General features: G+C 35.4%; 1 protein-coding gene and 1 long non-coding RNA gene across 3 annotated transcripts; one reads left to right on the forward strand and one right to left on the reverse strand.

The window, feature by feature from the left end:
- Nucleotides 1-99,338: 99,338 nt before the first annotated feature.
- On the reverse strand, nt 99,339-117,190 carry LOC126817140 (uncharacterized). Its single transcript, XM_050543949.2, has 2 exons — nt 117,046-117,190; nt 99,339-112,564 (listed from the first exon to the last, which is right to left on the reverse strand). The coding sequence occupies exon 2, from the start codon at nt 112,357-112,359 to the stop codon at nt 108,661-108,663; it is 3,699 nt and encodes a 1,232-aa protein (XP_050399906.1). The 5' UTR covers nt 112,360-112,564; nt 117,046-117,190; the 3' UTR covers nt 99,339-108,660.
- LOC126817170 (uncharacterized) lies at nt 117,073-228,118 on the forward strand. 2 transcript variants are annotated; one of them, XR_007678824.2, is made up of 3 exons: nt 117,073-117,205; nt 202,881-203,009; nt 227,669-228,118. It is a non-coding gene; the product is annotated as an uncharacterized LOC126817170 (long non-coding RNA). The 2 variants fall into 2 exon arrangements; XR_007678823.2 differs by having other exon boundaries at nt 202,881-202,997.
- The last annotated feature ends 60,240 nt before the right edge of the window (nt 228,119-288,358 follow it).

Consider the following 288,358-nt stretch of genomic DNA (forward strand, 5'->3'; position numbering starts at 1 on the left):
TGTGAAATATTCAAATACCAAACATTCGACCATGATCCAGGCTATCCTGAAATGTAATAATTTCGGTAATAGGAGACACATTCTCTAAGTCACGACCAATTGTGTATGTTTTCAAGCGCATTAATGTTGATTTTTCACTATTTTTCATTTTCAATTCAAAATGGCGTCCATCAGTTGACCTAAATCAAACTTCTACTGCCTACATTTTATGGGCTTTCCTTCAAGGATTTGGAAAATATAATCCTCTTGTCTGTAAGTAAAATATCAAAAAAGCCTTAGCGATATTTCATATTTCAAGATGGTGGCACTTCCGGTTTGGGCTACAAACTCTATTTTTTGTGTACGAATCAGTAGTGTCGTAACTAGTAAAGAATTACAATTTCAAGGCAATCGGACCTATATTTTGTCGATTTTTTTAAAACTTTGATCCTTAATTGCATCAAGGGGAATTAATACAGAAAATTTCTAATGACATTTTTCAAGTTGTATCGGTAAGATCTACTTACCTACTGAATTTCATGAAAATCGTGCAACTATTAAAGAAGTTGTCAAGTTGATTTTAACTTCCGGTTCGAACTCACAGCGAGGAATTTTTGAAATTCGAAAATCCGAAATAGCAGGTTTGAAGTAAATGATTCAAGGTACTCAAGGAATTTTTTTTTTAGTAAAATAGGTCAAAAAGTCACAAAGTTACAGCAATGTAGGTCACCCATTCTTGGGGGTAAGGTGAAAGTTTTAGAAAGATCCCACGGTTAGATTCTGAGATATAAGATTTGCAGGAAAAACACAAAAAAAAAAAAAAATAATAATAATAACTAGATCTGCATAGCAGATATGAAAGCTTTCATATTAACTGCAAAGGGGTTTATTAGAATCTATTGAAACAATAAGTATAAATGTCATCAGGTATCTGAAAAATTACATTTACCTTATGAACAAAATGGGAAAAATACAAAACAAAAATTGTCGACTTGTGGCTACCATCCAAGGCATATTTAGAAAACCGTATATTATATACAGAGTACGCAGGACAGGAATTAGTTGTGCTTCAATGTAAACCGGCCCGTTTCTTGCCTTTAGTTTTAGAGTTAGGTGTGATTTTCAAAGGATTCAATCGGAAATCGCTGAAAATCAATTGGCTTCTTACCTTAAACACTGTATAAATTTAAAGTCAATCGGATATTGAATTTAGCCTCTAGAGCGTCCACAAGATTTTTTAAAGTGATCAAGGGCAATAACTCTGACGGTAATTATCGGAAATGGCAGTAAATATCAGATATCGCTGAAAATCAATACTGTAGGCATCTTCGTGTCATGACCTTAAACACTGCGCATAAATTTAAAGTCAATCGGATATTAACTTTGGCCTCTAGAGCGTCCACAAGATATTTTGAAGTGATCAGGGGCCACATCTCTGGCAGTAAATATCAGATATCGCTGAAAATCAATCGCCTACTTCGTCTCATGACCTTAACCACTGTGTATAAATTTAAAGTCAATCGGACATTAACTTTGGCCTCTAGAGCGTGCACAAGATTTTTTTTTAAGTGATGAAGGGCCATAACTCTGACAGTAATTATCGGAAATCGCTGAAAATCAATTGGCTTCTTCATCTCATGACCTTAAACACTGTGTATAAATTTAAAGTCAATCGGATATTGAATTTAACCTCTAGAGCGTGCACAAGATTTTTTGAAGTGGTCAAGGACCATAATTCTGACAGTAATTATCGGAAATCTCTGAAAATCAACAGGTTTCTTCGTCTCATGACCTTAAACACTGTGTATAAATTTAAAGTAATCGGATATTAACTTTAGCCGTCCGGACGGCGGCGACGACAATATACGACCACATTTCAATGTGGGCGTATAAAAATTAACCGATGGCATATAATATTTAATGTATGATAAAGTCAAAATAGTCGATTTCGGTTTTTGGTGTTGCGCTCATTTTTAAAAAAATGTCTTTTACGGATAATGTGTATAGTACTAATAGCAATCACATACGGAAGAGGCGATAAGATCCCTTTGCTTCTGGAATTTCAAAATTAATTAAAACCAAATTTAAATTTCGAAAATCGGTTGTTTATTTTTTGCTGAAACTCCTTTTTTTAATCTGATCAAAATGGGAGTAAGTCACAGAGTCGTAATGGGCGTATTGTGTCCAAATTTCATGGTTTTGGGACAATCGGTGCCGGTGTCGTGGCGAAATTCCACTTTTTTCGCCCTTACAGAAGCCGGAAATGGCGGAAAAAAACGAACGGCAGGAACCGTGTCAAGAACAAACGACCTGAACGAATGCAGGTATCGCCTTGAAGTTTTCAGTGCACCTAGGTACCAACGTGAAAAGTTCCTCGCCGGAATTTGGTAGTCAACGTACCTTTGGTTCCAGCGTGGCGCATGCGCGAAGTAAAAAGAAATTACGGTCGATTTTGGGATTTTGGGTATATTTCGGAGTGGTTTGGTAGATGACGGTGGATCAGGGACTCCGATTGATCTAACATGGCGATCATAACACAACATGATAATCACTTTGAAGTATGAGTAAATTTTCGCGACCGGGTTGATTTGCTCTACCCAGGCAACGTTCTTGTGCTCCGATTGCCTTCAAATTTGCACAGAATGTACCTTGGGATTTTAGCTATCACATATTAAAAATAGAAGAGTGTTGGATTCCGAGAACGTTCAAAATAAATTCAAAACCCACCCCCAACAATCAAAGGTTTTTTGCTTAAAAAATTGCCGTATTTTATCGAATTTTTATTGTTCTTGATATCTGAGGATTTTCTCAATTTAATATGTGATAAATATCATCGCGGCACAGTCAACCGCTAGAAATTCCAGAGATTTGGACCACCGGAAGGATGCCTCAGCAGTCAAAAAAGGTCAAAATAGGCGATTTCGGTTTCTAGTGTCGATACATCGTTACGGTCATTTTAAAAAATTGTCTTTTAAGGATAATGTGTATAGTACCAATACCTATCACATAAGGAAGAGGCGATAAAATCTCTTTGCATTTGCAATTTCAAAATTAATTAAAACCAATATTAAATTCCGAAAATCGTTTTTTTGCTAAAACTCTTTTTTTTTTTAATCGGATCAAAATGAGAGTAAGGCACGGAGTCCGGGGTGGTAATGGGCGTATTCTTTCCAAATTTCATGGTTTTCGGACAAACGGCGCCGGTGTCGTGGCAAAATTCCTCTTTTTTCGCCCTTATTGAAGCCGTAAATCGCGGAAAAAACCGAACGGCAGGTACCATGTGAAGAACAAACGACCTGAACGAATGCAGGTATCGCCTTGAATTTTTCAGGGCACCTAGGTACAAACGTGAAAAGTTCCTCGCCGGAATTTGGTAGTCATGGTACCTTTGGTTCCAGCGCGGCGCATGCGCGAAGTCAAAAGAAATTATGGTCGATTTTGGGATTTTGGGTATATTTCGGAGTGGTTTGGTAAGTGACGGTGTATCTAAGATGGCGGTCATAACACAATATTATAATAACTTTAAAGAATGAACAAATTTCCGCGACCGGGTTGATTTGCTCTGCCCAGGCAACGTTCCTGTGATCCGATTGCCTTCAAATTTGCACAGAATGTACCTTGGGATTCTAGCTATCACATATTAAAAATAGAAGAGTGTGGGATTCCGAGAACGTTCAAAATAAATTCAAAACCCACCCCCAACCATCAAAGTTTTTTTGTTTAAAAAATTGCCGTATTTTATCGAATTTTTATTGTTCTTGATATCTGAACATTTTCTCATTTTAATATGTGATACGTATCATCGAGGCGCAGTCAACCGCTAGAAATTCCAGAGATTTGGACCACCGGAAGGATGCCTCAGCAGTCAAAAAAGGTCAAAATAGGCGATTTCGGTTTCTAGTGTCGATACATAGTTATGGTCATTTGAAAAAATTGTCTTTTAAGGATAATGTGTATAGTACCAATACCTATCACATACGGAAGAGGCGATAAAATCTCTTTGCATTTGCAATTTCAAAATTAACTAGAATTGCGCGCAATGCTGAAGGCTTTCACGGTCGCAAAGGCGTCACACGATCGCCAGATATATGACAAAAGACTATCCCCACAACTCCCCCCCCCCCAAAAAAAAAAAACCCACACTCTAGCATAACTCAGATATTGACCCCTAAACATGCTCCAACTCGTAAAAATACGCTGTTTTCAATACAAGGGTTTCACACAATACACTACCCAGTAGAATCTCGATTGAGCAAGTTTGAAAGAAATCATTGGCGGCTTTTCCGAGAAAAGTAATTATATAACTGTTAAATTAAACAACGGATAACTCCTACCTCTTAAAATGATTTATATAATTAGTAAATAATTATTATTATCTAATGATTGTTGTTTTGTGACATATATAGTGTAACCAATATATACACTGTACTTTTATAATCAATATGATACTGTGCATTAGTCGTGTTTCTGTTCTTATGAATTTAATTTCTTCATGCAAAATTTGTAAATCGCCAGTAGGAATAAATGTCTCTTATATAGATACATTATGCTGGCTGGAAATTACACGGTAGGCTAGCCTTGGGGACTGTTTGTAAATCACCATTTGGAATAAATGTTTCTTATATAGATTCATTATGCTGGCTGGAATTTGCCCAGTAGGCTAGTCTTTGGGACTGAGCTGTATCATACGGTCTGTCATTGAGTCATTTGACGGGGTTTCGATTCCCCGGTTTTACGTGACAAGGAGTAGGATCGCCTGTCCAACCTCGTGGTTTTTCTCAGGGTCCTCCGGTTTCCTCCCACTGCTAATGACCCCTAACCGCAAGCGAATTATTGAAATAAAAAATAATGAACCGTATGTTAGTCCCAAAATGACCTCTAAACATGCTGGTACAGCGGCGCTAGTCTTCTTTTATATAGAATTCCAACCGCCAAGGGATCTTTTACGGTCACACCAATTGTGTACACGGGACTTCGGAATCGCATTCATATCAGCTACTCAAACATGTAACTGGTTCAAAAATTGATTGAATATTCAATGAAATATCGCCAATTTTCTGGTTTCGTGCACGTTAAAGATTTGACGTCACTAATACAGTTTTAATATTAATTATAGATACTACTGCAACCGTTTAACAAATTGGATTTTCTTATAAACAGCGCGAGCCGTCGATTTCTATCCAGATGATTACCGGTATAAAATAATTTTGACCAAGAAGCAACAATATTAATTCAAAGACTAATTATTACACACAGCTATCAACTATTTCTGTTACAGGGTCACTATACCCATATTTTGGATAGAAGAAAACACTCATAGTTGAAATAATTTTAGTTCAAATATCATCACTGATAAAAGCACTCTTGAATTGGCTCTATACGTTGACAAAACGTACAGATTGTATCCCCTCTTATGTTTCGCTTAACAATGAAAGGTGCCGTGTTCAATGTTCGATCCCTTTGTTCTGCTACTCCTGAAATTTGGAACTGTTGTACAATGGTTTTATATATAACACTACTGATAGGCCTCTCTGTAGAAGAAGTTCCAAAAAAATATTATGTTGACTTTTCGAGAAATAGACCTCTAAAAATACTCCAAATCGTAAAAATTCGACGTTTTCGATTTTCGATCTCATTTTTCGGCTAACCCTGACATTTCAAAAAATGATACAGTGGTTTCACAAAACAGAGTACCCATTTATCTCTCGATTGAGAAAGTTTTAAAAAAATCGTTGGGGGCGTTTCCTAGAAACACGCGTCTAAAATTGCTCGAAATCGCAAAATACCTTACTTTTCAAGGTCATATAACTTTTTTAGTTTTTGATAGAAACTTGTCGCTGAAGTACCATCTGATAGACAATTCAATTGGCTATTAAACGATATAAAACTTTAACTAAACGACAAGAACACTGTTGATACATCGCATTTTCCGCACAGACACCCATTTTTCACAATTTTGTCAAAGTTTGGATACCTTTCTTGACTACTTCCGGTGATTAGGGGATTTTCATTTACAGTTCATGGACTGGTCTGGTCCTTCGACTTCATATTCCTGAAGTTTCAGAAAAATCGTTGTAGCCGTTTTAAAAAAATAAGAACTCTACGATTTGACCAAAATGCGAAAAAAAGTGAAAAATCAAAGTCAATATTTCAGAAAAAAAACTTATATTGTTGGAATTGGAGTGATGTCAGCTATCTGAAAATATAACTAAAATTTAAAAATTCCCAAAAATAAAAAAATTAGAAAATTTTGAAAATTTTCCATTTTTCACCAAAAAAATTAGAGCGACAAAGTTTCTAATTTCCACAGTTTTGAACTGCTATCTGCTCAGAAATGTCTCCAGCTATCCAAAAATGTAAATATCTGAAGAATCCATTGAGAATTAAGAGAATAATGGCCGATTTTCAATTTTCGTGCACGTTAAAGATTTGACGCATTTCCGCTATTCGCACAAATTTCGAAATAGCTTTAAGCAGTAGCTGCACACCACTTTTCCGGCAGAAAATCAAATTATATACTTATATACTATTCAAAAAAAGTAGGGGATATTTGATTTTTAAGTGTTATTAAAGTCACCTAATGAAACTGACGAAGAAACAAATGACAAAATGAAACTAGATCTGCTAAGCAGATATTAAAGCTTTCATATTCACAGTCACTGTCACATGTCATAGAAATAATATGAACAGAAAAAAAAAATCATTATAATGAGTAAAAATTTGGTGAAGTTAATTCGATTTTTCACTGGTAAATAATTAAATAGACAAGTGGCATAACTTGACCCGCATCCCATCAGCTATCCTGAAAAATGCTGGAAAAATTAAACAAGTAAATTGTGTTTAGTACTGGGTTAATTAAGACAGGCATATGCCTTCGCTATACAGGATGACATGAGGGAAATTTAGCTTGGGAGGTGTAGGCCTGCAGCCAAAATTTCTAGCTAGCTTAGAAACACAACTCCGCTACACGGTCTTCCATAAAAGAAAAACTATACATTTTTGGAAAGCTTATGATGCCAGGAAGACAAAATCTGGGAGTTCCAAGCAAAATGTTTGCAATTTATTGATTTAGGGCCAGATGAAATTCGTCAAAATTGTCAAATAAATGCTATTTGTGTATTAACAATTCTGAAGTTGACATAAAATTAAATAGTTGGTAAAACACCTCATGCCTTCATCCTTGGCAATGAACAGTTTATTGGACAGATTTTGATGTAAATAAAAATGCTCAAAACACAAATGTCATGGGTGAATAAAGAATTGTGGAAATCCATTAACGGTAAAAAAGAATTATCTCCCTTTCTGTCAAATGCCTGTAATTGATAGACTATCAGGTCTTGTATGAATCATAAGACCAGGTGTGGGCAAACAAGCCCAATAATTATTTTGTTTGTTGGATCTCAAGGGCCTGTTAGGGTTGGTTGTTGGATGTTTGCTCAGAAATTATCGCTTGTATGGAACATGCTAGAGTCGATTTGTAGCATATTCTAGCCAGGGGATATGTTTGACAGTAGTTGAGTGATATGCTTTTGAAATAATGGAGATCAGTAGCACTTTATAAGCATTGAACCACATGATTTTTTTCCACTAAGATAAACATTCTAAACCCACATACATGTTCCCTTTCAATTAGCCACTACAGTATTTTTACAACTGTACATGTAGCTGTGAACTACTATTTCGGATATGATTAATGGTCAAATTACAAACATACATGTAGATATAAGTTAAAAAAAATAATTGTGTATCTGGGCTGGAATGAAGGGAAAGGTTAGAAAACAGGATGAACAGTTGTGAAATTATTTATTAAAGTGAAACAATCATTGAAAATCAAAATTAAACAGTTACTCTGCACATCAAATGTCATCAAAGTTAATCTTCATTATCATCATCACTGTCACTAAATGTATTAACATCAAATTCGGTCTCTTTAACAGTTTTTTTTTCATTTTCACATTGACTACACATGCACAGGTCTGTACAAGAAAGGGGGTTGTGATGGCCTAGAGTGCCGCGCTTCGACCTCTAGCTGGTCGGTCACCTCTGGCTTGTGGCTGTGGCTTTGATCCCAGGTGTGAGCGTATGTGGCATGGAGATAGAGGCGTCTTCTCAACCTCGTGGGTTTCCTCCGGGCACTCCGGTTTCCTCTCACTGCTAAAGACCCATACGCGCAAGCGAATTATTGAAAAAAAAATTGAAACCGTATGTTAGTCCCAAAATGACCTAGTTTGTGTTGAGTGGACGTTAAACCCCATTTCTCTCTCTCTCTCTCTGTACAAGACAACTTTGCTGGCCATTTATGATTCTTTCTCTTATGACATCTTCACAGAATATATTGTATGTGGTTTAATATTCGACGGAGGGCTAGTCATCTTTGCTGAAAAATATAAATAAACATATACATGTACACAATTAAAACAAAATTCTGGAGCTTGGTTTACTCTCATTAATTTCGTACAACAGAGGAAAAAGACACTTACACAGGGGTTAACATCTTATTTTCATGCAGAAACCAGCTAATGAAGACAGGAAGGCATTAGCAGTACAAGGAGAGATAGAGAGGAGAATTGCGGTTTAACGTCCACTGGACAAAAACATAGTAATTTCAGGACTCACCCATGGTTCAGTTTTATTTGAATAATACCAGTGGCAAGAAGGCGGAGAATACAAATAAAAAAAACATCACAAATATTTACCTTTCTGATAACTGTCTAAGAAATTCAGTACATGTATATTGCCTATAACATTTTTGGTGATATCTGACCTCAATGGCCACACAATCTTGCCCTCTGAGATGCCTTAAAATATTGATTGCTCGATACTTTTGAAAAAAATATGAAAGTGCGATTAATTAATGTGTCATCTTTTACTTTGGGGTTTTGGCGGGAGACATCAGCCATACTGTTTGCTTGTTTAATATCCCCTATACAATATACGCTCGACCTCATTACCCGAACTGGGGTAGAAAAGTGGGATCTTTGACAATGAGGCAATGAACTTGTACATTCTTTTGCAGCTGCACAAGAGGGAACATCAACGCCGGATTAACCATGGTGGTGGGGAGGGGGGCTGATACCGACCGTGAAGCCCCGCAAGGGGGTCGGGTCAGGGGGTTCTCCCGCTAAGAAATTTTAATTCGAGGCCGAAAACGTGATTTCATGGCATTTCAGGCACTTGTGTCGGAGCCATTTAGAAATACCTCCCCCAGAAAAATAAAATTCTGCCACAAAATTAGCCACAATCCATGCGGGTGCTGTGAAATTTCTAGAGGAGGGAGCTGGAACCCATGAGCCCGTTAAATTCGCCACTGTAAATGAGCAGAGCTACATCAAACCTAATTTTGAGTCCCTCAGTGATAAATAACTTGATTCAAAATCGTATTATAGCCCCAACGACGATTTGATGAATGGAGACCGTAACGTTACGACAAAGTCTAACACTGTAAGTACCAAATAGTCATACGAGATATGTGCATCTCATCAAATTCAGCTTATACCATACCCACAATAATGTTACGGAGTCAGTGAGTTCAAGTTAGACAATACGCTGACCTTCCACTGACCATGCTTATAATATAAAATCTGTCAATGACAGCTGATTCATTGTTTAGTTTTTTATATGATATATTTAATATCAATAATATATGTATATGCATGCTTTATTTTACTTTACACGACCTCTAAAAATGCCCCAAATCGTAAAAATACGACTTTTTGGATTTCGATCTCCTTTTTTCGGCTACCCCGGACATTTTCAAAAAATGATACAATGATTTCACACAACAGGCCAGCTATTAGCCTCTCGATTGACAAGAGTTTCATCGCCCTCCATTCATTATAACCAATGTCATCGTGCCCTAAAGAATCAACAAATCAGCTTGCTTATCTCTGCTTACCCTAGGCAAAAAATGCTCATCTTTGAACTCAATCATGCCATTGACCTAGTGAACGCCTACACCAAGTTTGAACATTCTAGCTTAATTAGAAGGAGAGTTCTTGTGTTCCAAAGTCCCGGCCCTTCAAATTGCTTCTATTTTTCATTTTCAATTCAAAATGGTGACCATCACGTGACCGAAATCAAAATTCTGATCCGATAGATTTTTAGGCATTCCTTCCAGGATTCCGAAAATATGACGCCCGAGTCTGTAAGTAAAATAGCAAAAAAGCCTTTTTGATTTTTCACGTTTAAAGATGGTGGCACTTCCGGTTCGATCGACAAACTCCATATTTTGTGTACGAATCAGTAATTACTTGTCTAGTATCGAATTTTTTTTTAGGTCATTCTGACCTATATTTCGACGATTTTTTTGAAAACTTTGATCCTTAATTTCACCAAGGGGAGATAATTTAGAAAATTTCCAAGGACATCATTGAAGTCGCATTGGCAAGATCTACTAACATTCTAAATTTCACGAAAATCGCACAACTATTAAAGAAGTTGTCAAATTGGTAATAACTTCCGGTTCGAAATGACAGCGACGAATTTTCGAAATGCCAAAATCTGAAATTGCAGATTTGAAGTAAATGTTTCAAGATACTCAAAGAAAAAAGAATTAGTAAAATAGGTCAAATAGTCACAAAGTTACAGCATTGTAGGTCAAATGCATTCCTTCGTAAAATTCGGTGATTTCGGATTCGTAAAACGTTTTGAAAATATATTTAATCAACAGCCACCACCCATTTTTGGGGGATAGGTAAAAGTTTCAGAACGATCCTATGGTTAGATTCTGAGAAATCCGATTTGTGGACAAAACACAAAAAAAAATAGATCTGCAAAGCAGATATCAAAGCTTTCATATAAACTTCAAAAGGGGTTATTAGAATCTATGAATCAACAACCACTCTGACGGAAGATATTCTCTGGGCTAAAAAATCTTTTTTTTTCTCAGCTACGAGAGATACGTAGAATTAAACCGGCCCAGAGCCGACCGTGTTGATACGAAGCCGCTTATTTGACATTGACACATAACTGAAGGTGAATAGGCCTACCCGTCCAGTTAATACAATGGGCAATCTCACATCGGTCCACTAAAGAGAGGCACATGCTAGTCGCCCCCTACTTCCCCAAGACATTTAGTCCAAACCTTGACTCTCATACATATAAACCATTTGGTACTACATGTACATGTATTTCGTACTTATATCATATTAAACCCCTCGGCCGCCATGTTGAATCACACAGTATTTAACGTTCTATATCCTAACATCTTTATGAAATCAACGACAAATCTAAACTTGGGCACTCCAACCATTTTTATTTTTACATCATTCAGTTTTTTTTAAAACAGTAATTCTATCACAAATTATAGTGAAGACTGGACCACTAAACTAGTTACCCATCAGTTTTTCTTTGTGTTAATGCGTTCTACATTTTCAAAGCAATGATTCTTATAATGTGCGAGCCGCCATGACACCGGCGGATATTATAACTTCGATAGGCGAGAAACTTCAGGTAGCAGTTGGGTTTCATCAAATCATATAATTATGCGGTACGGCTTCACCTTTATTTCAATGGGAATTGGTTTATTATATGTGCAGTGCAGTTTTAGGTCAGTTTATGTGTAAATTAAGGGAGCTATACATAGGCCAGTAACCCTTTTGTAGTCATTTGACTAAAAAAAACTTGCGGAAAGGAACTCCGTAGGACAAGCCACTACTGTGGCAGGAGTAAGGCGGAAGACATCAGTAGTGGAACCATTTCTAAGTTAATCCCGAAGTGCGTTGCTATTGTAAGAATATATAAAATCGGGTTTCCGATCCGCTTTTTTTTTGCTGTAGTTTGAGTAATGAGTTAGAGCGTATATTTTGTAGTCAAAAAATCATTGCAAATAGAAGACCTCATCCCCACCACCACCAACCTGTAATACACTAGCTAGCTTGTGTATTTCCATATTCCATTTCCGAGAGATAGATAGAGAACACGCGAAATATAAAGTGATTTTTCTTACAATCAGGGACCATAATTCATGAAGTTACGATTCGATATGCGCAAATATCGAAAGGAACCATATCTTTGGGTTATAAACATGCATGTCAAGTTTCATCAAAATCTTTCACTGTGAAAAACCGGGGCTAAGTCATCTGAAATCAAACAAATTTTACAATGTAGGTAGTGAAAACAAAATGTTATGTTAAGCGTTGTTCGAGGGTGGGGTGGGTGCATAAAATTCCAAATGCAAAGGGTTATTTTTCGTGCACGCCAATATGCACACAGGATTTCGATTTTTCGTCCTACCTAAAAAACTGCACGCAAAGTTAGTTGTCGGGCCTTCGGTCAAGAACCACAGACAAAGGGAGAGAACGGGGACCTCTGTTTTGCATACAATCCAAGCGACTAGGCACTAATCCTTGTACCATGGACGAGGGGACGGGCGTTTTTCGTCCCATCGAAACGACTAGACACAGATCCTTGCTAGGCCTTCCATACTTCACCACTGCCAACGGGGAACCACTTTGACCTCGGGTTTTCGTACCATCCAAACGACTAGACACTAATCCTTGCAAGGCCTTCCGTTCTGCAGCAAATGAGCCACGCTGGCCTCGTTTTGTCGTAACATACAAACGACTAGACAATGTTTCATAATTTAGTCATGTTCGCGTGGGTGGGTTGGCAGCAGAATTGATATGTACATGATAGTGACACGAGGAGGGGGGGGGGGAGCGGGGTGTACACAAATCACACAAATCAGAGCTTTGTAATACACGCATATACTTGATATACTAAATACACAAATGGCTGAATTTCGAGACATTTCTGGCACTCTTTTATCACATAATGAATAATGAGAACACTGCATTAATTTCTATATATCAATAAGATATGCCTCAGACCCATTGTTTATTTTTAAATTTGAATTAGACTCGTAACAAAATATATTTTCTGGCAACAAATAGCATATAAATAAAACTAGATTTACTTTCTGATTATTTTTTTTAAATGAAATCATTCCAGGGCTTTTATTGACATTTCAGAAAATGTAGAGTTGGTCCCATGCACTTGAGGCCAAGGTCCTTGAAGTTGTACAGCTGCACCCGGTGACCGATATTTATTTAACGGGGAATAAGTGATAATTCATATTATAACAGTAAATAATTAAAATATCCCATAGGGATTATAATAATATGTATATCATGTAGGTGTGCATGTAGGTTAAAATTGTGACCTCTGTAAATAGGCTCGTTCCTTGCATTTAGTTTTAGAGTTAGGAGTGCTAAAATTGAGAGAGCGAAATGGGGTTGATCGACCACTCGACACAAACTAGGTCATTTCGGGACTAACGTATGGTTCAATTTTATTTCAATAATTCGCTTGCGCGTAGGGGTCTAGCAGTGGGGGGAAACCGGGTGATCCTGAAAAAATACCCAGGTTGGACGGGCGACCTACTCCTTGTCACGTACGGAAAGATACCCCAGCAGTCAAAATAGGTCAAAATAGGCGATTTCGGTTTCTAGTGTCGATGCATCGTTACGGTCAGTTTAAAAAATTGTCTTTTAAGGATAATGTGTATAGTACCAATACCTATCACATACGGAAGAGGCGATAAAATCTCTTTGCATTTCCAATTTCAAAATTAATTAAAACCAATATTAAATTCCGAAAATCGTTTTTTTGCTAAAACTCTTTTCTTTTTAATGTGATCAAAATGGGGGTAAAGCACAGAGTCAGGGGTGGTAATGGGCGTATTGTGTCCTAATTTCATGGTTTTCGGACAATCGGTGCCGGTGTCACGGCGAAATTCCACTTTTTTCCCCTCATGGAAGCCGTAAATTGACGCAAGGAGTAGGGTCGCCTGTCCAACCTTGTGGGTTTTCTCCGGGTCCTCCGGTTTCCTCCCACTGCTAAAGACCCCTACGCGCAAGCGAATTATTGAAATAAAATTAAACCATATGTTGGTCCCGAAATGACCTAGTTTGTGTCGAGTGGACGTTAAACCCCATTTCTCTCTCTCTCCGTAAATTGACTTGAGGCCAGTGTCCTTTAAGTTGTACAGCGGCACCAGGTGACCGATATTTATTTAACGGGGAATAAGTGATAATTCATATTATAGCAGTAAATAATTAAAATATTTCATAGTGATTATAATAATATATCATGTCTGGGTATTACAGGGTTAAAACCAATATTAAATTCCGAAAATCGTTTTTTTGCTAAAACTCTTTTTTTTTAATGGGATCAACATGGGGGTAAAGCACAGAGTCCGGGGTGGTAATGGGCGTATTGTGTCCAAATTTCATGGTTTTCGGACAATCGGTGCCGGTGTCACGGCGAAATTCCACTTTTTTCCCCTCATGGAAGCCGTAAATTGACTTAGAAAAAAAAAACGACGAAAGGCAGGTGACAAGAACAAACGACTTGAACGAATGCAGGTATCACCTTGAAATTTTCAGGGTGCCTAGGTACCAACGTGAAAAGTTGCTCGCCGGAATTTAGTACTCATGGTACCGTTGGTTCCTGTGTAGCGCATGCGCGAAATCAAAACCAGCTAAACTCGAAAAAACATCAAAGGAGAAATTCGAATTTTTGAAATATTCAAATACCAAACATTCGACCTTAGCTAGTACAGAAAAAAAATTTCAAGGCAATCTGACCTATATTTCGTCGATTTTTTTGAAAACTTTGATCCTTAATTTCACCAAGGGGAGATAATTTAGAAAATTTCCAAGGACATCATTGAAGTCGCATTGGCAAGATCTACTAACATTCTAAATTTCACAAAAATCGCACAACTATTAAAGAAGTTGTCAAATTGGTAATAACTTCCGGTTCGAAATGACAGCGACGAATTTTCGAAATGCCAAAATCCGAAATTGCAGATTTGAAGTAAATGTTTCAAGATACTCAAAGAAAAAAGAATTAGTAAAATAGGTCAAATAGTCACAGAGTTACAGCATTGTAGGTCAAATGCATTCCTTCGTAAAATTCGGTGATTTCGGATTCGTAAAACGTTTTGAAAATATATTTAATCAACAGCCACCACCCATTTTTGGGGGGATAGGTAAAAGTTTCAGAACGATCCTATGGTTAGATTCTGAGAAATCCGATTTGTGGACAAAACACAAAAAAAAAATAACAATAATAATCTTAACAGAAACAATAAGCTTTCATATGTAATATGAAAGCTTAATAATAATACCTAGTAAAAACAATAGTCTTTCACCGAAGGTGAAAGCCTAACTAGATCTGCATAGCAGATATCAAAGCTTTCATATAAACTTCAAAAGGGGTTATTAGAATCTATGAATCAACAACCACTCTGACGGAAGATATTCTCTGGGCTAAAAAATCTTTTTTCTCTCAGCTACGAGAGATACGTAGAATTAAACCGGCCCAGAGCCGACCGTGTTGATACGAAGCCGCTTATTTGACATTGACACATAACTGAAGGTGAATAGGCCTACCCGTCCAGTTAATACAATGGGCAATCTCACATCGGTCCACTAAAGAGAGGCACATGCTAGTCGCCCCCTACTTCCCCAAGACATTTAGTCCAAACCTTGACTCTCATACATATAAACCATTTGGTACTACATGTACATGTATTTCGTACTTATATCATATTAAACCCCTCGGCCGCCATGTTGAATCACACAGTATTTAACGTTCTATATCCTAACATCTTTATGAAATCAACGACAAATCTAAACTTGGGCACTCCAACCATTTTTATTTTTACATCATTCAGTTTTTTTTAAAACAGTAATTCTATCACAAATTATAGTGAAGACTGGACCACTAAACTAGTTACCCATCAGTTTTTCTTTGTGTTAATGCGTTCTACATTTTCAAAGCAATGATTCTTATAATGTGCGAGCCGCCATGACACCGGCGGATATTATAACTTCGATAGGCGAGAAACTTCAGGTAGCAGTTGGGTTTCATCAAATCATATAATTATGCGGTACGGCTTCACCTTTATTTCAATGGGAATTGGTTTATTATATGTGCAGTGCAGTTTTAGGTCATTTTATGTGTAAATTAAGGGAGCTATACATAGGCCAGTAACCTTTTTGTAGTCATTTGACTAAAAAAAACTTGCGGAAAGGAACTCCGTAGGACAAGCCACTACTGTGGCAGGAGTAAGGCGGAAGACATCAGTAGTGGAACCATTTCTAAGTTAATCCCGAAGTGCGTTGCTATTGTAAGAATATATAAAATCGGGTTTCCGATCCGCTTTTTTTTTGCTGTAGTTTGAGTAATGAGTTAGAGCGTATATTTTGTAGTCAAAAAATCATTGCAAATAGAAGACCTCATCCCCACCACCACCAACCTGTAATACACTAGCTAGCTTGTGTATTTCCATATTCCATTTCCGAGAGATAGATAGAGAACACGCGAAATATAAAGTGATTTTTCTTACAATCAGGGACCATAATTCATGAAGTTACGATTCGATATGCGCAAATATCGAAAGGAACCATATCTTTGGGTTATAAACATGCATGTCAAGTTTCATCAAAATCTTTCACTGTGAAAAACCGGGGCTAAGTCATCTGAAATCAAACAAATTTTACAATGTAGGTAGTGAAAACAAAATGTTATGTTAAGCGTTGTTCGAGGGTGGGGTGGGTGCATAAAATTCCAAATGCAAAGGGCTATTTTTCGTGCACGCCAATATGCACACAGGATTTCGATTTTTCGTCCTACCTAAAAAACTGCACGCAAAGTTAGTTGTCGGGCCTTCGGTCAAGAACCACAGACAAAGGGAGAGAACGGGGACCTCTGTTTTGCATACCATCCAAGCGACTAGGCACTAATCCTTGTACCATGGCCGAGGGGACGGGCGTTTTTCGTCCCATCGAAACGACTAGACACAGATCCTTGCTAGGCCTTCCATACTTCACCACTGCCAACGGGGAACCACTTTGACCTCGGGTTTTCGTACCATCCAAACGACTAGACACTAATCCTTGCAAGGCCTTCCGTTCTGCAGCAAATGAGCCACGCTGGCCTCGTTTTGTCGTAACATACAAACGACTAGACAATGTTTCATAATTTAGTCATGTTCGCGTGGGTGGGTTGGCAGCAGAATTGATATGTACATGATAGTGACACGAGGAGGGGGGGGGGGGGAGCGGGGTGTACACAAATCACACAAATCAGAGCTTTGTAATACACGCATATACTTGATATACTAAATACACAAATGGCTGAATTTCGAGACATTTCTGGCACTCTTTTATCACATAATGAGAACACTGCATTAATTTCTATATATCAATAAAATATGCCTCAGACCCATTGTTTATTTTTAAATTTGAATTAGACTCGTAACAAAATATATTTTCTGGCAACAAATAGCATATAAATAAAACTAGATTTACTTTCTGATTATTTTTTTTAAATGAAATCATTCCAGGGCTTTTATTGACATTTCAGAAAATGTAGAGTTGGTCCCATGCACTTGAGGCCAAGGTCCTTGAAGTTGTACAGCTGCACCCGGTGACCGATATTTATTTAACGGGGAATAAGTGATAATTCATATTATAACAGTAAATAATTAAAATATCCCATAGGGATTATAATAATATGTATATCATGTAGGTGTGCATGTAGGTTAAAATTGTGACCTCTGTAAATAGGCCCGTTCCTTGCATTTAGTTTTAGAGTTAGGAGTGCTAAAATTGAGAGAGCGAAATGGGGTTGATCGACCACTCGACACAAACTAGGTCATTTCGGGACTAACGTATGGTTCAATTTTATTTCAATAATTCGCTTGCGCGTAGGGGTCTAGCAGTGGGGGGAAACCGGGTGATCCTGAAAAAATACACAGGTTGGACGGGCGACCTACTCCTTGTCACGTACGGAAAGATACCCCAGCAGTCAAAATAGGTCAAAATAGGCGATTTCGGTTTCTAGTGTCGATGCATCGTTACGGTCAGTTTAAAAAATTGTCTTTTAAGGATAATGTGTATAGTACCAATACCTATCACATACGGAAGAGGCGATAAAATCTCTTTGCATTTCCAATTTCAAAATTAATTAAAACCAATATTAAATTCCGAAAATCGTTTTTTTGCTAAAACTCTTTTCTTTTTAATGTGATCAAAATGGGGGTAAAGCACAGAGTCAGGGGTGGTAATGGGCGTATTGTGTCCTAATTTCATGGTTTTCGGACAATCGGTGCCGGTGTCACGGCGAAATTCCACTTTTTTCCCCTCATGGAAGCCGTAAATTGACGCAAGGAGTAGGGTCGCCTGTCCAACCTTGTGGGTTTTCTCCGGGTCCTCCGGTTTCCTCCCACTGCTAAAGACCCCTACGCGCAAGCGAATTATTGAAATAAAATTAAACCATATGTTGGTCCCGAAATGACCTAGTTTGTGTCGAGTGGACGTTAAACCCCATTTCTCACTCTCTCTCTCTCTCCGTAAATTGACTTGAGGCCAGTGTCCTTTAAGTTGTACAGCGGCACCAGGTGACCGATATTTATTTAACGGGGAATAAGTGATAATTCATATTATAGCAGTAAATAATTAAAATATTTCATAGGGATTATAATAATATATCATGTCTGGGTATTACAGGGTTAAAACCAATATTAAATTCCGAAAATCGTTTTTTGCTAAAACTCTTTTTTTTTAATGGGATCAAAATGGGGGTAAAGCACAGAGTCCGGGGTGGTAATGGGCGTATTGTGTCCAAATTTCATGGTTTTCGGACAATCGGTGCCGGTGTCACGGCGAAATTCCACTTTTTTCCCCTCATGGAAGCCGTAAATTGACTTAGAAAAAAAACCGACGAAAGGCAGGTGACAAGAACAAACGACTTGAACGAATGCAGGTATCACCTTGAAATTTTCAGGGTGCCTAGGTACCAACGTGAAAAGTTGCTCGCCGGAATTTAGTACTCATGGTACCGTTGGTTCCTGTGTAGCGCATGCGCGAAATCAAAACCAGCTAAACTCGAAAACAACCTTGTCGGCACGGAAAACATCAAAGGAGAAATTCGAATTTTTGAAATATTTAAATACCAAACATTCGACCATGATCCAGGCTATCCTCAAATGTATTAATTTCGGTAATAGGAGACAGATTCTCTAAGCCACGACCAATTGTGTATGTTTTCAAGCCCATAAATGTGGATTTTTCACTAATTTTCATTTTCATTTCAAAATGGCGTCCATCAGTTGACCTAAATCAAAATTCTAAACCGATAGATTTTTAGGCTTTCCTTCAAGCATTCAGAAAATGTAACTCTTATGTCTTTAAGTAAAATATTGCAAAAGCCGTATGGACTATTCACATTTTGAGATGGTGGCACTTCCGGTTTGCTCGACAAACTCCATATTTTGTGTACTCATCAGTACTGTCTTAGCTAGTACAGAAAAAAAATTTCAAGGCAATCTGACCTATATTTCGTCGATTTTTTTGAAAACTTTGATCCTTAATTTCACCAAGGGGAGATAATTTAGAAAATTTCCAAGGACATCATTGAAGTCGCATTGGCAAGATCTACTAACATTCTAAATTTCACGAAAATCGCACAACTATTAAAGAAGTTGTCAAATTGGTAATAACTTCCGGTTCGAAATGACAGCGACGAATTTTCGAAATGCCAAAATCCGAAATTGCAGATTTGAAGTAAATGTTTCAAGATACTCAAAGAAAAAAGAATTAGTAAAATAGGTCAAAAAGTCACAGAGTTACAGCATTGTAGGTCAAATGCATTCCTTCGTAAAATTCGGTGATTTCGGATTCGTAAAACGTTTTGAAAATATATTTAATCAACAGCCACCACCCATTTTTGGGGGGATAGGTAAAAGTTTCAGAACGATCCTATGGTTAGATTCTGAGAAATCCGATTTGTGGACAAAACACACAAAAAAAATAACAATAACTAGATCTGCATAGCAGATATCAAAGCTTTCATATAAACTTCAAAAGGGGTTATTAGAATCTATGAATCATCAACCACTCTGACGGATGTAGAAAGGAATATATTGTTACTAAATCTGTTGTACTGTTTCTTGTTATGGTAAAGAAAACATGAATACAACTATGAGATTTGTATAGAATTGGCATTAATCAATATATTTATTGTTTAATACTACATGTATATTATAGATACAAAGTGAATTAAATGAACCCAATTACATGTACTTTATATAAGCAATGTTTTTTTATTCATCGTTACTTTGAAATCACATTATTTTCATTGATGATAAAAAGGTTGTATTTGTACCGAATCCAAAAAGTATGTTGTATGACATTGCATTATCTGTACCAATTATTTATTTGCAAACCAATATACAATGTTTATTTCTACTCCAATATATTTGTTTCAACCCATGATAGTTTATTCACTCTTCTCACTTAAATACAAGAATAACACACGATTAAATTACTGAAACAAGTAATGCTGGTAGATTATAATTTGATATTGTATACCATTTACTCTCTGTTAGATAAGGCGACGTGGTAATCTGTTAGATAAACATACATGGAAGTATATGTTAGATAACTACAATTTATGATATATTTTAAACCAAGGAAGTGGCCTTTCTAAAAATAAAAAAAAATAAAGGAAAATATATTTCATACAATTGTTATACTGTTACTGTTATCGTGAAGAAACATGATTGTTTATTTAATGTTGTTTATGACAAACATGTAATCATGTACATTTTTTAAATAAGAACAATTATGCTACATGTATGAATAACTCTCAAAAATTATGTTTTCATCAATCCAAGTATTTTTTTATTTGTATTACTTGATTTATACTGAATAAAGATTACACAAACATACAAAATGGTGTTGGCTGTGTGACTGAATTCCTCGTTGAGAAGTGGTATCGGGTGTCCCATAGAGAAGAAGCAAACCATCCTTGTGATACACTTGTGAACATTTTAAAAGACCCATTTCGCTATGTTCCAGAAAAATCCCCATTATAGCTAGTGCATTACATGGTTGTTGTTGGGGGAAAGGTGGGTCTTTTCTATTGGCAATGATTTACTTTTTATAGGCCCACATTGAAATGTGGTCGTATATTGTCGTCGCCCCCCTTTTGCTGTTAATATCCGATTGACTTTAAATTTATACGCAGTGTTTAAGGTCATAAGACGAAGAAGCCTTTGATTTGCTCTGCCCAGGCAACGTTCCTGTGCTCCGATTGCCTTCAAATATGCACAGAATGTACCTTGGGATTCTAGCTATCACATATTAAAAATAGAAGAGTGTTGGATTCCGAGAACGTTCAAAATAAATTCAAAACCCGCCCCCAACAATCAAAGGTTTTTTGCTTAAAAAATTGCCGTATTTTATCGAATTTTTATTGTTCTTGATATCTGAGGATTTTCTCAATTTAGTATGTGATAAATATCATCGCGGCGCAGCCAACCGCTAGAAATTCCAGAGATTTGGACCACCGGAATGATGCCTCAGCAGTCAAAAAAGGTCAAAATAGGCGATTTCGGTTTCTAGTGTCGATACATCGTTACGGTCATTTTAAAAAATTGTCTTTTGAGGATAATGTGTATAGTACCAGTACCTATCACATACGGAAGAGGCGATAAAATCTCTTTGCATTTGCAATTTCAAAATTAATTAAAACCAATATTAAATTCCGAAAATCGTTTTTTTGCTAAAACTTTTTTTTTTTTAATCGGATCAAAATGGGAGTAAGGCACAGAGTCCGGGGTGGTAATGGGCGTATTGTGTCCAAATTTCATGGTTTTCGGACAATCGGTGCCGGTGTCACGGCGAAATTCCACTTTTTTCCCCTCATGGAAGCCGTAAATTGACTTGAAGCCAGGGTCCTTGAAGTTGTACAGCTGCACCCGGTGACCGATATTTATTTAACGGGGAATAAGTGATAATTCATATTATAGCAGTAAATAATTAAAATATTTCATAGGGATTATAATAATATCTATATCTTGTCTGGGTACAGGGTTAAAACCAATATTAAATTCCGAAAATCGTTTTTTTGCTAAAACTCTTTTTTTTTAATGGGATCAAAATGGGGGTAAGGCACAGAGTCCGGGGTGGTAATGGGCGTATTGTGTCCAAATTTCATGGTTTTCGGACAATCGGTGCCGGTGTCACGGCGAAATTCCACTTTTTTCCCCTCATGGAAGCCGTAAATTGACTTGAAGCCAGGGTCCTTGAAGTTGTACAGCTGCACCCGGTGACCGATATTTATTTAACGGGGAATAAGTGATAATTAAGCTTTCATATTACATATGAAAGCTTATTGTTTCTGTTAAGATTATTATTGTTATTTTTTTTTTGTGTTTTGTCCACAAATCGGATTTCTCAGAATCTAACCATAGGATCGTTCTGAAACTTTTACCTATCCCCCCAAAAATGGGTGGTGGCTGTTGATTAAATATATTTTCAAAACGTTTTACGAATCCGAAATCACCGAATTTTACGAAGGAATGCATTTGACCTACAATGCTGTAACTTTGTGACTATTTGACCTATTTTACTAATTCTTTTTTCTTTGAGTATCTTGAAACATTTACTTCAAATCTGCAATTTCGGATTTTGGCATTTCGAAAATTCGTCGCTGTCATTTCGAACCGGAAGTTATTACCAATTTGACAACTTCTTTAATAGTTGTGCGATTTTCGTGAAATTTAGAATGTTAGTAGATCTTGCCAATGCGACTTCAATGATGTCCTTGGAAATTTTCTAAATTATCTCCCCTTGGTGAAATTAAGGATCAAAGTTTTCAAAAAAATCGTCGAAATATAGGTCAGAATGACCTAAAAAAAAAAATTCGATACTAGACAAGTAATTACTGATTCGTACACAAAATATGGAGTTTGTCGATCGAACCGGAAGTGCCACCATCTTTAAACGTGAAAAATCAAAAAGGCTTTTTTGCTATTTTACTTACAGACTCGGGCGTCATATTTTCGGAATCCTGGAAGGAATGCCTAAAAATCTATCGGATCAGAATTTTGATTTCGGTCACGTGATGGTCACCATTTTGAATTGAAAATGAAAAATAGAAGCAATTTGAAGGGCCGGGACTTTGGAACACAAGAACTCTCCTTCTAATTAAGCTAGAATGTTCAAACTTGGTGTAGGCGTTCACTAGGTCAATGTCATGATTGAGTTCAAAGTTGAGCATTTTTTGCCTAGGGTAAGCAGAGATAAGCAAGCTGATTTGTTGATTCTTTAGGGCACGATGACATTGGTTATAATGAATGGAGGGCGATGAAACTCTTGTCAATCGAGAGGCTAATAGCTGGCCTGTTGTGTGAAATCATTGTATCATTTTTTGAAAATGTCCGGGGTAGCCGAAAAAAGGAGATCGAAATCCAAAAAGTCGTATTTTTACGATTTGGGGCATTTTTAGAGGTCGTGTAAAGTAAAATAAAGCATGCATATACATATATTATTGATATTAAATATATCATATAAAAAACTAAACAATGAATCAGCTGTCATTGACAGATTTTATATTATAAGCATGGTCAGTGGAAGGTCAGCGTATTGTCTAACTTGAACTCACTGACTCCGTAACATTATTGTGGGTATGGTATAAGCTGAATTTGATGAGATGCACATATCTCGTATGACTATTTGGTACTTACAGTGTTAGACTTTGTCGTAACGTTACGGTCTCCATTCATCAAATCGTCGTTGGGGCTATAATACGATTTTGAATCAAGTTATTTATCACTGAGGGACTCAAAATTAGGTTTGATGTAGCTCTGCTCATTTACAGTGGCGAATTTAACGGGCTCATGGGTTCCAGCTCCCTCCTCTAGAAATTTCACAGCACCCGCATGGATTGTGGCTAATTTTGTGGCAGAATTTTATTTTTCTGGGGGAGGTATTTCTAAATGGCTCCGACACAAGTGCCTGAAATGCCATGAAATCACGTTTTCGGCCTCGAATTAAAATTTCTTAGCGGGAGAACCCCCTGACCCGACCCCCTTGCGGGGCTTCACGGTCGGTATCAGCCCCCCTCCCCACCACCATGGTTAATCCGGCGTTGATGTTCCCTCTTGTGCAGCTGCAAAAGAATGTACAAGTTCATTGCCTCATTGTCAAAGATCCCACTTTTCTACCCCAGTTCGGGTAATGAGGTCGAGCGTATATTGTATAGGGGATATTAAACAAGCAAACAGTATGGCTGATGTCTCCCGCCAAAACCCCAAAGTAAAAGATGACACATTAATTAATCGCACTTTCATATTTTTTTCAAAAGTATCGAGCAATCAAACTATACTGTAAATTTCATCACTCTCTGTCAGATAGAAATCAAGGTTATCTTGTCCCAAAGCATCGACCAATGAAATTGCCAAGCTGTAGCTCAAAATGTTCAGTCAAGACCTGATGAACATCTACACCAAGTTTAAACATTCTAGCTCAATTAAAAGCTGGGTTGTTATGTTCCAGTACTTCATTATAACCAAAGTTATCATACCCCAAAGCATCAACCAATTCAAAGTCCCGGCCAATCAAGTTGCTTTGCTTATCCTGACTAAGAGAATGCTCATTGTCGAACTTGGTCAAGGTAATATGGTCAAGGTACTAATGTAATGAAACTATACACAACGTTTCATCAAATTGCTTATCTCTGCTTACCCATTTTAATAGTCCCCTGCCAATCGAAAAGCCCCCCGACCCACCCACTCCACTCCCGTGTAATACATTAGGTTATAATTGTGTTACAAACGTATCACAAGGAGCATTTGAATATTCTCTCTGAGGCATCTGATACCACTTGTCATTGAGGTGTTCACACAGCCAACTCATTTTTGTTTGTTTGTGTTATCTTTATTCAGTATAAATCAACTAATACAAATGAAAAAAAGTACTTGGTTTAATGAGATTATCTTTTGAGAGTTGGTCATACAGGTATCACTAATCATAATTGCTCTTAACTTCAAATATATACACGATTATGTGTATTCTAAATATCAAATAAAACAATGATGATTTCTTTACAATAGCAGTACAACAAATTTATTCGCAATATTTTCCTTTGATCAGTTGATCAAAAACCTGATTATATTTACAATATATTCTAGGTCTTTGCTCTTTATTCCATTGGTTCAAAATATGATAAAAGAGGCTTATCAAAAAGTTTATATCATGTAGTCTTATATAACAAATAGAACAATGACATACAAGATGTTTCAAATCATAATCTATTTGCATTATTTATTTCAATAATTTGACCTGTGATATTCATGTATAAAGCAAAATAGTAAACATTGAATTTCATTCACTTTTATGTATAATATAGTATTAAACCGGTTAATTATTGTATACAACATTTATTTAATTTCATAGCAACATTTTATACTATTGTATTCATTGTAGTTTTTTGTCATTATTAGCCCAGTCCGTGCATAGCATTATGATGTGAAATCCCATTTCATTTCAATTATAATAGTCTTCATCTAGAAACAATATTACTATTTATATTGGTATGTTACTACCAAGATATAACAATAAAATTAGCAAAAGTATGTATAAATTAATAAAGTTCTCTTTAGTATCTTTCATGAATAGTCAATTGTTCAATACCATTATTTCTCTTCACCTCATGCAAATAAATTGAAATGGGATTTAATGTTCAACTGTTTTACTTCACAACTTACATAAATCATTTGGTGATAAAGAAACATACATTTCTAGTATTTTTTTTAACATAGTGTACTATACTATGCATCATTATATAGAAGACATATGAATGAATAAACAAAAATATGGCAAAATGAACAACATGAGAATGATTGTAGAAGTATAAGAACAAAGCAATTGTTTAATATTAAAAATATTTGATTTTCTTCTATTTTAAAGTTACATCCTTTACATTTGTATTTATACATTGTATGCAAAACATAATTAGAGAGAAATGGGTTTAACGTCCACTCAACACAAACAAGGTCATTTCGGGACTAACATATGGTTTAATAGTTCACAGCTACATGTACAGTTGTAAAAATACTGTAGTGGCTAATTGAAAGGGAACATGTATGTGGGTTTAGAATGTTTATCTTAGTGGAAAAAAATCATGTGGTTCAATGCTTATAAAGTGCTACTGATCTCCATTATTTCAAAAGCATATCACTCAACTACTGTCAAACATATCCCCTGGCTAGAATATGCTACAAATCGACTCTAGCATGTTCCATACAAGCGATAATTTCTGAGCAAACATCCAACAACCAACCCTAACAGGCCCTTGAGATCCAACAAACAAAATAATTATTGGGCTTGTTTGCCCACACCTGGTCTTATGATTCATACAAGACCTGATAGTCTATCAATTACAGGCATTTGACAGAAAGGGAGATAATTCTTTTTTACCGTTAATGGATTTCCACAATTCTTTATTCACCCATGACATTTGTGTTTTGAGCATTTTTATTTACATCAAAATCTGTCCAATAAACTGTTCATTGCCAAGGATGAAGGCATGAGGTGTTTTACCAACTATTTAATTTTATGTCAACTTCAGAATTGTTAGTACACAAATAGCATTTATTTGACAATTTTGACGAATTTCATCTGGCCCTAAATCAATAAATTGCAAACATTTTGCTTGGAACTCCCAGATTTTGTCTTCCTGGCATCATAAGCTTTCCAAAAATGTATAGTTTTTCTTTTATGGAAGACCGTGTAGCGGAGTTGTGTTTCTAAGCTAGCTAGAAATTTTGGCTGCAGGCCTACACCTCCCAAGCTAAATTTCCCTCATGTCATCCTGTATAGCAAAGGCATATGCCTGTCTTAATTAACCCAGTACTAAACACAATTTACTTGTTTAATTTTTCCAGCATTTTTCAGGATAGCTGATGGGATGCGGGTCAAGTTATGCCACTTGTCTATTTAATTATTTACCAGTGAAAAATCGAATTAACTTCACCAAATTTTTACTCATTATAATGATTTTTTTTTTTCTGTTCATATTATTTCTATGACATGTGACAGTGACTGTGAATATGAAAGCTTTAATATCTGCTTAGCAGATCTAGTTCATATTATAGCAGTAAATAATTAAAATATTTCATAGGGATTATAATAATATCTATATCTTGTCTGGGTACAGGGTTAAAACCAATATTAAATTCCGAAAATCGTTTTTTTGCTAAAACTCTTTTTTTTTAATGGGATCAAAATGGGGGTAAGGCACAGAGTCCGGGGTGGTAATGGGCGTACTGTGTCCAAATTTCATGGTTTTCGGACAATCGGTGCCGGTGTCACGGCGAAATTCCACTTTTTTCCCCTCATGGAAGCCGTAAATTGACTTGGAAAAAAAACGACGAAAGGCAGGTGACAAGAACAAACGACTTGAACTCGAAAACAACCTTGTCGGCACGGAAAACATCAAAGGAGAAATTCGAATAAAAAATGATACAATGATTTCACACAACAGGCCAGCTATTAGCCTCTCGATTGACAAGAGTTTCATCGCCCTCCATTCATTATAACCAATGTCATCGTGCCCTAAAGAATCAACAAATCAGCTTGCTTATCTCTGCTTACCCTAGGCAAAAAATGCTCATCTTTGAACTCAATCATGACATCGACCTAGTGAACGCCTACACCAAGTTTGAACATTCTAGCTTAATTAGAAGGAGAGTTCTTGTGTTCCAAAGTCCCGGCCCTTCAAATTGCTTCTATTTTTCATTTTCAATTCAAAATGGTGACCATCACGTGACCGAAATCAAAATTCTGATCGATAGATTTTTAGGCATTCCTTCCAGGATTCCGAAAATATGACGCCCGAGTCTGTAAGTAAAATAGCAAAAAAGCCTTTTTGATTTTTCACGTTTAAAGATGGTGGCACTTCCGGTTCGATCGACAAACTCCATATTTTGTGTACGAATCAGTAATTACTTGTCTAGTATCGAATTTTTTTTTAGGTCATTCTGACCTATATTTCGACGATTTTTTTGAAAACTTTGATCCTTAATTTCACCAAGGGGAGATAATTTAGAAAATTTCCAAGGACATCATTGAAGTCGCATTGGCAAGATCTACTAACATTCTAAATTTCACGAAAATCGCACAACTATTAAAGAAGTTGTCAAATTGGTAATAACTTCCGGTTCGAAATGACAGCGACGAATTTTCGAAATGCCAACCGAAATTGCAGATTTGAAGTAAATGTTTCAAGATACTCAAAGAAAAAAGAATTAGTAAAATAGGTCAAATAGTCACAAAGTTACAGCATTGTAGGGTCAAATGCATTCCTTCGTAAAATTCGGTGATTTCGGATTCGTAAAAACGTTTTGAAAATATATTTAATCAACAGCCACCACCCATTTTTGGGGGGATAGGTAAAAGTTTCAGAACGATCCTATGGTTAGATTCTGAGAAATCCGATTTGTGGACAAAACACACAAAAAAAATAACAATAACTAGATCTGCATAGCAGATATCAAAGCTTTCATATAAACTCAAAAGGGGTTATTAGAATCTATGAATCAACAACCACTCTGACGGAAGATATTCTCTGGGCTAAAAAATCTTTTTTCTCTCAGCTACGAGAGATACGTAGAATTAAACCGGCCCAGAGCCGACCGTGTTGATACGAAGCCGCTTATTGACATTGACACATAACTGAAGGTGAATAGGCCTACCCGTCCAGTTAATACAATGGGCAATCTCACATCGGTCCACTAAAGAGAGGCAACATAGCTAGTCGCCCCCTACTTCCCCAAGACATTTAGTCCAAAACCTTGACTCTCATACATATAAACCATTTGGTACTACATGTACATGTATTTCGTACTTATATCATATTAAACCCCTCGGCCGCCATGTTGAATCACACAGTATTTAACGTTCTATATCCTAACATCTTTATGAAATCAACGACAAATCTAAACTTGGGCACTCCAACCATTTTTATTTTTACATCATTCAGTTTTTTTTAAATAAGTAATTCTATCACAAATTATAGTGAAGACTGGACCACTAAACTAGTTACCCATCAGTTTTTCTTTGTGTTAATGCGTTCTACATTTTCAAAGCAATGATTCTTATAATGTGCGAGCCGCCATGACACCGGCGGATATTATAACTTCGATAGGCGAGAAACTTCAGGTAGCAGTTGGGTTTCATCAAATCATATAATTATGCGGTACGGCTTCACCTTTATTTCAATGGGAATTGGTTTATTATATGTGCAGTGCAGTTTTAGGTCAGTTTATGTGTAAATTAAGGGAGCTATACATAGGCCAGTAACCTTTTTGTAGTCATTTGACTAAAAAAAACTTGCGGAAAGGAACTCCGTAGGACAAGCCACTACTGTGGCAGGAGTAAGTCGGAAGACATCAGTAGTGGAACCATTTCTAAGTTAATCCCGAAGTGCGTTGCTATTGTAAGAATATATAAAATCGGGTTTCCGTTCCGCTTTTTTTTTGCTGTAGTTTGAGTAATGAGTTAGAACGTATATTTTGTAGTCAAAAAATCATTGCAAATAGAAGACCTCATCCCCACCACCAACAACCTGTAATACACTAGCTAGCTTGTGTATTTCCATATTCCATTTCCGAGAGATAGATAGAGAACACGCGAAATATAAAGTGATTTTTCTTACAATCAGGGACCATAATTCATGAAGTTACGATTCGATATGCGCAAATATCGAAAGGAACCATATCTTTGGGTTATAAACATGCATGTCAAGTTTCATCAAAATCTTTCACTGTGAAAAACCGGGGCTAAGTCATCTGAAATCAAACAAATTTTACAATGTAGGTAGTGAAAACAAAATGTTATGTTAAGCGTTGTTCGAGGGTGGGGTGGGTGCATAAAATTCCAAATGCAAAGGGTTATTTTTCGTGCACGCCAATATGCACACAGGATTTCGATTTTTCGTCCTACCTAAAAAACTGCACGCAAAGTTAGTTGTCGGGCCTTCGGTCAAGAACCACAGACAAAGGGAGAGAACGGGGACCTCTGTTTTGCATACAATCCAAGCGACTAGGCACTAATCCTTGTACCATGGACGAGGGGACGGGCGTTTTTCGTCCCATCGAAACGACTAGACACAGATCCTTGCTAGGCCTTCCATACTTCACCACTGCCAACGGGGAACCACTTTGACCTCGGGTTTTCGTACCATCCAAACGACTAGACACTAATCCTTGCAAGGCCTTCCGTTCTGCAGCAAATGAGCCACGCTGGCCTCGTTTTGTCGTAACATACAAACGACTAGACAATGTTTCATAAATTAGTCATGTTCGCGTGGGTGGGTTGGCAGCAGAATTGATATGTACATGATAGTGACACGAGGAGGGGGGGGGGGAGCTGGGTGTACACAAATCACACAAATCAGAGCTTTGTAATACACGCATATACTTGATATACTAAATACACAAATGGCTGAATTTCGAGACATTTCTGGCACTCTTTTATCACATAATGAGAACACTGCATTAATTTCTATATATCAATAAAATATGCCTCAGACCCATTGTTTATTTTTAAATTTGAATTAGACTCGTAACAAAATATATTTTCTGGCAACAAATAGCATATAAATAAAACTAGATTTACTTTCTGATTATTTTTTTTAAATGAAATCATTCCAGGGCTTTTATTGACATTTCAGAAAATGTAGAGTTGGTCCCATGCACTTGAGGCCCAAGGTCCTTGAAGTTGTACAGCTGCACCCGGTGACCGATATTTATTTAACGGGGAATAAGTGATAATTCATATTATAACAGTAAATAATTAAAATATCCCATAGGGATTATAATAATATGTATATCATGTAGGTGTGCATGTAGGTTAAAATTGTGACCTCTGTAAATAGGCCCGTTCCTTGCATTTAGTTTTAGAGTTAGGAGTGCTAAAATTGAGAGAGCGAAATGGGGTTGATCGACCACTCGACACAAACTAGGTCATTTCGGGACTAACGTATGGTTCAATTTTATTTCAATAATTCGCTTGCGCGTAGGGGTCTAGCAGTGGGGGGAAACCGGGTGATCCTGAAAAAATACACAGGTTGGACGGGCGACCTACTCCTTGTCACGTACGGAAAGATACCCCAGCAGTCAAAATAGGTCAAAATAGGCGATTTCGGTTTCTAGTGTCGATGCATCGTTACGGTCAGTTTAAAAAATTGTCTTTTAAGGATAATGTGTATAGTACCAATACCTATCACATACGGAAGAGGCGATAAAATCTCTTTGCATTTCCAATTTCAAAATTAATTAAAACCAATATTAAATTCCGAAAATCGTTTTTTTGCTAAAACTCTTTTCTTTTTAATGTGATCAAAATGGGGGTAAAGCACAGAGTCAGGGGTGGTAATGGGCGTATTGTGTCCTAATTTCATGGTTTTCGGACAATCGGTGCCGGTGTCACGGCGAAATTCCACTTTTTTCCCCTCATGGAAGCCGTAAATTGACGCAAGGAGTAGGGTCGCCTGTCCAATCTTGTGGGTTTTCTCCGGGTCCTCCGGTTTCCTCCCACTGCTAAAGACCCCTACGCGCAAGCGAATTATTGAAATAAAATTAAACCATATGTTGGTCCCGAAATGACCTAGTTTGTGTCGAGTGGACGTTAAACCCCATTTCTCTCTCTCTCTCTCCGTAAATTGACTTGAGGCCAGTGTCCTTTAAGTTGTACAGCGGCACCAGGTGACCGATATTTATTTAACGGGGAATAAGTGATAATTCATATTATAGCAGTAAATAATTAAAATATTTCATAGGGATTATAATAATATATCATGTCTGGGTATTACAGGGTTAAAACCAATATTAAATTCCGAAAATCGTTTTTTGCTAAAACTCTTTTTTTTTAATGGGATCAAAATGGGGGTAAAGCACAGAGTCCGGGGTGGTAATGGGCGTATTGTGTCCAAATTTCATGGTTTTCGGACAATCGGTGCCGGTGTCACGGCGAAATTCCACTTTTTTCCCCTCATGGAAGCCGTAAATTGACTTAGAAAAAAAACCGACGAAAGGCAGGTGACAAGAACAAACGACTTGAACGAATGCAGGTATCACCTTGAAATTTTCAGGGTGCCTAGGTACCAACGTGAAAAGTTGCTCGCCGGAATTTAGTACTCATGGTACCGTTGGTTCCTGTGTAGCGCATGCGCGAAATCAAAACCAGCTAAACTCGAAAACAACCTTGTCGGCACGGAAAACATCAAAGGAGAAATTCGAATTTTTGAAATATTTAAATACCAAACATTCGACCATGATCCAGGCTATCCTCAAATGTATTAATTTCGGTAATAGGAGACAGATTCTCTAAGCCACGACCAATTGTGTATGTTTTCAAGCCCATAAATGTGGATTTTTCACTAATTTTCATTTTCATTTCAAAATGGCGTCCATCAGTTGACCTAAATCAAAATTCTAAACCGATAGATTTTTAGGCTTTCCTTCAAGCATTCAGAAAATGTAACTCTTATGTCTTTAAGTAAAATATTGCAAAAGCCGTATGGACTATTCACATTTTGAGATGGTGGCACTTCCGGTTTGCTCGACAAACTCCATATTTTGTGTACTCATCAGTACTGTCTTAGCTAGTACAGAAAAAAAATTTCAAGGCAATCTGACCTATATTTCGTCGATTTTTTTGAAAACTTTGATCCTTAATTTCACCAAGGGGAGATAATTTAGAAAATTTCCAAGGACATCATTGAAGTCGCATTGGCAAGATCTACTAACATTCTAAATTTCACGAAAATCGCACAACTATTAAAGAAGTTGTCAAATTGGTAATAACTTCCGGTTCGAAATGACAGCGACGAATTTTCGAAATGCCAAAATCCGAAATTGCAGATTTGAAGTAAATGTTTCAAGATACTCAAAGAAAAAAGAATTAGTAAAATAGGTCAAAAAGTCACAGAGTTACAGCATTGTAGGTCAAATGCATTCCTTCGTAAAATTCGGTGATTTCGGATTCGTAAAACGTTTTGAAAATATATTTAATCAACAGCCACCACCCATTTTTGGGGGGATAGGTAAAAGTTTCAGAACGATCCTATGGTTAGATTCTGAGAAATCCGATTTGTGGACAAAACACACAAAAAAAATAACAATAACTAGATCTGCATAGCAGATATCAAAGCTTTCATATAAACTTCAAAAGGGGTTATTAGAATCTATGAATCATCAACCACTCTGACGGATGTAGAAAGGAATATATTGTTACTAAATCTGTTGTACTGTTTCTTGTTATGGTAAAGAAAACATGAATACAACTATGAGATTTGTATAGAATTGGCATTAATCAATATATTTATTGTTTAATACTACATGTATATTATAGATACAAAGTGAATTAAATGAACCCAATTACATGTACTTTATATAAGCAATGTTTTTTTATTCATCGTTACTTTGAAATCACATTATTTTCATTGATGATAAAAAGGTTGTATTTGTACCGAATCCAAAAAGTATGTTGTATGACATTGCATTATCTGTACCAATTATTTATTTGCAAACCAATATACAATGTTTATTTCTACTCCAATATATTTGTTTCAACCCATGATAGTTTATTCACTCTTCTCACTTAAATACAAGAATAACACACGATTAAATTACTGAAACAAGTAATGCTGGTAGATTATAATTTGATATTGTATACCATTTACTCTCTGTTAGATAAGGCGACGTGGTAATCTGTTAGATAAACATACATGGAAGTATATGTTAGATAACTACAATTTATGATATATTTTAAACCAAGGAAGTGGCCTTTCTAAAAATAAAAAAAAATAAAGGAAAATATATTTCATACAATTGTTATACTGTTACTGTTATCGTGAAGAAACATGATTGTTTATTTAATGTTGTTTATGACAAACATGTAATCATGTACATTTTTTAAATAAGAACAATTATGCTACATGTATGAATAACTCTCAAAAATTATGTTTTCATCAATCCAAGTATTTTTTTATTTGTATTACTTGATTTATACTGAATAAAGATTACACAAACATACAAAATGGTGTTGGCTGTGTGACTGAATTCCTCGTTGAGAAGTGGTATCGGGTGTCCCATAGAGAAGAAGCAAACCATCCTTGTGATACACTTGTGAACATTTTAAAAGACCCATTTCGCTATGTTCCAGAAAAATCCCCATTATAGCTAGTGCATTACATGGTTGTTGTTGGGGGAAAGGTGGGTCTTTTCTATTGGCAATGATTTACTTTTTATAGGCCCACATTGAAATGTGGTCGTATATTGTCGTCGCCCCCCTTTTGCTGTTAATATCCGATTGACTTTAAATTTATACGCAGTGTTTAAGGTCATAAGACGAAGAAGCCTTTGATTTGCTCTGCCCAGGCAACGTTCCTGTGCTCCGATTGCCTTCAAATATGCACAGAATGTACCTTGGGATTCTAGCTATCACATATTAAAAATAGAAGAGTGTTGGATTCCGAGAACGTTCAAAATAAATTCAAAACCCGCCCCCAACAATCAAAGGTTTTTTGCTTAAAAAATTGCCGTATTTTATCGAATTTTTATTGTTCTTGATATCTGAGGATTTTCTCAATTTAGTATGTGATAAATATCATCGCGGCGCAGCCAACCGCTAGAAATTCCAGAGATTTGGACCACCGGAATGATGCCTCAGCAGTCAAAAAAGGTCAAAATAGGCGATTTCGGTTTCTAGTGTCGATACATCGTTACGGTCATTTTAAAAAATTGTCTTTTGAGGATAATGTGTATAGTACCAGTACCTATCACATACGGAAGAGGCGATAAAATCTCTTTGCATTTGCAATTTCAAAATTAATTAAAACCAATATTAAATTCCGAAAATCGTTTTTTTGCTAAAACTTTTTTTTTTTTAATCGGATCAAAATGGGAGTAAGGCACAGAGTCCGGGGTGGTAATGGGCGTATTGTGTCCAAATTTCATGGTTTTCGGACAATCGGTGCCGGTGTCACGGCGAAATTCCACTTTTTTCCCCTCATGGAAGCCGTAAATTGACTTGAAGCCAGGGTCCTTGAAGTTGTACAGCTGCACCCGGTGACCGATATTTATTTAACGGGGAATAAGTGATAATTCATATTATAGCAGTAAATAATTAAAATATTTCATAGGGATTATAATAATATCTATATCTTGTCTGGGTACAGGGTTAAAACCAATATTAAATTCCGAAAATCGTTTTTTTGCTAAAACTCTTTTTTTTTAATGGGATCAAAATGGGGGTAAGGCACAGAGTCCGGGGTGGTAATGGGCGTATTGTGTCCAAATTTCATGGTTTTCGGACAATCGGTGCCGGTGTCACGGCGAAATTCCACTTTTTTCCCCTCATGGAAGCCGTAAATTGACTTGAAGCCAGGGTCCTTGAAGTTGTACAGCTGCACCCGGTGACCGATATTTATTTAACGGGGAATAAGTGATAATTAAGCTTTCATATTACATATGAAAGCTTATTGTTTCTGTTAAGATTATTATTGTTATTTTTTTTTTGTGTTTTGTCCACAAATCGGATTTCTCAGAATCTAACCATAGGATCGTTCTGAAACTTTTACCTATCCCCCCAAAAATGGGTGGTGGCTGTTGATTAAATATATTTTCAAAACGTTTTACGAATCCGAAATCACCGAATTTTACGAAGGAATGCATTTGACCTACAATGCTGTAACTTTGTGACTATTTGACCTATTTTACTAATTCTTTTTTCTTTGAGTATCTTGAAACATTTACTTCAAATCTGCAATTTCGGATTTTGGCATTTCGAAAATTCGTCGCTGTCATTTCGAACCGGAAGTTATTACCAATTTGACAACTTCTTTAATAGTTGTGCGATTTTCGTGAAATTTAGAATGTTAGTAGATCTTGCCAATGCGACTTCAATGATGTCCTTGGAAATTTTCTAAATTATCTCCCCTTGGTGAAATTAAGGATCAAAGTTTTCAAAAAAATCGTCGAAATATAGGTCAGAATGACCTAAAAAAAAAAATTCGATACTAGACAAGTAATTACTGATTCGTACACAAAATATGGAGTTTGTCGATCGAACCGGAAGTGCCACCATCTTTAAACGTGAAAAATCAAAAAGGCTTTTTTGCTATTTTACTTACAGACTCGGGCGTCATATTTTCGGAATCCTGGAAGGAATGCCTAAAAATCTATCGGATCAGAATTTTGATTTCGGTCACGTGATGGTCACCATTTTGAATTGAAAATGAAAAATAGAAGCAATTTGAAGGGCCGGGACTTTGGAACACAAGAACTCTCCTTCTAATTAAGCTAGAATGTTCAAACTTGGTGTAGGCGTTCACTAGGTCAATGTCATGATTGAGTTCAAAGTTGAGCATTTTTTGCCTAGGGTAAGCAGAGATAAGCAAGCTGATTTGTTGATTCTTTAGGGCACGATGACATTGGTTATAATGAATGGAGGGCGATGAAACTCTTGTCAATCGAGAGGCTAATAGCTGGCCTGTTGTGTGAAATCATTGTATCATTTTTTGAAAATGTCCGGGGTAGCCGAAAAAAGGAGATCGAAATCCAAAAAGTCGTATTTTTACGATTTGGGGCATTTTTAGAGGTCGTGTAAAGTAAAATAAAGCATGCATATACATATATTATTGATATTAAATATATCATATAAAAAACTAAACAATGAATCAGCTGTCATTGACAGATTTTATATTATAAGCATGGTCAGTGGAAGGTCAGCGTATTGTCTAACTTGAACTCACTGACTCCGTAACATTATTGTGGGTATGGTATAAGCTGAATTTGATGAGATGCACATATCTCGTATGACTATTTGGTACTTACAGTGTTAGACTTTGTCGTAACGTTACGGTCTCCATTCATCAAATCGTCGTTGGGGCTATAATACGATTTTGAATCAAGTTATTTATCACTGAGGGACTCAAAATTAGGTTTGATGTAGCTCTGCTCATTTACAGTGGCGAATTTAACGGGCTCATGGGTTCCAGCTCCCTCCTCTAGAAATTTCACAGCACCCGCATGGATTGTGGCTAATTTTGTGGCAGAATTTTATTTTTCTGGGGGAGGTATTTCTAAATGGCTCCGACACAAGTGCCTGAAATGCCATGAAATCACGTTTTCGGCCTCGAATTAAAATTTCTTAGCGGGAGAACCCCCTGACCCGACCCCCTTGCGGGGCTTCACGGTCGGTATCAGCCCCCCTCCCCACCACCATGGTTAATCCGGCGTTGATGTTCCCTCTTGTGCAGCTGCAAAAGAATGTACAAGTTCATTGCCTCATTGTCAAAGATCCCACTTTTCTACCCCAGTTCGGGTAATGAGGTCGAGCGTATATTGTATAGGGGATATTAAACAAGCAAACAGTATGGCTGATGTCTCCCGCCAAAACCCCAAAGTAAAAGATGACACATTAATTAATCGCACTTTCATATTTTTTTCAAAAGTATCGAGCAATCAAACTATACTGTAAATTTCATCACTCTCTGTCAGATAGAAATCAAGGTTATCTTGTCCCAAAGCATCGACCAATGAAATTGCCAAGCTGTAGCTCAAAATGTTCAGTCAAGACCTGATGAACATCTACACCAAGTTTAAACATTCTAGCTCAATTAAAAGCTGGGTTGTTATGTTCCAGTACTTCATTATAACCAAAGTTATCATACCCCAAAGCATCAACCAATTCAAAGTCCCGGCCAATCAAGTTGCTTTGCTTATCCTGACTAAGAGAATGCTCATTGTCGAACTTGGTCAAGGTAATATGGTCAAGGTACTAATGTAATGAAACTATACACAACGTTTCATCAAATTGCTTATCTCTGCTTACCCATTTTAATAGTCCCCTGCCAATCGAAAAGCCCCCCGACCCACCCACTCCACTCCCGTGTAATACATTAGGTTATAATTGTGTTACAAACGTATCACAAGGAGCATTTGAATATTCTCTCTGAGGCATCTGATACCACTTGTCATTGAGGTGTTCACACAGCCAACTCATTTTTGTTTGTTTGTGTTATCTTTATTCAGTATAAATCAACTAATACAAATGAAAAAAAGTACTTGGTTTAATGAGATTATCTTTTGAGAGTTGGTCATACAGGTATCACTAATCATAATTGCTCTTAACTTCAAATATATACACGATTATGTGTATTCTAAATATCAAATAAAACAATGATGATTTCTTTACAATAGCAGTACAACAAATTTATTCGCAATATTTTCCTTTGATCAGTTGATCAAAAACCTGATTATATTTACAATATATTCTAGGTCTTTGCTCTTTATTCCATTGGTTCAAAATATGATAAAAGAGGCTTATCAAAAAGTTTATATCATGTAGTCTTATATAACAAATAGAACAATGACATACAAGATGTTTCAAATCATAATCTATTTGCATTATTTATTTCAATAATTTGACCTGTGATATTCATGTATAAAGCAAAATAGTAAACATTGAATTTCATTCACTTTTATGTATAATATAGTATTAAACCGGTTAATTATTGTATACAACATTTATTTAATTTCATAGCAACATTTTATACTATTGTATTCATTGTAGTTTTTTGTCATTATTAGCCCAGTCCGTGCATAGCATTATGATGTGAAATCCCATTTCATTTCAATTATAATAGTCTTCATCTAGAAACAATATTACTATTTATATTGGTATGTTACTACCAAGATATAACAATAAAATTAGCAAAAGTATGTATAAATTAATAAAGTTCTCTTTAGTATCTTTCATGAATAGTCAATTGTTCAATACCATTATTTCTCTTCACCTCATGCAAATAAATTGAAATGGGATTTAATGTTCAACTGTTTTACTTCACAACTTACATAAATCATTTGGTGATAAAGAAACATACATTTCTAGTATTTTTTTTAACATAGTGTACTATACTATGCATCATTATATAGAAGACATATGAATGAATAAACAAAAATATGGCAAAATGAACAACATGAGAATGATTGTAGAAGTATAAGAACAAAGCAATTGTTTAATATTAAAAATATTTGATTTTCTTCTATTTTAAAGTTACATCCTTTACATTTGTATTTATACATTGTATGCAAAACATAATTAGAGAGAAATGGGTTTAACGTCCACTCAACACAAACAAGGTCATTTCGGGACTAACATATGGTTTAATAGTTCACAGCTACATGTACAGTTGTAAAAATACTGTAGTGGCTAATTGAAAGGGAACATGTATGTGGGTTTAGAATGTTTATCTTAGTGGAAAAAAATCATGTGGTTCAATGCTTATAAAGTGCTACTGATCTCCATTATTTCAAAAGCATATCACTCAACTACTGTCAAACATATCCCCTGGCTAGAATATGCTACAAATCGACTCTAGCATGTTCCATACAAGCGATAATTTCTGAGCAAACATCCAACAACCAACCCTAACAGGCCCTTGAGATCCAACAAACAAAATAATTATTGGGCTTGTTTGCCCACACCTGGTCTTATGATTCATACAAGACCTGATAGTCTATCAATTACAGGCATTTGACAGAAAGGGAGATAATTCTTTTTTACCGTTAATGGATTTCCACAATTCTTTATTCACCCATGACATTTGTGTTTTGAGCATTTTTATTTACATCAAAATCTGTCCAATAAACTGTTCATTGCCAAGGATGAAGGCATGAGGTGTTTTACCAACTATTTAATTTTATGTCAACTTCAGAATTGTTAGTACACAAATAGCATTTATTTGACAATTTTGACGAATTTCATCTGGCCCTAAATCAATAAATTGCAAACATTTTGCTTGGAACTCCCAGATTTTGTCTTCCTGGCATCATAAGCTTTCCAAAAATGTATAGTTTTTCTTTTATGGAAGACCGTGTAGCGGAGTTGTGTTTCTAAGCTAGCTAGAAATTTTGGCTGCAGGCCTACACCTCCCAAGCTAAATTTCCCTCATGTCATCCTGTATAGCAAAGGCATATGCCTGTCTTAATTAACCCAGTACTAAACACAATTTACTTGTTTAATTTTTCCAGCATTTTTCAGGATAGCTGATGGGATGCGGGTCAAGTTATGCCACTTGTCTATTTAATTATTTACCAGTGAAAAATCGAATTAACTTCACCAAATTTTTACTCATTATAATGATTTTTTTTTTTCTGTTCATATTATTTCTATGACATGTGACAGTGACTGTGAATATGAAAGCTTTAATATCTGCTTAGCAGATCTAGTTCATATTATAGCAGTAAATAATTAAAATATTTCATAGGGATTATAATAATATCTATATCTTGTCTGGGTACAGGGTTAAAACCAATATTAAATTCCGAAAATCGTTTTTTTGCTAAAACTCTTTTTTTTTAATGGGATCAAAATGGGGGTAAGGCACAGAGTCCGGGGTGGTAATGGGCGTACTGTGTCCAAATTTCATGGTTTTCGGACAATCGGTGCCGGTGTCACGGCGAAATTCCACTTTTTTCCCCTCATGGAAGCCGTAAATTGACTTGGAAAAAAAACGACGAAAGGCAGGTGACAAGAACAAACGACTTGAACTCGAAAACAACCTTGTCGGCACGGAAAACATCAAAGGAGAAATTCGAATAAAAAATGATACAATGATTTCACACAACAGGCCAGCTATTAGCCTCTCGATTGACAAGAGTTTCATCGCCCTCCATTCATTATAACCAATGTCATCGTGCCCTAAAGAATCAACAAATCAGCTTGCTTATCTCTGCTTACCCTAGGCAAAAAATGCTCATCTTTGAACTCAATCATGACATCGACCTAGTGAACGCCTACACCAAGTTTGAACATTCTAGCTTAATTAGAAGGAGAGTTCTTGTGTTCCAAAGTCCCGGCCCTTCAAATTGCTTCTATTTTTCATTTTCAATTCAAAATGGTGACCATCACGTGACCGAAATCAAAATTCTGATCGATAGATTTTTAGGCATTCCTTCCAGGATTCCGAAAATATGACGCCCGAGTCTGTAAGTAAAATAGCAAAAAAGCCTTTTTGATTTTTCACGTTTAAAGATGGTGGCACTTCCGGTTCGATCGACAAACTCCATATTTTGTGTACGAATCAGTAATTACTTGTCTAGTATCGAATTTTTTTTTAGGTCATTCTGACCTATATTTCGACGATTTTTTTGAAAACTTTGATCCTTAATTTCACCAAGGGGAGATAATTTAGAAAATTTCCAAGGACATCATTGAAGTCGCATTGGCAAGATCTACTAACATTCTAAATTTCACGAAAATCGCACAACTATTAAAGAAGTTGTCAAATTGGTAATAACTTCCGGTTCGAAATGACAGCGACGAATTTTCGAAATGCCAAAATCCGAAATTGCAGATTTGAAGTAAATGTTTCAAGATACTCAAAGAAAAAAGAATTAGTAAAATAGGTCAAATAGTCGCAAAGTTACAGCATTGTAGGTCAAATGCATTCCTTCGTAAAATTCGGTGATTTCGGATTCGTAAAACGTTTTGAAAATATATTTAATCAACAGCCACCACCCATTTTTGGGGGGATAGGTAAAAGTTTCAGAACGATCCTATGGTTAGATTCTGAGAAATCCGATTTGTGGACAAAACACACAAAAAAAATAACAATAACTAGATCTGCATAGCAGATATCAAAGCTTTCATATAAACTTCAAAAGGGGTTATTAGAATCTATGAATCAACAACCACTCTGACGGAAGATATTCTCTGGGCTAAAAAATCTTTTTTCTCTCAGCTACGAGAGATACGTAGAATTAAACCGGCCCAGAGCCGACCGTGTTGATACGAAGCCGCTTATTTGACATTGACACATAACTGAAGGTGAATAGGCCTACCCGTCCAGTTAATACAATGGGCAATCTCACATCGGTCCACTAAAGAGAGGCACATGCTAGTCGCCCCCTACTTCCCCAAGACATTTAGTCCAAACCTTGACTCTCATACATATAAACCATTTGGTACTACATGTACATGTATTTCGTACTTATATCATATTAAACCCCTCGGCCGCCATGTTGAATCACACAGTATTTAACGTTCTATATCCTAACATCTTTATGAAATCAACGACAAATCTAAACTTGGGCACTCCAACCATTTTTATTTTTACATCATTCAGTTTTTTTTAAATAAGTAATTCTATCACAAATTATAGTGAAGACTGGACCACTAAACTAGTTACCCATCAGTTTTTCTTTGTGTTAATGCGTTCTACATTTTCAAAGCAATGATTCTTATAATGTGCGAGCCGCCATGACACCGGCGGATATTATAACTTCGATAGGCGAGAAACTTCAGGTAGCAGTTGGGTTTCATCAAATCATATAATTATGCGGTACGGCTTCACCTTTATTTCAATGGGAATTGGTTTATTATATGTGCAGTGCAGTTTTAGGTCAGTTTATGTGTAAATTAAGGGAGCTATACATAGGCCAGTAACCTTTTTGTAGTCATTTGACTAAAAAAAACTTGCGGAAAGGAACTCCGTAGGACAAGCCACTACTGTGGCAGGAGTAAGTCGGAAGACATCAGTAGTGGAACCATTTCTAAGTTAATCCCGAAGTGCGTTGCTATTGTAAGAATATATAAAATCGGGTTTCCGTTCCGCTTTTTTTTTGCTGTAGTTTGAGTAATGAGTTAGAACGTATATTTTGTAGTCAAAAAATCATTGCAAATAGAAGACCTCATCCCCACCACCAACAACCTGTAATACACTAGCTAGCTTGTGTATTTCCATATTCCATTTCCGAGAGATAGATAGAGAACACGCGAAATATAAAGTGATTTTTCTTACAATCAGGGACCATAATTCATGAAGTTACGATTCGATATGCGCAAATATCGAAAGGAACCATATCTTTGGGTTATAAACATGCATGTCAAGTTTCATCAAAATCTTTCACTGTGAAAAACCGGGGCTAAGTCATCTGAAATCAAACAAATTTTACAATGTAGGTAGTGAAAACAAAATGTTATGTTAAGCGTTGTTCGAGGGTGGGGTGGGTGCATAAAATTCCAAATGCAAAGGGTTATTTTTCGTGCACGCCAATATGCACACAGGATTTCGATTTTTCGTCCTACCTAAAAAACTGCACGCAAAGTTAGTTGTCGGGCCTTCGGTCAAGAACCACAGACAAAGGGAGAGAACGGGGACCTCTGTTTTGCATACAATCCAAGCGACTAGGCACTAATCCTTGTACCATGGACGAGGGGACGGGCGTTTTTCGTCCCATCGAAACGACTAGACACAGATCCTTGCTAGGCCTTCCATACTTCACCACTGCCAACGGGGAACCACTTTGACCTCGGGTTTTCGTACCATCCAAACGACTAGACACTAATCCTTGCAAGGCCTTCCGTTCTGCAGCAAATGAGCCACGCTGGCCTCGTTTTGTCGTAACATACAAACGACTAGACAATGTTTCATAAATTAGTCATGTTCGCGTGGGTGGGTTGGCAGCAGAATTGATATGTACATGATAGTGACACGAGGAGGGGGGGGGGGAGCTGGGTGTACACAAATCACACAAATCAGAGCTTTGTAATACACGCATATACTTGATATACTAAATACACAAATGGCTGAATTTCGAGACATTTCTGGCACTCTTTTATCACATAATGAGAACACTGCATTAATTTCTATATATCAATAAAATATGCCTCAGACCCATTGTTTATTTTTAAATTTGAATTAGACTCGTAACAAAATATATTTTCTGGCAACAAATAGCATATAAATAAAACTAGATTTACTTTCTGATTATTTTTTTTAAATGAAATCATTCCAGGGCTTTTATTGACATTTCAGAAAATGTAGAGTTGGTCCCATGCACTTGAGGCCCAAGGTCCTTGAAGTTGTACAGCTGCACCCGGTGACCGATATTTATTTAACGGGGAATAAGTGATAATTCATATTATAACAGTAAATAATTAAAATATCCCATAGGGATTATAATAATATGTATATCATGTAGGTGTGCATGTAGGTTAAAATTGTGACCTCTGTAAATAGGCCCGTTCCTTGCATTTAGTTTTAGAGTTAGGAGTGCTAAAATTGAGAGAGCGAAATGGGGTTGATCGACCACTCGACACAAACTAGGTCATTTCGGGACTAACGTATGGTTCAATTTTATTTCAATAATTCGCTTGCGCGTAGGGGTCTAGCAGTGGGGGGAAACCGGGTGATCCTGAAAAAATACACAGGTTGGACGGGCGACCTACTCCTTGTCACGTACGGAAAGATACCCCAGCAGTCAAAATAGGTCAAAATAGGCGATTTCGGTTTCTAGTGTCGATGCATCGTTACGGTCAGTTTAAAAAATTGTCTTTTAAGGATAATGTGTATAGTACCAATACCTATCACATACGGAAGAGGCGATAAAATCTCTTTGCATTTCCAATTTCAAAATTAATTAAAACCAATATTAAATTCCGAAAATCGTTTTTTTGCTAAAACTCTTTTCTTTTTAATGTGATCAAAATGGGGGTAAAGCACAGAGTCAGGGGTGGTAATGGGCGTATTGTGTCCTAATTTCATGGTTTTCGGACAATCGGTGCCGGTGTCACGGCGAAATTCCACTTTTTTCCCCTCATGGAAGCCGTAAATTGACGCAAGGAGTAGGGTCGCCTGTCCAACCTTGTGGGTTTTCTCCGGGTCCTCCGGTTTCCTCCCACTGCTAAAGACCCCTACGCGCAAGCGAATTATTGAAATAAAATTAAACCATATGTTGGTCCCGAAATGACCTAGTTTGTGTCGAGTGGACGTTAAACCCCATTTCTCTCTCTCTCTCTCCGTAAATTGACTTGAGGCCAGTGTCCTTTAAGTTGTACAGCGGCACCAGGTGACCGATATTTATTTAACGGGGAATAAGTGATAATTCATATTATAGCAGTAAATAATTAAAATATTTCATAGGGATTATAATAATATATCATGTCTGGGTATTACAGGGTTAAAACCAATATTAAATTCCGAAAATCGTTTTTTTGCTAAAACTCTTTTTTTTTTAATGGGATCAAAATGGGGGTAAAGCACAGAGTCCGGGGTGGTAATGGGCGTATTGTGTCCAAATTTCATGGTTTTCGGACAATCGGTGCCGGTGTCACGGCGAAATTCCACTTTTTTCCCCTCATGGAAGCCGTAAATTGACTTAGAAAAAAAAAACGACGAAAGGCAGGTGACAAGAACAAACGACTTGAACGAATGCAGGTATCACCTTGAAATTTCCAGGGTGCCTAGGTACCAACGTGAAAAGTTGCTCGCCGGAATTTAGTACTCATGGTACCGTTGGTTCATGTGTAGCGCATGCGCGAAATCAAAACCAGCTAAACTCGAAAACAACCTTGTCGGCACGGAAAACATCAAAGGAGAAATTCGAATTTTTGAAATATTCAAATACCAAACATTCGACCATGATCCAGGCTATCCTCAAATGTATTAATTTCGGTAATAGGAGACAGATTCTCTAAGCCACGACCAATTGTGTATGTTTTCAAGCCCATAAATGTGGATTTTTCACTAATTTTCATTTTCATTTCAAAATGGCGTCCATCAGTTGACCTAAATCAAAATTCTAAACCGATAGATTTTTAGGCTTTCCTTCAAGCATTCAGAAAATGTAACTCTTATGTCTTTAAGTAAAATATTGCAAAAGCCGTATGGACTTTTCACATTTTGAGATGGTGGCACTTCCGGTTTGCTCGACAAACTCCATATTTTGTGTACTCATCAGTACTGTCTTAGCTAGTACAGAAAAAAAATTTCAAGGCAATCTGACCTATATTTCGTCGATTTTTTTGAAAACTTTGATCCTTAATTTCACCAAGGGGAGATAATTTAGAAAATTTCCAAGGACATCATTGAAGTCGCATTGGCAAGATCTACTAACATTCTAAATTTCACGAAAATCGCACAACTATTAAAGAAGTTGTCAAATTGGTAATAACTTCCGGTTCGAAATGACAGCGACGAATTTTCGAAATGCCAAAATCCGAAATTGCAGATTTGAAGTAAATGTTTCAAGATACTCAAAGAAAAAAGAATTAGTAAAATAGGTCAAATAGTCACAGAGTTACAGCATTGTAGGTCAAATGCATTCCTTCGTAAAATTCGGTGATTTCGGATTCGTAAAACGTTTTGAAAATATATTTAATCAACAGCCACCACCCATTTTTGGGGGGATAGGTAAAAGTTTCAGAACGATCCTATGGTTAGATTCTGAGAAATCCGATTTGTGGACAAAACACAAAAAAAAAATAACAATAATAATCTTAACAGAAACAATAAGCTTTCATATGTAATATGAAAGCTTAATAATCTTAACAGAAACAATAAGCTTTCATATGTAATATGAAAGCTTAATAATCTTAACAGAAACAATAAGCTTTCATATGTAATATGAAAGCTTAATAATAATCTTAACAGAACAGTAAGCTTTCATATGTAATATGAAAGCTTAATAATATTAATCTTAGTAATAACAATAGTCTTTCACCGAAGGTGAAAGCCTAATAATAATATTAATCTTAGTAATAACAATAGTCTTTCACCGAAGGTGAAAGCCTAACTAGACTTGCTTGCAAGACTGAAGGCTTTCACCGTGCCAAGGCGTCACACGATCGCCAGATGCATGACAAAAGACTTTCCTCACCACTCCCCACACCCCACCCCCCAAAAAAAACAACCCAATACACTAACATAACTCAGATATTGACACGTTCTTTGTATTCGCATTGCGATAGAGAAGGTAATTGAAAAATAGAGTTGAACAATTCACATCATGATAATCCTAGATCGGTAGAATCGAACAGACGCCGCCAATCCAAATATGTAAGCGAAAACTCAAAATTCCAAGAAATAACAATTTAGTAAATTTTCAAATTTTGAAGAAAAAATGAGAACGACATGGTATTTCAATTCGGCCGTTATCGCATCCGCAATATCCCAAGCTGTACAAAAATATAACTTTTTCGATAATCGGTTGGGAATTCACATAAATAGGGCCGGTTTTCAATTTTCGTGCACGTTAAAGATTTAGACAACTTATGGTCTGTCAACAACTTTCGCAATAGTTATAAGTATTAATTGTTAAAAACAAGGGGCGACTTTCTTATAAATAGCTGCAGGAGGGAGCTTTATTTTAAATGGTATAAAGAGATGACGTCATGTACACAAAAAAACTGGGATATTAATTTCAGGAGCAACTGTTTTTTACTGATATGAAATATTTTCACTCTAGAAGCACCAGTGCCAGATATTGGTTAACAGTAGAACACCCTTAGTTCAAATATTGCCACTTAGAAAAATAGCTCTCCATATTATACGTATGCAGAACGTTCCGATTATGACCCTATCAGACTTTTGTCGATATACAGTGCCATTTGTTTGGCCACTCTTGATACTTTTGACCGTTGTACGGTGGTTTCATACCGGGGGGGGGGGAGGGGTAACACGCGCGCGCGCTGTATCATAAAGTCTGCCATTGAGTCGACTGGCGTGGTTTCGAATCCCCGGTTGTACGTGACAAGGAGTAGGGTCGCCTGTCCAACCTCGTGGGTTTTCTCCGGGTCCTCCGGTTTCCTCCCACCAACAAAGACCCCTACGCGCGAGGGAATTATTGAAATAAAATTAAACCATATGTTAGTCCCGAAATGACCTAGTTTATGTCAAGTGGACGTTAAACCCCATTTCTCTCTCTCTCTCTCATACCTTTCTAACCAGGGTGGGGGGTTGGATGGCTGAGTGGTTAGCGTGAGCGCGTTGTATCATAAAGTCTGTCATTGAGTCGACTGGCGTGGTTTCGAATCCCCGGTTGTACGTGACAAGGAGTAGGGTCGCCTGTCCAACCTCGTGGGTTTTTCTCCGGGTCCTCCGGTTTCCTCCCACTGCTAAAGACCCCTACGCGGAAGCGAATTATAGAAATAAAATTAAACCATATGTTAGTCCCGAAATGACCTAGTTTGTGTCGACTGGTCGTTAAACCCCATTTCTCTCTATCTCTCTCTCTCTCTCTCTCTCTAACCAGGGTAATTATATAATTGTTAAATTAAACAATGGATAACTCCTACCTCTTAAATGATTTATATAATTAGTAAATAATTATTATTATCTAATGATTGTTGTTTTGTGACATATATAGTATAACCAATATATACATTATACTTTTATAATCAATATGATATTGTGCATTAGTCGTGTTTATGTTGTTATGATTTGAATTTCTTCATGCAATATTTGTAAATCGCCAGTAGGAATAAATGTCTCTTATATAGATACGTTATGCTGGCTGGAAATGGCACGGTAGGCTATACCCTTTGGGACTGCGCTGTATCATACGGTCTGTCATTGAGTCAACTGGCTGGGTTTCGATTCCCCAGTTGAACGTGACAAGGAGTATTTCGCCTGTCTAAACTCGTGTGTTTTCTCCGGGTCTTCCGGTTTCCTCCAACTGCTAAAGACCCCTACGCGCAAGCTAATTGTTGAAATAAAAAAAAAATAAAGCATATGTTAGTCCCGAAATGATCTCTAAACATGCTCGTACAGCGGCGCTAGTCTTCTTTTATATAGAATTCCAACCGCCAAGGGATCTTTTACGGTCACATTAGTGTGTACACGGGACTTCGGAATCGCGTTCATGTCAGCTACTCAAATATGTAACTGGTTCAAAAATTGAATGAATATTCAATGAAATATCGCCAATATGCATGACAAAAGACTATCCCCACCTCTCACCCCCTAAGCAAACACACACTCCCCCACCCCCAAATAAAAACACACATTTGCATAACTCAGATATTGACATGTTCTTTGCATGCGCATTACGTTAGAAGGGAATCGAAAAATAAAGTTGATCTACGCGAAATGGAAAAAGAACAGTTTTGCGAAATGGACGAAAAGCAATGTCGCAATAGATATCAAAGTAAAATGAAATGGGGTTTAACGACATTCTGCTCGGAATGGACCATGAGGAATGTTTCGAACGTACAGCGGCGCTAGCCTACTCTTATATACAATACCAACTGCCAAGGGAACTTTTTTGCGAGACTTCGGAATCGCGTTCATGTCAGCTATTGAAATATGTAACTGGTTCAAAAATTAAATATCGCCAATTTTCTGCTTTCGTGCACGTTAAAGATTTGACGTCATGTAAAAGTTTACTATTAATTACAGACAGAGTCCAGGATCAAACAACTGAAGCAGTCAAGAGCCAAGATGTTCGCGACTACTTTGTTTTTTTTTATATTTACTGATACTATCATATTTCATTATTTGTTAACGTAGGACATTTACATTTATATATACTATTCAAAAAAAGTAGGGGATATTTGATTTTGGGGGCATAATACTAAAATATGCAAATGACTACGAAAAAAGTCACTATAGAACCTAACAGAAGAAACATTTCCAGTTACATGTGACGCCCAAACGCACCAATAGCTACCGTATGGAATCCAGGTGATGCTTGGGATCATCATGGGGGTCCAACCCAAGATTTGCACGACTCTGACTTTGAATGTTACAGTCATTGTGGCATTGAATTCCAGGGTGGAAACATCAGTTTAATTGTATTAGTGACCAGAAAACAAATTTTGATATGCGTCGGCTTACCCAAAATGAAAGGTTACGTGTCCTTGGCATGCTACAGATCGGCACAACACAGGCGGTTGTGGCGCGGACGATGAATGTTTCTCAGTCTGTCATAAGCAGGCTATGGTCCAGATACCGTGATACACAATCTGTACAGGACAGACCACGCTCAGGTCGACCAAGGGCGACAACTCAAGCCCAGGATCGATTTATCCGTACCTTGGCCTTGAGAAATCGTGTCATCACAGCAAATCAGATCAGCGCTCGTCTTCAAACAGACACTGGTGTGAGAGTGAGTGGCCAGACGATTCGGAATCGACTGCATAGGGGTCACCTTCGCGCCCGACGTCCTCGCGTGATCCCTTGTTTGAGAGATCATCACATTCAGGCAAGACGTCGTTGGTGTAGGGATCGTCAACACTGGGATAATCGACGCTGGAGCAATGTGATGTTTTCAGATGAGTCAAGGTTCACTGTTGATTTTTTGGACAGACGTAGGAGGGTGTGGCGTCGTCGAAACGAGCGCTTCCAAGACGTTAACGTCATCAGACATGATCGATTTGGGGGTGGTTCCGTTATGGTGTGGGGAGGCATCACTGTTGCTGGAAGAACGGCTTTACATGTTGTTGCAGGGCGTGTTACAGGCCAGTACTACCGGGACAACATCTTGGCAGTCCAAGTTGTGCCGTTCGCACGACGTCATGGCCGCCGTTTCATCTTCCAGGATGACAACGCAAGATGTCACAGGGCCAGGATCGTTACAGGTTACCTCCAACAACAGAACATCACCACATTACCTTGGCCAGCACTGAGTCCCGACCTCTCCCCCATCGAGCATGTCTGGGACATGCTTGGACAGAGGTTACGTCAACGTCAACAACGTCCTGCCAATGTCCAAGAACTTGCTGCTGCGTTGCAACAGGAATGGGACAATCTGGACCAAAATGACCTTAGACGTCTCATTAGGAGTATGCCACGTCGGATCAATGCTTGTTTGGCGAACAGAGGAGGATTTACCCGTTACTGACTTGGTTGTGATGCTGTGGTAACTTTGCTGTTTGACCCCGGGTATCATTTTACCCTTATAATGGTCAGTCTGTGCCTTACTTAGTCTAACGATCATTTGGAATAAATCGATGAATGTGAACTTCATTTCATTTTGTCATTTGTTTCTTCGTCAGTTTCATTAGGTGACTTTAATAACACTTAAAAATCAAATATCCCCTACTTTTTTTGAATAGTATATATATATTAGAAATATAGGTAAAATACGTAAATGTGTAACTGTAGAGGCCACTAAGTCACTTGTTAATTCTCTGGTCACTTTTCGATTAGATAACTTTAATTCACTTTTAGTTGGTTTACCTTTAACGCTTATAGATAAATTACAAAAAGTACAGAATACTGCGGCTAGACTTGTTACTTTAACTAAGAAATGTGACCACATAACTCCTGTTTTATATAATTTACACTGGTTACCTGTTAAATATCGAATTGATTTTAAGATTTTATTACTTACTTTTAAATGTTTAAATAATTTAGCTCCTGTTTACCTCTCAGATCTTTTAGAACTTTATACACCTGGCCGAACATTACGTACATCAGATAAACTACTTTTAAAGCCCAAAACTGTTCAACTAGTCTCCTACGGTCAGCACTCTTTTAGTTATCAAGCACCTGTTTTATGGAATAATCTACCATTTAGTTTAAGATGTTGTACATCTCTGTATTCTTTTAAAAAACAACTTAAAACACATTTATTTAATCAGGCTTTTAACTGACTCTGTATACAATCGTTAAAATGCCCATAATCTTGTTGTTTATGTGTGATTTACATTGTCACTTTGTAAAGTGCCTCTGAACATGTTATATGAAAGGGTGCACTATAAATATGCTGTAATAATAATAATCATAATAATAATAAGATCCCTTTGCATTTGGAATTTCAAAATTAATTAAAACCAAATTTAAATTCCGAAAATCGGTTGTTTATTTTTTGCTGAAACTCCTTTTTTTAATCTGATCAAAATGGGAGTAAGTCACAGAGTGTTAATGGGCGTATTGTGTCCAAATTTCATAGTTTTGGGACAATCGGTGCCGGTGTCGTGGCGAAATTCCACTTTTTTCGCCCTTACAGAAGCCGTAAATGGCGAAAAAAAACGAACGGCAGGAACCGTGTCAAGAACAAACGACCTGAACGAATGCAGGTATCGCCTTGAAGTTTTCAGTGCACCTAGGTACCAACGTGAAAAGTTCCTCGCCGGAATTTGGTAGTCAACGTACCTTTGGTTCCAGTGTGGCGCATGCGCGAAGTAAAAAGAAATTACGGTCGATTTTTGGATTTTGGGTATATTTCGGAGTGGTTTGGTAGGTGACGGTGGATCAGGGACTCGGATTGATCTAACATGGCGATCATAACACAATATGATAATCACTTTGAAGAATGAGCAAATTTTCGCGACCGGGTTGATTTGCTCTGCCCAGGCAACGTTCCTGTGCTCTGATTGCCTTCAAATTTGCACAGAATGTACCTTGGGATTCTAGCTATCACATATTAAAAATAGAAGAGTGTTGGATTCCGAGAACGTTCAAAATAAATTCAAAACCCACCCCAACCGATCAAAGTTTTTTTGCTTAAAAAATTGCCGTATTTTATCGAATTTTTATTGTTCTTGATATCTGAGCATTTTCTCCTTTTAATATGTGATAAATATCATCGCGGCGCAGCCAACCGCTAGAAATTCCAGAGATTTGGACCACCGGAAGGATGCCTCGACAGTCAAAAAAGGTCAAAATAGGCGATTTCGGTTTCTAGTGTCGATACATCGTTGCGGACATTTTAAAAAATTGTCTTTTAAGGATAATGTGTAAAGTACTAATACTTATCACATACGGGAGAGGCGATAAAATCTCTTTGCATTTGCAATTTCAAAATTAATTAAAACCAATATTAAACTCTTTTTTTTAATGGGATCAAAATGGAAGTAAAGCACAGAATCCGGGGTGGTAATGGGCGTATTGTGTCCAAATTTCATGGTTTTCGGACAATCGGTGCCGATGTCACGGCGAAATTCCTCTTTTTTCCCCTCATGGAAGCCGTAAATTGACTAGAGGCCAGGGCCCTTCAAGTTGTACAGCTGCACCCGGAGACCGATGTTTATTTAACGGGGAATAAGTGATAATTCATATTATAGCAGTAAATAATTAAAATATTTCATAGGGATTATAATAATATGTATATCATGTCTGGGTATTATATGGTTAAAACCAATATTAAATTCCGAAAATCGTTTTTTTGCTAAAACTCTTTTTTTTGTAATGGTATCAAAATGGGGGTAAAGCGCAGAATCCGGGGTGGTAATGGGCGTATTGTGTCCAAATTTCATGGTTTTCGGAGAATCGGTGCCGGTGTCACGGCGAAATTCCACTTTTTTCTCCTCATGGAAGCCGTAAACGACGAAAGGCAGGTGACAAGAACAAACGACTTGAACGAATGCAGGTATCACCTTGAAATTTTCAGGGTACCTAGGTACCAACGTGAAAAGTTGCTCGCCGGAATTTAGTTTTCATGGTACCGTTGGTTCCTGTGTAGCGCATGCGCGAATTCAAAACCAGATAAACTCGAAAACAACCTTGTCGGCACGGAAAACATCAAAGGAGAAATTTGAATTTTAGAAATATTCAAAAACCAAACATTCGACCATGATCCAGGCTATCCTGAAATGTAATAATTTCGGTAATAGGAGACACATTCTCTAAGTCACGACCAATTGTGTATGTTTTCAAGCCCATTAATGTGGATTTTTCACTATTTTTCATTTTCAATTCAAAATGGCGTCCATCAGTTGACCTAAATCAAAATTCTACTGCCTACATTGTATGGGCTTTCCTTCAAGGATTTAGAAAATATAATCCCCTTGTCTGTAAGTAAAATATCAAAAAAGCCTTAGCAATATTTCACATTTCAAGATGGTGGCACTTCCGGTTTGGGCTACAAACTCCATTTTTTGTGTACGAATCAGTAGTGTCGTAACTAGTAGAGAAATACAATTTCAAGGCAATCGGACTTATATTTCTTCGATTTATTTTAAAACTTTGATCCTTAATTTCATCAAGGGGAGATAATATAGAAAATTTCTAATGCCATTTTTGAAATTGTATCGGAAAGATCTACTTACATACTGAATGTCATGAAAATCGTGCAACTATTAAAGAAGTTGTCAATTTGATTTTAACTTCCGGTTCGAAATCACAGCGACGAATTTTTGAAATTCGAAAATCCGAAATTGCAGATTTTTAGTAAAATAGGTCAAAAAGTCACAAAGGTACAGCAATGTAGGTCAAATGCATTCGTTCGTAAAATTCGGTGATTTCGGATGTGTAAAACGTTTTGAAAACATGCCTATTCCAAAGCCACCACCCATTCTTGGGGGGGGGGGGGGTAGGTCAAAGTTTCAGAAAGATCCCACGGTTAGATTCTGAGATATAAGATTTGCAGGAAAAACACACAAAAAAAAAATAAATAAATAATAATAATAATAATAACTAGATCTGCATAGCAGATATGAAAGCTTTCATATTAACTGCAAAGGGGGTTATTAGAATCTATTGAAACAATAAGTATAAATGTCATCAGGTATCTGAAAAATTACATTTACCTTATGAACAAAATGGGAAAAATACAAAACAAAAATTGTCAACTTGTGGCTACCATCCAAGGCATATTTAGAAAACCTTATATTATATACAGAGTACGCAGGACAGGAATTAGTTGTGCTTCAATGTAAACCGGCCCGTTTCTTGCCTTTAGTTTTAGAGTTAGGTGTGATTTTCAAAGGATTCAATCGGAAATCGCTGAAAATCAATTGGCTTCTTCATCTCATGACCTTAAACACTGTGTATAAATTTAAAGTCAATCGGATATTGAATTTAACCTCTAGAGCATGCACAAGATTTTTTGAAGTGGTCAAGGGCCATAATTCTGACAATAATTATCGGAAATCGCTGAAAATCAATAGGCTTCTTCGTCTCATGACCTTAAACACTGTGTATAAATTTAAAGAAATCGGATATTAACTTTAGCCGTCCGGACGGCGGCGACGACAATATACGACCACATTTCAATGTGGGCGTATAAAAATTAACAGATGGCATATAATATTTAATGTATGATAAAGTCAAAATAGTCGATTTCGGTTTTTGGTGTTGCGCTCATTTTAAAAAAAATGTCTTTTACGGATAATGTGTATAGTACTAATAGCAATCACATACGGAAGAGGCGATAAGATCCCTTTGCATTTGGAATTTCAAAATTAATTAAAACCAAATTTAAATTCCGAAAATCGGTTGTTTATTTTTTGTTGAAACTCCTTTTTTTAATCTGATCAAAATGGGAGTAAGTCACAGAGTGGTAATGGGCGTATTGTGTCCAAATTTTATGGTTTTGGGACAATCGGTGCCGGTGTCGTGGCGAAATTCCACTTTTTTCGCCCTTACAGAAGCCGTAAATGGCGGAAAAAAACGAACGGCAGGAACCGTGTCAAGAACAAACGACCTGAACGAATGCAGGTATCGCCTTGAAGTTTTCAGTGCACCTAGGTACCAACGTGAAAAGTTCCTCGCCGGAATTGGGTAGTCATGGTACCTTTGGTTCCAGCGCGGCGCATGCGCAAAGTGAAAAGAAATTATGGTCGATTTTGGGATTTTGGGTATATTTCGGAGTGGTTTGGTAAGTGACGGTGTATCTAAGATGGCGGTCATAACACAATATTATAATAACTTTAAAGAATGAACAAATTTCCGCGACCGGGTTGATTTGCTCTGCCCAGGCAACGTTCCTGTGATCCGATTGCCTTCAAATTTGCACAGAATGTACCTTGGGATTCTAGCTATCACATATTAAAAATAGAAGAGTGCGAGATTCCGAGAACGTTCAAAATAAATTCAAAACCCACCCCCAACCATAAAATTTTTTTTGCTTAAAAAATTGCCGTATTTTATCGAATTTTTATTGTTCTTGATATCTGAACATTTTCTCATTTTAATATGTGATAAGTATCATCGAGGCGCAGCCAACCGCTAGAAATTCCAGAGATTTGGACCACCGGAAGGATGCCTCAGCAGTCAAAAAAGGTCAAAATAGGCGATTTCGGTTTCTAGTGTCGATACATAGTTACGGTCATTTTAAAAAAATGTCTTTTAAGGATAATGTGTATAGTACCAATACCTATCACATACGGAAGAGGCGATAAAATCTTTTTGCATTTGCAATTTCAAAATTAATTAAAACCAATATTAAATTCCGAAAATCGTTTTTTGCTAAAACTCTTTTTTTTTTTAATCGGATCAAAATGGGAGTAAGGCACAGAGTCCGGGGTTGTAATGGGCGTATTGTGTCCAAATTTCATGGTTTTCGGACAATCGGTGCCGGTGTCACGGCGAAATTCTTCTTTTGTTCCCCCTCATAGAAGCCGTAAATTGACTTGAGGCCAGGGTCCTTGAAGTTGTACAGCTGCACCCGGAGACCGATGTTTATTTAACGGGGAATAAGTGATAATTCATATTATAGCAGTAAATAATTAAAATATTTCATAGGGATTATAATAATATGTATATCATGTCTGGGTATTATAGGGTTAAAACCAATATTAAATTCCGAAAATCGTTTTTTTGCTAAAACTCTTTTTTTTAAATGGGAACAAAATGGGGTTAAAGCACAGAGTCCGGGGTGGTAATTATGACTGGCGGATGCGGTCACAATGGGCCATTTATATGACTTACTAATTCCATTTATAAAGCTTTATAATTAATTACTTACTTAGGCACGTGTTGGTGACTGAATTGAATATTATTTTCATAGTTTGATAAATAATCATGAAACTACGTAATTATTTATCAAGTCTTATAAATGCATTTATATAACTTAGAAAATAATCGGCAATCTCCGCACTCCTTCGTTGAGTCGGCCAATTGGCCAATTTCTTGTAAGACTTCCTCTAACGTCATTCGGTTAGCCATTTTGACGTAAATTCGTATAATAATATCCGTTTTTGATTGCAATTTGTAGTTTTGTTTTTATTTTGATCGCTTAGCTATAAATAGCGAAAATGTAAACAGGAAGTAGGAGAAGATAACTGTGTTTTTTTATAATTTTCGGACTTGGAGCATTAGGCGAAAAAATGAAGGTTTCGTATGAGAGGGTGTACAACGTGCCGTGCGGCACGCGTGGGCCACGAGGGAAGTTTTCTGAACGTGCGGCACGCGTGGGCCCAAGCCCTTGAAGACAACATACCCTCATCCTGACCATGGTCATCTTCTGCAGGAAGATTAGTGCGTCCGAATTCCATTAAAGGAAAAAATGTACGAATAAAATGATGTAGGCCCTATGACACCGACGCACACAACTCGAAAACCGCGGACAGGAGTGGGAGGGGCTTGCCATTCAGTAAGACGACCTGTGATTGGCTGGCCGAAGCATCCTCGGGAATTTCCGGGCAGATGTACGAACTTTCCCGAATATTTAGTTCGTTAGATAATTCATTTATAAGACTTAGAAAATAGATTTATATAGCTACCATATTATTTACAAGACTTTATAAATCATTTATCAAGCTATGAAAATAATATTCAATTCAGTCACACGCTTCGAGGGGTTTCAGCGTTCGCACGTGCCTAAGTAAGTAATTAATTATAAAGCTTTATAAATGGAATTAGTAAGTCATATAAATGGAATTAGTAAGTCATATAAATGGAATTAGTAAGTCATATAAATGGTCCATTGTGACCACATCCGCCCGTCATAGGTAATGGGCGTATTGTGTCCAAATTTCATGGTTTTCGGAGAATCGGTGCCGGTGTCACGGCGAAATTCCACTTTTTTCTCCTCATGGAAGCCGTAATTTGACTTAGAAAATAAAACGACGAAAGGCAGGTGACAAGAACAAACGACTTGAACGAATGCAGGTATCACCTTGAAATTTTCAGGGTACCTAGGTACCAACGTGAAAAGTTGCTCGCCGGAATTTAGTACTCATGGTACCGTTGGTTCCTTGTAGCGCATGCGAGAAATCAAAACCAGCTAAACTCGAAAACAACCTTGTCGGCACGGAAAACATCAAAGGAGAAATTCGAATTTTTGAAATATTCAAATACCAAACACTCGACCGTGATCCAGGCTATCCTGAAATGTAATAATTTCGGTAATAAGAGACACATTCTTTAAGTCACGACCAATTGTGTATGTTTTCAAGCCCATTAATGTGGATTTTTCACTATTTTTCATTTTCAATTCAAAATGGCGTCCATCAGTTGACCTAAATCAAAATTCTACTGCATATATTTTATGGGCTTTCCTTCAAGGATTTGGAAAATATAATCCCCTTGTCTGTAAGTAAAATATCAAAAAAGCCTTAGCGATATTTCACATTTCAAGATGGTGGCACTTCCGGTTTGGGCTACAAACTCCATTTTTTGTGTACGAATCAGTAGTGTCGTAACTAGTAAAGAAATACAATTTCAAGGCGATCGGACTTATATTTCGTTGATTTTTTTTAAAAATTTGATCCTTAATTTCATCAATGGGAGATAATACAGAAAATTTTTAATGACATTTTTCAAGTTGTATCGGTAAGATCTACTTATATACTGAATTTCATGAAAATCGTGCAACTATTAAAGAAGTTGTCAAGTTGATTTTAACTTCCGGTTCGAAATCACAGCGACGAATTTTTGAAATTCGAAAATCCGAAATAGCAGATTTGAAGTAAATGATTCAAGGTAGTCAAAGAATTCTTTTTTAGTAAAATAGGTCAAAAAGTCACAAAGTTACAGCAATGTAGGTCAAATGCATTCGTTCGTAAAATTCGGTGATTTCGGATGTGTAAAACGTTTTGAAAACATACCTATTCCAAAGCCACCACCCATTCTTGGGGGGGTAGGTAAAAGTTTCAGAAAGATCCCACGGTTAGATTCTGAGATATAAGATTTGCAGGAAAAACACACACAAAAAAAAAAAATAATAATAATAATAACTAGACCTGCAAGCAGCACTGAACCGGCTTTCAGAAATCAGACAGGAAGTGTGTCATACAATAGCCCATTCATCGAGCTACTAAACGATACTTTAGGTGTTTTAATCCGGTCACACCCGACCGTGAAATCACGATTTTTGCAAGAGCACCGATTTTAACTGGTTTTATTTAATATCAAATATATTTATATGACTATGGTTTCACCGGTGCCACGTTACCCTAAACATATGTCACTTCCGGTACCAATGAAACCATTAAACAGGTTTCCACATAAGCATTGCACACATCAAATAAAATGGACGCCGAATCAACCAAATCCAGCAATATCAATTCATTTTATACATTTGTTACAAGCATTGCACACATCAAATAAAATGGACGCCGAATCAACCAAATCCATCAATATCAATTCATTTTATACATTTGTTACATGTAAGTGTACAGTATTTCCGGTGATAATGAAAATGTCCAATTAGTTTTATGAAATCAGAAATGGCATAAGGCATCACATGGTGAAAATTTTATGTAAATCGAATAATAATTGCCACTTTTATAGACCAAAAACCTTGAAAAGTGACTTGTATAAAACCGTCTATTTCTCTGCAACCGTACAAGTTAGAAACCATTTTCTGGTATCTGTATGATTGTATGGATTTAATCTATTTGTTGATTGGAATCAAATATCATAATTTTAAAAACATTACAAATTAGACTCATTTGAATAAAATATCTGTTTTGAAGGCTAAAAATACAGTTTTTGCCAAAATGACGTTACTTCCGGTGATAATGAAAATCTTGTATGACATTGTAAATGGCGTTAGGTATCACACAAGGAAAATTTTATGAAAATCGAATAATAATTGACACTTTTATGGACCAAAAACCTTGAAAAGTGACCTGTTGAAAATCGCCTATTTCTCCGCAACTGAACAAGTTAGAAACAATTTTGTGAAATCTATATGACCTTATGGATTATATTAATATGTGAATGTAAACAAAAAATTAAAATTATTAATACATATTAAATAATTCTTGTTTGAAAAAAATATTGATTTTAAAAGTTAAAAATGCACTTTTTGACAAAATGTCGTCAATGCCGGTGTCAATTTTAAATTGTAATCAATTTGATACGACGCATACTTGCTTTTTGAATCAAATGGTGTCACTTTTGTGATAATCAAATAATAATTGACTATTTTACAGGCAAAATAACGAAAACAGTGACTTATGCAAAATTGCCCATTTCTAGGTAACTGCTTATATTACAAACTAATTTTAACATCCATTTTCTTCGTATAGATTATAGCTACAAGTTTATAAAAGTTACGTAGAAATATCTGAAAATCTGAAAAGCCTGAATGGGTTGTAAATAGGTCAATTTTACACCTTTTTTCACCTCTTAATCGAATTTGCTCGAAAATGAAATCGAAATTAAAAAAACTGTTCCCAACATTTTGTGCGCCTTTAAAGGGCACACTCTTTTAGTTATATCAGTTTTTTAAAAAAAATAATATTTGCTTTCGAAAAATGGTACCTAACTGTCAAAATTGTAGTTTTTGGTAAAATTAAGCCACTTCTGGTGCGGACAGATAACTCTATTGGTAACAAAAAAAATGACAATTGAGACAATGGAGTATGTGAACTTTGTTTTATACAAATAGAGCAATAAATAATTAATCTAGGACTGAAAAACTGAATTAGCCAATGGCGGCCAAGGAAAATTACTGAGACAAAAAAAATCACATTTTTGCCCAAGTCAGATAACTCGTTAATTTTGTGTAAAACACGACTAAAAAATATTCATTAATAAAAAAGTTTTTTGTAAAAATTTAAATTTTCAAAATTCGAACGACAAAAGCCATAGATGAATGTTCGAAATTGAAAAATGTGAGATAGCCATTGTCTCGGAAAAGATTCAGGGTTTCCAAAAATGAGAATTGTTTTAAAGTAGGTAAAGAATTTGCGAAACCACGGCCGATTTTTGATTTATTGCTACCGTTCAAAATTCGGCCACTTCCGGTCTGCGCAGAAGTTTCAAAAGTACTTTATCGAGTAACCACCACATGGTTTCCCGAGAGAAAATTGAACCCTAGATCGATATCTGTTTTCGATCATGGAGAAATAGGCTTCCGCGGTAAATAATAATAATAATAATAATAATAAGTCTGAAAGCCTAATAATAATTTTAGTAATCTCAATAGGCTTTCAGACGAAAGTCTGAAAGCCTAACTAGACCTGCAAGCAGCACTGAACCGGCTTTCAGGAATCAGACAGGAGGTGTGTCATACAATAGCCCATTCATCGAGCTACCAAACGATACTTTAGGTGTTTTGATCCGGTCACACCCGGCGGTGAAATCACGACTTTTGGAAGAGCACCTATTTTTACTGGGTTTTTTTTAATATCGAATATTTTTTCGACTACTTCCGGTTTACGGATCATTGTCGGGATAGATTTAACACGTTGTATGGGAACTTAACTTCCTGTACTAGAAGTTTCAGAAAGATCCATTGGACAGTTTTTAAAAGAAATGAAAATCAGAAGATATTTAACGATATTTAGCAAATAGAGCTGCTGTGCAGTAATGACGGGTTTCACCGGTGCCACGTAACCCTCAACATATGTCACTTCCGGTATGTAACATAATACATAAACTCATTTTATTAGAAATATACTTTAATGCTGGATAACATATTTACAGGTACAGATAATGCTGGATAACATATTTACAGGTACATATGGTGAAATCAATCTGGCTCTTGTCCCTAGGTCTGCGAAGACCTTATTTCCGGGGTCCAAGGGCAGACCCCTTGCCTCATGGTCTGAGGGCAAGTTCTCTACGTCTCTCTCTGCCCTCGTCTTCTCTTGTTTTCCAAACTAGGCTTATTTATATCGGCTATGGTATGCCATAGTTAATACCATTAGTAATCAGAACAATGAGACTTAATTATTAAGATTCACACATCCTATCTCTAGACAATATGTGTTAATGCTTGTTACCTAAATCTTATATCATAATATACTTGTCGGCTAAACATTGTTTGAACAACCCATCACATCTTACATAATACTATGTCATCAATCCCCACACATACAAATTAAATCTAACATGTACATGTACAACAAATAGTGCAAGTGCTTACATTGAATATGTAAAATAAACCATTATCAAAATACCCAACAGTATTTTGTAACAGGTACCAATAAAACCATTAAACAGGTTTCCACATAAGCATTGCACTCATCATATAAAATGGACGCCGAATCAACCAAATCCAGCAATATCAATTAATTTTATACATTTGTTACATGTAAGTGTACAGTGCTTCCGGTGATAATGAAAATGTTCAATTAGTTTTATGAAATCAGAAATGGCATAAGGCATCACATGGTGAAAATTTTATGTAAATCGTATAATAATTGCCACTTTTATAGACCAAAAACCTTCAAAAGTGACTTGTAGAAAACCGTCTATTTCTCTGCAACCGTACAAGTTAGAAACCATTTTCTGGTATCTGTATGATCGTATGATTTTAAAAACATTACAAATCAGACTCATTTGAATAAAATATCTGTTTTGAAGGCTAAAAATACAGTTTTTGCCAAAATGACGTTACTTCCGACGAAAGTCTGAAAGCCTAACTAGACCTGCAAGCAGCACTGAACCGGCTTTCAGGAATCAGACAGGAAGTGTGTCATACAATAGCCTATTTATCGAGCTACCAAACGATACTTTAGATGTTTTGATCCGGTCACACCCGACGGTGAAATCCTGATTGTTCCGAGAGCATCGGTTTTTTTATTGTCTTTTTTTTTATATCGAATATTTTTTTTGACTACTTCCTGTTTACGGATCATTATCGGGATAGATTTAACAAGTGGTTTGGGAACTTAACTTCCTGTACCAGAAGTTTCAGGAAGATCCATTGGACAGTTTTACCTCCCTTATACCACTAGAAGCAGATTTACAGATATAACGATTTTTCGACTTTTTTAATATATTGTGGCCCTTTTGGACCATTTATACTATATTGAGGCTTTTAAATTTGGATTCACACCATAAACCACCGTTAGTTAGGACTCTAAGTAACAGACGTTTAAGAAAGGAAATAAGAGAAGTTTCCGAAATAAAAGTGTCTGAATAGGCTCAAAAAAAGAAAATAATAGACTTTCAGCGTTCCATTATATATTGTCTAACTCGCGAATTTTTACCATTTAGATGTCATAAGATCTTCCATTGTTCGAACTATCCAATGACACTTTAGTTGTTTTGATTCGGTGGAAATTGGCTTAGTAATCACTTTTTTCGCAAGATGGCCATTTTTTTTACTTTTTACGGTTTTTTTTCTCAAAATATCAGAAATTTTTTCGACTACTTCCGGTTTTCGGATCATTGTCGGGATAGCTTTAACAAGTTGTGTGGTTACCTTACCTTCTGTACAAGAAGTTTCAGAATAATCCATTGAGCTGTTTTCCAAAGAAAGAAAATTAGAAGATCATTTTCAGTAATTTAAGGATTTTTCAACTTTTTTTCAAGATTGAGGTTGTTTTTGGACAACTTATGTTATTTCAATGCTTTTATTTTTGGACTCACGCCATAGTCCACCGATAGGACTCTGAGTAAAAAAAGTTTAAGAAAAAACTTAGTTTTCATTTTCGAGAAAATGGCGTCTCAATATGCTCCAAAACGGAAAATACTAGATTTTCAGCGTACCATAATTTATTTTCTAGCCATCTAAATCGTATCATTCAGATGTCATATGATAGTCCATTAATGGGGCTATCCAGCGACACTTTAGTTCTTTTGGTCCGCTAAGATCTGGTGGAGAAATCAAGTTTTTCACACGAGCGCTAATTTTTTTTAACATTTTTCTTCATTTTTTGAATACGTCCGGTATGGAGATTATTGTCGGGATAGTTTTAATAACCAGTTTGGGCAATTAGATAGCCACAGGGCTCTGTAATGATATATTACATTATCTGATCAGATAAAATGGCCCTGAGAAATCCTCTTCTCAAAAGTGTAAAAAATTCAAAAATGTCAAAATGTCGAAAATAAAATTTCAATAACTCAATACATATTATACATCGTTAGAATCGTAATTAGGTCAGCTATCTGAATGTGTAACCTTTTCGTAAAAATCTGATTAAATAATAAAATAATATAGCATTTTCCAAAATTTTACGATTTTTTGACTTTTTTTTATTTTCAGTCCCTTTTTTTTATCCTATTCCAGACATTTCAAAGACTTATTGGATGTTTTCATGCACAAGACTACCGAAAGGACCCTCGATAGAGAAAGTTTAAGTTTTTGATATAAAGGCGTCCAAAAGCGCTCCAAATCAGAAAATACTTGATTTTCAGCTTGTCATATTTTGCTGCTTGGTCATAGTATCCGTATAAATTGGGCATCATTCGACAGTCCATTCCTCAGGCCACTCAACGAAAGCTTAATTCGTTTAATCCATTGATACTGAACGGAGAAATCGAGTTTTTCCCCAAAACACCCATTTTTTGCTTTTTTTTTCGAAATATCTATCATTATTTCGACTACTTCCGGTTTCCGGATCGTTTTTGAAATTGCTTTATGCAGCGGTGTGACTATATAGCTTTATGTTCCAGGACTTCCAGAACTATCGATTTATCCTTTCCAAAAAATATAAGGGTTGGGAAATGGAAGAAAATTCGAAAAAAATCGAAAAATAAAGGGCAATAACTCGGAATGAATCTTATGATTCTGGAATCGGATGGTCTTCAGGTATCAAAAAATGTAGGTCAAATTTGACAATTTTGAAAAATGACAAAAATTGTCTCGTAAACAACGTATTTTCAAAATTCGAAGGACAAAAGCCATAGATGAATTTTCGAAATTGAAAAATGTGAGATAGCCATTATCTCGGAAAAGATCTGAGGTTTCAAAAATGTCATTTGTTTGAAAATAGGTAAAGAATTGACGAAACCACGGTCGATTTTCAACCATTCCGGAAAAAAATACAAAATTCGGTTACTTCCGGTATGCGCAGAAGTTTCAAAATTGCTTTATCAAGTAGCCACCACATGTTTTCCCAATAGAAAATTTAGTTCCAGATCGATATCTGTTTTCGATCATGGAGAAATAGGTTCCCGCGGAAAAAAATAATAATAACTAGACCTGCAAGCAGCACTGAACCGGCTTTCAGGAATCAGACAGGAAGTGTGTCATACATTAGCCCATTAATTGAGCTACCAAACGATACTTTAGTTGTTTTGATTCAGTGACACCCGGCTGAGAAATCGCGATTTTTGCAAAATAAAAGGTGAAACAAATTGAAATTGTACCCAAATACCGCATAGAATGGAAAAACGACTTTGGTTGATGCAGTATGAAATGCACAGCGTATACTTTTTTTGGGACATGAGTATATATTGAGGCTAGACCACCCTAGGACTCCAAGTAACAGAAGTTTATGAAATGAATTAAGAGTAGTTTGCGAAATAAAAGCGTCTGAATAGGCTCCAAAAAGGAAAATACAAGATTTTCAGCGTCCCATAATGTATTGCCTAACCAGGAAATTTTTACCATTTAGATGTCATAAAATCATCCATTGATCAGGATATACAATGATACTTTAGTTGTTTTGATTCGGTGAAATCTGGCATAGTAATCACTTTTTCACAAGATCACCACTTCTTTTACTTTTTACGTTTTTTTTTCAAAAATATCGGATATTTTTTCGACTACTTCCGGTTTTTGGATCATTGTCGAGATAGTTTTAACAATTTGTTTAGATACTTAACTTTCTGTCACAGAAGTGTCAGAAACATCTATTCGGTAGTTTTTTGTAAAAAAGATAAATAAAAGAACATTTTAAATAATTTAACGATTTTTCAACTTTTTTCAAAGATTGAGGCCATTTTTGGACCCCTTATATTATTTCAAACCTTTTCCTTTTGGATTCACGGAAGCAGCACTGAACCGGCTTTCAGGAATCAGGATAGACTTAACAAGTGCTATGGGAATTTAACTTCCTGTACCAGAAGTTTCAGAAAGATCCATTGGACAGTTTAACCTCCCTTATACCATTAGAAGCAGATTTACAGATATCACGATTTTTCGACTTTTTTCAAAGATTGTGGCCCTTTTGGACCTTTTATACTATATTGAGGCTTTTAAATTTGGATTCACACCATAGACCACCGTTAGGACTCTAATTAACAGAAGTTTTAGAAAGGAAATAAGAGATGTTTTCGAAATAAAAGCGTCTGAATAGGCTCAAAAAAGGGAAATAATAGATTTTCAGCGTTCCATTATATATTGCCCAACCCGCGAATTTTTACCATTTAGATGTCTCAAGACCGTCCATTGTTCGAACTATCCAATGACACTTTAGTTGATTTGATTCGATGAAATCTTACGTAGTAATCACTTTTTTCGTAACATCACCATTTTTTTTACTTTTTATGATTTTTTTCTCAAAATATCGGATATTTTTTCGACTACTTCCCTTTTTTGGATCATTGTCGGGATAGTTTTAACAAGTTTTTGGGTTACCTAACCTTCTGTACAAGAAGTTTCAGAAAAATCCATTCAGCTGTTTTCCAAACAAAGAAAAATAGAAGAGCATTTTCAGTAATTTAAGGATTTTTCCACTTTTTTCCAAGATTGAGGCTCTTTTTCGACCACTTATATTATTTCAATGCTTTTATTTTTGACTAACGCTATAGTCCACTCTGAGTAAAAAAAAGTTTTAGAAAAAACGTAGTTTTCTTTTTCGAGAAAATGGCGTCTCAAAATGCTCCAAAACGGAAAATACTAGATTTTCGGCGTACCATAATTTATTTTCTAGCCATCTAAATCGTATCATTCAGATGTCATATGATAGTCCATTAATGGGGCTATCCAGTTCTTTTGGTCCGCTAAGATCTGATGGAGAAATCAAGTTTTTCGCAAGAGCGCTAATTTTTTTTTAACCTTTTTCTTCATTTTTTGAATACGTCCAGTATGGAGATTATTGTCGGGATAGTTTTAATAACCAATTTGGACAATTAGATAGCCACGGGGCTCTGTAATGATATATTACATTATCTGATCAGATAAAATGGCCCTGAGAAATCCTATGTTCAAAAGTGCCAAAAATTCAAAAATGTCAAAATATCGAAAATTAAATTTCAATAACTCAATACATATTATACATCGTTAGAATCGTAATTCGGTCAGCTATCCGAATCTGTAATCTTTTTCTAAAAATTTGTTTAAATAATAAAGTAATAGAGCATTTTGCAAAATTTCACGATTTTTCGACTTTTTTCAATTTTCAGTCCCTTTTTTATCGTATTCCAGACATTTTAAAGTCTTATTGGATGGCATAATTCACAAGACTATCGAATGGACTCTCGATAGAGAAAGTTAAAAATAAAGTTGCGGTTAAGATTTCGAGATACAGGCGTCCAAAAACGCTCAAAATCAGAAAATACTTGATTTTCTGCTTGTCATATTTTGCTGCTTGGTAACAGTATCCGTATAAATTGGGCATCATTCGACAGTCCATTCCTCGGGCCACTCAACGAAAGTTTAATTCGTTTAATCCATTGATACTGGACGGAGAAATCAAGTTTTTCCCCAAAACACCAATTTTTGGCATTTTTTTCGAAATACCTATCATTATTTCGACTACTTACGGTTTCCGGATCGTTTTTGAAATTGCTTTATGCAGCGGTCCAGGACTTTCAGAACTATCGATTTATCCTTTCCCAAAAATATAAGGGTTGGGAAATGGGCAGAAAATTCGAAAAAAATCGAAAAATAAAGGGCGATAACTCGGAATGAAACTTATATTTCTTGTATCGGATGGTCTTCAGGTATCCAAAAATGTAGGTCAAATTTGAAAATTTTGAAAAATAACAAAAATTGTGTTTTAAACAAAATTTTTCATTTTTCGAACGCTAGAAGTCAGCAACGAAGTTTCGAAATTTCAAAATTTTCAACTGCTATCGTCCGAGAAAAGACTCAGGGTTTCTGAAAATGTCATTTGTATGAAAATAGGTACAGAATTGACGAATCTACGGCCGTTTTTTAATTTTTATGCACCGCACGAAATTCGGCCACTTCCGGTCTGCGCAGAAGTTTCAATATTGTTTTAAGGAGTAGCCACTACATGGTTTCTGAATAGAAAATTTGGTTCCAGATCAATATCTGTTTCCGATCATGGAGAAATAGGCTGCAGCGGAAAAAAATAATAATAACTAGACCTGCAAGCAGCACTGAACCGGCTTTCAGGAATCAGACAGAAAGTGTGTCATACAATAGCCCATTCATCGAGCTACCGAACGATACTTTTGATCCGGTCACACCCGACGGTGAAATCACGATTTTTGCAAGAGCACCGATTTTTACTGGGGTTTTTTACTTTTTTTTTAATATCGAATATTTTTATGATTACGGTTTCACCGGTGCCACGTTACCCTAAACATATGTCACTTCCGGTACCAATGAAACCATTAAACAGGTTTCCACACAAGCATTGCACACATCAAATAAAATGGACGCCGAATCAACCAAATCCAGCAATATCAATTCATTTTATACATTTGTTACATGTAAGTGTACAGTACTTTCGGTGATAATGAAAATGTTCAATTAGTTTTATGAAATCAGAAATGGCATAAGGCATCACATGGTGAAAATTTTTATGTAAATCGAATAATAATTGCCACTTTTATGGACCAAAAACCTTGAAAAGTGACTTGTAGAAAACCGTCTATTTCTCTGCAACCGTACAATTTAGAAATCATTTTCTGGTATCTGTATGATCGTATGGGTTCAATCTATTTGTTGATTGGAATCAAATATCATAATTTTAAAAACATTACAAATCAGACTCATTTGAATAAAATATCTGTTTTGAAGGCTAAAAATATGTGAATATAAACCAAAAGTTAAAATTATTAATACATATTAAATAATTTTTGGTTGAAAAAAATATTGATTTTAAAAGTTAAAAATGCATTTTTTGACAAAATGGCGTCACTTCCGGTGTCAATTTTAAATTGTAATCAATTTGATACGACGCATACTTGCTTTTTGAATCAAATGGTGTCATTTTTGTGAAAATCTAATAATAATTGACTATTTTACAGGCAAAATAACGAAAACAGTGACTTATGCAAAATTGCCCATTTCTAGGTAACTGCTTATATTACAAACTAATTTTAACATACATTTTCTTCGTATGGTTTATAGCTACAAGTTTATAAAAGTTACGTAGAAATATTTTAAAATCTGAAAAGCCTGAATGGGTTGTAAATAGGTCAATTTTACACCTTTTTTCACCTCTTAATCGAATTTGCTCGAAAATGAAATCGAAATTTAAAAAATCGATCCCAACATTTTGTGCGTCTTTAAAGGGCACACTCTTTTAGTTATATCATTTTTTTAAAAAAATAATATTTGCTTTCGAAAAATGGTACCTAACTGTCAAAATTGTAGTTTTTGGTAAAAAATAAACCACTTCCGGTGCCGACAGATATCTCTATCGGTAACAAAAAAATGACAATTGAGACAACGGAGTATATGAACTTTGTTTTATACAAATCGAGCAATAAATAATTAATCTAGGACTGAAAAACTGAATTAGCCAATGGCGGCCAAGGAAAATTACTGAGACAAAAAAATATCACATTTTTGCCCAAGTCAGATGACTCGTTAATTTTGTGTAAAACACGACTAAAAAATATTCAAAAATAAAAAAAAAATTTGCAAAAATTTGAATTTTCAAATTTCGAACGACAAAAGCCATAGATGAATGTTCGAAATTAAAAAAATGTGAGATAGCCATTGTCTCGGAAAAGATTCAGGCTTTCCAAAAATGTGAATTGTTTTAAAATAGGTAAAGAATAGGCGAAACCACGGCCGATTTAGCCAAAGTCAACTAAGAGGTGCCCCCCTTCCCACAATAAATCCCATAATTCTTGCATTGATATAAACAAACGTGAATCGTGACGACGAATTAGGATTAATTTAAAAAGCATAGATATGGCCCATGAAGAGAGAACTTTTACAAAAAAAATTGAGTGTTAGATATTGAACTGGTATGCAATCAAATGGATTTTTTGAAATGACATTCTTAAATTAATTTCGTGGGTGTAAACATCTGGTTTTAAGAGGAGTTACCTCCCTTGGATAATGTAAAAGACCGGATTATCTAGTGGGAGAAAACCCATGCGTAACTGGGAGTTTGGTTATTAATGTGGTTGATTATCCAGTCTCTTTAGCCAAAGTCAACTAAGAGTTGCGCCCCTTCCCACAATAAATCCCATAATTCTTGCAAAGATATGAACAAACATGAATCGTGAAGACGAATTAGGATTAATTTTAAAAGCATAGATATGGCCCATGAAGAGAGAACTTTTACAAAAAAAATTGAGTGTTAGATATTGAACTGGCATGCAATCAAATGGATTTTTTGAAATGACATTCTTAAATTAATTTCGTGGGCGTAAACATCTGGTTTTAAGAGGAGTTACCTCCCTTGGATAATGTAAAAGACCGGATTATCTAGCCAATTTTTCTCAAATATTGACAACGGATCCAGACTAATATTCGTAGAATATTTTTCTGGCTGATAGAGACTAATAATTAGTAGCCGGATTCCACCGTGCTTGGAGAAAGTTACCTCCCTAATACCCTTATAGTACAGATACAAATATAACGATTTTTCGACTTTTTTTTCAAAGATTGGGGCCCTTTTTGGAACATTTATACTATACTGATGTCCAAAAGAAAGTATACACACTAAAAATATGTCTAAGTTTTGTTTAGATTAAAAACAATTGATAAAACATTACTGAGCTTGTCTCTTGCATCCAAACTCAAAATATCTAAGCAACAAAAGGTGAAACAAATTGAAATTGTACCCAAATACCGCATAGAATGGAAAAACGACGTTGGTTGATGCAGTATGAAATGCACAGCGTATACTTTTTTTGGACATGAGTATATATTAAGGCTAGACCACCCTAGGACTCCAAGTAACAAAAGTTTATGAAATGAATTAAGAGTAGTTTGCGAAATAAAAGCGTCTGAATAGGCTCCAAAAAGGAAAATACAAGATTTTCAGCGTCCCATAAATGTATTGCCTAACCAGCAATTTTTTACCATTTAGATGTCATAAATCGTCCATTGATCAGGATATACAATGATACTTTAGTTGTTTTGATTCGGTGAAATCTGGCATAGTAATCACTTTTTCACAAGATCACCACTTACGATTTTTCAACTTTTTTCAAAGATTGGGGCCATTTTTGGACCCCTTATATTATTTCAAACCTTTTCCTTTTCGATTCACGCCACAGACTACCGATAGGACTCTGTGTTAAAAAGGTTTCAGAAAAATCGGAGTTGTCGTTTTCGAGAAAAAGACGTCTAAAAAGGCTCCAAAAACGGAAAATACTAGATTTTCGGCGTACCACAATTTATTATTTTCTAACCATCGAAATCGTACCATTGAGATGCCTTATAATAGTCCATTAATGGGGTTATCCAAAGACACTTTACTTCTTTTGGTCCGGTAATATCTGACCGAGAAATCCAGCTTTTCGCAAGAGCGGCAATTTTTTATCCTTTTTTCCTTCATTTTTTGAATACTTCCGGTATGGAGATTATTGTCTTAACCTTTTTTTTTTCATTTTTTGAATACTTCCGGTATGGAGATTATTGTCGGAATAGTTTTAATAACCAGTTTGGGCAATTAAATAGCGGCAGGGCTCTGTAATGATATATTACATTATCTGATCAGATAAAATGACCCTGAGAAATCCTATGTTCAAAGCTGCCAAAAATGTCAAAATATCGAAAATTAAATTTCAATAACTCAATACATATTATACATCGTTAGAATCGTAATTAGGTCAGCTATCCGAATCTGTAATCTTTTTGTAAAAAATTGTTTAAATAATAAAGTAATAGAGCATTTTGCAAAATTTCACGATTTTTCGACTTTTTTCGATTTTCAGTCCCTTTTTTATCGTATTCCAGACATTTCAAAGTCTTATTGGATGGCATATTTCACAAGACTATCGAATGAACTCTCGATAGAGAAAGTTAAAAAAAAAAGTTGCGGTTAAGATTTCGAGATACAGGCGTCCAAAAACGCCCCAAATCAGAAAATACTTGATTTTCAGCTTGTCATATTTTGCTGCTTGGTCATAGTATTCGTATAAATTGAGCATCATACGACAGTCCATTCCTCGGGCCACTCAACGAAAGCTTAATTCGTTTAATCCATTAATACCCAAAACACCCATTTTTTGCGTTTTTTTCGAAATATCTATCATTATTTCGACTACTTCCGGTTTACGGATCGTTGTTGAAATTGCTTTATGCAGCGGTCTGACTATATAGCTTTATGTTCCAGGACATTCAGAACTATCGATTTATTCTTTCCCAAAAATATATGGGTTGGGCAGTGGGCAGAAAATTGGAAAAAAATCGAAAAGTAAAGGGCAGCACTGAACCGGCTTTCAGGAATCAGACAGGAAATGTGTCATACAATAGCCCATTTATCTAGCTACCAAACAATACTTTAGATGTTTTGATCCGGTCACATCGGACGATTAAAACCCGATTGTTGCAAGAGCACCGATATTTTTACTGTCTTTTTTTTAAATTATCGAATATTTTTTTACTAATTCCTGTTTACGGATCATTATCGGGATAGATTTAATAAGTGGTATGGGAACTTAACTTCTTGTAGCAGAAGTTTCAGAAAGATCCATTGGACAGTTTTACCTCCCTTATACCATTAGAAGCAGATTTACAGATATAACGATTTTTCGACTTTTTTCAAAGATTGTGGCCCTTTTGGACCATTTATACTATATTGAGTCTTTTAAATTTGGATTCACACCCTAGACCACCGTTAGGACTCTAAGTAACATAAGTTAAAGAAAGGAAATAAGAGAAGTTTTCGAAATAAAAGCGTCTGAATAGGCTCAGGTAACAGAAGTCTAAGAAAGGAAAAAGAGAAGTTTTCGGGATGAAAGCATCTGAATAGCCCCCAAAAATGAAAATACTAGATTTTCAGCGTCCCATTATATATTGCCTAACCAGCGAAATTATACCATTTAGATGTCATACGATCGTCCATTGTTCGGGCTATCCAATGACGCTTTAGTTATTTCGAAATCTTACGTAGTAATCACTTTTTTCGCAAGATCACCATTTTTTTACTTTTTATGGTTTTTTTCTCAAAATATCGGATATTTGTTCGACTACTTCCGTTTTTTGGATCATTGTCGGGATAATTTTAACAAGTTGTTTGGTTACCTAACCTTCTGTACAAGAAGTTTCAGAAAAATCCATTCAGCTGTTTTCCATAGAAAAAAAAAATAGAAGAGCATTTTCAGTAATTTAAGGATTTTTCAACTTTTTTCCAAGATTGATGTTCTTTTTGGACCACTTATATTATTTCAATGTTTTTATTCTTGGACTCACGCCATAGTCCACCGATAGGACTCTGAGTAAAAAAAGTTTAAGAAAAATCGTAGATTTCGTTTTCGAGAAAATGGCGTCTTAAAATGCTCCAAAACGGAAAATACTAGATTTTCGGCGTACCATAATTTATTTTCTAGCCATCTAAATCGTATCCTTTTAGATGTCCTATTATAGTCCATTAATGGGGCTATCCAGCGATACTTTAGTTCTTTTGGTCCGCTAACATCTGATGGAGAAATCAAGATTTTCGCAAGAGTGCTATTTTTTTAAACCTTTTTTCTTCATTTTTTGAATACGTCCGGTATGGAAATTGTTGTCGGGATAGTTTTAATAACCGGATTGGCTTATCAAATAGCCACAGGGCTCTGTAATGATATATTACATTATCTGATCAGATAAAATGGCCCTGAGAAATCCTATGTTCAAAAGAGCCAAAAATTCAAAAATGCCAATATATCGAAAATTAAATTTAAATATTTCAATACATATTATACATCGTTAGAATCGTAATTAGGTCAGCTATCTGAATGTGTAACTTTTTTGTAAAAATTCGTTTAAATAATAAAGTAATAGAGCATTTTCCAAAATTTCACGATTTTTCAACTTTTTTCGATTTTCAGTACGTTATTTCACCTATTCCAGACATTTCAATGTCTTATTGGATGGATTCATGTACAAGACTACCGGAGGGACTCTCGATAGGAAAAGTTTAAGAAAAATCCTTTCAGCAGTTTTCGAGATACAAGCGTCCAAAAACGCTCCAAATCAGAAAATACTTGATTTTCAGCAAGTCATATTTTGATGCTTGGTGATACTATTTGTATAAATTGGGCATCATACGACAGTCCATTCCTCGGGCCACTCAACGAAATTCTTATTCGTTTAATCCATTGATACTGGACGGAGAAATCGAGTTTTTCCCCAAAACACACATTTTTTGCGTTTTTTCGGAATATCTATCATTATTTCAACTACTTCCGGTTTCCTGGTCGTTGTTGAAATTGCTTTATGCAGCGGTCTGACTATATAGCTTTATGTTCCAGGACTTTCAGAACTATCGATTTATCCTTTCCGAAAATTCGAAAAAAATCGAAAAATAAAGGGCGATTACTAGGAATGAAACTTATATTTCTGGAATCGGATGGTCTTCAGGTATCCCAAAATGTAGGTCAAATTTGAAAATTTTGAAAAATAACAAAAATTGTCTCGTAAACAACGTATTTTCAAAATTCGAAGGACAAAAGCCATAGATGAATGTTCGAAATTGAAAAATGTGAGATCGACATTATCTCGGAAAAGATTCGGGGTTTCCGAAAATGTCATTTGTTTGAAAATGGTTTCCCAATAGAAAATTTGGTTCCAGATCGATATCTGTTTTCGATCATGGAGAAATAGGCTCCCGCGGAAAAAAAAAAATAATTAGACCTGCAAGCAGCACTGAACCGGCTTTCAGGAATCAGACAGGAAGTGTCTCATACAATAGCCCATTTATCGAGCTACCAAACGATACTTTAGATGTTTTGATCAGGTCACACCCGACGGCGAAATCCCGATTGTTCCAAGAGCACCGATTTTTTTACTGTCTTTTTTTTTTAAATATCGAATATTTTTTTGACTACTTCCTGTTTACGGATCATTATCGGGATAGATTTAACAAGTGGTATGGGAACTTAACTTCCTGTACCAGAAGTTTCAGAAAGATCCATTGGACAGTTTTACCTCCCTTATACCACTAGAAGCAGATTTACAGATATAACGATTTTTCGACTTTTTTCAAAGATTGTGGCCCTTTTGGACCATTTATACTATATTGGGGCTTTTAAATTTGGATTCACACCCCAGATCAGAGTTAGGACTCTAAGTAACAGAAGTTTAAGAAAGGAAATAAGAGTAATTTTCGAGATAAAAGCGTATGAATATGCTCCAAAGAGGAAAATACTAGATTTTCAGCATCTCATAATATATTACCTAACCAGCGATTTTTTACCATTGAGATGTCATAAGATCGTCCATTGTTCGAACTATCCAATGACACTCTAGTTGTTTTGATTCGGTGGAATCTGGTGTAGTAATCACTTTTTTAGCAAGATCGCCATTTTTTACTTTTTAAGGATTTTTTTCTTCAAAATATCGGATATTTTTTCGACTACTTCCGGTTTTTGGATCATTTCCGGGATAGTTTTAACATGTTGTTTGGTTACCTTACCTTCTGTACAAGAAGTTTCAGAATAATTCATTGAGCTGTTTTCCAAAAAAAGAAAATTAGAAGATCATTTTCAGTAATGTAAGGATTTTTCAACTTTTTTCCAAGATTGAGGCTCTTTTTGGACAACTTATGTTATTTCAATGCTTTTATTTTTGGACTCACGCCATAGTCCACCCATAGGACTCTGAGTAAAAAAAAGTTTAAGAAAAAACGTAGTTGTTGTGTTTGAGAAAAAGGCCTCTCAAAATGCTCCAAAACGGAAAATACTAGATTTTCGGCGTAACACAATTTATTTTCTAGCCATCTAAATCGTATCATTCAGATGTCATATGATAGTCCATTAATGGGGCTATCCAGCGACATTTTAGCTCTTTTGGTCCGCTAACATCTGCTGGAGAAATCAAGTTTTTCGCACGAGCGTTAATTTATTTTAACCTTTTTCTTCATTTTTTGAATACGTCCGGTATGGAGATTATTGTCTGGATAGTTTTAATAACCAATTTGGGCAATTAGATAGCCACAGGGCTCTGTAATGATATATTACATTATCTGATCAGATAAAATGACCCTGAGAAATCATGTGTTCAAAAGTCCCAAAAATTCAAAAATGTCAAAATATCGAAATTTCAATTTCAATAACTCAATACATATTATACATCGTTAGAATTGTAATTAGGTCAGCTATCTGAATGTGTAACCTTTTCGTAAAAATCTGATTAAATAATAAAATAATATAGCATTTTCCAAAATTTCACGATTTTTCTACTTTTTTCGATTTTTATCCTATTCCAGACATTTCAAAGACTTATTGGATGTTTTCATGCACAAGACTACCGAAAGGACTCTCGATACAGAAAGTTAAAAAAAAATTGTAGGTTAAGTTTTTGAGATAAAGGCGTCCAAAAACGCTCAAAATCAGAAAATACTTGATTTTCAGCTTGTCATATTTTGCTGCTTGGTCATAGTATCCGTATAAATTGGGCATCATTCGACAGTCCATTCCTCGGGCCACTCAACGAAAGCTTAATTCGTTTAATCCATTGATACTGGACGGAGAAATCGAGTTTTTCAACAAAACAACCATTTTTTGCTTTTTTTTCGAAATATCTATCATTATTTCGAAAAAATTCGAAAAATAAAGGGCGATTACTAGGAATGAAACTTATATTTCTGGAATCGGATGGTCTTCAGGTATCCCAAAATGTAGGTCAAATTTGAAAATTTTGAAAAATAACAAAAATTGTCTCGTAAACAACGTATTTTCAAAATTCTAAGGACAAAAGCCAAAGATGAATGTTCGAAATTGAAAAATGTGAGATAGCCATTATCTCGGAAAAGATTCGGGGTTTCCGAAAATGTCATTTGTTTGAAAATGGTTTCCCAATAGAAAATTTGGTTCCAGATCGATATCTGTTTTCGATCATGGAGAAATAGGCTCCCGCGGAATAAAAATAATAATAATTAGACCTGCAAGCAGCACGGAACCGGCTTTCAGGAATCAGACAGGAAGTGTGTCATACAATAGCCCATTTATCGAGCTACCAAACGATACTTTAGATGTTTTGATCCGGTCACACACGACGGCAAAATCCCGATTGTTCCAAGAGCACCGATTTTTTTACTGTCTTTTTTTTTAAATATCGTATATTTATTGACTACTTCCTGTTTACGGATCATTATCGGAATAGATTTAACAAGTGGTATGGGAACTTAATTTGCTGTACCAGAAGTTTCAGAAAGATCCATTGGACACTTTTACCTCCCTTATACCATTAGAAGCAGATTTACAGATATAACGATTTTTCGACTTCTTTTCAAAGATTGTGGCCCTTTTGGACCGTTTATACTATATTGAGGCTTTTAAATTTGGATTCACACCATAGACCACCGTTAGGACTCTAAGTAACAGAAGTTTAAGAAAGGAAATAAGAGAAGTTTTCGAATAAAAGCGTCTGAATAGGCTCCAAAAAGGAAAATAATAGATTTTCAGCGTTCCATTATATATTGCCTAACCCGCGAATTTATATCTCATAAGATTGTCCATTGTTCGAACTATCCAATGACACTTTAGTTGTTTTGATTTGGTGAAATCTGGCGTATTAACCACTTTTTTCGCAAGATCTCCATTTTTTTTAATTTTTACGGGGTTTTTTTCTCAAAATATCCGAAATTTTTTCGACTACTTCCGTTTTTTGGATCATTGTCGGGATAGCTTTAACAAGTTGTTTGGTTACCTTACCTTCTGTACAAGAAGTTTCAGAATAATCCATTCAGCTGTTTTCCAAAGAAAGAAAATTAGAAAATCATTTTCAGTAATCTAAGGATTTTTCAACTTTTTTCCAAGATTGAGGCTCTTCTTGGACAACTTATGTTATTTCAATGCTTTTATTGTTGGATTCACGCCATAGCCCACCCATAGGAATCTGCGTTAAAAAAGTTTCAGAAATATCGGAGTTGTCGTATTCGAGAAAAAGACGTCTAAAAAGGCTCCAAAAACGGAAAATACTAGATTTTCGGCGTACCACAATTTATTTTCTAACCATCGAAATCGTACAATTGAGATGCCATATAATAGTCCATTAATGGGGCTATCTAACGATACTTTACTTCTTTTGTTCCGGTAATATCTGACCGAGAAATCCAGCTTTTCGCAAGAGCGACAATTTTTTAACCTTTTTTTTTCATTTTTTGAATACTTCCAGTATGGAGATTATTGTCGGAATAGTTTTAATAACCAGTTCGGGCAATTAAATAGCGGCGGGGCTCTGTAATGATATATTACATTATCTGATCAGATAAAATGACCCTGAGAAATCCTATGTTCAAAGGTGCCAAAAATGCCAAAATGTCAAAATATCGAAAATTAAATTTCAATAACTCAATACATATTATACATCGTTAGAATCCTAATTAGATCAGCTATCCGAATCTGTAATCTTTTTGTAAAAATTTGTTTAAATAATAAAGTAATAGAGCATTTTGCAAAATTACACGATTTTTCGACTTTTTTCGATTTTCAGTCCCTTTTTTATCGTATTTCAGACATTTCAAAGTCTTATTGGATGGCATAATTCACAAGACTATAGAATGGACTCTCGATAGAGAAAGTTAAAAAAAAAGTTGCAGTTAAGATTTCGAGATACAGGCGTCCAAATACGCCCCAAATCAGAAAATACTTGATTTTCAGCTTGTCATATTTTGGTGCTTGGTCATAGTATCCGTATAAATTGGGCATCATTCGACAGTCCATTCCTCGGGCCACCGAACGAAAGCTTAATTCGTTTAATCCATTGATATTGGGCGGAGAAATCGAGTTTTTCCTCCAAACACCCATTTTTGCGTTTTTTTCGAAATATCTTTCATTATTTCGACTACTTCCGGTTTCCGGATCGTTGTTGAAATTGCTCTATGCAGCGGTCTGACTATATAGTTTTATGTTCCAGGACTTTCAGAAATATCGATTTATCCTTTCCAAAAAATATAAGGGTTGGGAAATGGGCAGAAAATTCGAAAAAAATCGAAAAATAAAGGGCGACAACTCGAAATGAAACTTATATTTCTGGAATTCGATTGTCTTCAGGTATCCAAAAATGTAGGTCAAATTTGAAAATTTTGAAAAATAACAAAAATTGTCTCGTAAACAACGTTTTTTTCAAAATTCGAACGAAAAAAGCCACAGTTGAATGTTCGAAATTGAAAAATGTGAGATAGCCATTATCTCGGAAAACATTCGGGGTTTCGGAAAATGTCATTTGTTTGAAAATAGGTAAAGAATTGACGAAACCACGGCCGATTTTCAATTCCGGAAAAAAGTACAAAATTCGGTTACTTCCGGTATGCGCAGAAGTTTCGAAATTGTTTTATCAAGTAGCCACCACATGGTTTCCCAATAGAAAATTTGGTTCCAGATCGATATCTGTTTTCGATCATGGAGAAATAGGCTCCCGCGAAAAAAATAAATAAATAACTAGACCTGCAAGCAGCACTGAACCGGCTTTCAGGAATCGGACAGAAAGTGTGTCATACAATAGCCCATTCATCGAGCTACCTAACGATACTTTAGGTGTTTTGATCCGGTCACACCCGACGGTGAAATCACGATTTTTGCAAGAGCACCGATTTTTACTGGTTTTTTTACTTTTTTTTTAATATCGAATATTTTTATGATTACGGTTTCACCGGTGCCACGTTACCCTAAACATATGTCACTTCCGGTACCAATGAAACCATTAAACAGGTTTCCACACAAGCATTGCACACATCAAATAAAATGGACGCCGAATCAACCAAATCCAGCAATATCAATTCATTTTATACATTTGTTACATGTAAGTGTACAGTACTTTCGGTGATAATGAAAATGTTCAATTAGTTTTATGAAATCAGAAATGGCATAAGGCATCACATGGTGAAAATTTTTATGTAAATCGAATAATAATTGCCACTTTTATGGACCAAAAACCTTGAAAAGTGACTTGTAGAAAACCGTCTATTTCTCTGCAACCGTACAATTTAGAAATCATTTTCTGGTATCTGTATGATCGTATGGGTTCAATCTATTTGTTGATTGGAATCAAATATCATAATTTTAAAAACATTACAAATCAGACTCATTTGAATAAAATATCTGTTTTGAAGGCTAAAAATACAGTTTTTGCCGAAATGACGTTACTTCCGGCGATAATGAAAATCTTAAATTACTTGTATGAAATTGTAAATGGCATTAGGTATCACACAGTGAAAATTTTATGAAAATCGAATAATATTGATACTTTTATGGACCAAAAACCTTGAAAAGTGACCTGTTGAAAATCGCCTATTTCTCCGCAACTGAACAAGTTAGAAACAATTTTGTGAAATCTATATGACCTTATGAATTTCATTAATATGTGAATATAAAACAAAAGTTAAAATTATTAATACATATTAAATAATTTTTGGTTGAAAAAAATATTGATTTTAAAAGTTAAAAATGCATTTTTTGACAAAATGGCGTCACTTCCGGTGTCAATTTTAAATTGTAATCAATTTGATACGACGCATACTTGCTTTTTGAATCAAATGGTGTCATTTTTGTGAAAATCTAATAATTAAATTGACTATTTTACAGGCAAAATAACGAAAACAGTGACTTATGCAAAATTGCCCATTTCTAGGTAACTGCTTATATTACAAACTAATTTTAACATACATTTTCTTCGTATGGTTTATAGCTACAAGTTTATAAAAGTTACGTAGAAATATTTTAAAATCTGAAAAGCCTGAATGGGTTGTAAATAGGTCAATTTTACACCTTTTTTCACCTCTTAATCGAATTTGCTCGAAAATGAAATCGAAATTAAAAAAATCGATCCCAACATTTTGTGCGTCTTTAAAGGGCACACTCTTTTAGTTATATCATTTTTTTTAAAAAATAATATTTGCTTTCGAAAAATGGTACCTAACTGTCAAAATTGTAGTTTTTGGTAAAAAATAAACCACTTCCGGTGCCGACAGATATCTCTGTCGGTAACAAAAAAATGACAATTGAGACAACGGAGTATATGAACTTTGTTTTATACAAATCGAGCAATAAATAATTAATCTAGGACTGAAAAACTGAATTAGCCAATGGCGGCCAAGGAAAATTACTGAGACAAAAAAATATCACATTTTTGCCCAAGTCAGATGACTCGTTAATTTTGTGTAAAACACGACTAAAAAATATTCATAAATAAAAAACTTTTTTGTAAAAATTTAAATTTTCAAATTTCGAACGACAAAAGCCATAGATGAATGTTCGAAATTAAAAAATGTGAGATAGCCATTGTCTCGAAAAAGATTCAGGGTTTTTTTTTTCTCAAAATATCCGAAATTTTTTCGACTACTTCCGTTTTATGGATCATTGTCGGGATAGCTTTAACAAGTTGTTTGGTTACCTTACCTTCTGTACAAGAAGTTTCAGAATAATTCATTCAGCTGTTTTCCAAAGAAAGAAAATTAGAAGATCATTTTCAGTAATGTAAGGATTTTTCAACTTTTTTCCAAGATTAAGGCTCTTTTTGGACAACTTATGTTATTTCAATGCTTTTATTGTTGGACTCACGCCATAGCCCACCCATAGGATTCTGCGTTAAAAAAGTTTCAGAAAAATCGGAGTTGTCGTTTTCGAGAAAAAGACGTCTAAAAAGGCTCCAAAAACGGAAAATACTAGATTTTCGGCGTACCACAATTTATTTTCTAACCATCGAAATCGTACCATTGAGATGCCATATAATAGTCCATTAATGGGGCTATCCAAAGACACTTTACTTCTTTTGATCCGGTAATGTCTCACCGAGAAATCCAGCTTTTCGCAAGAGCGACAATTTTTTAACCTTTTTTTTCATTTTTTGAATACTTCCGGTATGGAGATTATTGTCGGAATAGTTTTAATAACCAGTTTGGGCAATTAAATAGCGGCAGAGCTCTGTAATGATATATTACATTATCTGCCAAAAATTCAAAAATGTCAAAATCTCGAAAATTAAATTTCAATAACTCAATATATATTATACATTGTTAGAATTGTAATTAGGTCAGCTATCTGAATGTGTAACTTTTTTGTAAAAATGTGTTAAAAAATATAGTAATAGAGCATTTTCCAAAATTTCACGATTTTTTAACTTTTTTCGATTTTCAGTGCATTATTTTACCTATTCCAGACATTTCAATGTCTTATTGGATGGATTCATGCACAAGCCTACCGGAGGGACTATCGATAGGGAAAGTTTGAGAAAATTCCTTGGAGCAGTTTTCGAGATACAGGCGTCCAAAAACGCCCCAAATCAGGAAATACTTGATTTTCAGCATGCCATATTTTGCTGCCTGTTTATAGTACCCGTATAAATCGGACATCATACGACAGTCCATTCCCCGGGTCACTCATCGATACCTTAATTTGTTATATCCGTTGATATCGGACGGAGAAATCGCGTTTTTCTGAAAAGCACTCATTTTTTACGTTTTTTCAAAATTCCCGATATTATTTCGACTACTTCCGGTTTACAGATCGTTGTTGAAATTACTTTACAAAACAGAATGACCATATAACTTTATGTTTCGGTACTTTCAGAAACATCAATTAATCCTTTCAAAAAAATATAAGAGTTGGGGAATGGGCCCAAAATTCGAAAAATAAAAGGCGATAACTCGGAATGAAACTTATATTTCTGGAATTGGATGGTTTTCAGGTATCCAAAAATGTAGGTGAAATTTGAAAATTTTGAAAAATAACAAAAACGCTCCAAATCAGAAAATACTTGATTTTCAGCATGTCATATTTTGCTGCCTGTTCATAGTATCCGTATAAATCGGGCATCATACGACAGTCCATTTCCCGAGCCACTCGTCGATACCTTAATTTGTTATATCCGTTGATATAATGTTTTTTCAATTTTCGAACGACAGAAGTCCAGGACGAATTTTCGAAATTGAAAAATGTGAGATAGCCATTGTCTCGGAAAAGAATCAGTGTTAATATCTGAACATGTCATTTGTTTGAAAATAGGTAAAGAATTGACGAAACCACGGCCAATTTTCAATATCGCGAAAAAGTACAAAGTTCGGCCACTTCTGGTATGCGCAGAAGTTTCAAAATTGTATTAAGGAGTAGCCATCACCTGGTTTCCCAATAGAATACTTGGTTCCAGATCGATATCTGTTTTCGGTCATGGAGAATTAGGCTCCCGGGATAAATAATAATAATAATAATAATTTTAGTAAAAACAACAGTCTTTCAGACAAAGTCTGAAAGCCTAATAATAATAATTTTAGTAAAAACAATAGTCTTTTAGACAAAGTTTGAAAGCCTAATAATAATTTTAGTAAAAACAATAGTCTTTCAGACGAAAGTCTGAAAGCCTAATAAATAATAATAATTTTAGTAATCACAATAGGCTTTCAGACAAAAGTCTGAAAGCCTAATAATTTTAGTAAAAACAAGAGTCTTTCAGACAAAAGTCTAAAAGCCTAATAATAATAATAATAATTTTAGTAAAAACAATAGTCTTTCAGACAAAGTCTGAAAGCCTAATAATACTAGATTTTCGGCTTACCATAATTTATTTCCTAAACATCGAAATCATGTCATTTAGATGTCACATGATAGTCCATTCATGGGGCTATCCAACGACACTTTAGTTGTTTTGGTCCGCTAATATCTGACGGAGAAATCAGGTTTTGCACTAGAGCATCAACTTTTTTACCCTTTTTTCATTTTTTTTTACTACTTCCTGTATATGAATTATTGTCGGAATAGTTATAACAACCACAACCAGTGTGGGCAGTTGAATGGTAGCAGGGTTTTATAATGATATACTACATTATTTGATCAGATGAAATCACCCTGAGAAATCCTATGTTCAAAAGTGCCATAAATGCAAAAATATCAAATTATCGAAAATTACATTTCAATAACTGTATACATATTATACATTATTAGAATCGTCATTAGATCAGCTATCTTGATATATAAACCTTTTTTTTTGGAAATCTGTAAAAATAAAACTAATGATAGAACATTTTCCAAAATTTAACGTATAAAACATTAAAAGATTACACTGCACATGGCTGATTTAAATACAACACGTTTTTAGGAACAATAATAAAACGATATAGAAAGCATTAGCTAAACTCTTATAACCAATCGTCGGACCAAGCCAAATTTATTATCGGTATATGAAATAACTCTATTTAGCGTCTGCTGAAGTGATATCGCAGACATTCTTGACCCTACAATGGTCCACCCCTTTCTCGGACTATATCTACTTCTGTATCCAATCTTTTCTCAACCTTTATCTAATACCAAACCCATGTCCACCTATAGTCAAACGATGGCCGCTATAATAGGTTATTATCCGTTACCAAATTCACCCCTATCCCAAGCGCTGTCGATAGCCAAACCAATCCAGCATTCCCATTTTATGGGTGGTTGATTAGTTGGTTGATTGTTATATTGAGGTCGTTCATTGAGTTAGGCTTGTAACCCGCGCTTGTACGTGACAACGGGTGGGGTCGCCTGTCCAAACCTGTGGGTTTCTATGGTTTTCCCCCAATGCTAAAGACGCATGCAATAAAGTGTACCACATCTCGGTCAGAAACAAATTAGTTTGTGTTGAATGAACAAATTCCATTCGTCTGTCTCTTACACCATTTTATATCAGAACCCATCCTTGCTCTCGCCTCTTTGTATAATTTAAGTCTAGCCTAGCTTACTCTGCCTCGAATCCATTTTATCGCCAAAATTCACCCCATGTTATTTCAAAACTCCCCTTCATCCCTACTTTAGCCAAATTCCCTTCCCATCTCTTGATCCTTTCTTTAGCTAGACTTACGAAATGAAATGGGGTTTACCGTCCTACTGTTCTTCTCCTATACTGGGCTAATGAAGACGGACATACGCCATACAGTGTGCTATGAGGGAAACTTTGCCCGGGCAGCGGCACTATCGCCTACTCTTATATCAAATTCCAACTGCCAGGGGATCTTTTACGTGCATTCCAATATATACACGGGACCTCGCTAGACTTACCCAGTGACGTGTTTCGAGTCAAGTCAGGTTGGTGGAAGAAACTTGCTTCATTTGACATATGAATCATGCTAAACTATGCGCATTTTAAACCGGCGATTTTAAACTGGTTTAAAAATTAGCGTCTGAAGGGGGTACTAGTTTGACCCTATCTCCCGTTATTCTTTGCGACTAAACGTCAAAATCTATTTTTAGCTTCTAGAGAAAGTCATTCTTCTGCAACTCGCCTACTTTTTATAACCTATTTATAACATAATATTATTAATATAGTGAGAGATAATTTCAATCAATAATACTTTACACATTAGATGGGATTTTACGTTATTTCATATATAAGATTAGATTTGTATTTTTATATAACTTATCTCTATTACAATATCTGTCATGGTATAAAAATAGAAATGGTGGAAACGTTGGAATATGTATGTTATCTACACATAGGTGAAATCAAGTGGGGGTTAACTTCGGAAAAGAAAATCGCGGATCGCTGAAAATCCATAGGACTCGTCCTCACACCCTAAACTGTAGCCTCTATAGCGACCACAAGGTTTTCGGGAAAGGCGATGTAACTCTCTAACGTACGCTGAATGTGACAGGCTTCGCCCTCTCATGTTAAAAACTGTAGCCTCTATAGCGTTCATAAGCATGTGACAACATTATACACCTATGCGTACAGTGAAATGTGGGGGTATGAAAATGGGGTTTTGTTTCATTACCATTCCTATCTGTTTGCTTCTTATTGTTATAACGTGACAACTTAGGTATGCATGCCTTTTTGTTTATTGGCTCATTAGAGAAACTATATATAAATATATCATTATGCATGTGTGTAATGTTTCCTGGTTTACTAATTAAAATACTTTATTTATTTCATAGGTTCTCTCAAGATCTTTCTTTTAAAAATCTATCAAAAGAAATACAATGCAGACATCCATGAACCTGTATTATTCTCCGAATCCATTTCTTGGATGTTTTAAATTTATACAGATAAAATCTGTTTTCTTCAATTTTAAGTTTATTTTTATTTTTGTACCACGCTTCAATTATTATGATTAAAGTTTTCCATTGATTTAGAATATTATCAAATTTTTAGTTCCATATGAATTAGTAAATCTAAAATAGAAATCCACTTTTCCTACAAGATAATTACGCTCGGTTATTTAATCGTAGACTATGTAGCGAGGACATTGATTTTTGCCCATGAATTAAATAAAGTATTTCCCCCATTTATATAATTTAACGATTTTCTTTTTGATACATAACCGAAATTTGTCATAGAACCTATATTTTTTCTTTAACAACGTAAAAATTAAATTAGACTTTATTTAATGCGTCATTTTAAATTGATAAACTCCAATTTTATCTGGATCCAGTGTGTATGTCTTGTGATTAAAAATTCAACAGAGTTTAAAGTACTGTACACAATGTTATTTATCGACACCTAACATGCATATTTATCAATATTTTACACCGCGTGGCGTATACATCCAACAAAATCCACAATTGAAAACGTAAAAAATGACCATATGGGCAATTTTGATTATATTATTTCAAGTATCGAAAGGACCAATGGATTTATAATGAAGAACAAGAGACGGACAATTATTTTGTGTGTAATATCGACCAATTCGCACCTGTCGAAAAGGTCATGTATTGAAAAAATCGATGATTTTAAAATCAGAATAGGTGGTCAACATACAAGCCACAGCTACGAGTCTTTTCAACTCATCTTTGTCTTGTATATTAATCAATAGTGGAGTGTTTATGTCGATCTCGCTATTTCAAATGAATTACTACAATTGGCTTTGATTTGAATGCCTCAGTCCAATGATCGCCAGTGTTTGTTCAAATTCCAAACATGAACAACTGTTTATAGGGGTTACCTTTATGTCAAGGATTTTCATAAATGTTTGTCCATATCGAAAATTCACTCCTACTACACACAAAGAGCGGTGTTAGGAATTTTTCAATCCATTGATTCTGACCAATGGAGCGATCGATTTCATTTTCAATGTAAGCGGTTTAACTTTTAATAGGTTCGTTCCACACGCGGCGTAACCGTAATAAATAATAATGTAAATGTAGCATTTACATTTCTTTGAAACTAGATTTTTTACTTTAGTAAAATTCAAAGCGCCATTTTTGTTTGATTGTTGGCTAGTGGCCAGCGAGATGTATGGACAGGTCAGTATGATCGATAAAGGGCTATTTTCACAAGCCCAGTTTCAACCTTTCAATTATCCTTCAAATTACATTTCTATTTTATTACACATAACACGCTACGTTGTGTTGTTACTATGGAAACGGTGCTTATGAACTTTAATGCTTGTGAGTCACCAATATATCGACAGGACCGGACAGACAAAACTGAAATGAAATTTAACTTTGAACGCCATCTTGTAAATTTTATCAATCGCTTTCAATAAAATTGGTTGATTATTTTTTCTATATGATAAAAGAGTATGATTATAATGCCAACCTGTTTTGTCTGATATTATAACACCAATCAAATCAATTCTTACTAAAAACACATTAAACATATCTTCAAATTAGATTCTTTACATGATATGATAATGATAAAAAAAAATTTCTTTTATGGCTCTTTGACCATTAAATAACGCGCCGTACATGAAGCCATTATAAAAAAGAATTAATCTAGTTCATATGTTTAATAATAATAATACCATCAGTAATATTCTTTTGCCATATGAAAAATGACCAGTGTCTATTTCAGTATTTTTCAGTCTTTATTAGTAAATGAGAAGAAAATATCGATTATCACATATTTCAATTTAGTCGAGTTGAGACAAGATTATGCGGAGTCCCATTCTAAATACAATTGCCGTCATGCAGACTAGAGACAATTAACATTTCACACATTGACCAAACTCTATATATACATGATATAAAACCTAGAGATTGTTATATAGCCTCAATTCCACAATCTCTTTAATATAACAAATAGTAAGTTCATTTTGTTATTGGAATTTAACATTATTATTATGCTTATTATTTATTCATGTATTTATTGAAAGTCTCTAATCGTTCCATGACACAGTGGTCAGAATAACACTAGCCACGTCGACGCCATATTCTGGTCCTGGGATTCTGGAGTTGATACGCAATACCGACTCTCATCTGTGAACAGAACAGTTCTCCATTGCCTGTGTCGCCAGTTCTGGTGTTGTTGGGCAAACTGTAGACGTTCACGTCGATGGCGAGGATCGGTCCACGGTGAGATCTACAGCAATGGATGTTCTCTCTGGTGAGACGTCGGCGCACTGTATCGGTACTGATGGGTCTTCCGTGTGTCTGACGTGCTGTATCAGATGCCTGTGTGAAGAGATTCTGCACGTGTTGTCTACCAGTTCGGGGGCGATCATTTGTGGTGTTGGTAGCCCGAAAGCGTTGCTAAAGCCTGTAGATGGTCCGAACATTGACCTGGAAGTGATTGGCAACGGTTTAGGCAGTGTGGCCAGCGTCGAGTCTTCCAAGCGCCTGGTTCCTCTGAGCTGCCTGAGTCGTGGCATGCTGCTGAAGTTGTAGTGTGAATGATTCAACCAGGTATGGGGGTGCATTTTATAGGGCTGGTCCCGGTGAACAGCACGTGCAGCATAAGGTACATGAAAATCATGGAAAACACATTACCATCTCAGAAGTCAGGTTGCGTTTTTGAGAACATTTCCTGGGTTCAATTCTGTGTTTGAGAAGGAGCCTTATTGCTCAGGTAAAGTTGGAGATGTGGTCACAAATAAACAATAAAAACATTTGGCAAGTTTTATGCAATGCGTCTATTCAGATTAACATACCAACCTGACGTTTCTTTTGCCGCTTAGTATATATTGTTTACTTTACCTTCAACCCGCCTGCTAAATTTACCGTGGTAAAGAAAAGAAAAACAAAGAATGAGATTTCAACCTGGTATATACGAAATGCTACCCATTAATTCTTCCATTAATACACCGACTAATAAACTAATACTGAATGCATGTACATGCAATTGATGGAGAAATACAGACGGTTATGACATACTGTAAACATGTTTAGCTATGTAAAAGATTTCTCATAGGCCTTCAGAATGAGAAGCTGTATTTAGTGACGTCCTTCAAGAATACTTATCTACCATTCGGGGAGAACGACTTTTATTCAAATTCTGTTTAAATGCAGTTTTAAAAATGAAAATCGGGATTTTGTAGACGTACTACCCACACTGTTTATAGGAAATTTCCATGCATACATCACAAGTTTGCCATTGAAACAAACGTTGTGAAAGTTCTTCATGGGCTCTCTATTTTGTGTGCAGTCAGAAAATGTAAAAAAAAGTCTGATACATATTATCAGTGGCCTAGCTGGAGCTGACGGAAAAGTTCTAAGTCTGAAAAATAAAGATCAGTTGGGTTGGAACAAACTTTTGCCACCAACAAGTACAATCATTGAATGAATCATAGACAATTAATAGTCCTATTGTACGAGGGCTGACGGAAAAGTTCTAAGTCTGAAAAATAAAGATCAGTTGGGTTGGAAAAAACTTTTGTCACCAACAAGTACAATCATTTAATGAATCATAGACTTAAGAACTGCAAATATATTATTATTATTATTGTCTTCGTACCAGACCATCTTGTGAACCTATCCATTGAAATCACCAGAAATGGACAAAACTGGCTATAGGGCAATCGTCAAGTACCCGCAACTGAAAGAACGAACCCCAACACAGCTATATGCCGACATGGTCTCCACTTTAGGAGATGATGCACCTCCCTTTTCCATAGTAAAGAAGTGGGCTGCGGAATTTACCCTAACCCTAACCCTTGACAATGACCCGCGTCCTGGAAGCCGTCAACAGGGGCTATACTATATACCGGAAAACACCGGAAAACTACCGGAAAACACCATGTTATACTGAATACCGGAAACACCGGAAAAACACTAAATACCGGAAAACACACTAAATACCGGAAACCACCCTAAATAGGTAACCCGGAGAAGGGGTATACTATAAACCGGAAACTAACCCTAACCCTAACCCTAACCCAGGCACACAGAGGACCAGGTTCCCGGTTAGCTATTTAGGGTGCTAGTCTCCGGGTTACCTATTTAGGGTATTGTCCGGTATTTAGTGTGTTTTCCGGTATTTAGTGTTTTTTCCGGTGTTTTCCGGTATTCAGTATAAAATGGTGTTTTCCGGTAGTTTTCCGGTGTTTTCCGGTTGTTTTCCTGTGTTTCCGGTGTTTTCCGGTATATAGTATTGCCGGTCAACAGCAACCATTCAAGAAAACATTACCCAGGTGCATGACATGGTGATGGCTGATCCGACGATTGACCACTCCACACATTGCCAATGTTGTAGGCATTTCTCATGACAGGGTTGAGCACATTATCGCCAACGAGTTAGGAATGACAAAAGTTTCTGCAAGAAGGGTGCCAAAGCTCTTGACTGCGGATCAGAAACGTGTCAGATTCCTGGCGTCACGTGACAATCTGCGCCGTTTTGAAGCAGATCTGATAATGTTTTGGCCAGATTTGTAACCATTGATGAAACATGTTTCGAAAAATGAAAAAGGAACTAGCCGGTCGTCATATTCCTAGTAATGGTGGCGTCATGTCAGCTGTGAATGACTTTTTTTTAGGGTGGTCGAAGAAAATATCTTCCTGGCCGGCATCCAGGCCTTGCAATTTCGTTGGCAAAAGTGTGCACACATCTAAGAGGACAATGTAGAAAAATAAATGGAAACCATCGACGTTGTACAGATCTTTTATAGCCAGACTTAGAACTTTCCCAGAGGCGGATTCAATGGGGGGCGCGAGGGGTGCCCCCCCCCCCTAATTTTCGACAGTGCCCTTTTTTACTGCTGAAAGTGCCTTTTCTCAGACTCAAATATGTCCGTTCCCAACCCGTTGTAGGGATCCCAAATGACTCAAACCATCGACTCAAACACACCAGTCTGGGAAATAGCTCTTGGAATGGCTACAGATGCAAGGAAATGACGGATAATTTTCTTGGGGACCCCCCCCCCCCATCCCACAGCGGCGTGCCCCGTCTCCGCGGTCAATGCCTTCATTTTGCCGCCCCCCCCCCTCCTTTTCAAAATTCCTAGATCCGCCCCTGTTTCCAGTCAGTCCTCGTTTTAAGAGATCGCCTGTGTCTGCTGACTTGATACTATCATCTTTCGCAATTCCTAGATTATTAATAACACAATTGGTACAGGATCAACTGCACTTTCTATCTGATATAAAAGTATCTGTATTTCAACAGGAAAAGCAGTGCACTGGGGCCACTACTTACACAACCACCCACAGGAATAAAGATAGGTTGCCAGGCAACGAAACATACGCCCACAGCAGCTAAGTCGCCCGGGCAGTCAATAAGGGTTGTCGCATATTTATTTCTTTTGTCAGTAATTTACAACACATGAATATCTGATTACGAGTAGTAACCCCTTAAAGATACATTAGTCAAAAGTTTAATAAAGAATTCGTCATTCTTGCTATTTAAAATTAAAAAATAAATGACAAAAAAAAAGAGAAAATATTGAAAATTTCATTCAAATTACTTTATTCTGAGCCAAGTTATCACTGTTTGTAGTTTTGACAAGATGTGTGCATAGTGCTAACTAGGGCACTGGTATATCCGAGACTTGGCCTGGCTTTCCCATTTTTAAATTTTTAAATGGCGAACCTTTCTAATCCTGTAGTTACAATCTCGAGTATTCGATGCCATCGAGAGTTGATTATGGTCTTGTTTTGTTAATAAATGTCTAATTAATAGTTTATATAAGATTTAAGGCCTAAAGAAAGACCTGTAATAGGAAGATTTAGCTCTTGAATAATGTATGTTTAAGTAATTATCAGAAATCATTAGAATTTCTTTCAATTGTTTGTCTCACGACCTTAAACAATTAATATTAATTTTAGCCTCTAGTGTGCACACAAGATTTTTCAAAGTGATATAGGGCCATAGCTCTGGCAGTAATTATCGGAAATTGTTGAAATTAAATAGGATTCTTCGTCTCACGACCTTAAACACTGTGTATAAATTTAAAGTCAATCGGATATTAACTTCGCCACCAGAGCGTCCACAAGATTTTTCAAAGTGCCCACGGGCCATAACTCTGGCAGTAATTAATGGAAATCGTTGAAAATCAGAAGACTTCTTTGTCTCATGACATTAAACACCGTGTATAGATTTAAAGTCAATCAAATATTAACATTAGCGTCGAGAGCGTCCACAAGATATTTCAAAGTGATCAAGGGTCTTAAATCTGGCAGTAATTATTGGAAATCGTTGAAAATCAATAGGCTTCTTTGTCTCATGACCTTAACACTGTATATAATTTTAAAGTCAATCGAATATTAACTTTAGTTATACGACCACATTTCAATGTGGGTGTAAAAAATGAAAATGGCCATTTATTGTATTGGAACTTCCACTAAAATCAGTGTTAATCTACAGATTAACATGGGGCCCGTATGATCGTGTGCCCCATGGCCTCTGTCCAGTGTGTTCATGCGTTCAGATGGTCCTGGTACAAGTACACCAGATTGACCAGCGGTTATAACAACTTCTGCTGGGGCAATTTACAAGTCGCTATGTTTTTTGTGAATGTATGAAAATATCGATATGTCAGTCTGCCCACAGAGAATGTTGCCTGGTGCATAATGTTCTTCTCTAACATATATTTAATAAATTTCATGGATTGAAACCGTGATGTGATGATAGGTATAAAGATATGGCAAAGCCCAAATGAAAATGACAAATAATAATCTGTACATCTAACATGGTATACATGACACATCCATAAATTATGCGATGTATAATCAATCTATTTCTGAGGTTTTCTTTGCTCATTTCAACCACCCTCATTTACTTGCATCTTATCTCTAAATATACCTCATTTACAAAGAAATACGTTTGGTTTTTTTAAATATTGTTATATAAAATTAGAGGTAACCCAAATAACACTAAATATGGGTAATTCACAGTGATAAAACCGTTTGGTTTTTGTTTGTTTAAAAGAAAAATTTAAAAAAAAAATCAACAAAAAAAGAAAGAAAAAACTCGATATCATGGAAGGGTACTATGGGATATTGTTTTCTTTAGAATTTGTATCAAAAGCTTAAAAGACCAGATAACCAAGCGGGAATATCTATTGAAAAAAGTCTTTTTATTAGATATACACGCTCGAGTTGGCTTTAAAGCTGTTGTTTTGAAATATCGGATTAATTCATTTTATGAATCACTTTTATACGAGCTGGTTCTTTTTCAGTATTAATAATACATAATTCAAACCAAGGCTTTCACTGAATTCGTATCTATCTGTTAGTCTACAGGGAAATCAAAATAAATAGAATGGAAATTGGAATGGCATGCTGAGTAACAATTGTCATGGTGCCATATTTTGGTGCAGTGGACTGTTTTAATTACTATGTTGTATTATTGTTTTTAGGTGTGATTTTATCATATATACAGTTGAAACAAACATTTATATATGCCTTAAAATCTACGGTTTTCGTGCTTTCAAAATATATCATAAACAAGTCAGCGATCTTTTGCGAAACTGTCGAATTGATTGAAAGCTTCAGCCTTTATAGTATAACAATTTGGCAAGCCCCTCCATTAAATTTGTCAGGAATAATTTATTATGCTAAAATCGCTGGGCTTCTGACATATCTAGCTATGGCTATTCTACACTCCTCGTGTATTATAGATCGGCAACATAGAACGGCCAAACTGAACGACACAAACCACATCTGGACGTTGAACTATGACCTCTACAAAAATAAAATTTGTAATGCTGGTTACTATAGAAACATAAGAGGACCATGAACGAGGCTTTATGCTTGCGATGATCTTAATTTAACATGCCATAAATCTTCCACATGGCCGATTTGAAATCCTTTCATGAATCAAATCAAACAAGTCAGTATGCATCTCAATGAAGCTTGCTGGCGTTAGTTAAGCCGGGTTGTGAACCAAATTTAGTAAAGATGTAAATCTGCTCAGAAAGACCAATGAAAATCTACGGTCAGTATCGTGCAGGTTTTGTAGAAGTTTATTCGTTTGAGTATACGTGTATATGGTGAAGGGATACTGGTAAATTGGTTTGGGTCAACCATTAAATTTTATCGAGATAATAGGTTCGCGTGCCGTTATGTTTGCTTTTCCTTAACATGTGAGGAGAAACAGGCAATATTCTCTTAAATTTTTAACACATAAGGAATGTTAATATAAGGTCAAACATGAAGATGGCACTGAATGAAATATAAAAACTATACAAGACAAGTAGTTGATAACAATTACTCCAAAACATTGTTTGCATGGAAATTTTCATCTATTTTAGATAAAATAACAATTTATTTACCCCCCCCCCCCAAAAAAAAACAAACAAAAAAAACCCCGGTAAATTCGGACAAAAAGAATCTGACAATCTTTGATAACAGAACTGGAAGATTTTGAAATCCTCTTTATTTATGAAAACAAAAATCAAATTTAATAGTGCAAGGTACGCTGCAAAGTATGAAGAATGTCCGTAGAGTAATTTGATAATAACACACACAAAGCCCATAATAACTTAATTTTAAAACGTTGCTTTTGATCACGTTATTTTAATTAATAAAAAATATATTGCAGTTTTTAGTTGTCCTTTTTTCCTAACGGGCGATTAATTCAATCGATCACCTTTTATCAGTTTATCAATCTAAAATCTGTTCCAATATACTTTAAATACATATGATTTTATTGGTTTCTCCGTCATGAAATAGAGTTTATTGATAGTATGAAAGATAATTGCAGTTAAATGATAATACCTTCATTAAATATTGATTCTTTTTTTTTTCATCTATGCACCACTGAATTTTCAAACAAATCAGATAATATGTAATTATTTATTGGATCTATATTCTACATATATTCTTTGATATCTTTTATTTTATTATTAAAATAGCTTTGCTAAATAGTCTGTACAGAGAGGTATGTTTTATCAGTAAAATGAATATAGTGAAAATTGTTCTCCCTCTGTCAATCAAACCTTTCTGAAATGATTAAAACATATTCGATTTAATTTTCCCAAAATAGCTTGAGGCCATGGGAATACATTTCAACTTTATTGGCTGTATAGGGTATACGTAAAAACAGTAAGCTCTTTTGTAAATTTCTTTAAGTGTTGGTCGTCATGTGAGTTATGTTAACTGGCTTTGAAGTGACCAGCTGCACATCTTAAAGAATACTGTTGAGGATGAAAACAATGAATTGTTAAAAGACCATTGTTCTTGCTGGACAGTAACCCTTAAAATTCCACATATTATAGAATATCCAATGAAATTTAACCACGAGAAAAAGTGTAAACGATACAAAGAGCTTTTTGACATGTTAACCCCTTCAAGTAGGTGGAATTTCGGACTAACTATTTTTAGCTTGAGGGTTAAGCGCATATCTTTACTGACCAGTTTTTAAATTCCCAAGGCGTATTTTTTTTTACTTTAATTTGAGACTTATCCAGAGGAATCTGAAAACATCACGTAGAACACGTTACTATAGAAACCGAAAACTTAAACCGTATGATAACAAAAGGAAGCAGCGATTGTTGTAGTTAATGTTTAGATCTCCTATCTCTCTTTCTTCAATAACACATGGCTCGTAGATAAAGTTCATGAAATTTAAAGGTGATCTCAACTTTACAATGTGGAACGTTTCCTTTTTACGAGATGAAATGCTGAAGTTTGTTTTGATAAAGTTAGCCGGTGGACATAGGAAAGGTTGGAATAGGAACAAATGCTACAATACGAACGTCGACAAACAATTAATGCTTTTACATTTAACAAATTATATAATCAATTATTATATTTTCACGAAGCAAAACGTCACTTCTCAATACCAGATAGCATTACTAATATAAGTTTATACGATCGGCCAACAACTATATGGGCAATGCGATCTTTGTTTTATCTAGGAGCTCAGTGTTATTTTATGCATTTTATTATGTATTTTGTTGATATTTATTTTGGGTTGGGATTGTGGATGGCGCCCTGGTGATCCCCGTAGTGCATGGGTGAAAGCGGTAGATAAAATGGAATTAGGTTTTTCTTTCTAAAACTTCACATATCAACCAGTGTTGAAATCAGTTTGTGTCGGCACGAACACCTTTTATTTTTTTTATCGTTTTCCGTGAAACAAAGTAGTGCAGCTTTACGGTTGTGCTAATATTTTTTGTTCTAAACTTTAAGTGTTTTTTTCTTTAATTTGAAATAACCTGTCGGGTGACCACTTTAAGCTTTACCCCTTGTTGATAACCTCTACTGCGTGACCTCACAAATTTAATTTACTTCACTTCAGTTATATCGCCGAAGGCATAGAATGACCTTTTCTCAGGCCAATGGGGTCATGACCTTAACTGAAAGGGTCACTGCCTGTCCCCACACTGACCAGAGAAATGGGCGTGATCGTGGATATTGGAGAAACGAAATGTTTGAATTAAAATATAGAAAAGCTCTAACCAATATTGAATTACATTTTATCTGAAATATACCCAAATATAATGTGGTAAAGGCTACTGATAAAAATTGAGAACATAACCAGCTGATACTTTTAAAATCTTCCTTACAAAATATTTGTTTATTGAACTGATACACTAAACTAATTATGGGTGGGGGTTGTTCACAAAAAATAGGATTGGCATGTGAATATGCGAAATGTCATAATTTACGAGATATGCGTTTGTAAACTGCTGAACATAAGAATAATATCTACTGGTATAGTAAATAAATGTCCTGTTGTCACGTGGTCATTTTATTTCAAACGAAATTACCTTGTTTGTTTTAAAAAAATTTTTTTCCACAAGCAGAGGCAAAATAGGCCATCAATCAGTGTCCACATATGTTGTAAATGACATGTTTCACCCTATTTTGACATTTATGTCTACCTAACAAAAACCTGTAGAATAACTATAAAATACTTCATGTCAGATCCATTATAGTTTTATAAAAATGGTGTTGCACAACTATTACGGTGGCAACATCTTTCTCTCTGCTGGAATTTGGTTATCAAGGCTGCAAATTTGTCTCAAGTAGATGTACATAAAAATTGTTTTTGTCTTTCTTTTTTTTAAAAATTGCTTGGAAAATTAAAACTTTGTTTTCATCAGTCACACATTTTTTTAAAATAAAGGAAATGAAATGAAATGGGATTTAACGTCCTACTGTTTTGCTCTTAAACTGGGCTAATGAAGACGGGCATGCGTCACAAAGTCTGCTATGAGGGAAATTTTGCCCGGGCAGCGGCGCTACGGTCTACTCTTATATCGAATTCCAACTTCCAAGGGATCTTTTACGTGCACGCGAATGTGTAAACGGGACCTCCGTTTTTCGTCCCCTCCGAACGACTAGACAGCTATAAATGTCATAGTCCCAAAGATTTGGTCTTTTACAAGGTGAAACATGCCTTCAGCATTTGTGCACATGTTCAAATTTGAAAATCCCATCCTTGTACAGATGCAGGCAATTGCAAGTAGTATAAACGAAAAACAAAGAAGAAAAGCCTGACAGGCAGATTAACTTTCATTGTTTGTGGTATGGTCATCAGGTTCTTTTAAGTGTAACAATTAATTTTCCTACAACCATTAATGTCAAGTTTTCTTTCAAAATATCAGAATTAAACCATTTCTTTATCTCTTAGCTTGTATTCTAAATATCAATCATATTTACATAAGCTGCAATCATCTTCGGGAATATCTAAAAGCATGATATTTTATTTATAACTAGGCTGAAAGTTCAGTTCAACTTAATTGATCTAATGCAATAAAACACGGGACCATAAATCAAGTTGATAAGGAAACTTTTTATACCAGAATTCAGGCTATCCATTGTTATAAAACTATGTCATACATATACTGGGGGTATCAGTAGTTTTATTAAGTTTCAACACACAATATTTAAAAGTAATAGATGATCAATTATTTTCTGTGATTAATTGTCCAAAAATATTAAACTTCCAAATAGTTTGCATTTTGCCAGTGGTAATGAATGTATCAAGATAGGCTGCCAGGTAACGAAACATACGCCCACAGCATCTAAATCGTCTGAATGGTCGACAGGGGTTGTCTTTTGTCAGTGGTAATGAATGTATCAAGATAGGCTGCCAGGCAACGAAACATACGCCCACAGCATCTAAATCGTCTGAATGGTCGACAAGGGTTGTCTTTTGTAGGTAACTGGGGCATTTACAAGACAATTTCATACAGATCAGATTATAATTTTTGTCGTTTGAGGGGTCACGAGGTTCTACAAACTGAAACAATGGCCTTAACTCTGGAAGTAATTTACAGAAAATTTTGAAATTTGACAGGCTTTATCGCTTTACTAATTTAAATAATACATATAAATTTCATACAGATAGGATGACTTTTGTCATTCGAACATTCACAACGTTCACAAAGTAAAACAAGGGGAATGCTGTATACAACACATCAATTTTAAAACAACCAGATAATAGCTTTTGGCATTAGAGCGTTCACAAGAAATTGTGGACGGCGGAAGGACGGGGTCCACGGCAACATACGTCCATATTCCATATGGGTGTTTAAAAATGGATACTTTGACAAGACCAGCTATTATTAAAATTCATGGGTAATGAATGCACAAATAGATAAATATAATTCTTTGCTGTAGTGTTTCCATCAAGGTCAATTGAATAACAATAGTTCATTTTTAATTTAAATTTTAATTTAATTTTTAATAAGAAATGAACTGTTCTTTGAAAATAAAAAAAAGTAGTTCCTTTTCAAGCGATATCTACTGTAGAATGTATTATTGGGTGATAATAGAATTTATCATTAGCTGCAACCAGGAACATAAATTATAACTAAAATAAATAATAAAACCAGATTTCCTTCTAAAACAATAGAAATAAGTTATTATTAGGTAAAGCGACATACTATTACTTTCATTTGTTTAGTGCCCAAGGTGAGGAGTGAGATTTTTCAGAGAATCGTTTTTACACCTACCCTTCTTTAAATTCCATCTGTGAATCTTCTTGGTTTCAAATGTCAGCCTTTTTTTCTTCATTATAATGGAACGAAAAGGCAAACATTCGGTGTTATGGGTCATTTGGTTACAATGGAATTAAATACACTCAAATGTTTGGTGTCCAAACTGGTACCCATTCTGTGGCTCTTGTTCTTGAAATGAAACAGTACATGCTTGTTCCGTGGACAATTTCGCATCGATTGATGGACTTCAATTTTTGATATGTCACAACTCCTAGATGGCTTCGATGGCGACATATTCTGTTCCTTGTCCACAGTGTGCTAGTAATTATTTAAATTATCCTTTGTTTGATACTGTTCCTTCCAAATTATGATCCCTGTACTAAATTGCAACCATTTAGACTGATTTTTTGTGAATGACTGGGCTTATATTTTCAAAAGGTTTATTTGACAGTGATGCATCAGCACAATATACCATCACAGAACAATCCTGCAGTTGTCCAACAACAAACTGGTTTGAGGAAAAGAACCAGATTGCATATTTTTATTATCAATAAACAGCTAACAAAATGAATATTTTGCATCTGAGAAATGAAATTACACAAAATTTCCCATGTAAGCTTTCCTTCTATTGGGTAATAAAATAACCAAACAATGATGTAAATTTTGGGATTTATTGCATACAAAACCACCATCTACATGGACAGGTGCAAATAAAATTCACTCCACTTTACAAAAATACCGATTGTTTTGCCTAAGTTTGCATACTGATAAGTCAATAGGATTTTTAAGTATGGGAATATTATAAACAAGCAAGCCATTTCATCAACAGATTTCACTGAAAATAAAATCTGTTGGTAAAAATAAGTAACAACAATTTTTTTTCACAGACATCAACATGGATGACAATGGAAGAAAATATTACAAATTCTGGGGGAATGTCTTCTAAAATAACTACTAATATAGCAAGAAAATATATTTACAATTCAACATGTCAAATTTCTTTTGAACTGTTATTCTGACTTTTTTTTGGCCAGAATTTAATGGTGCATACTTAACCTGCATTATCACCATATCAATGATAATGATCTTCTATTGAAATTTTAATTTCCGCTGAACAATTGGTGTTGATTGTTTTCAACAATGCTAATCAATGGTTTATCTTGTGACTGACTACAAAGTGCCTAAATTTAAATTAATCAATATCGACAAGGATATAAGATAGGAGTTTGAAACAAGAAAACAGAAATAAACCAGTCAGTCTTAATGGCACATTGTGTAGGAAATCTTTCAAAAGAACTCTAAAATTTTGTAGCTGCTGTCTGCTTTATTAATTTGAACAGAGAGGAAACCAAATGAAATTGATATCTTTTATCATACATGTTGCAATATTTTACATTTAACAGCTCTGAACATTAAACAGTACTGATCAAATATCAAATAAATTTAGTGAGTTTGGTAGTTATTTCAGAAGACCTTAAAATATTTAGTACAAGTAATAAAGATAGGTTGCCAGGCAACGAAACGTACGCCCACAGCAGCTAAATTGTCCGAGTGGTTGGCAAGGGTCAACGCATATTTATTCTTTTGTAGGTAATTGGGGGCATTTACAAGATAATTTCATACAGATCAGATTATAATTTTTGTCGTTTGAGGGTTCACAAGGTTCTACAAACTGAAACAAAGGCCTTAACTCTGGAAGTAATTTACAGAAAATTGTATAATTTGACAGGCTTTTTCGTTTTACTAATTTAAATAATGCATATAAATTACATACAGATCGGATGATAACTTTTGTCACAAGGTTCACAAAGTAAAACAAGGGCCATAACTCTAGTAATAATAAACGGAACTTGCTGAAATTCAATAGTATTCTTCTTTTTACTAATTTAAATGCTGCATATAAATTACATACAGATCGGTAGATAACTTTTGATGTTAGAGCGTTCACAAGGTGTAACAAAGTGAAACAAGGGCTATAACTCTAGAAGTAATAAAGGGAAATTGCTGAAATTCAATACGATTCTTTTTTTTACTAATTTAAATGACATATAAATTTCACAAAGATCGGATTATAACTTTAGATGTTAGAGTGTTCACACGGTCCAACAAAGTGAAACAAGGGCCATAAACTCTAGACGTAATAAATGGAAATTATTGAAATTAAATAGGCTTCTTTATCTCACTAATGTCAACAACATATATCAATTTTAAAACAATCGGATGATAACTTTTGGCTTTAGAGCATTCACAAGAACGGACCGACAGACAGACGGACAGACAGCTGCGACGGCAATATACGTCCACATTTCCATGTGGGCCTATAGAAATGAACAACTGGTTTCAAGTAAGTACTGATATTGTGCCAAATTAAACAATTAGTAAGTTTGGTTTTTCCTTTCTTATAAATAAATAAAAAAAATATCACTGTGTAAATTCTCATCTTAAAAAGGTCTGTTATAGAAATTTGTACAATAAATATATTCAATAAATATACACAACAAAATGAAACTGTCTGTTGAATTGGTTGTCAAAATCCAGCTTTGAATATCTTTGTGGAATAGTGACCATTGTAGTTTTATATGAATCAACACTTTCTCGCTTTTGAATTTATCAACATAATGCAATTCAGTGATTTTGAACAGAGCATTCATGCCCATAACCCTAAAAGGTACTTAATATATAATGCATAACAATTTAGACAAGTTTGTATACAATTTTTCTTTCACCTTAGCACAAGAGCTCTATCACAAGGTGAAATGTCTTTTAAAAGGTAAAATATCTTAATTTATGCTGTAGAAATGTTTTATGTTTAATCTTCAAGATCATTTTTTATATGTGAGATGACAAACGAATGTTATAGTGCCTTCAGGTCATTTTTCCATTAATCACATATTTAAAAAACAAACCCACATTTATGTGTACATGCATATACATGTTTTCTACTTTATTTCTTTATCTACTTTTCATTATAGACCTACAATGATTTTACAGTCAATTCAAAGCTGGATTTTGTACTAAATTTAAAGGTAAAATAAATAACAATAACTATATATTTACAAATAAAATGTTGGCATTGTTTGCTAATAGTAATGATTATTACAGACATAGAAGGGACATTAGTTAAGACCTGTCCTGGACAAGAGATGCTGTTTCAACATGGAACAAACATCCAGTAAAATGTAGGTTGATGTATACACAAAATAAATAAATATATTATCTGGTTTATCTTTTATAATCAGCTCACAATCAATAAACCACACAGAAGATGATATACAAGATAAGAAATAGAATCCCTGAATTCAAACTCTGTGGAAATAATAAAACACAGAGGAAAATATACACAATTCCACTATATCAAATTGTTTACATGCAGCCTTCTTCTAAATGGAAATAAAATTATAATAAAAATAGAGAAAAAACAAACCAAGTGAGGTATTTGAAGGAATAATGCAAAGCTGGGGTAAAAATCTGTCATATTATTAAATAAGTCATAAATAACACAACCAACAAAAACATAGTGAACAAATTATTGAAAATACCTGAGATATGGAATTAGAATACACATTCTTAATCTACTCATATCTAAGTATACTTATTATTATATAATATAATGTATACTAATTGATACGAGTACAGTTTACATATACATTAACATTATATAAACTACATCCACATGCAATATTTTACCAAATACTATCTCTTATGATTGATAACCATACAATCACTCATTAAATTTTTTTTAATAAATGATTCTATTTATACAGATATCTATTATACATGTACATTAGTATATATTCATCTATGAACATTTCAATAACAGTAAAGGAAGAAAAGGATAACATTTTGCTCTTTATTAATAATGATTATTGCTTAGTATCTTTGGCAGAAAGTTACCATTCATTACTATTAAGGAAATATTTTTGAAAAAAGCTTTACATTTTCTACACAATTTTTTTTATAAAACTCAATTATCATTCGAGAAATATTAAACTTAAAAATTTTTATTAGTGTATTCCAGTCAGAAATGATTAAATACTACATGTAAATAGGCACATCAACTTAAAAGTGAGATATAACAAAAACAAGGCATAACAAAAGATTATAATCTGTTGAACAAAAGGGTTCTAAAATTTTGGTTAAACAAAATTAAATCTAATATACTTTTAATCATATAATCGATGCTAAATATCATAATGGAACAAAAATAAATTGTATACTATTGAAGGCTGCATGTATCAAGTGTATTCTCTGACCTACTAATTGCCAGTGTGTGGGTGTGTATATGTATGTATGTATATGATGTACATGTACAGTACTAGTTGTATACATGTATTGTTATTATGCATCTAAACACTGACCCACTAAAACAATAGCTATAGCTATGTTATTCTAACAGATAACAATACATTAACTATGTGGATAGATTATATTACTAGTTTATACTTGTAATAATAAGCAACCTCTTAATGATGAGGATATGGTTCAAATAAACAGATATATGTATGTAAATGTATAGCGAGCATCAATAATTATTACATAAATGTTTATAATATAATTTAAGGATATAAAGCTACAGATCTTTGCAAAATAATTGTTATATATTTTTGTCCTGTTTTCTTTCTCACTATTTATTATACAATTAAAGGATGGAGAAACAGAAATCTTTGTACATAGATCTGTAGCAATGAGGTATTTGTAAGTGGGATGCTTTGGTCAACTGGTTCCTATAACCAGGAAAGACTAGATAAAGAGATATTACAACAAAGTACAATAATACAGAACTATACCGCTATACATACATTAAACTAAAAGATACCATAATTTCTAAGTACCCATAATCAACACCTTATATTTTGTGTAGTTGTTATAATCTTTACTCCATTCTATTATGTGGATTATTTACATAGAGTCCAATTAGTAGTAAAATCATCTACATCTTAATGTTGAATGTGAATATATTTTATATGATAGGATATATTGAATATATTAGTATCTTCATGCATGGTATTTGATGTGGTCAGCAATAAAAACTGCACAAACATACATTATACACTTAATTATTAACACTCTGTTATTTAACTTTCCAATAAAACACAATGACCATACTTTGGCAATTTCTGGAAGTATCTGCAACTGTGCATATCAAAAATACATCATAAATTGACACATTAAAATAGATAAATACATGAAAAAGTCAACACATTTGGAAAATCAAAAAGGGAAGGAGGCGGGAGGGAGAGGGGGGGGGGGATAGAAATATATCTTTAAAATATATCATAAATACAGGGAAGATTAATAATATATTCTTCTGTCCATTATCTACCAAATTGTCACACAAAATAGAATGTAATATATGTTAATTAATAGTAAAAATCATATATATATAGGACCACAACAATCCCAAATTCACTCATCAAACACACACATATTTTTATAGGATCACATTATTGCCCATAATATATAACTTTTGTTTTAAATCACGCTTACAAAAAGAAAACAAAACCAAATAAATAAGTATATAAAAACCTGTCTTGTTTTTTTAATAGGGGTCTTTTGTTTACTGGTTTTAAAGAAGGCTGACAACCATGTGAGGGATACTAGCTTATAAAACACAAAAGTTTTATGGAGCAATATTTAAGGAATTTAATAGTAGCAAGTTCCAACAACTGTTCTCTTGTCTTAACTAGCTTCTTACGGAGAACCTTTGCTGAAAGGTTGCATCTACTGAATTCTGTAAATATATTCCGTAAGTTTTGTGCTTTACTTAATGTGGCCAAATTATCAGACTATTTACTAGAGTTTACATCTTTAGGTTGAAGTTTTTAAAGAGGCAGAAGTACATTTAATTTATTTCACATTCAAAAGATAGGTTGCCAGACAACAAGTCATACACCCACAGCAGCTAAGTTGCCCAAGCAGTCGGCAAAGGTTGTCTCATATCTATTCTTCCGTAGGCAATGGGAGCATTTCCAAGAAACTAAATGAAGAAAATGTAGTTATCAAAAATAATTAAAATTTGATGAACTTCTAGCTCTTCCTAGTGCTAACATTTATTATATAAAATATGTACTGGTTCTAACAAATGATAAGCCTATCTGAAAATTAATACGCTTTTTTGCGTCATGCACCTACATACACTTTTGTTTATAAAATTAGCCTCTGGAAGGACAGGGGTGACAACAATATACAACCACATTTATATGTAGGTGTTTTAAAAATAACCCAAGTGTAATTTCCTCAAATCATGTCCAGCAGTCAACCGAGATCTTTGGATTATAAACTTACATTTCAAGTTTCAACAAAATCGGATAAAAATTGTGACCTCTATAGGGTCCACAACCTTGATATACCATATTTTTACGCAATTTGAGAACGAGGGGCAGCCATATTGTCTGTCAGTTTTGGGCCGATTTTCACGAAATTCGAACGCAGCCCTCCTTAATGTGTAACGGTGATATAATAATACGTTTTTTTAAATCGGATAACAAGCGGCTGCCAGGCAGGATACGCCCACATTTTCGAGAGATGGATAGAGAACAAGCTAAAAAGAAAGCGATTTTTGGTACAATCAGGGGCCATAATTCAGGAAGTTACGGTCCGATATGCACGAATATCGAACGGAACCGAGATCTTTGGATTATAAACTTACATTTCAAGTTTCAACAAAATCAGATAAAAATTGTGACCTCTATAGGGTCCACAACCTTGATATACCATATTTTTACGCTAATTGAGAATGAACGGCGGCCATTTTGACTGTCAATTTTGGGGCGATTTTCACAAAATTCAAACTCAACTGTCCTTAGGGTGGAACGGTAATATAATAATACAGTTTTTTAAATCGGATAAAAATTATGATCTCTAATGGGTCCACAAGCTAAAACATGATTTTTCGTACAATCAGGGGCCATAATTCAGGAAGTTACAATCCGATATGGGCGAATGTCGAAAGGAACCGAGATCTTTGGGTTATAAACTTACATTTCAAGTTTCAAACTTACATTTCAAGTTTTAAATCGGATAAAAATTATGACCTCTATAGGGTCCACAAACTCAAAACGCAATTTTTCGTACAATCAGGGTGTAGCGGTGATATAATAATACGTTTTTTTAAATCAGATAAAAATTATGACCTCTATAGGGTCCACAAGCTAAAAAGCGCGATTTTTCGTACAATCAGGGGCCATAATTCAGGAAGTTACGTTCCAATATGCGCTAGTATCGAAAGGAACCGAGATCTTTGGGTTATAAACTTACATTTCAAGTTTCAACAAAATCGGATAAAATTGTGACCTCTATAGGGCCCACAACCTTGATATACCATATTTTTACGCTATTTGAGAACGAATGGCGGCCATTTTGTCTGTCAGTTTTGGGCCGATTTTCACGAAATTTGAACTCGGTCGTCTTTAGGGTGTAACGGTGATATAATAATACGTTTTTTTAAATCGGATAAAAATTATGACCTCTATAGGGTCCACAAGCTAAAAACGCGATTTTTCGTACAATCAGGGGCCATAATTCAGGAAGTTACGGTCCAATATGCGCGAATATCGAAAAGAACTGAGATCTTTAGGTTATAAACTTACATTTCAAGTTTCAACAAAATCGGATAAAAATTGTGACCTCTATAGGGTCCACAACCTTGATATACCATATTTTTACGCTATTTGAGAACGAACGACGGCCATTTTGTCTGTCAGTTTTGGGCCGATTTTCACGAAATTCTAACTCAATCATCCTTAGGGTGTAACGGTGATATAATAATACGTTTTTTTAAATCAGATAAAAATTATGACCTCTATAGGGTCCACAAGGTAAAAACGCGATTTTTCATACAATCTGGGGCCATAATTCAGGAAGTTACGTTCCGATATGCACGAATATCGAAAGGAACCAAGATCTTTGGGTTATAAGCACATATTTCAGGTTTAAACCAAATCGGATAAAAATTGTAACCTCTACAGTGTTCACAAGCTAAAAACATGATTTTTCGTGCAATCAGGGGCCATAATTCATGAAGTTACGGTCCGCTACATGGCAATATCGAAAGGAACCGAGATCTTAGGGTGATAAACCTATATTTCAAGTTTCATTGAAATCGGATAAAAATTGTGACCTGTAGACTGTTCACAAACAATTGTGGACGGACGGATGGACGGGGGCGACAACAATAAACGTCCACATGAAAATGTGGGCGTATAAAAAATATATCTAGGGAATGGGATGCCAAATGCTATGGTATCTAAAACTAAAACTACTGCCTCTTTAATATATTTAAGATGAATGACATTGAAAATAAAGCACAAAATATGACAAATTGTTGTGTTGTATTTGTCAATATTAATGTATAGAATGTGAAGAAATAATCTGTCCAGTTTCTCATATAAGCAAGCCAACATTGAATGAAGAAATAATCAATATGGTAAATTTGAACAATTTATACATGTAAACTTAAACAACATTCCTTCAGATTTTGATCAAGATGAAGTAATACTGAGATTCATTTTAATGTAAGGAATTGGTACAATGTACATACATGAACATGTATGTGGTAAAATATAATAGATATGAAATGAATAAACAAATGGAAAAATATGCTGCCTCCATGCAATGCAAATATATACTCATTGCATCATGATATTAATACAAGGAAATAAAAATATACTGGAATCAAACTTTAAGAAGCAAGACCTCTTTGATTTATGTCAAAATATGGTATGGGTCCCATACTATGGGACAAATTGTATATTGTTTGAGTTTCATTTCAGGCTGAATCTGGTGGTCTGGTTATTTCTGTTGTTTTTTTTGTTGCTTAGACTGTAGTAAACGATTTCCATCTCGCGCAAACAATTAACATATATTTAATCTAACTGACTTTGTTATTTTGTAACCCAGATCAAAGAGGCCATGTCCTTTAATAAATAAAGGTTTTGATTTTCATTTGACATAACAAAACCTCGGATAAAATGTCTTTTTTACAAAACAATACTTGCAGATGTGTGGGAGTAGTACTCAAACATGCACAACACAAAATGTGTTAAGGTAATGGTAAAAATAATAACATTAATATACATTGCACTCATATTTGTAGACCTAGAAATCACACTTATTTTCCTGAGGTAAAATGAACTTAAAGCCCACTTAAGACAGATAGAAAGGCCAATTGATATTGAAGATAAGAATCTTATGAAAATCAATTTAAATATCATTTGGTGCACCCCACTGATTTGCTCATTACAATCAAAATTTTACATTTACAGCAAAATAATTCAAAGCTAAATGTAAAATGTTTGGACTTTTGAAAGTGATTATATATCACAGTTGCACAATATACCACTTATTCAACAGATGACTGCATATAAAAAGCATATTATACATGAAGAGTCCCGGGGACGAACGATCTAAGTCACTTTTTCAACAAACCCCAGTTAATGGCGCCATCTGGTAGCAAATTGTATAAGTTTTTTGTGGAACAATCAACTTCAGGTAAAAACGATAGGAGTCACATCGAACCAAGGCCCTTCTGAAATGGCCTCCCGGACAAATACAAGTCCATCAAATTTATTTGACCTTAATTTGGCTCAAAAGTGGAAGTCAGTTGTTGTACTGGTAATTATGATTCGTATTAAACATCATTTTGAAGTTGTAATTAAACCCACTCATCGTTCTGTTCGTGTCAAGCATTCTCGTCCAAAAGTCTGTTTTGCCTTTTATGCGAAAAAGACAAAAATGTGACTTACATCGTTTTTCCCCTGGACTTTTCACATGTTAGCAGCTACATGTATCTAAGCATCACCAAGCTTACATGTACTTACATACATGTATTAGTTTGCATCTGAGTTTAGAATTCCCCAAAATATGTTGACCTCTTGATTCTATATTATTAAGTACGTCTATAATTATAATACACATGGCCTTAACTGTCTACTGACTCAAGCTTAAAGTAAAAATTGTAGACGTGGGGGATAACATGCAGTCAATGGGTTAAAGGTGAAAATCTAGGTTTTACCATTCTCTTCTCATCAAGTTGTGACTGGAACTGATTTACTGGCTTAAACAACTTCATTTTCATATCAACATCATCTTCTTCTTCAACATCATCGCACATCATATCATTATCATACACATCTTCAAACTTCTGTCTTTCTGAGAATTCATTAGTACCGACATTACCATTCCCATTCAATTTACTGTGTAGACGTTGCATATGTCTTTTCAACAGTTGTGGGTATCGAGTGCTGTATTGACAGCTCGTGCATGACAACTTTGTCTTGGCAACACTGGAGTTGGATGTCTTACTTTTGGCATGTACCTCTTGGAAGTGTTTGTGACATATAACTCTTGACCCAAACCTTTCACTGCACATAGTACATTTGAATTTTTTTAGTTCTTGTCTTGTTGGACTCCCTGAGATAGACCTATTGACATCGGTGTGATACTTATCGACATGATATGAAAGCATAAGTTCATCTGGGAATGACTTTGGACACAATTTACAAGAAAACATTGTAGATTGATTGTTTAAAATGTTATGCATTTTTTCTTCATGAGCTACAAGATTAGACAACCATTTAGTCTTGTAATCACACAAAACACAAGAATAATCGACCTGATCATTTAATGTCCCAGATGATTTCCTCATTTCTTCTACTTCCTCTTCTGAATTGGAAGAAACAGGATCACTATCACCATTTTGTATATCATCAGTTTTTAATGTCACCTTGGCATTATGTTCCTGTATTAAATGAAGCTGTAATGTTAATTCATTGGCAAATATATCACCACACACTTCACATGCTTTACATTCATCACTTGTTGCTTGTTTTAAAGGAAGTCGCATATCAACGGCTTCATTCCTAGGAAAAGAAGCATGATCTTTCATTATGTGAGCTTTCAGCCATTTACCATTTTGAAAGTGCATATCACAAAGATGGCATATTTCTGGGGTTTTATTGCTTGGTAAATCTTCTTCCTTTTTTTTGATATCCATCATCTTTGACTGTGATTTTTCACTTGATGTAGAAATTCTTGGCATTGAAAGATTTTCTGGTTTTGATTGGTATGTGGTTTTGTCAGCTATATTTTGATCAGGTTGGCTGGAAGTGTTGCTGGCTGTATCACAATCGGAAAGAGCAGGGGAACCACTCACTGTTGGTGAAAGGGATTTATCACTTGGTACAATACCATGTTTGTTCAACTTGTGTGTCCTTAAGAAGTATTTATTACAAACTTCCTTGTTACAGATTTCACAGATTACTCTTGAAGAATTGACAGGTTCCTTCCAGCGCCATGTATGTTTCTCATAGCCATCATTTACATTGTTCTTTGAACTACTACTGGATGGGGTAGATGGTAGATTAGATGTCAATAATGGCATATTCGATAATGATGTACATGTTGGTACAAATGGAAATCCAGGCATCATTGGCAGGCTTGGCAGACCTGGCATCATTGGGATAAGTGGGTAGGATCTGTCCTTCTCAGATTCCAATTTTTCAGATTTAATACCATGGATGTTTAGCTTGTGAGTTCTAAGAAAATATTTACTGCAAAACTCTTTCTTACATATCTCACAATATGCTTCAGGGTCAATTCCAAGCTTCATCAGCTCTTCATATGTTGGTTTATCAGATGGAGGAGTTGCATTTAAGTCAATTTTCTTCGCGTTCTGTGCTCTGGCTAATAATTCCTGGGCAAATAATTCTGGTATGAACATGGGCATATCATTCATATCTTGTTTTAAACTACCAGATTGTTTTAATCCACTGATAAATTGAAATTGCTCACATTTCTTTTCAGAAGTTTCACTTAGGCCAATGTCAATGCCGTGCACTTTAAGTTTATGCGCCTTCAGGAAGTATTTATTGCAAAGTTCTTTGTTACATATATCACATATAACACGATCTGCTAATTTGGCTGCTATCATATTTCCAAACATGGTAGAAGCATTAGTATTGTTACTGTTATTACTGGCAGCTTGGGCTTCACTTGCTACTTTCAACAAACCTTCTGATCCAGGGATATCCATTCTGGGGGCAATAGCTTCTGATCCATTTGGTTCTCCACAAAGATCACTACAAGTTTCTTGCAACATACCGTGTACATTCATGCAGTGAATTTTGTAGGAGTACTTATTAGAAAACTCCTTATTGCATGGCTTACAGTATGTGATATAGTTTTCTTGGCTTGAACTTTGAGTAGATGGACTTTTTGGAATATCCACTTCTTGTTTTGTCTCTTTGGGTAGGGGTAAGTCTTTCGTCATGTGAAGAAAAGCTGGAGGAATTTCAATCCCATCATCTGTAAAGACGCCATGTTTACTGGCTTTATGTATCTTGAGAAACAGTTTATTGCAGAATTCCTTATGGCATAGTTCACAGTATGCATCTGCATTAAGAATACCAATGTTTCTGGATGTTTCAGCATGGGCTGAAGATAGTAGTGTAGAATGGGATGATGACGCCATCTTGCAAGCAGATGATTGAGAATCAGTTCTTGGTGACAGCTGTAATGGTTGGGAAACTTGTGGTAGTGACTGTGGATGAAGTTGCTGATGAGGAAGTAATGACTGAGCTTGGATGATAGCTACAGGAGGCATAAAAGGGTTCAATACCATAACACCAGGCATATTGGGCATAGTGGGTAAGCCAGCCATATTAGCCATACTTGCAATGGTATGAGGTAAGATTATTGGGGAGGACGTTGCTGAAGAAGTAAATGGGATGTCAAAGTTAGAACGATTACGTTTGGATGATGAGGCTGGAGTTTCAGGCACTATACCATGAACATCTTGTTTATGCTTCTTGAGGTAGTATTTGTTACAGAAATGCTTTTGACATATTTCACAGTAGTCTTCCATATCTGGATGTGTAGAGTTTTTGGAAGCTGAACTTGTTGTTTCTGTGTGTTGTTTGCTAGAGGCTAACACTGTAACTGGGGGTGGCGCTTTTGGTGTTTCTGCTTTTATCATTGACTGAATTATTGCTTCAACCTTGGGTGTAGCTGGGGGGGAAGGTGCTATTTTGCTTGGTGCAAGCAAAGGGGCTTCCTTCTGATGTACCATTGGAAGAGGAACAGGCAAATTAGAAAACCCAGAGGTATTTCCATACGAAAATGGTGAATTTTCATATACACCATGTTTATTTGCTTTGTGGGTTTTCAAGAAATACTTATTACAGAATTCACGGTCACATATTTCACAGTAGGCATCTTGATGAAATATTCTACTATTGTCATTTTTAGAGAGCATGTCTAAACCAGCATCAGACTGTGAATCATTCTGGTGTTTAGGTGGTGTTTCTACTTCTTTTACTTTAGTAGGCAATTCATCTTTGTTGTTATTGTGACCATTTGGTATGAAAACAGTTTCCTGTTGTAATTCACTTCCCAAACGATGATATGCTGTTGGAAAGTCTACTTGAGATATCTTTGGTTCATAATGTTGATTCCGTACATGATCATTTAATGCATCTTCAGATGGAAAAGTTTCGGGACATTTTTCACATGATATAATTGCAACATGCATATCCATTGGTTCCCCTTCATGATCAACACCATTTTCTTCTTGGAAATTTGCACCCCCATTACTAAAATCTAATACAGTTGTTTGTGGAGGCAGTACCATTGATCCTGTATCAGATACCCGTATTGGTTTTACTTGCTTTCTTCTACTCATTATGTTTGTTTTTGTTCCTACAGTACACCACTAATTATATCCAACATAAAACACATACACTTTTATTTCTAGTCAAATTTTGATTTTAAGTTCCAACGGTCAGCCATTTAAAAGTTGTCAAAATTTCGAAATCGTCTTTCACTTGGTTAATCCATGGTGAACCCTTATTTAGCCATGAGAAAATTACATCTGGTTCTTGTCAAGTCTGAAAGTATAAAAAGAGAGATTTATAAAAAAAAAAGTGTGAATTAATAATAAAGACAGTGTGATTTAATTAGCTAAATGTATATGCTAAAGTGCATGTAGTTAAGAAGGGACAGACATATTTATGCAATGCCAAGTTCCAATTTCTTTGTCTGAAAGCGAGTGTAACATGTCATTTATTGTTAAGCTTAAACTTTGTTGTATAAGAAGATTGGGGGATACAATGCCAGAAATCCCCTGCTTTAGTTTCAATTTTGCATGAATGACACTTGGGCGAAAGGTGATTTTGTGTAAATAGGGCCTACATCCAAACTGACATTTCTTCACTAACATCATGTATCATGAAGAAATCTGATTTAAATGCAAATTGGAATTGCAGTCTCCTGAAACTCCTTTAACTCATGTTACCACATTTGAATGACATTCTCCTATATAATTTCTTATTGTTATTCAACGTCGCAAACGTCCTGGGTAAATTACTTTACATGCTGTTGAATGTTTGTTAACCATAATTACACTGATAAATTGCATGTCATAATTTGCATTCACTTGGTCTTAAGAGCTGATAGATGACAGAAACCAATCAATATATTATGGCTACAAAGCCTAGGTTACTTTCATTTTGACATGTAGCTACACAAATCTGAATCACTCTTAATCAAAACAAGACTAAGCAATATTACTAAATAATATAATAATCAGACATTCCTAAAACTTAATTTTGCATTAAATGTACATATACTGATCAACCACGCAGACAACAATAATTTCTTATTCCAACATTTTTTAAGATGACAATTCATTTGAATACATGTATATCAAATAAAACTTCTTTTTTTTTACTGTAATGCCATAAAATGAAAATACAAGTAAAAAAAACTCACACAAATATATAAATTATTGTGCATGAACCTGTTATCAAACTTAAAACAAAAGCCTTGAATATGGCAGGAGATCTGAAAGCTAGACCGTGCTCAATGAGGTTTTTTCTCTGTGTAATCCTAATTATTATTTGACTTTGGGATGAAATATATTAATAGCTATTAATAAAAAGTAATTTGCCTTTGCTATGTCAGTATGGATTGTCTAAATAATTATTATTGATTTGTGTCCTGTTGTCTCTAAATCATGCAGATGTATGAGGTCCAATACGCACATCTATGGTTTCTGTCTGATGTTAGAAGATATTTCATACAAATCAATGAATGAAATAAATAATAATGTGGACAAACCTTCAACAACCCAGTGAATCAAAAATACATTTACTGGCAGGAAAGTAGCTACATGTACATGTATTTTAAAGAGATTATCTGTGTATATATGTATTTGAAAATAATACTTAAGAGTGTACATCAAGCCCTAAATGTTTATCAATTGATTCAAAGATAATTGCCAATTCAAACTTAAATGTTTGGTGCAGTTAAGAGTAAAATAATAACTGATTACAAAAACTAAATCCAAATGGTAATAAGCTTTATAGAATTATGTAATTTCTGTGAACTACTTGTTTAATCTTTTAGGTGTGGTAAAAAATTAGAACAATGGCAAGTTTGTAGTCATGGATTAAACAAAGCAATTTAAAGTAGCAATGCATGATTTGCACTTTTTGAAAAAATATCAAATTTCTCACAGCTAATTCACTAAATATGTACTCAGATTGATTATTAAACATTTAATTAAGGAAACAAAATCAAAATACCAATGCTAAATAATCTCCTGGTTTGGATTCAATCATATAAATAACAGGCCCATGAATTTGGTTCATGGCAAATAGTCTTGTTACATACAGAGCAGCATAGATCTTTGGAATTTTCAATTTGTTATATCTTTTTAAGTACATGTACTGAACAGAACTTAACCATTTTTGGACTGATATTCTTATAAGAGATTCAAGTTTCACAATAGCATAGTTTGCAATGGATTCTATAGCGTTAAAATAATGCATAGAGTCTTTAAATATTAACAAAAAGAAAAAAAAAATGCTCCCTTCAAAATCAAGTTGTGATGAATAAAATCAGAATTAGAATTAAAAATTAAATTCAATTTATATGCGACAAGTACACTTATTCAGCTTTCATTTACCATATTCATGTTGTTCAAAACCAAATAAAGAAAAAAGTATAAATGAGCTTTGACCATCAACATCAGTTAAGTTACTATCAGAAATACAAAGCATTCTTATCTAGGCAATATCCACTTCCCAGTAAGACATTAATATCATTAATTTAATTAAAAACATTGCTGTGTACACATTTTCATATCAGACCCTAAAATAAATCAATAAAATTTGGAGATCCAAGTCTGAAAATGTCATTAACAAGCTACCAATGGTGTAAATCATCCACAATATCATAAATTATTAAAATTTACAAATCATGTATGGTGAAATGAAATATTCCATAGATCAATACAGGAGCCAACAAGTCTGCTCACATATTGAGTTCTAAATTTTCAACTAGAACTGGAAATATGGTGCTGGCTTACTCATTAAACTTGGACTGACCTTTACAAATTACGATACTACAAATTCTGTTACAACTTAATTCCCTCAATACATTTAATCCTATTTATCTTATTCAAAACAATAGCCTACAAGTACATGTACAAATGTATGGTTAAATAGAAATTATAGAGAAACTTAACAAAATTTAAATTGTTTATCAAAAAAGGTTGAACATTTAATTAACATCAATGTGTGAGTGATTTTCATATCGTACATGTAGGTGTTGAGCAAAGTACAATAATTTGTTAATAATGTGACCAAATGTGAACAGAGGGAAGCATGGGGCCAACTCAATCATGTTCTTAATAAGAATATAAATATATCTTACTACAGTACTTGCATTATACTATGATACTGTATTACATTTATTTAATACAATGAAAGTTCATATGTCTTGTAACCTACACCAAATGACCATTGTTGGTAATACTGTACAATCTTCTTGGCAGCGTTTCTTCTAATAGTCTACATAAACGTTGTAGTAGGTAAATTGTAAGGCATGAAATTCTAAGTTTAAAATGTGTACCACATCTGTTTTATGCTATCATACCATTGTAATTTGATCATCGGCTTATATCAGTACATTAGTAGACTAGCTTCTTCTTTAATCCATTACCAAAATTTGTCAGTAATATAATCAGCTTTATAATAAAAGTTTTATTCAACTTAGGCCTATAACACATTGTACACCTTGCTAGGATTATTTAAATAGACACCCCCTCCCTTACACACCCCCACAAACGATTGTATGTGCATTGCCCAAACACACAAATAGTAGTGCCACCTAATCAAGAAATACCTACTATCGAGTGCTCCACCAGTTAACCATGCCTGTTGACCAGAGGGCAAATATGAATTAAGTTCAGTGATATATCTAGAGACATTGCACCACACTCATGATCGTAGTTAGTCTTATAATGTAATAACATTAACTGCTGTTTGTCCTTGGAAGCCGTGGGCTAAACATTGCCACATGCATTGATAAATTACTAAATTTGTAGTAAAAATAATAAAAAATAACCCAAAACATTCTTAATTATAATTGGCAACCTTTAAAATGATACAGTGCAAATAGGCATGCCTCGGAGACAAATTATTAATTCCAATAAAAAAAAAACCTACGTGCAAATTAAGCCCGCGAAATTATTTTAAAACAGATTTTGTTACTCCAGTTCAACAAATTGTTAGAGAAACGCCAGTGTGCTATCGTTTAATATATATTTCCTCGCTTTATCGAGATTAAATTGGGAACGGGGGGGGGGGGGCAATGTCTACTCGAAGTAGGCGATTGACCGTAGCGAAGCCGTAAAGCTCCGGCGATAGCCATTGTACGTAGGCCCCTATACTAAATAAGTACATAGTCTACCATCAGGCGGTCGCAACGTTATCGATACTAAAACACATGGGTAATTTATACACTATCTTAAACGATAAATGATCTAACTAAAAACTGGTAAATCTCAGGTTGGATAATGAAAAAAATATCAATCATAACAAATTAATTGTCCCTAGGGCTAAATAAAATAACATTAATACAAAATGAAAATTGTTTACCGAATTCTGCTGCTGCAATAAGTAGAAAAGCTTCGATGGACCGCATGAATGAAGTTTGCAGAAAACTAAGCATTTAGCTCCGAATGGAATCTAAAGTTTACTTGACGAAATTCATTTCATATATGAACGGATTCTTTTCTCTATCAAACAAAATGGCTTCCATCATTATGCGATGACGTTTGTACTAATATCATCATAATTACGGTACTCTGTTGAGGCAAATTGAGTTCTGAATTAAATTTTAAAACTATAATTCTGACAGGACAATACGGTCAATTTTGATGTGATCTATCATTATAGTAACGGACTATTCAACATATAAAATTTCATCATTTTAATTCATAATCGTACTCTGTCACTGTGGTTTATGTGAATGACTATTTAAATATATGTGTAGAATATTTGTTAATTCTGAAAAGTCCTACCTTGTTTGACGGCCTCTTTCAACTCCTCGCCATTTTGCGCTCGTACCCAGAATTCCCGAATTCAAAATGGCGGATTTCTAAACATGTTATTGGGGAAACACCGTTCAACTTCTATAGAAGTGGATTTTAGCTTCCCTTAAGCCAGCATAATTCAAAATGGGTATGATACTATATTTATCATCCTTATGTCAAGTAATATAATAGGTGATAGTCTGATGACGTCCAGTATTTTAATGACATGAGGCTATTGTTGTACTTAAATCTTGATGCATGAACAAGCACTTGTCAAACTTTAATCAGTATTATAACTAACTTATAAGATCTCAGTTTCTATTGTTTGTTGGACACAGGTTAATTAGCGAGTCTGCATGCCATCTGCTATTTAAGTATTAAAGCACATTACATAACACCGTCCAATTTATATTTTATCTCATGCGCAATTAAACTGTGTTCTTGCGATGAGTGTTGTCTCGTCGAGCGCATGTGTGCAATTATAACGAGAGATCTGTTGATTATAAAATTGAGGGCGTATTATTACTTGTGATATTGAAATTTTCACCCTGATTGGAAGATATATTTAGAATTAACACTCCTCATACAACCCATTTGTTATTCTTTCAGATACAATCCACGACAAACATGGTTTTGAATATTTAACACCACCCTGCATATTGTAGCTGCCAAAATAATTTTAGTGTTTAGGCTCCACATGTCAATTCTTATAAATTAATAACCAATACATTATATTATTAAGAAAACACTATTTTTAACCTGGGGTTTGAAGTCCAAAGAGACTATTTGGCACCCAGGTGGTTTCCGTTCCTTTGCTCCCCACTCTGAATGATAGCCAGTGGGCCAACCATGGGCGGACTACTGCATGACTCAAAGGGGGGGTTGGGGGTGGAGGAGTGTCTCTCTCCCTGGGGCCGAGAATATTTATGAAAAACTGATTGTAATTGGTGCTTTCTAGAGTATATCCTGATGTTTCTAGCTTTTAATAATAATAATAATGTCCTAAAATCCAACCGAAGCTGCTCTTTGGTAAGCTTTTGTGTTCAAATTTAGCGTGTGGCATTCTACAGTTTTTACAGGCTCATTTTCAGTCCACCCTGGACCACAAATCATGTTTGCAAGTAAATTTTACTGATAAATGGCCAAACTCCTGTATAAAAATTGACAAAATGTCAGTAAATTAAAAGTGATTACCACTGAAAACAAGAGTTTGAAAATATTTTTAAAGGCGCTAAACCTGTTTGATTATGTCAAAATTGGGTTGGTCTGATTTTATTTCATGTTGTGGTGGGTCAGGCTCTTTAGGCCCATATTATCAAAGGATTAAGCATAAGTCAGCTATACTAATCTGCCTGTCTGTCATTGAGATATTTGATTGACAGATCAAGTTCATGTTGAGTGCAATTCCGTTAATTTTTAACTGAATTATCACCATTGTTATCACTGAAATCCTTTTTTTCTGCAATTATTTGAACTTTGAGATATTTGATTTAAAATTGGTACAGTGCTGTGCTGTATATAACAGAGCTACAGATCAATTTCATGTTTCATGGGATTCTGTTATTGGCTGAATTTTCACTCTTTGTTAACTTTAGGCCTGCAGCACATTTTTGGAAAGCTAATACCAGGAACACAAATCCAGATAGTTCCAAGCAAAAAGTTTGCACTAACTCGATTTAGGGCCAGATGAAAATTGTGACAATTGTCAAGTAAATGCTATATTTATACTAACAATTGTGAAGTTGACATAAAATTAAATATTGGTGAAAAACCCCAATGCTTTCATCCTATGCAAAGAATATGCTATTGGTTAAATTTTGATTTAAAGCAAAATGCAGAAACCATAAAAGACAGGGGAACATACAGAATTTCGGAAATCCATTTAATTTGTAGAAGGAGTTATCTCCCTTTATGGAAATGTCAATAATCATTGATAAATTGATAACAGTATTTTGTTTAAAGAATCTATTTGATAAACTGAATAGGATTTAACTACAGACTAGGGCCTATATAAGTTCAACTTTTTTTCAGATAGGATTTGAGGCTAAAGGTCTAACAAATGTTTAACCTGAAACATAGATTTAGTTTTCTCACTAAAATAGATATGGTCAAAACTAAATAATACTGTAAAGGGAGTGACAATATTGTAATGAAGAGAAAAAAAATCAACCGTTTGAATATATCAATTTTGGTATATATGGAAAGTAGAAATATCCAATCTTACTAGAAAAATACTGGATGCCCTGAAAAACACTCATGGAGCGCATACAGGACAAAACTGTAAGGGTTTCCCTAATCGACAGCCCGATGATTAAGAGTGTCTCCACGCTTGACCTCAAAGGTCGCACGTGGAGATTGAGTGCTTGATGTACATGTTGATAAACTTCATGAAGAGTTAGACGTACAACAGTTTCTGAGTTAAAAAGCATGGAAAAAAACTTGGGCAGTGGATAATCTGAGAATTTAATAAGGCTTCGATATTTGTAATAAATAGCCAGCGATTAAAGACAACATCGTCTTGTGTATGCAATGAATCCTCTTCTGACTTTGCCCCCGTTGCTAGGTACCGAGAGAGGTAAGTCATGTGGCACAAACATGACCTCCTATTGATCGATTTTTTTATAGTAAGGGTATTCCTTGGCAATTGCAATATTTTGAGAAGGATTTGAAGCAAAATTATGATCAATTAATTAGTTTGAATATGGTTTTAGACCATATGTATATGTATCGGGAATGTATCTTTGAATTAGTAAAACAAAGAATCCTATTGAATTTCAGCAATTTCCGTTAGTTACATCTAGAGTTGTTGAATCTTGTGAACGCTCTAATGACAACAGTTATCATCCGATCTGTATGAAATTTATATGCATCATTTAAATTAGTAAAACAAAGAAGCCTATTGAATTTCAGCAATTTCCGTTAGTTACTCTGTGAGTTATGGCCCTTGTTTCACTTTGTTGAATTTTGTGAACGCTCTAATGACAACAGTTATCATCCGATCTGTATGAAATTTATATGCATCATTTAAATTAGAGAAACGAAGAATCCTATTGAATTTCAGCAATTTCTGTTAATTATGCCGTGAGTTATGGCCATTGTTATCCGAACTGTATGAAATTTATATGTATCATTTAAATTAGTAAAATGAACAAACCTATTGAGTTTCAGCAAATTTCCCTTAATTACATCTAGAGTTATGGCCCTTGTTTCACTTTGTTGAATCTTGTGAATGCTGGAACGACAAAAGTTATCACCCAATCTGTATGAAATTCATATGCATCATTTAAATTAGTGAAATGAAGAAGCCTATTGAATTTCAGCATTTACGTCAATTACTTCTAGAGTTATTGCCCTTGTTTTACTTTGTTGAACCTTGTGAACGTTCGAACGACAAAAGTTATCATCCGATCTGTATGAAATTTATATGCATTATTTGAATTAGTAAAACGAAAAAGCCTGTTGAATTTCAAAAATGTCTGTAGATTACTTCCAGAGTTGTGGCCCTTGTTTTAGTTTTTAGAGCCTTTTGAACCCCCAAACGACGAAAATTATAATGTCATCTGTATGAAATTGTCTATTAAATGCCCCTAATTACATACAAAAGAATAAATATGCGACAACCCTTGTCGACTGCTCGAACGATTTAGCTGCTGTGGTCCTATGTTTTGTTGCCTGGCAAACTATCTGTACAGACAGAATTAATAGGAGACACACAGTCTATAATTATTGAATGAAGTATGGGAACGAAAGCCAGCTACATGTACTAGCAGGGCCCTCACAAGCCTACGTGGCACCCCAGAGCTAAAGTTTCAGTGACGTATATTGTCGTCGCCCCTGTCCGTCTGTCCACAATTGTTTGTGGACACTCTACAGGTCACAATTTTTATCCGATTTCAACGTAACTTGAAATATAGGTTTATCTCCCTAAGATCTTGGTTCCTTTTGATATTGGCATGTACATTGTATCGGACGGTAACTTCATGGATTATGGCCCCTGATTATACGAAAAATCGTGTTTTTAGCATGTGGACCCTATAGAGGTCACAATTTTTATCCAATTTTGTTGAAATTTGAAATGTAAGTTTATAACACAAAGATCTTGTTTCCTTTTGATATTCGCGAATATCGGACCGTAACATCCTAAATTATGGCTCCTGATTCTATGGAGGTCACAATTTTATACTGATTTAAAAAAACGTTTGAATATATCACGGTTACACCTTAAAGACGGTTGAGTTCCAATTTTGTGAAAATGATGGTTGAGTTTGAATTTTGTGAAAATCGGACCAAAACTGACAAACTACATGTAAATGGTCGCCCCTCGTATAACGCAAATGGTGTTAATATGTGGTATATCAAGGTTGTAGACCCTCTAGAGGCCACAATTTTTTTCCGATTTTGATGCAACCTTAAATTTATGCTTATATCACAAAGATCTTGGTTCCTTTCGATATTTGGCATATCAGATCGTAACTTCCTGAATTATGGCCCTTGATTGTATGATTGTGGTCCCTCTAGAGGTAACAATTTTTATCCAATTTAAAAAACCATATGAATATATCACCGTTACACCCTAATGATGGTTGAGGTCGAATTTCGTGAAAATCGGATCAAAACTGCCACACAAAATGGCCACACCTCGTATGCTAATGGTGTAAAAATATGGTATATCAAGGTTGTGGACTCTCTAGATGTCACGATTTTGATGAAACTTGAAATATATCTTCGCGCATATCAGATCGTGAATTCCTGAATTATGGCCCTGGATTGTTCGAAAAATTGCTTTTGATACGCCCACATTGTTGTCACTCCCGTCCATTGGTCCGTACATCGGTCCGGCGTCCACAAGCTAGAGGCTAAAGTTAATATAAATTTATACACAGTGTTTAAGGTCATGCGGCGAAGAAGCCTATTGATTTTCAGGGATTTCCAATAATTACTGCCAGAGTTATGGCCCTTGATCACTTTGAAAAATCTTGTGGAGGCTCTAGAAGCTAAAGTTAATATCCGATTGACTTTAAATCGATAACGAGTTGGCAGTTCTCACTATAATAGTTAAAAACTAGATAATGTAAAGGCAATTTGCTGAAAATTTCATTCAAATTGATCCTCTATGAACTGAGAACTAAGCGATTGAAATTTCCGCCTAGCCTTGATCATCATTACTAAAGTCAGTACGATAAACAGCATAGTCTCGATTATTCATGTATTCGTTAAATTGTGAAGTTATGCAGTAAATCGGCTCATAATCCACTAAAGATCGCAGGCTAGCGATGCCATCTAGAGTTGATTATGGTCTGGATAGGTTAATTAATGTCTAATTAATAATTTAGATAACATTTCAGGCCTAAAGAAAAACCTGTAATAGACAGATTTAGCTCTTGCATAATGTATGTTTAATGAGTTGTTACTCTTAATCAGATTTTAGTGTATTATAAATGTTTCATTACTGAAAAAGTAAAAATATGTGACAACTCTTGTTGACTGCCCGGACGATTTAGCTGCTGTGAGCGTATGTTTCGTTGCCTGGCAACCTTTCTTTGTTTAGCTTGTTCTCTATCCATGTCGGTGAGCGTATCCTGCCTTGCAGCTGCTGGTTTATACTTTTAATACTTTTTCTAAATAACAATTTATTAAATCAACTTATTTGTAAAATATTTATAATATATCTTGGAAAAATCATAATTCTATCCTCTATGTGCTGAAATATGAACTTATCCCCCTTTGAATATTTCTTGTAAGCGCATAGATAAATTTAATTTGCCTTTCCCCAAGAAATGTTCCCCCCGGGCATATGCCCCCCCCCTCCTCAGTCCCCCCCCCCATATGAGGGCCCTGGCTCCTAGTACAAAATTTCTAAAATAAAACATTATAATAGGATATAAATTTAAAATAATAATTTATCGTCAAAACAAAACAAAAAAAAGTGCAGGTGACTTGTTTTTACTAAAATTATACTATTCAAAAAAAGTAGGGGATATTTGATTTTTAAGTGTTATTAAAGTCACCTAATGAAACTGACGAAGAAACAAATGACAAAATGAAATGAAGTTCACATTCATCGATTTATTCCAAATGATCGTTAGACTAAGTAAGGCACAGACTGACCATTATAAGGGTAAAATGATACCCGGGGTCAAACAGCAAAGTTACCACAGCATCACAACCAAGTCAGTAACGGGTAAATCCTCCTCTGTTCGCCAAACAAGCATTGATCCGACGTGGCATACTCCTAATGAGACGTCTAAGGTCATTTTGGTCCAGATTGTCCCATTCCTGTTGCAACGCAGAAGCAAGTTCTTGGACATTGGCAGGACGTTGTTGACGTTGACGTAACCTCTGTCCAAGCATGTCCCAGACATGCTCGATGGGGGAGAGGTCGGGACTCAGTGCTGGCCAAGGTAATGTGGTGATGTTCTGTTGTTGGAGGTAACCTTTATCGATCCTGGCCCTGTGACATCTTGCGTTGTCATCCTGGAAGATGAAACGGCGGCCATGACGTCGTGCGAACGGCACAACATGGACTGCCAAGATTTTGTCCCGGTAGTACTGGCCTGTAACACGCCCTGCAACAACATGTAAAGCCGTTCTTCCAGCAACAGTGATGCCTCCCCACACCATAACAGAACCACCCCCAAATCGATCATGTCTGATGACGTTAACGTCTTGGAAGCGTTCGTTTCGACGACGCCACACCCTCCTACGTCTGTCCAAAAAATCAACAGTGAACCTTGACTCATCTGAAAACATCACATTGCTCCAGCGTCGATTATCCCAGTGTTGACGATCCCTACACCAACGACGTCTTGCCTGAATGTGATGATCTCTCAAACAAGGGATCACACGAGGACGTCGGGCGCGAAGGTGACCCCTATGCAGTCGATTCCGAATCGTCTGGCCACTCACTCTCACACCAGTGTCTGTTTGAAGACGAGCGCTGATCTGATTTGCTGTGATGACACGATTTCTCAAGGCCAAGGTACGGATAAATCGATCCTGGGCTTGAGTTGTCGCCCTTGGTCGACCTGAGCGTGGTCTGTCCTGTACAGATTGTGTATCACGGTATCTGGACCATAGCCTGCTTATGACAGACTGAGAAACATTCATCGTCCGCGCCACAACCGCCTGTGTTGTGCCGATCTGTAGCATGCCAAGGGCACGTAACCTTTCATTTTGGGTAAGCCGACGCATATCAAAATTTGTTTTCTGGTCACTAAAACAATTAAACTGATGTTTCTACCCTGGAATTCAATGCCACAATGACTGTAACATTCAAAGTCAGAGTCGTGCAAATCTTGGGTTGGACCCCCATGATGATCCCAAGCATCACCTGCATTCCATGCGATAGCTATTGGTGCGTTATATTGTTTTTGTTAGGAGGGGGGTTGGATGGCTGAATGGTTAGCGTGCGCGCGCTGTATCATAAAGTCTGTCATTGTGTCGACTGGCGTGGTTTCGAATCCCCAGTTGTACGTGACAAGGAGTAGGGTCGCCTGTCCAACCTCGTGGGTTTTCTCCGGGTCCTCCGGTTTCCTCCCACTGCTAAAGACCCCTACGCGCAAGCGAATTATGTAAATAAAATTAAACCATATGTTAGTCCCGAAATGACCTAGTTTGTGTCGAGTGGACGTTAAACCCCATTTCTCTCTCTCTCTCTTTTTGTTAAGATTATTATTAAGACTATTGTTTTTATACACCCACATGGAAATGTGGTTGTATATTGCTGTCACCCCGATTCTTGTGAACACTCTACAGCCTACATTTATCATCTTATTGTTTTGAAATTGATATATGCTGTTTAGTGAGATGAAGAATCCTATTTAATTTCAACAATTTTTGTTAATTTCTTCTGAAGTTATGGCCTGTATATCACGCTCTAACGACAAAAGTTATCTTCCGATCGGTATGGAATTTATATGCATCATTTAAATTATTGACACGAAGAAGCCTATGGAATTTCAGCAATTTCCGTTAATTACGTCTAGAGTTAAGACCCTTGTTTGACTTTGTTGAACCTTGTGAACGTTCTAACGACAAAAGTTATCATTCGATCTGTATCGAATTTATATGCATCATTTAAATTAGTGAAGAGAAATTGATATATGCAGTTTACATTAGTGAGATGAAGAATCCTATTTAATTTCAACAATTTTTGTTAATTATTGACACGAAGAAGCCTATGGAATTTCAGCAATTTCCGTTAATTACGTCTAGAGTTATGACCCTTGTTTGACTTTGTTGAACCTTGTGAACGTTCTAACGACAAAAGTTATCATTCGATCTGTATCAAATTTATATGCATCATTTAAATTAGTGAAGCGAAAAAGGCTTTTGAATTTCAGCAATTTCCTTTAATTACGTCTAGAGTTATGGCCCTTGTTTCACTTTGTTGAGCCTTGTGAATTCTCTAACAACAAAAGTTATCATTCAATCTGTATGAAATTTATATGCATCATTTGAATTAGTGAAACGAAGAAGCCTATTGAATTTCAGCAATTTCCGTTTATTAAGTCTAGAGTTATGGCTCTTGTTTCACTGTGTTATGGCCTTTGTTTCACTTGTGAACGCTTCAACAACAAAAGGTATTATCCGATCTGTATGAAATTTATATGCATCATGTAGATTAGTAAGAATCATATTGAATTTCAGCAATTTCTGTTAATTTCTTCTTGAGTTATGGCCCTTGTTTCACTTTGTAAATACTCGTAACGATAATAGTTATCATCCAATCTGTCTGAAATTTACACAGATCATTTAAATTAGTGACACAAAGACCCCTATTGCATTTGAGATATTTCCAATATTTACGTCTAGAGTTATCACCCTTGTTTAATTTTGTTGAACCTTGTGAACATTCTAAGGACGAAAGTTATCTTCTGATCTGTACAAAATTTATAAGCATCATTTAAATTAGTGAAAAGAAGAATCCTATTGAATTTCAGCATTTTCAAATAATTACTTGTAGAGTTATGGCCCTTGTTGAACGCTCAAATGATGAAAGTTATCATCCGATCTGTATGAAATTTATATGCATTATTTAAATTAGTGAAATCAAGAATCCTATTGAATTTCAGCAATTTCTGTCAATTACTACTAAAGTTATAATCCAATCTGTATGAAATTTATATGCATTATTTGAATTAGTAAAGTAAAAAAGCCGGTCAAATTTCAACAATTTCTGTAAATTACTTCCAGAGTTAAGGCACTTTTTTCAGTTTGTAGAACCTTGTGAACCCCCAAACAACGAAAATTGTAATCTGATCTGTATGAAATTGTCTTGTAAATATGCCCCCAATTATCTACAAAAGAAAAAATGCGTTGCTGTGGGCGTATTTTTCTTTGCCTGGCAACCTATCTTTACTAAAATTATTATTATTTATTAAGCTTTCATATGTAATATGAAAGCTTATTGTTTCTGTGAAGATTATTATTTATTTTTTTTTATTTTTTGTGTGTATTTTCAGCAAATCAGATTTCTCATAATCTTAATATAGGATCTTTCTGAAACTTTGACCTACCCCCCCCAAAAATGGGTTATGAGTATTGATTGAATATATTTTCAAAACGCTTTACGAATTCTAAATCACCCCATGACGTGACAGGAAGTGACCGTGAATATGAAAGGTTTCATATGAGCCTCGCAGATCTAGTTAATTTTTTGTGTGTGTGTTTTCTGCAAATCGGATTTCTCAGAATCTAACCATAGGACCTTTCTGAAACTATGACCTACCCCCCCCCCCCAAAAAAAAAAATGGGTTGTGAGTATTGATTAAATATATTTTCAAAACGTTTTACGAATTCAAAATCACCGAAATTCACGAGCGAAAAAACTTAACAATGCATAGTCGTATCTTTGTGGTTTTTTGACCTATTTTACTAATTGTCCTCTGCCTTTCGAAGAAAACACGTGACTATTAAAATGGGTCCGTCCATCTGTCTGTCTGTCTGTCTGTCTGTCCGTCACACCTTTTGGGACACAATAACTCTCCTTCTAATTGAGCTAGAATGTTCAAACTTGGTGTAGGTGTTTATTAAAGATGGGTTCCCAGAAAAGTATTTATTGGGTCGTTATTTCCAATAAAAGTATGGCAATTTTGGTATATATGGAAAGTAGAGACATCCAATCTTACTAGAAAAATACTGGATTCCCCGAAAAACACTCTTGGAGCGTATACAGGACAAAAATGTAAGGGTTCCCCTAATCGACAGCCCGACCATTAGGAATTTCTGCATGTGTGATGTCGAAGGTCACACGCGACTATTGAGCACTTGATGTACAAGTTGATAAACTTCATGAAGAGTTAGACGTACAACACTTTCTGAGATAAAAATGACGGAAAAATACGCGGGTAGTGGATAATCCGAGAATTTAATTGGGATTCAATATTTGTAATAAATAGTAAGCGATTAAAGACAACATCGTCTTATGTATGCAATGAATTCTCCTCTGACTTCCAAGAGAGGTAAGTCACGTGACGTAAACATGACCTGGTTTGATCGAATTTTTATAGCAGGGCATGTTTGAGAAGGATTTGAAGCAAAATTATGACAAATTAATTAGTTTGAATATGTTTTTAGTCCATATATACCATTAAATCACCCAGTTTGTATGCGGGAATGTATCTTTAAGTCAATGCCTTGATGGAGTTCGAAGATGAGTATTTTCTGCTAAGTCTAATTAAGTGACAGTGAGGAAACTTAGTGTATGGTTTCATTACATCAATACCTTGACTAAGTTTGATAATGAGCACTCTCTGCTCAGGGTAAGCAGAGCGATTGGCTGAGACTTTGGAACTCAATAACTCTCCTTCTAATTGAGGTAGAATGTTCAAACTTGGTTCAGGTGTTTATTAGGTCAGTGCCTTGATGGAGTTCGAAGATGAACATTTTCTGCTTAGGGTAAGCAGAGATAAGCAATTTGATTGGTTGACGCTTTGGGACATGATACCTTTAGTTCTAATTAAGTGAGAGTGATGAAATTTGGTGTATAGTTTTATTACATCAATTCCTTGACTAAGTTCGATAATGAGCATTTTCTGCTTAGAGTAAGCAGAGCAATAAGCAATTTGATTGGTCGAGACTTTGGAACATAATAACTCTCCTTCGATGTAGAATGTTCAAACTTGATGTAGGTGTTCATTAGGTGAATGCCTTGATGGAGTTCGATTATAAACATTGTCTGCTTACTGTAGCAGAGATAAGCAATCTGATTGGTTGATGGTTTGGGGCACGATTACTTTGGTTATAATTAAGTGAGAGTGATTTAACTCCGAGTATAGATTCATTATATCATTCCCGTACGTAACTAACATATGAAAATTAAATGGTAACTAGGGTGGGTCTGTCGTTTAGATTGATCATTACCTTGACTAAGGAACATCAGTAATTTGATTAGTCAAGACTTTGGAACATAACAACCCTGGTTTTAATTGAGGTAGAATGTTTAAACTTGATGTAGATGTTCATTAAGTGAATGTCTTGACTGAGTTCAATGATTAACATTTTAAGCTAAAGCTAAGCTGAGCTAAGCAATTTCATTGGTCAATGCTTTGGGACAAGATAACTTTGATTCTATCTGATAGAAAGTGATAAACAAAAAAAATGAGGGGATGCCCAAGTTCAGATTTTGTCATTGATACCGTGTGGTTGGAAGGTTTTCAATCTAATGATCCAATGAAGTTTAATGGTACATCTATTGGTTGTAGATTTTTGGAGGTCAGGATTGGTACCCAATTGTTCAATTATTTGATAGTCAGGTTTCGACTAGAATGGCTCTCTTGTGGGTGATATCAGCATAATGTTTTTTAAGTCTAATTCGAAACAATCTTTTTGTTTCTCTTACGTACTGTTTTAGACAGAGATTGCAAGTAAGTAGGTAGATCACGTTTTTGCTATGGCAAGTGTAATTGCTGTTGCAATTATAAGATTTGCCAGTTTTACTGGAGTGAAAAGTTTTCTTTCCTTTAAGCGTGTTGCAGTAATTGCATTGGGGATAGTTACAGGTAGATTCTAGAAAATTGTAACTTTTCCCACTTACTTGTGGCTCGCCCAAGAGCCGCCTATTACTTCATATTCGACTGCCACGGTCGTTGCCATACGGACTTCACCAGTAAGAGTTTTTTCTACTCCCAGCTGAAGCCACAGTTCAGTGGATATCAAAGGCGCTCCATTCCCAGTCTTCAACCACTGGGACTTCCATACATCCCCACACCTCTTCGTAGGGGAATCCTGGACCATTCTAACTACCAGTAGGAGCGTCATTTGGAAAAATAGAGACCCGCACCTAGATTCCCACTTCCAGATCCAGATCCAAAAAAGCTTAGAGGACGCCAGCTTTCCGCCAGTGATATGTTCAATTCATCGTTTATTTCTGGCTTTTAAATAAATTTTTATAAAACCCTTACTATCTTTTTGTCTTTTCTAGTCCCACTGCTCCCCTTGTGGTCTCTCCCCGACCCTCTCCCCTTCCCCTCTCTCTCCATACACACACCCGTTTTAGATTTGGCTTACGTTTTTTTCTTGCCCTCAACTCTACCCAGATTTTCGCCTTTGACCATTTTCGTGCCGACAAAGTTGTTTACAAGACAATTTATTTCCTTAATCGCATTTTTTAAAAATTTTAGCTTTACTTTTTTCGGTAATTAAACATTTATAATACACTAAAATCTGATTAAGAGTAACAACTCATTAAGTAATTATCAGAAAATCATAAGAATTTTGGGGGGTTTTATGAAGTTCTGCCCCATACCAACGTTTAGTATACGCAACAAGTTATCAAAATTCATTGAAAATCAGTATATACCAGTTCGTCTCAAGACCTTAAATGATGTGTATCAATCTGAAGTCAATCGGATGATAACTTTAGCTTCCGGCAGTAATTATCGGAAATCGTTGAAAATCAATAGGCTTCTCCGTCTCATGACTTTAAACACTGTGTATAAATTTAAAGCCAATCGGATATTAAATTTAACCTCTAGAGTGTCCACAAGATTTTAAAAAGTGATCAAGGGCCATAACTCTGGCAGTAATTATCATAAATTGCTGAAAATCAACAGGCTTTTTCGTCCCATGACCTTAAACACTGTGTATAAATTTAAAGTCAATCTGATATCAACTTTGGCCTCTAGAGCGTCCACAAGATTTTTTGATGTGATCAAGGGCTATAACTCTGGCAGTAATTATCGGAAATATCCAGAAAGTTATCAATATTTTCAATATGTAGCAAGAAATTGTCGATTTAAAAAAATGTTGATTTTAAAGGTTAAAATCCAACTTTTGACAAAATGGTGTCACTTCCGGTGTCAATTATAATTTCAATCAATTTGATTTAATGTATGTTTGTTTTATGCATCAAATGGTATCACTTTTATAGAAATCCATTAATTATTGACTCTTTTACAGGCAAAATAACGTGAAAAGTGGCTTACGCAAAATTGCCCATTTCTCGGCAACTGCTCATATTACAAACTAAGTTCGGCAAAGATTGTCTGCGTATAGATATATGCTACAAGTTGATGAACATTACGTAGAAATATTTTAAAATATGAAAAGCCTGAATGGGTTGTAAATTGCTTAATTTTACACTCTTTTTCACCTTTAAATCAAAATTGCGCAAACACATAAGGCCGCGGTTAATTAATTGTTTGTTTCTCATGACCTGTGTTTGTGAAATATACATGCTACATCAGGTAATTATTAATTATTGAGATGGAATTTGAAATTTTTGAGTTTAATGTTGTTTCTATTTCAGCAATAAACTAATGTTGGTTACTTGGTCATTGAAAACCAATTTTTTGACATGTCTATGATCGTATTGAACCAATCTATATGTCCATTGGAATCTAATATCATAATGTTAAACGAATATTAAATATAGCTCACTTTAAAAAAATATTTGTTTTGAAGGCAAAAGATACAGTTTTTGCCAAATTGACATTACTTCCGGTGACAATGAAAATGTTAAATTAGTTTTATGAAATCATAAATGGCAAAAGATCATATGGTGAACATTTTATGAAAATCGAATAATAATTGACACTTTAATAGACCAAAAACCTTTAAAAGTGACTTGTAAAAAATCGTCTATTTCTCTGCATCCGTACAAGTTACAAACCATTTTGTGATATCAGCATGATCGTATTGTTTCATTCTATTTGTTGATTGGAATCAAATATCATAATTCTAAACAAATAACAAATACGACTCATTTGAATAAAATATGTGTTTTGAAGGCTAAAAAATCCGTTTTTGCCCAAATGACGTCATTTCCAGTGGCAGTGAAGTGTTAAAATGTTTTGACCTACCTAGTCATATTATTTGAAAATCGAATAATAATTGGCTCTTTTACAGGCAAAATAGTGTAACAAGTGACTTATGCAAATTGACTATTTCTCGGAAACTGCTCATATTACAAACTAATTTTGACATACATTTTCTTCTTATGGATTAATGTTACATGTTTATGATAGTTACGAAGGAATATTTTAAAATATGGAAAAGCCTGAATGGGTTGTAAATAGCCCATTTTTACACTTTTTTTCACCTTTAAATCGAAATAGCCCAAATACAAAACGAAAATTTAAAAAAAACGAGTCCAAGATTTTTTGCAACTGTAGTAGGGGCATTTATCGCGATTTTTCAGATTTGTAAAAATTAATATTTACTTGCGAAAAGGTGTACCAAACTGTCAAAATTGTAGTTGTTGGCAAAATTACATCACTTTCGGTGCAGACCGAAAAATTTATCGGTAACAAAAAAAATGACATTTGGGACCACAGAGCACATGATTTATACAAATCAAACAATAAATAATTAATCTAAAACTGAAAAACTGAATTAGCCAATGAAGGCTAGCGCAAAGTACAGAGATAATTTTTTTTTTTTCATATTTTTGTTCAAGTCCGAAGACCATTTAATCATGTGCAAAATACCATCAAAAAATATTCATAAATAAAAAAGGTTTTTGTAAAAATTTAAATTTTCAAAATTTGGCTTCTAATATCTGTGTCAGGCTATGTCAGAATGTATTAAATGTCAAAATCTGACGATTATTGTTAATATTACGTCAATATTTTAAAAAACACCGATTTCGGACATTTGGCATTGTCGCAGAACGTTCTAAATAGCTTTAATCTCTAAAGTCACCCCCACGTTCCCAGTAAAACCGAAGCCATTGAATTGATTTGACAAGTAGTTTCTGAGATATGCTCAAGTGGAAAAAAAATAATAATAAGAACTAGAACTGCGATGCAGTAATGACGGGTTTCACCGGTGCCACGTTACCCTTGAACTGACATCAATTCCGGTGTCCTGTTACCCATGAACTTATGTCACTTTCGGTACCAATGAAACCGCTAAACAGATTTCCACATAAGCATTGCACACATGTTATAAAATGGACGCAGAATCAACCAAATCCAGCAATATAAATTCCATTTATAAATTTTTCCTGACAAAATTGGTTATTTCTCGACGAGGGAAGATGCTAGAAGCAATTGTTGGACATTTATATGATCGTATTAATCCAATCTATATGTCCATTTGAATATCATAATATTAAATGAATAATAAATAAATGTTTGTTTTGAAGGCTAAAAATACAGTTTTTGCCAAATGACATTACTTCCAGTGATAACGAAAATATTAACTTGGTTCTATGAAATCATAAATGGCATAAGGCATCACTTGGTGAAAAGTTTATGAAAATCGAATAATAATTGACACTTTTATAGACCAAAAGCCTTGAAAATATCTTGTAGAAAATTGTCTATTTCGCTGCAACTGTACAAGTTAGAAACCATTTTGTGGTATCTATATGATCGTATGGATTTATTCTATTTGTTGATTGGAATCAAATATCATAATTTTAAAAACATTACAAATGAGACTAATTTGAATAAAGTATCTCTTTTGAAGGCTAAAAATACAGTTTTATCTATCCAAATGACGTCATTTCCGGTGACGTTTAAAATGTTAAATTCGTTTGACCTAGTCAAAATTGACATTACGCATCAAATGGTGTCACTTTTATGAAAATCCAAAAATAATTGACTCATTTACAAGCAAAATAGTGTAAAAGTGACTCCTGCAAAATTACCCATTTCTTGGCAACTGCTCATATTACAAACTAATTTTCACATACATTCTCTTTGTATGGATTATTGCTACACGTTTATGAAAGTTGCAAAGAAATATTTTGGAATATGAAAAGCCTGAATGGGTTGTGAATAGCACATTTTTTCACCTTTTTTCAACATTAAATTGAAATGACCCGAAAACGAAATCGAAATTAAAAAAACTGCACCTTTACAGGGCACACCCTTTCAGTCATACCAAATTTGAAAAAAATAATATTTCCTTTCAAAAAGTGGTACTGAACTGTCAAAATTGTAGTTTTTGCTAAATTTACGTCACTTCCGTTGCTGAAAGGTAACTTTACTGGTAACAAAAAAAATGACATTTTGAACCACAGAGCATATGAACTTTGTTTTATACAAATCAGTAGGACGTTAAACCCCATTTCATTTCATTTCATTTTATACAAATCGAACAATAAATAATTAATCCAGGACTGAAAAACTGAATTAGCCAATGGCAGCTAAGGAAAATTACGGTGACAAAAAATGTTGCCATTAACCCAGGGTAAATTACCACATAAAAATATTCATAAATAAAAAAGTTTTTTGCAAAAATTAAAATTTTCAAAATTTGGCATCTAATATCTCCGATGATTCGTCGAAAAATCAAAAAAAACTAAAGAACTGTAGCTGTGTGCCTTGTCTCTGGCTATGTCAAAATGTATCCATTGTTAAAATCTGACGATTATTGTTAATATTATGGTAATATTTCAAAAAAAGACAACTTCGACGATTTCGGACATTTCGCATTGTCGTAGAACGTTCGAATTTGCTTTAATCTCTAAGTCACACCAACTTTCCCAGTGAAACCGAAGACATCGAATCAATCTGACAAGTAGTTTCTGAGATATGCTCAAGTGGAAAAAAAAAAAAAATAATAATAACTAGATCTGCAGATATGAAAGCTTTCATATTCATCGTCACGTGACATGGATTATATCAAGTATCTTAAAAGAAAAAAGAACAAAAAATAATTATCAAAATCGGTGAAAAAGTCACGAAGTTACAAGTCTAAATATAGTGAGAAACATTGCACCCGGTCAACAAAATAATCTGAAAACTAAAGGGAAATAACTGAGACTTGGATTGCTGTAATCGGAATGACTTTCTGTTCCAGAAGTTTCAGAAAAATGGATCAAGCCGTTTAAAAACGGGACGGATGAGAACATGAAACGAAAATGGCGGGAAAGAATTAAAAAGGGGCAGGAAAATATCAAAAAAATAAATGAAATAACTTTGAACGGAACTAACAATTTTTGAATCAGATTGACCTTAGCTGTTCGAATATTTAGGTTAAATGTGTAAATTTTGAAAATTACAAGCATAAATTGTCCTGCAAACAACTTTGTCGGCACGTAAAAGGTCAAAGGCGAAATAGGAAATTTTGAAAATTTTCTAACACCAAAAAATCGATCTTGATCTCGAGCTATCCTGAAATGCATTAATTTCAGAAATAAGAGACGCATTGAACATATTACGGCCTATTGTTTTTTTTTTCACGTCTGTTCAAGTGGATTTTTCACTGTTCTTCATATTCAATTCCAAATGGAGACCATCAGTTGACCGAAAATATATTTCTTTTGCTAAAACTCTTTTTTTTAATCGGATCAAAATGGGAGTAAGGCACAAAGTCCGGGGTGGCAATGGGCGTATTGTGTCCAAATTTCATGGTTTTCGGACAATTGGTGCCGGTGTCGTGGCGAAATTCCACTTTTTTGCACTTACTGAAGCCGTAAATGGCAGAAAAAGCCGAACGACAGGAACCGTGTGAAGAACAAACGACCTGAACGAATGCAGGTATTGCCTTGAATTTTTCAAGGCACCTAGTTACCAACGTGAAAAAATCCTCGCCAGAATTTGGTAGTCATGGTACCTTTGGTTCCAGCGTGGAGCATGCGTGAAGTCAAGAAATTAAGGTCGATTTTGGGTATATTTCGTAGTATTTTGGTAAGAGACGGTGGATCGGGGACCCAGATGGCGGTCATAATACAATATTATAATAACGTTGAAGAATGAGCAAATTTTCACTACCGGGGTTGATTTGCTCTGCCCAGGCAACGTTCCGTTGGTCCGATTGCCTTCAAATTTGCACGGAATGTACCTTGGGATTCTAGCTATCACATATTAAAAATAGAAGAGTGTGGAATTCTGAGAACGTTGAAAATAAATTCGAAACCCACCCCCACCCATCAAAGTTTTTTTGCTTAAAAAATTGCCGTATTTTATCGAATTTTTATTGTTCTTGATATCTGAGCATTTTCTCCTTTTAATATGTGATAAATATCATCGCGGCGCAGCCAACCGCTAGAAATTCCAGAGATTTGGACCACTGGAAGGATGCCTCAGCAGTCAAAAAAGGTCTAAATAAGCGATTTCGGTTTCTAGTGTCGATACATCGTTGCGGTCATTTTAAAAAATTGTCCTTTAAGGATAATGTGTATAGTACTAATACCTATCACATACGGGAGTGGCGATAAAATCTCTTTGCATTTGCAATTTCAAAATTAATTACAAATACAAATATTTAATTTGGTATAGCGCGTTTTAGGATAAAAATCATCAAAAGCGCTTTACAAGCAATGTAAACACAGAGAATGTCTGGGGAGGAGAATTTAAAATTGATCAAACAGTATTGTTTTTAATTTGATTTTATAAACATCTTCACTGTCTGTCTGTTTGATGATGTTTGCTAGTCTATTCCACCATAGGTCCTTGAACACTGAAAGAACGGTTCGCAAACGTTTTTTTTCCGAATTGTTGGAACTTCAAGCTTTTTGTACATGCTGCTAGATCTGAGAGTTCGAGAGGGGTTGCTTAGAGTCAACATGGATCGTATGTATTCGGGGGGTGTGTTGTGGAGTGCCTTGTATACCAGAACTAGAATTTTTAACTGTATTCGTAACTGAATTGGAAGCCAGTGCAGTTTCTTTAAACATTCTTTGTTCCGCAGACCCTCAGCTTCTCTACCCAGTACTACCCTTGCAGCTATATGTTGAACTCTGTTCAATTTGGCGATGGCTGTCTGTGGGAGACCAATGAAGATGGCGTTGGCATAATCGAGATGTGAAATTACAATTCCTAGTGCCAGTGTCTCTGCGGCATCTTTGGTAATGGTTGATCTGTTAGACTTAATTCTATGGATCCCATACATCGCGGTTTTACATTTCTGTTTAATGTGCTGATTGAGTGTTAACTCTTCATCCAGAGTCACACCCAGGTACTTGATACTTGGTGATCGATGGACGGTGTTCCCGTTGACGTTGATAGATGAAGTCGTGCATTTCTGTAGCTGTTTCCTGTGACCAAATAATATAAATTCAGTTTTAGATGAATTCATTTTTAACCGATTCGCATCCATCCATAGTTTAATAGAAGATGCATTGTCTTCAAGACTTTGTATCGCTATTCTTTCCTGATCTATGTTGCTTGCACAGAAAGATTTCCGAAGTGCATGGTCATCTGCGTATCCATGTATCCCTATGTCACCACTCACTTCCTTTTCCATTGTTGAGGCATACGCTAGATACAGCACGGGGCCTGCACACGATCCCTGGGGAACAGAAAATGGGAGATCTCTTGTAATTGAGTACTGATCTCTGACATTTACAACACAGCTTCTAGGTCTTAGATAGCTGTCGAACCATTGTAGCACGTCTGACTGGATTCCAAAGTTTAGCTTGAGGACATCAAATAGCACCTCATGATCCACTGTGTCGAATGCGGCATTGAGGTCCATCGCCATCAATGCAGTGACTTCCTGTTTTTCTTTGGCCCATAGCAGGTCGTTCATAAGCTTGACCAGTGCAGTCTCACAACTGTATCCAGTTCTGTAAGCAGATTGGTAATCCGGCATTAGGGAGTGACTTTCACAGTGTCGTATGAACTGGAGAAGTACAGCTTTCTCCAGGACTTTAGAGAGAAAAGTGAGGTTGCTCACAGGTCTATAGTTACTGCAGATTAGGTCTAACCCTGATTTTTTAAGCATTGGACGGATGATTGCTTTTTTCCATGATGACACAAAAACGCCCCGTCGAAGCGAGCAATTAACAATTTTGGTCATGATACATAACACAGAATCCAACACTTCTTTCAGAATCTTGGTTGGCATTACGTCAATTTCACATGATTTGGTTGACAGTGATTTGATGATCTTCCGGACATCCTTTTCTGACAGCTCCTCCCAGTGATCTAAAATGGGGATATCTCTTTCGCTACTTGGTTGGTACAATGGAACGTTATTTAGATTGTCTCTTATTGTGTCGATTTTGTTCAGGAAAAAGTCTGCAAATTCATCCGCCTGTTCGTTGTCAGTCCTACCCTCCGGTAGAGGATTTAATTTAACAACTCCTGTAAGTTTATTGAATGTTTGGTAGAGCTTTTTGGTGTCACCTTTACATTTTGTAATAAGTTCAGATTGAATTTCTTTCTTCTCTTTAAGTTTAAAGTTGTAGCTGTTCCTGACTTTCTTCAGTGCAGTCCATTGATGATCTTCTTGATAGTGTCTGTAAATCCTTTCTCTCCTTCTGACTCGATCTCCACTCTCTTAGTTCATCCGTGAACCAATCTTTGTTTTGCCTAATAGTGATAGTCCTGGTCTTCTCAGGAACAAGAACGTCTAAGGACTGTTTCACGACGGAGTTGAAATCTGACACTACGGAAGGTCCTCTGTATTGGAATCAAAAACAAGCATTTCGCTCAAGGCATTTACATCTAGTTTCTTGTAGTTACGATTAGTGATGGTTTTTCTTCGCATGTTGTCTTTCTCTGCTTCCAGTGTTATTGAAACTGAACAATGGTCTGAAATGAAAGCACTGGTGTCACAGTTCTGAACTTTGATCGTACTCTGTGCTTCTGTCAGGATGTGATCCAGGATCATATTTAGCCATGTTTCACTCAGGACGACAATGTCAGTTTTGAGGTTGTCAATATGTGTTCTCACCAGATGATCTTTGTTCTTGATTGATTGTACATTTATAGTTGTCATTTTAATGAGCTCAGTTGTTTTTGTTATAGTCCTATTAATTTGGATGTTCATTTTACACAGATTGTTGCGATTTATGCACAAGAAGATATTTGATTTATTCTTAACGTGGCTTCCCCCTCTTGAGCCTCTTTTTCGCCGAGTTGTTTTGTATCTGTTGTTACAGGGATCTTAATCGGCTGTTTTTTGTCGGCTTTAGCCGATTGATCTTTAATCTAGCCGATTGGTAAAACAATGAACCGGCCAATAAGGTATCACAAATCAATCTACTTTCGGCCGATTTACAAAGATTTAATTATCAGGCCGATTGTTAAAACAATGAACCGGCCACTAATGCCATAATGGTATCATAAATCAATCGACTTTCGGCCGATTACAAAGAATTAATTATTACTCTTCGATTAAGAAACCCATCAAAGAGTCAATCATTACAATGAATACCTTCGGCTTATTTCAGAAATAAACAACTTAATTGAGGTAATCATGCCAAGTACTTGAACACCTCGCAGAATGACACCAGGAAACGTAAACAAGATTTAACTGAAGATAGTGATGGCGGTGTTGACCTTGAACTTTAAGCATGCACGTCGTCAATGGAAGTTCCAAAAGCCGGAGATCCTCTCATGTGCAATATAGGTCAACCAAATTATCGGCAATAAAAGACCGCATTAATCTGACGATCATACCTGCGCAGCAAAGAAAGACGATGACAGAACAAAGAGTTTAATTCCCACATCTATAGAAATTGTTTCAAACCGGGCGTTAATCCGAAATGCGTATTCCATAGCCAAAAGAAACATTGCCATCTAAAAATTATGAACAATAATTGAACGATTTGACAGAACAGCAGGATCATGAAATGACAAAAAAACTATATCGTGATTTTAATTGTTGTGGTGAATTTATTTCTTTAATATCCAGTGAAATTGAGGAAGAGATCCTCTCAGATATCCGAACTAGTCCTGCTGCATTAAATCCCGACAATTGTATACCAGTAATGCTAAAAATAATCACGACAATTGGCCACGTGACCTTTCCCCTGTACAGCATATTTCCGAGTTCCGACTATACACGGAAACCGATTTGTGCTACTTTGTTATTTATATACTTATATACTTTGTTATTTATATATATATTAACATGTGTTTACGAATAAAATAATTTAAAAAAACATTTGTATGTACTTGTAGTTTTTACTCATTTATAACTTCCATTTAGTTGGATGAAACCAAAAGTAGGAATATGCAATGCAAGTTGCTGAAATAATATGACTATAAATGTCGATATTATAGCGATGTATGAATGCAAGTATGCAATTACTAAGGTCTTGTTTATACAGAGTTTCGGCTATTATTATCCCAAATACATTATGCAATTAGTGAATTATGCAGTTACTGACGTGAATAGAGTATGCATAAACTAACACCTTTGTTGTTGAAAAGACGACTATCCGTTGGGCCTAACCGTGGCCCGTTCATTTCAAAATGGATGCCAAGAACAAACGACTTGAACGAATGCAGGTATCACCTTGAAATTTTCAGGGTACCTAGGTACCAACGTGAAAAGTTCCTCGCCGGAATTGGGTACTCATGGTACCTTTGGTTCCAGCGTAACGCATGCGCGAAGTCAAAACCTGCTAAACTCAAAGCCACCTTGTCGGCACGGAAAACATCAAAGGCGAAATTCGAATTTTTGAAATATTCAAATACCAAACATTCGACCATGAGCCAGGCTATCCTGAAATGTATTAATTACGGTAATAGGAGACAGATTCTTTAAGCCACGACCAATTGTGGATGTTTTCAAGCCCATTAATGTGGATTTTTCACTTTTTTTTCATTTTGCCAGAAATCAAAATTCTAATTCCTACAATTTATGGGCTTTTTTTCAAGGATTCAGAAAATATAATTCACTTGTCTGTAAGTAAAATATCAAAAAAGCCTTAGCGACATTTCACATTCCAAGATGGTGGCACTTCCGGAATGGGCTACAAACTCCATTTTCTGTGAGCGAATCAGAAGTGTCGTAGCTAGTAAAGAAAAAAAATTTCAAGGCAATCTGACCTATATTTAGTCGATTTTTTTTTTAAAACTTTAATCCTTAATTTCTCCAAGGGGAGATAAGTTAGGGCATTTTTAATGATATCGTTGAAGTTGGGTCAATGAGATCTACATACATTCCAAATTTCATGAAAATCGTACCAATATTAAAGAAGTTGTCAATTCTGTTTTACTTCCGGGACGAAATGTCAAGGACGTTATTTTCGAAATTCGAAAATCGGAAATAGCAGATTTGAAGTAAATATTTCAAGGTACTCAAAGAAAAAAGAATTAGTAAAATAAGTCACATAGTCACAGAGTTATTGGTATGTAGGTCAATTTCTGCGTTCGTAAAATTTGGTGATTTCGGATTCGTAAAACGTTTTGAAAATATATTTAATCAAAAGCTGCCACCCAATTTTGTGGGGGTAGGTCAAAGTTTCAGAAAGATCATATGGTTAGATTCTGAGAAATCCGATTTGCAGAAAGTACACAAAAAAGAAAAATAATAATAACTAGACCTGCAAGCAGCACTGAACCGGCTTTCAGGAATCAGACAGGAAGTGTGTCATACAATAGCCCATTTATCCAGCTACCAAACGATACTTTAGATGTTTTGATCCGGTCACACCCGACGTCGAAATCCCGATTGTTCCAAGAGCACCGATTTTTTTACTGTCTTTTTTTTTTAAATATCAAATATTTTTTTGACTACTTCCTGTTTACGGATCATTATCGGGATAGATTTAACAAGTGGTATGGGAACTTAACTTCCTGTACCAGAAGTTTCAGAAAGATCCATTGGACAGTTTTACCTCCCTTATACCACTAGAAGCAGATTTACAGATATAACGATTTTTCAACTTTTTTCAAAGATTGTGGCCCTTTTGGACCATTTATATGGGATTCACACCCCATATCAGCGTTAGGACTCTAAGTAACATAAGTTTAAGAAAGGAAATAAGAGTAATTTTCGAGATAAAAGCAACAATTTAGTTCTTTTGGTCCGCTAAGTAACAGAAGTTTAAGAAAGGAAATAAGAGTAATTTTCGAGATAAAAGCGACAATTTAGTTCTTTTGGTCCGCTAAGATCTGGTGGAGAAATCAAGTTTTTCGTACGAGCGCTAACTTTTTTTAACCTTTTTCTTCATTTTTTGAATACGTCGGGTATGGAGATTATTGTCGGGATAGTTTTAATAACCAATTTGGGCAATTAGATAGCCACGGGGCTCTGTAATGATATATTACATTATCTGATCAGATAAAATGGCCCTGAGAAATCCTATGTTCAAAAGTGCAAAAAATTCAAAAATGTCAAAAAATCGAAAATTAAATTTCAATAACTCAATACATATTATACATCGTTAGAATCGTAATTAGGTCAGTTATCTGAATGTGTAACCTTTTCGTAAAAATCTGATTTTAATCAGATTTTTACGAAAAGGTTAAATTAATAAAATAGTATAGCATTTTCCAAAATTTTACGATTTTTTGACTTTTTTCGATTTTCAGTCCCTTTTTTATCCTATTCCAGACATTTCAAAGACTTATTGGATGTTTTCATGCACAAGACTACCGAAAGGACTCTCGATAGAGAAAGTTAAAAAAAAATTGTAGGTTAAGTTTTTGAGATAAAGGCGTCCAAAAACGCTCCAAATCAGAAAATACTTGATTTTCAGCTTGTCATATTTTGCTGCTTGGTCATAGTATCCGTATAAATTGGGCATCATACGACAGCCCATTCCTAGGGCCACTCAACGAAAGCTTAATTCGTTTAATCCATTGATACTGGACGGAGAAATCGAGTTTTTCCCCGAAACACCCATTTTTTGTGTTTTTTACGAATTATCTATCATTATTTCGACTACTTCCGGTTTCCTTACCGTTGTTGAAATTGCTCTATCCAGCGGTCTGACTATATAGCTTTATGTTCCAGGACTTTCAGAAATATCGATTTATCCTTTCCCAAAAATATAAGGGTTGGGAAATGGGCAGAAAATTCGAAAAATAAAGAGCGATAACTTGGAATGAAACTTATATTTCTGGAATCGGATGGTCTTCAGGTATCCAAACATGTAGGTCAAATTTGAAAATTTTGAAAAATAACAAAAATTGTCTCTTAAAACAATAAGTTTCATTTTTCAAACGCTAGAAGTCAGTGACGAAGTTTCGAAATTTTGAAATTTTCAACTGCTATCTTCCGAGAAAAGATTCAGGGTTTCTGAAAATGTCATTTGTATGAAAATAGGTACAGAATTGACGAAGCTACGGCCGTTTTTTAATTTTTATGCACCGCACGAAATTCGGCCACTTCCGGTCGGCACAGGAGTTTCAAAAATAGTTTATCAAGTAGCCACCACATGGTTTCCGATAGGAAATTAGGTCCCATATCGGTATCTGTTACAGGCACTGAGAAATAGGCTATGGCGAAAAAAAAAAAAATAATAACTAGACCTGCAAGCAGCACTGAACCGGCTTTCAGGAATCAGACAGGAAGTGTGTCATACAATAGCCTATTTATCGAGCTACCAAACGATACTTTAGATGTTTTGATCCGGTCGCACCCTACGGTGAAATCCTGATTGTTCCAAGAGCACCGTTTTTTTCCTGTCTTTTTTTTTAAAATATCGAATATTTTTTTGACTACTTCCTGTTTACGGATCATTATCGGGATAGATTTAACAAGTGGTATGGGAACTTAACTTCCTGTACCAGAAGTTTCAGGAAGATCCATTGGACAGTTTTACCTCCCTTATACCACTAGAAGCAGATTTACAGATATAACGATTTTTCGACTTTTTAAAAATATTATGGCCCTTTTGGACCATTTATACTATATTGAGGCTTTTAAATTTAGATTCACACCCCAGACCAGCGTTAGGACTCTAAGTAACAGAAGTTTAAGAAAGGAAATAAGAGTAATTTTCGAGATAAAAGCGTCTGAATAGGCTCCAAAAAGGAAAATACTAGATTTTCAGCATCTCATAATATATTACGTAACCAGCGATTTTTAACCATTGAGATGTCATAAGATCGGCCATTGTTCGGGCTATCCAATGACACTTTAGTTGTTTTGATTCGTTGAAATATGGCGTTGTAATCACTTTTTTCGCAAGATCACCATTTTTTACTTTTTAAGTTGTTTTTTTCAAAATATCAGATATTTTTTCGACTACTTCCGGTTTTTGGATCATTGTCGGGATAGTTTTAACATGTTGTTTGGATAGTTAACTTTCTGTACGAGAAGTTTTAGAAACACCCATTGAGCTGTTTTCAAAACAAAGAATAATAGAAGAGCATTTTCAGTAATTTGAGGATTTTTCAACTTTTTTCCAAGATTGAGGCTCTTTTTGGACAACTTATGTTATTTCAATGCTTTTATTTTTGGACTCACGCCATAGTCCTCCCATAGGACTCTGAGTAAAAAAAGTTTAAGAAAAAACGTAGTTGTTGTGTTTGAGAAAAAGGCCTCTCAAAATGCTCCAAAACGGAAAATACTAGATTTTTGGCGTACCATAATTTATTTTCTAGCCATCTAAATCGTATCATTCAGATGTCATATGATAGTCCATTAATGGGTCTATCCAGCGACATTTTAGTTCTTTTGGTCCGCTAAGATCTGATGGAGAAATCAAGTTTTTCGCACGAGCGCTAATTTTTTTTAACCTTTTTCTTCATTTTTTTAATACGTCCTGTATGGTGATTATTGTCGGGGTAGTTTTAATAACCAATTTGGGCAATTAGATAGCGGCAGGGCTCTGTAATGATATATTACATTATCTGCCAAAAATTCAAAAATGCCAAAATCTCGGAAATTAAATTTCAATAACTCAATATATATTATACATCGTTAGAATCGTAATTAGGTCAGCTATCTGAATGTGTAACCTTTTCGTAAAAATCTGATTAAATAATAAAATAATATAGCATTTTCCAAAATTTCACGATTTTTTGATTTTCAGTCCCTTTTTTATCCTATTCCAGACATTTCAAAGACTTCTTGGATGTTTTCATGCACAAGACTAACTAAAGGACTCTCAATAGAGAAAGTTAAAAAAAAATTGTAGGTTAAGTTTTTGAGATAAAGGCGTCCAAAAACGCTCAAAATCAGAAAATACTTGATTTTCAGCTTGTCATATTTTGCTGCTTGGTCATAGTATCCGTATAAATTGGGCATCATTCGACAGTCCATTCCTCGGGCCACTCAACGAAAGCTTCATTCGTTTAATCCATTGATAATGGACGGAGAAATCGAGTTTTTCTCCAAAACGCCCATTTTTTGCCTTTTTTTCGAAATATCTATCATTATTTCGACTACTTCCGGTTTTCGGATCGTTGTTGAAATTGCTTTATCCAGCGGTCTGACTATATAGCTTTATGTTCCAGGACTTTCAGAACTATCGATTTATTCTTTCCAAACATATGCTCTTGTCCAGTTCTGAGATGTCCCCCGGTCTCTTTCCCGGTAGTGTTTTATAATCTAATGGTACCCAGTGTTCAAATGGAGTGGAAAACGAAAGTAACTAGTCAAACTCTGGCCATAACAGTCTTGGGATTGCAAGGTTCAGCATATGTTATAGACCCTAATATGAAAATACGAGAATACAATACAATAAGTATGTAGACCTGTATGACTTGAAATGTGGTCGTATATTGTTGCGCTCTAGAGACTAAAGTTAATACCTGATTTATACACAGTGTTTAAGGTCATAACATGAAGAATTCTATTGATTTTCAGTAATTTCCGATAATTACTGCCAGAGTTATGGCCCTTGATCACTTAAAAAATCTTGTGGTCGCTCTAGAGGCTAAAGTTAATATCCAATTGACTTTAAATTTATACACAGTGTTTATGGTCATGAGACGAAGAGGCCTATTGATTTTCAGTGATTTCCGATAATTACTGTCAGAGTTATGGCCCTTGATCACTTCAAAAAATCATGTGGACGCACTAGAGGCCAAAGTTAACACTAAAGTGGGATATGATTTCCCTCTGATTTAATGCTACACAATAAGACGTTGTCTATTTATAGTAATTCTACCTTTCCCACTTTCTCCCCTTTTGAAAAACATTTTTGTTAACTTTTTGATTGGTCTAGGATCGAAAAAGAGTGTATAAATTTTCATTTTGTGCCAGGTTTTGGTGAATATTCATGATTATTAGGCGGAACAAACATGACAAAGGATATAATATATAGTCCAGCAGCATAGCGAAATAATTGCACATTTTTTGGTAAAGTAATAAATATTTCTCAATTATAGGTTATATAAATACTTTGATATGCTGAGATAATTACTAACCAGTATGTCAGCCTTTATAAGACATTAACTTAGGTGAAAAATTGTGTTGCAGAAAACATCTTGTTTATATAATGTAGATCATGTCTAAAACAACCCCAATTCCCTTGCTTCTAGTGTGTACAGTACATGTGTCAACCATAAATTGCTGCATATTAAATTCTGCCACACAGTCGCCTCTACTGACAATGTGCCATGCAAGAAAGATTTGCGCAAATTTTTTAATATTGTCCAGCATACCTTGTTGCCCATAATGGTTTCTGTGCTGCTTTGGGGGAAGTTACACACTATTGACCATCATAAATTATTGCCTTCATCAGTTGTTGACGATATAGTTTCATTATTGATGATATCTAGAGTACCTGATAACACTTATAATGAATTTATGCTCGATTCTGTTGAATTCAAAGTTTAGAATTAATTAAAACAATTTGCTTATAAATAAACCTATACAGTATGATATGTTCATTTAATAATAATGATAAGTATATTTGTGTATTTTTCAACCTTTTCTTAATTTTGATTAGAATTAGACTTTTAGAAATTCATGTGGGAAAAGATGATTTATTGTTTTGTTTGAATCTATTGAAATCGAATGCTCTGTTTTATGTGATTACAAATACACCATTGTATCATCTTTGAATATAATGATGAAATATGTAAAAGAAATTCTATTAGGAACTTTGTTGACGATTTGTACATGTAATTATTGTGATGTGATATGTCAAATGAATCACTCAAATAATGATTCATTAATTTTTAAAATTAGGAATTGTAGCTTGAAATAGATTAAGACTATGACAGTAATCTTATTAGAAAAGATGGATTGTTATATTGATAGAAACACGTTTTTTTTAAATATACATCTACATAATAATTTACAGTTCATATCATGCAATATTTTAACAGACCAACCCAGGGAGATAGAAGATTTATTTGTCTACTGAAACAATATGAATATATAGTATTATTTTTATTGGTAAAATCTTTATCGGTATGTACAATGGCTATATATTGCTAAGCAGATGGGTAGGACATCTGATTGACAAGGAGTTAGAATTCCAATCTTTCAGGTAGAACTATTAGATTAACCAAGCATATCGAACTAAAACAATATCCGAAATCACATTGGCGCACTGATCAGGCGGTCCTGTGCTCAAGCCCTGTGCTCAATCCAGTGTTGGCAGATAAAATTCCTCAGGATTTTTGTCCCCCGCCTTTCGAAGAAAGCAGGGGACTATTAAAATGGGTTCGTCCGTCTGTCTGTCTGTCCGTCACACTTTTTGGGACACAATAACTCTCTTTCTAATTCAGCTAGAATGTTCAAACTTGGTGTATGTGTTTATTAGGCCAATGCCTTGATGGAGTGTGAAGATAAGCATTTTCTGCTTAGGGTAAGCAAAGATAAGCAATTTGATTGGTTGATGCGTTGGGACATGATAACTTTAGTTCTTATTAAGTGAGAGTGATGAAATTTGGTGTATAGTTTTATTACATCAATACCTTGACTAAGTTTGATAATGAGCATTTTCTGCTCAGGGTAAGCAGAGCGATAAGCAATTTGATTAATTGAGACTTTGGAACACAAAAACTCTCCTTCTAATTGAGCTAGAATGTTCAAACTTGGTGTAGGCGTTCAATAGCCGTTCATTAGGTGAATGCCTTGATGGAGTTCGATGATAAACATTGTCTGCTTACGCTAAGCAGAGATAAGCAATCTGATTGGTTGATGCTTTGGGACACAATGACTTTAGTTTTAATTGTGTATAGATTCATTATATCATTACCTGGACTAAGTTCGATGATGAGAATTTTCTGCTTAGACTAAGGAACGATAAGCAATTTGATTGGTCAAGACTTTGGAGCATAACAACTCTGCTGTTAATTGAGGTAGAATGTTTAAACTTGATGTAGATGTTCATTAGGTGAATGTCTTGACTGAGTTAAATGATAAACATTTTGAGCTAAAGCTAAGCAGAGCCAAGCAATTTCATTGGTCGATGCTTTGGGACAAGATAGGGAGTGATGAAACTTAGTGTATAGTTGATACTTGATACTTTTGAAAAAAAATTAATGTGCTATTAATTAATATGTGTCATCTATTTATTTTGTGATTTTGGCGGGGGACATCAGACTCGCTGTTGGCTTGTCCAACCTGGTTTGCCCTTGTCAGTGGTACAGGATGGAAAGCCTGGCATGACACAACTTCTAGTTATTCAGATGGGACAAACAGCCAAGGTCCTGAATACATGTTGGTCTATGACTATACGTGAAATAATCCCTGACAAATGGAATTCAAGCAACAAGGACTGCCCAGACAAACTTTACCTCATAGCACACTGCATGACATATGGCCATCTTCATTAGTCTGGTTTGTGCAGAAATGGTTAATTTCATTTGTTAATGAAAAGCTAGTATGGCTGACGTGTGGAAGAGGTGTATATAACACACCAGTGGGGCACAAAGTTTTGATTTGTTAAAGGGACAATAACACTCTTGCTGGCTTGACAGCCCCAGAAAATAAATAATAGCCTTATTCTAAGTATTAGATGTTTATAATTAAGTGTCCTACCTGTTGTGTAAATTATCCATTACATCCTATTTTACTTGTCCAGAGGTTTGGAAAATATTTTTAAATCCAAGTCACATTTGAAAAGGTTTACGTTGGGCTTTTCAAATCATTTAGTTGAATTTTTCCAATTTTTTAAATTAGGTGTGTTAAGATGAAATTTGTATCATCAATTAATTGGAATATTGTAAAATAGTACAATTTGTGGACCAGAATAAAGATTGGGACATATTATTCAGTTACAACAAGAGTGGTATTGAGCCTTTATTAAATTGGCATAAGTACATGTAAATCCAGTAGTTTTAATTTGGAACGGTTTATATTAAATTCAAATTAACTTATTTTCATTATTATCATATGTTAGTCCCAAAATGACCTAGTCTGCGTCGAGTAGATATTAAACCCCCTCTCCCCCCACAAAATATTCTGTACATACACGAAAAATGTATCCATCTGTGGTACTTCCTATTATTAGCTATTAATAGACACCAGTTGACTTGCACTGTTATGGGGACTCTTCCGCCCCTCTTTTCCTATCGTGTGTGAGGTTTTTTCGTCATCTTCTTGGGATTATTTATTTTATTTTACGGACGATTGAGCATCCTCTGTGGATCCCTTCACACGTTCCAGAGACACCCGAACGCCAATGGCGTACCCTCTCTACAGCCTCAATCTACCAGCATGGAAGAAGAAAATCCTAATAAAACACCTAGAACGATACTGAATCTGAAACTTTTTTTCAACTACTTTTATTAGCAGCTAGAAACTTTACGAAAACCAAGTAAAAAATGTCAAACTCTCTTTTACTAGATACCACCTATTTTTTTCGACATAAATCGAAAACTTATTATCGAATTCACCTTTTTAAGCAGATTAGATTTAAAGTTTCCACTATACCAATAATAAAGAAATTAGAAGATAAATCTATACACACTTGGGTTTGTTTTAGAAAAACCTAACTTCACCCTTAAGAAGAATTAATACCACCAGTACATACCAGATCGAAGAATACCTATTGAAACCAAATCGACAGTCTATTTTTACAGCATCCGTTTTAGAGAAGCTGTTATTCTAACAACTTCACCTTTAAAGTAGCTAAGTCTCTAACTCAATATCACCCAAAATCTTCGACATTGAAAACACGATTTATTTGTCGGTTTAAATCAACATTGATGTTGTGATCTTACCGGAAAAAGATGGCCTTCTGATATCCAATATTTAAAGGCAAACTAAACATTTTACAATTGGTACACGAATCGTGTACCATAATGCGTTTCAGCGCTATTTGTAATAAGGGACTCGAAAAACGAGGCTATGCATATTCCACAAGTCATGTCAAACGGTGACATCATATTCTTATCTGGAGAGCATGCCTAATAAATACTATCGGCGTAGACTGGAATAACTAGACGCTAGTGATTGAAATTCGATTGAGAATACTGGCGTATTTCGCCGAACTTAACTGATTAGAAATTACAGTAAAAACAAAAACGATTGAATGTAAATCAATTTATATACATTCATATTACATTATTGTATGCGTTGAGACCCATTTGTGTCAATTTCTAGGTCCCAAATATTAGCGACTTAGCTCCTTTAAGCTATACTTCGTACATTTTTCTCCCGTGGCCCTCTAAACTACAGAATATATTTTTATTCATAGTGGTGACCAACAACCTTCCTATTTACTTGTAATACGATCTACCGCCCATCAGCATCACCGATTTCACGATCCAGAGTTGAATCACTAGCTACGAAACTACTCCTTTGAATTCATAACCGATCGCAGCAAAACTCCATACTTATAGGCCTATTCTACCTCTGCACGTTTGAAGACTAGGAGGTTCCGGATGACCGAGACTATACATATTCATCTCTAAGGAAACTACCGCCATTGATGTTACCTGACTACAGTCCTTTGATGATAGTTGCCGTTTATACATATTTAATTGTTTTGTTTTTTAAGTAATTAAATTTTGTTTATCAATTTTATTCATATTTATCATTTTTTTTTTTTTAAATTGTTTATGTACATTAATGACCTTAAATTTGTCTATATTATATCATTATTAGTTTTATAATCCCAGTATAGGGATTAATTAATCCTCAACGTTATGCGCATGCGCAATAATTCTATTGTCTATATATACCCGATAACGGGATTATTTTTGTAACCAGTTGATAAAGGGCGAACGCTGAAACGCGTCCTGGATAAATTCTTTTTATATCCACACAGTCTTGTCAAGTTTGTTACCGGGGATTTTTTTACTATGATTTAAAAACAGAGGAAAATGGTTAATTTTGGCATGAAACCCTCTCAATTGTAACATTCGCAAATAGCAAACAACGAGGCCTGATAATACAACCAAGACTGCCATGCCTTTTAAGGAGTGATTAGGTTATCGATGTAACTTTAAAATACAGTTGTAGAAAGAAGATAAAAAATTAACCCGGGAGCCCAGTGAGGTTTAATCAAAATATTGAGTCCAAAAGGTTTGAGGTCTACAACACATATTTTACCCCTAGATCATTTTGGAAAGGCAAGTCTTAAGTTTTGTAACCTGTGCATATACCTGGGAGGGCTCCCCCTAACCCTCCCAAATTCATTGGGAGTTAAAATTCAATGTCCATCCACAATTTTCTTGCAAACGTTTCATACTTAACACTAAGAAACAAAATGCATGACTTAAGAGTATAAAATGTTGTGCTAATGCTACTCAAGAACTTAATTAATTAGCACTAATTAGTGACAGTAATTAAAATTTAGAGTCCATAACTGAAACAAAGCCTAAAAGCTAGCTAACCAAGTCAGGAAACCAAAAATATCACTTAAGAGCGACAAAAGTTGAACAAATCTTGCTTAAGAGTGGTACAAAGGTCAAAGGTCACTAATTAGTGACTAATTAAAATTTAGAGTCCATAACTGAAACAAAGGATAAAAGCTAGCTAACCAAGTCATGAAACCAAAAATATCACTTAAGAGCAACAAAAGTTGAACAAACCTTGCTTAAGAGTGGTTTAAAGGTGACAAAGGTCAAATTGTGGGTCCCATAATGACGTTTGAGTGGATTTGATTAAATTGTCTTGTCCGGATTGTTTTTCTTTCTAACACCATTTCTATGAGCTTCACTGCACAAAATGACAGCTTCAGAGCATAAAATGCTGCACTAATGCTACCAAGAGCTAATTAATTAGCACTAATTTGTGACCATAATTAAAATTTTGTGTCCATGGCTGAAATAAAGCCTAAAAGTTAGCCAACCAAGTCAGGAAGCCAAAAATATCACTTAAGAGCGACGAAAGTTGAACAAACTTGGCTCAAGACTAGTGACAAAGGCCATATTTTGGGCCACATTATGACCAATTTCAGCCAATCAAATTGCTTATCTCTGTTGATCCTAAACATAAAATGCTCATCTTCGAACTCCATCAAGCCATTAACCTAATCAACTCCTACACCAAGTTTGAACATTCAATTAGAAGAAGAGTTATTATGCCCCAAAAGGCTTGACGAACAGACAGATGGACAGGCCCATTTTAAAAGTCACCTGCTTTCTTCGAAAGACGGGTGACAATAATGTTGATGTCGGCAATAATTATGCACTTGAAAGGATGGCAAAATTAGCAGTACAACCAAGAATTGTAAAATTGAAGGAGACTAAACTTCCTTTCAGGCATTATTCGATTTAAAGGAGTAGTTCCAGATATAGTTCAGTGAGTGAACTGTTAGTGAACTGTTTAAAGGGTGGTTAGTTCTATTCTTTTGAATAGACGAAAGTGGATCGGAAAGCACATATTATTAATATGAGTGTAAATAAAATAAAAACCAAGTACGAACAATCCAAACCATAAGACAGAATTCGAAGTCCTAAAATACGTTATAGGCAAAATAGTGTAATCAAGCAAAATAGTGTAATCAGCAAATAGACTGCTCCTCGTGTACAAAATATACGACAAACAGTGGTAAAGTAATATGCCCAATTTTGAATTTGTTTTAATGTATATTCTAATCAATTATTAAGCGTCATCGTGAAAGAATAGATAAAGAGCTGACGCTTCTCACTATAACAGTTAAAAAATGGATAATGTAAAGCGAATATGCTGAAGAGTTCAGTAAAGCTGCTTAACTCTAAGCCGAGAAAAAACTCATTTCAATAACACTGTAGCCTCAGTTGTCATTGTTACTGTTGCAACGATAATAGACAAGTCTCGCTTATCCATTTTTTCGAAGTCCCGAAATGACCTAGTTTGTGTTGAGTGGACGTTAAACCCCATTTCTCTCTCTCTCCATTTTTACGGTTAATCACCATGCATTGTCGAACAGCAGATCAGATTTAAATTTGTGTAAAATCGGACCCATCAGATGGCATCGAGAGTTGATTATGGTCTTGTCATGTTAATAAATGTCTAATTAATTATATAACATAACTAATGAAATACCTGCAACTGACATATTTAGCTCTTGCATAATATGTATGTTTATTATGTTCGGTGAATTAAGCGAACAATCCAAATTGAACGACCGTCATTTGCGCCTGCCATAGTATATTCTACATGGTTTGTTTTGTTCTGTTTTTGACGGGGGTGGGGTGTGTGAAACAGCCATTTTAAATTACTTCCGCATTTTCGATAATGTCTCAGGTGTGTGCGCTGCTAAAATTAAAGTACATATTTATTGTGGAATAAATTAAAATATTGAATTTGGATTGTGCGGGTGCCTAAAAACATCATACTTTCAGATAAAAATAAGTGTGCGAACAAGTTTTTATTTAACAGAACACAGTTTTTATGGGAAACAATAACAGGTTACTATAGCCTGCATGAAGTTTGACAGTACCAGATCCATATTTACAATCGTTAACAATATAATATTGTTACGAACAGATACATGGCATACAGTTAATGAGGAAACAGAAATATATGGAATACAATGATGACAATACAAATATTATTTTGTAATTAATCACATAAACTGCTCTAAACTACTATTGATATCTAGAAATAATTGTCATGGGTTGGCCGCAGGAATTGTATGCCTCCTTTGAGAAGCATCTCTGGTGTTGAAATCTCCAAAACAGCACCACATTCCGAAATCTGTGCCTCACTCCACAGTAAATCTAATTTACAATTGGAAATATTCGGGAGTGATAAGCCATAATAGAATGAAAATTGATGAAACAAGACTATTAGCCAACAAGAGTATCGCATGTCTGTATGAGTGTATTACTTGTGTGTACATGTATGTGTTTTCTATGTTATATGTATTATTAAATATATACGACTATGTCTAAATATATATGTATGCATGTTGTCTTAAATGGACATTTTGATGCATTTAACATATTATCTTATCTTATCTAGCACAAAAATCTTGTAAGTAAACAGTATAAGCCAGTCTTGATAGCATTATACCGAAAAAAGCCTTCCGATTTCGACCCTTTTTTCACCAAGATGGCATTCGAAGACATTCCCGTAAATATCCATGTTAAGGAGAACACATAAATGTTTCGAATCATATATATCTTTATATGAACTAATTTATTATTTAATTGTCTGCGTTTTTAAAACAAGAGAATTATCCAGTTCTATACTTCCATTCTCAATATTTAGAATAATTGGAAAAACCTTACAGTTTTTGCTTTTCATTTACTATAAGGAATGCATAATTCGTCGCATAGTTTTTCATCGTCTCTTTAGGGCAAGCAGATATAAGCAATTTAACTTGTTGATTGGTCATAATATGGCCCAAAATATGACCTTTGTCACCATTTTCAAGCCAAGTTTGTTCAACTTTTGTCGCTCTTAAGTGATGTTTTTGGCTTCCTGATTTGCTTAGCTAGCTCTTAGGCTTTATTTCAGCTATGGAGTCTAAATTTTAATTATGGTCACAAATGAGTGCTAATTAATTAGCTCTAAAGTAACATTAGTACAGCATTTTATGCTCCTAAGTAGTCATTTTGTGCAGTGAAACTCATAGAAATGGTGTTAGAAAGAAAAATAATCGGGACAAGACAATTTAATCAAATCCACTCAAACGTCATTATGTGACCCCAAATGTTACCGTTGACCTTTGAACCACCCTTAAGCAAGGTTTGTTCAACCTTTGTCGCTCTTAAGTGATATTTTTGGTTTCCTGACTTGGTTAGCTAGCTTTTAGTCTTTGTTTCAGTCATGGACTCTAAATTTTAATTACAGTTACTAATTAGTGACCTTTGACCTTTGTCGGCTTTGAACCATTCTTAAGCAAGGTTTGTTCAACTTTTGTCGCTCTTAAGTGATATTTTTGGTTTCATGACTCGGTTAGCTAGCTTTTAGTTTTTGTTTCAGTCATGGACTCTAAATTTTAATTACAGTTACTAATTAGTGACCTTTGACCTTTGTCGCCTTTGAACCACTCTTAAGCAAGTTTTGTTCAACTTTTGTCGCTCTTAAGTGATAGTTTTGGTTTCCTGACTTGGTTAGCTAGCTTCTAGGCTTTGTTTCAGCTATGGACTCTAAATTTTAATTACGGTCACTAATTAGTGCCTATTAATTAAGCTCTTAAGTAGCATTAGCACAACATCTTATGCTCTTAAGTCATGCATTCTGTTTCTTTGTGTTAAGTATGAAACGTTTGCAAGGAAATTGTGGATGGACATTGAATTTTAACTCCCAATAAATTTGGGAGGGTTAGGGGGAGCGCTCCCAGGTATAGGCACAGGTTACAAAACTTAAGACTTGCCTTTCCAAAATGATCTAGGGGTAAAATATGTGTTGTAGACCTCAAACCTTTTGGACTCAATATTTTGATTAAACCTCACTGGGCTCCCAGACTAAATGTTTAGACATCTGGAACAAAACATTTCTTCACAGACGTTTAGCGGTTACCTATTTTCGTACTTTGTGAAAAGTACAAATATACTGACTGGACGTCTGATTGATTTTGAGCTATTTAATATCTGTGGAAGTTTTCAATAACCACTAGACTGGAGGCTCAGCGCGTGTGTGGGTGTGTGTGTGTGTGTGGGGGGGGGGGGGGTCCATCAAATGGGCACAAAACCGGACCCAACTTTTCTAGAGTAAAATTTTGTGTAGAATACGATGCCAGGTGGTGATCAGTCCACCATTGGGGCATTTTTGAGATATTTGGGGTCAAAGGTCAAATGAGTTCATTTGAACTGAAAGTGAATGCGCAGTCATTCTTGTATTTTGTAAAGATGCTGAAAATGATCGAAAGTAATAACACTTTCAACAAAAATGTAAACTTGCTAAATTCACCTTTAGTCTTAGTGACCCTGAAGGTCAAAAGGTGAAATTTACCGTTTTTGCACTAGGAAGATTTAAAGCAATAAAATATCAACGTAAAATATAAAAACTAAAGCGAAACCTGTTCTAATTGATAATAAGAACATTAGCACCAAACTTTTACTTTGGAACGTCGAAAATGATCTTGGATAACCGAACCAACACACTTTGAAACCTGTTTCAAAAATACGTAAAAACTGTCAAATGATAATGATACTAGTTATCTGAAAAACAATTGAATAGTTTCAGTGTTGGACTCCAGCCTGCAGGCCGCGTGGATTACCGAGAATCCCAGTCTAGAAAAACCGTGGTTAATCTGTGACGGGAAAACACGTATCTGACGACGAGATTAAAAGTTTGCAAATTTTTTTATGAATTTTGCCGGATGCATTGTACATAGTAGTTCACAGGATATATATGTCGTATTGGTAAATGTTAGTGGGAAAATTTTGGCAGGCTTTCTGAAGCGGCCTCCAGACTGGAGTCCAGCCATGAAACTATTCAATTTTTTTTTTCAGACAACTAGTATCATTATGTATAGCATTCCTTGTAAAACCAATTTGGAGAGATTTTGATTTAACAGCTTTTACAGATTTTTGAAACAGGTTCCGAAGCGTTTTGGTTCTGTTATGCAAGATCATTTTTGACGTTCCAAACTAAAAGTTTGTTGTTAAGACCACCTAAAGATAAATTTTAAATGTTCCTTTTATTAATTAGAACAGGTTTCGCTTTAGTTTTTATATTTTACGAAGACATTTATTACTTTAAATCTTCCTAGTGCTAAAACGGAAAATGTGACATTTTGACCTCTGGGGTCACAAAGAACAAAGGTGAATTTAGTAAGTTTACATTTTTATTGAAAGTGTGATTACTTTCGATCATTTTCAGCTTATTTTCATGATACAAGAATGACTGCGCATTCACTTTCAGTGCAAATGAACCCATTTGACCTTTGACCCCTAATATCTCGAAAACGCCCCAACGGCTGACTGATTACCACTCGGCATCGTATTCTACGCAAAATTTTACTCTAGAAAAGTTGGGTCTGGTTTTGTGCCCATTTGATGGACACCCCCCTGCGCTGAGCCTCCAGACTACACTGGAAGTGCCAGCATCTTGGAATATTTAGGAAATCTCCAAAACAATGCTACATCCAGATGGATAATCTCATGGATAATTTCAAATTTGGCATGGTAACTATCAATAACCTTCCAAATAAACTCTATTGGTTATGTAATATAATGTTATTCATTCTGCCTAAAATGTTTTGTTCACCTCCTTTGGAAGAAAGCAAGGGACTATTAAAATGGGTCTGCTCGTTGGTCTGTCCATTGCCATTTTTTGCTTCTAATTGAGACTTAATGTTCTAATTTGGTGTAGGTATTTATTACGTGAATGCCTCGATTGATTTTGAGGATGTACATTTTCTGCTCAGATTAAGCAGACTGATAAACAATTTGATTGATCAAGCCTTTGGAGCACTACTTGATGTATAGTTTCACTACATCAAAGCTAAGTTCGATCATGAGCATTTTCTTCCTAGGCTAAGTATAGATTAGCATTTTCATTGCTAGATACTTTACAAAAAGATAAATGTGCAAAATTAATGTGCTATTTATTTTGAGATTGAGGTGGTGGATATCAGATTTACAGTTGGCTTGTTGGAAATCCTAAAGAACCATACATCTGTTTATGCACTTGAAATGTAGTGTGCTTCTGCTTGGCTGAAACCTGTACTTCTTGAAGCAAGTTGCACTTAAGGCCTCTTCCGGGTGGCTGGAACCTGATTGGCGGTACTTACAGCTCTAGTTATCTATTTTGTAAACCCTAAGTATTGACTTGTTGCTATATACTTACTTTGATTTCATTCCCAATACTCAAAATTCAATGTACTATATGCAGGTCCAATTTTAATGATGTGCCTCAGCGTGAAAAATCTGTGCTTTGAAAAAGTGGTATGTGTCCTTGTGAATCTGAGAAGATTGTATGAGGAAACTGTGCAAGACTGGCACAAGCAATCATTATGATCATTGATCCCATTGCTGGGCTTAGTACATGTATCCAGTCTGATGATTTCGTTTCACTGTCATGGTTTGCACGAAGCAGTTGATGGCCCAAGTGACACAGCACCACCGCTGGTGTGCAAGTGAGGAAGTCGTCAGGTGCAGGTTACATTGAAGGTTCGTCTGCTTTTGAATCGACTTCCAGTGATACTGACACAAGATTATATGGATGTACTATAATGGTGTCTCCCTTGGCCCCGATTGTACCAAAATCGCTTACACAGCCCATGGACTATCTTAGAGGTCACAAATTTTATTTGTTTTGGGGAAAAGTTAAAATATATGTTTATTACACAAAAATTGTGGATGAGTTTGAATTTGGTTGAAATCGGGCCGTAACATCCCGCTCAAATTGCCTCTCCCATTTGAGCAAATAGTGGCAAAGAATGTAATAGATATACATGTACTTTGGGTTATGACTTGCCTTTTACACACAATGTGAAATGTGTACGAAGTTTTTGACCCTCCAGAGCAGGGTTCTTAATCCATTTTGAAACGAACCGGCCAGAATTGGGTTAAATGAGGTCCCGGTAGGAAATGGATTAATTATAAGCTTCCATTCCCTTTAATATAACAAGACTTTTACAAAAATAATTCTTGGTAATTTGTTATGGAGAATGTTGTATTCTGGTGTATGTGATTACCACAAAAATAACGACAATTAGGTACACCTTTTGAAAATTTTCCATATTTAATTCACGTACCAACTTTAAAGTTCACGTCAGTAATACTCCTGAATAAATTACTATCTTCGTTTATTCGATGAAACGTTTGTGTTCCATCAGTCGATGATCAAAAATATTAGCATTTTTCTATTGCCAGTATCAGAAAATGCTGCGGCCAAATTAAACTGATACAGCACCATGGCATTTCTTCATAACACAATTTGTAGTTTTTTTAGTTTTTTGTCTATCACGTAACTAGTCACATAATTCATTCATCGATGATAGACAAATGCCACAATTGTCACATGACAACCATAATTGAAATTGCTTTAAAATAAAATTCCGTACAATTATGATATAGCCTTCAATAAAAACGACAATATTTTTAAAATTAAGCCTTTGTCAGAATGTGTATATAATAAAACAAATCATAACGGTAAACGCTATTTAAAACTGGTTTATTGACCTAATACCAAGCAATATGTCACATGCCATTGGATTTTGGCATTGGACATTCTATCGGAAAAATATACATGTATTATTAATGACTGTTTCTCGGTGTATTCGGTGTTCTATCAGGGGATTATACTCAATGAAGATATAAATTTACCTAACAACTGGTCAGTGAATCCATCAATGTGTGGGGGTTTCGTAGGTGATAAGCGTTGAGATAAACTTTGACTCACCTTATTCTTGTCCATATATAGAAATGGCTTATATTATCGGCTCTATATTATATTAAACTTGAATTACCGCTCGTACCACGTGAAAATTCGAGAGAAACCCGCCATTTTGTTGAATGGCTTGGGATGTGTAATTCGGCGCTTCTGATTGGGTGGCGGTGGTAGCAACCAGCCAATGGAGAGCGGGTTTTGAATTAGGATTACAAGCCGGGTCAAGGTTCATGCACGTGCATTCTACAGTGCAGAGCGTATAGATAGGGTATATATAAGGCCACTTAAAGTCAGTCTAAGTCGAACGGTCGGGGGATGCGAATCTCGCAGGAGTAATCATTTACTCCGCTCGAGGTAAACATTCCAGGGCAAGACTTTGTCTCTGGTGGCTTGCAAGTCCCGCAGGAATAATCAATTATTCCGCTCGGGGCAAGTAAGTTTTCTGGAGCGGAGTTTTGTCTTTTTGTAACGTACAAGTCCTACAGGAGTAACTAATTACGCCGCTTAGGATAGGTACGGGCTAAGACGGACGTTTTAAACTATAGGTTTTTTTTTGTCTTTTCTGGTAACGTACGAATCCTACAGGAGTAATCAATTACGCTGCTTAGGACGAGTACGGGCTAGGACGGACGTTTCCAACTGTAGGGTAATAGTTAGGTTATGAGTTTCTAGTTAATTTAAGGGTTCCGCTGGGATGATATAAGATTTGTTTTGCTTCCCTCTGTACGAATGTTGTAAGTTCGGGCTGAGGCAGGTATCAAGCCGTGATTTTTTATGTTTATTCGAGGAGTTATGAGTTCGAGTTTCTAGTTAATTTATGGGTTCCGCTTGGGGTGATATAAGATTTGTTTGCTTCCCTCTGTACGAATGTTGTAAGTTCGGGCTGAGGCAGGTATCAAGCCGTGATTTTTATGTTTATTCGAGGAGTTCGAGTTTCTAGTTAATTTATGGGTTCCGCTTGGGGTGATATAAGACTTGTTTGCTTCCCTTTGTACGAATGTTGTAAGTTCAGACTGAGGCAGGCAAAGTTATGATGTTTATACGTTATTATGAAATTATGAGTTCTTAGTTATTTTACGGGTTCCCATTTGGGATGTAAGATTTGTTTTGCTTTCCTTTGTACGAATATTGTAAGTTCGGGCTGAGGCAGGCAAAAGTTATGATATTTATAATTTATTGTAAAGTTACAAGTGTTTAATTATTTGAGGCTTCTGTTTGGGTGATGTAAGATTTGTGGCGTCCCTCTGGATGAATATTATTAGTTTAGACTGAGGCAGGTGTCAATCGTTGTCAATATCTTTCCTAAGTTTCATTCATTCGGCCGTTTTCATTCGGAAGATATAGAACTTTGTGTAGACGGGACGCTCAGTTTCTTGTTTGGTAAAGAGACATAGTTGATGAACTTGGCAGATTTCTTTTATTTCGGCTGGTTCACCATTGGAGGGGAGAAGACCAACAGTTACGAATGCACGTTTCGGTCTTTCAATCTTTGTATTTTCCGAAATAAAAACTTTGAAACTTTATAAATGTGTTCTCTTTTCCTTCATTTCACGCGAGAAACCTGACATCCTGCATACGAACCTGGACTTCCGGTTTGCATAAGAGTCGGTCACTCCCACCGCTCGAGTGCAAATCGATAACACCCCGTCCTGTTACAAATGTATGATCTAGTTATTATTTTAATATCTACCGGTACCTGGAATTCATATGGTGCGTGGAAGACGCTTGATTGGCAAACCCTCCCGAGATCGTCTTCTTACGCCATGTGGGCTATTTTTGCAAAAGCAGCTTACTGAACCTGTTATGAATAATCAGCAAGCTTGTTTTATCCAAATTACCATTAAATGTGCTAATTAGGCTACTCAGATTATGAACCAGAGGTGGCTGATTCTCCATAAGATATGGCTGTTGTTGTAGCCGACAAGCAAGTTGATTAAATTCTTAATTAACATGTAATTATCAACCCAATGTAATTTAGCCAATAGTAGATTGATTTATGATACCATAGTGGCCGGTTCATTGTTTTACCAATCGGCTAAAGCCGACAAAAAACAGCCAGTTACGAACACTGCTCCAGATCTTGAATGAGTTCGACTTTGGTGTGCATCATTAGTGCTGATAGCAAGTATCGATGCATCGCCGATGCATCGATTCGGCTGATGCCGATTCGATTCTCGGTCCTTTTTTGTATTATCGATGCATCAGCAAAAAATACTAATAATTAGCTTTATGTGTCCGAGGAGTGCGCAAGTTCGTCCACTAGAATAAAAAAAACACCTTTTCAATGTTTTTATAATTCAAAATAAAACAATATATATGTAACGGAACAATTCAATGAATCCCACACAAATTATTAGGCTTGACCTGTTTACCCTACGCTTTCATTATGTTTGTCTCCATTTTCCTGTGACTACAAAGACTGCGTTTGCTGGTTACGTCCCCTGGCTATCGTGTCCTTTAACCCCAAGGTCAATTTCACGGTTCATTTAAATGACCAAACGAACTGTCAGAAGGATAATATTTCGCGGCCGGTTCTTAACGCTAGTTTAAAAACGATTCAGTCTTATTTCTGCCACGAGCAATAGAGAATTCATAAACCCCTATAGACGGGCTTTGATACGATCCGTATAAATAATGCAAACGCTGTCTCTTGTAATCACCTCACCCCTCACGCCTTCACAACAAATTTGAACAATGGCTAATGAGTGTCAATTGAAGTGAATCGGACGATATTAATGTCATAATAAATAACAGAAGAATATTGTGGAAATAAATTTATTCAAATAAATCGACATTTCTATAATAGGCCTAATGATAATGTTAGGGAAATTTATGTTTCTATCAGAAATACTAATGTTATTTCTGTAATTTTTGATTAACAAAATGGCGGCAACTTCCCGATGCATCGATACGAGAATCGATATTTGCGTCCAATGCATCGATGCGTAAAATTTTACTTGATATCAGCACTATGCATCATACCATAACTTCTTAGGTTATGGCCCTGCTTTTTTACACAAAATGTGTAACAAAATTTGTGGGAGAGATAGAGAGAGAAATAGGGTTCAACTCAAACTAGGTAATCTGGGACTAACATGGTTCAATTTTCTATAATTCGCTTGCATGTACGGGGGTTTAGCAGTGGGAGGAAACCAAATGACCCAGAGAGAACCCATGAGGATAGACAGACGACCCTACTTCTTTTCACGTACAAGAGTGGGATCGAAGCCAGATCACTTAAGCACAAACATTAGAACAATCGGCCAACCCCGTCAATATTCAGACTTTCTGTCCAGGAGTTAACCCCTGTTTCCGAAAACCTCGTAAACGCAATAGAGGCTACAATTTCTAAGTGATTTTTTTTTTCATATTCTATGTGAAGCATTGCGCCAATGAGACGATGAGCCCTATCAATTTCCCTGTTCTCCCTCCATCTCTTTCAAAATGTGGGCGCTTGGCAAACACTTGTTTGGTTAAAAAGTGTAAGCAAGCGTTTGTTTTGATCATGACCAATTGGTCACAATTTCAGAAGGTTCCTTCTGCCAAAAAGGTAATGGGAAATTGTGTTTCCAACAGTCAAATTTTGGAGAGAAAATTTTTGAATTTTCGAGTGCCCCATCTCCCTATTACAACCCCACATCTTCGTAAACCGTGCTTTTCCAATAAAACCTTAAAATAGGCCCTGATTCTATGTATATTGACTCATTGTTACATGTAGCATAAAGTAAGGATGTATGATTTTCATTTTTCGGAAAATATCAAATTTCACATGGCTTAATTGTTATGTCAAATTATATTGTTGTCTTGTTTGTTCTATGATTACATGGGGGGTTGGATGGCTGAATGGTTAGCACGTGCACGCTGTATCATTAGTCAACTGGCATGGTTTCGATTCACCCGGTTGTACATGACAAGGGGTAGGGTAGCTTGTCCAACCTCGTGGGTTTTCTCCGGGCCCTCCGTTTTCATCTCACTGCTAAAGACCTCTACGCCCAGACGAATTATGGAAATAAAATTGAACCATGTGATAGTCCCGAAATGACCTAGTTTGTGTCGAGTGGACGTTAAACCCCATTTCTCTCTCTCTCTCTCTATGATTACATCAATTTAAAATTGAGTAATGAACATTATTTTTAAGAAGAAAACAAAACAATTTTACAAGGCTCTAGGTGTTTGTATAAGACTAGGGAACATTAGAAATATGAAAATGGTTTGGAATATGTTTAGGTATTTACACACTGTCAGCATCTGTGTTTGTCCATTTCCATGGCAACCTTTCTTGAAAGAATGCCAATTCAGAATTTTATATCTCTTGTTAAATTCCATATTACAATGTTAAATGGCAAGCTTCAGTAAAATGTTTTTCCCCCTATCCTGTCAGTGTGGAATGCTTGTTTTGTTAAAAAAAACAAACCCAGGAGCTTGTATCTGAGTTTTGCCATTTAAAACCAAATACCGCAATATTCGATTATAGAATATTAATATAAATTATCAAGATTATATATTAAAGGATGAGTAGATGTTAAATGATCAGATTTACTATTCAACTTACAGAATTAACAAGTAGCATTCTTTTGAGATCAGCTACAAAGCTAATATATATTGATTCCTAATAAATCTTGTTATTTAAAGATGCATTATGTAAGATTTAGATAAAGAGCTGGTTGTTCTTGCCATAATAGCTCAAAAATTGATAATGTAAAATGAACATATTGAAAATTTCAATCAAATTACTTCATTCTGAGTCAAATTATCACTGTTTGTAGTCTTGACAAGATTGTGCATTGTGGTAACCAGGGCACTGGTATATTTGAGACTTAGCCTCGCTTTTCAATTTTTGAATTAAATTTTTATATGGCGAACCGTTCTAATCTAGTTCAAATCTAGAGTATCCGATGCCATTGTGAGTTGATTATGGTCTTGTTTTGTTGATTAATGATAAATCTTAATAGTTTATATAAGATTTAAAGCCTTAAGATGTGCTTCCAATTTGATATGCAAATAATAGTTTTTAATTAACAGACATTTAATTCATATTGTAGTCTAAAGTTTGGTCTAGTTTGAATAGTCACTGCAGATTACTCAACTTTTTTTGTGGGGTACAAAATGTCAATGAAATCAACAAATGACTCCTTTATGCTAATAACAATAGATGGAATTTCAAAATTTTAGAATCCATTATTTTTTGCAAACAATTTGGCTAACATGTTCTTTTCTAATCCAGGTAATCTACTTTTATCTTTGTTTTATGCACAAACTATTTTTTTGTCTACCAGTACATATATGATATTTGAAAAATGTTAATGAGATCTGATGGGCATATTTTGAATATTGTGAAACAGCAAGAGGATAAAAAACAACCTCATTCTTTTTCTTGTCATGTTAATCTTCAGCTTTGATTTAGTCACAAAAATATCATATTTCCTCTCATTATTGGTTTACTGGTATCTTTAGAACTGCAGAATATATTATCCATGCTATACATGTTTTTTCTTATCTGTCTTGTGCCATGGCAGTACTCACATGTGCATACAATTATCTTATAGACTAAGACCAACAAGATTTAAAAATATTGCCTTGTCAACTGATCCAATACCTCATAAGTATTTTGAGCTGGAAGGAATTCTGTAATAATTATGAATGACATGTAGTAGGATATAATGTGTATCTGCCAGTCAATTGATTTGAAATATTTTCAAGTGCAAATATTCATGTGCATACAACATACATACCGTTAACAGATGTTTGTTTTAATAGTGTATGGTACATTATGGCAACAAATAAACCAGAATGTAGTCTAAATTTATTAGCTGCACCAAAATACTAATTTAACGTCTAACGCTTTCTGTTCGTCTTGAACAACTTCAGGCCATTTTTATTTATGAAGAATAACGTAGAACAATGGACGCAACGTCATGACGTTACTATAAATATATCAAATACAACATAATCATAATATTTGCATATTTCTACATTTAGTAAATAATCAATAAAAAGAGAATTATTTCATCTCTTACTGTAATATCCGTTTATTTAATTAATTTTGGTTTGTACTTTTTGATGAAATAATTTTCTTTACATTCAAGTAAATCATTATTAAAAAATTTAATTAATTTTGGTTTGTACTTTTTGATGAAATAATTTTCTTTACATTCAAGTAAATCATTATTAAAAAATTCAATTTGTACAAGAGAGAAATATGTTGAATTTTCCACCTCCACACGTTTCGATGTGTGCACTTAAAGGTATTGTTCGATTACTTGGAATCTTAATTTGCGATCTATGAAGGTTCATTCGAAGAATTATTTGACCTTCTGTTTTACCAATGTATTTCCCTTTACCACCATAACATAAAATCAGATAAATTACATTTTTTGATTTGCATGTCATGCTTTGTTTTACATAAAAACCATTGGATTCATTTATTTTAATGGAGCTTCCTTCGACTATCACTTTACAAGTTAAACATCTTTATTCTTTGGAAAGAATAGGTTTTTTATTTTCTGAATCAAATTTTGAAGAAGTGAGAATTTGTCTCGAGTTCGGGGGTTGTTTTAGACTGTTGATCACATTTGTTTTCTTCATAATATATTTAAGTTTTTCACTTTTAAGGGCAGGGTAAAGTGACACCATTTTGTCACAACACCTGAAATGGGGGTTCTCAAAAAGAGATTTACACCAGCTTTAATGCAAATATGTTGGTATCTACATGTGCCTGAGATGATACAGAACAATAAAAAATGGATGGAAATCCAAAATAATGACTTTGAAATAAAATATTTACCAAATAATGAAGCAAATTCCTAAGTCAGGACTGCGCAGCTACAAGCTTTATAAAAAAGAACACAGGAAAATTAAACTGGCTAAAAGTGGCTCAGATAATCAAACTCCAACCATCAAGACTTGAAATCTGAAAAAAAATATCAAAAATTAGTTATAGGAGCTCAAAGTTTTCAAATATTTTGTAAACAAAAGGCCATTTTGTTTCATGCACTACTTTCACTGCAGATGTATGGTGTACCACTAGTGGCACATTGGACAGCAATATTGCCCCTATGATATGAGGTACACATTGTACAAATAGCCTTCATATTCCGGATATGACATCTAATTACAATAATAGAAGCCTTTTTGCAGGGATTTTTCATGACTTGAATACAGGGCTATATTACAATGTATGTATGTCTGCTAAGGCTTATTACATGTATATAGTTATACCATAATGATGAATGTATTATTTGTGGGAGAGAGAAACACACAGAAAGAGAGGTTTAATGTCTTCTGGACACAAACTAGGTCATTTTGGGACTAACACATGGTTCAAATTTATTTCAATAATACGCTAGTGTGTAGGGGTCTTTAGCAGTGGAAGGACCTGGAGAAAACCCATGAGGCTTGACAGGCGACCCTACTGCTTGTCACATACAAGTGGACAACTGAAACTACGCCACTGGACTCAATGACGGAACTTGTGATCAAATGTGCACATGTTAAATGTGCACAATTTGTTATACCCACCTGTTATTATATTAAAGTCAACAAATCCTAAATCACATTTCAGTTCCTGGCCTATATTTCTGAAAAATAAATGATGTAAAGGTGTATTTTTCAATTCATTTTCTAAATCCAGCACATACACCAATTCTCAATATACATGTATATGTGTAAAAATTTAGCATTATTTGCAAACTTTCCAATGGAAAGTGATATCAGATGTTCTAGTTAGGCCCTCATTAGATGCTGACATACATGAATCATATCCATACACAGATGTACAATGTTTCTGTCTTCTAGAAGGCCTACATAGATTTGTAAACTTGCCAACAGGGTTTGTGTAATATTAATAGTGATATTTTGGGCATACCCTGCCCATGCACAACACTTGTCACTTTGCAAAAGTGTAACTTAACTGTCTAGATAGGAAATGTTTTTGATTGGCATGTATTTAATGGTTGCTTTTGGTATGCTAGATTTAAAAAAACACAGCTACCATTAAGGCTGGGAATCGATATGAAATTTCAATATCGATTATCGGCAAGAATTTGTCAGCAATTATCGATAATAATCGATTATCATTCTTCTGGAAAAACCGAACTTTACCGACCTGTTATTTGTGTTGATCGAGTTACAGTAGTGTTATTATCCTAGTCTAATACTGTGCCCATGTACGTAAAAAAAATCAATTAATGTAAAATAATTAGTTGCTAAATGTAGGATTAACTTGAGTATTATTCTAAGTTTTACTAATAATAGAATAAAATATAATAGAAGGCGTCTATTGATTGGACAATAAAAAAATAATTACCGGTTTTCAAAGTAGAATTTTTATGATTGGTTAATTTTGACGAAAACCAAAGTAGAATTCTTCCAAGAAATTACGAGAGATATAGATATTTTCCCAGGAAGTCAAAAACGTGTTTTGTATGGGCTGTATCTGACATGATTTAGTAATAAAAGCTGAGTTGATCATTAATAATACAATTAGTTTTATCGCGAAAGCAGACAATTTCTCTATAAATCAATCAAGAGCAAAGAAGGGAGATAATTCTAATTTTACTATATCACGTGCGATCGTCATTGTTCACAAAGTGCATGACCTATTTTAGTTTCAACTAGGAATAACAACGAAAATATTAAAATAATGTATTTAATCTTAAAGTTGAGTTTTTTTACAATAATATATATTTAAAATGTGCCAGTTTGTAAGCAGAGGGGGAAAATAGTTGTTGTGTTGACGTTGTGTATTCGTTCATTCGTCTGCATGCCGACTACGGCATCGATATTTTTGCACAGCCTTAGCTACCATTGTACATACATTAATCATATTCACATAGTTTATTTGACTCGGAATGTTTAATGTTTTTGAGGGTTTTTTTTCATATAAATTGACAATACGTACCATTATAAAGTTTTTTTTATCATAAATGCCACATAATTTTTAATGCTGCTTTAAATTCAATAGAAATCATAGTTTTCCTTGTTTATCTGTCAAATTACACAAGTCTCTAACTCAATATCATCCAAAGTCTTCCACCTTGAAAATACAAATTATTTGTCAGTTTAAATCAACATTGATGTTGTGATCTTACCGGGAAAATATGGGCTTCTGATATCCGATATTTAAGGCAAAATAATCATTTTACCATTGGTACACATATCGTGTACCATAATGCGTTTCAGGACCTTTTGTAATAAGGTACTCGAAGAACGAGGCTAGACATATTCCACAAGTCATGTTAAGCGGTGATGCCATATTCTTATCTGGAGAGTATGTGCAATAAATACTATTATTGTAGACTGGAATAACCAGATGCTAGAGATTGTCATTCAATTGAGACTTCTGACATATTTCGCCAAACATAATTGAATTGAAATTTGAGTAAAAACGGAAACGATTGAATGTAAATCAGTTATATTATTATTATTATTATTATTACAGCATATTTATAGTGCACCCTTTCATATAACATGTTCAGGGGCACTTTACAAAGTGACAATGTAAATCACACATAAACAACAAGATTATGGGCATGTTAACGATTGTATACAGAGTCAGTTAAAAGCCTGATTAAATAAATGTGTTTTAAGTTGTTTTTTAAAAGAATACAGAGATGTTCCCATTTGTGTCAATTTCTAGGTCTCAAATATTAGCGATTTACCTCCTTTAAGTTTAAAGCAACAGGGCCACCATAATCTGCGTAGATTATCTTGTCCAATTCTGTAAAATAAGATTAAAAATTACAAGGTATATCAGTGAAAAGTTTATATGAAACAAATCCTAAATAAACGACACATAATTATAATAGTATAATTATTATATAATAATTTTAAAAATGAAAAACCCAACAAACCATGTCTTAAATAAAGTAAGACACAAAAAATAATTTAATAATATAGGCCTATATAGGCTAAAACTTGATAATTTTAACTTATATATAAACCCATAAAATTTATCACTAGAAGAAATTGAAAATATCCAACAATTAATTTTCAAGTTAATAATAATAATGCATTTTGGCAAAGTTTTAATTTCAAAAAGCCCAAATGATTAGGCAAATAAATTGAAGACTGTCGTCTTTGGCATGTTCTACCTGCGGCGTTCCGTAGTCCCAAATAAAATACAGGATAAGCAATTAAAAACTATTTTTTTTCCAAATTGATACCACCACAACATAAGTTGCAATGCAAGAATGCAGTGTGTACTTACCAACATGAAAATAAAATTTATTCAACGAATTTGAGATCACTTGACGACGAAACCACATGTACCAACTTTTTTGACAGTTCGTCCCATCTTTCTAAAAAAAAACCATATCTCCAGAGATGGACTATCCGATCACAAATGACATCGATGCTACATAATGCCACAGTACCTTTCAAATTTTCTCCTTACAAAACATTTCTCTCAAAATATTCACGAAATAAAGTTTTTGCCAAATTTCTTAATTGTTGACATTTGGAGGCCGAATGACAACTTCTATAAGTTCTGCAGCGAATGGCAATAGTCCGGCAAAGCCAATTTAAATTCCATAAGTTACACTTCACCAACAAATTGTAATACAAGCAACATAATCTTACTGATATGTGTCAAATAGTATGCCACATAATATGACACTTATTACAGCAAATTATAAACTTGAGCCAAAAACTCATTGAACGCGGAGTAATGCCTGTAAAGGGTTAAGGTCGTTTGAGCTGTGTTCGGAACTACAAATTGTATATAATGGGTGATCAGAAAGAAACTGCAACGGTTAGGGTTTTTAAAAATATATATGTAAATAATTCATTTCCCTCGATTTGTATTCTGTCAGTAGGTTCGATCAACCTGGCGATTTTTCGTGCTTCAGTGATATGTCAACAGAGGGTCACTGGAGCAGCAGGCGGAGACGAAATAACAAAATGGTTAAAGCACATGCGAGTATGTACCTAACGTTATGAAATACGTATTACATAAATAGAGAGAGGTTAATTGAAAAAGCGAGTTTCGACGGTTGTTGTACACACCATGGGACAATAGTTTAATGTGATAAGTAACGTTAGAAAGTTCAAATAATTCTTGTAGGTGTAACCGCGTTTGTTGGACATTTTGCGATATTTTCACCATAAATTTATGCCTCAGTGATCACAAGATCTGTTTAAAGGGTCAGTGGTAGTAAAAAAATGGTCTGTGAGTAATGTTTTTTATTTTAGACTTTTGTATCCAAGGGCCACTGTTCTGGTTTTTGAAATAAATTTTTCATCTTTTCAGGTGCTGTGACAAAATGGTGTCACTTTACCTTGCCCTTAAATAAGTGTGGTAAATGTGATAATTATGTCCATACCCCGTTCTTGAGATGGATTATGTGGTGTAACTAAAGTCAAAATTTCATTTTGTTTACCTAAAACTTTAGGTTTTCTTAAAACTTCCTGATCTATTTTTAAGGCTTGTTTAGTGCCATTTTCTATTAAACCACAAGGATAGTTTTGATTTCGAAGGAATTCTTGTCATCTTATGAGTTTTTTCTTATCACATGATACGATTGTACAAATTCACCTAGCAAGATTAAACGTGTTGTCTCATGCTGAACTCAATAAATGAATGTTTAAATTTTATAATAGAAAAAGATAGGTTGCCAGGCAACGAAACATACGCCCACAGCAGCTAAATCGTCCGTGCAGTCAACAAGAGTTGTCACATATTTTTACTTTTTAGACGCCTACATTGAAGTTGTTCAAGACGAACAGAAAGCGATAGCCGTTAAAATTAGTATTTTGGTGTCTTTCTTTAATTTAGTGTGTATATATATATGTGTTGTTGTTTCCTCCGCTGACGGTTTTGAACATCACTTGTTTCTGGTCTAGAGTGTTCATCTTGTGATGATTCCTTTGGGATGTTAAATTCATCTTTATTCCCTCATAACCATCAAGCCATTCCTGCTTTGGACCCCATTCTTTAATTGCTAGTGTTCATCCACTAAGCATTCTGATCGCCATTTTTCGTTTAGCAGTTTAAAGGAGCTAAGTCGCTAATATTTGGGACCTAGAAATTGACACAAATGGGTGGCAACGCATACAATAATGTAATATGAATGTATATAAATTGATTTACATTCAATCGTTTCTGATTTTACTGTAATTTCTAATCAGTTAGGTTCGGCGAAATACGCTAGTATTTTCAATCGAATTTCAATATCTAGCGTCTGGTTATTATAGTATTTATTGGGCATGCTCTCCAGATAAGAATATAGCGTCACCGTTTGACATGACTTGTGGAATATGCCTAGCCTCGATTTTCGTGTCCCTTATTACAAATAGCGCTGAAACGCATTATGGTACACGATTCATGTACCAATTGTAAAATGTTTATTTTGTCTTAAATATTGGATATCAGAAGGCCATCTTTTCCCAGTAAGATCACAACATCAATGTTGATTTAAACCCACAAATAATTCGTGTTTTCAATGTCGAAGATTTTGGATGATATTGAGTTAGAGACTTAGCTACTTTAAAGGGTATTTTCATTGCAGGCATTTTTGAGGAAAAGCTCGTTCATACTTTTATCCACAGTCTGCCACTTCTTCTCAAAAGTTTCAGCATTTATTTTCATAGACCCGATCCATGTGTTGAACTGGTGGACAGCAAGTTTAAATCTGAGCTGAATTATATGGCCCTTGATCACTTTGAAAAATCTTGTGGACGCTCTAGAGGCTAAAGTTAATATCCGATTGACTTTAAATTTATATGCAGTGTTTAAGGTCATGCGACAAACAGGGCTGCCCACAACCAGTATAGCAGCGTAATTTGCGATACATATTTTGTCCATTGCTAATCAAAAATTAAAATCATTAATATGCCTGTCATTTTGGATATTGACACAAAGATTTATCCACATTTTAAAGACTAGAAGGCTTTCTCAACATTTCAACGTGTATAAAGTATCAAATAAAATTTTATAAACAAAACTGAATTCTCCAGGTGACATTTTCTTCTCGACTACCCAGACACAATTCATTATACTATATAATACAGAGACATAACTCATGAATAGGGACTATTAAACCGGAAATAGGGAAACAATCAAGTAGTACCACTAATGTTGCGAGACATAATTATATCAGTATAATTATATCAGTATTCAGTTTGAAAAAAATAAATATAGAAAAATAAATATTGTAAACGTATTGTAAAATGAGAAATCAAAGTAAGAATGAAATCTAATCATTTGTAATTTAGGTGTTTTATGTTGAAACTGAAAAACTGCTAATCAATTTTTATACGCCCACATTTTCATGTGGACGTATATTGTCTTCCCCCCCTCTCCGTCTGTCCTTCCACAATTGTTTGTGAACACTCTACAGGTCACAATTTTTATCCGATTTCATTGAAACTTGAAAAGTAGGTTTATCACCCTATTGGCATGTATCGGACTGTAACTTCATGGATTATAGCCCCTGATTGTACAAAAAATCACGTTTTTAGCTTGTAAACACTGTAGAGGTCACAATTTTTATCCGATTTGGTTTAAACTTAAAATGTATGTTTATAACCCACAGATCTCAGTTCTTTTCCATATTCCCGTATATCGGACCATAACTTCCTGAATTAGGGCCCCTGATTGTACGAAAAATCACATTTTTAGCTTGTGGACCCTATAGAGGTCACAATTTTTATCCTATTTAAAAAAACGTTTGAATATATCACCGTTACACCCTAAGAATGGTTGAGTTCGAATTTCATAAAAATCGGACCGAAACTGACGGACAAAATGGCCGCCCCTCGTTCTAAAATAATGTCAAAATATTGTGTATCAAATCAAATAATGTCAAAATATTGTGTATCAAATAATGTCAAAATGTTGTGTATCAAATAATGTCAAAATATTGTGTATCAGGGTTGTTGACCCTCTGGAAGTCACAATTTTCATCCGATTTTGATGAAACTTGAAATGCATGTTTATAACCCAAATATCTTCGTTCCATTCCATTTTCGTACATATCGAATTGTAACTTCCTGATTGTACGAAAAATCGCGTTTTTAGCGTGTGGTCCCTTTAGAGGTCACAATTATTATCCAATTTAAAAAAACGTTTGAATATATCACCGTTACACCGTAATTTTGTCATAGGTTTGAATTACATGCATATCGGACTAAAACTGCCAGACAAAATGGCTGCCCCTCGTACGCAAATAGTGTAAACATCTGGTATATCAAAGTTGTGGACCCTCTAGAGGCCACAATTTTGATCCGATTATTTTGAGGAAACTTGAAATGTAAGTTTATAACCCAAAGATCTTGATTCATTTCATAATGTTTGTTGAGTTCAAATTTCGTGAAAATCAGGCCAAAACTGCTGGACAAAATGGCCGCCCCTCGGACTCAAATAGTGTAAACATCTGGTAAATCAAGGTTGTGGACCCTCTAGAGGTCACAATTTTGATCCGATTTCGATGAAACTTGAAATACATGGTAATAGCCCAAAGATATTGGTTCCTTTCGATATTCGCGCATATCGGATCGTAACTTCCTAAATTATGGCCCTTGATTGAACAAAAAATCACGTTTTTAGCTTGTGGTCCCTGTAGGTCACAATTTTTATCTGATTTAAAAAAAACGTGTGAATATATCACCATTTACACACTAAGATCTTGGTTCCTTTTGATAATTGCGGATACCGGAACTTAACTTCTTGGATTATGGCCCATGATTGTTCGAAAAATCGCATTTTTAGCTTGCGGATTCTCTAGAGGTCACAATTTTTTTCCGATGTTAAAAAACGTTTAAATACATCAGCATTCCACCATAATTCAAATTTCGGGAAAATCGAAATGTAACTGCCCGACAAAATGGCTGCTCTTTGTACGCAAATTGTGTAATACGAAGGTTGTGGACCCTCTAGAGGTCATAATTTTTATCTGATTTTGATGATACTTAAAACATATCTTTATATCCCAAAGATCTCTGTCCCTTTTGAGATTTGCACATTTCAGACCATACCTTCCTGGATAATTGCCCCTGATTGTACAAAAAATCGCGTTTGTTTTTAGCTAGTTCTCAAATCATCTCTTGCAAAATGTGGGCATATCCTGCCTGGCAGCCGCTGGTTAAATTTGCTAATCAATTTTGGCAAAATTGGACTTTTTGATTAGCAGTGCAGCTAATCAACTGTGAAAAATTACTGACAGCCCTAGAGACAAAGAAGCCTATTGATTTTCACTGATTTCCGATAATTACTGCCAGAGTTCTGACCGGATCTGTGTGTTGAATTGGTGGACGGCAAGTTTAAATCTGAGCTGAATTATATGGCCCTTGATCGCTTTGAAAAATCTTGTGGACGCTCTAGAGGCTAAAGTTAATATGCGATTGACTTAAAACCTATCTTTGTTATTATTCTGGCTGCGGTGTTTTGAATTTTTTGTAGTTTTGCACATAGGTTGACTTTACATTTATACACAGTTTTTGAAGTTGACTTCCCGTTCCTGAAGTTTCAGGAAAACGGATAAACAGGACGGATGAGAAAATGAAATGAAAATGGCGGGAAAGAACTAAAAAATGGCGGGAAAATTGAGAAAAATTAAATGAGATAACTTTGAAAGGAAATTACATTTTTGAATCAGACTGACCTCAGTTGTTTGAATATTTAGGTAGAATTTGTAAATTTTGAAAATTAAGGACATAAATTGTACTGTAAAAATTTTTTCAAATACCAAAAATTCAAATTTCAAAAATCGGAAATAGCAGATTAAAAATAAATGTTTAGGGGTACTCAAAGAAAAAAGAATTAGTAAAATAGATCACAAAGTTACATCTATGTAGGTCAATTTTTCATCAGTAAATTTTGGTGATTCGAATTCTTAAAACATTTTGAAAATATATTGATTCCAAAGCCACCACCCATTCTTGGAAGGAAGCTAACCAGAAATGTATTAATTTTGGAAATAGGAGGCCAATTCATGGAACACCGGCCTATTCCGAGTATTTCCAAGCTGTTTATGTCGGCATGAAAAACATCAAAGGGAAAATTCGAAATTTCGAATTTTTCAAATACCAAAAATTCGACCATGAATCTGGCTATCCAGAAATGTATTAATTTTAGAAATAGGAGAGGAATGTAACAAAGTACAGCCTATTGTGTTTATTTACAAGCCTGTTAATGTAGATGTTTCACTATTTTTCTTATTCAATTCAAAGTGTTTTTTTAGGCATTCCTTCAAGGATTCAGAAAATGTAAATCTGATGTCTATAAGTAAAATATTGCAAAAGCCTAAGGGATTTTTCACGTTTCAAGACAAACTCCATATTATGTATACACATCATTATGGGAGATTTGATAACGAGTTGGCAGTTCGCACTATAATAGTTAAAAATTAGATAATGTAAAGGCAATTTGCTGAAAATTTCATTCATATTGATCCACTATGAACCGAGAACAAAGCGATTGAATTTCGGCCTAGCCTTGATCATCATTACTAAAGTCAGTACGATAAACAGCATAGTCTCGATTATCCATTTAATTGTTAAATCGTGAAGAAAAGTTATGCAGTAAATCGGCTCACAATCCACTAAAGATCGCAGGCTAGCGATGCCATCTAGAGTTGAATATGGTCTGGATAGGTTAATTAATGTCTAATTAATAATTTAGATAACATTTCAGGCCTAAAGAAAGACCTGTAATATACAGATTTAGCTCTTGCATAATGTATGTTTAACTAGTACAAACAAAAAATTTGAAGGCAGGCTGACCTACTTTTTGTCGATTGAATTTAGAGAGTGTAGTTTCGAAAATATTCTAATTTTAATCTTGAAATTGTCTAGTTCAACACTTCTTTCAATTGACTCGATGTCGTGTCTATTTTTAGTACATTAATTGACTCTAGTCTCAATCTTGCAAGTGGCAAATTAGTCAATGGTTACGCATTTTAAAAACGACCGAAAGATCGAGACTTAACTTTCAACCACAATTTCTTGTGAACGCTCTAACGCCAAATATTATCATCCAATTGTTTTAAAATTGATATATATTGTTTACATTAGTGAGATGAAAAAGCAATTTCTGTTTATTACGTCTAGAGTTATGACCCTTTTTTCACTTTATTGAACTTTGTGAATGCTCTAACATCAAAAGTTATCTGCCGATCTGTATGAAATTTACATGCGTCATTTAAATTAGTAAAGAGAAGAATCCTATTGAATTTCAGCAATTACTTCTAGAGTTATTGCCCTTGTTTCACTTTGTTCAACCTTGTTAATGCTCGATTGATGAAAGTTATCATCCGATATGTATGAAATTTATATGCATCATTTAAATTTATGAAACGAAAAAGCCTGTCAAATTTTAACAATTTCTGTAGATTACTTCCAGAGTTGAGACCCTTGTTTCAATTTGTAGAACCTTGTGAATCCTCAAACGGCAAAAATTATAATCTGATCTGTATTGAACTGTCTTGTAAAGGCCCCTAATTACCTACAAAGGATTAAATATGGACAAACCTTGTCGACCGCTCGGACGATTTAGCCGCTGTGGGCGTATGTTTCGTTGCCTAGCAACCTATCTGTTGTTGCCTGCATCCTCGCAAATGTGATGGGAATTTTTAGACAGTTCAGGGAAAAAAAAAAATACTCTTGTGCATTAAAGAAATAGGCCTACATATTAAATATTTATTTTTAATTAACAAACACATAACTAGAAATATAATATTTAACTACAAGTTTCTGAATTGTCTAATAAAATTTTGATTTGGCTAAAAATTTGGCAAAGGGTCTAGGGGCGGTCACTACTACATCTATTAGTAAACATTACATGTATATGATTGAACTGCTGGTGTGTGCTGGTACATGAATATGCTACTTAACATTTGTGAACCGTAATGAATTTTAAAATCCTATGACAAATGTGTACATATAAGACTATGTCAGTGGGAAATAATTAATAAACAAAAAAGGTTTGTTATGGTGTTATAAACAGATTAAAGATACATTATGTAGCTACATGTAGTCATTCTTGCTATAATAGTTCAAAAATAGATAATGCAAAATTAATATATTAAAAATTTTGTTCCAAGTACTCTATTGCGAGCAAACACATTAGCCTTTGAAGGTTTGACAAGATGTGTGCATTAATTGTAACCACTGTGCTGGTTGTTCGAAGGTGAGTCTTGCTTCTCCATTTTTAAATTAAATCAAAATATGGTTGAACTGTACGTTCTAATGTACTTAATATCCGAGATATCCGATGGCATAGAGAGTTGATTATGGTCTTGTCATGTTAATAAATGTCTAATTAATAGTTAGTTTATAGAACATTTCAGGCCTGAAGAAAGACGTTCAAAAGGACAAACCCTATCCGGCGTTATCCTTTTTCCTGAAAACCTTCGAAACTTAACCGTTTTTTATTTCAAATTAGATGTGAAGTTTTGGGACAATGAGAGGATGAACCCTTTTGTTTTCCCAGTTCTCGATCCATCTTTTGCCGAATGTGGACATATCTTGCATGGCAGCCTCTTGTTGGAATTTAAATGCATTATTAATATTTTTTAGATAGAGAAAGCTATAAAATTTCATCAAATCTAATTATATAATATATAATAAGTCGCCAGTATTTTTAGCCAACAAAATAGACATCTCACCGAATCCTACTGAAAGGATTCTATGCAAGTGCAGAATTACAGGTTTTGATAGCTTTGTGTATAATATAAAAGAGTTAGTAAAGTGATAAGAGAATATTGATGAAATTGTTGCACTTATTTTATGTGGTCACAAATTTTACAACATCAGTTGGATTACAAATCTACTGTATAACATATGTTTCGATGGTTGGCATTATGTCTTCCTTTTTTTCCACAAAAACTTTGAGAATTTCTTTTATGATTTTTTTGTATTTAGATATAATCCTGACAGATGGCATCAATGTTAATAAAAGCTGTTTGTGTTTGACTGAAAGTATAAAAGTTGAATACAAAGGGCATGTTAAATTATTTTATTGTTTTCCCAATGTTCTACCCAGAGAAAAACATGAAAGTGTACCTCGTAATCTCTCTAATTCTATTAATCTAAATTTTCTGGATTCTTCAAAAGTGGCATGTAAAAGTTATTCTTTCAACTCACTGCATTAAATGAAATTCTAATCATGATCTGATGATGAAAAGATTGATTTTTGTGAAAATTTAATCTTAGGTCTTCTAATAAACGGCCATATTTATTATCAAAGGAGTGTAATTTTATTAATTCAATACCCTGCCTAAAGACTCTGTTTGTTTCAATAGCTGCTGGACATCTTTTCGTTTAGGCAAAGTCTACAGACATGGTAATAATGAATATATTGATTTTCATGATTTTCATTATTTTTAATGGGAATTCTTCTATATACGAGCCATAGCTATGTCAGTTTGACCTATTTAGTTTCAGGTTTACCAAAAATAAAATGCTAAACAGTTTTTGGATTTTCTGCTCTATGGAGAGGGTAGTCAAGTATATTTTTGTAGTGCACAGACTACAAATGGCTGCTCGTAACTGTGATGAAGGCAAATCAATAGATAATTTGGATTAATTGAACAAAATTTTAATTTAATTTTGGAATCATTACGTCTTAGATAAGAATAAACTTGTTATACAGACAAGATACTATTTGTAAAATATTATAGCTTCATAGAATTTACTGAATTTATTAGAATGAAAAGTCTGATGACATGCAAGTTGGTGTTAGTTGCCAAAGGGATGGACAGCAATCATCATGTCATAAGCATTGTGACATCTTATTCATCGTTACAATGCAGCTCCTCCCCGACAATTTCCACACCTACATGCATCAGTTGTCCAAGTCTTTAAATACTTTCTGGCTTGCTAAAGATAATTTTGTGAAGGCCTCATTATAGGATTGGGAAATTTTGAGGCAGGGATCAGAAAGTTCCACCGAAATAAGCACCTTTTTCTATTTTCTAGTTGGCAGACATTAGAGCCAGAGGCTTCAAATTTAGACTGCAGATCAGCTGCATTTAAAGTAACTGAATTATGGGTGCCAGTATTCATATTTCTAAAAGTAGACTCTTGTGTTGTATAAATGAATTTGTCTTCAAGAATCATAGTCCGGACGTCAGTGCCGAGAACCCACTTTTGTTTGATATATAATGTTTCTCGATGGATTATTGTTGGGTAGGGTCCCCTTGAATTTTCCAGTGTGGGTGTGATCGTGTCACCCTTGGGGAAAATTAATTATTCAAGATGGCGGCCGAAAATGGCGAGAAAAATACAAAAAATCATTTTTCACCTTCCTAGGTCGTGTAATATATCGTTTTATAGGTTTTCAGGGTCGCTGAACACACTTTCGGGCATATTTTTAAAATCCGACCTATTACAACAAAGTGGCGGCAGAAGTACAATAATTTCATATTTCGCCATACTAGGTCGTGTAATATATCGTTTTATATGTTTTGGGTGTCGCTTAACGTGAATTCGGACATCTTTTCAACATAAGACCTATCATGATGGCGGGAAAAAAAAACAAAGTTCACACAGCTGGATTTATGATAAATCATTCCAGAAATTTCAATTTTAGCTATCATATTGTGTCATCTTCATCATCTTCTTTGTCTTCATCATCACTATCGTCTGTTTCAGTCTCAAATGAGATGGAATTGAAGCATTTGTCTGAAATGGAACAAGAACAAAAATCAGAACATGATAAATCTGACTTTTTACAGCCACAACGACCGCTTTGACATAGCGGCTCAGATTAACACCCGCATTTTATAACTTTTATCAGAACATGCGGTACCATCTTAGTACCATCTGGTACCATTCTGGGCACTAGTGAATTTTGGGGGACTGGAAGAGTCCTCACTCCAGCCGTAGTCTCGTGGACTTAAGTCTGGTGGATCAGTTTCCAGGGCGGAAAAGCATACTTTTAATTCAAGGTAGGCTTGTTTCAGGCTCATCTTTACAGCTTCGCCTGTTGGAGGTAATGTCCCAAGTTTGGGAGCCACTGGTTGATTTCTGCCTGTTCTCGATTTCCAGCTTGATTGTCGCGCTTCGCTGGACGAAACCGATCCACCAGACTTAAGTCCACTGGACTACGGCTGGAGTGAGGACTCTTCCAGTCCCCCAAAATTCACTAGTGCCCAGAATGGTACCAGATGGTACTAAGATGGTACCGGATGTTCTGATAAAAGTTATAAAATGCGGGTGTTAATCTGAGCCGCTATGTTCTGATTTTTGTTCTTGTTCCAATTCAGACAAATGCTTCAATTCCATCTCATTTGAGACTGGAACAGAGGATAGTGATGATGAAGACGAAGAAGATGATGAAGATGACACAATATGAAACACTAATATACTAATATTAGTATTGCTTTGGTTATATGTTTTACATATCGTTTTTTTTTTGTTACTTATAGTTTTAGTTAAAACTGAAATTTCTGGAATGATTTATCATAAATCCAGCTGTGTGAACTTTTTTTTTTTTTTATTTTCCACCATCATGATAGGTCTTATGTTGAACCGATGTCCGAATTCGCGTTAAGCAACACTGAAAACATATAAAACGATATATTACACGACCTAGTATGGCGAAATATGAAATTGTTGTACTTCTGCCGCCACTTTGTTGTAATTGGTCGGATGTTAAAAATATGCCGAAAGCGTGTTCAGCGACCCTGAAAACCTATCAAATGATATATAACACGACCTAGGAAGGTGAAAAATGATTTTTTGTATTTTTCTCGCCATTTTTGGCCGCCATCTTGAATAATTAATTTTCCCCAAGGGTGACACGACCACACCCACCCTAGAAAAATCAAGGGGACCATACCCAACAATAATCCACCGAGAAACATTATATATCAAACAAAAGTGGGTTCTGTGATAATTTGGCATTTGACTTTCAACATATTTTTTTTTTTTATGCACCCACATTTTCATATAAAGTCACAGGTATCCCAAAACCATCTTTTATATCGTCTAACGTTTCGTAAGTCTAACAACTTACATCCTCAGAGAATACAACTACACAAATAAAATTTTAGTGAAGTCTTGATGTTTGAACAAATGATGTCATAACTTTGATGATGTATAATTATAAGGAATAAGCTAATATAGATAATTGATGTCATATAGTTAAACATAAATTATGCAAGAGCTAAATCTGCCTATTGCAGGCCTTCCTTTAGGCCTTAAATGTTATATAAACTACAAATTAGATATTTATTAATATCACCAAATAGTGATTAAAATTTTAATTTCTTTTTCAAATTTTTTTTTCAGAATGCATAATAAATTTCTGAAATCTATATTCACATACAGAAACAATATGGCTGACATAAAGATTATCAGCCTCACACTGATCCGCAGTGAATATTCGCTTGGCTGCTACAATCACTGATAAGGATGACATCGATGCGACTTAATGAAGTATATCTTGATAAAAAATATTCCATATTTAGCGTAAATAGGTACAGAAAATAGTATGCGGAGGCGTAAAATGGGTAAAACGATATAATTCTGCCCGTACCAGTTCATATTACTACGTTTGATGTAAACAACGCACGTGTGACCATCAATTTGACGTTTTTTCTGTTTGTTTACTCTGAATTCTTTCAGAAGTACATTTTTACTGCCTAATCTGATTGACCTGCACGTGTTTGTTTTAAAATGAACAAAAACAAGCCACAGAAGTAATCTTTTTTGGCGTTATCGATGCCATCTTGCTTTGTTGGTAAACATTGTGATGTGACGTCACCCTTAGAACTACAGCGGTCTGACCTTTTAAAGGTCAGTCATCTTGGACAGAGATAAAAGACGGATGTCGAATTAGGTCTGTAAAACAGATTGTATCAGCCTATCTGTCATTACTTTATAGAGTAGATACAAATGGGCAATTTGACCAGTTATGCCTATTTAGCAGTTACTAGTTTCGTTTGTATTGAACTCTTCAGACTGATTAATCTCACTTTGTGAGGTTCTATATTATATACTGTATTGCCACCCAATTTCACGAGGGCTTCGGTTTTAGCCGGGTTACCTGGGTTGCTATTACCAGAGTTTGGTATTTTACCGGGGTTCACAAGTCTGCCTTGTACCAAGGTTTGGAATCTGGCAGGGTTTAAGTGTAGCCTAAAAAATCGGGGTGGGGATCAAGGCAAGGTATCCCTATATGCCAAAACAAAATGAGAGGGGCATATTTCCAGAGTGAAGAAAATAATAACGGCCCCAGTAAGAGGAATGTAAAACTGGTGAGGGAGAAAGCTAAGGAAAAGAAGAAAACAGAGGAGGGTGGAAGATTAAATAGATATGTATTATCAGGAAATAAACCAGAAATAAATGAAGAATGATAAAAGTCTGTATCCTAAGGCATGGATTCTAGTGAAGGGTTTCCTGGATCACATCGACTAGTGTAGTTTGGATTGGGACCCTGAAGAGATGGTCTACGTTCGGGTCTCTATCCCTCCAGATATCACTTCTACTGGCTTGTGCTGGGAGAGGCTTCATCAGGTGTGATGTGGTGAAGAGGTGAAGCCTCAGTGGCTGCAATTGTAAGAGCCGACCAAGAGGTAGTTGGGGTGGAGTGTTCTAAATCTCCTATAGTATTATCTATTAAGATTTGTAGAGAGTCATTTACCATAGGCGATTTGTTCACTTTCTCAAAGTGTTTGATTCGTTTGCAGTGATGTTTCTTAAGATACTCTTTTCTGCGAAACTGTTTTCGGCATTCCCAATACTCTAAAAAGGTGAGTCGGTGTCTTTCTTTGATGTGTCGTAGTAGGTGGCACCATTTGGACAGAGTTTTCCCAGATTCATGACAGGCTTCTATTTTCGAAATGAAATGGGGTTTAACGTCCTACTGTTCTGCTCCTAAACTGGGCTAATGAAGACGGGCATACGCCATACAGTGTGCTATGAGGGAAATTTTGCCCGGACAGCGGCACTATCGCCTACTCTTATATTGAATTTGTCTCATCCGAAGGACTAGACAGCTGTCCTTGTCAGGCCACCCGTCTTGCATCACTGACAAAGGGGAACCACGCCGGAAAATCTGGATGAACTTTCTTGGCCAACTTCTATTTTGGTTTATAGCTGGTGGCTATGATGTCAAGTGGGTGATTATGACGTAATGTCGGAGTGACATGTACATATGTAAGTATATTAAATATGGAGGGGGGGGGGGTATAACACCTGTGAGAGGGTTGGGAGGCTAAAAAAATCCAAAGTTGGAACACCCAGTGGAGAGGGCTGTAAACAAAGAAAAAAGATGGGGGGTGCCCAAGTTCAGACTTTTCATTGATACAGTATGGTTGAAAGGTTTTCAATCTAATGATCGAATGAAGTTCTATTGTGCGTATATTTGTGGTAGATTTGGGGAGGCCATACAGTGTGCTATGAGGGAAATTTTGCCCAGGCAGCGGCACTATCGTTTACTCTTATATCTAATTCCAACCTCCAAAGGATCTTTTACGTGCATTCCAATGTATTCATGGGACCTCGGTTTTCCGTCTCATCCGAAGGACTAGACAGCTGTCCTTGTCAGGCCCTCCAGGCAAGCGAGCCAGCGTCTTACCCACTTAGCATGTGATCCCGAGTGACGTCAAAGACGACAGACGTTGTGAATTTCCCTATAGAAGGCTATTGCAACTGAGCACTGCATCCTGTAATTTTGGGGGGGTTGGATGGCTGAATGGTTAGCGTGCGCGCGCTGTATCATAAAGTCTGTCATTGAGTCGACTGGCGTGGTTTCGAATCCCCGGTTGTACGTGACAAGGAGTAGGGTCACCTGTCCAACCTCATGGGTTTTCTCCGGGTCCTCCGGTTTCCTCTCACTGCTAAAGACCCCTACGCGCAAGCTAATTATTGAAATAAAATTAAACCATATGTTAGTCCCGAAATGACCTAGTTTGTGTCCAGTGGACGTTAAACCCCATTTCTTTCTCTCTCTCTCTCCTGTCATTTTGTTTTGGGATGTACTAATAGCACAAACATAAATCAGAAAGCCTGTGTCAATTTTTTAAAATTTCAAAGCGAGTCAACACGCAGAATGGTCTGGACACAGCGATGTCAACGAGGCGATGTCAAGTCAAAACACGCTTCTCTTTGTTCAGAGCTTCATTCTGAATATTTTTACAAAAGAAAAATATACCAAAAAAACCCGAATTGACATTTATGCATATCTGCAGCCTTGTTTTAATTTTTTCCGTGAGTGATCTCAAAATGAAATGAAATGAAATGTGGTTTAACATCCTACTGTTCTGCTCCTATGCTGGGCTAATGAAGAAGGGCATACTCCATACAGTGTGCTATGAGGGAAATTTTGCTCAGGCAGCGGCACTACCGCCTACTCTTATATCAAATTCTAACCTCCAAGGGATCTTTTATGTGCATTCCAATGTATACACGGGACCTCGGTTTTTCGTCTCATCCGAAGGACTAGACAGCTGTCCTTGTCAGGCCCTCCATCCTGCATCACTGACAAGGGGGAACCACGCCGGAAAATCTGGATGAACTTTCTCGGCTAATGCAGTGATCGAAAACCCGACCTCCAGGCCAGCGAGCCAGCGTCTTACCCACGTGATCCCGAGTGACGTCAAAGACGACAGACGTTGTGAATTTCCCTATAGAAGGCTATTGCAACTGAGCACTGCATCCTGTCATTTTGTCTAACTGGAAGCATCAACATGGTCAAATGCGTTGTTTTGGGATGTACTAATAGCACAAAAAATAAAACAGAAAGCATGTGTCAATTTTTAAAAATTTCCAAGCGAGGCAAGACGCAGAATGGACTTGACACAGCGATGTCAATGAGGCGATGTCAAAACACGCTTCTCTTTGTTCAGAGCTTTTCGAGTTATCTGCTTACGAACGTGACAAGTGCAATTTTAATAATATTATTATGTCAATCAAGATATGGCAGTTATGTTATCTTTCATTGTTAAAACTGTACATAGTTTTATGGTGAAACCGACACCCTTTCAAAATCTAGCAATAGAAATGTCTGATGTAGCCTTAGCAACGAAATGTAAACAACACAGCTATGTAGGGAAGCTAAATACTAAATGTAAATTAATATCCCCACTTCGAAGCGTTTTCCGCGTCACTAGTAGGTGTAGGCCTATGTCGACGATTATGCAGACGATCATAGATAGTCCTAGATGTAGGAAATCTGTCAGGTTTAACTAGGTAAATGAGTGTGATAGAATATTTTTTCAGCGAGATGCCGATACTCTGGTCCAATGTATGTGATCCTCATTTCTTAATTGTTGCACAAAGAAAGTAGTCTAGGGCATATAATACCGTATTACCCTATGGCTAGGGTAAACGTATTGGAATTAATAGTTTTTCTCTGATATATTTTCGACGATGAAGCGTGAATATCAATAAATGAAGCGAAAAGTTATCGAGAATCCAACTCGAGGACTGTGGACATAGTAATAAGACAAGGTAGGCCTATGCTGTTTTTAGTGCCTATTTGTAATTCTTCGTGGCTAGAAATGGTAGAATGGTCCGAACCATTATCGTCACCGTTGTTGCTCGCCTTTCTCAAATTGACTCGTACTGATTGGGAAGAACATTCAGGATGAAATCAATGTCACTTTCTGCCGATGCCATATTGAAATATACATCGACTGCTGCACGAGAGTCGCATCTTACATCATGTTACTTGATTTAGCTTCAGTTCATTAATTGTCAGGTTTTTCCGTAATTGCGGGAATCTGAAAGTGTTTTTTAACGTTATTTGTTACTAAAACTTGAAAAAAAAAAAAAAAATTCTGAAATCCGTTACACAATGAACTAAGTAAATGATAAAATTCAACTTTTACTATAGCATTCTCCTTTAAGTAATTGTTACTTTTCCAACTTACTTGGGGTAAGGGTGTGGTGTCTTTGATAGTGGCTGAGGTTAAAAGATCTTTGAGAGACAGGTTTTGTCTACTATAAGCTGTAAGGCAGGGTTCAAGAAATGTGATCTGGCAATCATTGGAGCTGTGGAGGATGTGCCAGTTATTCCTAATGATCTTGCTGATGTGGATGGAGGTTGGATTATAGTCCATTATGAAAACTGGACGTTTGTTATCCTTCGGTGTGGTTTTTGTGCTTAGGAGTGTTTACCTATTGATATTATCGGCTTTATGTCGGTTTGATGTTGGATGGTATATCTAGGGTAGCCCTGTTTGATATGATAGTTTACCAGGTTGTCTGCGTGTTTTTGGTAGAGCAGATACGTTTGAGACTAAGAAATTGACTATAAGGTTCCTTGTGTTTGATATGTGGTGGGTAGGATAGGTAATAGTGTGTGTCTGTTGCTTTACAGAAAAGGTCAAACGTGAGTTTCTTCGTGTGGTGGTCAAAACTTACCAGAGTGTCCAGAAAGGACGCTTTTCCGTAGAGTATTCAGCTGTGAATGTTTATTATTGAAAATAAAGTTGATTTTAGTTTGTACTACTTTTGATTTAAAGTGATTGTCTTAAGCAAGAATGTTCTTAACTGTGTTATAATCTCTGGGTGCCAAATGGCTTATAAAAAGACAATACAGTCAGACCAGTTCCAATCAAGTGTCAAAAGCTTTTACTTTATTTATGGTTAAAAGCTTTAACTGATTCTATTAATTATATTTTACTATGAAACTTCAACCAATGAAATCCATATATTAATTTAACTTCTTCAATTCGTTAAATAATTATTATACCAAATTGTGTGTTTGGTACTTTCGGTACAAAACAGATATTGTTGTAGGAAGATTTTCTTTTTTTTTTTCTTTTTTTTTTTGATTTAATAAGAGTTTGCAGCCAAAACTGTGCATGGTGCAAACATTCTGCCAACATAGATATTGTTTGCCTACGTTGAACTATTTATTAAATATAAATTGGGGCATTTTGACAAACAATAAGTATTTTGTGGCTGGGACCAAAAATAATCTCAGATTGCCCAAATCTCGGTTATTTCTCAATGGATCTTTGTCTTTGTCGGGTTTTCTGGACGAATCCCATAGGGGCGCTGACGACCATTTTTAAAAATTTTTTTTTATGAAATTCGAAAGTTTGCTCGATTAGTTTTTAGCATCAAAGATTTGCGAAAGTTTTCGTCAGCATTTTTTGACATTCAAGATGGTGTATCTCTGTTAGTATTTGAGGTATCAAGTTGAAACTAGGTAGGAATAAAGAACACATTTATGCCTTCAAAATATTCAACAAACACCCATCCTATAGTCATGCATGAAATAAAGTGGTCAATTTTAACCTCAGATCGGTTGTGTTTATAGGAGCGGTTGTGTTAAAAGAAGCAAACGGTTGAAATTGTATTTGTATCTTGATACAATCCAACGGGAGTCACAGTGCCTCTGTGAGTTTGGATCTGGAAAGTTTCTCAACAATTTCCATTTCCTTGTTTCATTTTATTGAACCCCTTTGTTGACTGCTCAGACAATTTAGCTGATGTGGGAGTATGTTTCGTTGCCAGACAACCTATCTTTAAATGCAAACAGTCACTATTAAAAGGCTATATGAGAAACCTTTAGCCAAATTAAATTCTAACTAGAACTGCGATGCAGTGATGATGGGTTTTGCCGGTGCCACGTTACCCTTGAATTGACGTCACTTCCCGTACCACATGCGTGATATTAAATTGACGCAGAATTAGCCAATAAACCGCAGCAATATCAGTTCCATTTAAAGAATGAAGACTCGACAGGATGATACCACTTATGTTATCTACAAAATATTTAAATTGGATTACAGAAATTACCACTTCGCTTGACCTTTGCATGACAGAAAGTTGATTAAAATTTTAACAGAATTAACCCTTTTTAAAGCCTTATTAAATTGCAAAAAATTCATAAAAAGTGATCCTAACAAATTGGTTATTTCTTGGCAAGGGAACATGTTAGAGACACTTTTTTCATATCTATATGATCGTATTGATTCATACTATTTGTCCATTTGAATCATGCATAATTTTATAAGAATAATGAATATCACTTACTTCAAACAAATATTTGTTTTGGAGGCTAAAATACAGTTTTTGCCACAATAACATTAATTCTGGTGATAATGAAAATCTTAAATTACTTGTATGAAATCGTAAATGGCATTAGGTATCGTTTATGAAAATCAAATAATAATTTATGGACCAAAAACCTTGAAAAGTGACCTGTTGAAATTCGTCTATTCCTCCGCAACTGAACAAGTTAGAAACCATTTTGTAATATCTATATGATCGCCTGAGTATATTCTATTTGTTAATTTGAATCAAATATAGGTTTTTTTTATAGACAATATTAATTATAAAACAAAAACAAAACCAAAATTGTATTTCTAGCCTTCAGTTTTTGCCTAAATGACGCCATTCGCGGTGACAGTAAAAATGTTAAATTGGTTTAACCTAGTCCAAAGTGACAATACGCATCAAATGGGTTCATTCCCATATCGCCGGCTCGACGAGTTTTAGGTGAAAAATTTTGGTCGGCGTTAAGGGGTTGAGTGACCAAGAAGAATAGACCCAAGCTGAAGGATAAAACTAATTAAGCAGATAATTTTGGGAGCATTTATTTTTTTTAAATACATAATTTTAACTTTTTGCATGCATAAAGTGTACAACATAGTCCAGAAATGAATATGAAATGTCTTGTTGTTGTTGTTTATTACAAATTTAACATCCAATACATAATGCATGATATTATGGACAGGTAGATTTAATTAAGTTATTTACATCTGAATGAGTAACATATAGAAGATAGGTAAAAAACACTAAATAGTAAAAAGTTCTTGTAGATCTAAAAGTCACTTTAAAACAGATTTAAAATAATAAAACGTTCTTGTATATCTAAAAATCACTTTAAAACACGGTTTTAAAAACGCTGTGGTGAGAAGAGAGGGCGGTTCATCTTCTCACTTTGTCATAATGAAAACAATTATCGCATGTTGAACTGTAGCCTATTATTTTATTAATTGATGAGTGGGTTGAATTCTGACAAAATTCAAGTTCATGTAATTTAAGTGAACTATATTCAATTTATTAATTACTGATTGAGTTGAATTCTGATAAAAATCAATTTAAGTGAACTATATTAATAATAACTGGTCCCTGCCTCATTAACGCTTTTAATCCGTTTTTAACCCGTCAAAGAGTGCCGCGGTCGACATTCCAAATTCTGGTGAGTCGGCGATATGGGAAGACCCCATCAAATGGTGTCTCTTTTATGAAAATCCAATAAGAATTGACTCTCTTACAGGCAAAATAACATGAAAATTTTCCATTTCTCGGCAACTACTCATATTACAAAAATTTTGACATACATTGTCTTCGTATGGATTAATGCTACAAGGTTATGAAATATTTTAAAATATGAAAAGCCTTTAAATCGTAATGGTGGAAAAATAATATAGAAATTTAAAAAAGTGAGCTCGACATATACTATTCAAAAAAAGTAGGGGATATTTGATTTTTAAGTGTTATTAAAGTCACCTAATGAAACTGACGAAGAAACAAATGACAAAATGAAATGAAGTTCACATTCATCGATTTATTCCAAATGATCGTTAGACTAAGTAAGGCACAGACTGACCATTATAAGGGTAAAATGATACCCGGGGTCAAACAGCAAAGTTACCACAGCATCACAACCAAGTCAGTAACGGGTAAATCCTCCTCTGTTTGCCAAACAAGCATTGATCCGACGTGGCATACTCCTAATGAGACGTCTAAGGTCATTTTGGTCCAGATTGTCCCATTCCTGTTGCAACGCAGCAGCAAGTTCTTGGACATTGGCAGGACGTTGTTGACGTTGACGTAACCTCTGTCCAAGCATGTCCCAGACATGCTCGATGGGGGAGAGGTCGGGACTCAGTGCTGGCCAAGGTAATGTGGTGATGTTCTGTTGTTGGAGGTAACCTGTAACGATCCTGGCCCTGTGACATCTTGCGTTGTCATCCTGGAAGATGAAACGGCGGCCATGACGTCGTGCGAACGGCACAACATGGACTGCCAAGATGTTGTCCCGGTAGTACTGGCCTGTAACAACATGTAAAGCCGTTCTTCCAGCAACAGTGATGCCTCCCCACACCATAACAGAACCACCCCCAAATCGATCATGTCTAATGACGTTAACGTCTTGGAAGCGCTCGTTTCGACGACGCCACACCCTCCTACGTCTGTCCAAAAAATCAACAGTGAACCTTGACTCATCTGAAAACATCACATTGCTCCAGCGTCGATTATCCCAGTGTTGACGATCCCTACACCAACGACGTCTTGCCTGAATGTGATGATCTCTCAAACAAGGGATCACGCGAGGACGTCGGGCGCGAAGGTGACCCCTATGCAGTCGATTCCGAATCGTCTGGCCACTCACTCTCACACCAGTGTCTGTTTGAAGACGAGCGCTGATCTGATTTGCTGTGATGACACGATTTCTCAAGGCCAAGGTACGGATAAATCGATCCTGGGCTTGAGTTGTCGCCCTTGGTCGACCTGAGCGTGGTCTGTCCTGTACAGATTGTGTATCACGGTATCTGGACCATAGCCTGCTTATGACAGACTGAGAAACATTCATCGTCCGCGCCACAACCGCCTGTGTTGTGCCGATCTGTAGCATGCCAAGGGCACGTAACCTTTCATTTTGGGTAAGCCGACGCATATCAAAATTTGTTTTCTGGTCACTAAAACAATTAAACTGATGTTTCCACCCTGGAATTCAATGCCACAATGACTGTAACATTCAAAGTCAGAGTCGTGCAAATCTTGGGTTGGACCCCCATGATGATCCCAAGCATCACCTGCATTCCATGCGGTAGCTATTGGTGCGTTTGGGCGTCACATGTAACTGGAAATGTTTCTTCTGTTAGGTTCTATAGTGACTTTTTCCGTAGTCATTTGCATATTTTAGTATTATGCCCCCAAAATCAAATATCCCCTACTTTTTTTGAATAGTATATTTTGCGCCTTTACAAGGAACACCTTATTACTTATATCAGATTTAAGAAAAAAAATATTGGCTATTTCAGTTTTTCAGTCCTAGATTAATTATTTATTGCTCGATTTGTATAAAACAAAGTTCATTAATTACTCCGCTGTCTCAATTGTCATTTTTTTGTTACCGATAGAGTTATATGTCGGCACCTTAAGTGGCTTAATTTTACCAAAAACTACAATTTTGACACTTAGGTACCATTTTTCGAAAGCAAATATTATTTTTTTTAAATACTGATATAACGAAAAGAGTGTGCCCTTTAAAGGCGCACAAAATGTTGGGCTCGGTTTTTTTAATTTCGATTTCATTTTCGAGCATTGGTACCGGAAGAGACATATGTTTAGGGTAACGACAATGATCCAAAAACCGGAAGTAGTCGAGAAAATATCCGACATTTTGAGAAAAAAAAACCCATAAAGAGTAAAAAAAATGGTGATCTTGCGAAAAAAGTGATTACTACGTAAGATTTCAAAACAACTAAAGTGACATTGGATAGCCCGAACAATGGACGATCGTATGACATCTAAATGGTAAAAATTCGCTGGTTAGGCAATATATAATGTGACGCTGAAAATCTAGTATTCAGATACTTTCATACTTCTGGTACATTGATCCGTAAACCGGAAGTAGTCGAAAAAATATTCGATATTTAAAAATAAACAGTAAAAATCGGTGCTCTTGCAAAAATCGTGATTTCACCGTCGGGTGTGACCGCATCAAAACATCTAAAGTATCGTTTCGTAGCTCGATGAATGGGCTATTGTATGACAAACTTCCTGTCTGATTCCTGAAAGCCGGTTCAGTGCTGCTTGCAGGTCTAGTTATTAGGCTTTCAGACTTTTGTCTGAAAAACTATTGTTTTTACTAAAGTTATTATTATTATTAGGCTTTCAGACTTTTGTCTGAAAGACTATTGTTTTTACTAAAATTATTATTATTATTATTATTAGGCTTTCAGACTTTTGTCTGAAAGACTATTGTTTTTACTAAAATTATTAGCTTGTGTGAAACACTATTGTTTTTGTTAAGATTATTCTTATTATTATTCTTCTTATTATTATTTTTCTTTTTCCAATTTGATTGTATCTCAGAAACTACTTGTCGGATTGATTCGATGTATTCGGTTTTACTGGGAAAGTGGGTGTGACTTAGAGATTAAAGTATTTCGAACGTTCTGCGACAATTCGAAATGTCCGAAATCGTCGAAGTTATTGTTTTTTGAAATATTGCCGTAATAATATTAACAATAATCGTTGGATTTTAACATTGGATACATTTTGACATAGTCAGAGACAAGGCACATAACTATGGTTCTTTAGATTTTTTTATTTTCGACGAATCTTCGGAGATATTAGGCGCCAAATTTTGAAAATTTAAATATTTACGAAAAACTTTTTTATTAATGAATATTTTTATGTGGTATTTTACCCAGAGTTCAAGAGTCATCTGGTTTGACCAAAAATGGCAACATTTTTTTGTCACCGTATTTTTCCTTGGCCCCCATTGGCTAATTTAGTTTTTCAGTCCTGGATTAATTATTTATTGTTCGATTTGTATAAAACAAAGTTCATATGCTCCGTGGTCCAAAATGTCATTTTTTTGTTACCGGTACATTTTTCTTTCGGCAACGGAAATGACGCAAATTTATCAAAACCAACAATTTTGACAGTTCAGTACCACTTTTTGAAAGCAAATATTTTTTTCAAATCTGGTATGACTGAAAGGGTGTGCCCTGTAAAGGCGCTGAAAACATCGGGCTCAGTTTTCGATTTTGTTTTTGAGTCATTTCGATTTAAAGGTGAAAAAAGGTGAAAAAATGAGCTATTCACAACCCATTCAGGCTTTTCATGTTTTAATATATTTGTTCGCAACTTTCATAAACTTGTAGCAATAATCCATACGAAGAGAATGTATGTGAAAATTAGTTTGTAATATGAGCAGTTGCCGAGAAATGGGCAATTTTGCATGAGCCACTATTTACGCTAGTTTGCCTGTAAAAGAGTCAATTATTATTCGATTTTCATAAATGTGACACCATTTGATGCGTAATGTCAATTTGAACTAGGTCAAACCAATTTAACATTTTCAATGTCACCGGAAATTACGTAATTTGGGCAAAAACTGTATTTATAGCCTTCGAAACAAATAATTTATTCAAATGAGTCGTATTTGTTATTTGTTTCAAATTTTGATATTTGATTCAAATCAACTAATAGAATGAACCCATACGATCATATAGATATCACAAAATGGTTTCTACCTTGTCCAGTTGCGGAGAAATAGACGATTTGCAACAGTCAACTTTTCAAGGTTTTTGGTCCATAAAAGTGTCAATCATTATTCGATTTTCATAAAATTTTCACCGTGTGATGCCTCTTGTCGTTTTGGCAAAATCTGTATTTTTACCCTTTAAAACGGATGTTTTATTCAAATGAGTCTGATTTGTAATGTTTTTAAAATTATGATATTTGATTCCAATCAACAAATAGATCGAACCCATACGATCCTACAGGATCCTACAGGATCCTACAGGATCCTACAGATCCTACAGGCTTTGTCTGAAAGCCTATTGTGATTACTAAAATTATTATTATTTATAAGGCTTTCAGACTTTGTCTGAAAGACTATTGTTTTTACTAAAATTATTATTATCAAAAAATGGGTGTTTTGGGGAAAAACTCGATTTCTCCGTCCAATATCAATGGATTAAACGAATTAATCTTTCGTTGAGTGGCCCGAGGAATGGCTGTCGTATGATGCCCAATTTATACGGATACTATGACCAAGCAGCAAAATATGACAAGCTGAAAATCAAGTATTTTCTGATTTGGGGCGTTTTTGGACGCCTTTATCTCATAAACTTAACCTACAATTTTTTTTTAACTTTCTCTATCGAGAGTCCATTCGATAGTCTTGTGCATGAAACCACCCAATAAGACTTTGAAATGTCTGGAATAGGATAAAAAAGGGACTGAAAATCGAAAAAAGTCGAAAATTAGTGAAATGGGTATGTTATTTTATTATTTAATCAGATTTTTACGAAAAGGTTACACACTCAGATAGCTGATCTAATTACGATTCTACCGATGTATAATATATATTGAGTTATTGAAATTTAGTTTTCGATATTTTGACATTTTTGAATTTTTGGCACTTTTGAACATAGGATTTCTCAGGGCCATTTTATCTGATCAGATAATGTAATATATCATTACAGAGCCCTGTGGCTATCTAATTGCCCAAATTGGTTATTACAACTATCCCGACAATAATCTCCATACCGGACGTATTCAAAAAATGCAGATCTTAGCGGACCAAAAGAACTAAAGTGTCGCTGGATAGCCCCATTAATGGACTATCGTATGACATCTGAATGATACGATTTAGATGGCTAGAAAATAAATTATGGTACGCCGAAAATCTAGTATTTTCCGTTTTTGAGCATTTTGAGTGGCCTTTTTCTCAAACACAACAACTTCGTTTTTTCTTAAACTTTTTATACTCAGAGTCCTATGGGTGAGCTATGGCGTGAGTCCAACAATAAAAGCATTGAAATAACATAAGTTGTCCAAAAAGAGCCTCAATCTTGGAAAAAAGTTGAAAAATCCTTAGATTACTGAAAATGATCTTCTAATTTTCTTTCTTTGGAAAACAGCTGAATGGATTATTCTGAAACTTCTTGTACAGAAGGTAAGGTAACCAAACAACTTGTTAAAGCTATCCCGACAATGATGAAAAAAACGGAAGTAGTCGAAAAATTTTCGGATATTTTGAGAAAAAAAAATAGAGATCTTGCGAAAAAAGTGATGAATACGCCAGATTTCACCGAATCAAAACAACTAAAGTGTCATTGGATAGTTCGAACAATGGACAATCTTATGAGATCTAAATGGTAAAAATTCACTGGTTAGGCAATATATAATGGAACGCTGAAAATCTATTATTTGCCTTTTTGGAGCCTATTCAGACGCTTTTATTTCGAAAACTTCTCTTATTTCCTTTCTTAAACTTATGTTACATAGAGTCCTAACGGTGGTCTAGGGTGTGAATCCAAATTTAAAAGCCTCAATATAGTATAAATGGTCCAAAAGGGCCACAATCTTTGAAAAAAGTCGAAAAATCGTTATATCTGTAAATCTGCTTCTAATGCTCTAAGGGCGGTAAAACTGTCCAATGGATCTTTCTGGTACAGGAAGTTAAGTTCCATACCACGTCTTAAATCTATCCCGATAATAATCCGTAAACAATAAGTAGTCAAAAAAATATTCGATATTTAAAAAAAAAGACAGTAAAAAAATCGGTGCTCTTGCAACAATCGGGATTTCACCGTCGGGTGTGACCGGGTCAAAACATCTAAAGTATCGTTTGGTAGCTCGATGAATGGGCTATTGTATGACACACTTCCTGTCTGATTCCTGAAAGCCGGTTCAGTGCTGCTTGCAGGTCTAGTTATTATTATTCTTTTTCCATTTTGATTAGATCTCAGCAACTGCTTGTCGCATCGTTACGATTTCTTCGGTTTTACTGTGAATGTGGGTGTGACTTAGAGGATAAAGCCACAATGCGAAATGTCCGAAAGCTATCATTTTTAAAAATATTGCAGTAATTTAACAATAATCGATGGATTTTAACTTTCGATACATTTTGGCATAGCCGGAGACGAGGCACATAGCTATGCTACTTTTTTTTTTTTAATGAATATTTTTGGGTCGTGTTGTACACATAATTTAAATTCATCTAACATGAGCAAAAATGTGAAATTTTTTTGTCTCCGTGATTTTCTTTGGCCGCCATTGAGTTTTTCAGTCCTAGATTAATTATTTATTGTTCGATTTGTGTAAAACAAAGTCCATGCGCTCTGTTGTCTCAATTGTCATTTTTTTGTTACCGATAGAGTTATCTGTCGGCACCGGAAGTGGCGTAATTTTACCAAAAACTACAATTTTGACAGTTCGGTACCACTTTTTGAAAGCAAATATTATTTTTTTTTAAACTGATATAACTAAAATAGTGTGCCTTTTAAAGGCGCAAAAAAGTGTGAGCTCAGTTTTTTTTTAATTTCAATTTCATTTTCGAGCCAATTCGATTAAGATTTTAAAAAAAGTGTAAAACGGACCTATTTACAAGCAATTCAGGCTTTTCAGATTTTTAAATATTTCTACCTAACTTTTATAAACTTGTAGCTATAATCCATACGAAGAAAATGTATGCTAAAATTAGTTTGTAATATAGGCAGTTTTGCATAAGTTACTGTTTTCGTTATTTTGCCTGTAAAATGGTCAATTATTATTGGATTTTCATAAAAGTGACACCATTTTTGCGTTTTTTTTTCACAATATCAGACATTATTTAGACTACTTCCGGTTTACGGATCATTTTTGAAATTGCTTTATCCAACGGTCTGACGATATAGCTTTATGTTCCAGGGCTTTTAGAAATATCGATTTTTCCATTCAAAAAAATATAAGGGTTGGAAAATGGGCAGAAAATTCGAAAAAAATTGAAAAGTAAAGGGCGATAACTCGGAATGAAACTTATATTACTGGAATCAGATGAAAATTTTGAAAAATAACAAAAATTGTCTCATAAACAACGTGTTTTCAAATTTCGAATGATAGAAGTCATAAACGAATATTTGAAATTGAAAAATATGAGATAACCACTGTCTCTGTAAAAGATTCAGGGTTTCCGAAAATGTCATTTGTTTGAAAATGGATAAAGAATTGACGAAACTATGGCCGATTTTCAATTCCGGGACAAAGTACAAAGTTTGGTCACTTGCTGTATACAGAGAAGTTTCAGAAATAGTTTATCAAGTTAGCGACCACATGGTTTCCCAATAGAAAATTTGGTTCCAGATCAATATCTATTTTCGATCATGGAGAAATAGGCTCGCGCGGTAAAAAATAATAATAACTAGATCTTCAAGCAGCACTGAACCGCCTTTCAGGAATCAGACAGGAAGAGTGGCATACAATAGTCCATTCATCGAGCTACCAAACGATACTTTAGATGTTTTGATCTGGTCACACCTGACGGTGAAATCACGATTTTCGCAAGAGCACCTATTTTTTACTGTTTTCTTCAAAATATTGAATATTTTGTCGACTACTTCCGATTTACAGATCATTGTCGGGATAGTTTTAACAAGTGGTATGGGAACTTAACTTTGTGTACCAGACGTTTCAGAAACATCCATTGAGCATTTCCAGTAATTTAATGATTTTTTCAACTTTTTTTTTCAAAGATTTAGGCCCTTTTTGGACCCTTTATATCACATTGTGGCTTTTAAATTTGGATTCACACCCTAGACCACCGATAGGATTCTAAGTAACAGAAGTTTAAGAAAATAAATAAGAGTAGTTTTCGAGATAAAAGCGTCTGAATAGGCTCCAAAAAGGAAAATAATCTATTGCCTTAAGCATCGAACTTGTATCATTTGGATGTCATAAGATCGTCACATTATTCAGGCTATCCAATGACACTTTAGTTGTTTTGATTGGGTGAAATCTGGCACAGTAATCACTTTTTTCGTGAGATCACCATTTTTTTTACTTTTTATACGTCCGTCTGTCCACAATTGTTTGTTGACTCTCTACAGGTCACAATTCTTATCCGATTTTGACGAAACTTGAAATATAGGTTTATCCCCAAAAGATCTCGGCTGCTTTCGATATTGGCATGTATCGGATCGAAACTTCATGGGTTATGGCCCTGATTGTACGAAAAATCACGTTTTTAGCTTGTGGACCCTATAGAGGTCACAATTTTGAACTGATTTTAATAAAACTTGACATGCATGTTTATAACCCAAAGATCTTAGTTCCTTTCTGTATTGTCTCATATCGGATTGTAACTTCCTGAATTATGATCCCTGATTATACGAAAAATCGGCTTTTTTTTTAGCTTGTGGCCCCTCTGAATTATGGCCCCTAATTGTCCGAAAAATCGCCCTTTTTTTAGCTTGTGGTCTCTCTGGAGGTCAAATTATTATCCGATTTAAGAAACCGTTCCATTATATCACCGTTACACCGTAAGGAAGGTTGAGTTTGAATTTCGTGAAAATCGGACCAGAATTGCCAAACAAAATGGCTGCCGCTTGTACGCGAATAGTGTAAAAATATGGTATATCAAGGTTGTGGACCCAGTAGAGGTCACAATTTTAATTTGATTTTGATGAAACTTGAAATACATGTTTATAACCTAAAGATCTTGGTTCCTTTCTGTATTGTCGCATATCGGATTGTAACTTTGTGAATTATGGTCCCTGATTATACAAAAAATCGCCTTTTGTTAGCTTGTGGTTCCTCTGAAGGTCACAGTTATTATCCGATTTTAAAAATCGTTTGAATATATCACCGTGACACCATAATAAAGGTTGAGTTCGAATTTATTGAAAATTGGACCAAAACTGTTGGACAAAATGGCCGCCGCTTGTACGCGAATAGTATAAAAATATGGTATATCAAGGCTGTAGACCCTGTAGAGGTCACAATTTTAATCTGATTTTGATGAAACTTGAAATGCATGTTTATAACCCAAAGATATTTGTTCCTTTCGATATTTGCGCGTATCAGATCTTAACTTCCAGAATTATGGCCCCTGATTATACGCAAAATCGCCTATTTTAGCTTGTGGTTCCTCTGGAGGTCACAATTATTATCCGATTTAAACAACCGTTTGATTATATCACCGGTACACTGTAATGAAGGTTGAGTTCGAATTTCATGAAAATCGGACCAAAACTGTCGGATGAAATGGCCGCCGCTTGTACGTGAATAGTGTAACAATATGGTATATCAAGGTTGTGGACCCTGTATAGATCACAATTTTAATCCGATTTTGATGAAAGTTGACATGCATGTTTATAACCCAATAATCTTGGTTCCTGTCGATATTTGTGCATATCGAATCATAACTTCCTGAATTATGGCCCCTGATTGTACGAAAAATTGCCCTTTTTTAGCTTGTGGTTCCTCTGTAGGTCACAATTATTATCCGATTTAAAAAAAGTTTGATTATATCACCGTTACACTGTAAGAAAGGTTGAGCTCGAATTTCCTGAAAATCAAACCAAAACTGCCGGACAAAATGGCCACCGCTTGTACGCGAATGGTGTAAAAATATGGTATATCAAGGTTGTGGACCCTGTAGAGGTCACAATTTTAATTTGATTTTGATGAAACTTGAAATGCATGTTTATAACCTAAAGATCTTGGTTCCTTTCTGTATTGTCGCATATCGGATTGTAACTTTCTGAATTATGGTCCCTGATTATACGAAAAATCGCCCTTTTTTAGCTTGTGGTTCCTCTGAAGGTCACAGTTATTATCCGATTTTAAAAATCGTTTGAATATATCACCGTGACACTATAATAAAGGTTGAGTTCGAATTTATTGAAAATTGGACCAAAACTGTTGGACAAAATGGCCGCCGCTTGTACGCGAATAGTATAAAAATATGGTATATCAAGGTTGTAGACCCTGTAGAGGTCACAATTTTAATCTGATTTTGATGAAACTTGAAAAGCATGTTTATAACCCAACGATCTTTGTTCCTTTCGATATTTGCGCGTATCAGATCTTAACTTCCAGAATTATGGCCCCTGATTATACGCAAAATCGCCTATTTTAGCTTGTGGTTCCTCTGGAGGTCACAATTATTATCCGATTTAAAAAATCGTTTGATTATATCACCGGTACACTGTAATGAAGGTTGAGTTCAAATTTCATGAAATTCGGACCAAAACTGTCGGATGAAATGGCCGGCGCTTGTACGTGAATAGTGTAACACTATGGTATATCAAGGTTATGGACCCTGTATAGATTACAATTTTAATCCGATTTTGATGAAAGTTGACATGCATGTTTATAACCCAAAGATCTTGGTTCCTTTCGGTATTTGTGCATATCGAATCATAACTTCCTGAATTATGGCCCCTGATTGTACGAAAAATTGCCCTTTTTAGCTTGTGGTTCCTCTGTAGGTCACAATTATTATCCGATTTAAAAAAAAGTTTGATTATATCACCGTTACACTGTAAGAAAGGTTGAGTTCGAATTTCCTGAAAATCAAACCAAAACTGCCGGACAAAATGGCCACCGCTTGTACGCGAATGGTGTAAAAATTTGGTATATCAAGGTGGTGGACCCTGTAGAGGTCACAATTTTAATCCGATTTTGATGAAACTTGAAATGCATGTTTATAACCCAAAGATCTTGGTTCCTTTCCATATTTGCGCATATCGATTTAGTAACTTCATGAATTATGGCCCTTGATTGTAGGAAAAATCACTTTCTTTTTAGCTTGTTCTCTATCCATCTCTCGAAAATGTGTGCGTATCCTGCCTGGCAGCCGTCGGATATTTTTTCGACTACTTCCGTTTTTTGGATCATTGTCGGCATAGTTTTTACAAGTTGTTTGGATACTTAACTTTCTGTACCAAAAGTTTCAGAAATATCCATTGAGCTGTTTAAAAAAAAAATAGACGAACATTTCCAGTAATTTAACGATTTTTCAACTTTTTTTCAAAGAAGGGGACCCTTTTTGGTCCTTTTATATCATATTGAGGCTTTTAAATTGGGATTTACACCCTAGACCACCGATAGGACGCTAAGTAACAGAAGTTTAAGAAAAAAAAAGAGAGTAGTTTTCGAGATAAAAGCGTCTGAATAGCCTCCAAAAAGGAAAATACTATATTTTCAACGTCCCATAATCTATTGCCTTAATAAGCATCGAATTTGTATTATTTTGATGTCTTAAGATCGTCCATTATCCGGGCTATCCAATGACACTTGTTTTGTTTCGGTGAAATCTGCCGTTGTAATACCTTTTTTCGCAAGATCACCATTTTCTTTTATTATCAATATATCGGATATTTTTTCGACTAGTTTCAGTTTTTGGATCATTGTCGGGATAGTTTTAACAAGTTGTTTGGATACTTAATTTTCTGTACCAGAAGTTTCAGAAACACCCATTGGGCTGTTTTCGAAAAATAGAAGGGCATTTTCAGTAATTTAACGTTTTTTTATACATCGTCGCCACAGTTTGTGTGTGTATGTGTGTGTGGGTGGGTGTGTGTGTGTGTCGCCTACAGGCCACAATACTTCATTGATCATCTTGAAACTTTACATCCTTATTCCTTATGCCCTAAGTATGATCCCTATTGTTTTTGGTGCATGCCCGCCCCCCAGGAGCAGAGCCACGCACATTTCTTGTACTTGTTTGTTTGTCGTCTACATCCCGTATTTCTTAACGTATCATCTTGAAACTTTGCATACTTATTCTTTGTACCCTAAGGAACATCCCTATCGTTCGGGGCGCAGCACCACCATTTTCTCTTTCTCTCTTGTGTGTTGCCTACAGGCCATGATTCTTAATGGATCGTCTTTGAACTTGGGATATGTATTCCTTATAGCCTAAGGACGACAACTACATGTCCCGACCCCCAGCAGCAGGGCCACGCCTAATTTTTGTGTTTATCGTTTACAGGCCGCAATTCTGAATGGATCAACTTGGTACTTGGTATATGTACTCCTTAGAGCCCAAGGGCGTCAACTATTGATTTTGGTGAATGACCCGACCCCCAGGGGCAGAGCCATGCCCAATTTTGCCTTAAGCGCCCAAAGGTCGCAATTCTGAATGGATTATCTTGGAACTTGGTATCATTTCAATAACAGGGTGGTACCTATTTATATTGTTCCATATTCACCCCCCCCCCTTCCCAGGGGCACAGCCACACCCAATTGGTAAAAATATGGTATATCAAGGTTGTGGACCCTATAGAGGTCACAATTTTTATCCGATTTTGTTGAAACTTGAAATGTACTTTTATAACCCACAGATCTAGGTTCTTTTCGATATTTGCGCATATCGAATTGTAATTTCCTGAATTATGGCCCTTGATTATAGGAAAAAATCACTTTCTTTTTAACTTGTTCTCTATCCTGCCTGGCAGCCGCTGGTTTGTTAATATTTTGTCTGTAAATATGGCAAAACAAACCTAACACCTAGCCTTCTTTGTCTCATGTCATATTACAGCCATTTCATATTTCATTCTCTTCATTTTAAAAAGTACCATATCAATCAAAGCAGGAATGTGGACGTATATTGCAGCGTTAGCGATGATGTTGTCAATTTTTTGTCAAAGATGAAGGTCCTATTTGGACCACTTATATTATTTCAATGCTTTTATTTTTGGATTCAGTCCCTAGACCACCAATAGGACTCTGAGTAAGAAAAGTTTAAGAAAAATCGTAGTTGTCGTTTTCGAGAAAAGGGCGTCTCAAAAGGCCCCAAACGGAAAATATTAGATTTTCAGCGTACCATAATTTATTTCCTAACCATAGAAATCGTATCATTTAGATGTCATATGATAGTCCATTAGTTCTTTTGGTCCGCTAATTTCTGACGGAGAATTCAAGTTTTTCGCAAGAGTGCCAATTTTTTTAACCTTTTTTTTCATTTTTTGAATATTTGTCGGGATAGTTTCAATAACCGGTTTGGGCAATTATATAGTTGCAGGGCTCTATAATGATATATTATATTATCTGATTAGATGAAATCACCATGAGGAATCCCATGTTCAAATGTGCCATAAATGCAAAACTGTCAAAATATCGAAAATTAGATTCCAATAACTCAATACATATTATACATGTTAACATTTTAATTAGATCAGCTATCTGAATGTATAACCTATTTTTGAAAATCTGTGTAAATAAAAAAAATAATAGAGTATTTTCCAAAATTTCACTTTTTTCTGTTTTCAGTCCCTTTTTTATGCTATTCCAATTATTTCAAAGTCTTATTGGATGACTTCATGCACAAGACTACCGAAGGGACACTCGATAGAGAAAGTTAAAAAAAATCGTAGGTTAAGTTTTCGAGATAAAGGCGTCCAAAAACGCTCCAAGTCAGAAAATACTTGATTTTCAACTTGCCATATGTTGCTTCCTGGTCATAATATCCATATGAATTGGGTACCATACGACAGCCCAATCTTCGTGCCATACAACAATATCTTAATTTGTTTAATCCGTTGATATCGGACGGAGAAATCGCATTTTTCCAAAAAGCATCCAATTTTGGCTTTTTTTCAAAATATCGGACATTATTTCGAATACTTCCAGTTTACGGATCGTTGTTGGAATTGCTTTATTGGTTGGTTTGACCATAATATGGCTTTATTTTGCAGGAGTTTCAGAAACATCGATTGATCCTTTAAAAAAAATATAAGGTTTAACAAATGGGTAGAAAATTCAAAAAAATAAAGGGCGATCAATCTGAATGGCTGGAATCGGATAGACATCAGGTATGCAAAAATGTAGGTCAAATTTGAAAATTTTGAAAAATAACAAAATTGTCTCTTAAACAACATTTTTTATACGCCCACATTGAAATGTGGTCGTATATTGTCGTCGCCTCCGTCCGTTCCGTCCATCCGGTGTCCACAAAGCTCTAGAGGCTAAAATTAATATCCAATTGACTTAAAATTTATACACAGTGTTTAAGCAGGCCTCGCTGTTTGAAAAATGATGGGGAACCATAAACAGTCCTCCTGAAAATGCCGAGGAGAGTGATTCACTCTCCTGGAATTTAACTACTTAAAATTGAATATAATTTGAGTATATCCTAGTGGTGCAACTGTACTGTATTTTATTTATCCAAAAAGTCCAAATAAAATAATCTAGGCCTACTTCAAATGCTAAATGCAGCCATTTTGCTGCGGCGAAAGCGATCCCTGTTGGCAAGGTTAGATTAGATAACGATAGATGAAGTTGTCAAGGTATTTTCATCCAGAAGAGGATATAATTATCATTCATGGAAACGAGATCTACCGAATAAAAATAGGAATTCGTCTGCTAAATGCAGCTATTTTGCTGCAGTGAAAGGTGATCCCCGCTGCCGAGGTTAGATGGGTTAACGCTAGTATCGAAGATCGGTCATATTAGGTGATATTGATATAAGCGGCCCAGTTATTCAGCCGGCGGCAATCGAAGAATTCCTAATGTATGAGCTGCTTATATCACCATAATGTCATAAAATGACGCCATGTGATCTACCGTCTTCAAACTAATGTTCTCCCGTTTTCATCGATAACAAACCACAGAGATTCAATTCAATGAGTTCATTGTTTTTTGATGGGTCTCAGATTCGAGAGGAGCGTGAATATGAACGCTCCTGACACAAAATTTAGGTAATTTGCGATAATTACTGTCAGAGTTATAGCCCTTGATCACTTTGAAAAATCTTTGTGGATGCTCTCAAGGCTAATGTTAATATCGATTGACTTTAAATTTATACGCAGTGTTTAAGGTCATGAGACGAAGAAGCCTGTTGATTTTCAACGATATCCGATAATTACTGCCAGAGTTATGGCCCTTGATCACTTCGAAATATCTTGTGGATGCTCTAGAGGCTAAAGTTAATATCCGATTGACTTTAGATTTATACACAGTATTTAAGGTCATGAGACGAAGAAGCCTATTGATTTTCAACAATTTCCAATAATTACTGCCAGAGTTATGGCCCTTGATCACTTTGAAAAATCTTGTGGACGCTCTAGTTAATATCCATTGTGAGACGAAAAAGCCCAGTGATTTTCAATGATTTCTGATAATTACTACTAAAGTTATGGCCCTTAATCACTTTGAAAAATCTTGTGGATGCTATAGATACCAAAGTTATCATTCGATTGACTTTAGATTGATAAACAGAGTTTAAGGTCTTGAGACGAACAATTATATTGATATTCAATGAATTTTGATAACTTGAACAGCTAAATTCATGATATTAAATGCTTCATTTACTAAACGTTAGCATGGGGCAGAACTAAAAGCCAAACAATTTCTAATGATTTTCGGATAATTGTTTAATTTTGAAATTTGCAACTGCTATTGTCCCAGAAAAGACCTAGGTTTTCCGAAAATGACATTTGTTTGAAAATAGGTATAGAACTGATGAAACAACGGCCATTTTTTATACGCCCACATTTTCATGTGGACGTATATTGTCGTCGCCCCTATCCGTCCGTCCATCCGTGTGTCCGTCCGTCCATCCGTGCGTCCGTCCGTCTGTGTGTCTGTTCACAGTTTGATTGTGGACACACTACAGGTCACAATTTTTATCCGATTTTGTATGCAAATTGTGTAAAAGTATGCAATATGAAGGTTGTGGACCCTTTAGAGGTCACAATTTTTATCCGATTCTGATGAAACTTAACACATATCTTTATATCCCAAAGATCTCAGTCCCGTTTGATATTTGCGCATTTCAGACCATAAATTACTAAGGTAATTTTCATTAAATGTGCCATTTATTAACTTGAATTTAATGAAATGGAAGTTTGTGTTCCCATTGTATGATGTAATAGTCATTAACTGATTATCCAATTCGAGATTTTTCATGTTAATTTAACTAATTACTTCTATTAATGACCAACAAATAATAGGACTGTTATATAACATGGCTGACATTATAATAAAACTGACAATTTTCAGCTAGCTTTGTACAGGGTGTATAAAACCTGACTCAATTAAACTAAGTTATGTAAATAACTTGCCAATGAGGAATGTAAAATTATTATGTTGATTAGCCTTATTATAGCAATTTTCTCCTCTTGGGGCTCATATTACCTACTTTAATTTACTATATTTACTTACAAAAACATGATTTGGCTTGTTTAACTCAAGTATAAATTTTATATTGATTACCGGTATAGCTAATATGAATAAATTCATCATGTGAAACGAGTGTAATAAAATGTAAAATTTGTGTTATGTATGAATATAAGCCACCAGATAATTTATGAAATAAATGATCTTTAACATGATAATGTCTGTGAAGCTTTGTCAAAATATATTTAATTTCGAATTCTGCTAGTTTTGTATTCTACTGAATTTTGGGAGTGCAAGAGTGATTGTACAAAAATGTAATGTGAATTATGTAATTGTCGTAATCTATTAAAGATAAGTCACTTGTATGCACAGGCCACTTTCTTATGGTCATTTTTGTGAAATATGTTTTCTGTATTCTAAATTATAACTTTGTGTAAATGTGACCAAATCACTTATTTTATACTACACATTAATTAAAAAATGTAACATTTTAAGTTATTTTAAAAAAAAAAAAATAAGTTGGAGTCCCTGTTTTTATATATTATATACTCTAATATACCCTGGTCCATTAAAATAAAAATAAAGTTGGTTGAATTGTGAATGCTAATGAAAAGGAACCAACCATCCATAAGGTCTCTGTACAGAATTTGCATTTTTTAAAAAGTGTTGATTATTCCAAGACATTAATTAAAATTATAAAAATTTCTTGTGAACACTCTACAAACTACATTTATCATCTGATTGTTTTGAAATTGATATATCTTGTTTACATTAGTGAGATGAAGAAGGCTATTTAATTTCAATAATTTTAGTTAACTTCTTCTGGAGTTATGACCCTTGTTTCACTTTGACACTCCTTGTGAATGCTCTAACAACAAAAGTTATCAGCTGATCTGTATGAAACCTATATGCATCATTTAAATTAGTGAAACAAAGAAGCCTGTTGAATTTCAGAAATTTCCATTAAAATTACATCTAGAGTTATGATCCTTGTTTCACTTTGTTGAACTTTGTGAATAACCAATTTATCATCCGATCTGTATGAAATTTACATACATAATGTAAATTAGTGAAGCTAAGAATCCTATTGAATTTCAGCAATTTCCGTTAATTACTTCTGGAGTTATGGCCCTTGTTTCACTTTGTTAAACCTTGTGAACGTTCGAACCCCTAAAGTTATCATCCAATCTGTTTGAAATTTATATGTATCATTTAAATTAGTGAAACGAAGAATCCTAATGACTTTCAGCAATTTCTGTCAATTACTTCGAGGGTTATGACCCTTGTTTTACTTTCCTTATGAACACTTGAACAACAAAAGTTTTCATCCGATCTGTATGAAATTTATATGCATTATTTAAATTAGTAAAACAAAAAAGTCTGTCGACTTTCAACAATTTCTTTAAATTACTTCCAGAGTTAAGGTCCTTGTTTCAGTTTGTAGAACCTTTTTAACCCTCAAACGACGCAAATTACATAAAGTTTTCTAATTAACCTACAACCCATAAACTGAAACTAAAATGCGGAAAATCTTAAAAAGTGATTCTGACAAAATTTATCATTTCTGTGCAAGGGAAGATATTAGAAACAATTTTTTGACATCCATATGATCCCATTGATCCAATCTATATGTCCATTTTAATCAAATATCATAATTTGAAACGAATGGCCTTTTTCACCTTTAAACCAAAATCGCCAGCATAGTAAATACCTAATTTTTACAACTTTTTTTCACCATTTTGGTTTAAGGGTGAAAAAATTGTAAAAATGAGCTATTTACATTGCGTTCAGGCTTTTCATACTTTAAAATATTTCTTCGCAACTTTCATATACTTGAAGCATTAATGCATAAGAAGACAATGTATGACAAAATTAGTTTGTAATAGGAGCAGTTGCCAAGAAATAGTCAAATAGTCACTTTTCACGTTTGTTTGCTTGTAAAAGAGTCAATTATCAATGGATTTCCATAAAAGTGATACCTTTGATGAATAAAGTAAAATTACGTTAAATCAAATTGATTACAATTTACAAAACCGATTTGTAAAAATTAATATTTGCTTTTGAAAGGACTTTCTTATTCGTCAAAATTGAAGATTTGGGCAAAACTACAACACTTCCGGTGCCGACAGAAAATTGTATCGGTCGAAAAAAAATTGAGAATTCGCACCATGGAGCATATCTATGAGCATTCTTTTATTTAATTCAGGCAATAAATAAATAACCTAGAACCCATGAACTGAAACTTAAATGTGAATAATCTTAAAAAATGATCCTGACAAAATTTGATTATCATTTAATGATCGTATGGATTCATACTATTTGTCCATTGGAATCAAATATCTTAATTTTATACGAATAATGAATATCACTTACTTAAAACAAATAGTTGTTTTGGAGGCTAAAAATACAGATTTTGCCAAAATGACAAGAGGCATCACCTGGTGAAAATTTTATGAAGATCGATTAATAATTGACACTTTTATGGACCAAAAACCTTGAAAAATGACTTGTAGGAAATGGTCTATTTCTCTGAAACTGAACAAGTTAGAAATGATTTCGTGATATGTACATGACCGTATTTTGTTTATATATCTGTTAATTTAAACTAAAAGTTAAAATTTTCAAAACATAGCAAATAATACGCAGTTAAATAAATATTGATATTAAAGGTTAAGAATACAGTTTTTGACCAAATGGCGCCACTTCCAGTGTTAATTTTAAATTGTAATCAAGTTGATATGACGCATATTTCCTTTATGCATCAAATGGTTTCACTTTTATGAAAATCCAATAATAACTGACTCTTTTACAGGCCAAATAACATGAACAGTGACTCATGCAAAATTGCCTATTTCTAGGCAACTGCTTATATTACAAACTAACTTTAACATACATTTTTATACGCACACATTTTCATGTGGACGTATATGTCGTCACCCCTGTCCGTCCACAATTGTTTGTGGACACTCTACAGGTCACAAGTTTTATCAAATTTCAACAAAACTTGAAATATAGATTTATCTCCCTAAGATCTCGGTTCCTAATGATGGTTGAGTTGGAATTTCGTGAAAATTGGACAAAAACTGTTGGACAAAATGGCCGCCCTTTGTATGTAAATAATATAAATATATGGTATATCAAGGTTGTGGACCCTTTAGAACACACAATTTTGATCCGATTTTGATGAAACTTGAAATACATGTTTATAACCCACAGATCTTGGTTCCTTTCGACATTAGCGCATAGCGGATCGTAACCTCTAGAGCATACAATTTTGATCCGATTTTGATGAAACTTTAAATTCATGTTTATATCACAAAGATCTTGATTCATTTCGATAATCATGGATATCCGAACGTAACTATTGTTTGTGTTGCATGCCCAACCCCCCGGGGCAAAGCCACGCTCTTTTTCTTTTTGTGTGTCTGTTGTGTCTCCTACAGACCACAATTGTCTTGAAAAATTTTCATATGAATTCCTTATACCCCAAGGATGATGCCTATTCTTTTTGGTGCATGCCCGACCCCCAGTGGCATTTCTTGTATGCCATGCCCATTTCTTGTATTTATTTGTTTGTCATCTACAGACCACATTTTTTAACGTATCACCTTGAAACTTTGCATACTTATTCCTTCTATCCTAAGGAACATCCCTATTGTTTGTGTTTCACTTACAGCCCGCAATTCTTAATTGATCGTCTTGAAATCTTTTTATACTTTTTGTCCCCCGCCTTTCGAAGAAAGCAGGGGACTATTAAAATGGGTCTGTCTGTCTGTCTGTCTGTCTGTCTGTCTGTCTGTCTGTCTGTCTGTCTGTCTGTCTGTCCGTCCGTCTGTCTGTCCGTCACACTTTTTGGGACACAATAACTCTCTTCCTAATTGAGCTAGAATGTTCAAACTTGGTGTATGTGTTTATTAGGTCAATGCCTTGATGGAGTTCGAAGATGAGCATTTTCCGCTTAGGGTAAGCAGAGATAAGCAATTTGATTGGTTGATGCTTTGGGACACGATAACTCTCTTCCTAATTGGGCTAGAATGTTCAAACTTGGTGTATGTGTTGATTAGGTCAATGCCTTGATGGAGTTCGAAGATGAGCATTTTCCGCTTAGGGTAAGCAGAGATAAGCAATTTGATTGGTTGATGCTTTGGGACACGATAACTTTTAATTGAGCTAGAATGTTCAAACTTGGTGTATGTGTTTATTAGGTCAATGCCTTGATGGAGTTCGAAGATGAGCATTTTCCGCTTAGGGTAAGCAGAGATAAGCAATTTGATTGGTTGATACTTTGGGGCACGATAACTCTCTTCCTAATTGAGCTAGAATGTTCAAACTTGGTGTATGTGTTGATTAGGTCAATGCCTTGATGGAGTTCGAAGATGAGCATTTTCCGCTTAGGGTAAGCAGAGATAAGCAATTTGATTGGTTGATGCTTTGGGACACGATAACTTTAGTTCTAATTAAGTGAGATTGATGAAACTTGGTGTATAGATTTATTATATGAATACCTTAACTAAGTTCGATAATGAACATTTTTTGCTGAGGGTAAGCAGAGTGATAAGCAATTTGATTGGTAGAAACTTTGGAACACAATAACTCTCCTTCTAATTGAGGTAGAATGTTCAAACTTGGCATAGGTGTCTATTAGGTGAATGTTTAAACTTGATGTATATGTAGATGTTCATTAGGTGAATGTCTTGACTGAGTTCAATAATTAACATTTCGAGCTGAAGCTAAGCAGAGCTAATCGATTTCATTTGTCGATGGTTTGGGACAAGATAATCTTGATTCTATCTGATAGAGAGTGATGAAACTTAGTGAAAAAAATAAATGTGCGATTAATTAATATGTGTCATCTATTTATTTTGCAATTTCGGCGGGGGACATCAGCCTCACTGTTGGCTTGTTCCTTATACCCTAAGACTAACCTCTATTATTGTTGGTGCATGCCCGACCCCCTGGGACAGAGCCACGCCCAATGTTTATGTGTCTTGTGTTTCGCCTACAGGCCACAATTCTTAACAGATCCTTTTGAAACTTTGCATACCTATTTCTTATACCCTAAGAATGTCCCCTATTGTTTTTCGGTGATTGTCCAACACCCATTTTATCTTTGTGTCTCTGTGTGTTGCCTACAGGCCACGATTCTTAATGGATCGTCTTTGGAGTTGGGATATGTATTCCTTAGCCTAAGGATGACAACTGCATGTACCGAACCCCAGGGGCAGAGGCACGCCCATTTTTTCTTTGTGTCTCTGTGTGTTGCCTACAGGCCACGATTCTTAATAGATCGTCTTTGGAGTTGGGATATGTATTCTTTATAGCCTAAGGATGACAACTGCATGTCCCAAACCCCAGGGGCAGAGCCACGCCCATTTTTTCTTTGTGTCTCTGTGTGTTGCCTACAGGCCATGATTCTTAATGGATCGTCTTTGGAGTTGGGATATGTAGTCCTTATAGCCTAAGGGTGACCAATTGTCTAGTGAATAATATGTTTTCAATTTTCGAACGATAGAAGTCAAGATGAAGTTTCGAAATAGTAAAATGTGAGATTGTTATTGTTTAGGAAAAGGTTTAGGGATTCCGAAAATGTTTTTTGTTTGAAAATCGGTAAAGAATTCACAAAACTACGGCCGATTTTTCAATTCGGGATGGCATACAAAATTCGGCCACTTCCACTCTGCACAGAAGTTTCAAAAATAGTTGATCACCTCACCACCACCTAGTTTCCCAATAGAAAATTAGACCCCAGATAGGTATCTGTTACAGATACTGAGAAATAGGCTCCCACGGAATATAATAATAAACTAGAACTGCGATGCAGTAATGACAGGTTTCACCGGTGCCACGTTACCCTAAATATATGTCACTTCCGGTACCAATGAAACCATTAAACAGGTTTCCACATTGCACACATCAAATAAAATGGACACCGAATCAACCAAATCCAGCAATATCAATTCATTTTATACATTTGTTACATGTAAGTGTACAGTACTTCCGGTGATAATGAAAATGTTCAATTAGTTTTATGAAATCGGAAATGGCATAAGGCATCACATGGTGAAAATTTTATGTAAATCGAATAATAATTGCCACTTTTATAGACCAAAAACCTTGAAAAGTGACTTGTAGAAAACCGTCTATTTCTCTGCAACCGTACAAGTTAGAAACCATTTTCTGGTATCTGTATGATCGTATGGGTTCAATCTATTTGTTGATTGGAATCAAATATCATAATTTTAAAAACATTACAAATCAGACTCATTTGAATAAAATATCTGTTTTAAAGGCAAATAAAATACAGTTTTTGCCAAAATGACGTTACTTCCGGTGATAATGAAAATCTTAAATTACTTGTATGAAATCGTAAATAGCATTAGGTATCACACAGTGAAAATTTCATGAAAATCGAATAATAATTGACACTTTTATGGACCAAAAACCTTGAAAAGTGACCTGTTGAAAATTGCCTATTTCTCCGCAACTGAACAAGTTGGAAACTATTTTGTGATATCTATATGATCGTATGGGTTTATTCTTTTAGTTGATTAGAATCAAATATCAAAATCTTAAACAAACAACAAATACGACTTATTTAAATAAATTATTTGTTTCGAAGGCTATAAATACAGTTTTTGCCCAAATTTCGTCATTTCCGGTGACATTGAAAATGTTAAATTGAGACGAACTAGTCACAATTGACATTATGCATCAAATGGTGTCACTTTCATGAAAATCCAATAATAATTGACTCTTTTACAGGCACAATAGCGTAAAGAGTGACTAAATCAAAAATGACCATTTCTCGGCAACTGCGCATATTACAAATTAATTTTCAGTAATTTTCACATACATTTTTGTAACCGGGTCTAATTCAAGCAAAAGACGAGGCTGTTTAAATCTTTATTAAAAAAAACCCTGTAAAAATATACATACATAGAATTAATATCAATGACATTTAATTTATAATACATATAATACACTTTAGAAAATACATCAAACATTACACTGTATTATATTATTATACTATATATTTAATTCTATACCGGTATTCATATCTTTACAGTACTAATTTCTATAATATCTTTAATTATTAGATAATACATAACATATATAAAATAACATACCCTGAAAGGGGTTTTAAAGATCTTTGTGTTCAAACAACACAACCATATAACACTCCAGCAGCTAGAAGGTATCCTATATAAACAAATGATTCTATGATTATTCTATGCTAAAACTAAATCTAATTACCAAATGATAATACTTATTGCTTAAGAGCTGTAGAATATGTGTAAATGTATTTTACTGTGTATGTAAAGAATAATATATGAAATAACGAATTTACACATCTTACATTCACCACATCCCCAGACAATACCAATGATATTCAAATACACATACCTTAATTCGATCAATGAAGACTTGACCAAAATATCTTTAGTAACTGCAATAACTTACAAACTTTGAGCGCACAATACAAGTTTAAGATTTGGAAAATAATCTTATGCATCTGACACATTCAAAATCCTAAGTTAAACTGATTTTGATTGTTACCTATGTAACCCAGGAAGTTGGGTTTGTTAGGAAAGGTATCCAAGGAGATGATGAGGTGATAGTCACTGGTGTTGTTACAAAGACCTGTCCAGAAGCTGAACATCCAGTGACTATGAATAGAAGGGTTCAAAAAGATCAGATGAAAGTGAAAGTTTGTTATTGTTTATTAAGCTGCTTTCAGTGTAGTGCAGTGTATACTAAAACCTATTATATAATTAAAACACCAAAATTCCACACTATCACATTTTCCTTGATAGATTATTGCTACGAGTTTATGAAAGTTACGAAGTAATATTTTAAAATATGAAAACGCAGGATGGGTTGTAAATAGCTTAATTTTACACCTTTTAATCGAAATAGCCCGAAAACGGAATCGAAATTAAAAAAAACTGGGCCCGATATTTTGTGCGCCTTTATAGGGCGCACCCTTTCAGTTATACCAGATTTGAAAAAAATAATATTTGCTTTCGAAAAATGGTACCTAACTGTCAAAATTGTAGTTTTTGGTAAAATTACGCCACTGCTGGTGCCGACAGATAACTCTATCGGTAACAAAAAAATGACAATTAAGACAACGGAGCATATGAACTTTGTTTTATACAAATCGAACAATAAATAATTAATCTAGGACTGAGAAACTGAATTAGCCAATGGCGGCCAAGGAAAATTACGGAGACAAAAAAATTTCACATTTTTGCTCAAGTCAGATGACACTTTGATTCTGTGTAAAACACGACTAAAAAATGTTCATAAATAAAAAAAATTTGTAAAAATTTAAATTTTCTAAATTTGGCGCCTAATATCTGCGAAGATGTGCCGGAAATCAAAAATCAAAAGTAGCGTAGCTATGTGCCCTGTCTCCGGCTATGCCAAAATGTACCGAAAGTTAAAATCCAACGATTATTGTTAAAATTACTGCAATATTTTTAAAAACGATAGCTTCGGTGATTTCGGACATTTCGCATTGTCGCAGAACGTTCAAAATTCTTTCATCCTCTAAGTCACACCCACTTTCCCAGTAAAACCGAAGAAATCGAAACGATGCGACAAGCAGTTGCTGAGATCTAATCAAAATCGAATTTGAATAATAATAATAACTAGACTTGCTTGCAAGACTGAAGGCTTTCACCCTAGCCAAGGCGTCACACGGTCGCCAGATCCATGACAAAGACTATCCCCGCCACTCCCCCCACCCCCAAATAAAAACACAAATATGCATAACTCAGATATTGACAAGTTCTACGCATGCGCATTACGATAGAGAAGGGAATTGAAAAATATAGCTGAACCATTCACATCATGATAATCCTAGATCGGTAGAATCGAACAGATGCCGACAATCCAAAAAATGTAATCGAAAACTCAAAATTCCAAGAAATAACAATATTAGTAAATTTTCAAATTTTGAAGAAAAAATGAGAACGACACGATATCTCACTTCGGCCGTTATCGCATCCGCAATATCGCCAGATGTACAAAAATATAACCTTTTTCGAAAATCGATTGGGAATTGACATAGTTAGGGCCGATTTTCAATTTTCGTGCACGTTAAAGATTTACTTCACTTCGGGTCTGTTCATAACTTTCGCGATAGTTATAAGTACTAACAGTTCAAAACATGTGAAAATCAATATTCAGAACTCTACCTGTCACAGTTTCAAAGATCTACACGAATTAGAAAAGGAATAAACAAAACAGTTTTCCGAATGGGACCAAAAATGAATCTTAAGCCCGGCCCATACCGCCACGACTTGCCCAGACTCTACCGAACGCAATGTCTTGTCTCAGATAATCAGTGCAGTGTGGACGATTCAATCGATTTCCGTCGCGCCGTGGCCCGTCTGCCCGATTGAACATGTTCAATCGTAGTGGGATGCAGTTGGTTCCAGTCGTAACTTATCGTGTTTGTGTGGACACTCACACGACACGATCAATTGTCTTACTGATGTTTGGCCAATCAGAGAGTAGCATTTAGTCATGTGACTGTGCAGGTCATGTGCTCCTTGTTTAACTGAGGGAAAATTAAAGATGGCAGATTTTTGGACAGAGGAAAGAGAGTCGGGCCTGTGTGGACTGGTACCGTCGTAGGCAAGTGGTTTTGGTAAATATTCATGATTTTGAGGCGGAAGGATAAAGAGGATATCCGGTTGGCTACAGTGACATGTACCACAACTAGTTACATGTTTTTAGTATGCTTCTTCAAGTTTGTGTATCTCAAAATTTTGGTGGTCAACCGCAAACAAATTTTAGTGCAAAGACATGACCATTTGGTCCTCTGTCTGTAGTGAAAAGCATTCAGCCCAACGGAAATTTGGGGAAAAGTTGGAGGTGGGCAAAGAGGCCAGAATTAACATTGAAGTCAATAGGGAAATTAATGGGGGCCTGCCTCAAGTTGAGGAATGATAAAAAAAAGAGTTACCTCCCTTGCACTGTAATACATATTCTATTTCACAATATGAAATAGATCTTTTTCGCAAGAGCACCTACTTTTTACTGGGGTTGTTTTTTTTTCACAATATTGAATATTTTATCGACTACTTCCGCTTTACAGATCACTGTCGTGATAGATTTAACAAGTGGAATAGGAACTTAACTTCCTTTACCAGAAGTTTCAGAAACATCCATTGAGCACTTTTTTAAAAAAAAATAGAATAGCATCTCCAATAATTTAACGATTTTTCGACTTTTTTCAAAGATTGGTGCCCTTTTTGGACCCTTTATATCATACTGAGGCTTTTAAATTTGGATTCACACCCTAGACCACCGATCAGACTCTAAGTAAAAGAAGTTTAACAAAAGAAATTAAGAGTAATTTTCGAGATAAAAGCGTCTGAATAGGCCTCAAAAAGGAAAATACTAAACTTTCAGCGTCCAATAATCTATATCCTTTAGCATCGAATTTGTATCATTTGGATGTCATTAGATCGCCCATTATTCGAGCTATCGAATGACACTTTAATTGTTTTGATTCAGTGAAATCTGGCGTTGTAATCAATTTTTTTTCGCAAGATCATCATTTTTTTTCAAAATATCAAAATATCGGAGTACTTCCGGTTTTTGGATCATTGCCGGGATAGTTTTTATAAGTTATGTCGATACTTACCTTTGTATACCAGAAGTTTCAGAAACATCCATTGAGCTGTTTTGAATACAAAAAAAAATTAGAAGAGCGTTTTCAGTAATTTAAGGATTTTTCTACTTTTTTTCAAAGATTGAGGGTCTTTTTGGACCACTTATATTATTTCAATGCATTTTTGGGGGGATTCACATTAAAAAAGTTTTAAGAAAAATCGTAGGTGTCGTTTTCGAGAAAATGGCGTCTCAAAAGGCTCCAAAACGGAAAATACTACATTTTCGGCGTACCATTACATGTATTTATTTTCTAAACATCGAAATCATATCAAAGTATCGAAAATTAAATGACAATAACTCAATACATATTATACATAATTAGAATCACGAATAGATCGGCTATCTAAATATATTGAAAATCTCTAAAAAAAAAAAAAAAATAAATATTAGAGCATTTTCCAAAATTTAACGATTTTTTGACTTTTTTCAATTTTCAGTTCCTTTTTTGTCCAAAACTATTGATTTTTTGCATTTTTTGCAAAATATAGGACAATATTGCGACTACTTTGAGTTGATGGATCTTTGTCAGGATAGCTTTATCAGTTGGATTGGGTGTATGGTTTCATGTTCCAGAAGTTCCAGAGACAACAATTTGGCCATAAAGACAATATTCGAAAAATAAAGGGCGGTAACTCTGAATTAAAATTAAATTGCTGGACTTCTACTCTTCAAAAATGTAGGTCAAATTAAAAAATATGTAAAAATAACAAATATTGTTTACAGACAGCATTATGGATAACATTCACTAGGATTAATGAGGACGTATTATGCCGTCGCCCTTGTTTGGCCGTCCGGACGTCCGTCCACAATTTGTTTGTGGACACTCTACAGGTCATAAATTTTATCCGATTTTGACGAAACTTAAAATATAGCTCTGTCTACTGAAGATCTCGATTCCTTTCGATCTGTTTGTGGACACTCTACAGGTCATAATTTTTATCCGATTTTGACGAAACTTGAAATATAGGTCAATGTCCCAAAGATCTCGATTCCTTTCGATATTGGCGTGTATAGGAGCATAACTTCAAGGATTATGGCCCCTGATTGTTAGAAAAATCACGTTTTTAGATTGTGGACACTCTAGAGGTCACAATTTTTATCTGATTTTGATGAAACTTGAAATGCATGTTTATAACCCAAAGATCTTGGTTCCTGTCGATATTGGATCGTAACTTCTTGAATTATGACCCCTGATTGTACGAAAAATCACGTTTTTAGCTTGTTTTCCCTGTATAGTTCACAATATATCACCGTTACACCATATTTTCATGATAATCGGAACAAAACTGCCAGACAAAATGCCATAGGATAAATAGTCATGGACACTTGTTATGCTTTGAGAGTATGTTCACAGATGAAGAACTTATCACCCCAACAGAACCACTGAGCTGCGCGTGTGACATGCAATAGCGCCATACACGTGGGAGGGGTTCACTGTCAAATTGGACACTTCAAGGAAGGGTTGATGAAAACTGCCGCGTGCTGGTTTATCCTATCCATGTTTGCTTTCCTATCGGTCTTGCATAAGATTTACTGTTTAGCGTATCTTTGCTTTAGTGTGTTACATTTAATTTGCAATGAGAAGTCTTCAACATGATGAACGCCTACGTGCTATTGGCATGCTTCAAATGGGTTCTACACAGCGAGCAGTAGCCAACATGCTTAATGTGTCACAGTCTGTGATCAGCAGACTGTGGAATCGGTACCAACAAACACACAATGTTGATGATGGACCTTGTTCAAGTCGTCTTAGAGCCACTACACAAGTCTAGGATCGATACATTCGTACACAGGTCCTGTGAAATCGACGACAAACGGCCAATCAGCTTTCTGTAAACATGTACCAAGTTACAGGAATTCGAGTTACACCCCAAACGATTAGAAATCGGCTACATGCAGCCCATTTGCATGCGTTACGACCGCGTGTTGTGCCTCCGTTAACTCGCCAGCACATGGCAAACAGGCGTCAATGGTGTAGACAGCGTAGAAATTGGGGTAATCGTCGATGGGTGCGTGTAATGTTCTCAGATGAGTCCAGATTTCATCTGGATTTCACCGGTAGGCGTGCTCGCGTTTGGAGGCGTGTAAATAAGCGTCATGCTAACGTTAACGTCAGGCAGCATGACAGGTTCGGGCGTGGGTCTGTTATGGTGTGGGGAGGAATCACCATGACTGGCAGAACAGACTTGCATATTGTTCAAGGAAAGGTCACTGGTGTGTAGTACCGTGACCACATCCTGGCACCGAAAGTTCTACCCTTTTGCTCAACGTGCAGGTCGACGTTTCATCTTTCAAGGTGATAATGCTCGTGCCCACCCCACTCGTGTATGACTACCTCCAGCATCCCCATATTGTCCATATGCCTTGGCCAGCCATGAGTTCTGACCTTTCCCCTATAGAGCACGTCTGGGACATAACCGGGAGACGTGTTCGTCGACGTTAACGTCAACCGATAACACTGCAAGAATTGGTCGTGGCACTGCAAGAGGAGTGGGTCAGATTGCTCCAAATCGTGATTGGACGGTTGATAAGAAGCATGCCACGACGAATTGCTGAATGTTTGAGGATTGGTGGAGCAATTACTCATTATTAAGACAAAAATCAAAAACGCCCATTTTCACTTTTGACAATGTATCTCTTTGCGAGTGAAATGGGGCCATCAGATAAGCCGCCCATATGAACTGTTTATGTTCATGTGTAGGCAATTGGCCTGTTATTAACATACACTGGTTACCTGTAATAAAAACAGCAGTGCATTTCCGCAGTTTTGTACTGTTTCTGAATATCCCCTACTTTTTTGGAAGAGTATATAAGATGATCATCATTTATGTCAACATAATGACATTTTCACCCAATTATAGACATTAGGTCCCCCATAACTTGGTCTCATAAATTCACATCTCGGGTGACGATTTCCCCCCTTCAGCCACCAGATTATGAGTAACGTGGAGTTGGGTTGAATGTATCCTATTTATCAACTGCAGTGGATACCAAACTTTTACAAATGTTCAATTCATTATATCTTTGTACATACTGAATGGAATTGAACCATTTTTGAACTAACATTTCTTTCAGAGATTCAGCTTTCACATTATTGTAGTTTACAAGGCATTACCAATTCCTCAGAGACTTTGTGACTTTGTGTTTCTGCAAAAAGAGTTGGAGAGAGAGAAATGGGATTTAACGTCCATTCGACACAAACTAGCTCATTTCAGGACTAACACATGGTTCAACATTATTTCAATAATTCGCTTACGCGTAGGGGTCTTTAGCAGTGGGAGGAAACCCACGAGGTTGGACAGGCGCCCCAATTCCTTGTCACGTACAACCGGGGAATTAAAACCACGCTAGTTGACTCAATGACAGACCATCTCCCCCCCCCCCCCTTTACAAAGAGAAAGGCACCAGATCAGCAGTTGGAGTCCAGTATGATGTTGTGATATGGTCAAAGCTACACAGGCTTTTTGTCCCCCTCCTTTTGAAGAAAGCACGGGACTATTAAAATGGGTTTGTCTGTCTGGCTGGCTCTCTGTCCGTCACACTTTTTGGGACACAATAACTCCCCTTCTAATTGAGCTAGAATGTTCAAATTTGGTAGAGGTGTTTAATAGGTCAGTGCCTTGATGGAGTCCGAAGATGAACATTTTCTGCTTAGAGTAAGCAGAGATAAGCAATTTGATTGGTTGATGCTTTGCGACACGATAACTTTAGTTCTAATTAAGTGAGAGTGATGAAATTTGGTGTATAGTTTCATTACATCAATACCTTGACTAAGTTCAATAATGATCATTTTCTGCTCAGGGAAAGCAGAGCGATAAGCAGTTTGATTGGCCGAGAGTTTGGAACACAATAACTTTCCTTCTAATTGAGCTAGAATGTCCACACTGTCTTGGCGTTAAGTGTCTATTAGGTGAATGCCTTGATTGAGTTCGAAGATGGGAATTTTCTGCTTAGAGTAAGCAGAGATATAATAAGCAATTTGATTGGTTGATGCTTTGGGAAACGATAACTTTAGTTCTAATTAAGTTAGAGTGAGGACACTTGCTGTATAGCTTTATTACATCAATACCTTGACTAAGTTCGATGATGAACATTTTTTGCTGGGGGTAAGCAGAGCGATAAGCAATTTGAACATTTTCTGATGAGGGTAAGCAGAGCGATTAGCAATTTGATTGGTCGAAACTTTGAAACACAATAACTCTCCTTGTAATTGAGCTAGAATGTTCAAACTTGGTTTAGGTGTTCATTAGGTGAATACCTTGATAGATTTTGGTGATGAACATTGTCTGCTTAGGGTAAGCAGATTGGTTGATGCTTTGGGGCACGATAACTTCAGTTTTAATTACCGTAAGTGAGAGTGATGAAACGCCAAGTATAGATTCATTATATCATTACCTTGACTAAGTTCGATGATGAGAATTTTATGCTTTGACAAATGAGCGATAAGCAATTTGATTGGTCAAGACTTTGGAACATAACAACTCTGCTATTAATTGAGGTAGAATGTTTAAACTTGATGTAGATGTTCATTAGGTGAATATCTTGAGTTCAATGATTAACATTTCGAGCTAACGCTAAGCAGAGCTAAGCAATTTCATTGGTCGATGCTTTGGGACAAGATAACTTTGATTCTATCTGACAGAGAGTGATGAAACTTAGTGTATAGTTGATAATCAGTTTGATTGCTTGATACTTTTGAAAAAAATAAATGTGCTATTAATTAATATGTGTCATCTATTTATTTTGTGATTTCGGTGGGGGACATCAGCCTCACTGTTGGCTTGTTTTAATTGAATTGAAAAAAATGTTAAAGCCATTATTATTATTTGATGTATGATATGGTTTGATTTGTTTCTACTTATAGTGAGTGAAGATCAATATATAGCACCTGTGTTGACATACTGTTTAAACATATCTTTCCCTTTCAATCAATATACTGCTTGATGATTTGAAATTCTAGAATAAACCAATATTCATAATGATATTAGTTCAAATGAATTCTACTGATTTTATCCACAATTTTACTACACTTCTTACATATTAAGCATTTTGATGAAATATTCTTCTTAAAAAAAATATTTCTTAATATTATAGTGTACTCATTTTCATTTTGTAGAGTTACATCACTTAATCTTAGAAGTATTATATTTTTTATGGTTTTCAAATATGAATGATTTTCTACAAATTCATTTAATCTTGTAGTCCATCAGACAAACAACCTGAATGGCTTTTGTTCCCCCACACCACCTGTACTGTTTTGTCGACTTGCAGACAACTCTTTCCCTGACAGTACTGTTTGAGTGCAGCAAAGTAACAGATTTCAACAACTGGATGCATCAGATCAGTTTAACCCACACTTTAAATCACAAAACGATGATGTCCTTGAACAATAATCATTTAAAGGGCAAAGTGGTAAAAACACTGTGAAATTTCAAATACAAAATACCACAAATTAAACAAATATTTCCTCATGCTCGCAAAATGGCAGGCTCTAATCAGTTTATGGCCAAATTAGGAACATGGGTATCTAGTGTGAAACACTATTGTTTTTGTTGTTAGGCTTTCAGACTTTTGTCCTAAAGACTATTGTTTTTACTAAAGTTATTATTATTAGGCTTTCAGACTTCCATCTGAAAGACTATTGTTTTTACTAAAATTATTATTATTCATTAATAATATTATTATTTACCACGGGAGCCTATTTCTCCATGATGGAAAACAGATATCAATCTGAGACCAAATTTTCTATGAGGAAATCATGTGGTTGCTACTTGATAAACTATTTTTGAAACTTCAGCGCATACTGGAAATGGCCGAAATTTAATATCCGATTGACTTCAAATTTATACACTGTACGGCGTAAGCCCATCTTCATTAGCCCAGTTTAGGAGCAGAACAGTAGGATGTTAAACCACATTTCATTGTCCCCCGCCTTTCAAACTGGGTTCGTCCATATGTGCATCCGTCCGTCCGTCTGTCTGTCTGTGTCTGTTATTGGGACACAATAACTCTCCTAATTGAGCTAGAATGTTCAAACTTGGTGCAGGTGTTTATTAGGTCAATGCCTTGATGGAGTTTGAAGATGAACATTAAGTGAGAGTGATGAAACTTGGTGTATAGTTACATTACATAAATACCTCAATTAAGTTAGATAATGAGCATTTTCTGTCCAGGGTAAGCAGAGCGATAAGCAATTTGATTGGCCAAGACTTTGGAACACAAGAACTCTCCTAATTGAGCTAGAACATTCCAACTTGATGTAGGTGTTTATTAGGTCAATGCCTTGATGGAGTTCGAAGATAAGAATTCTTTGCTTAGGGTAAGCAGAGATAAGCAATTTGATTGGTTGATGCTTTGGGACACGATAACTTTAGTTCTAATTAAGTGAGAGTGAGAACACTTGGTCTATTGTTTTATCACATCAATAACTTGACTTTGGAACATAATAACTCCCCATCTAATTGAGCTAGAACGTTTCAACTTGGTGTAGACGTTCATTAGGTGAATGCCTTGATGGAGTTTGATGATAAACATTGTCTACTTACGGTAAGCTGAGATGAGCAATTTGATTGGTTGATGCTTTGAGGCACGATAATTAAGTGAGAGTGATGAAACTCTGAGTATAGATTCATTATATCATTACCTTGACTAAGTTTGATGATAAGAATTTTCTGCTTAGACTAAGTAGCGATAAGCCATTTGATTGGTCGTGACATTGGAACATAACATCTCTGCTTTTAATTGAGGTAGAATGTTTAAACTTGATGTAGATGTTCATTAGGTGAATATCTTAAGTTCAATGATTAACATTTCGAGCTAACGCTAAGCAGAGCTAAGCAATTTCATTGGTCGATGCTTTGGGACAAACTAACTTTGATTCTATCTGACAGAGAGTGATGAAACTTAGTGTATAGTTGATAATCAGTTTGATTGCTTGATACTTTTGAAAAAAATAAATGTGCTATTATTTAATATGTCTCATCTATTTATTTTGGGATTTCTGCGGGGAACATCAGCCTCACAGTTGGCTTGTTTAATTTCAAATGACAAAAGTTATACTCCGATGTTTATGAATTTTATATGCATTGTTTGAATTAGTAAAACGAAAAAGCCGGTCAAATTTCAACAATTTCTGTAAATTACTTCCAGAGTTAAGGCCCGCGTTTCAGTTTGTAGAACCTTGTGAACTATCAAACGACGAAACTTATAATCTGATCTGTATGAAATTGTCTTGTAAATCAATGCACCAAATTACCTACAAAAAAATAAATGTGCCACAACCCTTGGACGATTTAGCTGCTGTGGGCGTATGTTTTGTTGCCTGGCAACCTATCTTATAATTGTTTACTTGTACCCCTTATTTCTCAGTGACTATAACAGGGAAACCATGTAGTGGTTACTTGATAAACTACTTTTGAAAAATCTGCTCAGACCAGAATGGTCGAAATGGGCAAAATAAAATATCACCTTTTTTGAAACAAATGACATTTTTGGAAAACAAATTGTTTAATCCTTCCTGAGCTAACCACTTCATACCCATTGAGGGCTATGCAAATATTGAGTAAGAATCAAGCTTTAGACCCTGTTGTGAAAAACCATGCATACCATGAATATGAATTCGACCATAACCGTAAAATTGCAGATGTATATCCATTGTATACGATTTTTATACGCCCACATGGAAATGTGGTTGTATATTGCCGTCCGCCCGTCCGTCTGTCTGTCTGTCGGTCCGTCTGTCTGTCGGTCCATCCATCCATCCATCCATCCATCATCCACAATTTCTTGTGAACACTCTACAGACTACATTTATCATCTGATTGTTTTGAAATTGATATATGTTGTTTGCATTATTGAGATGAAGAAGCCTTTTTAATTTCAATAACTTCCGTTAATTTCTTCTGGAGTTATGGCCCATGTTTCACTTTTTTGTACCTAACGACAAAAGTTATCAACCGATCGGTAAGAAATTTATATGCACCATTTAAATTAGTAAAACAAAGAAGCCTATTGAATTTTAGCAATTTCCGTTAATTACATCTAGAGTTATGGCCCTTGTTTCACTTTGTTGAATATTTTGAATGCTCTAATGACAACGGTTATCATCCAAACTGTTTGAAATTGATATGCATTATTTAAATTAGTGAAACGAAGAAGCCTATTGAATTTCAGCAATTTCCTTTAATTATGCCTTGAGTTATGGCCCTTGTTTCACTTTGTTGTAGAGTTACATCTAGAGTTATGTCCCTTGTTTCACTTTGTTGAATCTTGTGAACGCTCTAATGACAACAGTTATCATCCGATCTGTTTGAAATTGATATGCGTCATTTGAATTAGTGAAAAGAAGAAGCCTATTGATTTTCAGCAATTTCCGTTTATTAGGCCGGGAGTTATGGCCCTTGTTTCACTTTGTTGGACCTTGTGAATGCTCTAGCGACAAAAGTTATTATCCGATTTATATGAAATTTATTTGCATCATTTAGATTAGTAAAATAAAGAAGCCTATTGAATTTCAGCAATTTTCGTTAATTACATCTAGAGTTATGGCCCTTGTTTCACTTTGTTGAATCTTGTGAACACTCTTAATCACAACAGTTATCATCCTATCTGTTTGAAATTGATATGCCTCATTTAAATTAGTGCAACGAAGAAGCCTATTGAATTTCAGTAATTTCCGTTAATTACGCCGTGAGTTATGGCTCTTGTTTCACTTTATTGTACCTCGTGAATGCTCTAACGACAAAAGTTATTATCTGATCTGTATGAAATTTATATGTATCGTTTAAATTAGAAAAACGAACACGCCTTTTTGAATCTTGTTGAATCTTGTGAACGCTTGAACAACAAAAGTTATCACTTAATCTGTATGAAATTCATATGCATCATTTAAATAAGTGAAATGAAGAAGCCTATTGAATGTCAGCAATTTCCGTCAATTACTTCTAGAGTTATGGCCCTTGTTTTACTTTGTTGCACCCTGTGAACGTTCGAACGACAAAAGTTGTCATCTGATCTGTATGAAATTTATATGCATTATTTGAATTAGTAAAAGGAAAAAGAAAAGCCTGTCGAATTTCAACAATTTCTGTAGTTTACTTCCAGAGTTACGGCCCTTGTTTTAGTTTTTAGAACCTTGTGAACCCTCAAACGTCGAAATTTATAATGTCATCTCTATGAAATTGTCTATTGAATTCCCCTAATTACCTACAAAAGAATAAATATGCGACAACCCTTGTCGACTGCTTGGACGATTAAGCTTCTGTGGGTGTATGTTTTGTTGCCTGGCAACCTATCTTTGCATATATTTGTAGGGTTTTTTGATACGCCCACATGGAAGACGTTGGTCTGTCCATTTGTCCGTCCGTTCATGCGTCATCCACAATTTCTTGTGAACACTCTACAGACTACATGTATCATCTGGTTGTTTTGAAATTGATATATGTTAGTAAGATGAAGAAGCCTCTTTCATTTCAATAATTTCCGTTGATTTCTTCTGGAGTTATTACTCTTGTTTTACTTTGGTGCTCCTTGTGAATACTCTAGAATGACAAAACTTATCAGCTGATATGTATATGGCTTACAAAAATCCCATCCACGTTTTAAAACATACATATTTTCATGTGGACGTATATTGTCGTCGCCCCTGTCCGTCCGTTCGTCTGTCCACAATTGTTTGTGAACACTCTAGAGCTCACAATTTTTATCCGATTTCATTGAAACTTGAAATATAGGTTTATCACCCTAAGATCTCGGTTCCTTTCGATATTGGCATGTATCGGACTGTAACTCCATGGATTATGGCCCCTGATTGTTCGAAAAATCATGTTTTTAGCTTGTGAACACTGTAGAGGTCACAAGTTTTATCCGTTTTGGTTTAAACTTGAAATGTATGTTTATAACTCACAGATCTCGGTTCCTTTCGATATTCGCGCATATCGCACCATAACTTCCTGAATTATGGCCCCTGATTGTACGAAAAATCACGTTTTTAGTTTATGGACCCTACAGAGGTCACAATTTTCATCCGATTTTGTTGAAACTTGAAAAGTAAGTTTATAACCCAAAGATCTCAGTTCCTTTTGATATTCGCGCATATCGGACAGTAACTTCCGGAATTATGGCCCCTGGTTGTACGAAAAATCACGTTTTTAGCTTGTGGACCCTATAGTGGTCATAATTTTTATCCGATTTACAAAAATGTTTTAGTATATCACTCTTACACCCTAAGGATGGTTGAGTTCGAATTTCGTTAAAATCGGACCGAAACTGACAGACAAAATGGCCGCCCCTCATAATAGCGTTAAAATATGGTATATCAAGTTTGTGGATCCTCTAGAGGTCACAATTTTCTTCTGATTTTGATGAAACTTGAAATGGAAGTTTATAACCCAATATTATCGGCTCCTTTCGATATTTACGCATATCGGACCGTAACTTCCTGCACGAAGAATCGCGATTTAAGCTTGTGGTCCCTCTAGAGTTAACAATTTATATTCAATTTAAAAAAAACGTTTGAATATATCACCGTTACACCCAAATGATGGTTGAGTTTGAATTTTGTGAAAGTCGAACCAAAACTGCCGTACAAAATGGTCGCCCCCTCGTACGCTAATAGTATAAAAATATGGTATATCAAGGTTGTGGACTCTTTAGGTCACAATTTTCACCCGATTTTGAGGAAACTTGAAATGCATGTTTATAACCCAAAGATCTTGGTTCCTTTTGATATTCGCGCATATCGGGTCTTAACTTCCGGAATTATGGCCCCTGATTGTATGGAAAATCGCTTTTTTAGCTTGTGGTCCCTCAAGAGGTCACAATTATTACCTGATTTAAAAAACCGTTAGAATATGTCACTGTTACACCGTATTGTTGGTTGAGTTCGGATGTCATGAAAATCGGACCAAAACTGCCAGACAAAATAAACATACCATAAGGATCTACATATTTGTTGTATTGTAATAAACACAAATGTGAAGTTTTGCTAAATTTTTGTACCTTACCATATTTTATTGATATATAACTCCTGCGAAACATTAATCGTATTGATTAGAATTCATAAGATGAATATATTTTGATAGTATTCAACATACCCTAATGGACATTAATACTTAATTGTAACAATTAATAACAAAAGCGTCTCAAGAAAATTGTTTCTATTAAAGAATATTTTATCATATTGACAATCATATGCAAAGTAATAAAGCGTAGTAGTATTTCTAGAAATGTTATGTTTAGATAGTATAGTAATACTAAATATTAATGAATTATGTTATTTTATGTAATAAGGAAATATGCATAGATAATATGAATACATTTATTAAATTTTGTGTAGAATGTAATTGCATTTTATGCTATCTAGCATGTAGGTAAGATTGATTTCAATGTCTACAAAGATATTCAAATCAGTATTGTTGCACTTGTATGTATAGATGTTTTCCGCTTGTGTGTCATATTTGTCTCCTGGAACAATTTTAATATATCAGTTCATTCAGGGTCCTAGTCAACACAAATAATTGCTGTTTTGTGCTGAAGTAAAGAGGCCAATAGTGGACAATTACATTTGAATTCTCAAAATACGTTAGTTCACAACAATCTAATTACTTTTATATTTTAAATCAATTAAGATCTTGGCAGATCAATAATAATAAGGTTGTATGAGTTTTTTATACCACAGCTTGTAGTTAGATAACAGACATAGAAACATCTCATCTCTGATGCCCAACGGTACTACTATCTGGTCATCAACGCTAGAAACTACAAACCCCAATCATTATAAATGGAATATGCAGAAGGGAAATTAAAGGACATATATGATGCCAAACAAAGGTTTGCTGCTGATCAGAAATAACTAGATGGCCCTGTATTCAGAATACATGTACAGTTTTTAAAATTACCCGGCATATCCACAATATGTAATCTAGTGGATATGAATTTATTGACCAGCAACAACATTAAAATCAATTTATTACTAAAAACAATGAACAAGATGATGTGCAATTCTTTAAGATAAAATAATATATCTGTAATGAAATTTAATCTAATTTATATGACCTGGTTGTTAAGACACTAATCTCTAATTGTTTTAAGTTTAATTAGTTACCCAATAAAAGATCATTAAAATGTTTCCACTAGTGTCTTTAACTTAACCATTAATTTTTTTATTTTTTACAGATTTTCAAAAAAGGTGCATATATTCAGATAGCTGAGTTAATTACGATTCTAACGATGTATAATATCTATTGAGTTTTTAAAATTTAATTTACGATATTTTGACATTTGTATACACCCACATTGACATTGCGTCGTATATGACGTCGCCCCGTCCGTCCTGTAAACATATCTATATTTCATTTACTGTTTATTGGAAAGTCAATCCATAATATAAGATAATCCAATGTCAAGGTTATATAGTATTTTCCGTCGTTGTTCGTTACAAGCGCACGTTGTTAGCACTACTAAATCTTATGTTGTAAAAGTTATGCCATAAATAAACCATAGTCCACTCTAAGGATTTGGTTTTCATAGAACCTAACAGGAGAATAACTATACATGGTGTCAGAAGTGAGCATTTATTTACTGGTGTAAGTAGATTTGTGTGATGATAAAAGAATTCTATGAGATAGGTCGACGGTACGGCAACGAAAACTAAAATAGCGGCAAGTTTGGCTCAGACTGCATATTTAGACAAAGGTCCACCAATCCGTTGGTTGAAGGATGAGGGATTGTATTCCAGGTATAAGATTTGTAGACAACAATGCAAACTTTTGTTTACTGGTCCTATGAATAAACTTGAAGAAATATCAAGTGTAAATATTTGTTGTTTTGGTCCGGTGAGTTCGGGTTAGAACTTTTTAACAGTTGAAATCTTTCAGAAGCAGATCAAAAACGTCTTGAAAACTACTGGTTAAAGTTCGAAGAGTTTGTTAAACCCCAGTCTAATGAGTTAATGGCTTCGTGGGAACTTCATGTTATTAAACAAGGCAACTTATCTTTAGAAGAATTTATAGCCAAGTTACGTTTGTTGTTAAAGTAGCTAAGTCTCTAACTCATTATCATCCAAAATCTTCAACATCGAAAACACGATTTATTTGTCATATTAAATCAACATTCATGTTGTGATCTTACCGGAAAAAAGATGGGCTTTTGATATCCAATATTTCAGACAAAATAAACATTTTACCATTGGTACACGAATCGTGTACCATACTGCGCTTCAGCCCCAGTTGTATCAAGAGACTCGAGGGACGAGGCTATTTTTGCACCAAATCAAACGGCGTATGTAGACTGGAATAACCAGACGCTAGAAATTTGCACTCGCTTGAGACTGCTGGCTTATTTCGCCGAACATAACTGATTTGAAATTGGAGTAAAAACGGAAACCATTGAATGTAAATCAGTTTATATACATTCATATTACAGTATTATATGCGTTGCGACCCACTTTGGTCAATTTCTAGGTCCCAAATGTTAGCGATTTAGCTCCTTTAAAAGAAGCAAATTACCCACCTGGGTATTATGATCGTTTTCTATGAGATTATCTTGTTTTCGGAGTTAATTCTGATAGAGTTAGAAGAGAGTGTTTGAAAATTGGTAATAATATTAACTTTGAAAAAGTTAAAAGTATGGCCAAGGCTGAAGAATCTGCAAACAAAAAAAAAATGTCAATAATCAAGAACAAATTGAACGAAAAAGAAACATCAGTTTCACCAATAATAAGTTTAAAAGAAGTCCATGTTTAGTTCTAAAAATAAGTCAATGTCGGGTTTCACCGGTGCCACGTTACCCTTAAACATATGTCACTTCCGGTACCGATGAAACCATTAAACAGGTTTCCACATAAGCATTGCACACATCAAATAAAATGGACGGAGAATCAACCAAATCCAGAAATATCAATTCATTTTATAAATTTGTTACATGTAAGTAAATGTTCAATTAGTTTTATGAAATCAGAAATGGCAAAAGGCATCACATGGTGAAAATTTTATGTAAATCGAATAATAATTGTCACTTTTATAGACCAAAAACCTTGAAAAGTGACTTGTAGAAAATCGTCTATTTCTCTGCAACCGTACAGGTTAGAAACCATTTTTTGGTATCTGTATGATCGTGTGGGATCAATCTATTTGTTGATTGGAATCAAATATCATAATTTTAAAAACAATACAAATCAGACTCATTTGAATAAAATATCTGTTTTGAAGGCTAAAAATACAGTTTTTGCCAAAATGACGTTACTTGTCTCTGGCTATCTCAAAATGTATCAAATATTACAATCCGACAATTATTGATAACATTGCGGCAAAATTTCGAAAAACGACAATTTCGGTGATTTCGGACATCTCGCATTGTCGCAGAACGTTAGAAATAGCTTTGAAATTTAAGTAGTTTCTGAGATATGCTCAAATGGAAAAATAATAATAATAACTAGACCTGCAAGCAGCACTGAACCGGCTTTCAGGAATCGGACAGGAAATGTGTCATACAATAGCCCATTTATCGAGCTACCAAACGATACTTTAGATGTTTTGATCCGGTCATACCCGACGGTGAAATCCCGATTGTTGCAAGAGCACCGACTTTTATACTGTCTTTTTTTTTTTAATTATCGAATATTTTTTTGACTACTTCCTGTTTACGGATCATTATCGGGATAGATTTAACAAGTGGTATGGGAACTTAACTTCCTGTACCAGAAGTTTTAGAAAGAACCATTGGACAGTTTTACCGGTATGCGCAGAAGTTTGAAAAATAGTTTATCCAGTAGCCACCACATGGTTTCCCGATAGAAAACTTGGTTCCAGATCAATATCTGTTTCCGATCATGGAGAAATAGGCTCCCGCGGAAAAAAAATAATAATAACTAGATCTGCATAGCAGATATGAAAGCTTTCATATTAACTGCAAAGGGGGTTATTAGAATCTATTGAAACAATAAGTATAAATGTCATCAGGTATCTGAAAAATTACATTTACCTTATGAACAAAATGGGAAAAATACAAAACAAAAATTGTCGACTTGTGGCTACTTGTGGCAGGACAGGAATTAGTTGTGCTTCAATGTAAACCGGCCCGTTTCTTGCCTTTAGTTTTAGAGTTAGGTGTGATTTTCAAAAGATTCAATCGGAAATCGCTGAAAATCAATTGGCTTCTTCATCTCATGACCTTAAACACTGTATAAATTTAAGGTCAATCGGATATTGAATTTAGCTTCTAGAGCGTCCACAAGATTTTTTAAAGTGATCAAGGGCAATAACTCTCACGGTAATTATCGGAAATGGCAGTAAATATCAGATATCGCTGAAAATCAATACTGTAGGCATCTTCGTGTCATGACCATAAATTTAGAGTCAATCGGATATTAACTTTGGCCTCTAGAGCGTCCACAAGATATTTTGAAGTGATCATGGGCCACAACACTGCGCATAAATTTAAAGTCAATCGGATATTAACTTTGGCCTCTAGAGCGTCCACAAGATATTTTGAAGTGATCAGGGGCCACAACTCTGGCAGTAAATATCAGATATCGCTGAAAATCAATCGCCTACTTCGTCTCATGACCTTAACCACTGTGTATAAATTTAAAGTCAATCGGACATTAACTTTGGCCTCTAGAGCATCCACAAGAATTTTTTTAAGTGATGAAGGGCCATAACTCTGACAGTAATTATCGGAAATCGCTGAAATTCAATTTCAATGTGGGCGTATAAAAATTAACCGATGGCATATAATATTTAATGTATGATAAAGACAAAATAGTCGATTTCGGTTTTTGGTGTTGCGCTCATTTTAAAAAAAAATGTCTTTTACGGATAATGTCTAAGTACTAATAGCAATCACATACGGAAGAGGCGATAAGATCCCTTTGCATTTGGAATTTCAAAATTAATTAAAACCAAATTTAAATTCCGAAAATCGGTTGTTTATTTTTTGCTGAAACTCCTTTTTTTAATCTGATCAAAATGGGAGTAAGTCACAGAGTGGTAATTGGCATATTGTGTCCAAATTTCATGGTTTTGGGACAATCGGTGCCGGTTTCGTGGCGAAATTCCACTTTTTTCGCCCTTACAGAAGCCGTAAATGGCGGAAAAAAACGAACGGCAGGAACCGTGTCAAGAACAAACGATCTGAACGAATGCAGGTATCGCCTTGAAGTTTTCAGTGCACCTAGGTACCAACGTGAAAAGTTCCTCGCCGGAATTTGGTAGTCAACGTACCTTTGGTTCCAGCGTGGCACATGCGCGAAGCAAAAAGAAATTACGGTCGATTTTGGGATTTTGGCTATATTTCGGAGTGGTTTGGTAGATGACGGTGGATCAGGGACTCAGATTGATCTAAAATGGCGATCATAACACAACATGATAATCACTTTGAAGTATAGGTAAATTTTCGCGACCGGGTTGTTTTGCTCTACCCAGGCAACGTTCCTGTGCTCCGATTGCCTTCAAATTTGCACAGAATGTACCTTGGGATTCTAGCTATCACATATTAAAAATAGAAGAGTGTTGGATTCCGATGGGATTCTAGCTATCACATATTAAAAATAGAAGAGTGTTGGATTCCGAGAACGTTCAAAATAAATTCAAAACCCACCCCCAACAATCAAAGGTTTTTTGCTTAAAAAATTGCCGTATTTTATCGAATTTTTATTGTTCTTGATATCTGAGGATTTTCTCAATTTAATATGTGATAAATATCATCGCGGCGCAGCCAACCGCTAGAAATTCCAGAGATTTGGACCACCGGAAGGATGCCTCAGCAGTCAAAAAAGGTCAAAATAGGCGATTTCGGTTTCTAGTGTTGATACATCGTTACGGTCATTTTAAAAAATTGTCTTTTAAGGATAATGTGTATAGTACCAATACCTATCACATAAGGAAGAGGCGATAAAATCTCTTTGCATTTGCAATTTCAAAATTAATTAAAACCAATATTAAATTCCGAAAATCGGTTTTTTGCTAAAACTCTTTTTTTTTAATCGGATCAAAATGGGAGTAAGGCACAGAGTCCGGGGTGGTAATGGGCGTATTGTGTCCAAATTTCATGGTTTTCGGACAATCGGTGCCGGTGTCACGGCGAAATTCCACTTTTTTCCCCTCATGGAAGCCGTAAATTGACTTGAAGCCAGGGTCCTTGAAGTTGTACAGCTGCACCCGGTGACCGATATTTAATTAACGGGGAATAAGTGATAATTCATATTATAGCAGTAAATAATTAAAATATTTCATAGGGATTATAATAATATGTATATCTTGTCTGGGTACAGGGTTAAAACCAATATTAAATTCCGAAAATCGTTTTTTTGCTAAAACTCTTTTTTTTTTAATGGGATCGAAATGGGGGTAAGGCACCCCGGGGTGGTAATGGGCGTATTGTGTCCAAATTTCATGGTTTTCGGACAATCGGTGCCGGTGTCACGGCGAAATTCCACTTTTTTCCCCTCATGGAAGCCGTAAATTGACTTGAAGCCAGGGTCCTTGAAGTTGTACAGCTGCACCCGGTGACCGATATTTAATTAACGGGGAATAAGTGATAATTCATATTATAGCAGTAAATAATTAAAATATTTTTTTTAAATGGGATCGAAATGGGGGTAAGGCACCCCGGGGTGGTAATGGGCGTATTGTGTCCAAATTTCATGGTTTTCGGACAATCGGTGCCGGTGTCACGGCGAAATTCCACTTTTTTCCCCTCATGGAAGCCGTAAATTGACTTAGAAAAAAAACGACGAAAGGCAGGTGACAAGAACAAACGACTTGAACGAATGCAGGTATCACCTTGAAATTTTCAGGGTACCTAGGTACCAACGTGAAAAGTTGCTCGCCGGAATTTAGTACTCATGGTACCTTTGGTTCTAGCGTAGCGCATGCGCGAAGTCAAATCCAGCTAAACTCGAAAACAACCTTGTCGGCACGGAAAACATCAAAGGAGAAATTCGAATTTTTGAAATATTCAAATACCAAACGTTCGACCATGATCCAGGCTATCCTGGAGACATATTCTCTAGGTCACGACCAATTGTATATGTTTTCAAGCCCATAAATGTGGATTTTTCACTAATTGTCATTTTCAATTCAAAATGGCGTCCATCATTTGCCGGAAATCAAAATTGTGTTATCTACCGTTTTTCGGCTTTCCTTCAAGGATTCGGAAAATATAATTGCCTTGTCTGTAAGTAAAATATCAAAAAAGCCTTATGTAATTTTCACATTTCAAGATGGTGGCATTTCCGGTTTGAGCTACAAACTCAATTTTTTGTGTACGAATCAGTAGTGTCGTAGCTAGTAAAGAAAAAAAAATCAAGGCAATCTGACCTATATTTCGTCGATTTTTTGGAAAACTTTGATCCTTAATTTCACCAAGGGGAGATAATTTAGAAAATTTCCAAGGACATCATTGAAGTCGCATTGGCACGATCTACTAACATTCTAAATTTCATGAAAATCGCACAACTATTAAAGAAGTTGTCAAATTGGTAATAACTTCCGGTTCGAAATGACAGCGACGAATTTTCGAAATGCCAAAATCCGAAATTGCAGATTTGAAGTAAATGTTTCAAGATACTCAAAGAAAAAAGAATTAGTAAAATAGGTCAAATAGTCACAAAGTTACAGCATTGTAGGTCAAATGCATTCCTTCGTAAAATTCGGTGATTTCGGATTCGTAAAACGTTTTGAAAATATATTTAATCAACAGCCACCACCCATTTTTGGGGGGATAGGTAAAAGTTTCAGAACGATCCTATGGTTAGATTCTGAGAAATCCGATTTGTGGACAAAACACACAAAAAAAATAACAATAACTAGATCTGCATAGCAGATATCAAAGCTTTCATATAAACTTCAAAAGGGGTTATTAGAATCTATGAATCAACAACCACTCTGACGGAAGATATTCTCTGGGCTAAAAAATCTTTTTTCTCTCAGCTACGAGAGATACGTAGAATTAAACCGGCCCAGAGCCGACCGTGTTGATACGAAGCCGCTTATTTGACATTGACACATAACTGAAGGTGAATAGGCCTACCCGTCCAGTTAATACAATGGGCAATCTCACATCGGTCCACTAAAGAGAGGCACATGCTAGTCGCCCCCTACTTCTCCAAGACATTTAGTCCAAACCTTGACTCTCATACATATAAACCATTTGGTACTACATGTACATGTATTTCGTACTTATATCATATTAAACCCCTCGGCCGCCATGTTGAATCACACAGTATTTAACGTTCTATATCCTAACATCTTTATGAAATCAACGACAAATCTAAACTTGGGCACTCCAACCATTTTTATTTTTACATCATTCAGTTTTTTTTAAAACAGTAATTCTATCACAAATTATAGTGAAGACTGGACCACTAAACTAGTTACCCATCAGTTTTTCTTTGTGTTAATGCGTTCTACATTTTCAAAGCAATGATTCTTATAATGTGCGAGCCGCCATGACACCGGCGGATATTATAACTTCGATAGGCGAGAAACTTCAGGTAGCAGTTGGGTTTCATCAAATCATATAATTATGCGGTACGGCTTCACCTTTATTTCAATGGGAATTGGTTTATTATATGTGCAGTGCAGTTTTAGGTCAGTTTATGTGTAAATTAAGGGAGCTATACATAGGCCAGTAACCTTTTTGTAGTCATTTGACTAAAAAAAACTTGCGGAAAGGAACTCCGTAGGACAAGCCACTACTGTGGCAGGAGTAAGGCGGAAGACATCAGTAGTGGAACCATTTCTAAGTTAATCCCGAAGTGCGTTGCTATTGTAAGAATATATAAAATCGGGTTTCCGATCCGCTTTTTTTTTGCTGTAGTTTGAGTAATGAGTTAGAGCGTATATTTTGTAGTCAAAAAATCACTGCAAATAGAAGACCTCATCCCCACCACCACCAACCTGTAATACACTAGCTAGCTTGTGTATTTCCATATTCCATTTCCGAGAGATAGATAGAGAACACGCGAAATATAAAGTGATTTTTCTTACAATCAGGGACCATAATTCATGAAGTTACGATTCGATATGCGCAAATATCGAAAGGAACCATATCTTTGGGTTATAAACATGCATGTCAAGTTTCATCAAAATCTTTCACTGTGAAAAACCGGGGCTAAGTCATCTGAAATCAAACAAATTTTACAATGTAGGTAGTGAAAACAAAATGTTATGTTAAGCGTTGTTCGAGGGTGGGGTGGGTGCATAAAATTCCAAATGCAAAGGGTTATTTTTCGTGCACGCCAATATGCACACAGGATTTCGATTTTTCGTCCTACCTAAAAAACTGCACGCAAAGTTAGTTGTCGGGCCTTCGGTCAAGAACCACAGACAAAGGGAGAGAACGGGGACCTCTGTTTTGCATACCATCCAAGCGACTAGGCACTAATCCTTGTACCATGGACGAGGGGACGGGCGTTTTTCGTCCCATCGAAACGACTAGACACAGATCCTTGCTAGGCCTTCCATACTTCACCACTGCCAACGGGGAACCACTTTGACCTCGGGTTTTCGTACCATCCAAACGACTAGACACTAATCCTTGCAAGGTCTTCCGTTCTGCAGCAAATGAGCCACGCTGGCCTCGTTTTGTCGTAACATACAAACGACTAGACAATGTTTCATAATTTAGTCATGTTCGCGTGGGTGGGTTGGCAGCTGAATTGATATGTACATGATAGTGACACGAGGAGGGGGGGGGGAGCGGGGTGTACACAAATCACACAAATCAGAGCTTTGTAATACACGCATATACTTGATATACTAAATACACAAATGGCTGAATTTCGAGACATTTCTGGCACTCTTTTATCACATAATGAGAACACTGCATTAATTTCTATATATCAATAAAATATTCCTCAGACCCATTGTTTATTTTTAAATTTGAATTAGACTCGTAACAAAATATATTTTCTGGCAACAAATAGCATATAAATAAAAATAGATTTACTTTCTGATTATTTTTTTTAAATGAAATCATTCCAGGGCTTTTATTGACATTTCAGAAAATGTAGAGTTGGTCCCATGCACTTGAGGCCAAGGTCCTTGAAGTTGTACAGCTGCACCCGGTGACCGATATTTATTTAACGGGGAATAAGTGATAATTCATATTATAACAGTAAATAATTAAAATATCCCATAGGGATTATAATAATATGTATATCATGTAGGTGTGCATGTAGGTTAAAATTGTGACCTCTGTAAATAGGCCCGTTCCTTGCATTTAGTTTTAGAGTTAGAAGTGCTAAAATTGAGAGAGCGAAATGGGGTTGATCGACCACTCGACACAAACTAGGTCATTTCGGGACTAACGTATGGTTCAATTTTATTTCAATAATTCGCTTGCGCGTAGGGGTCTAGCAGTGGGGGGAAACCGGGTGATCCTGAAAAAATACACAGGTTGGACGGGCGACCTACTCCTTGTCACGTACGGAAAGATACCCCAGCAGTCAAAATAGGTCAAAATAGGCGATTTCGGTTTCTAGTGTCGATGCATCGTTACGGTCAGTTTAAAAAATTGTCTTTTAAGGATAATGTGTATAGTACCAATACCTATCACATACGGAAGAGGCGATAAAATCTCTTTGCATTTCCAATTTCAAAATTAATTAAAACCAATATTAAATTCCGAAAATCGTTTTTTTGCTAAAACTCTTTTCTTTTTAATGTGATAAAAATGGGGGTAAAGCACAGAGTCAGGGGTGGTAATGGGCGTATTGTGTCCTAATTTCATGGTTTTCGGACAATCGGTGCCGGTGTCACGGCGAAATTCCACTTTTTTCCCCTCATGGAAGCCGTAAATTGACGCAAGGAGTAGGGTCGCCTGTCCAACCTTGTGGGTTTTCTCCGGGTCCTCCGGTTTCCTCCCACTGCTAAAGACCCCTACGCGCAAGCGAATTATTGAAATAAAATTAAACCATATGTTGGTCCCGAAATGACCTAGTTTGTGTCGAGTGGACGTTAAACCCCATTTCTCTCTCTCTCTCTCTCTCTCTCTCTCTCTCTCTCTCTCTCTCTCTCTCTCTCTCCGTAAATTGACTTGAGGCCAGTGTCCTTTAAGTTGTACAGCGGCACCAGGTGACCGATATTTATTTAACGGGGAATAAGTGATAATTCAGATTATAGCAGTAAATAATTAAAATATTTCATAGGGATTATAATAATATATCATGTCTGGGTATTACAGGGTTAAAACCAATATTAAATTCTGAAAATCGTTTTTTTGCTAAAACTCTTTTTTTTTAATGGGATCAAAATGGGGGTAAAGCACAGAGTCCGGGGTGGTAATGGGCGTATTGTGTCCAAATTTCATGGTTTTCGGACAATCGGTGCCGGTGTCACGGCGAAATTCCACTTTTTTCCCCTCATGGAAGCCGTAAATTGACTTAGAAAAAAAACGACGAAAGGCAGGTGACAAGAACAAACGACTTGAACGAATGCAGGTATCACCTTGAAATTTTCAGGGTACCTAGGTACCAACGTGAAAAGTTGCTCGCCGGAATTTAGTACTCATGGTACCTTTGGTTCCAGCGTAGCGCATGCGCGAAGTCAAATCCAGCTAAACTCGAAAACAACCTTGTCGGCACGGAAAACATCAAAGGAGAAATTCGAATAAAAAATGATACAATGATTTCACACAACAGGCCAGCTATTAGCCTCTCGATTGACAAGAGTTTCATCGCCCTCCATTCATTATAACCAATGTCATCGTGCCCTAAAGAATCAACAAATCAGCTTGCTTATCTCTGCTTACCCTAAGCAAAAAATGCTCATCTTTGAACTCAATCATGACATTGACCTAGTGAACGCCTACACCAAGTTTGAACATTCTAGCTTAATTAGAAGGAGAGTTCTTGTGTTCCAAAGTCCCGGCCCTTCAAATTGCTTCTATTTTTCATTTTCAATTCAAAATGGTGACCATCACGTGACCGAAATCAAAATTCTGATCCGATAGATTTTTAGGTATTCCTTCCAGGATTCCGAAAATATGACGCCCGAGTCTGTAAGTAAAATAGCAAAAAAGCCTTTTTGATTTTTCACGTTTAAAGATGGTGGCACTTCCGGTTCTATCGACAAACTCCATATTTTGTGTACGAATCAGTAATTACTTGTCTAGTATCGAATTTTTTTTTAGGTCATTCTGACCTATATTTCGACGATTTTTTTGAAAACTTTGATCCTTAATTTCACCAAGGGGAGATAATTTAGAAAATTTCCAAGGACATCATTGAAGTCGCATTGGCAAGATCTACTAACATTCTAAATTTCACGAAAATCGCACAACTATTAAAGAAGTTGTCAAATTGGTAATAACTTTCAGTTCGAAATGACAGCGACGAATTTTCGAAATGAAAAAATCCGAAATTGCAGATTTGAAGTAAATGTTTCAAGATACTCAAAGAAAAAAGAATTAGTAAAATAGGTCAAATAGTCACAGAGTTACAGCATTGTAGGTCAAATGCATTCCTTCGTAAAATTCGGTGATTTCGGATTCGTAAAACGTTTTGAAAATATATTTAATCAACAGCCACCACCAATTTTTGGGGGGATAGGTAAAAGTTTCAGAACGATCCTATGGTTAGATTCTGAGAAATCCGATTTGTGGACAAAACACAAAAAAAAAATAATAATCTTAACAGAAACAATAAGCTTTCATATGTAATATGAAAGCTTAATAATCTTAACAGAAACAATAAGCTTTCATATGTAATATGAAAGCTTAACTAGACCTGCAAGCAGCACTGAACCGGCTTTCAGGAATCAGACAGGAAGTGTGTCATACAATATCCCATTTATCTAGCTACCAAACGATACTTTAGATGTTTTGTTCCGGTCACCCCCGACGATGAAATCCCGATTGTTCCAAGAGCACCGAGATTTTTACTCTCTTTAATTTTTTTGACTACTTCCTGTTTACGGATCATTATCGGGATAGATTTAACAAGTGGTATGGGAACTTAACTTCATGTACCAGAAGTTTCAGAAAGATCCATTGGACAGTTTTACTTCCCTTATACCATTAGAAGCAGATTTATAGATATAACGATTTTTCGACTATTTTCAAAGATTGTGGCCCTTTTAGACCATTTATACTATATTGAGGCTTTTAAATTTGAATTCACACCATAGACCACAATAAGGACTCTAAGTAACAGAATTTAAGAATGGAAATAAGAGAAATTTTCGAAATAAAAGCGTCTGAATAGGCTCCAAAAAGGAAAATAATAGATTTTCACCGTTCCATTATATATTGCCTAACCCGCGAATTTTTACCATTTAGATGTCACAAGATCGTCCATTGTTCGAACAATCCAATGACACTAGTTGTTTTGATTCGGTGAAATCTGGCGTAGTAATCACTTTTTTCGCAAGATCACCATTTTTTTTACTTTTTACGGTTTTTTTTCTCAAAATATCGGAAATTTTTTCGACTACTTCCGGTTTTTGGATTATTGTCGGGATAGCTTTAACAAGTTGTTTGGTTACCTTACCTTCTGTACAAGAAGTTTCAGAAAAATCCATTTAATTGTTTTCCAAAGAAAGAAAATTAGAAGATAATATTCAGGATTTTTCAACTTTTTTCCAAGATTGAGGCTCTTTTTGGACAACTTATGTTATTTCAATGCTTTTATTTTTGAACTCACGCCATAGTCCACCCATAGGACACTGAGTAAAAAAAGTTTAAGAAAAAACGTAGTTGTTGTGTTTGAGAAAAAGGCCTCTCAAAATGCTCCAAAACGGAAAATACTAGATTTTCTGCGTACCATAAATTATTTTCTAGCCATCTAAATCGTATCAAGTTTTTCGCACGAGCGCTATTTTTTTTTAACCTTTTTCTTCATTTTTTGAATACGTCCGGTATGGAGATTATTGTCAGGATAGTTTTAATAACCAATTTGGGCAATTAGATAGCCACAGGTCTCTGTAATGATATATTACATTATCTAATCAGATAAAATGGCCCTGAGAAATCCTATGTTCAAAAGTGCCAAAAATTCAAAAATGTCAAAATATCGAAAATTAAATTTCAATAACTCAATACATATAATACATCGTTAGAATCGTAATTAGGTCAGCTATCTGAATGTGTAACCCTTTTCGTAAAAATCTGATTAAATAATAAAATAATATAGCATTTTCCAAAATTTTACGATTTTTTGACTTTTTTCGATTTTCAGTCCCTTTTTTTTTATCCTATTCCAGACATTTCAAAGACTTATTGGATGTTTTCATGCACAAGACTACCGAAATGACTCTCGATAGAGAAAGTTAAAAAAAATTTGTAGGTTAAGTTTTTGAGATAAAGGCGTCCAAAAACGCTCCAAATCAGAAAATACTTGATTTTCAACTTGTCATATTTTTCTGCTTGGTCTTAGTATCCGTATAAATTGGGCATCATACGACAGCCCATTCCTCGGGCCACTCAACGAAAGCTTAATTCGTTTAATCCATTGATATTGGACGGAGAAATCGAGTTTTCCCCCAAAACACCCATTTTTTGCGTTTTTTTTCGAAATATCTATCATTATTTCGACTACTTCCGGTTTCCGGATCGTTGTTGAAATTGCTTTATGCAGCGGTCTGACTATATAGCTTTATGTTCCAGGACTTTCAGAAATATCGATTTATCCTTTCCCAAAAATATAAGGGTTGGGAAATGGGCAGAAAATTCGAAAAAAATCGAAAAATAAAGGGCGATAACTCGGAACGAAACTTATATTTCTGGAATCGGATGGTCTTCAGGTATGGAAAAATGTAGGTCAAATTTGAAAATTTTGAAAAATAACAAAAATTGTCTCTTAAACAAAATTTTTCATTTTTCGAACGCTAGAAGTCAGCGACGAAGTTTCGAAATTTCGAAATTTTCAACTGCTATCATCCGAGAAAAGACTCAGGGTTTCTGAAAATGTCATTTGTATGAAAATAGGTACAGAATTGACGAAGCTACGGCCGTTTTTTAATTTTTATGCACCGCACGAAATTCGGCCACTTCCGGTCTGCACAGAAGTTTCAAAATTGTTTTATCAAGTAGCCACCACATGTTTTCCAGATAGAAAATTTGGTTCCAGATCGATATCTGTTTTCGATCATGGAGAAATAGGCTCCCGCGGAAAAAAATTATAATAACTAGACCTGCAAGCAGCACTGAACCGGCTTTCAGGAATCAGACAGGAAGTGTATCATACAATAGACCATTTATCGAGCTACCAAACGATACTTTAGATGTTTTGATCCGGTACCACCCGACGGCGAAATCCCGATTGTTCCAAGAGCACCGATTTTTTTACTGTCTTTTTTTTTTTTAAATATCGAATATTTTTTTGACTACTTCCTGTTTACGGATCATTATCGGGATAGATTTAACAAGTGGTATGTGAACTTAACTTCCTGTACCAGAAGTTTCAGAAAGATCCATTGGACAGTTTTAACTCCCTTATACCATTAGAAGCAGATTTACAGATATAACGATTTTTCGACTTTTTTCAAAGATTGTGGCCCTTTTGGACCATTTATACGATATTGAGGCTTTTAAATTTGGATTCACATCATAGACAACTGTTAGGACTCTAAGTAACATAAGTTTAAGAAAGGAAATAAGAGAGGTTTTCGAAATAAAAGCGTCTGAATAGGCTCAAAAAAGAAAATAATAGATTTTCAGCGTTCCATTATATATTGCCTAACCCGCGAATTTTTACCATTTAGATGTCATAAGATCGTCCATTGTTCGAACTATCCAATGACACTTTAGTTGTTTTGATTCTGTGGAATTTGGCGTAGTAATCAATTTTTTCGCAAGATCGCCATTTTTTTACTTTTTACGGGTTTTTTTTCTCAAAATATCGGAAATTTTTTGATTACTTCCGGTGTTTGGATCATTGTTGGGATAGCTTTAACAAGTTGTTTGGTTACCTTACCATCTGTACAAGAAGTTTCAGAATAATCCATTCAGCTGTTTTCCAAAGAAAGAAAATTAGAAGATCATTTTCAGTAATTAAAGGATTTTTCAACTTATATTATTTTAATGCTTTTTTTTTTTGGACTCACGCCATAGTCCACCGATAGGACTATTTCTGCTACAGGGTCATTAAACCCATATTTTGGATAGAAGTAAACACTCATAGTTGAAATAATTTTAATTCAAAATATCGTCACTATGAAAGAAAAAAAAAACAACTCTTGAACAGGCTCTATACGTTGACAAAACGTACAGATTGTATCCCCCCTTATGTTTCGCTTAACAATGAAAGGTGCTGTGTTCAATTTTCGATCCCTTTGTTCTCCTACTCCTGAAATTTGAAACTGTTGTACAATGGTTTTATATATAACACTACTGATAGGCCTCTCTTTAGAAGAAGTTCCAAAAAAATATTATGTTGACTTTTCGAGAAATAGACCTCTAAAAATGCTCCAAATCGTAAAAATACGACGTTTTCGATTTTCGATCTCTTTTTTCGGCTACACATGACATTCCTAAAAATGATATAATGGTTTCACACAAAAGACTACAAATTAGACTCTCGATTGACAAAGTTTAAAAAAATCAAATGGGCTTATTTTTCGAGAAAATGGCGTCTAAATTTGCTCGAAATCGTAAAAAACCTTACTTTTCAAAGTCCTCTAACTTTTTCAATTTTTGATAGAAACTTGTCGCTTTAGTACCATCTGATAGACAATTCAATGTGCTGTTAAACGATATAAAACTTTAACTAATCGCAAAAAATCGACCAAAATCAAAATCAGAATTTCAAAACAAAACTTATATCGTTGGAATCGGATAGACACCAGCTATCCAAAAATGTAATCAAAATTAAAAAATTCCAAGAAATAAAATTTTTAGAAAATTTACCAATTTTCACCAAAAAAATGAAAGCGACAAATTTTTTAAATTCGACGATTTTGAACTGCTATCTGCTCAGAAATGTCTCCAGCTATCCAAAAATGTAAATATCAGAAAAATCGGTTGAGAATTAAGGCATTTGAGGCATTTCCGCTATGCGCACAAATTTCTTTTTGCATTTAAGCACTAACCACCACCCATTTTCCATAGAGAAAACCAAACTTCAGACCTCTATCTCTTATAGTTGCTGAAAAATAGGCTCCCCTCCAAAAAAAAAAAAATAATAATCTTAGTAATAACAATAGGTTTTCACCGAAGGTGAAAGCCTAATAATAACAATTTTAGTAAAAACAATAGTCTTTCAGAGAAAGTCTGAAAGCCTGATAATAATTTTAGTAAAAACAATAGTCTTTCAGACAAAAGTCTGAAAGCCTAATAATAATCTTAGTAAAAACAATAGTCTTTCAGACAAAGTCTGAGAGCCTAACTAGACCTGCAAGCAGCACTGAACCGGCTTTCAGGAATCAGACAGGAAGTGTGTCATACAATAGCCCATTCATCGAGCTACCAAACGATATTTTAGGTGTTTTGATCCGGTCACACCCGACCGCGAAATCACGGGTTTTTTTAATATCGAATATTTTTATGACTACGGTTTCACCGGTGCCATGTTACCCTAAACATACGTCACTTCTGGTACCAATGAAACCATTAAACAGGTTTCCACATAAGCTTTGCACACATCAAATAAAATGGACGCCGAATCAACCAAATCCAGCAATATCAATTCATTTTATACATTTGTTACATGTAAATGTACAGTACTTCCGGTGATAATGAAAATGTTCAATTAGTTTTATGAAATCAGAAATGGCATATGGCATCACATTGTGAAAATTTTATGTAAATCGAATAATAATTGCCACTTTTATAGACCAAAAACCTTGAAAAGTGACTTGTATAAAACCGTTTATTTCTCTGCAACCGTACAAGTTAGAAACCATTTTCTGGTATCTGTATGATCGTATGGGTTCAATCTATTTGTTGATTGGAATCAAATATCATAATTTTAAAAACATTACAAATCAGATTCATTTGAATAAAATATCTGTTTTGAAGGCTAAAAATGTGAATTGTTTTAAAATAGGTAAAGAATTGGCGAAACCACGGCCGCTTTTTGATTTATTGCTACCGTTCAAAATTCGGCCACTTCCGTTCTGCGCAGAAGTTTCAAAAATACTTTATCAAGTAACCACCACATGGTTTCCCAATAGAAAATTTGGTTCCAGATCGATATTTGTTTCAGATCATGGAGAAATAGGCCCCCGCGGTAAATAATAATAATAATAATAATAATAATAATTTTAGTAATCTCAATAGGCTTTCAGACGAAAGTCTTAAAGCCTAATAATAATAATTTTAGTAAAAACAATAGTCTTTCAGACAAAAGTCTGAAAGCCTAATAATAATAATAATAACTAGACCTGCAAGCAGCACTGAACCGGCTTTCATGAATCAGACAGGAAGTGTGTCATGCAATAGCCCATTTATTGAGCTACCAAACGATACTTTAGATGTTTTGATCTGGTCACACCCGACGGTGAAATCCCGATTGTTGCAAGAGCACCGATTTTTTTACTGTCTTTTTTTTTTAAATATCGAATATTTTTTTGACTACTTCCTGTTTATGGATCATTATCGGGATAGATTTAACAAGTGGTATGGGAACTTAACTTCCTGTACCAGAAGTTTCAGAAAGATCCATTGGACATTATATCATTAGAAGCAGATTTACAGATATAACAATTTTTCGACTTCTTTTCAAAGATTGTGGCCCTTTTGGACCATTTATACTATATTGAGGATTTTAAATTTGGATTCACACCATAGACCACCGTTAGGACTATAAGTAACTTAAGTTTAAGAAAGGAAATAAGAGAAGTTTTCGAAATAAAAGCGTCTGAATAGGCTCAAAAAAAGTAAAATAATAGATTTGCAGCGTTCCATTATATACTATTCAAATAAAGTAGGGGATATTTGATTTTGGGGGCATAATACTAAAATATGCAAATGACTACGAAAAAAGTCACTATAGAACCTAACAGAAGAAACATTTCCAGTTACATGTGACGCCCAAACGCACCAATAGCTACCGCATGGAATGCAGGTGATGCTTGGGATCATCATGGGGGTCCAACCCAAGATTTGCACGACTCTGACTTTGAATGTTACAGTCATTGTGGCATTGAATTCCAGGGTGGAAACATCAGTTTAATTGTTTTAGTGACCAGAAAACAAATTTTGATATGCGTCGGCTTACCCAAAATGAAAGGTTACGTGCCCTTGGCATGCTACAGATCGGCACAACACAGGCGGTTGTGGCGCGGACGATGAATGTTTCTCAGTCTGTCATAAGCAGGCTATAGTCCAGATACCGTGATACACAATCTGTACAGGACAGACCACGCTCAGGTCGACCAAGGGCGACAACTCAAGCCCAGGATCGATTTATCCGTACCTTGGCCTTGAGAAATCGTGTCATCACAGCAAATCAGATCAGCGCTCGTCTTCAAACAGACACTGGTGTGAGAGTGAGTGGCCAGACGATTCGGAATCGACTGCATAGGGGTCACCTTCGCGCCCGACGTCCTCGCGTGATCCCTTGTTTGAGAGATCATCACATTCAGGCAAGACGTCGTTGGTGTAGGGATCGTCAACACTGGGATAATCGACGCTGGAGCAATGTGATGTTTTCAGATGAGTCAAGGTTCACTGTTGATTTTTTGGACAGACGTAGGAGGGTGTGGCGTCGTCGAAACGAGCGCTTCCAAGACGTTAACGTCATCAGACATGATCGATTTGGGGGTGGTTCTGTTATGGTGTGGGGAGGCATCACTGTTGCTGGAAGAACGGCTTTACATGTTGTTACAGGCCAGTACTACCGGGACAACATCTTGGCAGTCCATGTTGTGCCGTTCGCACGACGTCATGGCCGCCGTTTCATCTTCCAGGATGACAACGCAAGATGTCACAGGGCCAGGATCGTTACAGGTTACCTCCAACAACAGAACATCACCACATTACCTTGGCCAGCACTGAGTCCCGACCTCTTCCCCCATCGAGCATGTCTGGGACATGCTTGGACAGAGGTTACGTCAACGTCAACAACGTCCTGCCAATGTCCAAGAACTTGCTGCTGCGTTGCAACAGGAATGGGACAATCTGGACCAAAATGACCTTAGACGTCTCATTAGGAGTATGCCACGTCGGATCAATGCTTGTTTGGCAAACAGAGGAGGATTTACCCGTTACTGACTTGGTTGTGATGCTGTGGTAACTTTGCTGTTTGACCCCGGGTATCATTTTACCCTTATAATGGTCAGTCTGTGCCTTACTTAGTCTAACGATCATTTGGAATAAATCGATGAATGTGAACTTCATTTCATTTTGTCATTTGTTTCTTCGTCAGTTTCATTAGGTGACTTTAATAACACTTAAAAATCAAATATCCCCTACTTTTTTTGAATAGTATATATTGCCTAATCCGCGAATTTTTACCATTTAGAAATCATAAGATCGTCCATTGTTCGAACTATCCAATGACACTTTAGTTGTTTTGATTCGTTGGAATCTGGCGCAGTAATCACTTTTTTCGCAAGATCGCCATTTTTTTACTTTTTTTTCTCAAAATATCGGATATTGTTTCGACTACTTCCGGTTTTTGGATCACTGCCGGGATAGCTTTAACAAGTTGTTTGGTTACCTTATCTTCTGTACAAGAAGTTTCAGAATAATCCATTCAGCTGTTTTCCAAAGAAAGAAAATTAGAAGATCATTTTCAGTAATTTAATTATTTTTCAACTTTTTTCCAAGATTGAGGTTCTTTTTAGACCACTTATGTTATTTCAATGCTTTTATTTTTGGACTCACGCCATAGTCCACCGATAGGACTCTGAGTAAAAAAAGTTTAAGAAAAAACTTGGTTGTCGTTTTCGAGAAAATGGCGTCTCAAAATGCTCCAAAACGGAAAATACTAGATTTTTGGCGTATCATAATTTATTTTCTATGATAGTCCATTAATGGGGCTATCAAGCGATACTTTAGTTCTTTTGGTCCGCTAACATCTGATGGAGAAATCAAGTTTTTCGCACGAGCGCTAATTTTTTTTTAACCTTTTTCTTCATTTTTTGAATACGTCCGGTATGGAGATTATGGTCGGGATAGTTTTAATAACCGGATTAGCTTATCAAATAGCCACAGGCCTATGTAATGATATATTACGTTGTCTGATCAGATAAAATGTCCCTGGGAAATCCTATGTTCAATAGTGCCAAAAATGCAAAAATGTCAATATATCGAAAATTAAATTTAAATATTTCAATACATATTATACATCGTTAGAATTGTAGTTAGGTGAGCTATAAAGTAATAGAGCATTTTCCAAAATTTCACGATTTTTCAACTTTTTTCGATTTTCAGTACGTTATTTTACCTATTCCAGACATTTCAATGTCTTATTGGATGGATTCATGCACAAGACTACCGGAGGGACTCTCGATAGGGAAAGTTTAAGAAAAATCCTTGGAGCCGTTATCGAGATAAAGGCGTCCAAAAACGCTCCAAATCAGAAAATACTTGATTTTCAGCATGCCATATTTTGCTGCCTGTTCATAGTATCCGTATTTTGCTGCTTGGTCATAGTATCCGTATAAATTGGGCATCATACGACAGTTCATTCCCCGGGCCACTCAACGAAAGCTTAATTTGTTTAATCCATTGATATTGGGGGGGGGGGGGGGTTGGATGGCTGAATGGTTACCGTGCGCGCGCTGTATCATACAGTCTGTCATTGAGTCGACTGGCGTTGTTTCGAGTAGGGTCGCCTGTCCAACCTCGTGGGTTTTCTCCTGGTCCTCCGGTTTCCTCCCACTGCTAAAGACCCCTACGCGCAAGCGAATTATGTAAATAAAATTAAACCATATGTTAGTCCCGAAATGACCTAGTTTGTGTGGAGTGGACGTTAAACCCCATTTCTCTCTCTGTGTCTCCATTGATATTGGACACAGAAATCGAGTTGATTTCCAAAACACCCATTTTTTGCGGTTTTATTCGAAATATCGGACATTATTTCCACTACTTCCGGTCTGACTATATAGATTTATGTTCCAGGACTTTCAGAAATATCGATTTATCCTTTCCAAAAAATATAAGGGTTGGGAAATGGACAGAAAATTCGAAAAAAATCGAAAAATAAAGGGCGATAACTCGGAATGAAACTTATATTTCTGGAATCGGATGGTCTTCATGTATCCAAAAATGTAGGTCAAATTTTCAACTGCTATTGTCCGAGTAAAGACTCGGGGTTTCTGAAAATGTCATTTGTATGAAAATAGGTACAGAATTGACGAAGCTAAGGCCGTTTTTTAATTTTTATGCGCCGTACGAAATTCGGCCACTTCCGGTCTACGCAGAAGTTTCAAAAATAGTTTATCAAGTAACCACCACATGGTGTCCAGATAGAAAATTAGGTCCCATATAGGTATCTGTTACAGGCACTGAGAAATAGGCTCCGTCGAAAAAAAAATAATAACTAGACCTGCAAGCAGCACTGAACCGGCTTTCAGGAATCAGACAGGAAGTGTGTCATACAATAGCCCATTTATCGAGCTACCAAACGATACTTTGGATGTTTTGATCCGGTCACACCCGACGGTGAAATCCAGATTGTTGCAAGAGCACCGATTTTTTTAATGTCTTTTTTTTTTAAATATCGAATATACCATTAGAAGCAGATTTCCAGATATAACGATTTTTCGACCTTTTTCAAAGTAATCTCAATAGGCTTTCAGACGAAAGCCTAATAATAATATTTTTTTAAAAAACAATAGTCTTTCAGACAAAGTATGAAAGTATGCAAGCAGCACTGAACCGGCTTTCAGGAATCAGACAGGAAGAGTGTCATACAATACTGTGTTGTATTATACATCGAGCTACCAAACGATACTTTAGTTTTTCTTAACCGGTCACACCCGACGGTGAAATCACGATTTGTATCCCCAGTGCTCTGGAATGGCTGTGTTTTGCACATACGAAAAAACACTTGTTTGAATTGAAATGGCCATTTATTTGCCTCATTAATTACATAAACCAATCATTGAATAATGACAAAAACCCGGCAAAATAAATAACAAAAATTTTCCAACATGGAAATGAAATATACTAAAACCTAAAATATATTAATAATATCAAAACTGTTCAATATAGCACCAATACAATTTAAACATGCATTAACTTCCCCTTGTGCAAAAGATGGGGTATCTACTACTGCACCAATGAAACATGAGCATAACTGATACTTATAAAATTCACCATAATCCAAAATTGCATTGGAAATTGAGCAAAAATTATACTTTTAAAATCCACAATTATAGAAAGAGCAAGGAGAAATAAACATAAAGAATTTAAAATTGTTATGTGTAAAAACTAACTGGTGGAAGAGAAGAAGGAAGGTGGTGTTGACAACTCTTACCTTAAAAAAACCCTGTACTATTTATAGTGAAGACGTTTTCTCTCCAACGGTATTGGCCCGTGCTTTGGTCAAAATGACACAGTTTAAAAATGATAAAATGAGTTACCTCCCTTACACTGTAATATAAATTATATATTTCACAATATGAAATAGATCTTTTGTACCCCCCCGTGCTCTGGAATGGCTATGTTTTGCACACACGAAAAAACATTTGTTTGAATTTAAATGGTCATTTATTTGCCTCATAAATTACATAAACCAAACGTTGAATAATAACAAATACCCGGCAAAATAAATAACAAAAAACTTTCAACATGGAAATGAAATATACTAAAACTTAAAATATATTAGTAATATCAAAATGGTTCAATATAGCACCAATACAATTTAAACATGCATTAACTGTCTCCTTGTGCAAAAGATGGGGTATCTACTACGGCCACAAAAATTGCTGCTGATTTCAAAAAACAGTCCCCCCCCCTTCCCTGATGTTCGACGTATGTCTGAAGGTGGCTGACATGTGAACTGCCCAAAATTATAACAGACATCATAAGTGGATTGCTAACTAGTAAAGAAACATGTCGGGATATGTCATGTGACCCTGACCCGCGAAAGCTCATAGGGAAACTTGAAACCCCATACTTTACAACAGGCTTTTTAACCAATAACGTAGCGTCACAGCCCTTGTAAAACTAGACACAAGTAACCCCCGAGACTCTTAGACAATAGTGTTGACAACTCTTATCTTTAAAAAAAACCTGTACTATTTATGGTGCAGACATTTTCTCTGCCACGGTCTTGCCTCGTGCTTTGGTCAAAATGACGCAGTTCTCGGTAAGTTCGTCTATTTATAGCAATACTCTCTCTCTCTTCTCCTCTTTTGCATGCCCATTTTTGTTGCTTTTTTGGTCTAGAATGGATGAAGAGGGTTTGAATTAACATTTTCTGCCAGGTTTTGGTTAATATTCGTGATTTTGAGGCGGAAGGATAAAGGGGTTATCCGGTTGGCTACAGTGACTTTACGGCAACTAGTTACATATTTTTAGTATGCTTCTTCAAGTTGCTTCTTCAAGTTTGTGTATCTCAAAATTTTGGTGGTCAACCTCATACAAATTTTAGTGCAAAGACATGACCATTTGTTCCTTTGTCTCTAGTGAAAAGCATTCAGCCCAACGAAAATTTGGAGAAAAGTTGGAGGTGGGCAAAGAGGCCAGAATTAACATTGAAGTCAATGGGGAAATTAATGGTGGTCTGCCTCAAGTTGAGGAATGATAAAAAGAGTTACCCCCCTTGCACTGTAATACAAATTATATTTCACAATATGAAATAGATTTTTTTCGCCAGAGCACCTCTACTTTTTACTGTTTTTTTCTTCAAAATATTAAATATTGTATCGACTACTTCCGGTTTACAGATCATTGCCGGGATAGATTTAACAAGTGATAACTCTGAATGAAACTTATATTGCTGGAATCGGATTGACTTCAGGTATTCAAATATGTAGGTCAAACTTAACAATTTGGAAAAATAACAAAAATTGTCTCTTAAACAATTTTTTTTTAAATTTTCGGACGTAAAATGACAGCGACGAAGTTTCGAAATTTCGAAATATTCAACTGCTATCTTCCAGGAAAAATCACAAGGTTTTCGAAAATGTCATTGGTTATAAAATTGGTGAAGAATTGTGGAAACTATGGCCGATTTTTTTATTTTGGCCATTTAGGCCACTTCCGGTCTGCGCAGAAGTTTAAAAAATAGTTTATAGAGTAGCCACCACATGGTTTCCCGGTCGAAAATTAGGTTTCAGATCGGTATCTGTTACAGGCACTGAGAAATAAGCTCCCGCGGTAAATAATAATAATTTTAGTAATCTCAATAGGCCCTCAGACGAAAGTCTGAAAGCCTAATAATAAATAATAATTTTATTAAAAAGAATAGTCTTTCAGACGAAAGTCTGAAAGCCTAACTAGATCTGCTATTGTCCCATGCAGATATGAAAGCTTTCTTATTGATCCTCAGGTGTTATGAATTATATCAAGTATCTTAAAAGAAAAAAGAACTAGAAAAAATAATCATCAAAATCGGTCAAAAACCCGCAAAGTTACATGTCTAAATATAGTGAGAAACATTGCCCCCAAGCAAAAAAATAATCTGAAAACTAAAGGGAAATAACTGAGACTTGGATTGATGTAATCGGAATGACTTCCGTTCCAGAAGCTTCAGAAAAATGGATCAAGCCGTTTAAAAACGGGACGGATGAGAAAAAGAAATGAAAATGGCGGGAGAGAGAGGGAGAGATATGGGGTTTAACGTTCACTCGACACAAACTAGGTCATTTCGGGACTAACATATGGTTTAATTTCATTTCAATAATGCGCTTGCGCGTAGGGGTCTTTGGCAGTGGGAGGAAACCGGAGGACCCGGAGAAAACCCATGAGGCTGGACAGGCGACCCTACTGCTTGTCACGTACAACCGGGGATTCGAAACCTTCCCAGTTGACTCAATGACAGGCTTTATGATATAGCGCGCACGTGCTAACTATTCGGCCATCCAACCCCCCAAAATGGCAGAAAAGAACTAAAAAAAAAGGCAGGAAAATATCGAAAAAATAAATGCGATAACAAATATTTTTTGAATCAGATTGTTCGAATATTTAGTTTAAATTGGTAAATTTTGAAAATTAAAGACATAAATTGTCCTGTAGACAACTTAGTCATGGCATGTAAAAGGTCAAAGTCGAAATTCGAAATTTTGAAAGACCAAAAATTCGACCCTGATCTCGGGTATATCCTGAAATGTATTAATTTCAGAAATAAGAGAGGCACTGAACATATTACGGCCTATTGTGTTTATTTTCAAGTCCGTTAAAGTGGATTCTTCACTGTTCTTCATATTCAATTCCAAATGCAGACCATCAGTTGACCGAAATCAAAATTCTGCTCTGGACGTTTTTAGGCATTCCTTCAAGGGAACAGAAAATGTAACTCCCATGTCTGTAAGTAGAATATCGCAAAAACCTCAGGGATTTTTCACGTTTCAAGATAGTGGCACTTCCGGTTCGATTGCTAAAGACTTCGTTGAAGTTGGATCAACCAGGTCTACTTACATTCTTAATTTTCTGAAAATCGTACTAATATTCAAGAAGTTATCATGTTGGTTTTACTGTCATGTTGGAATGAGCTGTCAATGACGTAATATTCGATTTTCGAAAATCGGAAATAACAGTTTTAAAGTAAATGTTTTAAGGTACTAAAAGAAAACAGAATTAGTAAAACGGATCACAAAATCACAAAGTTACAGCTGTGTAGGTCAATTTTTTCATCAGGAAGTTTCTGTGATTTCGGATTTGTAATACGTTTTGAAAATATATTGATTCCAAGGCCACCAACCATTCTTGGATGGGAGCTAACCAGAGACGAATTTACGAAACGCCAGCCGATTTCGATTATTTTCAAGCCGTTAATGGGATTTTTTCACTCCTAAACAACTTTGTCGGCACGGAAAACTTCAAAGGCGAAATTCGAATTTTTAGAATATTCAAATACCAAAAATGAGACCATAAGCCAGGCTATCCTGAAATATATTAATTTCAGAAATAGGAGACGCGTTGAACATACTACGGGGGGGGGGGTAGGTCAAAGTTTCAGAAACATCCTAGGGTTAGATTCCGAGAAATCCGATTTGCAGAAAACACAAACAAAAAATAATAATAACTAGATCTGCTAAGCAGATATTAAAGCTTTCATATTCACAATCACTTCCTGTCACATGTCATGGGTCATATAAAGAATCTGAACAAGATAAAACAAAATCATTAAAATCGGTAAAAAAAACTCGCGAAGTTAATGCGATTTTTCACTCTTAAACAACTTTGTCGGCACGAAACCGTCAGACGCAAAATTCGAAATTGTGACATTTCACAGTCCCATACAACAACTTTTGGTCTTCGAAGAAATTATTAGTGAGCAGAAATTCGCCCATGTATCTGTTATCACCCGTCACTTCATTCAGTTATATAAAGGGATAACTCGTGTTTTCCTTTTGCGTTCGTCACTTCCTATTGTTGAAACATGGATTACTCATCTATCGTAGCAATGATCTCTGTGATAAAATACTATTTGGAACGTGTTTAATCAGTTCTATCACATATGTGATAATGACTGGCACCAATATTGTCCTTTAATAATCTTAACAGAAACAATAATATGAAAGCTTAATAATCTTAACAGACACAATAAGCTTTCATATGAAATATGAAAGCTTAATAAACTAGAACTGGGATGCAATAATGACGAGTTTCACCCGTGCCACTTTAGCCTTGAACTGACATCACTTCCCGTTCCAATGGAAACACTACAAAGATTTTCTAGTGAGCATTGGACACGTGTTATAAAATATTTTGTTTGCAGAAATAACCACTTCAATATTGTCCTTTGCATGACAAAAAATTGATTAAAATTAGAGCAGAATTAACCCTTTATAAAGCCTTAGTAATATGTAAAAAAAGCTTAAAATGTGATACTGACAAAATTGGTTATTTCTCAGCAAGGGAAGAGGCTAGAAACACTTTTTTAAAAGCTATATGATCGTATTGATTCATACTATTTGTCCATTGAAATCAAATATCATAATCTTATACGATTAATGAATATCACTTATTCCAAAGAAATATTTGTTTTGGAGGCTAAAAATACATTTTTTGCCAAAATGAAATTACTTTCGGTGATAATAAAAAGGTTAAATTATTTTTATGAAATCATCACATGGTGAAATTTTTATGAAAGTCGAATAATAATTGATACTTTTATGGACCCAAAACCTTGAAAAGTGACTTTTAGAAAATCGTCTATTTCCCCGCAACTGAACAAGTTAGAAACCATTTTGTGATATCTATATGACAGTATTCTTTGTATTTATCTGTTAATTTAAACAGAAAGTTAACAGAAGTTTAAAAAATAGTTTATAGAGTAGCCACCACATGGTTTCCCGGTCGAAAATTAGGTTTCAGATCGGTATCTGTTACAGGCACTGAGAAATAAGCTCCCGCGGTAAATATTAATAATTTTAGTAATCTCAATAGGCCCTCAGGCGAAAGTCTGAAAGCCTAATAATAAATAATAATTTTATTAAAAAGAATAGTCTTTCAGACGAAAGTCTGAAAGCCTAACTAGATCTGCTACTGTCCCATGCAGATATGAAAGCTTTCTTATTGATCCTCAGGTGTTATGAATTATATCAAGTATCTTAAAAGAAAAAAGAACTAGAAAAAATAATCATCAAAATCGGTCAAAAACCCGCAAAGTTACATGTCTAAATATAGTGAGAAACATTGCCCCCAAGCAAAAAAATAATCTGAAAACTAAAGGGAAATAACTGAGACTTGGATTGATGTAATCGGAATGACTTCCGTTCCAGAAGCTTCAGAAAAATGGATCAAGCCGTTTAAAAACGGGACGGATGAGAAAAAGAAATGAAAATGGCGGGAGAGAGAGGGAGAGATATGGGGTTTAACGTTCACTCGACACAAACTAGGTCATTTCGGGACTAACATATGGTTTAATTTCATTTCAATAATGCGCTTGCGCGTAGGGGTCTTTGGCAGTGGGAGGAAACCGGAGGACCCGGAGAAAACCCATGAGGCTGGACAGGCGACCCTACTGCTTGTCACGTACAACCGGGGATTCGAAACCTTCCCAGTTGACTCAATGACAGGCTTTATGATATAGCGCGCACGTGCTAACTATTCGGCCATCCAACCCCCCAAAATGGCAGAAAAGAACTAAAAAAAAAGGCAGGAAAATATCGAAAAAATAAATGCGATAACAAATATTTTTTGAATCAGATTGTTCGAATATTTAGTTTAAATTGGTAAATTTTGAAAATTAAAGACATAAATTGTCCTGTAGACAACTTAGTCATGGCATGTAAAAGGTCAAAGTCGAAATTCGAAATTTTGAAAGACCAAAAATTCGACCCTGATCTCGGGTATATCCTGAAATGTATTAATTTCAGAAATAAGAGAAACACTGAACATATTACGGCCTATTGTGTTTATTTTCAAGTCCGTTAAAGTGGATTCTTCACTGTTCTTCATATTCAATTCCAAATGCAGACCATCAGTTGACCGAAATCAAAATTCTGCTCTGGACGTTTTTAGGCATTCCTTCAAGGGAACAGAAAATGTAACTCCCATGTCTGTAAGTATAATATCGCAAAACCTCAGGGATTTTTCACGTTTCAAGATAGTGGCACTTCCGGTTCGATTGCTAAAGACTTCGTTGAAGTTGGATCAACCAGGTCTACTTACATTCTTAATTTTCTGAAAATCGTACTAATATTCGAGAAGTTATCATGTTGGTTTTACTGTCATGTTGGAATGAGCTGTCAATGACGTAATATTCGATTTTCGAAAATCGGAAATAACAGTTTTAAAGTAAATGTTTTAAGGTACTAAAAGAAAACAGAATTAGTAAAACGGATCACAAAATCACAAAGTTACAGCTGTGTAGGTCAATTTTTTCATCAGGAAGTTTCTGTGATTTCGGATTTGTAAAACGTTTTGAAAATATATTGATTCCAAGGCCACCAACCATTCTTGGATGGGAGCTAACCAGAGACGAATTTACGAAACGCCAGCCGATTTCGATTATTTTCAAGCCGTTAATGGGATTTTTTCACTCCTAAACAACTTTGTCGGCACGGAAAACTTTAAAGGCGAAATTCAAATTTTTAGAATATTCAAATACCAAAAATGAGACCATAAGCCAGGCTATCCTGAAATATATTAATTTCAGAAATAGGAGACGCGTTGAACATACTGCGGGGGGGGGGGGGGGGTAGGTCAAAGTTTCAGAAACATCCTAGGGTTAGATTCCGAGAAATCCGATTTGCAGAAAACACAAACAAAAAATAATAATAACTAGATCTGCTAAGCAGATATTAAAGCTTTCATATTCACAATCACTTCCTGTCACATGTCATGGGTCATATAAAGAATCTGAACAAGATAAAACAAAATCATTAAAATCGGTAAAAAACTCGCGAAGTTAATGCGATTTTTCACTCGTAAACAACTTTGTCGGCACGAAACCGTCAGACGCAAAATTCGAAATTGTGACATTTCACAGTCCCATACAACAACTTTTGGTCTTCGAAGAAATTATTAGTGAGCAGAAATTCGCCCATGTATCTGTTATCACCCGTCACTTCATTCAGTTATATAAAGGGATAACTCGTGTTTTCCTTTTGCGTTCGTCACTTCCTATTGTTGAAACATGGATTACTCATCTATCGTAGCAATGATCTCTGTGATAAAATACTATTTGGAACGTGTTTAATCAGTTCTATCACATATGTGATAATGACTGGCACCAATATTGTCCTTTAATAATCTTAACAGAAACAATAATATGAAAGCTTAATAATCTTAACAGACACAATAAGCTTTCATATGAAATATGAAAGCTTAATAAACTAGAACTGGGATGCAATAATGACGAGTTTCACCCGTGCCACTTTAGCCTTGAACTGACATCACTTCCCGTTCCAATGGAAACACTACAAAGATTTTCTAGTGAGCATTGGACACGTGTTATAAAATATTTTGTTTGCAGAAATAACCACTTCAATATTGTCCTTTGCATGACAAAAAATTGATTAAAATTAGAGCAGAATTAACCCTTTATAAAGCCTTAGTAATATGTAAAAAAAGCTTAAAATGTGATACTGACAAAATTGGTTATTTCTCAGCAAGGGAAGAGGCTAGAAACACTTTTTTAAAAGCTATATGATCGTATTGATTCATACTATTTGTCCATTGAAATCAAATATCATAATCTTATACGATTAATAAATATCACTTATTCCAAAGAAATATTTGTTTTGGAGGCTAAAAATACATTTTTTGCCAAAATGAAATTACTTTCGGTGATAATAAAAAGGTTAAATTATTTTTATGAAATCATCACATGGTGAAATTTTTATGAAAGTCGAATAATAATTGATACTTTTATGGACCCAAAACCTTGAAATGTGACTTTTAGAAAATCGTCTATTTCCCCGCAACTGAACAAGTTAGAAACCATTTTGTGATATCTATATGACAGTATTCTTTGTATTTATCTGTTAATTTAAACAGAAAGTTAACATTTTCAAAACGTAGTAAGTAATTATCAGTTTTAAAAAAAAATCGATAAAATGGCGCCACTTCCGGTGTCAAATTTGAATTGTAGTCAATTTGATATAAAGCACATTTGTTTTATGCATCAAGTGGTGTCACTTTTATGAAAATCCAATAATAATTGACACTTTTACTGGCAAAATAACATGAAAAGTGACTCATGGAAAATTGCCTATTTCAAGGTAACAACTCATATCACAAACTAATTCTAACATACATTGTCTTCGTATGGATTAATGCTACAAGTTTATAAAAGTTACGAAAAAATATTTTAAAATAAGAAGACCCTTAATAATGATAGCCTTAACAAAATAATAAACTTTCATATGAAATCTTAATAATAATAATCCGAAATGTGGTCGTATATTGTCGTCGCCCCCGTCCGTCGGTCCGGCGTCCACGATTGCTTGTGGACGCTCTAGAGGCTGAATTTAATATCGGATTGACTTTAAATTTATACACAGTGTTAAAGGTCATGAGACGAAGAAGCCTATTGATTTTCAGCGATTTCGATAATTACTGTCGGAGTTATGGCCCTTGATCACTATGTAAAATTTTGTGGACGCTCTAGAGGCTAAAATTAATATCCGATTGACTTTAAATTTATACAGTGTTTAAGGTCATGGGACGAAGAAGCCTATTGATTTTCAACGATATCCGATAATGACTGCCAGAGTTATTGCCCTTGATCACTTTAAATAATCTTTTGGACGTTGAAGAGGCTAAAGTTAATATCCAATTGACTTTAAATTTATACACAGTGTTTGGGTTTATGAGTCGAAGAAGTCTATTGATTTTCAACGATTTCCGATAATTACTGCCAGGGTTATGGCCCTTGATGACTTTGAAAAGTGTTGTGAGGGCTTTAGAGGCTAAAGTTAATATTAAATTGATTTCCGATAATTACTACCCGGGTTTTAGCCCATGATCATTTTGAAAAATCTTGTGGATGCATTAGAGATCAAAGTTATCATCTGATTGACTTTAGATTGATACACAGCGTTTAAGGTCTTGACATGAACAAGTATATTAATTTTCAATGAATTTTGATAACTTGAACAGCTAAATCCATGATATTAAATGTTTCGTTTATTAAACGTTAGCATGTGGCAGAACTAAAAGCCAAACAAATTCTAATAATTCTCTGATAATTACTTAATGAGTTGTTACTCTTAGATTGTTAGTGTATTATAGAAAAAATATGCGACAACGCTTGTTGACTGCCCGGATGACTTAGCTGCTGTGGGCGTATGTTTCGTTGCCTGGCAACCTATCTTTATACTACGTAGAATGACAAAAAATAATAATTTTAGTAAAAACAATAGTTTTCCAAACAAAAGTCTGAAGGCCTAACAATAATCTGTTTGTATAGCGCTGAGTGTTCCATTTAATAAGCTGCTCCAGGGCGTTCTTTACAATTAAAATACACATAACGTGAAACATCAGTTTCAAAATATTTCTAAAAATAAAAAATAAAAAATCAAATAAAAAAACCACAAAAAACCAGAGCTATTTTTAAAATGGTAATCAAGGTGTGGGAAAGGTCAGTTTTTGTTATTAAGGTTTTGGGTTTTTTTTAAAAAAAAAATAACAGTCCATTGAAATTAGTACTTTCAGTGTTACTGAGAGATTGATTTATATATATATATAAACATTCTTGAATGTGATCAAAACATCTTTTCATATATTATAATGGAACTATTGATATATATATTTGTTGTTATAATAAAATATCCTAGAGAAAAAAGTATTGTTTGGCTTATGAATATTAGAAATACATAAAAAGGAATGACATTAGAATCAGTGATGCATACAACCGTGTTTTTCTCTCCTTTAACCCCCGAAGACCTCTTGTCTTTTGAAGAAAGTCTCACCTATCAACTCACTACTCAAATATTAACAATTGTTCATAAATAAGGTGAAAGAGATCCAACTAACAAATAGTCTGCCTTTTCGTTGTACAACAATAACACCAAAGCTGTGAATTAAAGCTTTTTAGTATTTAATATTTTTAAAACCATCTTCCATCCAACTATTGGCCATATCACTCTAATCACAATAAATATAAATATCTTTATTTTACATATGAAATGAAATGAAATGAAATGGGGTTTAACGTCCTACTGTTCTGCTCCATATTTTACATATAAACAAAATCACAAAAGTGTCTTGTTAAAAAGGGAAATATAATAAATGCATTACATATATAAAGGTAATATGAAAAATAAATCAAACATTAACCACTAGAATATTTTAACTAAATGAAAACGTCCCACGAACCGGTCTTACTGATCATCGGTTAATCAATCTACTTCATTAAATTTAAGACAAACTAAATCGGTCATTCACAGGAGAAATAGATTACAGTAAAATTAAATACGCTGCCAGACAAGGGTTGTCGCCTATTTTTATTTTTATTGGGACCACTAAACGATACTACAAACGGATCAAATAAAACAACCCATTAACTTTTTGAATCCAACTGGCCGGTGAGGGGTGGGGGCATGGTTGTCCTGGATGAAAAGGTTGGGATGCTTGGTTCAAATCCTAAATGCTGAAATCCAAATATAATTATATATTTATATGGTAGACATTGTAGTAATATCGCCGTTGCGACGTTGTTTTTAAATTTATAGACAAGGAATAGAGATATAAGGTTGTTTAAACAATATTTGTATCTTTACAAATTATTCTCAGTATATTAGCTATGGTATGAGTCTATTTAAAACGCAAATTAATTGTACTAATTGTACACTAAAACTATAAGTGACAGGTTGAACATTAAAAGAGTTATAGAACCAAAACATATCTGCTTCTATGTGTCAACAACATGTTACCAGGTTACACGTGAGTGGAAATATACTAATTACATCATTTGGCTTAATTTAACCAATCATATCAGAAATTGCACAGGCTCAGGGCCATGAACAGGCTGTTCTGTGCTTGATATTCATGAGTCCTATAAAAGACTTTCATTAGATTCCGGAGAGTTTACCATCTGAGTTCCTAGACAGCAGCTTGGTTCTAGAAGGGAAAAGATTTTTATTCAGCAGACTCGCCCAAATCGAGTCTGGCTGGCTAGTGTTTGAGAATGACTTTAGTTAGTATTGTAATCTGTTGCCAGGCAACAAAACATACGCCCACAGCAGCTAAATCGTCCGATAAGTCGACAAAGGTTGTCGCTTATTTATTCTTTTGTAGGTAATTAGGAGAATTTAATAGACAATTTCATACAGATGACATTATAATTTTCGTCGTTTGAGGGTTCACAAGGTTCTATAAACTAAAACAAGGGCCGTAACTCTGGACGTAATCTACAGAAATTGTTGAAATTCGACAGGCTTTTAAATTTCATACAGATCGAATGATAACTTTCGTCGTTCGAGCGTTCACAAGGTTCAACAAAGTAAAACAAGGACCATAACTCTAGAAGTAATTGACGGAAATTGCCGACATTCAATAGGCTTCTTCTTTTTACTAATTTAAATGATGCATATCAATTTCAAGCAGATCGGATGATAACTGTTGTCATTAGAGCGTCACAAGATTCAACAAAGTGAAACAAGGGCCATAACTCTAGATGTAATTAACAGAAATTGGTGAAATTCAATAGGCTTCTTTTTTTTACTAATTTAAATGATGCATATAAATTTCATACAGATCGGATAACAACTTTTGTCGTTAGAGCATTCACAAGGTACAACAAAGTGAAACAAGGGTCATAACTCACGGTGTAATTAACGGAAATTGCTGAAATTCAATAGGCTTCTTCGTTTCACTAATCTAAATGATGCATATCAATTTCAAACAGATCGGATGATAACCGTTGTCATAAGAGCGTTCACAAGATTCAACAAAGTGAAACAAGGGCCATAACTCTAGATGTAATTAACGGAAATTGCTGAAATTCAATAGGCTTCTTTGTTTTATTAATTTAAATAATACATATCAATTTCATACAGATCGGTCGATAACTTTTGGCGTTAGAGCGTTCACAAGGTGCAACAAAGTGAAACAAGGGCCATAACTAGAGAAGAAATTAACGGAAGTTATTGAAATTAAATAGGCTACTTCATCTCACTAATGCAAACAACATATACCAATTTCAAAACAATCAGATGATAAATGTCTGTAGAGTGTTCACAAGAAATTGTGGACGATGGGCGGACGGGGGGGGGGGCGGATCGACAGACGGACGGACGGGGGCGACGCCAATATACGACCACATTTCCATGTCGGCGTATAAAAACGAACTGTTGCATTGTTATAACTACTGAGAAGACAAACGTCTTAAGAAAACAGGAAGAAGTAAACACACAACGTGAAGTGGAGGCAAAGACGACCAGAGACAAATTCTAGACGATCATAAGGCTACTAAGATATGTAGTAAGAAAAGATGCATGGGTCGTACGAAGGATGTGGCGACCGGTTTTAGTACGTGTCCGCTCTCCACGTCTTACCGAAGCCCCATGGTGCTACAACATTTCAGTTCGGCTCTTTATTTAGTTTCAAATTATAATGGATTAGAAACAACTGGCGTAACAAAGTTTCATATTTTGAATTACATTTCATGATAGGCTTCATCATTTCATTAATCTAAATAACGCACATAAATTTAATACAGATCCGATGATGACAGTCATCATTTGAGCACTCACAAGGATCAACAAAGTGAAACACGGGCCATCACTCTACAAGTAATTATTGGAAATTGCTGAAATTCAATAGGATTCTTTGTTTCACTAATTTAAATGATGCATTTAAATTTCGTACAGATCAGATGGCAACTCTTATCATTCGATTGTTCACAAGGGGCAATGAAGTGAATCAAGGGCAATTGCTGAAATTCAATATGATTCCTTGTTTTACTAATTTAAATGATGCATATAAATTTCATACAGATCTAAGGATAACATTCGTCATTCTAGCGTTCATAAGGTTCAACAAAGTGAAACAAGGTCCATAACTCTAGAAGAAATTAACGGAAATTGCTGAAATTCCATAGGCTTCTTCGTGTCACTAATCTAATTGATGTATGTAAATTTCAAAAAGATCTGAGAATAACTTTTTTTGTTAGAGCGTTCACAACGTTCAACAAAGTTAAACAACGGCTATAACTCTAGACTTAATTAATGGTAATTGCTGAAATTCATTAGGCTTCTTCGTTTCACTAATTTAAATGATGCATATAAATTTCATACAGATCGGATGATAACTTTTGTCACTAGAACATTCACAAGGTTCAACAAAGTGATGTAAACAACATATAGGAATTTTAAAACAATCAGATGATAAATGTAGTCTGTAGGGTGTTCACAAGAAATTGTGGACGACGGACAATGGCGACGGCAATATACGACCACATGTCCATGTGGGAGTATAAAAACAGAGTTTAGAGTTGGGTGATCCTACAGCATCTGTTGGGGCTGCTGAAGTACTTGGATCAACAGCGATTGTTGGCGTTGGTCGAGATGAGAATAAATGGCAGGATGGGCATCTGTAACTGGTACGTATGGACATGGGCGACGGTAATATACGACCATATTTCCATGTCGGAGTATAAAAACAGAGTTTAGAGTTGGGGATCCTACAACATCTGTTGGGGCTGCTGGAGTACTTGGATCAGCAGCGATTGTTGGCGTTGGTCGAGATGAGAATAAATGGCGGGATGGGCACCTGTGACTGGTGTAGATGTGGTACTGAGCAAAGAGGTGTTACTGGAGGTGGATATGACCAAACCCCGACCGACCAGCTTTTGTATTATTATTTACGACAAGCGGTCTTCTGCTGTTGTCATCATGGGACCACCCACACTAGCCCTTCAATTTCTGGGTAGTTTGCCAGATGCTGGCCAGGCCTCCTCATCTGGCGAACTATTACTACCACCTGCTCTCTTACCACCTGCTCTCTTATACATTTTGAGTTTGAAATAAGGAGACATACGCCCAAACAAGGGCACTGGGTAAATAAATGTGAGCTCACATTGGACAATTAAACCATATTCATACAGAAAACAGACCCACCCAAGTGCAAAGTACAATAGCCTAATGTGAGCCAGTCAATGGCTAAATCTGTGCAATGTATCCGTAATTGCAAAGGGTAGAAACAAATGTCAGTCAAACATGGACAATTAACGCTCAGCCAAACATGGACAATTAAAATTCAGCCAAACATGGACAATTAAATAGCAGCCAAACATGGACAATTAAATAGCAGTCAAACATGGACAATTAAATAGCAGCCAAACTTGGACAATTAAAATCTCAGCCAACCATGGACAGGCTGACAAATAACAAATAATTCGCAACCCAAGAATCAAATGTAGCGGCTACGGCCTACTCTTATATCGAATTCCAACTGCCAAGGGATCTTTTACGTGCACACAAATGTGTACATGGGACCTCGGTTTTTCATACCATCCGAATGACTAGATAGTTGTCCTTGTCCGGCCTGCATCACTGACTAAAAGCAATTGAGGCAAAATAATCATAAGTTAGAATCGTCCACAGAGGCTTACCTGCACGTTCAGACACTCAGATATCGAATTCCAACTGTCAGCGGTTCTTTTATCTGCACACCAATGTGTACATGAGACCTCTGTTTTTTGTCCCATCCGATCGATTAGACAGGCTCTCCGCCCAACACCACTGATAAGGGGGAACCATACAGGAAAATACTGAACTATCTCAGCCAAACCAGGATCGAACCTCGAACCTCCTGGTTGGTTACAATTTAAATTTTTTATCAGAAGTGACACCATATTGTCCAAAACTGACCTTTTTGACAATTTTGACGTTTATCACAAAATAGTACTTGTACATTTCTGGAGAAATAGAAGATTTTCCACAAGTGACGTTTCAAGGTTTTTTGTCCATACATGTGTCAATTATCATTCAATTTTCATAAAATGTTTGCCATTTGATGCCTTATGTCATCTTTGATTTTATAAAACCAATTTAACATTTTCCTTATAACAGGAAGTAAATTAATTTTGGCAAAAACTGTATTTTTAGCCTTCAAAACAAATAATTTCTTTAAAAGAATGTTATTCATTATTTGTATAAAATTGTATTTGATGCTAATCAATATATTGAATGAACCAATACGATCAACAGATATCAAAAAATTGTTTCTAACATTTAATGAGGTATTACTAGGATGGGTTAATTACTTAGTTCTGTCCAATGTTTAATAAATATTGAGAGTTTTTATTTTTTTCTAGAAATATTTTTAATGAATCAATTTGGTTTAAAAGGCTAAAAAAATGAAAAATCTGTATATTATAATCCATATATTACGAAAGCCCAGAAGGCTCATTCCAAATTCCAAATTCCAAATGCGAAATTCCAAATTCCAAATGCGAAATTCCAAATTCCAAATTCATGTCTTACCGATAAAATAGCAAATTGGCAGCCCCCCTCAATTAAACAAATTAGAATTTATATAAATGGTAATTTTACACAACTAATTACTTCTAGTTTACCTATCTGGGCCGGATAAATACCCGTTCCAAATTACTAGATTCCAAATTCCAAATTCCAGATTCCAGATTCCAGATTCTAAATTCTAAATTCCAGATTCCAGATTCCAAATTCCAAATTCCAGATTCCAAATTCCAAATCTGATCCGACCAATCGGATCAGGTTTTTGCTTTTGACTAATCAGTTAGAGAGAGAGAGAGAGAAACGGGGTTTAACGTCCACTCGACACAAACTAGGTCATTTCGGGACTAACATGTGGTTTTAATTTTATTTCAATAATTCGCTTGCGCGTAGGGGTCTTTAGCAGTGGGAGAAAACCGGAGGACCCGGAGAAAACCCACGAGGTTGGACAGGCCACCCTACTCCTTGTCACGTACAACCGGGGATTCGAAACCACGCCAGTTGACTCAATGACAGGCCGTGTGATACAGCACGCACGTTCTAACCATTCGGCCATCCACCCCCACCCCCCCTTAATCAGTTAGAGTATAATAACAAAATTCCAGTTCGGGTTTGCTTCGGCAGATGTGTACAGTTTGGGGCAAAGTTCCTCTGCAGTGAGCTACTCTGCTACTCGGTATCCTAGGACTGGCATTTTTTTTTTTTTTTTTGCTACAGCAGAAAATTTTGAATTTGGAATCTGGAATTTTGAATTTGGAATCTGGAATTTGGAATGAGCCTTCTTGGGCTTTCGTATTATATCACAACTTTTTTTCTTTTGAAATACTTTTAATGCTAATGCAACTATTGGGTTTAAAGAGCCCCCCCCCCCCCCACACACACACACACACACACACACCCACACATACAAAAATAAAATATATTCATAACTAAAAAGTAGTTTTTTGAGTTTTGTTAATTTTTAAAAAAATCTGTCTTTAAGCCCTTTATATAAAAAAAAATACTGATTTAAAAAATACATTCTTTGTGAGTTTAAAAACTTCATATATTTAAGATGGTTGTTTCAAAATTTCCAGTAGCTTTCTCAAGTACAACTATTGAAAAAAAAAAATAACAAAATATATACATGTACGTATGTACCAACATTTATAACTTTTAAAAAATGGGGGTGGCACTTTCATAATTATATTTCAAAAATAAAAATGTGAACACTAAAATTTCCAATTAAGCAATTTTTATGAACCGTAGAATGCACTATATTAGAGCGCAAGCTTTAAAGCATTGGAATTCTTTTTTTGTTGTTGTTAAATAACTGGTTTATTTTTTTTAGGCTACAGGCGACTGAAATTACTATCTGTTAGTAATACACAGAGCTGAATCGAGTCTATATTTTACTATGAAAAAATGTCCAACTCTTTATTATTCTAGTAAAACTATAGAAATATAAAGCCACGGTATGAATCAAATAAATTGATAAACTGGGTTTGTTGACAAGGCCCTGAAGTTCACCATTCGCATGTCTTTTGTTTACATTTGTTTTCGCTGATTCTGTTCTATGCTTTGACGTTACAACCACCACCGGATGTCAGACTCCGTTATCCACCAATTTAGCGTCTGCGCGCGGTATAGTTAGTATAGACGTCATTGTTTTCAACCCAATATCAGTTCTCGATAATGAACTTTGTTCGTGCAAACGCAACACTTGTATTTTTTTACGATTTTAAGCAGTCCCATGTCACACGTTTTGCACGTGCATTCCCTGCACTCTGGCCCTTTAAATACAAATCAAAATTTCAACATTCATCACTTCGGAAAAATGCCACGCCTTACACAAGAAAACAGGAACGGAGCTATTGGCATGCTGGATCGGGGGGGGGGGGCTTCACTGGTAGCCGTCGCCAGACACTTTAATGTCCACTCATCGACCATTGGTCGCCTCAGACAACGCTTCCACGCCACTGGAAGATTTGCCGATCGACCCCGACCTGGAGCGCCACCTGTAACAACCACTGCTCAAGATCGCCACATCCGACTACATCATCTGCGCAACAGGTTCCTGTCAGCTACTGCTACTGCCAGGTGAACTGTTGGAACATGGCAACGTCAGATCAGCCCTCAAACAGTCCGAAGGCGCCTGGATGTTCTTGGGTTACGCTGCCGCCGACCTTACCAAGGTCGAATCCTTTTCCATCGCCATCGACTTGCCAGACAGCAATGGGCCGCAAATCAGGGTATCTGCACAACACACCTTGGCGAAATGTCATCTTCTCGGATGAATCCCGATTCAACATCAGTTTTCCTCATGGACGTCACCGTATCTACCGACGTCGACATGAACGCTTTGCTCGTAACTGCGTGCTGGAAAGAGATCGTTTCTGGGGAGATGGGGTCATGGTTTGGGCCGCTATCAACGTCAACTTCCAGTCACAGTTGGTGGCGGTCCAAGGCAATCTCAACACCCAACATTATGTTGCTTCCATTGCTGGCTCAACATGGCGTTCGTCGACAGATGGTTTTCCAACATGACAACGCCCGACCTCACACTGCCAGATTGACAAGAGACTTTCTGAACAATCATCATGTCCGTGTTATGGATTGATCCCCTATGTCTCCCGACATGAACCCGGTCGAACACGAACTGTTCCAGAGTCGCCACAGGCACTCCAAAATCATTGGCAAACAATCCCACAATGTGTAGTGAGACATCTGTGCCAGTCCATGCCAAGGCGATATCAGGCATGTGTAAGAGCTCAGGGTGGACATACCCGATATTGACTTCAGCTGACTCCTGCTTTGTTTGATGGTTCTCTGAAGTGATGATGAGTTAGTTGTATTTTACGTCCGCTTCCACCGAGGTGATATCTCTGAAGTTTCGGTTTTGTGTATTTGTAGTGAATTCTTTTACGAATTTATTCACAGATGCTTGTTATCTCGATTTTGTCAATTGTTATGTACATTTGTTAAAAGTTGTTGCAGTAAATAAACTTTGAATTTGGCATTGCGTTTTTAATGACTTTGAGTGTATTAATACCAAGGTGAGAAACACGTTGGAATTAAATAATTGGGATCAAAGCTCACTACGCTAGATTTCGTCAACCAGTGGCAATACTCACTATATTTCGCTAGGTAAACAATCCAGTCTACGTGGACAATTAATTAGCACCTTTCGTGGTCAAGAGATTAAAATTGTTTATTGGGTAATCAAAGAAGCCGCCACGGCTGTACGTGTGTTATGTTATCTTCGTCACACGACTGAACTAAACTAAGGTTTTGTGTGTACATGTTATTTTCAGGTACCGTAAGGGTATCAGAATCTGAATCACTGATAGAACAATATAAATTTCATTTGTAAGAGATGCCTGCGTTCACTTTAGGGCTTTTTGGTATAGTGAAACAAACGGCGGAGAATTTTCTCACTAGATTCCTCGCTTTTCGACTATTTCGTTGTTATAATGTTTCCGAACCTTGATGATAATGAAATTTGAAACAATAATATCCAATTAGGCATGCTTGTATATTTTGTATGTCGTACGAAATTCAACTATCAATATAAGTATATGATGGTTTTTTTTAAACGAAACGAACTGTCAAATAACCACCGCTTGGATTAATTATTCGGGGTAAATAATGACCCGAGAAAGTTTTCATATTATCATTGACAATTAACAATCAACTACTCCTTAATCTATGACAATTGATTAGTATTGTTTCGGGCTTAAGCTAGTTGATTAATTTATGATATTCGATGTGGGTTGTCTCGGCTAATCGGTGGTCGAGTTACGCTGGGCGGACTTGAAACAGCCTAACGATGTTTACGTTTTAAAACTCGTTTGTACTCCATGAAAATGATATCAAGGGGATTTCCTAATCGTCCCACAACAAGCGAAGAAATATAACTAATTCGCTGAGAATTCTAAGAAAAAAGAAAAAAAAAATATTTATGAATACGGTACTCTCACAAAACGTCCAAATAAAGGTGTTTCAAAATGTTTTATTGCTATTTTGATCTTTTAAGTTGATAGATAGTATATTTATCAACTCATTTTCGTGAAAATCTCAATTTCGACCAAAATCAATATTTTCATATGTTTTGTTTGCAGCTCAATATTAGAATTTGCGCATTCCGACTCATCTACCACACGGGTCACATTATGTGATTTCTGATGAATTAAGTTTTAGTATATTTTGTATATGCATTTCAGTTTATTTGAATGGATTCTGATTCATAGGTCTATGACATATGCCATATCAAAGCGTTGGAGACAGTTCAGAAAGGAAACAGTAACGTGCTTGAAAAATAAAACATTAACTTATTCGTCAGAAATATTTTATTCTTATTTCCTTTTATTCTCTTCTCTTGGTCATTTTGTAAAACCATGGATTGTGTATTATGTAATATACGATCCACGGCGAAACCAAATTATACCTAGCAAAAGCGGTTGTCGTAAATTCTAACGATATTGTTTAATTATTATATTGTTGAGTGAAAACCAGCAGAAGTAACTAGAACTGCGATCCGGTGATGATGATTTTCACTGCTGCTACGTTACCCTTGAACAGACGTCACTTTCCGTACCAATGAAACGGTTCAACTGATTTCCACATGAGCACCGCACACAAGTTATGAAATGGACGCAAAATTAGCCAATAAATCTAGCAATATCAGTTCCATTTATAACCACTTTGATTGTCCTTTGAATGACTGAAAATTTAACAGAATTAACCCTTTATAAATTGGTTATTTCTTGCCAAGGGAAGATGTTTGAAACACTTTTTGGTATCGATATGATCGTATTGATTTATTCAATTTCTCCATTGGAATGAAATATCAATTTTTTACGAATAATGAATATCACCTACATGTACTTTTAAAACAATATTTGTTTTGGGGGCTAAAAATATAGTTTTTGCCAAAATAACATTACTTCCGGTGACAATGAAAAGTTAAATTAGTTTTATGAAATCATAAATGGTATTAGGCATCACATGGTGAAAATTTTATGAAAATCCAAAAATAATTGACATTTTTATGGACCAAAGACCTTGAAAACTGTACAAGTTAGAAATCATTTTGTGGGCGTATACATTTTTGCTATAAGTTGATTTAAACTGAAAGTCAAGATTATCAAAAACGTAAAAGTAATACAAGTTGCAAAAAAAAAAAAATATTGATTTTAAATGTTTGGAATCAAATATCATTAAAACCAGCGGCTGCAGGATACGCCCACATTTTCGAGAGGTGGATAGAGAACAAGCTAAAAAGAAAGTGATCTTTCCTACAATCAAGGGCTATAATTCAGGAAATTACAATTCGATATGCGCAAATATCGAAATGAACCGAGATCTTTGGGTTATAAACTTACATTTCAAGTTTCAAAGATAGGTTGCCAGGCAACGAAACATACGCCCACAGTGGCTAAATCGTCCGTGCGGTCGACAAGGGTTGTCGCATATTTATTCCTTTGTAGGTAATTGGGGGCCTTTACAAGACAGTTCCATACAGATCAGATTATAATTTTTGCCGTTTAAAGGTTCACAAGGTTCTACAAATTGAAACAAGGGTCTCAACTCTGGACGTAATCTACAGAAATTGGTGAAATTTGACGGGCTTTTTCGTTTCACAAATGTAAATGATGCATATAAATTTCATACATATCGGATAATAACTTTCATCAATCGAGCATTAACAAGGTTGAACAAAGTTAAACAGGGGCAATAACACTAGAAGTAATAAACGGAAATTGCTGAAATTTAATAGGATTCTTCTCTTTACTAATTTAGATGACGCATGTAAATTTCATACAGATCGGCAGATAACGTTTGATGTTAGAGCATTCACAAAGTTCAATAAAGTGAAACAAGGGCCATAACTCTAGACGTAATAAACAGAAATTGCTGAAATTCAATAAGCTTCTTCGTTTCACTTATTTAAATAATGCATATAAATTTCAGAAATTGCTGAAATTCAATAGGATTCTTCTCTTTACTAATTTAAATGACGCATGCAAATTTCATACAGATCGACAGATAACTTTTGATGTTAGAGCATTCACAAAGTTCAATAAAGTGAAACAAGGGCCATAACTCTAGACGTAATAAACAGAAATTGCTGAAATTCAATAAGCTTCTTCGTTTCACTTATTTAATTAATGCATATAAATTTAAGAAAGATCGGATGAAAACTGTTGGTGTTGGGGCGTTCACAAGGTTCAATAAAGTGAAACAAGGGCCATAACTCTAGACGTAATACACAGAAAATGCTGAAATTCAATAGGCTTCTTCGTTTCACTAATTTAAATAATGCATATAAATTTCAGAAAGATAGGATGATAATTTTTGGGGTTAGAGCGTTCACAAGATTAAACAAAGTGCAACAAGGGCCATAACTCTAAACGTGATAAACAGAAATTATTGAAATTAAATAGGCTTCTTCGTTTCACTAATTTAAATAATGCATATAAATTTCAGAAAGATGGGATGATAACTTTTGGGATTAGAGCGTTCACAAGGTTAAACAAAGTGAAACAAGGGCCATAACTCTAGAAGTAATAAATGGAAATTGCTGAAATTCAATAGGCTTTTTCGTTTCCCCAATTTAAATATTGCATATAAATTTCACAAAGATCGGATGTTAACTTTTGGCATTAGAGCGTTCACAAGGTTCAACAAAGTGAAGCAAGGGCCAAAACGTTATAAACGGAAATTATTGAAATTAAGTAAGGTTCTTCATTTCACTAATGTAAACAACATATATCAATTTTAAAACAATTGGATGATAACTTTTGGCATTAGAGTGTTCACAAGAAATTGTGGACGACGTACGGACGGGGGCGACGGCAATATACGTCCACATTTCTATGTGGCCGTATAACAAAATCAGATAAAAATTGTGACCTCTATAGGGTCCACAACCTTGATATGTTTACGCTATTTGAGAACGAACGGCGGCCATTTTGTCTGTCAGTTAGGGTTTAACGGTGATATAATAATACGGTTTTTTAAATTGGATAAAAATTATGTCCTCTGTAGGGTCCACAAGCTAAAAACGCGATTTTTCGTACAACCAGGGGCCATAATTCAGGAAGTTACGTTCCGATATGCGCGAATATCGGAAGGAACTGAGATCTTTGGGTTATAAGCATACATTTCAAGTTTAAACCAAATCGGATAAAAATTGTGACCTCTACGTTGTTCACAAGCTAAAAACGTGATTTTTCATACAATCAGGGGCCATAATCCATGAAGTTACAGTCCGATACATGCCAATATTGAAAGGAACCGAGATCTTAGGGTGATAAACCTATAATTCAAGTTTCATTGAAATCGGATAAAATTGTGACCTGTAGACTGTTCACAAACAATTGTGGACGGACGGACGGACAGGGGCGACGACAATATACGTCCACATGAAAATGTGGGCGTATAAAAAATTATGGATGATTATCACTTACATCAAAGACAGGTTGCCAGGTAACAAAACATCGTCCGAGCAGTCGACAAGGGTTGTCGCATAATTATTCTTTTGTAGGTAATTAGGGGAATTTAATAGACAATTTCATACAAATGACATTATAATTTTCGTTGTTTGAGGGTTCACATGGTTCTTAAGATAGGTTGCCAGACAACGAAACATACGCCCACAGCAGCTAAATCGTCCAGGCAGTCAACAAGAGTTGTCATATATTTTTACTTTTTTTCGGTAATGAAACATTAATAATACATTAAAATCTGATTAAGAGTAACAACTCATTAAGTAATTATCAGAAAACCATTAGAAATTGTCTGGTTTTTATAAAGTTTTGCCCCATGCTAACGTTTAATATATGATACTTTTAACATCATGGATTTAATGATAATGATAATTTAATGATAATAATGAAACATATATGATACTTTTAACATCATGGATTTAGCTGTTCAAGTCATAAAAAATTAATTGAAAATCGATATACTTGTTCGTCTCAAGACCTTAAACTCTGTGTATGAATCTGAAGTCAATCGGATGACAACTTTAGTTTCTAGAGGGTCACTTACATCAAAGACAGGTTGCCAGGTAACAAAACATCGTCCGAGCAGTCGACAAGGGTTGTCGCATAATTATTCTTTTGTAGGTAATTAGGGGAATTTAATAGACAATTTCATACAAATGACATTATAATTTTCGTTGTTTGAGGGTTCACATGGTTCTTAAGATAGGTTGCCAGACAACGAAACATACGCCCACAGCAGCTAAATCGTCCAGGCAGTCAACAAGAGTTGTCATATATTTTTACTTTTTTTCGGTAATGAAACATTAATAATACATTAAAATCTGATTAAGAGTAACAACTCATTAAGTAATTATCAGAAAACCATTAGAAATTGTCTGGTTTTTATAAAGTTTTGCCCCATGCTAACGTTTAATATATGATACTTTTAACATCATGGATTTAATGATAATGATAATTTAATGATAATAATGAAACATATATGATACTTTTAACATCATGGATTTAGCTGTTCAAGTCATAAAAAATTAATTGAAAATCGATATACTTGTTCGTCTCAAGACCTTAAACTCTGTGTATGAATCTGAAGTCAATCGGATGACAACTTTAGTTTCTAGAGGGTCACTTACATCAAAGACAGGTTGCCAGGTAACAAAACATCGTCCGAGCAGTCGACAAGGGTTGTCGCATAATTATTCTTTTGTAGGTAATTAGGGGAATTTAATAGACAATTTCATACAAATGACATTATAATTTTCGTTGTTTGAGGGTTCACATGGTTCTTAAGATAGGTTGCCAGGCAACGAAACATACGCCCACAACAGCTAAATCGTCCAGGCAGTCAACAAGAGTTGTCATATATTTTTACTTTTTTTCGGTAATGAAACATTAATAATACATTAAAATCCGATTAAGAGTAACAACTCATTAAGTAATTATCAGAAAACCATTAGAAATTGTCTGGTTTTTATAAAGTTTTGCCCCATGCTAACGTTTAATATATGATACTTTTAACATCATGGATTTAGCTGTTCAAGTCATAAAAAATTCATTGAAAATCGATATACTTGTTCGTCTCAAGACCTTAAACTCTGTGTATGAATCTGAAGTCAATCGGATGACAACTTTAGTTTCTAGAGGGTCACAAGATTTTTTAAAGTGATCAAGGGCCATAACTTTGGCAGTAATTATCAGAAATCGTTGAAAATCAATATGATTCTTCGTCTCATGACTTCAAACACTCTGTATCAATTTTGGATATTAACTTTAGCCTCTAGAGCATTTACAAAATTTTTTAAGTGATCAAGGGCCATAATTATCGGAAATCGCTGAAAATCCACAAGATTTTTTGAAGCGATCAAGGGCCATAATTATCGGAAATCGCTGAAAATCAATAGGCTTCTTCGTCTCATGACCTTAAACATTGTGTATAAATTTAAAGTCAATCAGATATTAACGTTAGCCTCTAGAGCGTCCACAAGCAATCGTGGACGCTGGACAGACGGACGTACGGACGGGGGCGACGACAATATACGATCACATTTCAATGTGGGCGTATAAAAACTAAAACAAGGGCCGTAACTCTAGAAGTAATCTACAGAAATTGTTGAAATTCGACAGGCTTTTTCGTTTTACTAATTCAAATAATGCATACAAATTTCATACAGATCGGGTGATAACTTTTGACGTTCAAACGTTCAAACGTTCACAAGGTTGAACAAAGTTAAATAAAGGCCATAACGCTAGATGTAATTAACGGAAATTGCTGACATTTAATAGGCTTTTTTATTTCACTAATTTAAATGATGCATATGAATTTCACACAGATTAAGTGATAACTTTTGTCGTTCAAGCGTTCACAAGATTCAACAAATCTAAACAAGGGCCATAACTCTAGATGTAATCAACGGAAATTTGCTGAAACTCAATAGGCTTGTTCGTGTTTCTAATTTAAACGATACATATAATTCATACAGATCGGATAATATCTTTTGGCGTTAGAGGGTTTACACGGTATAACAAAGTGAAACAAGGGACATAATTAACGGAAATTGTTGAAATTTGATAGGCTTCTTCGTTGCACTAATTTAAATGATGTATATCAATTTCAAACAGATCGGATGATAACTGTTGTAACTGTTCACAAGATTCAACAAAGTGAAACAAGGACCATAACTCTAGATGTAATTAACGGAAATTGCTGAAATTCAATAGGCTTCTTTGTTTTACTAATTTAAATTATGCATATAAATTTCATACAGATCGGTTGATAACTTTTGTCGTTAGATCGTTCACAAGGTGCAACAAAGTGAAACAAGGGCCATAACCCCAGAAGAAATTAACGGAAGTTATTGACATTAAATAGGCTTCTTCATCTCACTAATGCAAACAACATATATCAATTTCAAAACAATCAGATGATAAATGTAGTCTGTAGAGTGTTCACAAGAAATTTGGAAGATGGACGGACGGACGGACGGACGGACGGGGACGACGGCAATATACGACGACATTTCCATGTGGGCGTATAAAAACTATATTTGTTTTGGAGGCTAAAATTATAGTTTTTGCTAAAATGACATTTTGGACGAAATCACCATTAGTCAGATCAAGCTAAAAATTTGGTATATCAGATATCTGAAACTCGAGTAAAATATTGAAACACATTTTGTTTCGAAAACTTATCGGTAACTCATAAAACTCAATGCCCGTATCTTAGTACAATCAGGGGCCATAAATCAGGAAGTTACTGTCCGATATGCGCGAATATCGAAAGGAACCGAGATCTTTGGGTTATAAACTTACATTTCAAGTTTTAAAAAAATCGGATAAAAATTGTGACCTCTATAGGGTCCACAACCTTGATATACAATATTTTTACGCTATTTGAGAACGAACGGCGGCCATTTTGTCTGTCAGCTGTCCTTAGAGTGTAACGGTGATATAATAATACGTTTTTTTTAAATCGGATAAAAATTATGACCTCTATAGGGTCCACAAGCTAAAAACGCGATTTTTCGTACCATATTTTTACGCTATTTGAGAACGAAGGGCGGCCATTTTGTCTGTCAGTTTTTGGCCGATTTTCACGAAATTCGAACTCAGTCGTCCTTAGAGTGTAACGGTGATATAATAATACGGTTTTTTTAAAATCAGATAAAAATTATCACCTCTATAGGGTCCACAAGTTAAAAACGCGATTTTTCGTACAACCAGGGGCCATAATTCAGGAAGTTAGTTCCGATGTGCACGAATATCGAAAGGGACCGAGATCTTTGGGTTATAAGCATACATTTCAAGTTTAAACCAAATCGGATAAAAATTGTGACATCTACGTTGTTCACAAGCTAAAAACGTGATTTTTCATACAATCAGGGGCCATAATCCATGAAGTTACAGTTCGATACATGCCAATATCGAAAGGAATCGAGCTCTTAGGGTGATAAACCTTATTTCAAGTTTCATTGAAATCGGATAAAAATTGTGACCTGTAGACTGTTCACAAACAATTGTGGACGGACGGACGGACGGACGGACAGGGGCGACGTCAATATACGTCCACATGAAAATGTTGGCGTATAAAAATTACAAAATTCAGAACTATTATATTGAGGTCCATTGTCAGACATAATGGTTTGGGGAATGCCATATTCACCAAATATAGACTTAAGATGATTAATAATGAAGTAGTACGATCTAATTTACGAACAATAGGAAATTTACTAAAATAATCTGCAACTAACAAATAGTGAATTCTATCATACTCAAATAAATTGGTGCCTAGCTTTTGACAGGCATAACTAGGAACACTATGAGCCAGTAAAGATTCCTTAGGTTGTTGTTTACTAAACTGTAAACAAGTAGAACAATTACTTGTAAGCTCTTTTATATCATTTGAAATACCGGCCCAAAATAAACATTCTTTGGCCTTTAACAAACATTTTTCAGTACCTAAATGTCTTTGATGTATAATATCTAACATTTGATTACGCAACTTATGAGGAACTAATACTAATATACGACGACCTTTAAAGATTACACCATTTTCAACAGATAAGTCCTCACGATATGTCCAGAATTGTTTAAGTTCAGAAGGACATACTGATATGAATTTTGGCCACCCTTTAAATATAGTTTCTTTGAATAAACATAGGACAGGGTCTTCACTTATACACTGTCTAATTTCTTCGAGTTTAGCAGGACTTGCTGGTACATCTTTGGTAACTGTATCAAGGTTAATAGTTTAAACATCATCACTATCATTAGGTACCGACATCGCGCTAACTCAAGATAAAGCATCTGCAATGGCATTGTCTTTGCCCTTAATGTAACAAACTGTAACCTCATACCTAGCCATTTGTAACAGCATTTGTTGTAGTCTAGGAGAAGCACTTGAAATGGATTTTTTTCCATATACTTTCTAGAGGCTTATGATCTGTGTCGATTTGAACCTTTTTACAATAAACATAATGATGGAACTTTTTTTAATGACCATGAAACAGCAAAAGGTTCTCTCTCTATGTTACTGTAGCGCGATTCTGCGTCTGTTAGAGATCGACTTCCATAGCAAACAGGTTGACCATCTTGTAATAAAACTAAACCTAAATCCTTTAGACTAGCATCATTTTGAATGACATTAGATTTATCAGGGTTGTAAAATGTTTATACAGGAACACTTGTTAGGATTTGTTTCAGTTCATCAAACGATTTAGAATGTTCTTGTTGCCACTGAAAGGGAACATTACTTTTATGTAAGTTTCTTAACGGTTCTGAAACTTGGGCTAATACAGGAGAAAATCTGTGTAAATAGTTGATTAAACCTAGAAACGACTGCAACTCAGTTAGGTTATTTGGTGGTTTCATATCTAAAATGGAATTAACTTTCTTTTCGTCCACTTTAAGACCAATTGGTGTTCATTTGTGTCCAAAAAGTGATGCTTCTTGAACTTTAAATTGAAATTTACTTTGATTGAACTTGATATTGTTTTCACGAGCTGTATCCAAAACATTAATAATATTTCTGTCGTTATTTAGTTCATTTGAACCGTAAACAAAGTATCATCCGCGATACCAGTTAAACCTTTACCAAAAACAAAATCCATTTTCTCTTGAAAAATGTCGCCACTCACACTTAAACCGAACGGTAGTCTAGACCAACGGTATTTTTCCCATGGGGTATTAAATGTACAAAGTCTACTACTTGACATGTCTAACTTTACTTGTCAGAAACCATTACTAGCAACTAAGATACTAAAATATTTAGCACCAGAAAGTCGAGGTATGACATCTTCTAACGTTCTAATATAATATGGATTACGTAACAAGGCAACATTTAAATCACGAGGGTCTAAACACATTCTTATGTTATGACTATTAGGCTTAGGAGTAATCACTGTTGAGTTAATCCATTCAGTGTATTCATCATTAACCTTACAAACAATACCAAGTTCCTCTAAACGATTCAATTCATCTGGATACATTTGTTGCATATGACAGGAACTTGTCTCGGGGCATGTTGTACAGGAGGTATACTATTATCAATATTTAAATGATAAGGCTCTCCAGGAAAACTACCAATACCAGTAAAAACATCTTGGTATTTTTTCAAAAGATACTCTTTTGTAACAGGAAGTGGATGCTTGATACCATTTACATCAAATAATTTAACTGTACATTTATCAGAACTAGGAATTTTGTTGGGCAAATTTGATGCTGTAACTTCCCAGTTAAGCTTTATAAGATCTAAATCCTGGGCTAAGATATTACCAATAATGACTGGACTCTTGATATCAACAACTTCAAAACATGCTAACTTCGAACTTCCATTTGGAGATTCAACTAATAGTCCAGGAGCTAATGACAAAATAATATGGTCATCAGTTACAAAAGGTTTGACCATCCAAATTTGTAGCAGGTGCCGGTACGAGTAAAAATCATTTGGTCAGATCGGGCACTGCTGGGGCGTATAGCCACAGCAGCACCTTAAAGTAGCCCCCAGGGGGCCTAAAATTATGTCATAAGTTACCTTGCTGAAACTTTCTAGGGACAATGGTATCCATAGTCGGAGTAAATATTTCATAAATCTAACCAAAATTTCCGGGGCTTTCCCCAAGTCAGACCATGCCCAATATCGCCTCACGGGGCTAATAATATGGTCATCAGTTACATGGCTGAAACTTACCAGAAACGAAGATCCACACTTGGTAAATACAATTTTCAAAAATCTAACCAAAAACTTGGGGGCATTCCCCAAGTCAGATCGCTCTAAAGTATGTCCGACCACACCCTAAAAATGGGGCTTTTTATATGGTCATAAGTTACATGGCTGAAACCTACCAGAAACAAAGATCCACACTTGGTAAATACAATTTTCAAAAATCTAACCAAAAATTTGGGGGCTTTCCACAAGTCAGATCGCACGATCTTTTTCGAAAATCTAACCATAAATGTGGGGGTTTTCCCCAAGTCAGACGGGCCTTAAAATTGCAGCCCCACCAACCCCGCACCAAGATTCAAAATTATAGCACAAAAATAGATTAAATGTTTATTAGCTATGTGAAATCCTAAAATGAGCAATGGTATAAAGTGTTGTAGGAAGAGTAAGCATGTCATACCCCATTCACGACACGTCATGAATAGATAGTTAGGACTGATGTTAAATTTATGTCTTCAAACGTTCTGTATTTCATCACAGCAACCCATTCAACAATGATTCAGAATGTTATTCAATATCTTATAACAAAGTGGAAATTCAAACAAATATTTCGAAAGTATTTATTGGATTAATAAGTTGCTTTGGTTTGAATTCGATAGTTTTTGCTTTTTCCCGATCTTCGATAATGCATAACAACCTAATGGATTTTAAAAAATGTTAGTCAGTGATGAATTACTGAAATTATGAAATGTATTGATAGTTTTTATACATATAACTTTAGTTATCCTTCCTCCTCATTAGTAAATATTTGTTCCGCATAACATTTTAATGATTTAAAATAAGTAAGCCTGGCTGGGTGATGCCAATAGTTAATCTGTCACACTTTCATTATCACTACAAGAATTGTTTGATTCGTCATCGGAGTCCTTGCTTTTTTGGTCACTGTCTTAATCTATGCAAATACTCTCAACTAACACGGGAGCAACATTACCATCAAACCATTTTAATTCATATACTTCATCATCATTTAAAATCCACCCTCTATTCTCTGGATGGACATTGGGGAGATTATTCTTTGATGTATTTATCCAGACACTACAAATATATAACACAACACAGTTCTATGGATAACAATCACTATATTATATACACAAGACGTTTCGACAAGAATTCACTGGTCGTTATCAAGCATACATTTTACAAATGAGGAAAAAATTGTAACAATGTTATATATACGTACATTGAACAATGATAAGAGAAACCATAAGTTAACAATCATGAAACCCTAGCTTGATTGGGTTATCAAATTAAGTATGCTAAGATTAATTATGATAGCACATAGTATAGTAACAACAGCGGATAAAGGGTAAAGAGGAATTAATGAAAACATAAAACATAGATGATGGGTGAAGCCATAAGATATGTCTCTGGACATCAAAGAGCTTAAAGTGAATGTTGAAAAACACCTTAATTGTTATGATATTCATATAGGAACTTATTTGCATAGTGACATGAAATGGTATTACATAATGTACATAGAGTTAATTGATGGATCTTGTTACATAGTATACACATAACTGATTATTTGGAAACTTTTGAAATTATATAAGACTAAAAGATAGTTTATCTTATGATGTAAAACAGTTCCTGGCATTAATTATTACTTAAAATTAAAGGGTCATAAGCTTTGGGTAGGAAGATACCAACATCTAGGTTGAGCTCAGGCCGGGTTTTCTTTATGTGGATAGCTTCTAGTATCCGTCTTGTTTTCTTGTTTGTTTGATTTCTCTCTAGAATTTTTACATCTGACCAATTTATGCTGTGTTGTCTGTAAGCTTTAAGGTGTGCAGCTACGGCTGATTTATTCGAGACAGCTTTAGATTTGTGTTCAGTCAATCTTACATTTAGAGGTCTCTTCGTTTCGCCGTCATATGTCTCTCTACATGAACAATCTATTTTGTAAACGCAACCTTTTGGTGGAACAGGAACGGTGGGATTCAGTTTGCCATTCGCCCGCAGGTGATCTTTAATTGTTTCATTTTTGGTAAATATGGTTTCTATTCCAGTTTGTTGTTTAAGTAAACGTTGGATTTGGTATGTGAGTTTACCATTAAATGGAATAAATACTCTTATTGGTGATTGATCTGGTTTTGGCTTATTTGGTTTATTCTGTTCATGTAGGGTTTTATTGATAACGCTGGTAACAAGTTGTTCAGGGTATCCGTTCAGGGTGGTAAAAACAGTTTTTTAAAAGAAGTTGGATTTCAGCTGCTAAGTTTTCTTCATGACAGATATTAATTGCAAGGTAACTTATGACATAATTTTAGGCCCCCTGGGGGCTACTTTAAGGTGCTGCTGTGGCTATACGCCCCAGCAGTGCCCGATCTGACCAAATGATTTTTACGCGTACCGACACCTGCTACAAATTTGGATGGTCAAACCTTTTGTAACTGATGATCATATTATTTTGTCATTAACTCCTGGACTATAAGACTTCACAGACGCCTTTACTGTTAATTTCAGTTCCACCGAAAGCTAAGAGTTTATGCTTAGAATACTGCAATTTGAAGTCTTTTGATAAATATTTAACGTTATATTTATCATTCTGCGAGTTAGTAAACTTAACTTCGAGAAGTGCCTTTTCCTTACACGATAGAATATTAACACTATTTTGTGGCTCTTTGTTAACTGGTAACACTTCAATTGGGCCCAGGAAAACTGAACTGTAATCTTGATTAAATACTTCATTATCACCATCATCAACTTCTGTATAATTGATCTGATTAATCTGCTTATTTTTAGTACTCCAACAACAATCAGAATAGTGTCCTTGTTTACCACATAGTTTACAACTGTATTTCATTGCAACTGTTAAGAATGGACTTTATTACCACATCTACCACAATTTTCTGTTTGTTTCATATTATGATATTTAGTTTGTGTTTGTCTCTGTTGTTGAAAAGAAAATTGTTTATTAGGGTTTCACACTGCGTAGCTTGTGTGAAACACTGTTGTTTTTGTTCGGATTATTATTCTTATTATTAGGCTTTCACCTTCGGTGAAAGACTATTGTTATTACTAAGATTAATATTATTATTAGGCTTTCACCTTCGGTGAAAGACTATTGTTATTACTAAGATTAATATTATTATTTTTTTTATTGGGGGAAGCTAGATCTCAGCAACTATAAGAGATAGAGGTCTGAAGTTTGGTTTTCTCTCGGGAAAATGGGTGGTGGTTAGTGCTTAAATGTAAAACCAAATTTGTGCACATAGCGGAAATGCGTCAAATCTTTAACGTGCACGCAAATTGAAAATCGGCCACAATTCTGCTAATTCCCAACCGATTTTTCTCATATTTACATTTTGGATAGCTGGAAACATTTCGGAACAGATAGCTGTTCAAAAACGTCGAATTTATAAATTCATTTTAAAAATTTTCAAAAATTTTTATTTCTTGGAATTTTTTAAATTCTGATTACAGTTTTGGATAGCTGGCGTCAATCCGATTCCAACGATATAAATATTTTTCTGCAAAGTTAAATTTTATTTTTCACTTTTTTTCGCATTTTAGTCAAAACGTAGAGATCGTACCCATTTTAAACGGCTCCAACGAGTTTTCTGAAACTTCAGGAATATGAAGGCAAAGGAATAAACTAGTGCTTAAAGTAAAAATGAAAATTGTCTAATCACCGGAAGTAGCCAAGAAAAGTACCCAAACTTTGACAAAATTCAGAAAAATAGGTGCCTGTGCGGAAAATGCGATGTATCAATTGTGTTCTTGTCGTTTAGTTAAAGTTTTATATCGTTTAATAGCCAATTGAATTGTCTATCAGATGGTACTTCAGCGACAAGTTTCTATCAAAAACTAAAAAAGTTATATGACCTTGAAAAGTAAGGTATTTTGCGATTTCGAGCAACTTTAGACGCATTTTTCTCGGAAACGCCCTAAACGATTTTTTAAAAACTTTCTCAATCGAGAGATAAATGGGTACTCTGTTGTGTGAAACCACTGTATCATTTTTTGAAATGTCAGGGGTAGCCGAAAAATGAGATCGAAAATCGAAAACGTCGTATTTTTACGATTTGGAGCATTTTTTAGAGGTCTATTTCTCGAAAAGTCAACATAATATTTTTTTGGAACTTCTTCTACAGAAAGGCCTATCAGTAGTGTTATATATAAAACCATTGTACAACAGTTCCAAATTTCAGGAGTAGCAGAACAAAGGGATCGAAAATTGAACACGGCACCTTTCATTGTTAAGCGAAACATAAGAGGGGATACAATCTGTACGTTTTGTCAACGTATAGAGCCAATTCAAGAGTGCTTTTATCAGTGATGATATTTGAACTAAAATTATTTCAACTATGAGTGTTTTCTTCTATCCAAAATATGGGTATAGTGACCCTGTAACAGAAATAGTTTATAGCTGTGTGTAATAATTAGTCTTTGAATTAATATTGTTGCTTCTTTGTCAAAATTATCTTATACCGGTAATCATCTGGATAGAAATCGACGGCTCGCGCTGTTTATAAGAAAGTCCAATTTGTTAAGCGTTTGCAGTAGTATCGAATGTTGTACCTGTGATAAAAGGCGTGACGCTGTTTGAGCATGGACTCTATCTGTAATTATTATTAAAATTTTATTAGTGACGTCAAATCTTTAACGTGCACGAAACCAGAAAATTGGCGATATTTCATTGAATATTCAATCAATTTTTGAACCAGTTACATATTTGAGTAGCTGACATGAACGCGATTCCGAAGTCCCGTGTACACATTGGTGTGGCCGTAAAAGATCCCTTGGCATGTTTAGAGGTCATTTCGGGACTAACATACGGTTCATAATTTCTATTTCAATAATTCGCTTGCGCGTAGGGGTCATTAGCAGTGGGAGGAAACCGGAGGACCCGGAGAAAAACCACGAGGTTGGACAGGCGACCCTACTCCTTGACACGTACAACCGGGGAATCGAAACCCCGCCAGTTGGCTCAATGACAGACCGTGCGATACAGCGCAGTCCTCAAGGCTAGCCTACCGTGTAATTTCCAGCCAGCATAATGTATCTATATAAGAGACATTTATTCCTACTGGCGATTTACAAATATTGCATGAAGAAATTAAATTCATAAGAACAGAAACACGACTAATGCACAGTATCATATTGATTATAAAAGTACAATGTATATATTGGTTACACTATATATGTCACAAAACAACAATCATTAGATAATAATAATTATTTACTAATTATATAAATCATTTTAAGAGGTAGGAGTTATCCGTTGTTTAATTTAACAGTTATATAATTACTTTTCTCGGAAAAGCCGCCAATGATTTCTTTCAAACTTGCTCAATCGAGATTCTACTGGGTAGTGTATTGTGTGAAACCCTTGTACAATTTTTCTAATTGTCATGGGTAGCCGAAAAAAGAGATCGAAAATTGAAAACAGCGTATTTTTACGTGTTGGGGCATGTTTATGAGTCAATATCTGAGTTATGCTAGAGTGTGGGGTTTTTTTTTGGGTTGGGGGGGGGGGGGGAGTGGTGGGGATAGTCTTTTGTCATATATCTGGCGATCGTGTGACGCCTTTGCGACCGTGAAAGCCTTCGGCATTGCGCGCAATTTTTTCTGAAAAGTTAATTTTGATTTTTCATTTTTTTTCGCATTTTGGTCAAATCGTAGAGTTCTTATTTTTTTAAAACGACACCTACGATATTTCTGAAACTTCGGGATTATGAAGTCGAAGGACCAAACCAGTCCATGAACTATAAATGAAAATCCTCTAATGACCGGAAGTGGTCAAGAAAGGTATTCAAAATTTGACAAAATTCTGAAAAATGGGTGCCTGTGCGCAAAATGCGATTTATCAATTGGTTGTTTACCGAGTACTTAAAGTATTATGTGGTATGGTAGCCACGAGTATTATCTACGAGATGGTGCTATAGCAACAAGATTTTATTGCCAATTTGTGCGACTTTGAAAAGTAAGGTTATTTACGATGTCGATCAAGTTTAAATCCATGTTTCTCGGAAAAGCCGCAAACGATTTTTTTTAAACTTGCTCAATCGAGAGTCTACTGGGTAGTGTATTGTGTGAAACCCTTGTACAATTTATCTAATTGTCATAGGTACCCGAAAAATGAGATCGAAAATTGAAAACAGCGTATTTTTACGAGTTGGAGCATGTTTAGAGGACAATATCTGAGTTATGCTAGAGTATGGGTTTTTTGTCATGCATCTGGCTATCGTGTGACGCCTTGGCTACGGTGAAAGCCTTCAGCATTGCACGCAATTCTAGTTAGGCTTTCACCTTCGGTGAAAGGCTATTGTTATTACTAAGATTAATATTATTATTATTATTATTACTAAGATTAATATTATTATTATTAGCTTTCACCTTCGGTGAAAGACTATTGTTATTACTAAGATTAATATTATTAGGCTTAAGGCTATTGTTATTACTAAGATTAATATTATTAAGCTTTCATATTACATATGAAAGCTTATTGTTTCTGTTAAGATTATTATTGTTATTTTTTTGTGTGTTTTGTCCACAAATCGGATTTCTCAGAATCTAACCATAGGATCGTTCTGAAACTTTTACCTATCCCCCCAAAAATGGGTGGTGCCTGAAATGCCATGAAATCACGTTTTCGGCCTCCAATTAAAATTTCTTAGCGAGAGAGCCCCCTGACCCGACCCCCTTGCGGGGCTTCACGGTCGGTATCAGCCCCCCTCCCCACCACCATGGTTAATCCGGCTTTGATGTTCCCTCTTGTGCAGCTGCAAAAGAATGTACAAGTTCATTGCCTCATTGTCAAAGATCCCACTTTTCTACCCCAGTTCGGGTAATTAATCGCACTTTCATATTTTTTTCAAAAGTATCGAGCAATCAAACTATACTGTAAATTTCATCACTCTCTGTCAGATAGAAATCAAGGTTATCTTGTCCCAAAGCATCGACCAATGAAATTGCCAAGCTGTAGCTCAAAATGTTCAGTCAAGACCTGATGAACTTTAAATTTATACACAGTGTTTAAGGTCGTGAGATGAAGAAGCCAATTGATTTTCAGCGATTTCCGATAATTACTGTCAGAGTTATGGCCCTTCATCACTTAAAAAAAATCTTGTGGATGCTCTAGAGGCCAAAGTTAATGTCCGATTGGCTTTAAATTTATACACAGTGGTTAAGGTCATGAGACGAAGTAGGCGATTGATTTTCAGCGATATCTGATATTTACTGCCAGAGATGTGGCCCCTGATCACTTCAAAATATCTTGTGGACGCTCTAGAGGCCAAAGTTAATATCCGATTGACTTTAAATTTATGCGCAGTGTTTAAGGTCATGACACGAAGATGCCTACAATATTGATTTTCAGCGATATCTGATATTTACTGCCATTTCCGATAATTACCGTCAGAGTTATTGCCCTTGATCACTTTAAAAAATCTTGTGGACGCTCTAGAGGCTAAATTCAATATCCGATTGACTTTATATTTATACAGTGTTTAAGGTAAGAAGCCAATTGATTTTCAGCGATTTCCGATTGAATCCTTTGAAAATCACACCTAACTCTAAAACTAAAGGCAAGAAACGGGCCGGTTTACATTGAAGCACAAGTAATTCCTGTCCTGCGTACTCTGTATATAATATATGGTTTTCTAAATATGCCTTGGATGGTAGCCACAAGTCGACAATTTTTGTTTTGTATTTTTCCCATTTTGTTCATAAGGTAAATGTAATATTTCAGATACCTGATGACATTTATACTTATTGTTTCAATAGATTCTAATAACCCCCTTTGCAGTTAATATGAAAGCTTTCATATCTGCTATGCAGATCTAGTTAAGCTTTCATATTACATATGAAAGCTTATTGTTTCTGTTAAGATTATTAAGCGTTCATATTACATATGAAAGCTTATTGTTTCTGTTAAGATTATTAAGCTTTCATATTACATATGAAAGCTTATTGTTTCTGTTAAGATTATTATTGTTATTAAGCTTTCATATTACATATGAAAGCTTATTGTTTCTGTTAAGATTATTAAGCTTTCATATTACATATGAAAGCTTATTGTTTCTGTTAAGATTATTAAGCTTTCATATTACATATGAAAGCTTATTGTTTCTGTTAAGATTATTATTGTTATTTTTTTTTTGTGTTTTGTCCACAAATCGGATTTCTCAGAATCTAACCATAGGATCGTTCTGAAACTTTTACCTATCCCCCCAAAAATTGGTGGTGGCTGTTGATTAAATATATTTTCAAAACGTTTTACGAATCCGAAATCA

This window comes from Patella vulgata, chromosome 4 (assembly GCF_932274485.2).
Source record: "Patella vulgata chromosome 4, xgPatVulg1.2, whole genome shotgun sequence".
Classification (NCBI taxonomy): domain Eukaryota; kingdom Metazoa; phylum Mollusca; class Gastropoda; family Patellidae; genus Patella; species Patella vulgata.

Excerpts from the sequence above, each read along its gene's own strand:
- LOC126817140 (XM_050543949.2), bottom strand. The coding sequence starts at position 112,359 with ATGAGTAGAAGAAAGCAAGTAAAACCAATACGGGTATCTGATACAGGA.